The 256004-nt window shown below is 36.3% G+C and overlaps 8 protein-coding genes, 1 long non-coding RNA gene and 1 other non-coding gene across 11 annotated transcripts; 6 read left to right on the top strand and 4 right to left on the bottom strand.

Annotated features, from left to right (window-relative positions):
* Window positions 1–2597: 2597 nt before the first annotated feature.
* On the bottom strand, window positions 2598–9313 carry LOC140745046 (uncharacterized). Its single transcript, XM_073076804.1, has 6 exons — window positions 9212–9313; window positions 8169–8448; window positions 7263–7508; window positions 5769–5911; window positions 3962–4103; window positions 2598–2998 (listed from the first exon to the last, which is right to left on the bottom strand). Exons 1-6 carry the CDS (start codon window positions 9223–9225, stop codon window positions 2630–2632), a joined length of 1194 nt encoding a protein of 397 aa, XP_072932905.1. The 5' UTR covers window positions 9226–9313; the 3' UTR covers window positions 2598–2629.
* Window positions 9314–14222: 4909 nt separating this feature from the next.
* Window positions 14223–16770, bottom strand: Osi18 (DUF1676 domain-containing protein Osi18). Its single transcript, XM_073079016.1, has 3 exons — window positions 15878–16770; window positions 15657–15803; window positions 14223–15208 (listed from the first exon to the last, which is right to left on the bottom strand). Exons 1-3 carry the CDS (start codon window positions 16362–16364, stop codon window positions 15027–15029), a joined length of 816 nt encoding a protein of 271 aa, XP_072935117.1. The 5' UTR covers window positions 16365–16770; the 3' UTR covers window positions 14223–15026.
* A 9641-nt stretch (window positions 16771–26411) lies between these two features.
* LOC140746861 (golgin subfamily A member 7) lies at window positions 26412–30943 on the bottom strand. The gene is made up of 3 exons (XM_073078964.1): window positions 30607–30943; window positions 29067–29219; window positions 26412–28534 (listed from the first exon to the last, which is right to left on the bottom strand). The coding sequence occupies exons 1-3, from the start codon at window positions 30757–30759 to the stop codon at window positions 28352–28354; spliced, it is 489 nt and encodes a 162-aa protein (XP_072935065.1). The 5' UTR covers window positions 30760–30943; the 3' UTR covers window positions 26412–28351.
* Window positions 30944–52664: 21721 nt separating this feature from the next.
* LOC140746847 (cGMP-specific 3',5'-cyclic phosphodiesterase) lies at window positions 52665–162556 on the top strand. The gene is made up of 15 exons (XM_073078944.1): window positions 52665–52911; window positions 106390–107124; window positions 142275–142388; window positions 146948–147065; window positions 154244–154370; window positions 155891–156009; window positions 156296–156561; window positions 157732–157908; window positions 158888–159064; window positions 159321–159446; window positions 159755–159872; window positions 160154–160245; window positions 160878–161201; window positions 161814–161967; window positions 162393–162556. The coding sequence occupies exons 2-15, from the start codon at window positions 106480–106482 to the stop codon at window positions 162554–162556; spliced, it is 2721 nt and encodes a 906-aa protein (XP_072935045.1). The 5' UTR covers window positions 52665–52911; window positions 106390–106479.
* A 2372-nt stretch (window positions 162557–164928) lies between these two features.
* Window positions 164929–169646, top strand: LOC140746855 (uncharacterized). The gene is made up of 3 exons (XR_012102826.1): window positions 164929–165050; window positions 166345–166380; window positions 166677–169646. It is a non-coding gene; the product is annotated as an uncharacterized LOC140746855 (long non-coding RNA).
* A 137-nt stretch (window positions 169647–169783) lies between these two features.
* LOC140746759 (cytochrome P450 4V2-like) lies at window positions 169784–183213 on the bottom strand. Its single transcript, XM_073078859.1, has 10 exons — window positions 183001–183213; window positions 181909–181998; window positions 181103–181213; window positions 175273–175458; window positions 174571–174767; window positions 173820–173886; window positions 172850–173048; window positions 172359–172507; window positions 171681–171866; window positions 169784–170218 (listed from the first exon to the last, which is right to left on the bottom strand). The coding sequence occupies exons 1-10, from the start codon at window positions 183140–183142 to the stop codon at window positions 170067–170069; spliced, it is 1479 nt and encodes a 492-aa protein (XP_072934960.1). The 5' UTR covers window positions 183143–183213; the 3' UTR covers window positions 169784–170066.
* Window positions 183214–185677: 2464 nt separating this feature from the next.
* On the top strand, window positions 185678–185749 carry TRNAP-AGG (transfer RNA proline (anticodon AGG)). The gene has a single exon. It is a non-coding gene; the product is annotated as a tRNA-Pro (tRNA).
* A 12607-nt stretch (window positions 185750–198356) lies between these two features.
* On the top strand, window positions 198357–210336 carry LOC140746781 (cytochrome P450 4C1-like). Its single transcript, XM_073078880.1, has 10 exons — window positions 198357–198843; window positions 201514–201603; window positions 202110–202214; window positions 204480–204665; window positions 205787–205983; window positions 206201–206252; window positions 206783–206963; window positions 207321–207478; window positions 208305–208484; window positions 209394–210336. Exons 1-10 carry the CDS (start codon window positions 198696–198698, stop codon window positions 209546–209548), a joined length of 1452 nt encoding a protein of 483 aa, XP_072934981.1. The 5' UTR covers window positions 198357–198695; the 3' UTR covers window positions 209549–210336.
* A 12411-nt stretch (window positions 210337–222747) lies between these two features.
* LOC140746754 (cytochrome P450 4V2-like) lies at window positions 222748–230606 on the top strand. The gene is made up of 11 exons (XM_073078852.1): window positions 222748–222835; window positions 222990–223134; window positions 223561–223650; window positions 224219–224332; window positions 224836–225021; window positions 225553–225749; window positions 226326–226419; window positions 226506–226692; window positions 227474–227625; window positions 229259–229438; window positions 229525–230606. Exons 2-11 carry the CDS (start codon window positions 222996–222998, stop codon window positions 229677–229679), a joined length of 1494 nt encoding a protein of 497 aa, XP_072934953.1. The 5' UTR covers window positions 222748–222835; window positions 222990–222995; the 3' UTR covers window positions 229680–230606.
* Window positions 230607–249817: 19211 nt separating this feature from the next.
* LOC140746787 (cytochrome P450 4C1-like) lies at window positions 249818–254278 on the top strand. 2 transcript variants are annotated; one of them, XM_073078887.1, is made up of 9 exons: window positions 249818–250120; window positions 250413–250526; window positions 250752–250937; window positions 251650–251846; window positions 252307–252400; window positions 252492–252678; window positions 253111–253262; window positions 253493–253672; window positions 253766–254278. In XM_073078887.1, exons 2-9 carry the CDS (start codon window positions 250436–250438, stop codon window positions 253918–253920), a joined length of 1242 nt encoding a protein of 413 aa, XP_072934988.1. In that variant the 5' UTR covers window positions 249818–250120; window positions 250413–250435; the 3' UTR covers window positions 253921–254278. The 2 variants fall into 2 exon arrangements, with proteins under 2 accessions (XP_072934988.1, XP_072934996.1); XM_073078895.1 differs by lacking the exon at window positions 250752–250937.
* Window positions 254279–256004: the final 1726 nt, after the last annotated feature.

Raw genomic sequence — 256004 nt, 5'->3', positions numbered from 1 at the left:
CCTTAATTCACAGTTTAAGATTGAGTTGTAGGTCTAATAGAACTTAAGTGGCAAAGAACTGAACATATCGACCCTTCCAACGTATTCGTTTCAAAGTTTCGAATATGCTTAAATGCAAATAAAATCTGCATTTCTTGAGATATCTCTATGAAATTTGGTATAAGTATGTTTTTTATGTTATATGCTTTATAACATTATTTATGTCATTAAAATACATTGAAATAAAGCAATTTATGTAATAAAAAGGAAAAGGTACTTTTGTGGGTTACGATATTATACGTAGGAGGGGTCGATATACCCACTACCTTCATTACGATAGTCAAGTAAAACTATTAAGGTTATAAAAGTAACGTTAACTTTTTTTAGTCTGCCACTTAGTAAAATAGAAAACAGCGAAGTAATTTATTATTGTAATAAATATTCTTTACATATACGGGGCTGACTGAAAATCAGGGCCAAGACGCAGTCTAACTCATGGCATTCGCTGAGTTTGTCCCCATTCACGTTTGTTGCAGCACATAGCATGTTATAATAAACTCATTTATTGTGTAATAAACAAAAAAAGAAGTTTAGTTATGTATTGTATCTTTTTTCTCTTAATTTTTTTTTAGAATTCTTTTCTAAATTGATTGTCTTATTTATTTTTAACTAGTTTTATAACCGTGCAGTTTGTTTATTTATTTGTCTTGTGTGTTGCAATATTCCTGAATAAAGTATTTTCTTTCTTTCTTTCTTCATATTAGAATAGTAGCGGTTGCATTTATTATGGGAATAATTATAGTAATATAACTAAATTATAAAAGTAGATTTACACGGATCCCATGTAGTTACAGCTACGTCCAAAACTTAGATTATTAGAAAGAATTCTATTTATTTTTATGTAGATAAAGTAATTGACGTTCATTGATTATTTTGTACATTTCTTAATAATAGTTTTCACCCACTCTACCATAATCACAATTTTTCCATTTTGTATCGATGACACTAAGGGTGCCTTTCCACCAAAGGTGATAGGTAGAACCCTGTGTGGTTCGACTCCGGCGGCACCACCGCCATACCTGTTCTGCCTTATAACAGCAGTGTTAAGCGCTGCTGTGTTCTGGTTTAAAGGGTTTGGTAAGAGAGACACATTAACTAGGCGTTCCAGCTTAGTCCTCAGGAGTAGCGGCGCATCTGTGGCCGATTTCAGGTAGGAATACCTAATCCTATCTGGCGTTGATTACAGATGCCCATGGGCAGCAGTAGCCACTTACCATCAGGTAGACTGCATGTTCGTCTGCTACTCCTATATTATATATATAAAAAATGTAGCTAAGCTAAGCGAGTAAGATGTGCTATGAAAATACTTAGCTCTCGGCTCCGATTCTTACAGTTTTTTATTTTTGAAAAATGTTAATTATGCCAATTATTATTATTTATTAATTAATAAAAAGATAGTACGCAATCAATGTAAGTCAATTATTTAGAAATCTTATTTTAGAGATATGCCATTTAGTCACCAGATCAATTACTTAATAACGTTAACCTGTAAATAATCATTAATTTATTTTATTCATTAAATTATTTATTTTTAGAATACGCATTTGTTTTGGTTGAATGTAATAATTATATTTTAGTGTAAGTAGGTTAAACCTACTATTTAATTTATATTGTTGTTTAAAATAAATTATTTGTTTATTAACATATTCCATTTATTTCAATAAATATTATCAATGTATCTCATTGGGTGCCTACGAGTCGTATCTTAGATTTAGATAAATTATAAGGTATTTAAATAAATACGGATTATTTATTTACAAAGTATTATAATTTTATTACTAAATAACAAGAAATTATTAAAGCTAAAATATATACAAATTATTTCTAATTAACAATATATACAATCAAGAGTAAAAAAGATAAAATCATAAATAAAATAAACCATCTAAAATTGCCGTGTGAGGCATGGTTCCCAAAACGCTGGCGGCGTTTCCTTGTTGAACGGCAAGGCTTAGCCTTGAGCCAGCTTTTTGGTCCCCGGAAGCAGTTACAAGCTTGGTCGACATATCTGACATGAATTTTTTCATGTCAGATGACCATGGAAATAAATACTAAAAATATTTATATCTATTTTAATTGAAATAAGAAGTTCACGTAGTCCATCTGATAAGTGTTGACTGTCGCTCATGGACATTTTATATCAACTTTTTTTAAAAAGGAGTAGCAGACGAGCATGCACTCCACCTGATGGTAAGTGGCTACTGCCGCTCATAGACATCTGTAATCAACACAAAATAGGATTAAATTCGTACCTAAGGTCGACCACGTAATGCGCTGGCACTTCTGTTATTACCTATTGTTTAAGGGAGACATACTTATCCAAAGCATTCCAGCTTAGTCGTCAGGAATAGCGGCGCATCTGTGGCCAATCTCAGGTAACAATCAATAATATCTTTCGTTGAGTCGGCATCGGCATTAGCCACTTAATATCAGGTGGACTGTATGTGTATCGTATATTATAAGAAAAAACTGAATATGTTTTTTTATTTAGGCAGCAATACAGCGGTGGTGCCTCATATGTAATAATGTTTAATGTTTTAGTTAATAGAAAAACTCAATTCAGTCAAATAGCATATATTTCAATTCAATATCAATAATGAAAAGGGATTCCGTTCCAATACCCGGGTTCCTTGCCAAATTCATAATTCCAGGGGATCCAGAACCAAGGTTTAGGTACTGGGGACCTCCACTGCGAATCATAGAACCTATAGTCCAGGTATTCATATGGCAAACGTCCCATATACGACGAGTAGAGCCAATCTAACACCGGATGGGTGTCCACCGGTATGAAATAATGCGAAAGAGAATCGGAACGGAGTCTCATAGAAAATGCATGCATTGCTATTAAGCCGTCGTATCGCCAGCTCCTACCCTCAAAGGATCGATGTAGCGCCGCGCCAGAATCAATCCCGAACTTTGCCCAATTCGCTGGTACACAATAGAACCAACCCCATTCAGTCTGAAATAAATAAAATGTAGTAGAAACTTTTTTGACATTGTCGCCCATTGACATCTGCAATCAACCAGTTAAGACCAGAGACCCACCGGAGGTCGGCTACAAATGCGAGGCTACCTCTGTGGGACTAAGTCCTAAGATGCAATTCCCCTGAAAATTATGTCACCCCTACCACACCTTTCAAAGTATCCCAGAACCCTCTGTGGTTCTACTCCAGAAGTGCAACTGCTACACCTAGTTTAAAAAGTGTGGAAAGGGAGACATTGTCCCTGTAGTACCGGGACCAGAATAGGGCTACGGTATCCCCTGCCTGTCGTAAGAGGCGACTAAAAAGGGTTTCCGGGGTTGCGGGCGGCAAGAGTGGGGCTCAAACCGTCCAGCAAGCGACTCCGGGAAAGACAGCGGTTTGTGGGGTCGCATATCGCTGTAATAACCAGGGGATGTGAGAGGAGGATAAATTGCTCCCCCCAAGGCAGAGCCCGCTAGAAGGGCATCGCGTTAGGAGGACTCCGGTTGTGTTCCGTTGGAGATCCCGAAGTTCTCCATCAAACACTGAGGACGGCCACCGGAGGGGTTTTAGTGCGGTAAAAGTCCCACATAACCCGGCGTCACTCCCATGGCGTCGGGTACCTTTTGAAGGTTTCCCTCTCGTCAACAAAAAAAGCGAGACATACTTTTCCGAGGCCTTAAGAACTTATGAGAGGAGAAAAATATCTACAAAGTACCCAATGCCACGGGAGCACAGTTAATGCGGGATGTTTAACTACTAGAACCTCCCCGGTGGCCATCCTCAGCGCTATGTAGGGAGACCTGAAATCTGGAAAGAAACACGACTAGAGTCTTCCTAGCGCAGTCCTCCGAGCTTCACCCTGTTGATGAGGTGACTAAGTTGACTCCCTCACCACACCACGTAAACTTAACAGGATTTATTAAACTACAGACTTAACTAGGAAGGAATATTCTCACCTTAGGGCACGGGATGTATTGATCTCTCGTTCGTACAGCATATTTGAACCAAGGCATCGGTCTTCGTTTCCAAGCACGAATGTACTGGAATCCAACGATCATCAACAACTCACCTCTAGGTGTTGATGATGCATAGGAGAAGCTAAAAAAAAGAATGACTAGCAATTTCTATAAAAAGCAAGACCCGTGGCGAAATCCCGCTTCTCGGCAAGAGATCGCGCCACGAGTATTCTGAATCACGCTTTGAAAGTTTTTTTTATATTTCACATATATACAAGCTCTGAACTGAGACTTGATCACGTACCACGGCGGGAGATCTCCCGTTGACATAACTGACTGTTTAAAAATAATAAACTGTTTAAAATTGTAATAGCATCACTATGAAGACGAATCCAACGATAACTTCATATTACTCGTAGTACGTTGAAATCCATCTATAAGTTACTGCTGTATGATTCCAAATAATGAGACATACGTACATACATACTCTCGAAGAACATTATACTTCACATTCGAAAAAAAAAAATTGCAAAGAGAAAGGAAAATAATTACTATTTATAATGTTTTTTTTTTTATAATATTGGAGTAGCAGACGAACATGCAGTCCACCTGATGGTAAGTGGCTACTGCCGCCCATGGACATCTGTAATCAACCCCAGATTGATTGGATTAGGTATTCCTACCTGAGGTCGGCCACAGATGCGCCGCTACACCTGAGGACTAAGCTGGAACGCCTCGGAAAAGTATGTCTCCCTTAGCACAACCTTGAAACCAGAACACAACAGCCCTTAACGCTGCTGTTATGAATGAATTAAATAGGAAATTAAAGTATTCACATAAATGTAATATTTACCTGACTGGCAAGAAAGGGTATTATTTTATTAACAAGTTTATAAATAATATAAACGTAATAAACCAATGACGATACTGAGTCCCTCATAAAACACACAAGATAAATCTTACACATACACACACACACACACACACACACACACACACACACACACACACACACACACACAAACACACCAACTTATTATATACACAATTACACATATAGATATATATTTTATAATAATTATAGCATAGATAATTTGTTACTTGTTACAGTTTGTTTTTATATCTTATAACTATATTTGATGTCCAGTTATAGAAGAGCGGAGCCGCCTAACACACATTTGTTTACTAGGCGGCTCCAAACCACTTATTATGTAAACCAATTCATTGTTAAAGAAATAAGTATTTTGATTTTTGATTTTGATTTTGGAATGAAATAAAACCGCGTATCGTGAGTTACCCATTACATATTATCATCAGTTGCTCATAATAAAAAGTTATTATTATTATTATATTAAAAATATCCCGACGTCTCACCAAGGGTTTCAAAAAAGTTCCAACATGACATCACGTTATGGACGCTCAATTACTCCATTTACTCCATTTCCACTGCTATCAAACCAGACCACAGCAGCGTCATACATTTCTCATTAGTTCTACAGATTTGAAGGTGGTAGAATCCATTGTGGTTTGAATCCGGCGGCACCACCGCCACACCTATTTCTGCGTCATAACAGCAGTGTTAAGCGCTGCTGCGTTTAGGTTTGAAGGGTGTGGTAAGGGGGACATACTTTTCCGTGGCGGCCAGCTTAGTCCTCAGGGGTAGCGGCGGTGGCCGACCTAAGGTAGAAATATCTTGTATCTGGGGTTGATTACAGATGTCCATGGGCGGCAGTAGCCACTCACCATAAGGTGCACTGCTTGCTCGTCTGCTACTCCTATATAATAAAAAAAATTACAACATACTTACGGATGAGATCCACCTCTACTACAAATTGCAGCTTTACTCCAGGAGAAAAAAGATCCATAAAATGGATAGGTCGCTGCCCAAAGAGCCAGATCAAAAGTCACTGGCAATGGATGAGAAACGTTGACGTGACTTGGTCGAAGGTACTAAAAAATAATAAATAATAATTATTACTAATACGCACTTACTTGGCAGTGATAGCAGTTAAGAAACTCGGCCGCTCGAACGAGGGGTCCAAGGGTCAAATCCCAGGCCATCACCACTGAATTTTTAAAGTTATGTGCATATTCGAAATGGAACTTAAACGGTTAAGGAAAACATCGTGAGAAAACCTGGATACCTGAGAGATTTATAAAAAAAAAACATCTCAAAGGTATGTGAAGTTTAGCGTACTCACTTGGCCAGCGTGGTGAACCATGACCTAATCTTTCTTATTCAGAGAGGAAACCCGTGCCCAGCAGTAGATCAGTAATGGGTTCATAGTGATGACAATGAATTGGCCAAGTGCGAGTGCCTTTTATATTCAAGATTTTGTATATCCTTATCCTTCCTTATCCTTATCCTTACTAATATTATAAATCCGAAAGTAACTCTGTCTGTCTGTCTGTCTGTCTGGTTATCTCTTCTTCACATCCAAACCCCTCAACCGATTTTAATGAAATTTTGTACAAAGATAGTCTGAGACCCGAATAAGGACATAGGATAGTTTTTATCCCGGAAATCCCACGGGAACTAGGGATGGCGATCTAAGATCGATTAATCGGAATCTTTTGGACCCAAAACATCGGTTATTTTAAACGATATTAGTAAGGATTGAATCGTAAACTATGCATTTGATCAAGTGATGATCTTTAGCAAAGTTGAAGGTACGAATTTTATGTATGTTAGTATGTTATATCATTTTCTTTTAAACGCGGGCGAAACCGCGGGCAAAAACTAGTATATCGATAAGTTGTAATAGCGGCTACCGTTATAAATAGTCTGTAAACATTTGAAGTGTCTATCTATTACGATTGAGATTCAAGAGATAAGGACGAACAGACGGATAGATCGCGCTAGTAATAAGGTTCCTTTTTACACTTTAAGAAGGGTGTCGGACCTTAAAAAAGGTATTTACATTAATTAAAAATTAAATGGTAAAGAAAAATACCGTTCCGAACCGTTCTTGGTCCTCAGGGGTAGCGAAGCATTTGTGGCCGAGCTCAGGTAGAAATGGCTATTTGGATTTAATTACAGATGCCTATAGGCGGTAGTAGCCATTTACCATCAGGACGGCATGCAGAGGTGCATGCCGTCCTGATGGTACTTCTATATATTAAAAACTAAATCCACGCTAAAATCGCACAAGGAAAACAATAATCCTGATTCCTGACGATCCTGATGAGGAGAATCGGATAAAATAATTAAAATTGTGTATTGTTATCGGTTCTTGATAATTGTTCAAAATAAAAGCGTGATAAAATGTGACGTTGATAGACAAAATAAAACTTTACTCACTCTTGGATGATAATGTATCCTTGCTGGAGTCATATACATGGAACTGTTCCAAACGTTAGCATCATGGTCGTACCACGCGCCTAGGATATTTTCCAGGTTTTTATATTTATGGGCTTCTTTGAGAACCAGTTCGGTAGATGTCGCCGTGGTCAGGATATGACGGGTGGTGATGACGGCACAGCCAGCTAGCGGAGTAAGGCGTTTGTATACCGTGCAACAGTAGCAACCCATTAATTTAGGGTTATCCTGTAAAGTTATACTATTTACTGTTACTTAATCAGAAGTTACTTAATTTGACGTTACTAGAGAGTATAGACAGCAGAAATTTTCTTATCCACCCTATGATAACATGGGTATCAGTATCAGGTGAAAGAGTTTACTGTAAATTACATGAAAAATCTGGTTTTAAAACATTATTATATTAAATTTGTGGATTTTCATATTTAGTTATCATTTTTGTCATTTGGTACAATTTTGTGTCCCGAGGTTCATTTCGGGGACAACGGGACGAAGAATCGAAATAGGGACTTTCCTGTTCAAAACGGGACGTATGGTCACTTTAGAGAGTTGGTTATAGATGTCCATGGAGGGCAGTGGACACTAACTATGTATAAGGTGAAATGCACGCTGCTATATTATAATCTATAGTATGCGAATGTATGAAAACTAATGTTCGAGTTATTGTATTAGTCCTTATAAGCGATATTATCTAATGTAACAGAGTATGTTTTTCCTCCATGAATTTGTTAAATTCCCGGCTAAAAAAATACATATAATTAATACATATATTGAATAAAGAACGCAGACTTTAAATTATGGAAAAAGAGATGCAGTTTTAATTTTCATTTCAATGATCAGCGCCGAAACTTATTTTTGCTTTTTATGCTAAGCTAAAACGATTATTGCCTTAGGTTCCGCAGAACTCCAGCGGTAATACTGAATATAGTGTGGTGACATTCGGTACGGCCTGTTTTCTTCTTTATAAAAACCCTCTTTGTATGTAACGAGCGGCTTTTCTGGTTCCCTATAATCTGGAGTCATATCGTCGCCTGGCACTGAGTAGTCCGATCCTTCAATTATCGGTGACGGTTTTGGTTGAAATTTTAACGGATAGTGATATATTTCTTCTGGCGGATAGCCTGCCTGCGATGCTACGCCGCGAAGCAGCGGCAGAGCGAAAATAAACCTGGAAATGTTATGTTTTTTTTTAATAATATTTTAATAGTAAAGGAGTATGCAGGCCACCTGATGGTTGTCCCCGTAGTTCCGGGACCAGAATAGGGCTACGGTATCGCCTGCCTGTCGTAAGAGGCGACTAAAAGGGGGCTTCCGGGGTTGCGGACGGCAAGAGTGGGAGCTCGAACCGCCCGGCCAGCAACCCCGGGACGGACGGCGGTATGTGTGGTCGCATACCCTCGTGAACGTGATGGTGTGGTGAGTTTCAAGCTCACCTGGGCGGAGCCCGACGGGGCAACGCGCCAAGTGGACTCCGGTTGCGTTCCGTTGGAGATCCCGGAGTCCTCTACGCAGCGGCGAGGACGGCCACAGGGGGGTTTTAGTGCGGTAAGAATCCCACATAACCCCGTGCCGCTCCCACGGCATAGGGGGTACCTTTTAAAGGTTTCCCCCTCGTCAACAAAAAAAAAAGAAAAGGCCACCTGATGGTAAGTGGCTACTGCCGCTATCTATAAACAACCCCAGATAAGATAAATTCCTACCTGAGAGGCCACGGATGTGTTGCTACCCCTGAGGACTAAGCTGGAACGCCTCGGAAAATCATGTCTCCCTTATCACACTGTTCAAACTAGAGCACAGCAGCCCTGAACACTGCTGTAGTGAGGCAGAAATAGGTGTGGCGATGGTGCCGCTAGAGTCGAAGCACAAAGGGTTCCACCACAACAATAAAATATATGCACTGTGCACATTTAATTAAATGTTAAAAAAATTACCTCATTATTGCCATCGTAAGTAATTAACATTACTCTTTTCTTGAACCTTCCTTGTTATCTATTACGGCTTTTAAAGGAACGCCTTTATATGGCGTATAAGACAAAGAGGGTTGCCATCTTTAACATTTTTCGCCATACATTCGGAAACCAATATACATAAATAAAATTAAAGGTATCTAAATGTCTATCACAAACAGTTTATCTAATTGTAAATAATCCGTATACAACATAATTATATCTACTATTTTTTAAATTATGTCTGGTAACGATATAGATACCTAATTAACGTCCATGTGGTTATAGAAATTATATACCGACAATGTTTGATTATAGATTAAATAAAGGTAATTTAAGTATATGGTTACACCTATTTTTATTTTTGCCAACAGCCGTATTATGTGCATCTTTGTACCGCTTTGAAGGGTGTGGCAAAGAAGACATTAATTCATAGTCAAGCTACGCATCTGTTAACTTCCGAAAACATTACCCTCCGCGGTCAAGTAATAACATTATTATTATCAAAACTAAAAATCACGCTATAACCGTTATTGAAACTAAAAAGCAATAATTGTTGCAATCTAGTAACTTTGCGATGAACTTTCTCTAAGACGCTCGAACAATCTCTCCTCGAAAATCGTTAATCCTGAGGATGTTGATACGGACAATGGTACTAAATATTTAAAATCGTGTATTGTCATCGGTATTTGATAATTCTTCAAAATTTTGAATTAAACTGAACGTTTAAAGTGGATGGAAATCGGGTTCAAAGATTCCGTTACATAGTTACATACATACATACAACCCAAGCTAATAAAAACGTGTTAAAAAGGTAATATAAGTATATTTCTATTTCTGCCAACAGCAGTATTATGCGCTTCTGTGTACCGCTTTGAAGGGTGTGGCAAAGGAGACATAGATATTTATCCAAGGTGTTCAGTAAGTCCTGAGGACAGGCTACGCATCTCTTACTAACCTCCGAAAACATTACCATTACCAAGTAAAAATGAATGAACCTTGCAACCATAGATTAGTAAAGATTACTCACTCCTAACAAGAAAAATATAACCAGTTTTGAGAATTTCAATAGTTGCGTAAAAAAGTTTTGCCACGTCTCCTTGCTAAAATGTCCCTAAAATCTTTGAAATTGTTATTTATTTATTATTAATAGCTTTGAAATTCTTATTTATTTATTATGTAAATAACGCAGTATTAGTTATTTATTCGTAAATTTTCTCTAAAAATGTTTTTTTATTTGTCAATAATTAAAAAAAATAACTGACAAACCAGCCTTCATTCAATTTCAAGGCGGCGAAGTATCTTTACGTATCAAAGCTTGCAACACTGACAAAATTCCGTTTAGTATGAATTGTTAGTAGTTTTTTCCGATGGAAATGTTTGCTTATTTGTTTACAAAATTACTCGAGTTTCATGAATTTTTTATGTTTTGTGAATGTCTATTGTTCTAAGAAATTACTGGAATAGATTAATAATTATAAATATTAAAATTATTAATCATCATGTTCATTTCACTTATTAAGCGTTGGCCCTAGGAATTTATCTTATACTAGTGGTACCCGCGGCTTCGCCCGCATTTTAAAGAAATAATATGTCATACATAAAACGGAAAATTTGTACCTGCATTGGAATGACAGTGGTGCCATCTGTCGAAAATTGGTCTTACCAACTCCCAAACACTCGTGGGCTCTTGGAAAACAACTTTGCTAAAGATCATCACTTGATCAAATGCATAGTTTCCGTTTCTATAACTACTTACGAATTAAAGATTAAATTAAATAAACCTTTCCCCACGGACTAAATTGTGAATCTAAACCTTTCTCAAGTCCCCTTGAACACACACAACAAATTTCATCAAAATCAGTCCAGTCGCACGCGCACATAAGAAATATATATATATATATATATATATATATATATATATATATATATATATATATATATATATATATATATATATATATTTATATATATATATATATATATATATATATATATAAAGATATAAAATTCTCGTGTCACAATGTTAGTTACCGTACTACTCCGAAAGGGCTTTACCGATTTTCACCAAATTTTATATGCATATTCAGTCGGACTGAGAATAGGCAAATATAGGGAATCAGGTAGGAATATCTAATCCTATCTGGACTTAATTATATACGTCCATGGGCGGCAGTAACCACTTACCATCAGGTGGACTGCATGCTCATCTGCTACTCCTATATATTATATATAAAATTTTCGTGTGTTAGTTACAATGCTAGTTACCGTACTCCTCCGAACCGGCTTTACCGATTTTCACCAAATTTTATATGCATATTCAGTCGGACTGAGAATAGGCTACTGTCTATTTTTCATACTCCTAAGTGATGAGGGTTGTTCACCCTTAACATTTTTTTATTGGCATACATATATGGCAACACAACGCTTGCCGGGTCAGCTAGTTATATATAAAAAAATAAACTTAGAACTGCTTCACTCTAGAAATAGGTGCAGGGCCGGATTTAAGTGAGGGCAACCGGGGCGGCAGCCCGGGGTCTCCACAAAAGAGGGCCCCCCACAATAGAGACGTCGGATTTTTTTTTCTAAATTCCGACTTACTAGTAAACACTAGTAAAAAAAATATATCTGTTCCTTTGATATTTTTTTTCGCTGTTTTCCCTTTATCTACAGTACTTTGTACAAACATGAATACTAGAAGAATCTACTTGCGTTTCACAATTAAATATTTATTGAAAAACTCAACTGAAAAAATTGTTCATTTTATTCGGAAAATAATTTGGGGCCAGGGGGCCTCCACTCCTTTCTTGCCCCAAGGCCTCTAGACCTCTAAATCCGGCCCTGAATAGGCGGGACGTTGCTTACCAACTATAGGTTCTACCGCTTTATAGAACTTGTACACGGAAGATTCCGTCCCACATTGGAATATTGAACACTATAGTTAAAAATTGGCCACGTACGAGTACTAGTCGAACTCGCAAAATTGCGTACCACGAAAATTTTCATATTCTTAAAATTTTCCGTATTTATTATTATAGCAGCCAATGAAGTAAATGTATTGTGAAATTTTGAACTGTCTACCTATTACGGTTTAATAAAAAGCGAAAAACGTCAAAAAAGCGGTTTCTTGTATGACGACCCCCCATTTATTTTCAAGTTTTTTTTTAGTATTTCACTCTGTAAAAAATTCAAGTGTCTATCTATTACGGTTCCTGAGATAGAGCCCTGTGTCAGACAGACAGACAGCTTAGGCTTATTAATAGGCTTACGGTTTTACCCTTCTTACTTACTACTTATCGGCGCCGAAATTCAGTGCCTTTCTAAACAATCCTTTTGTGACTGTTATACTTCTGTACCTTTGAAGTGATAAGGTAGTTTGCAAATATTTGCATGACAGGATTATTCTGCGACCAACGTTTTTATACTTAATTTCGTAGATTAATTTCTTTAGGTACGTCGTTAAACGCGAGATTTTGAGACAAACATACTATTAATTGGTAGTATGCTTGTCTGAACATACTATATTTTTTTTTATAATATAGAGCATGCAGTCCACCTGACGGTAAGTGGCTACTGCCGCTCACGGACACCTGTAATCAACCCCAGATAGAATTAGATATTCCTAACTGAGGTCGGCCACAGATGCGCCGCTACCCCTGAGGACGAAGCTGGTACGCCGCGGAAAAGTATGTCTCCCTTACCACACCCTTCAAACCAAAACAGCAACGTTTAACACTGCTGTTATGAGGCAGAAATAGGTGTGGCGGTGCCGCCGGAGTCGAACTACAAAGGTTCATCTCAACAAGTTGCCGGCAAGTTATATGTAGAATAACCCGGTAACTACACGTCTTATCGTAACTTTGAACAATGGGAAAGGCTATGCAGTACTTATTCTGGGCGTCGGTTTCGACTGTATTGGTAAAGTTTAGCTTTATTGTTAAGAATAATGGTTTTCCAGTTTATTATATAACTAGCTGACCCGGCAAACTTTGTACTGCCTCAAAATCTATTTATCAAACATATTTCATATAAAGTATAGCCTATGTTACTCGTGGATAATGTAGCTTTCGAATGGTAAAATAATTTTTAAAATCGGTTCAGTAGTTTTTCAAAAAACAAAGTTTTCCTCTTTATAATATTAGTGTAGATAATCTATCTGAAACCATTTTTATTTTTATTGTCATTTCCCACTTCTGAGCTTTGGCTTTGAAGGTAGATCCCGTAGTGAGTAGCGTAGAGTAGCAGACGAGCATGCAGTCCACCTGATGGTTAGTGGCTACTGAAGCCCATGGACATCTGTAATCATCTGGGTCTGGTATATTTGCACTTTCATCTTCGTGTATCATGGTACTTATAACAAAGGGAATCCTACTTACTAGAAAACATTTTCATTTGTTACAGATATTACTAGTTACTAGTATAAACGCCGACAATGGACCTCTTAGGTTCAAAAGAGGTAATGCAGAAAACTTCGACATACTATTAAACATATACAAAATGAACCCGCTCAAGCAATCTAATATATTCAAAACGTTTTCTAATACAATACTTTTGCCGCGGCCGGACGGGCGGACACCCGACATGAATTTTGATTCAAATGAAAGCACCAAAGAGAAACGGATAAGGATGCGTGCGAAATTCAAACAGATTGAGGATGCGATACATGTCACACTTAGTAAGACGATTGCTAAACGCCCAAGCCTAAATATACAAGAGAAGTTAACAGACTTTAAAGATATTAGACCTAAAGAAATTCCAACAAACTTTGATGATGAAAATTTCCTGGAATTTAAAAAAGATTACGCAAATGGGAAAGAGAAAGCAATAGAACATGCTAGTGAAAATAAAAACAAATCGAGCGATTTACATGCTATAAGAATTAAAACTCATAAATCTATAACCGATACGAATATTGTAGGATTTGACAAAAAAACAAAAATTAATGAAATTGGTTTTGATAACAATGGAATAGCGGTCGTGAAATAAAGGTCATGCGATAAAATAGGTCAGTTAAAAAGGAAGTGAAACTAACTACAGTGATACATTTATAAGTAAAAATAAAATAGCTCCCTACATGTATTATTATTAATAATAAATCATGACCATTTAATTAGATCATTTAATAAGACAAGTAAGGTATTGCGATAAGAAAGCATTTTGAGTATGATCAAAGATACATGCTTTGTTAAATGATATAAGAATTTTCATATGAAACTTTGTCGATATTATTTCAATTATTTGTTTAAATTGAAGATAGTAGATTTATTGTGAGGAGTAAAATCTTTTTAAATGCCTAGATTAATTACCATTTCTAATTTATCTACCTTAGTAAAGAGTGTCAAGATAATTAATTACAATTGCAAAGTGATATTGTCTCCCGAACGACGCTATTGATAGGTTCGTTTATATAGTTCCTCAATCTACTGTTTCCTCTTGTATTTACCCACGTATTCTACATATAACATTAATAAGGTCCATCCGAGTTTAATTGGAAATAAAATTAGTGTCATGTTATGATTTTAGGATGATACGAATGTATTACCAAAGTGGAAGCAGACATACAGTCTGCCTAATAGAGCAGGAGTCCTACATTACATTGATTACATTAGAAGATTGTTTTATCTAAAGACTTGACTAGAACGCAATAAAATGATTTAAAGTTATTAGGTGAACACAAAATAAAATTAATCAAACAGCCCTTTATGATTTTGAAACTTATTTCATAGACTTTATTTACATTAGAATAAATAATTTAAATAAATAAATTAGTCGAGGTCCGTCTTAAATTAATTCATTTGGTTTAGATTTGGCCGGAGTAGGCGATTTCGTGGGCATCTTCGTATGACCGTGCTTGGTAGGGGCCGTGGGCGTCCCATGCTGGGGCGTGGTGATCTACGTGGTGTTCAACGTGGTGCTGGGGGTAGTGGATCACTTCGTAGTTGACTACTTTCGGCTTGGTGAATTTGAAAATGACCATGGCACCTGTAAGAGAAATGGGGTTAATAAAGACTTTCTTTAAGACTTGACATACTCATAGTAAGATGATCCATAGCAGGTGCTAGTAGAATACACAAAAACAAGCAAACAGACTTGCAACCTAAATCTACAGTAATTGAAGGAGAAGATTCATAAGCCATATTTCCTTAAGCGACTCTTCTGCTTTTGCAAATGTTCAATGAGAAAAATAGAATCAAAACAGAACCAATGTAATACCGATAATTACTATAATAAATAGTAAGCGAATTTTAATTTAACAATTTAAAATTTAGGCATGAGATCAAGATATTGATAAGGACGTTCATCATTGAATATCATTAAACCTCTAAAAGCAATATGAAAATGTTTGACCTAAATAAATAATTATAACAAATCAATATAATTGGTAATCGCGAATCAACAATTCAACAATTATTTCGTAGTTTCTACTCACCAGACAGAACAAGTGAGATGAGACCAAGAGTCAGGGCCTTCCAGGTCTTGAGGGCAATGAGGGCAAGCGCCAGAGGTACCAGGACGGAAGCCTTGAATTTCAAACCGAGAAGGAAGGGAAGAAGCACCTTCTTGATGAAGCCGTGTTCTGAAAGGAGAAAAAAACATAAGCTTCCATTGATACAAGAGATACAAAATCATGTTTAGAAAGTTTCCACGCACTGCTCTTAATCCTCAAAGGCTTGGGCAGCTTGATCTTCTTCCTTCTGCCTTCGAAAGTTTCGACTTCCTCTTCGCCATCCAAGGGCATGTCCAGCTCAGAAGGTAGGTCGGTGAGGAGCGACCGGGGTACATATTCGGAGGCGGCACTGCTGGCGATCTCTTCCGGAACTTTCACCCTCAACGAGTGGGTCTGGAGAAAGCGGTCTACTTTATCGAAGATTTCGTACGTTGGCTCCTTGGCCATTCTCGGGTCGACGCTCGCATCATCTTCTAGTTCTCCCTGCTTCACGATCGACAGGTCCTTCGTGATCTTGATCTCGTCGTCGTTGGCCACAAGGGAGATCCATTCCAGGGTCCTCGGTTTGATGCACTCCACCGAATACTGTGATAGGCATTCGTTGTAAATGTTCTTCACGAGTCTCGCGGCCGTGTACGAGTCGGCAGCCGCGTACGTCGAGATGGTAACGATCACTAGTAATTTAATCATGATGCACTTCACTTTGTTTTTGACGGCAGATGCGACTGACTGCCGTCCGATAAACGGTCACAATGTATGCCAGGGAAGTTCAGGGCTTGGTTTATATACGAGCATTAATACGTGAGGTGGGCCCGAATGCGACATACCGTGTTGTGCATGTGTGCCTGCAGTACATTTTAATTGTGTTTGTGAGAGGTGACATTGTATTGGAAAACTGTCACTTGTTTAAGTGTAGACGTGGTTGTCCCTCTAATTAGACAGGGAGGCGGCTGGAAAATCGAGACTGGTCATTAAAATAGCTAGACGTACGACACCCGATGCTCGGATCAAAATAACTGACACCAAAGTCTAGTAACAATAGCACTTCGCCGTATCGATTCTGTTACGTTTTCTGAAGAATATAAATGGAGGAATTAGGTAAATGTTTTTAACTGAAAGACTATTTTGTTAGGTTCATGAGCGATTTTTACTTCGAACTTGAACTTGATAAGTTAAAAAATGTTTTACATTTATTTGAAAGATATATTGTAATACGCTAATTTGTAACCAAACACGTTGTCGGTTAATGTAGACTCGTTTGCAAATTTTTAGTTTAAAAGCTAATTATGTTAATGTTTTGTACAAATGGACAAAAATTAAACAGATTTCTAAGTTCTAAGTCTAAGTAAGATATGGGACACGGAAAGTCCTACATGTACTAGTAGCCATGAAAAAATTCTAAATCTATGCTCGCAGCCGCACACTAGTAATTCAAATTCAAATATCATTTATTCAAAATTGATTCATATAGAATAACAAACTACCACCGCTTCGGAAGGTATTTCGCTATGGAGAAGAAGCGGCGTAAGAAACTCCATACGTGTGCATATTTGCATCTTTTAAAGGGTAAATAGGTAATATACAATTTTACATAGTGGTACATATAATTAATTGTTGATGTTGGAGCTGGAGTTGTCATACCATGCGGATTTATCATTTAAGTATTTTCCTGTGTCGGTATTCATTAAGCAAAAATAACATAATTCGTCGTTTAGATCATTATTCACATTTGGCCGGGGATTGAACCCGGAACCCGACAAAGAGATAGGAATCACTCCACAGCACTGTATAGGTTTTTAAAATAGAAAGATTTTCATAGATTGGCTCATGACATAAAACTAAACATCGTATTCACTAATTAGATTCTTAAATACCGCACAACGGAACCGCAAAATTGAGGTTCCTTTTCGAACAGACCCTAAAAGGTTAGGACCAAATGGTGTCACCACCGTCCTTATAAGGAACAGCGTAAAAGATTCTAATTAGTCAAACATTCGATTTTTGATATACTTGCGTAATTTTCAATAAAGTAAATAAATTAAGTACGTAATATATATTATAAAAAAATCCCAAGTGCTTCGAAATAATAAACTTTAATGGAAAAACCAGTACTACAATAATGGAAAAATCTGTCAATTTTTTTCCTATAATTGTTTCTTTATGTACGTAGTAAAAATATATACCCACAATTTGGATGAATTCTACGAAACCTCATATATAAAAATCTGTCAAGACGTTTGGAATGTAGGGTGAGTCTAACAAAGAAACCTACAGACATAGATACACTAGAAAAACATTACTCTCCTTCTGACACAATCAGACAAAAATTGAATTTACCGGATAATTTTATAACTAAAAACTAGCTGAACCGGCAAACGTTGTGTTGTATAAATAAAAAAAAATGTTAGGGCTGAACAACCCTTATCACTTAGGGGTATGAAAAATAGGTAGTAGCCGATTCTTAGACCTACTGAATATGCTATAAAATTTGGTGAAAATCGGTAAAGCCGTTTCGGAGGAGTACGGTAACTAATATTGTTACACAAGAATTTTATATAAGACTAGTGGTGCCCGCGGCTTCGCACGCATTTTAAAGAAATAATATGACATATATAAAACGGAAAATTTGTACCTGCATTGCGATGACAGTGGTGCCATGTGTCGAAAATTGGTCTTACGAACTCCCAAATCCTCGTGGGCTCTTCGACAACAACTTTGCTAAAGATCATCACTTAATCAAATGCATAGTTTCCGATTCTATAACTACTTACGAATTCAAAATTAATTAAAAAAAACCTTTTCCCACGGACTAAATTGTGAATCTAAACCATTCTCAAGTCCCCTTGAACACACACAACAAATTTCATCAAAATCAGTCCAGTCGTTTAGGAGGAGTTCAGTGACATCGACGCACATAATAAATATATATATAAAGATAATGCTCCCTACGAAATAAAAAAGACAAAAGGGAAATTATATCGAACTGGTATTTTTGGTCTACTTATATACCTATAGATTGCCATTACAACTTAACAACACCTGGGTATGGCAATAATTATTACCCATCCATTTGTTTACTAAATAGTCGGTATCTTGCACTTAAACTCGTAAATTTAACACTTAGTCTAGACTAAGTCTAGCCGCGGTCAATGTTGCTAAATTAGAATATTGTTTTTCACAGACACTCTTAAGCTATAGGCGTAATTTTATTGTAGTAACTATTTTAAAGTAATTCGCCTTTTTGGAAAGCAGAGGCACGAAATTCAGACATCATGTCGAAGTCGGGTGCGTATGAAAATTAGTCCGCCTCGGATCCTCAACCCCTAACACAATTTCAACTAGCTAAAAAAAGGTCATTCTAAACAATCTGTGAAATACTCGTAAGAATCACCAAAAAAAACGTCACCGGAATCATACATACATATTTGTTAGCGAATCAGTCTATGACACATTTGTAATTTTGTAACATCAAATCAACTTTTTACACTGGGGGCCTCTATCATCTTTCCGCCCCCAGGCCTCCGACGATCTTAGTCCGCCACTGCGGCAGATAGTAAGTAGGTAGTAGACATAGATCTACCAGGGCATAGAATATTGTCAAGTAAATGCAGGAAATTAAGTAGCACATTATTCAGCTAAAACGACTTAGTAGATACATAGTTACGCCAATTTAATTCTTTCCAAATCTACCTTCATTTACATAACGAGACTGAAGCAATACAAAAATAGTAACATACGTACAAAAACACTGAAGAGTGGTTATTTTTCAATTTGTTAGAACTCTGTGTGGGTTTGTGTGTCCTGTGTGTGAACCTATTTGTGTCTAATAACAGCAGTGTTAAGCGCTGCTCTATCCTAGTATAAAAAGTGTGGTAAAGATACTTATCCAAGGTGTTTCAACATCTCCAACTCCTCGGGAAGAGCAACGCATCGGCCGAGCTCAAGTAGGACTCTGATGTTATCTAGGTTTATTACAAACGTCCTTTAGTGGCAGTTGTTATTGCTATTACGTGGATTCAATGCTCGTTTACTGCTTCTTTTACGCCCCTTATTAATTAATAACCAATCCATCAATTTTTACCAACCAAAAGTTAAGACAATTTTAAGTAGGCGCCATTTGTCAATTTTCGTACTTTGAGGCGAAACATTCGATAAATTTATTTATTTATTCGATTAACAATTACAGGAGTTACTAAATATAGTCAATTCGATCTTTGATACGCAAAATTGGTAAAGATTAGATAATTATTCATCATCATCAACTCATTACTGTCCCACTGCTAGGCACGGGTCTCCTCTTAGGATGAGAAGGATTAGGCCATAGCCCACCGCACTGGCCAAGTGCGAATTGGTAGACTTCACATACCTTTGAAAACATTTTTTAAGATGTTTTCCTTCACCGTTAAGCAAGTGATAATTAATTTGTAATACGCACATATTTTGAAAAAACCGAGCATGCCAGGGATTTGAACCTCGGACCCCTCGATCAAGAGGCTAAGAATAATTATTACTAGCGTTAATTCAAAACCAATCAGCTGTTAGTAATACCGGATCAATACAATATGATAAACGACTCGCGCCATTGGAACCCGGGTCACGGACCACGCATCCGTTTACCGCGGACATCTTTCACTCAGAGTGTGATCTGAATTAAAATGCATATGAAATGTGCCCTCTATTACGTAAGGAATGCGAACGCAATGATCTTGCTCGGTGTCACTTTCCTTTATATAATGGTCGAGCTTTGTGACGTTGAGCTTTGCTAGGAAAACGGTTGTAACTTTGTCTACCTGAAACCTATGTTACTGAAGTGAATACTTCTATAGGCGCGTTTTTGATTGGTGACATCTTATAAATCGCGTCATCATCATCATCATCATCATCATCATCATCATCAACCCATTACTGTCCCACTGCTGGGCACGGGTCTCCTCTCAGAATGAGAAGGATTAGGCCATAGTCCACCGCGCTGGCCAAGTGCGTATTGGTAGACTTCACATACCTTTAAGATTTTTTTCTTTTTTTTATAAATCTCTAAGGTATGCAGGTTTCCTCACGATGTTTTCCTTCACCGTTTAAGCAAGTAATAATTATTTTTTAATACGCACATAAATTTGAAAATCAGAGGTGCGTGCCTGGGATTTGAACCTCGGACCCCTCGATCGAGAGGCCGCGTTTCTTAACCACTAGGCTATCACTGCTCTTTTTTAAATTAAATCGCGTCAGCAACACACTAATGTTAAGTTATAAGTTTTAGTTGTAAACATTCAAATTTTATTGTTGTACTCCGATTTATTTTATTTACATTAAGGGCGCAGATTTTAACGATGGTAGTTTGAAGAGTGTGGTAAAGGATACACTTATACGTGCATTCAAGCTTCATCCTGAGGGGGTAGTAGGGACAATTACTGACCAGACCTTATACCTGTACCTACATAACTTCAAGAAAACTAGAATACATTACATACATCTTACCCATCAGGTGAATTTCATACTCGTTTTCCACTTCTATGTTATAAAATTAATAAGTTTTAACCTCAAAATAAGCATAATTTCATTAATTAACTTCTACGCCTCTACAATCTTTGGTGTGTAAGCAACTTCAGGCAGGAATAAAATCCTCCTCAGTAGCTCGTAACTACACGCTTATCTTTTGCATAAGATTTCCTAAAGTTAAAGTTGTTCTATTTCCTAAAACACACGCGCACAGCAGGAAAACCTAATTACAGGTAGCCAGCTGCTAATCGAAAACTTAAAAAGTGTTTTACCTATATTCCAGCCCTTTTTTAAAGCATACAAAGAAAGCAACATACACACCATACAGTTATGATAGAAACTTATGAATGGAAACTGAATTATCTACTGATTAGTTCGATAGAAACAGCCGCTGCTATTCAGGCCGATTTCGCTTCATTCGTACCTTGAATATTAAAAACGAACGATAGTTTGACGCGGCGTAAATCAATTAAGACTCCATGTTTAGGGCTATGGCTCATGCCGTAGAAATAAATGTCTAGGGTATAAATGAGTACCTACTAAGTATATATCATTATTTTTGTTTCAAACGAGGCAACTATAGGCTAGTTTTTGTTTCTTTTTCGTAAAAACCTTGTATATATTTTTGGGTCTTGACTAAATTGTGTGCAAGTCCTATACTATAAGTAAAGAGAGTTTCAGTTAGAAACTAATAATTTAGAATTTAATCCAGTATTTCAAAATATTTTTAACATACCGGCATTAATTAAAAAAAATTTAGAAAACAACAATATGTACTCTAATTTATTATTTTCTCTATTCGCTCATGAAAATATTTCAATACGTTAGTCAAGTACTAACGTATTGAAACATAATGATGATATGATATGAATGATATATGTTCATATCATTGATGGTATGATATGATGCATACCTAGATAATTATCCAAGACCTTACAAAATCTCTAAAGGCGTGTAGTCTACCAAACCCCACATGGCTATAACTCATTAGTTGATCAAGGCCTAACCAAAAGGTAGACTAACCCCTAGTACAGGGGTTCCCAAAGTGTGCGCCGCGGCGCCCTGGTGCGCCGTAGAAAGTAAAGAGGGGCGCCGTGAGTCGATCCTCTAATCATTGGACACCACAAATATTGGCGTTTTGGTCATCGATTCAAAATGAATATCCAAATTTAACATCCAAAGCATTAAAAATTTTCATTCCGTTTGCAACATCATATCTATGTGAAGCTGGGTTTTCAGGTGTAGCTGTGATAAAGAACAAATATCGGATCAATGTGGAACAAGAAATTAGAATAGCAGTGTCAAGTGATATTCCCCGCTTTGAAAAACTGCGCGGAGATCACTTAGCTCACCCTTCACATTGATTTGACTGAATAAATATCGTATTTAATTTTTGTTTTTTCTCAAGTCTTTCTTCTTGTTTTCCGTTTAAATTATTTTATAATAACGTATTGTACAATTTCATATTGTGGTGTTTTAAATTCGTTTCGATCAACCTAAGGTAACTACTATTATTGTAGTTACCTATTTCTTTCGACTGTCTTCTTCAAATAGTTAGCTAGGACAGGGCACAGGGCGCCGTGAAAGAATATTAAACTTGTAACTGCGCCGCGGGTTACAAAAGATTGGGAACCCCTGCCCTAGTAGACTGTATCAGAATTGATTGGAAATGTATGGGAAATACGTAAATAAATACAAAAACAGTCATTTTTTGTAAAAACGTAAAAACTCATACTGAAGGTACAGTAGACAGACAGTAACGGGCTCTAGATGATAATAAATTAAAAACCTAATTTTTTCAATAGTTTAATACGAGTCATAATAAATTCCACATAATATATCTATATCGCCTTAACCTAACCATTAGTTACAACGGAATTTATAATATACGCCATTATATCTAATATCAATTTTCAAATTATCTGTGCATTTTATACAAAATTACAATAATTATACATTACGTAAATTCTTATACACGAAGTTACATTATAATTAATAACAAGTTATACATTTTCTTTAAAACATTTACATTATATAATTCAATTATTACATTTTGTTACAAGTGAAAAATTACAAATGGGATTATTCGTATTACTATAGGCATTGTATACGTAAGCATTTACATGTAAGTGGCAAATTACAAAAAATAATTATTTTAGGACAACCCCATTAATAAAAAAACATGGCTGACTTTTTGCATAAAATGGAAAACGTTAAAACCACGCGCAATTAAAGGATTGTGAAAGTTCAACCTATGGAGCAAAAATAAATAAATGACACAAATCCAGTAGATGTAGTATTTAAAATGGAACTGGAGTTTATTATAACAGTGGAACTATAACAATTGCTGAAGAAATATAGTTTTACATGAATCCAAAAGCATATGTCTCAAACGACAGCAATTATCGCGAATATCATAAGCAGATCGATTCTTTTATACAACATTAAATACCACGATAAGATGCCAAATAACTCGCTGAACAACGACGAGTGTGTGTACCTCGCGGACGACTATAAACGCATAATCTTTCGATTTACGCTAAGACCGATACTCCGTGGGGAAAATATTTACCCAAATATTTTTTTCCATACTTGTATTCAGGCCTATTTGCCTGTGCTCGGCAAATATCTAGACGTTGCTTAAGAAACCTGCAATAGTATCAATGATCATTGCTTTTTTGATAAGACATAAGTTGTAATGACGTAGGAGTTTCAAAGTAGTCTTCAGGAATAGTATTATACCTAAATCCACTTCGACTATGATTGTCAAATTATAAGGAATTAATTTAGAATGTTCAAGGACTGCTATGATCGTCTACCATTATTTTACACTAGTTTGCTTCTCATTCCCTTAAATATAATTTAAGAAATGCAAGCATCTATTTAAATATAAACCAAAGTAATTATACAACCAAAAACACTACCTAACATTCAACTAATGTTAAAAAGAAAATTATATTATACTAATTATACATTAAATAAATGCAAACCAATATTCAAATATCGCCCATTATACAGCTCGTAATTAAAAAAATAATTTGTTCTAATATTAATGGAAAGAACTGGATATTTAACGTAATTAAAAATGGGAAGAATTATTCCGAATATTCATTATTTTATTATTACTAAAACAGCATTATCGATTATTTGACCAAACATTGCCAATATTTAAACAATTTTTAATGCCCATTTTAAGGTTGTAATTATCATGCTATCATTTTATATCAGCTCTTCACACGTAGCAAGCGTAGGATAGAAGTATTTGTATGTGAAATTAAAACTAAAACAATGATAAAGAAAATAATAATAAAAATACCAACTAATCGGGTGGAAAGACTGTCAGCATTCGCCCATAACCGCCAGTTCAGTGTCATGACAGTAATTGTGTATATGTCATTTTAAAATGACAATGTCATTTTAAAATGATAATTTTATATTTCCAATTCTAATTAAAACGTTAAATCTTTCGAAAGGCCTGGGACAAAAACAGCCACATTTACCTAGATCTCCCAAAAACACAATTTTTAATAAATATTTTGTCCCCATGACGAAATTTACAAGAAATGTAATATTACTTACATTACAGAACACTATAATCATTACTTGTCGATTATTATATAAACAACTAGAATAATAACATTACAATAACATAGTTACTACAATCACAATATTGAATAATTTACTTAGAACAAACACGTTTTATACATTTTTGTAACATTCTCTCGTTTTCTATAACAATTAGTGTACATAATTACAATACACAGTAATGTTAATGTAAATGTGATGTATGTATGAAGTATTATGCATATTCACATAATTATTACAGCAAATTAAGTATTATATAGTTCATTACAAGTATTTACCGTCATACCATACATTTATGCATTTTATATCGAACATGTAAACATTTGTTTTAAAAAACATGTTTAAAAATACGCAACTGTATGTGTACAGCGCCATCTGTTATCGCAATAAAGCAAATAAAAGTTATTTAAAGATTTCAATTTCTATAATACAATGCAGAAATACTATGATTCATGTGCATTCAGGTAGACATAATCTGTATAAATGGATTTATTGCTAGAATTAGACAAGTGATATTTCAACATAATGTGCGAATTCGTCGATTCAAACGTTGACAAAATCAAATTGACTACTAACAATTTCTGATATTAGATTAGTCAAATATTATGCTAGATTTTTTTTATAATATAGAAGAACTAAATAAGAATGCAGTCCACCTGATAGTAAGTGGATACTGTCGCCCGTAGGCATCTGTGATCTACCTCAGATAATATTAATTCCTATCTGGGTTGGCCACATGCGTTCCGCTCGGGATTAAGTTGGAACGCCTCATATGAATGGACCTTATGATACTCCAAGCAAAATATATATCTCATTACTATGTATTGTACCCATACATATACATACAACTCGGAAATCTGCATTTCCTAATTCAAAAAAAGATGTAAAAAAATCTATCCTAATAGTTTTATATTTTCAAAATATATCAACACTGGAAGTATTAATAAACGGAAGACAATTTTGTTAAAAAAAACAGGCATATATACATACAAACATACAGGCCTTTTTATTTGTATCAATAAACAAAATAAAAACAATTTAACCGTTTCAATCGTAATTCAAAATGGCGGATTTTATGTTCATTTCCCTTTCATTGTCTATTGATACCATTTTTTTTATTAAAGCATGATATCATGTCTGTCTATTTTAAATATATGAGTATAAATGTAAAGAAAAAAATAATGTTACTTTGAAATGGATTCAATTATTTACTATTTTGTAAAATACTCGACACAATTGTAATTGTTTGACAAAAATCCTTTCCCGTCAATTAATACTTCAACGTCTATAATTACAATCTTAATTACATCATATTCATAGATAATAGGTTTACAATCTAATTCGTTTCGAAGCTAAACACATATTTAACACATCATATATATTTATTATGTCCCACAAGCAATGGAAGATTTTGGCATAGGGAGTCAATCATGCTAAAAAATCAGTCATTGGTACTTGACATGGTCATACGCCTTGGTATGTGTGAAAGAGATACAAATAGAATGAAAGTGATGAAGATACTAAAACAATGAAATGGGCATTGCATTCGAATTTTATGCGACCGAATTTTATTCTTGACTGACATTATTTTTATATAATTGATAAAAAAAATTAATACAAAATAATTTTTGTATGAATTAAAAAAATAATAAATTAATGTATTTTGTTGTCTATGTTACCCTGATTATACACAAGATGTAAAGATTTGGACACATTATGTATATTTAAATGAAAAGTATAATAATATTCGTCTTGCATTCACATATAAAAATGAAATTGTTAATTAAATCGTAAACTAAATTTAAATACTTAATATAAGTTGCTTTGGAAAATAAATTTAAAAATTTTAAATAACCGAACATACCAGCTGATAAAATACAAATGTTTTTTGAGACAACAATTAAAATTTCTGTTCAATAATATTATTATTAGGAATAGATACCACTTATTTTATTGTGACAAAATATTTCTTTTTTTTTATATTTTCATTAAGCGTCGGCCCACAAGAAAATTATCATAAATTATTTTAAGTTTTTTATGTACAAATTTTTCTTTTTTTTCAATAAAATATAAATGTCAGTACATATAAAGGCTTTTATATTAGCGTGAAAGTTTTTCAAGTATAGTTCAACTGTTTCACACTATGACAAGAAAAATAAAAAAGTACCGAAAAAAAAAGATTGACAGACAGATAAATTAAAAACAGATTTTTTGATATTTCGGTGGACAAATAAGCACAAGGGCTTATTATACGTAGATTGATTTTGAAATCACAGACAAACATCTGTTTATTTCGATATATGTATAGATATACACTATCTATCTTAAACATGTCACCGTTTACACAATCCACTTATATAAAATAGATAATGACATTAGACATTTAGATAAAATTAGACAACTTCAGATAAGTTATGTATGTGGAACCAATATCTTATTTGCAACCGTTGAGCAAAATATAAAAAAAAATATGATAGAGGTGTAGTCCGCGTAAAACATCTAGTCCGCTCTGAATATAGATATAAATCGCGTCGCCAAAGCAAATTGTATGACTACACCTGCTCACAACTTCAGAGCGGACTAGCAGTTTGGCGCGGACTTTAATAACACTAATAACACGCTCAAGCATTTCGTGCATCCAGGAATTGCGTGTCTAGATTATTAGTAAATTAAAAATTTCATTAAAATATAATGCAAATTATAATTATTAAAAGACTTGCCACATTAAAACCAAATGTTACATAACCTATTAAATTTTTCATGACAGTTGACTGCCATGCCACTAAACATCAGGTGAACTACAGTAACCATCTAACATCAGTTCAACTGTAATTCTTTGCCTCTTCTATCAAATAAATTAGTACTGGGTGTAGTTTCATTTTGCCCAATTTTTTGATTTCCAGTTTAAATTCAGTACAAAAAATTCTCAGTCAAATTCGCTGTTTTACAAAACTTTTTATTGTATTACATGAATACAATAAAAAGCATTTTTAAATATAATTAGCATTCGCTTATTTAGTCGTAAACAGTGTACATAAACATAAGACATGTCATTTACTTGCAATCTTGCAGGCAACTGTAACTATATACAGAAAAAAAGTTGCACTATTTTGTCAAAGGTATTAATATGATTATTATTTGATCTCTTCGACTCATTGACGTTCATTATCTACTCCAAATATAAAGAAATTTTATCTGCAGTTGGTGGTAGATGCCATTGCCACTAAGGGCTAAATTTGAATGCATGCATTGCCTAGTAAGATTGCAGCAAGACGGATCTTACACTACAGTAAATATTCATTATTGCCATTTTTAATATAGCTATTGTCGTGATGAAGTCGATAAAACGGTAATTATTACAGGCCTAGATACAATGTGATTGCAGCAAGGAATTATTAAACTTACTGTGAAGTCGTGAAGACCATTGCAATGTATAGCACAACTTTCCTGTGGTTTTCAAATTTAATAACACATTATCAAACACTATGAAGCCTACTCAAAGTCTTTGCAAGGCCATGACCTGGTCCTAGCGTCTAGCGACACTAAAACCAGTACCTTGATTGTTACATAAAAAACTCCCTATTTTCCTGTGGTGGTCATGTATGCCTCAGTTGAGAATTGTTTGAGTTTCCGGTCGGACTTTGGCAGTTTGGTACATCTATGATAGTTATTTCAATAACTCGTAAACCTCGTAGGATCGGATCGGTTATGTGTATCCCATGAGGATTGTAGACTCTCTCGTTCTGTGTCGATATGAACTTTGATACTTTTCGTAGATGCTGTGAATATTAAATTTAAGATGATTAGTTCAATTCTCTGTAAAAATATGTGTTATTATTAATTGACAAATTAATATTAATGTCAATATTTTACCATTGATGTGGCATTTCATATGCAAGGAAATATCATTAAAGTAACTTAAAGTTTTATTATTATTATTTTTTTATAATATAGGAGTAGCAGACGAGCATGCAGTCCACCTGATTGTAAGTGACTACTGCCGCCCATGGACATCTGTAATCAACCCCAGATAGGTTTAGATTTTCCCACCTTCGGGAGCATGTGTATGCGCCGCTACCCCTGAGGACTAAACTGGAACGCCTCGGAAAAGTATGTATCCCTTACTACACCCTTCAAACCAAAACACAGCAGCACTTAACGCTGCTTTTAAGAGGTGGAAATAGATATGGCGGTGGTGCTGCCAGAGTCGAACCACAAAGGGTTCTATCATCTTTAAAAATACAAAAATTTCTACAAATTGTAAACCAATATAATTAACTATTTAACTATAATAAATATAACATGACATACCTTTTCATAATGTGTCTCTGTACATATATAAATGAAGTATGCGGTCAGACAGGCGAGGCATCCCTCGCAGTATGTACTGCAGTCTGCTGTTTCCGCCATATCGAAATGCTCGTTCAGTCTCTCTATTGTATACTCGAATGTCTGTCTTTCTATCTGTAACACATAACAGTATATATATGAGTTTATTTTAGTTTTACCAGGTTTTATCTAATATATAAAATTCTTGTGTCACAATGTTAGTTACCGTACTCCTCTGAAACAGCTTTACCGATTTCCACCAAATTTTATATGCATATTTAGTAGGTCTGGGAATCGGCTACTATTTTTCATACCCCTAAGTGATAAGGTTTGTTCACCCTTTATTTATATGGCAACACAACGTTTGCTGGATAGCAAGCTTTTTTGTATATTTTTGTTCAAATCACTGTGTTGTACGATTTAGGACATGTATGTCAGGTTTGGGTTATACTACTGTACAATACAATATACAATATTACTACTACTACTACTACTACAATACTACTACAATATACTGGGTGGATTTTTCAAATGGCCCTTCTGAGTCAAATCTGAATCTATGCATGAGGTAAAAATGAGTTAGAAAACGAGTTACTGATTTTTATTAAAACTAAAACTGCATCATCACTTTTTCTAAATATCTTTTGCCTTAGCCGGGAATCGAACAAGTTCATTTTGAAAATCACACCCTATGTTATTCCATTATCAAATAATGTCACGCAGTCGGAACAAATTCTGGTACGTAATGATAAAATCACTCATATACAATGAGTGACTTTTTTTTATTTTTATATAAGCTTCTATTTTTTTTGTAGCATTTGTTCAAATTATTGTGCTGTATCGTTTATGAAATATTTGTCAGGTTTGCCTTACACCTGTTGATATATACATATTCTTGTGGAGAATGACTTAGAATTCGGTATAATACCCTTAATTTAATTTTAATCCAACACTGACACTACTATCTACTGGAATTTACAAAAAATTAATGAGAGACAGTATTGCACTGAGATAAATAGGCACTTTTCAATTGGTTAAGATAATTTTTCATATATTCACTTTAACAATTTTCTACATTTATGTCACATTATTTTTGTAGTAAAAAAAAACTTTTGTAGTAAAAATAAATAAAGGTATATTGGTATTGAATGAAAGTAGTGGCACTCAAGTATCACAACTATAAATATTAGGAAAATCAAGTTCCTTAAACTGACAAAGTACTGTTCTTATCACTTATTTGTACACTTTTTTAAAATGACACAAAAATATAATCAAAGATATTTTAAACCAAAATAATTATAATACGACCAATTGAATGAATGAATGAATTGAACCAAAGCAAGGCGTGTCCCATTATTATTGTGCAAGACTCTTTTGAGTGACATTTACGTATTTCATCATTGCATTGTCTTAACTTCAATGGCAAGTTTAAACCAACTTCAAGTGATTCTAAGCGAAGACAGCATAAATCAGGGCCAAGGACAATTTTAAGGCGTGGGTTTTCTTAACATGTTTAACTCACCCTGCCCTCCAACTCCTGTGGGAAACGGGTTTGGAACTTCACCGCCGTGCCTTCAGAATAGTCTCGCTGAATAAATATCTTTATCCCTTGCTGAGTCGGAGTCTGCTGGCTCCCTGGCGTATTCGGACCAGACGGGATACGGTTACTCGTCATTCTTGTAACTATAATCACAATTCCACACTAACCAACTGATAACAATCAACGCCGTAATACCATAATGATGAGACACTGAGATAACGGTAAGCAGAAGTAATTAAAGAGTTTTCTCGTGATTTCTTTATATCGAAAGTGACGGTGACACCTATGAGCGTGCGAGATGACTTGACAGTTGTCTATGGTCCGTGGCCGACATTTTATATTGGGCACCATAGACAATTTCTACGTTTTAAGATGTTGAGACACAAGCATTACTGATCTATACAACCATTATCTAGACATTGTTCTATCCCGTGATTTTATTAAATTATCACGCAGAACAGTTATATTGATTTTATGTACATATTTAAACTTAACTATTATTTAATTGTATAAAGTATAAACAGTAAACATTTCGTCCCATGAAACATTAGCCATGATAATCATGATACTCGTATATGGCATAGTTCACGCATATCTCCCCGTTAATGTTAGTAGTAGTGTTAGTAGTAGTTAGTAGAAGACAAATCATAAGCGATTAAATTTCGGATACGGGCAACGCCGTGCGTTCAAAGTATTTAAATTTCTACGAAGTCTCAATAGCATATCATGATAGTTACAGCAAAACCCCTTTTTAAGTGAGTTCCATTTGTATACCCTACTATAAGTTCAGCAATGGAGTTTAGGAGCTGATGAATGAACACGGTACATAAGCACTAAAAATGGTAAATTTAATTTCACGCTAATGTTCACAATATGTAATATAGATAAGTCTTTTTCGTCAATTGAGGAGTTATAATTTATCGCATTATAAGAACGGAATGTTTTAATATATTGATTACCTTTTTTTTTGTTTACGTGGGGGAAACCTTCAAAAGGTACCCTATGCTGTGGGAGCGGCACGGGGTTATGTGGGATTCTTACCGCACTAAAACCGGTGGCCGTCCTCGGCGCTGCGTAGAGGAATCCGGGATCTCCAAAGGAACGCAACCGGAGTCCTCTTAGCACGTTGCCCCATCGTTCTCTGCCCAGGTGAGCTTGACTTTCGCCACGCCGTCTGGTGGGCACGACGGTATGCGACCACACATACCGCCTTCCTTCCCGGGGTCACTAGCCGGGCGGTTCGAGCTCCCACTCTTGCCGCCCGCAAACCCGGAAGCCCCTTTTAATCGCCTCTTGCGTCAGGCAGGAGATACCGTAGCCCTATTCTGGTCCCGGAACTACAGGGACATATACATATGCTACATTGATTACCTACATTTACATTCATAACTATAGGCAGCAGTGACCTTTTTAGTCTTTAATTACGTTAGTAGTGTTACATAAAATTATATCAGACTTAACCCACACAGGGATTAGGCGGACCTTTGAAATATTAATTAGTGAAACATGAAATTTTAGATATTATTTAAATAACGGCGAAAAGTTTTAACTAACAAACTTTATAACGAAGGTCTCGTTTGCTTTTGATAGATGAGTCTACATTTATGGCAGGTTGGATAGATGTGGATATTAAATCCAAATAACTTTAGTAACAATTAAATAGAGTTTAAATGTAGAACACAATATTGTTTATAATTTGTTTATTATGATCGGGTAAGAGCAGTGTTCAGTATCCTTAGTATGAGTTTTTACGTTTTTAGACTGTATCAGAACTGGTATTTGTCTAAGAGATTTAGAGAACATAAGAAAATGGTGATGGAACCAGCTTAGTTATACCACCGGCACACATATTTATAGTGTTAGGGAGTTCCTGCGTTTCGGAGGAACGGTACCTACATGTAGATACCGGCTGAATTACATATTTTACCATCTTTTACCCACAACACTTACCATCAGTTGACATGCAATCTTATAAAAAGAAAAGATCCAACTTATTATTTCATAGTATAAGAGAGTGTATTCCGATTTGAAGGGCATTATAATAAATTAAATTAATTCCAAAATTTTAATTTTATGATGCTATCGGACAGACGCAAAATGCATGACCTGACATTTTTATTTAAGCAATTAAATAGCATCCTCGACAATTCTAACCTACTACATCACTTCTCACTTGCTGTTCCAAATAATTTACCACGGTACCCAAGACCTATACTTACCCATAGAATATACAAAACTAACTTAGGACGTAATTCTCTCATTCCTAGACTGTGTAAATTACTACAAGAGTTTTTAAGCAAGGACGACACATTAGACATCTTTCACGATAAACTTGCAGTGTTTAAAAATAAAATCTACAGGGTTTTGAACCCAAATTCTTATAAAATCTAAGCATGTATGTAAAGTAATATCATAATATTTATAATATATACAAACACTACCATTTTTTTTTTTATTTTATTTTTTATTTTTATCAAATCACAATTATATATATGTATATCATAAGTGCCTCGCCATCATAAACATCATATTTATTACATATGTTATTCATGCCATATACTCAATACTCATTGTTATAGTACATATTTCCATTTAATAATGCATAACATTTATATATATTTATTATCTATAAACATTAACTTCCTATTCTTTAGTAAGACTCATGTTAATGCACCTACCTTTAATTGCTACGCATGTTGTGTTCATACGTAACTAAAATTACAAAATGACTAACTTTAAGATTTAGATCCGTAAGAACTGCTGTATTTTGTAATTTTGTGTATGATCCTTAAATAAATAAATAAATAAATAAATAAAAATACGCTTATGTGAAGTGTTTCAGCTTTATCCTCAGGGGAATCGTTGCATCGGCAAAGACACATGCTCGTTTTCTTACTACTTTAATTCAAGAAAAAAACCTTCGCATACTATTCAGGACCTTATAATATAAATATTGATTGCTTGTGTAATGACTCTAAAAGCTTACCACAACAAAACACATTCAAAGAGCTACATAACGGCCATAAGGCGCAAAGAAACTGCCACCCCTCTGTGTGAAATGCTAATATTAAATGACACACACAATTCATGCTATACAAACAATTACCCATCACCCCACACGTGTCTCGAAATTGATCCTGTATCATAATTCTTCGGAAAGATCGTAAATGTACAATTTTATGGCTTCTAATTACTGAGGTTATTGCTTCGGGTAGGTGGCGCTGGTGTGCTTGTTTATTGTATGAGTAAATACTCAAGGGACGATTAAATAATTGTGTTTTACTTGAGAGGTTTTTGTTTGTTTTTTTTTTCTCATTTATTTAATAAAGAAGACTTACAAAAGAACAACATTTAAAATCTGCCAAACTGTAGGCCAGTTTGTCGGCAGTACACATTTAATTCTCGTGGTCCTCATTTACATTTAGGAACATACTTACATTTACTATCATATATCAAGTTTTACACATCATCATCAACAACCCATTACTGTCCCACTGCTGGGCACGGGTCTCCTCTCATAATGAGAAGGATTAGGCCATAGTCCACCGCGCTGGCCAAGTGCGTATTGGTAGACTTCACATACTTCTGAGATTTTTTTTTTTTATAAATCTTTCAGGTATGCAAGGTTTCCTCACGATGTTTTCCTTCACCGTTTAGCAAGTGATAATTAATTTCTAATACGCACATAACTTTTGAAAAATCAGAGGTGCGTGCCTGGGATTTGAACCTCGGACCTCTCGATCGAGAGGCCGAGTTTCTTAACCACTAGGCTATCACTGCTAAGCTAAGTTTTACACAGTTACAATTATCTTACTCCAACAGAGATCTTATAAAGTTATAAGAGATATTTTTATAAATATTTACTTTAAATTTACTTTCTAGTATAGTATGTAGAAATATGTTTTAGGCCGAGAACGCACTGCGGTTAAACGCAGACTGAATAAAAATAGCTGAAAACGCCAAAACGCATACGCATGTATTTTAGGCTTATTTTTTGTTTTTAGACAGTTACCAGTTACCGTGTCCAGTTAGCAGTCATAGATGGTGGTTGATTCAATTGAGGGTTCGAGGTTCGAATCTCAGGCACGCACTTCTCAGGACTCTCATATATGGCTCAGGCTGTGTGCATATTCCATTACATACGAACATTTGTTCATGTGTGAACATTTGTTGAAGGTGGTAGAACCCTTTGTGGTTCGACTCCGGCGGCACCACAAAGGGTTCAGTGTAGGCTGCTGTGTTCCGTTTTGAAGGGTGTGGTAAGGGAGATATACTTTTCCAAGGCGTTCCAGCTTAGTTCTCAGGGGTAGCGGCGCATCAGTGGCCGAACTCAGGTAGGAATATTTAATCCTATCCGGGGTTGATTACTGATGTTGAAGGGCGGCAGTAGCCACTTACCATCAGGTGGACTGAATACTCGTCTGCTACTCCTATATTATGAAAATATCTCACATTGTTAATAGTTCCTTACAGATGCAAAAGTAATGTATCATAAGTAAGCAATAAGAGTGTTACAAAATCAAAGGTTTTATGTCGTAGTGAGTAACTTAAATTAGCTTAAACTCAACATTCGAATTACGAGCGAATTAAATTTCTGTTTCCTCAATCAAAATAACAATCACATTAGATAAAGAATTACAAAATTAAGTAAGTAGAAAAACCATATCAAAAATTACAATTACAAGCAACTGTGTAATTTTTTGAGATAAAACAATAATAAGAATACTGAAATCTAGCAAAGTAAATTCATAAAGTTTCCTTTATAACGCTCTTGAAGTTTGAAATAAGTAGAAAATTAAAAGAACCATGCAATAAACGTTCAAGGAAAAAATATTTTGTTCAACAAGAACAATTTAAGACTAAGGTTCTTGTTTCATAATCAGCTGTAAGCAGTTTTTGCTTTCTTATATCGGTAGTATCAAGTCTTGCAGCTCAAAGTTTGAAGGGTATACATCGACCCCTCCTACGTATAATATCGTAACCCACAAAAGTACCTTTCCTTTTTATTGCATAAATTTTCTTATTTTAATGTGTTTTATAGACACAAGTTATGTTATAAAGCGTATAAAATAATGTATATATGTATATCAAATTTCATAGAGATAAAATCTGCAGAAATACAGATTTAATTCGCATTTTAGCATACTCGAAACTTTGAAACGCTCTCCTGTAAAATTGTCATTTTGCAGTTACGATATTATACATAGGAGGGGTCGAAATATTTATGGGTAGTTACTACTTATCATCAGGTAAGTTACACCTTCTCCTTTTTATTCATAAAAAATAAAGTTAACATTTACAGGATTACCTATAATATCTATTTCAAAAATCGGAAGTCTTTAAGTTATACTTACTATTCCGGCATGTGACCTGAAATTTCATAGTAATCGCTACTTTCCTTTTTTCGCGATATTTCCTAAAATAGCCAAAAATAAAATGTCAAACTGAAACAAAAAATAAAATCACTGGTAGTCAAATGGAAGTCTAATGGCTTCCGGACTAACTTTAGGTAGCAAAGATAGTAGAACATTTTTTTTTTTTTATAATTATACCTAAACGATGAGAGGCAGACAGGCTACCTGATGGAAAGTAGTCACCGTCGCCTATGGACATTTGCAATTAGGAGATTTCTTTAAAAATATATTTACCGTTTGTAGTTTTATCGCTGTGTATATGAGGAGAGAAATGAAAAATTTTGGGGCGGATAAAGGAGAAAAGCGTAATTATAAAAAGTTTGCGATGTTTATGAAAATTGAATGCCATTCCCTTTGTAGCCGACATTATGTGAATCTAGATTTTGTATTCAAATTTCCTAGAATGAGAGTTCCTAGAAATACAGAAAGACGTGATAGGTTTCTCAATTGTTACGGAGGAATCCTAAAATAGTGGTTTATGTTCCTTTTTTATCATATACATACAGCATAAGCATACAGCTCACCTGATGGTAAGTGTCTACCGCCGCCTACGGATTTCTGTTATTTACTATAGATCATATTGGATTCCTAACTGAGTTCGACAACAAAAGCATTGTTAATGCCGCGGACTAAATTATAATGCATCGGATAAGTATGTCTCTCACATCCTTTAGAGTAGAACACAGCAGAGTAATTATAATATAGGAGTAACAGAGAGCATGCAATCCATTTGATGGCAAGTGGCTACTGCCACACACACGTTTGAGGTAGGTCTACACTCAGATGCGCCGCTAACTCTGAGGACTAAGCTGGAATGCCTAGAAAAATTATGTCACGTTTGAAGGTGGTAGAACCCTTTGTGGCTCGACTCCGGCGGCACCACCGTCACACCTATTTCTACCTAATAACAGCAGTGTTAGGCGCTGCTGTGTTCCGGTTTGAAGGGTGTGGTAAGGGAGACAGACTTTTCCGAGGCTTTCTAGCTTAGTCCTCTGGGGTAGCGGTGCATCTGTGGCCGACCTCAGGTGGGAATATCTAATCCTATCTGGGGTTGATTACAGATGTCCAAGGGGGCGGTAGCCACTTACCATCAGGTGGACTGCGTGCTCGTTTGCTACTATATTATAAAAAAAATCTGGAAAAGACGAAAAGACAAAATAGCTATAAGTATTGTCGATTGCCGATGTTAAAAGTAACCTGTCTACTGTAGCCCTTTTTTGTAAACGAGGGGGAAACCTTCAATAGGTACCAGGTGGCGTGGGAGCGACGGGGTTATATGGGATTCTTACCGAACTAAAACCTCAGTGACCGCCCTCATCGCTGCGTTGAGGACTCCGGGATCTTCAAAGAAATGCAACCAGAGTCTATCAGGGAGTATGTAACTTGCCAAACCATCTAGTGTGTACAACGGTATGCAGCCACACATACCGCCGCCCTTCCCGGGATCGCTTACCAGACAGTTCGAGCTCGCACTCTTGCCACCCGCGACCCCAGAAGCCCCCTTTTAGTCGCCTACGACAAGCAGGGGATACCGTTGTCCTATTCTGAATTATGACATTGAATTTGACATGTTAATTAGTGTAATTGATTAATGTATCGTTCTAATTAACAATAAATAAATAAATCATTAAATCATTCTGGTCCCGAAACTACAAGGACAGTCTACTGTAGCCCTAAATCGTTGCTAACCCAGAACGCTTTGGCTAAAGAGTTCTTGGTCGTAAGCCAGCAATACTTTATTTATATGAAACTAACACAAGGGTCCGAAGGTACTGACGCAATTAATTCATCTCCCTTGTTAGTTCAGTCCCTTCAGCTTGAATAATTCAGCGGAACTAAATTTGTTATACCTACTGACCTTAGTTGAACGAATTGTAGACGTAAAAATATTCTTACTTCAATATGGAATTCGGTTTCGTCCGAAAAGAAAAATCTTGATTTTTTTTATATTAGGTATTAGGTATAAGTATTAGGTATAATTATATTAGGTATAAGTTTTTTTAGATTAATTATTTTATGAAAGAGAAATACTAAACCAGTAAACACTTCATAGAATAGAAAGTGGTCATGGCTGTAGATATCTCCCTTGTATGTTTTTTTTTTTATATAATATAGGATATCAGGTGCATGGTAAATGGTTACTGCCGTCCATGGACATCTGTAATCAACCCCAGATTAGATTATATTCCTACCTGAAATCGGCCATAGATTTGCTGGTACCCCTGGACTAAGCTCTGCCTCGGAAAAGTATGTGTCTCACTAAACCCTTCAAACCAGAACATAGTCTTACATTGCCATTATTAGGCAGAAATAGGTGTGGCGGTGGTGGCACCGGAGGATTTTACCACCTTCAAATTATAAACGGCGTCTGTTGCAGCTATGTCATATGGTTTGTTTATACTCGAAGCGAACAAAAGCCGCTACGTTGAATCAACACATGATGATTCGAGACAAAGCGAAACCACATTATATCGTTACAAACCAACATACGTCTTGATATTAGATGCGCAACTTGCCATTATTTATAAATGGTTACTGCAGTACCATTTGGGGTTTAAGTGCCCATTTGGCTTCTATTAAGCCATCGCTATTTGCATAACTATATCTTGGACCTTTATTTGATCTTGGGTTTGAAGATATATCACTTTTTTATATAACAGGAGTAGCAGACGAGCATGCAGTCCACCTTATAGTAAGTAGCTACTGCCGCCAATGGACATCTGTAATCAACCCCGGATAAGATTAGATATTCCTGCCTGAGGTCGACCACAGATGCCCCGCTATACCCCTGCTTCCAGCTTCGCCTCAGTTTTGTTTTTGTTGTTCGACTCTGGATGCACCATCGATATACCTATTTCTGCTGTTTGATTGAGGGCTGTGATCAGGGGGACACAATTCAAATTCAGAGACCTTCCAACTTAGTCCTAATGGGTAGCAAATGTAGCAACGCGGGCGTGGCAGACCTTAGGTAGGACTAACCTTATCTAGGTTTGATTACAGATGTCCATGGGCAGTAGCCACTTACCATTAGATAGACTGCATACTCGTTTCCCACTTTCAGAATAAAAAAAACCTCTGTATCATAATATCTGCCCGTGATGGCAGTTGGCACCTCACCATCGACCTTCTGGGCACGGTTCTCCTTTTAAAACAAATTTTCTTCCAAAATTCACTTTATAGTTGTTATCATAACAATCAACGAGTGTTAGATTTTCACATGATAGCGTAGGTAATCTGGAGTCTTTAGTGATACACACATACATACATGTTCTATATATCTTTTATATATAAATTTCTTATGTGCGTGTGTCACTGAACTCTTCCTAAACGACTGGACTGATTTTGATGAAATTTGTTGTGTGTCTTCAAGGGGACTTGAGAATGGTTTAGATTCACAATTTAGTCCGTGGGAAAAGGTTAAGGTTAAGGAAAAGGTTTTTTTTTAATTAATTTTTAATTCGTAAGTAGTTATAGAATCGGAAACTATCCATTTGATCAAGTGATGATCTTAAGCAAAGTTGTTGTCCAAGAGCCCACGAGGGTTTGGGAGTTGGTAAGACCAATTTTCTACAGATCGCACCACTGTCATTCCAATGCAGGTACAAATTTTCCGTTTTATGTATGTCATATTATTTCTTTAAAATGCGGGCGAAACCGCGGGCACCACTAGTATGCGTATATAACACATATATCCTATTTACGTCACTAACAATACCACAGAAGCACATCATGCGTGCCACCCTTTGTAATGGCTACATTTGTGAAGGTCAAACGCATTGCTATTTCTGGTATCTAAGTTAGAACGCCCTGTGTGCTGAAGCTTTCAACTGGAAAGACTCTATGAGCTAGCTCACAACATTAATTAGTAACAATTATATATAATGAAGAGGGTATATGACATATACATAGAGTAGATAATTAAATAGACATCTAATGTAAGATGGTTTTACAGAAGTCTATAAAAAAGTTAGTTCTTTATAAGTTAGAAGAAGCAACGAGCAGTCATTTGTAAAGCCCAATGCCATTAAAATAAACCATATTAAGGCTTGGTAAATGCCCACTTCCACACATGCACATCTGTATCCAACTCTTAAAGAACCAGAGTTCTACCTGAAGCTGATTATAGTTGCTTTGCCATTCCTGAGGAATAAAATAGTGGACTCATGTGTAACTCCTGGCATCCATACCCTTTTACAAAAACACAAGAACTCCTTCAGCTAAAAATAATCCTTTGCGGTTGCATCATATTAATTCTACCATCGTTTAATCAGCAACTAGCTGACTGCTGAATACGTTCAATTAACAGCCTAGCCTTTTTACTAAACGGCGCTTTTCAACTAACTTCCTGAATGGTATTCAGCCGTTTAATAAAACAGTAAACCTCATTTATATTGTATTGTTTATAGTAGTAGGGCAATGTGCTAATATTACTTCGTAGTTACTTTATGAACAAGATATAACAACTACTCTGCTACTGAATCTAAGTTTTCTCTGCAAATGTAGTTTCTTGAACAAACTTCCCGAAACTCTAGGGACTTTATTGTATTGGCGTTGGCAGTATTGAGATATTTCTTTCTTTGTAAAATAGAAGTAGCAGACGAGCATGCAGTCTAATTGAGTAAGTGACCACTACCACCCATGGAAATCTATAACTGTAATGAACTGGAGATACCTTTAGATTTCTATCTAAGTTCGGGTCCAGATGCGTTGCCAACCCGAAGAAATAAGTTGGATTGCCCCATATAACTACATCTTCCTTACACCCTTTAAACTTGAACATAACAGCGTTTAATACAACTTTTATTATTCAGAATAGTGGCATAGATGCCTCCGCTGACCAACCATAAGGAGGTCTACAACCTCATGGTAGGTAGGTTTATCATAAAACAATAATTTGGTAGTATTCTCTGTCCGCCATAGGACGTGGGGCTGTCCTGTGCCCAAGAGGAAATAACTCCGTCTTTATCCCGTAAATAGACGAGCCTTAAGGAAGGACGAAATCCGTCAGGGCTGAAGAATGCCTATTATTGCCTATGCATAACCGTGGTCCCCATAAAGAGCGTCAAGAAGAATACCATGAAGTTTTAGCAACTAATTGTCCGACATATGCAGAAAGAGGACCGCATTCAGGGTTTCCCCACTCAAAAGATGCCATATTCTATTTGAGATGCATTTTAATGAATGAGCAGGCTCTTGTATATTGAGGGGCGTGTTACTTGAATGATGTCTTTATTATACAGTCTTAATACTAAGCTTAACCTAACTTATATAACTATGAGTCCTACACACACTACACCTCCACGGGTTATTGAAAAAAAAAATTAAATGACGATTTTTTTTTACACTACAACAAGCTTCACCAAGTTAGATTTTATGGGTTCGAACCCTCTCAGACAGTACTTTAAATATAACTGAACCCTATTTCTGTATCTTCTAAAGACATCAATATCAAAGTAAGGAGTCGAAAGCCAATCACAAAGTTATTCGGTCTCGACAAAGTTAAACGTGGCCGTCGATGGGTTTGAACCAATGTTGATTATACAGGAAATTAACTAGAAACTTTACGCAAATATTTTGGGACATAACTTGACGATTAACGTAACCATGGATTTTGATTTCCAAAGGACTCTGTTGTCTCTTAATAAGATTAATGAAGTTGAATGATGACGACCCGCGTGGCGGAGCGGTCACCATACCGGTCTGATGCGCAACTGGTCCCGGGTTCGATCCCCGCCAGACAGATATATAAATGACGAGCTTTTGCCCGCGGCTTCGCTCGCGTTACGAAGTAATATTTTCATCTCCTATTTTATCCCCTTGGGGGTAGAATTGATCAAAATCCTTTCTTAGCGGATGCCTACGTCATAACATCTACCTGCATTCCAAATTTCAGCTCGATCCGTCCAGTGGTTTGGGCTGTGCGTTGATAGATCACTATGTCAGTCAGTCACATTTGAGTTAGATGAATTTAGATTTATGTTTCTGGGTGTTTGTGTATTTCTCTATGTGTGTGTTCATGGCACCCACGACACAGGGAATCCTATTGTGGGGCTGTGAGTGTAGAAAGCGTTCTACCAGGGAGGTGCCACCGAAGCAGCTCTTCGGTGGAAGGGTATAGAAACCGGCTAACTTATGTATGAGGACCATCCTTTTTTTTTTTTGTTGACGAGGGGGAAACCTTCAAAAGGTACCCGACGCCGTGGGAGCAACGACAACGACGGGTTATGAGGGTCTTTTACCGCACTAAAACCCCCCCGGTGACCATCCTCAGCGCTGCGTAGAGGACTCCGGGATCTCCAATGGAACGCAACCGGAGTCCTCTTGACCCATGGCCCCGTCTGGCTCCGTCCAGATGCTTATGAAGCTCGCCACTCCGTGTGGAGCGTACGACGGTATGAGGTCACACATACCATCGTTCTTCCCGGGGTCGCTAGCCAGGCGGTTAGAGCTCCCACTCTTGCCGTCCGCAACCCCGAAAGCCCCCTTTTAGTCGCCTCTTACGACAGGCAGAGGATACCGTAGCCCTATTCTGATCCCGGAACTACAGGGACAATGAGGACCATCCTACGTCCGTTATTAATCCATCGATTAATTTTATACCTATCAAAGATCGAAATCTGATAATGTCTAATATGAAGTACGCAAAACATTGAATAGATTTATTACTGATAATGGGCGTCAGTCCTGAAGAGAGGCCACGTAAACGACTTAAGATAGATTCCCTGTTTTCTTTGATGTAACAGATGTCCGTAAGCAGCATTGACCATGATTCTTATAGTTTTGGGAACAGAATATGGTTACGGTATTCCCTGCCTGTCGTAAGAGGCGACTAAAAGGGGGCTTTCAGGGTTACAAGAGTGGGAGCTCGAATCACCTGGCCGTCGACGGAAAGGAAGTATGTATGGTCGCATATCGTCATGTATGCAATAATCCCACATAAAACTGTGTCGCTCCCACGCTGCAGGGTTCAATTTGAAGGTTTTTTTTATAATATAGGAGTAGCAGATGAGCATGCAGTCCACCTAAAGGTGGCTACTGCCGCTAATAGCGCTTAACGTTGCTATTATGTGGCAGAAATAGATGTGGCGTTAATGCCGCTGAAGTCGAACCACAAATGGTACTTGGATTCCTTTAGTAACAAAAAACAACAGGCAGCCTTTTCGATTCAAAATTTTGGTCCACGATTCCTCAACAACTGATGGTTCATCTACTTATATCGTAATTGAAGGGGAAACTGCCTTTCCGTTAATTGTGCTCCCAAAGTACAGACAATTTTAGGCTTTATCGCTCCCAGGAATAGGACTGTAATGACTTTCACGATACAATTTATACCCAGCACTAAGTATGATACTTTGATGATGTTGTGAAGGGTATAGCCACATTTTGTCATTTATGATAATGTATCTTAAAACTTAAGCAAAAAATTAGGAAAATATTTAACTAATAGTTTCAATAAGCTTCGAAGGGAAGGAACTTACAGTAGCGGTACTAAATAATGAAATAGTACGAATAAACTAAAATAGTGTACTATCGTTACACTATTTTAGTTTAAAAGCCCTTGTTAAGTCATAAAATAAAATAAATTTATATTTAGTGCTTCTGTAAGACTTCAGAAATGACAGCAGTGAATTCTTACTTGTGGCTTTTCGAAAATATGTATAGAACGTTCCTTGGCAGTCGGGTAAAAAGTGAACTTGAATTTTTGCAAGGTAACAATTAATCTATACTAAAAAATAAATATTATATAAAATTGTATATTTGATATTACAAAACAAGTAGTTTTCATAATTATTATCTGTCTCATAAGTAGCTAATATGTCATTTGGAATCAACCATCCATTTTTGATAGGATTCGTAGGAAAAGTTAAATGACTGCACTAGTAAATATACGAAAAAGATGTAGTGTGAAATAAAGTAAATAAGAGGACAATTAGCTATTTCGTTTTTTTTTTTTTAATTCCAGATTAAAGGTGGTAGAACCCTTCGTGGTTCGACTCCGGCGGCACCACCGCCACACCTATTTCTGCCTCATAACAGCAGTGTTAAGCGCTGCTGTGTTCTGGTTTGAAGGGTGTGGTAAGGGAGAAATACTTTTCCGAGGCGTTCCAGCTTAGTTCTCAGAGGTAGCGGCGCGTCTGTGGCCGATCTCAGGTACGAATATCTAATTCTACCTGGTGTCGATTGGAGATGTCTATGGGCGGCAGTAGCCACTTACCATCAGGTTGACTGCATGCTCGTCTGCTATTCCGCATTATAAAAAAAAAGATGCATACACAACTTAACCACGCTGTTCCTTATACAAAAGGCATAAGCTACTCTTAAACATTGAACTAGTAAAATGTGCCTCTATCCTAACGCAATTTTAGGGCTGCGTCATAAATTTTATACCGAAAATTTCCATCATTGTCAAGGCATTTGCCCTCTCAAACCGTCCGATAATATATTTGATAGTACCCGCTACCTAGCCTTGAAGCGGTGTTTCCGTTTATGTCCTAGGTTGCTTAGTGATACATCATGTGGGTAACTTGCGGAAGGATAATTAGAAATATTAAGCGCTTATGATAATATAGCCATAGCATATATTATGGTTTTAACAAATTTAGGTATATTGGTTGAATATTATTGAGTGAACCCTTTGTGGTTTGCGTCCGGCGGCAACTTTGCCGTACCTCCATCCATCCTTCCATCAGCCTTTTGAGATCCACTGCTGGACATAGGCCTCCCCTAATTGGCGCACTCCACCCTGTCTCGTGCGCTTTGAATCCAACGGCTTCCCGCCGTCTTCTTCAGGGCATCGGTCCACCTGTTCGGGGGGCGACATGAACTCCTTTTACCTACGCGGGATGGTCACTCGAGAACCTTTGTTCCCCATCGGTTATCGGTCCTCCGAGCGATGTGGCCGGCCCATTGCCACTTCAACCTGCTAATTTTGAGAGCTTGGTTATGTATATCGGTAAGCGTGGTTCGTCTGCTTGCCGTACCTATTTCTGCCTAATAACAGCAATGTTTAGCGTATCTGTGTTCCGGTTATCAGAGTGTACTCGTAAGGTGGTAAGGGATTTCCGAGGGTGGTTATCCGAGGCGTTCCAATTTAGTCTTCAAAGGTAACGATACATCTGTGCCCGATCCCACATTGTCCGATCCCATAGGTCTTGATTACAGATGTCCATGCGAACATTGTTTTGTACTACTGTTTTAAGGAATAGGTATATGTCATTTAATGCCCTGAAGGCGAACATCAAAAAATTCTACTACCCTAATAATCGACCTTTAAAGATAGTCTGTGATAAGAGTCTATTTAATTCCTTCATCAATGTCGTGAATTTAGGCTTACTTCCGTAACTTAATTAAAGATAAAATAGAACTTGTAAATAACGAGCAAGTTTTCGATAACTCGGCCTCCCCAATTCGTCTTCAGAAACGATTTTGTTTTGTTATTTCCAAAACTTAATTTGTTTCAAACTTTGTTTGTTATCTTGGAAGGTTGGTTGTTGAATTTTTAATTAGAATTAATTATAAATAAACATATATTGTATACGATTTATATACATAAAGCTATTGAATTCTAGCGGGAAGTAGTTCTTGCGTTCCGGTAAAAGATTGTGAATGTCGTTTTACTTACGAGTACACAGAAGGCTACCATTTCAGAATTGGCAAAAATTGGTGATCAGTTCGGTAGAACCTGTACTACATAGGTAAATTTGGTCCTCAAGGGTAACAATACATGTGTGCCCGATCCCACATAGGTCTGGATTGATTATAGATGTCCATGAGAACACTGTTTTGAACTGCTGTTATCAGGCCAAGTAATTCATATAGTACCCTTTTTTTGACGAGAGAGAAGTCTTCAAAAGGATTCTTACTGCACTAAAACCCAAAGTATCTAACGTACAGGTTTCTAAGGGCGGCGATGACTGTCTTTAAAAAGCATACACTTCCTAGGCCTTAGCCAGGGGAAGAAAGGAGGGGGAGGACGAGGGCTTCAGAGGGTTTTACCCCTACACAAATCCAGATAACGAATAAAGAAAAATCAACGGGTTGCACTCCGGGAGTGCCGGCAGAAGTGAAAACTTTCGAAACTTAACCTAAATAAATAAAAAATGGTAAATAAAAAATGAAACTTACACCGGATGACATCTTGACTTTTGCAGTTTGCTTTGACGTCTTACGAATTTTTGATCAGGCCACGTGTCCTGACGCGAGTTTAACATTTTTTACCCATCAGAAAAAGTGCATAATGCCGCTAAACAACTTTTCACTTCAAAAAAAACAAACCGAATATTCCTATTCTAAATTCGTCCTTAATAATATGGTCCGGTCCTTACCTTTTCTAAGTCAACGTATAAAGTTAAACTTAACAAATTCCGATACTTTGCTGAAACTCTTAACAGGAAATTCCAATCGGGGCTTAATTAAACTGATTATCCATGTGTAAAAATTAAACTTGTTGGAAGTTTTAAAGGGTATCGGGTTAAAAATGTAAACACTTACTTCTTACTAAAGATAGATTTAAAATCTTAAAATGATGGCTGATGTAATATGCAATATATGAAGGCATAATATGTCTTTCAGAAACTTTTTGTTGGTGCATGATTATGAGAGGCCCGAACGGAGTGTTTGATATTAGTATAGATTGATGCGATAGTATTAATAGTGATTGAGTAATGAATATTTCACGGAGTGTGAAACATTTTTGGCGTTTTCACAAAGAAATAAAGAGCTATTGCTGATATTTTGTATACATGTTTGGTTTAGATGACTCTGAATACTAGATTAGTTTAGTGACGTCATTCTATATCCAAAATGGCGGACGTCCAAAGATGGTAAACAAATTATTTTTAAGCACTCGCATGATATGAGTAAATGAAAGTATTTTCTGAAAATATTATGAAAAAAACTTGTTTTTGATTTATTTGGACACAGAATATTATTCAATTTCAATACTTTATTCAATTTCAAGACGGTTCCGAAAATTTGTTGACGGATACAGAGAAGACGTGATGTTATCAAACAGACGCTGCCTTTGAGTTATTGATATGTGTTGATTTTTACTTATACCATATTTATTTCGGAATTTACTTTTCTTTGATATGTCTACATCTTCATATATATCGTTCTGAATGTTTGTACCTTAGATAATTAATTTCCAAGACGCAAATAATTTAAAAAAATTGAAATTAAAATTGCCTTCCTAGGATTCTAACGACGGACCCCTCGATAGAGATGCCGAGTTTCAACCACTAGGTTCATCTAGGTAATTGCTCATACCTAATACAAAATCGTATTACAAAACCTTCAAAGCCTGTTTTGATGCAGCTACCGTAATTTACATAATCTCTCGTTTTAATCATCTATCTATCTCAATCTGGATTATCTCCATTAATAATCCACGAGAGAATTTAATCTAGATAGATTTTACAATCATCTTTGGAGTTTACATTATGCAGACAATTCAATATTTAATGAATAAAGAAAGGAGTTCGTGGAACATTTACATATTTTAATTTAGATCTGAAGTAGGTACGAAGATGGAATGAAATTCGCGGTTTACACAGGGTCGAACTTATTTAGTATTCACTCGAAAGCTAACAGTAATAAGCTGAAAGGATTATTGTGGAAAGGAAATATACCTAAGTAGCTACCTAAATGTACCTATTTGATTGTTAATAACGATTTGGAAACTTGTATTATATGTTCTTCAAAGTTTTTGTTTTTTGTTTATATAATATAGGAGTAGCAAACGAGCATGCAGTCCACCTGATTGTGTGTAATGTGGGTAATGTGTAATGTAATCAATCCCGGATAGGATTAGATATTCCTACCTGAGTGAATCCACAGATGCGCCGCTACTCCTGAGGACTAAGCTAGAACGTATTGGAAAAGTATGTCTCCCTTACCACACCCTTCAAACCAGAACACAGCAGCGCTTAACACTGCAATCATTAGGTAGAATAAGGTGCTGCGGTGGTGCCGCCGGATTCGAACCACAAAGAGTTCTACCGCCTTCTTGCTAATAAGGATTTTAAAACTTCATTTACAAAGTGCTGTGAAAAGATTATTTGAAAGTCTCGTTCATTTTGGCGCAAAAACGATGTGCATACGTGTAGGTGGCTAGAACAATACTGAAACTTGCACGCGCTCCCACACACGTTCATGTAAACTTGCGCAAACGCAAATTTGCACAAGTTGAGAATTGAAATTTGGAACTTTTTAAAGAACTTGTGCAAGTGAAGAACTTGCTATACTGTATCGTGTGTTGGAAGATAATTGCGCAAGTTGTTCACTTGCACAAGTTCTTTAAAAAGTTCCAAATTTTAATTCTATACTGCTATACTGTACCGTGTGTGGCTGCCATTTTAGTTTTCCAAAGATATTTATGTATTATATTATGTAAATGAATAATCATTTGTTTTGATGGGGAAGAAAAGCATCGTGAAGTATTTTACTTTACTAAGTCTTAAAGAATAAGATTATTAAAATTAATTAAATAAAATCGAAAGAGTTCTATCAATCCGTGACAGACTACATCATAAACTGTAGATTAAAGACTTCTCTTTACTCTGAGAGGACACCGGCTATAGAACTGTCGTTGCTTACTTGTCAAGATCATCGCATAAAAATATCCACCTCGGATTTATTGGAAGCTTTGACATACCTGTATTTCAGTAAAACTTATTACCAATAGGTAATAAGTCTCCAGTGCCCATCTAATCTAGTAGGTACTTCATAGTTAAATGTCTTTGTCTCGAAGAAATACTACTAAAGTGTTAAGAATCCGTCACACTCCAAAAACACTAGTTACCTACCCATTTCTTTCAACCTGTCACTTAAGTTTAAAGAATCATGACGTTATTCTGAGGACGGTGAGGAAAATCTGTTTTATTCAGTTACTTCTGGCGAAAATCCAATAGACATTTTGTTTAATTTGAACGAAATAATTCGCCCCATTTCTTAAAAAAAGGTTGTAAGGATAGAAGCTTTGGAAAAGTATCATCATCATTATCAACGGTTAGGAAGGATTAGGCCATAGTCCACCGCGCTGGCCAAGTGCGTATTGGTAGACTTCTTATACCATTGGGATTTTTTTTTTAATTTTTATAAATCTCTCAGGTATGCAAGTTTCCTCACGATGTTTTCCTTCACCGTTTAGCAAGAAATAATCAATTTCTAATACCACAGTATAAATATCCTTATACTGTGCTAATACGCTATCTATTTTTAGTAGGTACTTGAAATTCGGCCTCACAATAGTTGGGCTTGAGACCGGGGTTCAAATCCCAGGCTCTATTTTTTTTAATCTTATGTATTTATTAAAAACGAATTACTGAAAATTACACGGACCGTTTGGATTCAAACCCCAACTTTCATCTATAATATTGTTTTTTTTTTTTATAATATTGATGTAGGAAACTAACGTTCAGTCCACCTGATGGCAGGTAAGTCAGATGACATGTGGATGTCCTACGGAAAAGGTGTGGACCTTTTTACTGAATTCAAAATAAATAAATTTCCCGTCTTTATTTCCATATGACCAATTGTGATTTGTACGCCATTAGACTATTACTACGTTGTCCCTGTAGTTTCGGGACCAGAATAGGGCTACGGTATCCCCTGCCTGTCGTAAGAGGCGACTAAAAGGGGGCTTTCGGGGTTGCGGGCGGTAAGTGTGGGAGCTCGAACCGCTCGGTAAGCAACCCCGGGAAGGGCGGCGGTATGTGTGGTCGCATACCGTCGTACACACCAGATGGTGTGGCGAGCGTCAAGCTCACCTGGGCAGAGCCCGACGGGGCAACGCGCTAAGAGGACTCCGGTTGCGTTCCTTTGGAGATCCCGGAGCCCTCTACGCAGCGCTGAGGACGGCCACCGGGGGGAGTTTTAGTGCGGTAAAAATCCCACATAACCCTGCGTCGCTCCCACGGCGCCGGGTACCTTTTGAAGGTTTCCCCCTCGTGAACAAAAAAAAAAAAAAAGTATTACTACGTTGAGTTCATCACAATCTAAAACAAAGCAATCAATGATAAATTCATCTATGTTCAACACTTGAGAAAACTAATAGATTAGATTTGACTTTCTAGAGCTCGAGATAAAGTAATTCTTTGAAATACTACGTTTTTACATAGCCCACTGTGTAGTTCATATTTTGCAGATGTTTCGGTAGAAATATCACTTATTATTTAGGTATTTTTGTTATTTATCAAACCCTAGAAGAATATACATTACACATAGTATAGACTTTTAATGTAATCTGCTTCGTTTTTGCGATTTATTTTATAACACACGTCACTTCAAAATACTTTTTCTATTTTCATATTTTTAGAATATTCAGTCTCGCTTTGAGTTATAAAATGTCTGTCTGATTTTTGCAATGTATTTTGTAAAAAAGATAAATTAGTGGATAATAATATACGCGTATTATTGTAAATGTTTATGATTGAGGAAGTATATATTGTAGGTATTTTTTAAATCTCTTCTGAGCATTCTAACAGTAGATACTTATAAGTTAACCTCTACGTGCGCATGTTACACAAACCGGCAGAATTCGATATTCAATTATGTTGGACAGGTCTATTTTTTGCACTCACCAATCCTAAGACACCTATCCCAATCAATTACGACACGTCACGAACGCAACCCACATAGCGGTCTCCAGTAATATTTCTAGCTGACACGCGGGTTATAAAAAAGCGATGAAAGTCTTTCTCGAAAATAAGTGCCTAAGGCTAATTGTTTCATGAATGAAACATACTTTCAAGCCTAATCAAAAACAGTAGGGGTCGCTATACGACACAGATGAGAGATGCGTAGAATTGGCGTGATTTTTAAGATTTATGCCTATTTTTTGTTAGGATTTTATTCGTCAATCCGAGGAATAATGCAAAATACGTGTTAAATAAGAAAATGTTGTGGTAAAATTATATATCTAATTGTGTAATGGAAGTAAATAATAGGCCAATAGTAACATGTTAAATTATTTCTGTCGTTCTTAGGCATCTATAATAAAATATACGATAGTAATAATTTTAAAGTTATTATTTATTTTTGGTTTGACCATTTTATCTTTATCCAGAATAATTACAATAGAAATTTTAAAAAACAATTAAATAAATGTAATGAACTATTAAATTAATTTAATGGATTACCTTAGATAGAACTCTGCAACGGATATATTACTACACTTAAGGATTAAGATGGGAAATCGGTCTTGTTGTGAACGCTTTAAGACATGGTTAGTGCATGTACCACGACTTACAATAAAACTTATTTACGAGTACATATTTACAACAAAATTCATTTAAAGTAAAAACTTATTACGTAGCACACACACACAAACATTTACATTATAAAAAAATAATAAAATTACAATTTCACAGGTAATTAGGTAAGTACACTAGTAACAGGTATTTCTTACAGGTAGCATATTTAGTGGTTCGACTACGGAGACACTAGGTATACATTAATCTCGTTATGTACTATTATGTACAGTAACTTTGAATGAACTTCGCTCTATTTAATATTTTACGACGCACGATAACTTCCAGTATGAATTGATACTTTCTTGCGGTTTTCCTTATGGAAACACGTAATGTTTCGGGGTATTCCGGTCGAAGAACTACTATGTGTAATGTATATTTGTCAATATAGAGCGGCAATTATGTCCCTTAAACCCTATTCTAGATTTTTATTACAAAAGTTTAGTCCCCGCCAAACTGCTAGTCCGCTCTGAAGTTGCTATGAGCAGGTGTAGTCATACAGTTTACTATGGGGACGCGATTCATTTCTATATTCAGAGCGGAATAGGATTTTTACGCGGCCTATACCTGCTACACTACTTATAAACTACACTGTCCTTACTATCTAAAATTGTATACGCTAGGCATTAGGAATGTGCCTAAAATCCAACTATTATTATTTTTTGGGGTATATTATATCATAAAACGAGCATAGAGAGCTTACTTCGATATCAATAATCAAACGACCCAATATTTTCGAACATTAAATTCTTACACAGATATTTTTATTATTTTTTCTATAAAAGGCTACGGGATATCAATTTAAATTTGCTTTCGAACTAAAATAAAATTTTCTGTTTGATTAGTATTTGAATCCAGTGACTTCAAAACTTTACTATGTAGCCAAAGAAATCTTGCTTAATTTATTTAACCGCATTCGATAATTTGGAATGATCCTTTTATCTTGTGAACGGTCTTATAAGATCTTTTTCATTAGTGTTCGTACCAAAATATGAAATTTTTAAACACAACTTCAAGAAGAACTATGAACCTAAACTTAAGCTCATCATCAGCTACAAATCTGCTTGTATAAGTTTCGGGTTAAACTTCATAGACAATTAACATTGTATTTCGGTGAGTTAGTAGGAAACTACCATAATGTATGCGTAATACAATTCGTGTTACCATAAGGAAAAAAGTCGTTAATCGTTAATGCGGATTGTTGACTGCGAGTGCGAATTTCATTTCGTTTAAAAGTGGTATAGGAGATTATTGTCCTATCTGAACTTGGCCTAGATCGGTTAATCTATGTGTTCGTTCGTAGCCCGCGTGCCTGGGCGGGCGTCGCGGTAAGGGGGGCGGCTCACTATTGGCCCGGCCGGCTCACCTCAACAAGCAGCCTTAACTCAGTCTGCCTCCGACTGTCGTGGGAGCGTAACGCTCGTCGTTTCAACGCTCCCCCATCCGCGTGTAACCACAACGCAAATTCTTAAATAAAAACGCGAGTGAAAACCACTTTTCCTCCTGTGTGTTGTTCGTCGCACGTGTGACGTCAAGCTTGCACCTCAGCCAGTTCTGTACCGCATCAATACGCCCGACGTAATGCGATCCGTTTGATGGTTCGCGGAGAAATTTTCAGCCAAGTAAGTACCTATTCGGTGGATTTATTGTGGCGTTCAAGTTAAATAAATTGAGCTTAGAACGGAATCGCTATCTCAAATGTTTGTTGTGGGTCTCGCTGGTCATTTGTAACGTTAAGCAGCTAATTAGATAAAAAGACCCGCACGATACTCGCAGATTTAAGTGCAAGGTTATGACTCGAAGGCATAACTTCTTTTTATACATATCATTGCATGTCTTGTAATCAATTTGTATTAAATAACTGTTGATAAGTGTTTAATGATGTTAATACATAATTATTGGGTCACTTAATATTATTTCCATTGTACCTTCTTTCAATTTTGCCGTAAACACATTGGGTTACCAATCAATTGAGTTTTAATCTGTTGATGTTCAATGTTAAGCAAGAAGAGACAAAACATTGTTACTATGTAGCTTCAATACAAAGTGATGAATATACTGCTCGTTAACCAAATTGACTGTCGTATGTTTTAAAACGCCTGGAGGCCTGCGACAAGTTTTAAAATGTTACATATTTATACAACCGGCATTGAGCTACCTTTTAATATCTGTTTACTTGCGTAAAAATCAACTTTTAGAACCTCCAAAATAATAACGCTAAAGCTGTTATGATTACTAGTGATAGGCTTTTCTCGTGTTCTTAACTTCTTATATGAGTAATAGGGAATAGAAAACAGTATAAAATCTCATTCTCCTACTGTGGATACTGACAATCAAGATTCTAAGCGACAGTGCAATTATTGTGATAAAAAGATAACTACTTCATATTCTTTGACAGTATTAATTTGCATATAGTAAGGACACGACCATCATCAACCCATTATTATCCCACTTCTAAGCACAAGTTCCCCCAAAATAGTAATACATGGATAATGGACTTTAAATATCATTCAACTTGTGCGTAACTTGTAATATTTACGTACCCCTTTGTACACAGGCATTTCTTCATTGCTCACAAGTAGATAGAACAGGAATGTCAGATTTTTTTACGCTTGTATATCCCGTGATACGTAAGATCGCAATTGAAATAAAATACATTCAATCAACCCGAAATTAAAAACACACACTTATAATTTTATTGCGTAGGTACCAATACTTTCTACAGGATTAAGCACATACCTATATTGTACCTGGTCTGTAATTGTACCTAATAAAGGCTGTAAGTCTTCTTACAACCATAATGTAGATCAGACCTCAGAAAGACACAAATAAAAGTCTAAAATAATTATAGTTTAAAAATGAAAAACCACGCCAAAATCCTGTGATTCCTGACGATCCTGATGAGTAGAATGGGATAATATTATTAAAATCGCGTTTTGCCATCGGTTTTTGATAATTGTTCAAAATTTTAAATTAATCGGACCGTTCAAAGTGGGTATAAATCGAGTTAAAAGATTCCGTTACATACATACATACAGGTCAAGCTAATAAAAGCGTGGTAATATGTGTTTAGCCTATTGTTGTTACTGTTATTTTCGTGGGTGTCGATGTACTGGATTCGCGGAAATAGGCAAAAGCCGCACCTGTCCCTGCCTAATATTTACATTATGTTCTAGTCTGAACTACACGAACATAACGTTTCAAATTAATTCTTAAAGGTGATTCGACGGCGGCGGCATCACCACCACACCTATTTCGGCCTAATAACAGCAGTGTTAAGCGCTGCTGTACTCTGGTTCGAAAGATGTGGTCAATGAGACATACTTATCCACGGCTTACCAACTTAATCCTCAGGGGTAACAACGCATCTTTTGCTAACCACAGATAGGATCTAATCTTATCGGGGGTTGATTAGCCACTTACCGTCAGGCAGATTTACTCCTCGTTTGATACTTCAGTATTATAAAAGATATCAAGTGGTTACTATTGATACTTTTAACTTTGTCACATACTGCAGAAATAGTAAATGGTTTAGTACAGGGTTATGGGCGTCACGCCCCATCCTATTAATCTTTGTCAATCGTTCATAGCTCTGTGTAGCGCTGGCGAAGCGCTTATAGGCAGCTGTGTAAAGCTTTCATAAGTTTGCTGTAAGGATGGCGATTCTTTCCGAAAAAGATCGATTCTTGAATCGATTCGAATCGAAGTGCAATAAATCGATTCACAAAAAGTCGAGACCCAAAGTATCGACTCTCCAAAAATCGATCTTTGAACTTTTCACATTCAACCAACTTCGAAAAGATCGATTTTCGGTTTTCCAGGATAAAAGATGGATTCACTCAATCGATTAATTACTGGATATCGATTAAAATAATCGTTTTTTTTTTGCCCAAAAGATCGATTCTTCGATTAATCGATCTCAGATCGTCATCCCTAACGGCCAGTCGTATTAATCTTTGTCAAGCGTTCATAACTCTGTGTAGCGCTCGTGAAGCGCTTATAGACAGGTGTGTGAAGCTTTTGTAACTTTGCTAAGCGCTTGTAATTCTAAAGCGCTTACAGCTGTGAAGCATTCATAACTTTAAGCACTTGTAATAGTTAAGCATATTGTAAAGTTTTATAGTTCGCGCCAAACTGCTAGTTCGCTCTGAAGTTGCTGCGAGCAGGTGTATTGATACAATTTACTATGGCGACGCGATTCATTTCTATGTTCAGAGCGGACTAGCAGTTTTACGCGGAATCTACGCCCCTAGTAAATGGTAGACGTTGAACATCGGAGATCCGCGTATGGTGGTTGAAATTGCGACATGTTTTCACGACTGCCTACGTTTGTATTTTAACCCTATACTTGGCAGAGAATTTTATCCTAAAAAAATTATACTTTTGCTATTTCCCTGCGTTAATTGGGTTATAAGGATATTAGGAAAAATAAAATAAAAAATCTCTGAATTTCAGTTTTCAGAATATAGTATGTGTCTTTAAGTGCACACTGCCAGGTTCACGAGAAAAAAAATATGTGTCTTTAAATGCACACCGCCAAGTACTCACTAAACTAAGAAATAATTAAAAAATATAAAAAATATCATACATTTTGAAAATACTAAAGATAAAAGTCTCGGAAGTTATGACATGTCAACAAGTTTTGAGATATTTTAGTTGAGTTGAGAGATTAGAAGACCTCCTCCCAAAAAAACACAGTTCCCACATAAAGCGACTCGAAACTTTTTGAGTGGCAATGATTTTTGTTTACCGCTGTTCCCATGACGAAACAGCAACCAGGAATTACAAACGAAGATGTCCAGGATCTGTGTGGACAATACTAACAATGGCCTATCACATTTGTACGCTATAAAGCGACTTGTCTGTTTAGACCTGCATACATGTTTCCGTTAGAATGTTGTATTAAATTTGAGCATATGATTGGACTTTATTCCACTTGTTTGAAGGATGTGGTAAGAAGATATACTTTTCTGGGGCATTCCAGCTTAGTCTTCAGGGCTAGTGGCGCATCTATAGCCGACCTCAAGTGGGAATTTGGTCTTATCTGGGATTGATATTGCAGATGTTCTGGAATCATCATTATTGGAGATGTTTACATTTATGACAGAAGACGCTATTGATTGGACAGGACTTGAGTTCAGGGACGTCTTTATGAGACCTAGACATCTGAAATTCATCTTTCTAGAGATTTGCTGGATTCTACATCCGATTTAATTACGCAATTTAGACACCAAAGCTAGAATTTTTCGGCCTCCAGTCATCTGAAAAAAATATTGCAAGCTAAGGACTGGGAATTTAGTGGAAACGGGGAAATATTAATTTCAGTCATGAATTATAAAAAAAAACTCTGTCTGAACTTTGTTCACCCAACCCCCTACCTTGTGTGCAGAACCTTAGTATATAGTAGCAAAGTTGGCAGTGTGCATTTAAAGACACAATATTGACAAACAGTAATATTGTATGTCGTTGGCAGTGTGCATTTTAATGCACACATAACAAAAGTCATGAATTACTATATATTCAAAACATTATATCTCAAAAAAATATCACCAAAACATTGCATAAAGCTTGCAGAAAGTAAGATTATATAAATTTCGTACATATAACTTAATTTCATTCAGATAAAATAAGATTCTTAGAGAGCGTTGCGCAGGCGCTGAATGACGGCTCGCTATTTTGTTTACCATTTACAATGTGTGAACGAGACAGATATTGATTTCATTTTCTGACATAAAGAAACGTTTGCTAATTCGCTTTCAGTTATTATTAGTAAGATTCGATGTCGCATTATCCGAAAAAAAAAATCTGATTCAAATGTGCATTTAAGTGCACAATGTCAAGTATAGGGTTAAAAGCCTACTTTTAGTGACAGCATTATTTATACGACTCGTTTCTCGTGTTTACTTGCTGCAGCATCCAAATGTACCTATGACGGGCGCTTAAACGTGTACGGGGTGTACCGTTTCATTTCTGCATCTACCTTCCGAACATAGATTAGTAAAGATTACTCACTCCTAACAAGAAAATGCAACCAGTTTCGACAATTGAAATTGTCACCGTCATCTATTTTCGTGTTTGAAAAATATTAAAAAAATGTAGTTTTTAGATCATTTATGAATGAAATCACCATGACAGCCATTTAATGGCTGACAGAATTGTCAGCCGTTTGAGCCATTAATGGCTTCCTATAATTACAAGGCGGTGAGATATCTATACTTATCTATGGTTCCGAAAAAAGTTATATCGTCGATCGCTGATCCAAAAACAATCAATGTCTCTTGGGGTCCTTAAATGAGTAAAACTCTCGCTTGCTTAAAGCGCTTGTAGTTTAACAAAGCGCTTATACATGTGTAAGGCGCTTTCCGGGGTTGCGGACGACAAGATTGGGAGCTAGAACCGCCCGGCTAGCGAACCCGGGATGGACGACGGTATGTGTTGTTGCATACCGTCGTACACAACAGACGGTGTGGCGAGCGTAATGATCACTTGGGCGGAGCCCGACGGGGCAAGGCGCTAAGGACTCCGGTTGCGTTCCTTTGGAGATCCCGGAGTCCTCCACGCAGCGCCGAGGACGGCCACCGGGGGGGGGGGGGGGGGGGTTTAGTGCGGTAAGAGACCCACATAACCCTGTGTCACTGTGTCATGGCACCGGATACGTTTTGAAAGTTTCGCCCTAGTGAACAAAAAAAAAGATGGGTAAGATGCTTCTATTTTGTGAAGCGGTCATAACATTGAAGTTATATTAATTTTCTAAAGTGCTTGTAAGCGACCTACAATGTAATGTTCTTGGGCGCGGTCCTGTCGTAGGTAACCTGTAGCTAAACTTCAATGTCTCCGTGCTTCGAAGAGCTTGTTCTGGTTTGAAGAGTGTTGTATATACACATACTTTTCTGCGTACCAGCTTAGTCCTAAGGTGTAGCGGCGCATCTGTGGCCGACCTCTGATAGGAATCTTATCTTATCTGAGTTTGATTAGAGATGCTAATGGGCAGTGGTCACCATCAGTTAGACTGTGTCGTCTGCTATTCCTTATAAAAAAGAAACCTTGCAATCTACATTGAAGCAGTGGTGGACTTTGCACCACTCCTCCCCAGTATAGGAAGATACCTTTTTTATTTACGAGGGGGAAACCTTCAAAATGTACCCGGTGCCGTGGGAGCCACACATGGTTATGTGGGATTCTTACCGCACTAAAACCCCCTCGGGTGGCCGTCTTCGGCGTTACCAAGAGGACTCCAGGATCTACAGAACGCAACCGGAGTAGGAAGAGACCTATCACCGAGATTTATCAGCTCAATATTGCTTCACCAGACAAAACTCGAATTTCGGTAGAGTTACGAGGCCATAACACAGGTCAGCCAATATCCTTTATGCATAAAAGTTATTTATCTCCACCGATGAAATACGTTTTTGGGGATGTTACACCTATCATATATCACGCCTTTTCTGCTTTACGTGGCTTTTAATATACTTTCAAGGAAAATATATATTGTATGTTATTTTTGTTAAAGTGCTTATGTAATGATGTCATGTACAGGGTGAATTTTTCAAATGGGCCTTCAGGGCGATATCCGAATCTATGAGGATTAATTGAAAATGCTGAAAGAAGTTCGAGACCGATTTTGATAAAAACGAAAACTGCATAATTAGTCTTTAAAATATCTTTTCTTCTAGCCAGGAATCGAACGAGTTAATTTTGAAAAATAAACACGCCCTATATTACCCTATAAGTCCTGCCCAAGAAAGCTCCATTCAACTTCCAGTTCCAGTAATAAGCCCTGGTCCTAGGCCCTATTTGTCCAATTGGTCATTAATTCAATTCCCATATTGGGCCAACTCGTATTCGCGCGTCATGTTTGTATGATGTCATAATTTTTGATAAAATTGTTATGGACTTTTACACTAGTGTTATTCCATAAGGGGTTTGCCCCTTTAATTATGTCAGTTTATTTGTTATATATGTATAACTAGTTGCTCTCCTGACTTTGCCAGGATTTTATGTGCATGGAACAAATATAACTTCTGATGAATAATAAATTAATATTGATTTTACAAAGGTACTTTAGTTATCTTATTTAAAAAAGAACTAAAATCCACCCCGATTTTACAAATAAATTCGAGACTTTTTTGTTGATTACTAAAATAGTTAACAAAACTTTTTATTTATTTGAAATACTTTATCATCATCATCATTTAGAATTTACAATTTGAATGTCTCCCTTAATGTAATATTAATTACATTCAAATTATTACTACATTATTATTACTACATTATTAGGCCAGAAACTGGAACTTAGCTCTAACATTGCTAGAAATATCGGTAGTGGAGTCCAACTACAAAAAGTTTAATCGGTAAGGAAGACATTTCCTAGGCATTGCAACATGAGTAGAGGCACATGTATGACCGACTATAGATAGGAATCTAATCATATCTACACACCTATTACACCTTACAGATGTCCAATGCATTAGCCACTTAACATCAGATGGACTACATGCTCGTCTGCTGAAAACTTTGCATTGTTACATAATGATATCGGGGTCCCTTCCCGAATCGGCACAACATTCACCTAAGGTCGCTGAGTTAATCGAACGAGATAATGTGTATGTTCATGTGTACCTATGTGAGAACACGTGTGTGTGTGTGTGTGATGTTTTTTTTATAATATTGGAGTAGCAGACGAGCACGCAGCCCCCCTGATGGTAAGTGGTTACTGCCGCCCATGGACATATGTAATCAACCCCAGATAGGATTACATATTCCTACCTAAGGTCGGCCACAGATGCGCCGTTACCCCGAGGACTTAGCTGAAACGCCTCGAAAAAGTATGTCTCCCCTACCACACCGTTCAAACCAGAACACATCAGCGCTTAACGCTGCTATGAGCCAGAAATAGGTGTGGTGGTGGTGCCGCTGGAGTCGAACCATAAAGGGTTCTACCACCTTAATGTGTAGATGTGTGTGTTTACATACTCTACATACGTTTTACATAATTGATTAAACCTTATATTGTAACATAATGATAACAAGTTCGATTCTTCCCGAATCAGCACAACCTTCACCTATTCTAGACTATCCCTTCGTGATAACATAACACTTGAGGCAATTAAGATAAGTAGATAAGGCGGTGTTCAAACAATTTGCCTCCAAGCGCTCATTGTTCACGTACGGTTTCTACGTAGTGTGACGTTTTCTGATTAGCGTGTTGCCTTAAAGCCTGTGTTCCTGTTACAGATATAATATTAATAAGCTAAAATCAAAATATATTATCAAATAAAATGCCACAAGCTAAATCGACAAGCGTAGGAATGTTTGAAAATAATGATTTTTATTTTTATTTTTCAGAATTAATTGATAGGTAATTATACAGTTAACTAACCATTGTTAAAATTATTTTGTTGGCAATACATGGTATTTTACAAGGCGGTAGAATCCTTTGTGGTTGGACTCCAGCGGCACCATCGCCACACGTATTTCTGCCTCATAACAGCAGTGTTAGGCGCTGCAGTGTTCCGATTTAAAGGGTGTGGTAAGGGAGACATACTTATCCGAGGCGTTCCAGCTTAGTCCTCAGGGGTAGCGCGCATCTGTGACAGACCTCAGGTAAGAATATCTAATCCTATCTGGGGTTGATTACAGATGTCCATGGGCGGCAGTAGCCACTTACCATCAGGTGAACTGCATGCTCGTCTGCTACTCCCATGTTATAAAAAAAGTGTGGCGATTCATTAATAAGTATTCGTATCGCATCGCTATCAATGGAGGTACACACACAGACACACCTTTCATACCTACTGTATATAAATCATTTAACAAAGAGGAAAAATATTTGTTTAACAAAACATATGCTAATACGTACGTGAATCGAATAGGAATTCTCATAATTAGTAATGGCGCGTGATGGGACTTTTGAGTGCCCCACTGCTGAACAAGGACCCCCTCAATTGGGATAGTTTGATGCTACAAATCAAGTCAAATCAAATCAAAATATTTTATTTAAAATTGATTCTTTACAGTACCCTTATTATGAGGCTTTACGTTTTTACAAAAATTACTGCTTTTGTATATGTTTACGTATTTGCCTACTAGAACTGATTGGAAATGTATGGCGAATACGTAAACAAATACCAAAATAGTCATTTTTGTAAAAACGTAAAAACTCATACTAAGGGTACAGAACTCTTTTTAAACGTCAATGTTTGAAACTGAGTTATGATATTAAATAGCAAGTAGAAACACTATTTGTCCCACATTGTCCCACTGCTGGGCACGGGTCTCACCTCAGAGGGAGAAGTCTCGCGATAGTCCACCGCGCTGGCTCATTACGAATTGGCTTCACACAAACATTAGGTATATTTACATGACCGTAAGAATTTTTTAGGGACTCTCAGGTTTCCTCACGATGTTTACCTCTACCGTCATAGCAAGGTATAACCGTCATAAATTTGAATAATAAATTATATATAGTTTAAAAACTAAAAACCACGCTAAAATCGCACAAGGAAAATCGTTAATCCCGATTCCTGACTATTCTGATGAGGAGAATGGGATAAACTTATTAAAATCTTGTATTGTCATCGGTTCTTGATAATTGTTCAAAATTTTAAATTAATTGGACCCTTCAAAGTAGGTAAAAATCGAGTTCAAAGATACCATTACATATATACAAACCAAGCTAATAAAAGCGTGGTAAAATCAGTGATGTGCGTATGGGGTTCACACCTTGGACCCCGTAATTGAGAGGCCGAGTTTTAATGACTAGGTGCTGCTTTTAGTTTGCCTATAAATAATCTAAGATTTGACTGAGTCCATCTGTACGGATTCATAGCCAAATGCCCTAGGGCGGTAATCAGAGAGCGGTAATATTTTAGGGAGCGCTATAATTTATTGTTAGGGATGACAAATTATTTTTAGGGGAGCCAAAATTCGATAAACGGAATGTTTCAGTGATGAAAAAAGTATCATATTATGAAATATAAACCACTGTCTTTTCATGTATAAGCCTTGTTTTTATTGCTGTGTTGTTAGGGGAAAGAGGAGGGGCTCTTCTTAAATCGCTTTGCTTAAACCTCTTCGATCAGATACAAGGATTATGCATAAATATGTAATTGTGTAAATAGATCAAAGATCAATACAAATATTACGCGTGTAAATCCTTACTTCCTTACTAATATTATAAATCTGAAAGTAACTCTGTCTGTCTATCTGTCTCTCTCTTCTTCACGCCTAAACCACTGAACCGATTTTAATAAAATTTTGTACAAAGATAGTCTGAGTCCCGAGAAAGAACATAAGATAGTTTTTATCCCGGAAATCCCACGGGAACTAGGGATGGCGATCTAAGATCGATTAATCCGAGAATCGATCTATTGAATCAAAAAGTCGATTATTTTAATCGATATTAGTAAGGATCAAGTGATGATCTTCAGCAAAGGTGTAAACTCGGGCGAAGCCGCGGGCAAAAACTAGTTAACTATAATGCGTATTATTAGTGAGTAATATTAGCAGTCTATAATTTTACTTCATCTGAGTATAGCAAATTAATACTCTGATCGATATATTGGGCGTCTCTACAGGAAAAGACAATTTATGTTTATCAAATTGAGTATCAAATTTCTTTCCACATTGAGATAAAACCATTCAAAAAACCTTGTCACGATGAGTTAAAATATTCAGTGACATAATCAATATGTTCGATATCAAAGTTAATAAACAACTTCAATATTTTATCAATAAATCTACTACTACCAATAAGCAAATCTTTTCGAAATCTATGAAAATTCGTACTTAAATGCAAAGAAAAGGATTCCTTCTTCTTTGTAAAGGAATTTCTTTCTAATCTACTACATTTTGTTTCAGCAATGTTCTTCTTAGTATAATGACCAAATCGAGTCTCGCTTGCCGGCTGCCTTAATCGGTTCATCTCATAGATACGAATTATCGATGAAAGATAACTCCGATTAGCTTGAGATATTGATACGTAAAAACAGACTTTTTATAATATCGAAGTAACAAGTGAGCATTTAAAGATTTGAAAAAACTGAACTAAAAGGTTACAAAAGTATAAAACTACATGATAGCATCAGTCTAGATGGGATATGGCTACTGCCGCCCGGACATCTATGATAAACTTCAGATAAGGAAACGTTTTCAGTTCTGTTTTCATTCAATCAGCTGACGTTTCGACATATGTGCGTCAGCGCGACCAACAGAGCTTAAGAAGCACTAAACACTCCGCGCCATATTCAAATATAGTAAGAAAGCGCGAGATTTCTCTCGATGAATTCCACTACGTGACAAAAATCTAGGCCCCCCCCCCCGCTCCTGTAATTCAGCGTAATATTTTAAAGACCTCCCTCCCCCCCTAAATGGGTCACATAGTATGGGTACGTTCCCTAAGGTAAGAGTCCTACTAGTCGGCCACAGACGCAGGATGCCTTGCTACCTCTGAGGTAGCTAGACTAGTAAAATGTGGCGGATAAGTATGTCTCCTAAACTATTTAAGAATAATAAATAGTCATAAATCAATTGATACATCTGATGGTAAGTGGTTAATACCATACATGGACATCTATAAAAAAACCCAGATAATATTAGAACCAATTGAGGTCAGCCACAGTTTTGCTTGAGTAAGTAAATGTATTTCCCTTACCACCCTCTTCAGACCAAAACACGCAACCCTTAATATTGTTGTTAAAAGTCAGAAATTGAAATGATGGTGATACCTCCAGAATATCGCATCTAACGCATATTCCCTAACTAATTTCCTTATTAAACACGAAACCAAAACAATAATATTCCTTAGTCAGTCGTGACTAAGTATAGCTAAATTTGCGGTTACAAAACTTATGAGGAAGCCACTTCATTTAAAAATGTCTCGTCAAAACAACCAATATAACTTGGCTTTGGCTGTAATCTTTTGTTTGGATGATCCCCAACTGAAAGCCAGAAGTATAATGTCTAAAGTTTACTAGTTTTTTTTTAATCTAGAAGTAGCAGACGAGCGTGCAGTTAACATGATGTTAAGTGGCTACTGCGATTCACGGACATTTGTAATAACAATAATAAGATTATATTCCTACCTGCGGTCGGCCACAGGACTAAGCTGACATTCCTCGGAAAAGTATGTCTCCGTTAGCACATCTTTCAAACCAGAACACAGCAGCGCTTAATGCTGTTATTAGCCAGAATTAGGAGTTGCGGAATTGTCGCCGGAGTTGAACCACAGAGGATTCTACCATCTTCAAACATATTTTTTGAACTTATTCCTAACAATAAGGCGGACGGGTAAAAATAGTTACCGTTCCATTGGACATATACATCGCCAGAGTAGCCGCCAATCCATCGCCGGCTTTGAAGAAGAGCTCTCTTTGCACCTATTTTGTAGAGCCCCACGTCAGTGCTCCGGGCATACTTCACGAAGAAGTACATTCTACATCTTGCTATGTATCGCACAAACCGAATGCGAGGACCGCCACTAGTCCAAATGGTGTTGATATTTGGTTAGGACGTTTACACATTATGCTTAAAAAGTCGAGTTTGAATCACCTTAAGCTGTAAGCTATAGTGTACAGTGAAACTCGTTATCAGCTACTAATTACTAAAACTAACCCGCATTGACTTAATGAGTTGATAATAGGTTGTAGAGATAATGGGGAAAGTATCAGTGTTTGGAAATATCCTACTGCATAGGCCTTTCCTAATTAAGTAATTGCCGCAACTTAGAAACGTAATTATTTTGAAATTATGAAGGTGGAACGGTTTGTGGTTCAAATCCAGAGGAACCACCACCACACCTATTTCTGCCTAATAACAGCAGGGTTAAGCGCTGCTGTGTTTCAAGGGTGCGCTAACCAAAGTATACTTTTCCAATACATTCCAGCTTAGTCCTCAGGGGTAGCGGCGCATCTGTGGCCGATCTTAGGCAGGAATCTAACCTTATCTGGCGTTGATGTCCATGGGTGGTAGCCACTTACTAGATGGACTGCATGCTCGTCTGCTACTCCTATATTAAAAAAAACTTAATTAATAACACAAATTTGAATTTTGAAATAACAAACGTATTGTATTTATTTCTTTAGGTAAAATAAATTGTAATTGTCCTAAATTTCCTATACAATAATGATTCAGACATTAATTACAATAGTGGCGATTAATTAATTGTATCCGTAGACCATTTCGCAAAATATCCTGGAGGAAAAATATATTCCACTGAATCATACATTAATCATAGTACATACGCGAGCATTTGGCAAAAGTGGGTTATAACTTCAACCTACTTTACACATTCGTAGTATTAAAACGGAGAGATTTCAAAAATACGATATATTTTGAGTGGTAGAACCCTCTGTGGTTCGATACTCATAGCACCACTGTTACATCTATTTCTGCAAAATAACAGTGTTAAGCGCTGCTGTGTCCTGGTTTAAAGGGTGTTGGTAACTGGTGAGGGGGAGGAGGGCGCAGAGAGGGCGCCACAGTAGCGGTGTTGACATCTTATTAAGTGCAACTCACGTTATAAATTCAAGTACAGTGAAAATAGTGCTAAAAACGATACGAATACAAGTTTTATATTGAAAGAAAGTGAAAAGCTATATAATAAATATATTCATCCAAAGCAAAAGTGCGAAGAAGTGTCATAAATACGACAAATACATCCAAGCTATTGCACGAGAAATTATTGGAAATATCGTTCAATAAGCACCAAAATCATAACAAACGGAAACCGTAAGTGCAGTGGAAAATAATTTTCATGATATTGTGCTGAAATAAGAGAAAGAAAAACAGTTTATGCTAATATAACCTCAAACGGTTTTTAAAAATACGAATTCTTAACCATATATTGGATACAGCGCCATCTATCAACGAATAGAAAAAAATACTACAGGAGCATAGATTAAATAGTAAAGCACATGACCATAGATTAAACAGTAAAACACAGATAAAAAAGGAAAAGTCTGTTTGAGCAGCGCCATCTATTGGAGAGTAGCACGAGTAAAAAATGGAAGAACTAAAATCGATATTGGAAAAAATACAATCTGATATGAACGAAATAAAAAATGAACAAAAAAATCAAAACAAAGAAATGAAGGTAATAAAAGAAGAAATTATTACTAACCTCAGAAGCTCAATTGAAGAAAAATTTACAGTTTTAGAAGACAAGTACAATGTTTTACATGAAAAAATGGAAAATCAAGAGCGTCGGTTATACTTCTTAGAAAAGCAAGCTAGACAGCGTAATTTAATAATTTTTGGTATGGAGGAGGTTGATAACAATTATTTTGGTTTGGAAAACTTAGTCATTCAATTCATTAAAAATAAATTACAAATAGATATAAGCAAGCAAGACATTGAATCAGTTAGAAGGATGGGCAGGAAATCTACCAAAGTCCGGCCTCTTATTGTTACCCTTACTACATTGAGCAAGAAGATTGAAATTTTATATAACAAAAGAAAATTATCAGATACAGAGTATTATATTAAAGAAGACTATCCTGATTATATTTTGAAGAAAAGGAAAGATCTGAAACTTCAACAGCAAACGGAAATCGAAAAAGGAAATAAGGCTATTATTAAATATGATAAATTGATAATAATAGAGAAGAAAAGCGATATAACCTACCCCACTACCAAGAAGCGAAACTTATCAATATCACCTCCAAATATTCAAAATAAGAGAAATAACATTCCGTCTTCATACCAAGCCCAAAAGAAAAATAAAACCTCAATGGACTCATATGTTACAACAAATAAGAAGCATATTAACTCACCCAAACATAAAGAAAAATCATGTAGCACCTCAGTTATTGCAAACAATAAAGATATATAGCAAACAAGGAAGGCCTCTCTCCATTGTTCTTTCCCAACACGGTTGGTCCCCGCGGGAAATGTAGACCAACACCCTCTAACAGCTGATCATCCACTACAACAATCAACTCTACGGCAAACCTATAACAGTCAATGCAATCTACCTAGTAATACTCATACTATAATTAACAGAAACATGAAACAAAGAATGCGCTCCACACTACAAATAGCGACACTAAATACCAGAACACTCCGATCCGAAGAAAGTCTACAAGAGTTAGAAATAGCACTGAATAACCTTAAATGGGATATACTCGGTATTAGCGAGATGCGGAGAGTAGGGGAAGCAATAGAAGAACGACCCACTTATATTCTCTACCATAAGGGTGAAATAGCAGGTCACAGAGGTGTGGGCTTCCTCATAAAAACGTCACTCAAATATAATATTGAAGAATTTATAGGGATATCTGACAGAATAGCAATTTTAAATATGAGATTTTCAAACTATAAAAAAATGTGGACGTTAATTCAAGTGTATGCCCCAACCGAACAAGCGAAAATAGAAGAGTTAGATCATTTTTATATTAAACTTTCAGACTGCATATCGCAATTTTCAAGTAACCATATCATAGTCATGGGTGACTTTAATGCCCAGGTTGGCAGTCGGCGGAGTGGAGAAGACCTCGTAATTGGTAAATTCGGTCACGGAAAAAGGAGTCCTCATGGGCAAACTTTGATAGAATTCCTGTTAGAACACAACCTGACTATCTTAAATACTATGTTTTATAACAAACCTACCAATAAATGGACATGGATTTCCCCCGATGGTAAATATAGAAATGAAATTGATTATGTGATTACCAACTTTAAGAATGCATTTACAAACACGGAAGTTATTCAAACCTTTAACTTCAATACTAATCATCGAATGGTGAGAAGCTCCTTAAGATTAGTACCACCTAAACACTCAAGAAAACGATTTATTAACACTAATGTAGGCCAGGTGGATGAGAAACACATCAAGAACAATATTTCAATGCTGTCAGAATGGAATATACTACAAGACCTAGACAAAGATTTAATGAAAACATATGAAAAACTTGAACAAAGACTTATACCAACATCTAAAATAAAAAACAATATTAAAACTAAATTTTTCCTTAGCGACAACTCTACCAAACTTATACAGGAGAGACAAAAGATATTAGCGGACCCAAATAAGAAAAGTAGGTTCACAGAAATTGCCGAAATAAGTAAATCTATAAACAAGAGCATTAGAAAAGACAGAAAACGAAGAAAATGGCAAATCTTACAAAAACACATAAACGAAACGGGAGGTATAAGAAAAGCTTTGAAAGAACTCAGGGAAATTAACAAAGAATGGATACCAAAGATGAATCGACATGGAAAATGCATCACAACACGAAAAAACATATTAGAGCACGCTACAACCTTCTATAGACAACTATATGCTAGAGACATTAATACAACACCACAACTTAGTTTAGCATCGACCCACACATGGCCTTTAGATCAATTATCAAAGGTAGAGCAGGAACCTGAGATTTTAATTAAAGAAGTAGAAAAAGCAATCCTTAGCCAAAAAACAGGTAAAGCCCTCGGTCCTGATAAAATTGCAAACGTCATGTTGAGAGGTACTGTCGACGTATTAAGTCCTATCCTCACTAAAATCTTCAACAAAATGCTCACTTCGTGCAGTATCCCACAACAATGGACCAAATCTCACATAATTCTTTTGCACAAAAAGGGACCAAGAGAAGAGATCGGCAATTACAGACCAATTAGCCTCATATCAAATGTGTATAAAGTATTTGCTAAAGTTATCTTAGAAAGAATCCACAAGAAGCTAGATGAACAACAGCCAGTAGAACAAGCCGGCTTTCGCAAAAACTATTCGACTTTAGATCACATTCATACAATTAAACAGGTAATTGAAAAATACAAAGAGTTTAATAAAATTGTGTATATAGCGTTCATTGATTATAATAAGGCGTTCGACAGTTTGATCCACGAAAGAATTTGGGACAGTTTACAGCAACAAGGTATACCACAAATCTACGTAAATATCATTAAAAAAATGTACTCAAATAGTAGAGCGAGAATACAGGTGGAATCGTTAGGTAATGAATTTCCTATAGAGAAAGGCATTAGGCAGGGAGACCCAATCTCGCCGAAGATTTTTTCAGCTGTATTGGAAAGTATCTGTCGAAATTTGGAGTGGGAAAGCTTTGGTATTTGTATAAATGGTAAGAGACTAAATCACCTAAGGTTTGCCGACGACATAGTGTTGATGGAAGAATCGCCGAGAGTTCTAGAGCAAATGATTAGAGACTTATCTAAAGAGAGTAATAAGTTTGGTCTAGTCCTGAATAATTCAAAAACAAAGCTCTTGACTAATAGCGTAGAGGTAGAGATAGCAGTAAATGACGATGTGTTAGAGTACGTTGAGGATTATGTTTATTTGGGACAAATCATATCATTTAAAGATCAGATGAAAAAAGAAGTCAACAAAAGGATAGCAAATGGGTGGAAAAAGTACTGGGCACTAAAGTATTTAATGAAAAATAAAGACTTTAGCATGTCCATTAAACGCAAGTTATTTAACACGTGTATTTTACCTTGTTTGACTTATGGCTGTGAGACATGGGCCCTTACATCACTAAATAGAACGAAACTTGCAACATGTCAACATGCTATGGAGAGAAGCGTTCTTGGCCTCAGAAAAAGTGATAGAGTTAGGAATATAGATATAAGACAAAAAACCAAATTTACAGATATTTTGCAAAGGATAGACCAACTAAAATGGAAATGGACTGGCCACTTGATGCGCTCTCAAGAGGAAAAGTGGAGTAAGGAAATCACAGATTGGTACCCCAGAGATTCCAAAAGAAGTAGAGGTAAGCAATATTGCAGATGGGAAGATGAAATTAGAAAGACAGCGGGACCATACTGGAGGAGAGTCACAAGAGACAGGGCTCAGTGGAAAGAATTAGAGGAGGCCTTTGCCAGGAGGCAAACTGAGTTAAGAGACCTGATATAAGAGGTTATTTGTTGTTATATTTTTATTTGTATTGTTTATTTTAAATCGAAAAGATGTAAAACCTTTTGCTATATTAGTGTTTGTATATTCTCAGTAATAAAGGCTATTTTATTTTATTTTATTTTATTTTATTTTATAACTGGTGAGGGGACAAACTTTTACGAGATGTTCTATCTTAGTCCACAGGGATAGCAATGCGTCTATACCCTATCCCAGGTACGATTGTAATCTTATCTGGTCTTGATTACAGATGTCGATGGGCGGCAGTAGCCACTTATCAAGAGCATATCCGTTTGCTACTTATATATTAAAAAAAAAACTTTTTTATTTTGTTTGACAATCAATTTTTATTAACTGCGAGTATATTAACAAGTTAGTCGTATCAATCAAATAATTATAACATTTATGTAGGCACTTGGTACACATTTAACAATATTATCCAATTTCCTATACGCAAAGCTATTCACGGAACAATACAATCTAGACTTAAAGGCGTTCCATTATCCCCTCATTACCCCTCATTAAGTCAATGCGGGTCGGGTTAGTCATTAGCCGATAACTGGTTTCACTTTTCATACACTATCCTCAACTATTTTGGATATTTCTGTATTTATCAAAAGAATGAATAGAAAATTTAGGACACTTACTTACGTAGTAACTATATATTAATCTGTGACTATACGTCATTATCAACCCATTACTGTTCCACTACTGGGCACGGGTCTCCTTTCAAAATGAAAAACGATTAGGCTATAGTCCACCGCGTTAGCCAAGTGCATATTGGTAGACTTCACAAACCTTTGAAAACTATTTTTTAAGATTTCGCAGGTACGCAAGTTTCCTCACAATTTTTTCCTTCACAGTTTAAGCAAGTGGAAATTAATTTCTAATACGCACTTTTTGAAAATAATCAGAGGGATTTGGACCTCGGGCCTCTCGATTAATGGCCGAGTTTCTTAATCACTACGAAACACACTTATGCCAGACCTTCCAATTGGGGTGCCAACGAGTTTAAGGCGGACCTCGTGCAGGATTGTAATTATAATCCAAATAGGGATTGATTACATAGATGTGTATGAACAGCAGTTAGATAGGCAGATTGACTGCAAGCGTGTTAACTTTTGATAAAAACAAATCTTTGATTACTTATGGGAAAGAAATGCATACAGTCGAAAACAGTAGCTTTTTCGAGGGTAGCAAAAAAATAAAGATAACAATAGAACAATGATGTAATGTTATATTTTGTTTAGAGTATCAATTATTTGGAGTGTACATCAAAGAGTTGATATGAAGCGGAAAGTCTATCACGATAATATTATCGCTGATCCGAGACGCGATATGGGAAATTGACATCGTCGTTGCTGTTATGCCGTACATTGAAATTGTATTGTTGTAAATGAATTGCAAGAAACATTTTTAAAAGTAATTATTATGAAAACAAAAAAAACGAATATTTAAAAATAATTAATTAAACAGTGACAGCCTAGTGGTTAAGAAACTCGGCCTCTCGATCGAGAGGTCCGAGGTTCAAATCCCGATCTGATTCTGATTTTACAAAATGATGTGCGTATTACAAATTAATTATCACTTGCTAAACGGTGAACGAAAACATCGCGAGGAAACCTGCATACCTGAGATTTATAAAAAAAAATCTTAAAGGTATGTGAAGTCTACCAATACGCACTTGGCTAGCGCGGTGGACTATGACCTAATCCTTCTCACTAAGAGAGGAGACCCGTGCCCAGCAGTGCGACATTAAATGGTTGATGATGATGATGAATTAAACATGGAAGTAATTAAACGTAACACCCTCTGTGGTTCTACTCCAGCGGCACCACCGCCGCCTATTTCTTCCTAATGACAGCAGTGTTAAGTGCTGTTTGAAGGGTGTGTAAGGGAAACAAAATATTCCAATGAATTTCAGGTTAGTCCTCAGGGGTAACGGCGCATCTGTGGTATCGGCAGTAGCCACTTACAATCAGACTACATTCTCGTTACCTAAACATTAAATGATCATTATTTTATATTTGTATAGTTCTTCTATTAAAAACGGCAAATAAGATTTGCGGTTTTCAATAAACATTGAATGTGGCGACAGTATAGCACAGCTTTGTGAACTGAAAATAAAATAAATACTATGACGCTGTGCGGTCTGCGAACGGTTTCATAAATCATTGCCAGCGGAATAAAAAGCTAGTTTTTATGAGGGAAATATGTTTGTGTTTTTATCAGCGCCCGGAGGGTCTGTCGTGGAAATAAAGAATTGATTTACTTAGCATTGAATTGCTAAGCTGTGATAACCAATTGGGTAAAACTCGGCCTTTCAGGGGGAGGTTCGAATTCCAGGCAACTCTATTTTTTAAACATGTGTGTATTATAAATTATCACTTATGTAATGGTAAAGGAAAACATCTTGAGAAAACCTACAGACTCTAGAGTCCACCAATTTGTATATGGTGAGCACAGTAGACTATGATATAGCCCCTCTTACTGTGATAGATCTGTGGCCAGTAGTGGTCAGAATTCGTATTGATCGAATATTTTCTACCGAATAGTTTAAATAGAAAATTGAAGCTGGAGCCAATTTTGATATTCATGCGTATATTATCATGTGCTATTGTAAAAGTCACAATGAGAAGGGTTGAGGCCTCTGGGGCCTGACATTTGCAAACTTGAAATCTTAGATAACATCGTAAATTTGCTACAACAAACATGATTATAAGACTATTCAGGTTTCCTGTCAGGATGTGAAGACCAACCTTCTCAATAATCCGATTGATACCTTTGAGAATTTGATGTAGACTCTTAGGCTTAGATTTCCTCACGCTGATTTTCTTCATAGAAGTTTAAATTGGTCAAAAACCTCAATCGTCAAAATTAGAGGAAGTTTGGGCCACACACATTTCTAGCCTGAAGCGGTGGATGAGTGAGAATTGGATACCGGCTGACACTTACGTGAGGCGATTATCTTAGTTCTGAGGAGTGGCAACGAATCTGCCATCGGTTTCAAATATTCTATATGTCTATATATAATATTATAATATCTATAATATTTCAAACTTACCACCATTTGAACTACAAGCTCTCTATTCCAGTCTTGCAAAAAAAATCCCCAAAGGGATAGTCCGAACGCATTTCATTAAGCTTTTATGCCAATCAATCAACCCATTGTTTCACGAATAATGAAAAAGGTTAAGGCCGTTGGGACATAGTATTGAGGCCAAACAAGTTATTTGCGATCATTTCGCTACCTACGAATGTATCGGTCTCAATTGAGCAGCTTAAACAAACGAAAAGTTAGGTAATAGAACTAGCAACGAAATAACAGACTTGCAGTGTACGATGTTAAGTGGATAAAGTACAGGAATTCGGTTATCTTAAGTTAGCTGGTGGTGCATTTCAAAATATGATGGACTAGTTCTTAAAAGTCGATCATTGGAAATGGGACTTTCAAGCCAACTTACCTTGACTGTACGTATTGATGACTGTAATGGAAGAACCTCGCAAGGAGATGCTGCTCTCCATCTTCTGGATTTCATTACAGATTAGTCATCTATGTAGAAAGAGTAATGAAGAGAGAAAGAAACGGAGTTAAATCAGCTTTTTTTCATGAAAGTGCAAGGTGAGAAAGAACTTTCTCCTGAGGTATTCTAGACTGCAAGAGAAAGGGAACTTGAAAAACAGATGCAAAAGAGCTGTCGTTTACTACAACCTTTTAATTAGTACCTGACAGCCCAGACTGCTGCTATAAAGCACAAATATATAGTAGCATTGCCGTCATAGTCAAACCATGAAAAGTTCTTTTTACTCAATGACTTTTGAAACGTCATATAGGACTTGATGGATACGTACTACGTTGGCATTCGTAGCAATTTGGTCATTCTATAAACAAATCACGTAATAAACGTACAAACAATGACATTTTACGTCTTTATTAGTAGTATATCGATGCGTACAAAATTATAAATCGCCATGGCATTCCGCATAATTTCACAATCTGTAGGCCTCCGACCCGTTACAGATTGATATAAAGACCATAAAATCAATGGTAAGGAAGACAAATAGTGTGGGCGTAAATGTCATGTCCTAATCCTATGTTTTTGTGAGTCTGGAAACGTCTTTAATGTTCCAATTTCGCTATAAGCCGTCTTGATTGCGAGGAGGGTAGTCTTATGTCGAAACTGGCGTCATCTATGCGGGTAATATTATCTAGGAAATATCTTTTTTTTTTATATGTAACTACCAATAAGGCAGACGGGCTACCTGATGGAAAGTAGTCACCGTCGCCTATGGACATTTGCAACACCACAGGAGTCGCCAATGCATCGCCGGCTTTGAAGAAGAGCTCTTTTTACATCCCTCTTGAAGAGCCCCAGAGGAAAGGTGACGTAGGCACCAGATCAAACAGTTACTCAGAACACTCATCATTGTAAAGTTTGTTTAAACCTTCCTTTTTGATAATATTGCAACAAATGAACATGTCGCCCTCCTGACAGTAAGTGGCTTCTACCCCCTATGGACATCTGATATCAATCCCATGTAAGATTCATATCTTAAGTTGGCTACAGATGCGTTGTAATCTCTGAGGGCTAAGTCGGAACACCTAGGATAAGTATACCGTTACCATATTCTTCAAACCAGAACACGGCAGCACTTAACGCTGCTGTTATTAGGCAGAAATAGGTGTAGCGGTGGTACCGCCGGAGTAGACAAACAGCTCTACCACCTTCTGCGCTAAAGGCTCATTTTATATTTTAAATGTATTCGTAAATATAAATGTTTGTATATTGTGACCTGAAAGAGTTATGTTAGCTTATTTCCCACGCAAAATAAACATTGTGACTTTCCCAATTCCAAGTTGAAAGGGACGTCTCCCGAGGGAATCCCCATAACATTGTCCCATAAGCTAATCCATTACAGGAATCCCGCAGTGTTCACTTAACAACAATTTGTATAGGACGGGAGTGCCCTGAAGGAATTCTGAATTGAATTCTGTATGGTATTATGAAGATTGGTTTTCTTTTGTTCGAGGTGTCATTGCTAATAATTGTTGAAGGTCGTAGAACCCTTTATGGTTTTACTCCGGAGTTTTTATCGCCACCGTCACACTTAGGGTTCCGTAACCAAAGGGTAAAAACCGAACCCTATTACTAAGACTCCGCTGTCTGTCTGTCTGTCTGCACGTTTGTCCATCTGTCACAGGACTCTATCTTGAACTGTAATTGATAGACACTAGAAATTTGCAGAGTATGTTTAACTGTAGTCGCTAAAACACAAAATACTAAAAATAAATAATGTAGAAAATAAATGGGTGTCGCTATACGAGAAACCGCTATTTTACGGCGGTTTGCGCTTTAATTATTTAACCGTCTATCTTCTACCTATTGGAAGACAGTTCATATTTTTCCAATGCATTGACTTCTATGGCTGCTACGAAAATAAATACAAAAAAATACGGAACCTTCCGGGTGCGTTCGATTCGCACTTGGCCAATTATTTTCTGCCTAATAAGTAGTGTCATCTTCAGCCCTGCTGTGTTTCGGTTTGAAGGGTGTGGTAAGGGAGTAATTTTAATCAGAGTTTCAAGTTAGTCCTCAGGGGTGCGTTGTGTGCATATTTAATGCAGTGTTAAAGCTTTATTAAAACTACTTTTGAAAAGCGTTACGTAAGCGTAACGGGCAAACAAGTTGGAAGTTTGAGTGTATTTTAATGTATAAAAGCGATTAATCTCCTGCCCTAGAAAGTACCAAAACCGGCGATTTTTTTTTATAATATGGGAGACGAGCATACAGTCCACGTGATGGTAAGTAGCTACTTCCACTTCCGCCCATGGACAACTATAATCAAGCCCAGATATGGTTAGATATTCCTACCTGTTGGCCACTTATGCGCCGCTACCTCTGAGGACTAAAGTGGAACGCATTGGAAAAGTATGTCTCCCTTGCAACACCCTTCAAACCAGAATACAGCAGCGTTTAACACTGCTGTTATGAGGTAGAAATAAGTATGGCGGCGGTGCCGCCGGAGTTGAACCACAAAGGAGTCGTTATATCAATATTTTATTGTTAGTAAAGCAATGCTATGGGCGCATAAAAATATTTTGATTTTTATAGTCTTTTTCGAAAAATCTAAAACGTCTTCGGAATCAAGGTTGTGATTCAAACTTGGTTTATGAAAGGAAACGACATTTACTATATTAATGTTCATTAGGTCCAGATGCCATCAAGTCTTGATAATAGATCGTAATGGATAGTAAAACTGATAATAAATGTAGGCGGATCACAGAGGGAGTAACGAAATAGATTCCTAAAGAAATATATAAAAAGCTGCTATGTGCTGGCATAGACCCTAACACAAGATATATAAAGTTGCTATGTGCTGGCTTGATGTGTCGTAAGTCGTTGGGTAATGTAAGGTGTTACAGCTTAGTCCTCATGGAAAGCTCAATGATCAGTCAGTAATGATCAATGTTAAGAGTGTGTTAAGACCATACCGGTGGTGTCCTTGTGACCTGAATCCGACCACCATACCTTGTTATCTCTGCGTAATAACAGCAGTGTTACGTGCTGCTGTGTTCGGTTTGAAGGGAGGCATTCTTCAACGTATGTTAGCAAAGCGTCAGTGGCAGACGTCAAGACGAAATCTAATCTTGTCTGGCATTGATTACAAATCTGTCCAGGCTGCATGACTGCTACTTCTTATGAATAATCGCGGGTAAAGAACTGGTATTACACGAATCAAATATATCGTATGTGGGATTATATTTAATGTTGAACTGCGTGCAGTGTTGTGGTTCGACTCCGGCGGCACCACCGCCACACCTATTTCTGCCTAATAACAGCAGTGTTAGGTGCTGTGTTCCGTTTTGAAGGGAGACATACTTTTTCGAGGCGTTCCAGCTTAGTCCTCAGGGTTAGCGGTGCATTTGTGGCCGACCTCAGATAGGAATATCTAATCCTATCTGGGGTTGATTACAGATGTCCATGGGCGGCATTAGCCACTTACCAACAGGTGGACTGCATGACCGTCTGCTGCTTCTATGTTATAAAAAAAATCTCTTCGCATACCCCTCGCGTTAACAGATTTAGGAGTCTATTTATTCTTCTTCTATGAGAAATCATCTACGAGACGGACACAATATGATATTGTTCGCCAATGTAATAAAGTTGAGAGCTTATCTAAGATACTTTGATAGCTTTTTGAGAAATACCACACATAGTTGATATACTTTGTAGCTCCATATATAACGTTGCAACCTTTATTGAATCCCACTACTTCTTATGGGTTCGTTTTTAAAACATGTATCTCATTGTTGGGCATGAGTCAATAGTGAGACGCTGAATTTTTAGTACTTTTAAGAAAATTGAGACATGCAGAATTCCTCGCAATGCATTTATAATACGCACATAATTTGAAAGATCTCATTTGCCTGGAATTCGAATTTCGTATCCCCGATTTTTATTAACCGACTTCAAAAAAATGGAAGATTCTCAATTCGACCGTTTATATCGATCGACCCCTCCTATGTATAATATCGTAACTGCAAAATGACAACTTTACAGGAGAGCGTTTCAGTTTCGAATATGCTAAAATGCGAATAAAATCTGCATTTCCTTAGGTATGTCTATGAAATTTGGTATAAATGCTTTATTTTATACGCTTTATTACTTTTGTCGATAAAACACATTAAAATAAGGCAATTTTGCAATAAAAACGATAAGGTACTTTTGTGGGTTACGATATATACGTAGGAGGAGTCGATATGTTTTTTTTTGTTCCACCAAAGTTACTATAACTATTTGACATATCCATGCAATTTGCATTTAGTGTAGGCAGTAGTACTCACAATATGAATGAATGGTCTTTGAAATGCAAAAACAGACTATTTCAATGTTCCCTAGAAAATGAGCGCGAGTTGTTAGCGTTTGTTAAATGTATGATGCTTGGAACAGTTGGAACAATGCAGTGTAATTATCCTCTAGGGAACTTTGTTCTTGTTTTGTTTTGTTTATCTTGTGTAGATAAAAATAAAGCTTTATTTTTACAATTATATATAACATTGTTTCCTAGTTTATTTTTAATTAAAAATAAATGTTGCATTATAAAATTGTGCCCCCCTATTTAGCCTCTAGGATATTTCGTTGTTCCCTAGAAAATGAGCGCGAGATGTTAGCGTTTGTTAAATGTATGATGCTTGGAACAGTTGGAACAATGCAGTGTAATTATCCCCTAGGGAAGTTTAAGTAGAATCACAAGTATCTAAATATATTTATGTACTTTTTAAAAATGTGAAAAAAATAACAGAAACAAAAATTGCATTGCAACCTTGACACAGTCTTAATGTGGGAGGGACTATGGGTACAGAAAACATCTTTTTCAGATTTAGTATTCAAAGCCTGAATGGTCTCTGAAAGGCAAAAACGGACCGCTATTTTAATGTTCTAAATAAAATGAGCGAGTTAGCAACGTTCGTTAAATGTATGATGCTTGGAACAATGCAGTGTAATTTCCCCTAGGGAAGTTTGTTCTTGTTTGGTCTCTGTACATAGAAATGGAAGTTTCTGTACTAAGGTTTTTGTTTACTGTAATATATCTTAATACTCGAAATAAAACGAACAAATATTTGAAATTGAGAGGAATATACAGGAACAAGGTTAGACGTAAGGTTAATTAGCATTCTCTGCTAACAAACTTTAGAACAATAAAACACTATATCAAACTATACCGCACAAAGTTTAGTTAAAATGAAAATGCCTATCTGCTGTGTGGTATGTATTTTGGTTTTTCACGTCGAGATTGCGGGTTTATATTAGCGCATATTTCTGTTTTTAAAAGCTGTATGCATATTAGAAATTAATGATTACTTATTGTAGCGGTAAATAAAAATGTAATGGAAGTCAACCAATGTTCATCATCATCATCATCATCAACCCATTATTGTCCCAATGCTGGGCACGGGTCTCCTCTCAGAATGAGGATTAGGCCATAGTCCACCGTGCTGGCCAAGTATGTATTGGTGGACTTCACATACCTTTGAGATTTTTTTTTTAAATCTCAGGTATGCAGGTTTCCTCACGATGTTTTCCTTCACCATTAAGCAAGTGATAATCAATTTCTACACGCACATAATTTTGAAAAATCAGAGATGCGTGCCTCGGTTTTGAACCTCGGACCCCTCGATCGAGAGACCGAGTTCTTTAACCACTAGGCTATCACTGCTGTGACCAGTCAACCAATCTATAATTGATGAAGTGTTCGTGGACTATGTTTTAAACCCTTCAAACTCTGAAAGCAGATTTGTGTCTAAAAGACAGCAAGCGTTGTCGATCGCTCACCATACCGGTCAGGTACCCAGAGTTTCGGACATATATTGAAAAGTGTTTGTATTCGTCTTTGCATGTCGACGTTACTCACAACAAATCTTCTAGTGTAAGAGCTTTAAAAATCATGAAGTGCCATAGCATTTTTTTTTTCTTTATGCACTTTCTTCACAAAGACGGCTTAATGCTATATAGAATTCTCTGCCAGTCAACCTTGCGGCAGGAAGAAAAGAAAAGAATGAAGAAAGAATTGTCTTTATTTAAAATATTAAGGAATTCTGCGTGAAGTAATTGTACATAAGATGCAAGCATAACCGCGAGCAATCATAGAATTAGCAGGAAAACACTAAATCTTGGCAACTCGATGCATATTTAGGCAGCTGAGCGTAATCCTCGCCAAACTGTCAAAGATAATATTGTTCCACGTCAGCGATAATATTGTTCTTCGGTGCAATGAAATAATACGGATCAAAGGAGTACGCGTGGACAGTTTTGGACGGGAAATGACCCAATTTTGGGTCAAGACCTCACTGCAGACGGTTTTAGTGTGCGGTTCTCTTATTTTATGGCCCTATTTGTGTTTGGAGACTTAGTATCATAACAAGGCATAATAGATATGAAATGTATGTCTTGTATGTTTATTTATAATCAATCTATCCAACTCGCGAAGCAAATCTTACTAAAGATCGTACAAAATTTAAATAGAAGACAATGTCAAATTTCGATCTTTGGTAGGTACGAAATGGATAGATTGGTTATTAATAACGGGCGTTAATTGTTAAGGTTAGTCTTTTGTTTCTATTTGACAGATTTTAGTGATGCACATTGAGTTATGAATTACTCAATCAATTTATCGAAACGATTGAAATGTAACTTATTATAATCTCAATGTTCTGGTTTGATTGTCCCTTGCTACGTAAAAACACTTGTATGAGGCGTTCTAAGTCCTCAGATGTAGCAATGCATCTTTGACATACGATCAAACTTCTATGTGGGTTTAATTCTAGATGATTATGACAGTCACCACTGATGAAAATATTCATTCTTATGAGTGGCAAGTAGCAATACATCTGTAGCTTATCTAAGGCAGAACTCCAATAATTTTGGCATTGATAACACATTTTCATATGCGGCAGTGGTCTTTTACCACCAGATCGACCGTATCCTCTTTTGTTACTAAAATTTCATATAAAGAACGAAAGAATTGAAATTAATAAATAAATAACGTACGTAGAGCCGTAGATGCTCATGGAGTGCATTTTCGTAAAATGTATTTAAGGCAATTTTAATAATTCGCGTACTATAGGGCAGTGAACTATAGCAGTTAGTTGGAATTATGGTTTCAATCGATCGAACGGTTCATTGCACGGATTTGCATGTAAAGGGACTTCTGAAAGCTATGACGCTCGTAAACTGAGTTTAAGAATCTTTTAGTATTTTTGCTATTTCGTCAAAAAATTAAAACTTTTCCTCGTAAATAACGTAAGGATTTTCACTTTTACATTCTTTCCGCTAGTTTTTTTATAATACGATAGTCTGTATCCTTGATCAAGCCGTCTATGTGTTGTTACGATTGAAGACTATGTTGGAGTGCGTCGAATAACTATGGCTCCCTCATTACACCCGTTGAAGCCAAGAAAACCATGTTTCACACTGTTGTTATAAGGCAGAAATAGGTGTGGTGGTCGTACCATTAGAGTCACAATAATGTGTAGTGATACGAAAGGTAGAGTTTTTTTTTTTCTTTTTTTTTTATTGTATAACCTAACGATTAGGCAGACGTGCTACCTGATGGAAAGTAGTCAACACCGCCTATGGACATTTGCAACACCAGAGGAGTCGCCAATGCATCGCCGGCTTTGTATGAGAGCTCTTTTTGCACCTTTTGTGAAGAGCCCCATGTCATAGCGCTCCGGGAATACCTCAAGAGGAAGTTCATTCCACATATTACACGTACGCGGCAAGAACGTCCGTGCAAGAACGTTAGTGTGGTTTTACTGGAGAGATAACACACACCTATTCCTGGCAGTTATTGCGTTTCGGTGGAAGTGTGGATATCGGCTGCTTTACAAATGTGGCGACCCTCTTAGTACTCAGTACCCTTACCATGAGTTTTTACGGTTTGACAAATATGACTGTTTTGGTAATTGTTTACGTATTTGTCCATACAATTTCCAATCAGCGCTCCTAGCGGATTGTATCAGAACTATAGTGACATTAAATGTGTAAATTGACAAAATGGCGCTTTATGTTTTGTCTCTCTTTTTTGCGAACATGTGAGGTAGACAAAAAGACTTGAGCACTTACTTATTGTTACGTTTACTCAGTCTACTAATCAGAGAGTAACGGATTGAGTAAATGTAACGTAAAATTGTGGGATGTTTTGAAAACTTATGGTAAGGGTCCAAGAGTAAAGACTTCAGATACAACCCCAGTTCATTAACTTGGTTACAGATGTCAATGGTGGCAGTAAGCACTTACCATTCAAGTGGACTGCATACTACTCCTTGCTACTTCAATTGGAAATATAAAATCAATGGGCATATACTTATACACCATTATACTTTTAACAACATTTTACGCTAACAAATTATGCTAATTAAAACGTTAATGTGATTAAAAACATAAATTAATAATAGCATTACAGCGTGTATTTTAAACAATACAAAATAGCCGCTGTACGGGAGCATTTCAATTGTGTTAACCGCATTCGATGGTCAGTAATTCCTACCGTTATTCCAGTGTAATTAGGGTAATTCGGGAAATGACAGCGATGACAGTAACGAGAATTGCATCGAGTTGGCGAACCGCATTAATGTCTTGGTCTGATGGAATGCGATAAAATATTTGTCGCTTCAAATTTTACATTGTTATAGATAATGTATATTTTCACTTCAGTGGGACGCCATAAGCCCAGCAGTTAAATAGCAATAGGCATTGAGGCACACCAACTTAGGGAGGTAACAAATAAGCGTCGGTGAGTTAAGTAACTGACTAAAAGCTGTGATAGCCTACTCTTTACAAACTCAATCGGGAAGTCCCGAAGATTTTTGAATCCCAGAATTCTAAAAAATAGTAAGTTTATTAGAAATTAATGATTACTTGCTTAAACTATGAAGGAAAGCATCGCGAGGAAACCTGCAGTAAAAAAAATCAACATGAGACGTCTATCAATTTGCATTTTTAGTGTTGTGGACTATGCCCTAAACAAATGACGTCTTATAAAAAAACCTACGCCACTCTCTTTTTCTCATGCTTAATTTTTACTACATTTATCTTTCTGCCTTTCCTTTATGTCGGTTATCTTTCCTAATTCGCTTCTCGTAACTCGTTTGGTTATGGGACAAGTCACTTATAGTTAAGCAATTAAGCTTCACACAACATTTCACAACACAACTCTTCATATAGACGTGCTATGATTAAGTTTTTTATTTATGCATTTTAACTCAAACGAGCATTCAGTGGCACTTGGTGGTAAGTGGACACTACCGACTATAGATAAACATCTGTAATCAACCCGAGAAAGGATTAAAGTCCTACGTGGTATCGGGTATATACACGTTGCTTCTCTTGAGGTCCAAGTTCATACTTTACCAGGCCCTTCAAACAACACAGCAGCGCTTAACACGTTTTTTTTGTTGACGAGGGGAAGCCTTCAAAAGGTACCCGACGCCGTGGGAGCAACGACAGGTTATGTGGGACTTTTACCGCACTAAAACCCCGCCGGTGACCGTCCTCAGCGCTGGGTAGAGGACTCCGGGATCTCCAAAGGAACGCAACCGGAGTCCTCTTGGCGCGTGGTCCCGTCTGGCTCCGCCCAGATGCTTTTGAAGCTCGCCACTCCGTGTGGAGTGTACGACGGTATGAGGTCACATATACCATCATTCTTCCCGGGGTCCCTAGCCAGGCGGTTAGAGCTCCCACTCTTGCCGTCCGCAACCCCAAAAGCCCCCTTTTAGTCGCCTCAGCAGCGCTTATCACTGCTGTTATTACGCAGCAGTAGGAGCGGACTGCGGTGGTGCCTCCGGTGTCGAACCACAAGGGGTTTTAACACCTCCAGCTTCTTATCAAAAAGTATGAATAAACTCTACAATTTCTTGTTATAAATAATGATACAAAGATAGATATGTTTTACTTTTACCTTCTGCAAACATATCACGGAGCATTTTGCACACATCCGGTTGTGTAAAGAATGGACGCAGGGTCGGATTTGGAGGTCTGGAGGCCCAACAGCAACGAAGGGAGGGAGGCCCCTAATTGCTTTCCGGATAAAAGTAACACTTTTTCCGTCAAGTCTTTCCAAAATTGATTAGAACATTTCTAAGAAGAAAGTAGTTAAGTTCAAGAAGAGTAAATATATGAACATGACGGTTTTGGAAGAAATACGCAAGAGTTGCTGTCCCGTGAAAATTTGGTTATTTTGTACCTCTATTGTGGGGGGCCCTCTTTTGTGGCAGTGGCCCCGCCTGCTCTCCCAAATCCGGCCCTGGATGGATGTACCCGGCCCATTTAACAATGGCAGTATATTGGGGTGAATTCATTGAAGCAGTTAAAGTCAGGCGTGATCGACAATCAGGAAGGCAATAAATGGCAGCTAATTCATGAATGGTTTAATGTTGAATGAATGTATGGATGAATAGAGGTGTCATTGATCGTATGACTAATCGTGATACTAATTTGTGATGATATAAGTGTACGTACAGTTTCAGTGACAGTGATAGCGTAGTTTGAAACTCAGGGGTTTGAGGTTCGAATCAAAAGCACTGATTTTTGATGTGGTTATCAGAAATTAATTATCACTAGCGTTAACGGCCAAGGAAAACATTGTGAATATGTTGCATGTCAGAGATTTTCTCAAAATAAAGTTCTCAAGGTAGTATGAAGTTTACGAATTCGCACTTGGCTAACGTGGCGGACTATGGTCGAAATTCTGACAGCTGTCAAAAGCGAAAAATACCTGTGTTGGTTTTATCCGAGATAAAATATGTACACGAGTATAAAAGTCACACCTCTTCAATCCGCATTCGAGCAACGGATCATACGAGTTGCAGTTTATGTACTAAACATTTCACCGTAACCACGATCCACGTAACAGGGTTGAAGTAGAATAATAAAGAAATCAAAATCTTTTCTACCTGTTTCATAACAAAATGAAGGTATTTTATTATGTAACTGGTACTCGCGATATGCGTAAAAAAAAAGAAAAAAAAAACCCTTATCGTGAATACCCGTTACATAATAAAATGTCTCAATTCCGCGATAATTTTAGTCTAAAATCATAAAATGTAGGTAGGTATGGCCTACATACTACAAACCGAATTTTTAATAATATAGGAGTAGCAGATAAGCATGCAGTCCACCTGGTGGTAAGTGGCTACTGCCCCGTATGGACTTTTGTAACCAACCCCAGATAGCATTAGATATTCCTGACCTGACGTCGGACACAGATTTGTCGCTACCCCTGAGAGCTAAGCTGAAACGCTTCAGAAAATTATGTTTCTCTTACCATACCCTTCAGAACACAGCAGCGCTTAATACTGCTGTTATGAGGCAGAAATAGCTATGAGCGTGCCGCCAGAGTCGAACCACAAACGATTCTACCACCTTCAAAACCATCATGTTGATATATTGCTTAACAGTTACACGTAGGTACTTCATAACCCAAGCAGCGTCGAAGCTAAAACTATAGCTTTTCAAATTTTCATTTCGTTCTGTCGTAAAGAGTGGTAATAAAATGCAGTATAACGTAATATAGCGATATAGAGCACGTGAACAGACTACGACACGGGCTACGAAATTAGAATGGCGAAAACAGAGCTTTATGTTTTATCTGGGACGCTTTTGGACTGACAATCTGTTTTTATGTTGTAGGGGTTGTGTAGCTTCCATATTAAAGATGGTATCACTGATGATCTACGAAGATTATTGAAAATATTAGACATAGACGTGACAGACATATATTTGAATACATTACTAGCTTTTGTCAATACAAACTTTCAACCTCGATAAAATAGGAAGTTTAACCCCTTAGGGGTTTTCCAAAAATAGTTAAAAAGTTGTTTCGTTATTTCTTATCAGAAAACCAAATACTAAGTTTTTTAACATTCAAATATTGTGGATTTTCAAACAAAGTTTAAGCCTAGTGGTTTAACCCTTCAGGGGCAGAATATAAAAAAATCCTTCCTTAGTGGGTGCCTACGTGTTAAAGGCAACCTACTGTTTTTTCACGCTTCTATCAACAATAATTTAGGATCAACGATGATGAATTCGTCAGTCAGTCAGAGAAAATCTTTCTAAATGTATAGATAGGTATAGAGCACGTGAACCAACTACGACACGGGCTACGAAATTAGAATGGCGAAAACAGAGCTTTATGTTTTATCTGGGACGCATGTGGACTTACAATATGTTTTTATATTGCTGGGGTTGTGTCGCTTCCATATCAAAGGTGGTCGAACTTGTTTACCTCCGCGTATGTCGAGGATTTGAAGACAGTAGAACCCTTTGTGGCTCGATTCCAGAGGCACCACTACTACAACTATTTCAGTCTAAAAACGGTAGTATTAAGCATCGCTGTGCGGAACACTGAAGGGCGTGGTAACGGAGACATACTGTCCGAGGCGTTTTAACTTAGTCCAAAGCATCTGTGGACAACGTCAGATTGGAATCTAGTTCACCTCGGGTTTAAAGATGTCTATGGACGGCCGTGACCACTAACTATCATGAGAACCGCATGCTTGTTTGCTATGTTAAGATGATGAAGGCAGTTTCGAGTAAAGATGCGTGTTGATTGAATCAAGAATTTTTTTTTTATAATATAGGTGTAGCAGACGAGCATGCAGTCCACCTGATGGTAAGTGGCTACTGCCGCCCATGAACATCTGTAATCAACCCCAGATAGGATTAGATACTTCTATCTGAGGTCGGCCACAGATGCGCCGCTACCCCTGAGGACTAAGCTGGATCGCCTCGCAAAAGTATGTCTCCCTTACCACACCCTTCAAAACGGAACACAGCAGCACCTAACACTGCTGTTATTAGGCAGAAATAAGTGTGGCGGTGGTGCCGCCGGAGTCGAACCACAAAGGGTTCTACCACCTTACTATTATTATTATTATCACCTTAGTCTTTATTATTACTAACTTAATATTACTCTAACACGAAAATAATACGGCTCAGCTCTACAGCTACTTCAGTCTCATAAATCTGGTAATTAATAAAAAATAAAAACCGGGCTGCATAAAATTTTGGTTTTTGTGACTCCCATAATTTAGACGAATTCAACGACACCTTATATATGTTAAAACCCTTCAAGCCGTTGCCAAAGAATAATACATATATACGCTCAAAAACGATTACCCTCGGCAGTTAGGTAAAAAATAATAACATCGTTTACTATACTAGCCCTACTATGAACCACTCAATTAAGGAGTTGAAATTCTCACAATGACGGCGCGATTAAGACATGAATGGTGATCACGCGATCCGATAATTGGCTAAACCTTTGTTACCATTGTTTTATTCGGTTACTATCTTTTGCACGCGATAGATGTATATAAAGTCGTACTTCTAATATAATTTGTAAAAAATGAATAATGTACGCATTTAAAAGGTACTCCTAAGGGGGCGGATTGTTCAGATGGAATGGTAAAGGCCTCCATGTTTTAATTAATTTAAAAAGAAAGGAAAGGGGATTTAACAGAAGAAATAGAAGAACAGTCATAGCTTAATTAAATGAATTTCGGACCTCACGCGCTGAGAGTTCGAGGTATTTTAAACAGCCCCTGAAACCCCTCATTTTCGACGTTAGCACTTCGTGTAAGGAGTTATACCATAGTTCACCACGCGAACCTAATGCGAATTGGTTGCTTCGCACACCTTTAAGAATTTATAATTTTTAAAAGTACTCTCAAGTTTACTCATAAGGTTTTAATTCATAATACGGGCATAATATCAGGCACAAGTGGCGAGCCCGTGTCAGAGGCTGACTCCCTTTGGGTCGCTGCGTCCGCGGCCATAACTGAAAAATCAGGTGTCTCGATTGGAACCTCCGCTGTAAGGTTCAATTAACTGTAACACATAATAAGCCATGTGATGTGATATGATAAATACGATAGGCGTAATCCCGTGGTATTTAATTAGAGCACGCTATCTATGTTACTAGGTCGGCGCCGCTTAAATGAAAAACGCCTTTTCGTTCCGCTGGGTCGGAGTTAAGTATTTAGGGGAGCAATTACTTGCGTGTCGTGTAAAAAGTTTAATAATTTATGATGGATTTAACGGGAATGTTGGGTTTATTATATGTCTGCATATAATTATGTGTCTGATAAAGGTTGGAAGATGTAATATGTATTATGTGTGTTACGGTTTGATGGATTCTACTAACGAGATATATCGTAGGTACACGAGTATACAAATTTATTTATTTATCAATTTAATGTAATGTTCTTATCTGTAAAATTACTAGAAAACTAGTTACAACAAATAAAAATCCGGGAGTGCCGGCAGAAGTGAAAAATTCAATATTAAAATATTGTGCAATTTTGATATGTTGGAATGGTTAGGGAATTATGTACGAAATGCTTTAATAATCAATATAAAAGTGCTACCATTTATGTGGTTAAATACAATATTCATTTATTGCGCTATCGTACATGAACATGTCATGTTCGATGATGTTGTCTTACGAATTTTCGAACAGGTCACGTAGGACACGTGACCTACGCGAGTTTACCATTTTTTACCTATTCCAAGTAGTGCGCAACGCCGCTAAAAAGGTTTAATTTCAAAATTTACGAAGCACTATTTATTTGCCAGTGTATGTTTTTTTATCTTAGCTATTAAACCTAGCAATAAGAACTACCGTCGCCTATAGCTATTTGCAACACCAGAGGAGTCGCCAGTGTATCGCCAGCTTTTAAGAAGATCACCTTCTTTTTGTATCTTGAAGCGCCCAATGCCATAGCGCTCTGGGAATACCAAAAGAAGTTCATTCCACAACTTGCTCGCTCGTGGCAAAAAAGAACTTGCAAAGAAACCGTAGACCGTTTTGTATTACCTTGACCGAAGAGTTCAGATTTAACTCTAGTTTTACTTGTGGGACTGTCTAAAGTAGAAAGTTTTAATCTATCGCTATGCAATTTGAACTGAACCAAAGAAATAAGAAATTCGAAGCAATTCTTTGTTCTGCGACCAATGATTAAAAATCTCTATTCTAGCTTAAACGAAATGAAATATATGGGATTGTAATAATTAATTTATTGTACTAACTAGAATATATTAATTTCTTTCCATTTAAAATATAAAGAAAACAGTTATCTTATAATTGATGGATGGTTTTTAGGGTTCCGTACCCAAAGGGTAAAAACGGAACCCTATTACTAAGACTTCGCTGCCTGACCGTCTGTCCGTCTGTCACAGGGCTCTACCGCTTAAACCGTAATAGATAGACACATGAAATTTTGACAGAGGAGGCATAACGGTGGCAGCTATAACAACAAATACTAAAAATAAAATAAAGTTGAATATTAAAGGGGGTCTCCATACAACAAACCGGATTTTTTCGGCATTTTTCGATCTAACTGTTAAACTGTAGGTACTAGGAAGACGGTTGAAATTTTTACAATACGTTTACTACTATAACTGCTATTATAATAAATACAAATAAGAACCATAAAATATATTTTAATATACTTATTTTAATTTTATTATACTTTGATTACGTATAATCGTCGTCCCATTGTCACCCCAACGCCATCTATTGTTGTTTCATATGACTAAGTATTGTTGAAAATCATAAAATGAATTAAAATAATGAACATTTGGTAGTACGAGTTCGACTCGTACTTGGCGAATTATTTATTATATTTGACATTAAAAACTATGGAGAATAAATATAGAGCATAAAGCGTACATACATTGTTATGATTTTCATACAAACTTTTAATCTTGTTTCACATTGAGACTATTTGGGTTTGACATATATTTCAGAACTTGTTACCAATTTGTAATAAGTCGTAAATGACACCTCCATGTCTGGTACTACTACAATATAGTTAACTGTAATACCAAACCTATTTGTGAGAACTTTATCATCGGAAACATTTAGCCAGCGGCCACAATATCATGTTAAGGGAACCTACGTCACAATCGCGCGACAAATAATTCGAGGAAACAGTTCATTTACGTTGATATGTCCGTATCAGACACGCGATAATTGTGGAGGAGGATTCAGAATAGAGCTACCATCACTACTTTAGTAATTAGAAAAGTATTATAAAAAATCCCGACTGCTAAAATGCATAACCTAGCCTTTACCCGCGGCTTGACTCACGGTCAGAGGTTTTTATCTATCCCTCGGGAACGGTGGTGTCTTCGGTACCCTATGTCCTATTCTTGAACCTTTGACAATGTGTGTTCAAAATTGAATGACATGGGGGGCAGTAGCCACTTACTTGCATGCTCGTCTGCTACTTCTATATTATAAAAAAACTTAGTTTCTGATGTAATCCACGAAATATACCAACTTAATATTGAGTGGAATAGACGTGGGTTGTAGGTGGTAATCTAATAAAGTAATTGCAGGTGTATAACAGTTGTAGCGGTCGCACCTTAAAATGAAAACAATAGGCCACGTGCGAGCTGGTTTCGCACAGTAAATGTTTTGTACTGCTATCACTGCCTGGATCTATGCTCTAGATCAAATATTGGGTACCCGTAAGATATTAAAATGAACTTACATTGTGTGTCTTTTTTGGGAAACATTCGAAAGGTATCCAATGTCGTGGCAGCGACACAGGGTTATGTGGGACTCTTACCGCACTAAAACCCCCTCAGTGGCTTTCCTTGGCGCTGCGTAGAGGACTCCGGGATCTCCAAAGGAACGCAACCGGAGTCCTCTTAGCGCGTTGCCCCGTCGGGCTCCGCCCAGGTGAGCTTCACGCTCGCCACACCGTCAGGTGTGTACGATATGCGACCACACTCATTCCCAGGGCCGTTGGCCTGGCAGTTCAAGCTCTCACTCTTGCCACCCGCGACCCCAGAAGCCCCCTTTTAGTCGCCCCTTACGACAGGCAGGGGATACCATAGCCCTATTCTTGTCCCGGAACAAATTGCGTTAGTCTACGGAAGCCTTACACAGTGACCTTACCCTGAAGGTATCGGAGTAACGTATCATATGTGTATCGGTTTTGCGGTTACGCTTGTAATTAAATATACGAGAAACTATGTATATGATATGTTATTTTTTTTATTTATTTAATAAGTTTTTGTACACAAAAAAAAGATAACAATACAGAAGAGAAAGAAATGATGTACAAAGGATTGCTTATTCCAAAATGGAATTTCTTCCAGCAACCCTGGGACAGGAATGTGCATGCGAAAAGCAAAATTAGTGTGCAAAAACAGAAAAAAAAAACATACCAAATAATAATAATACTAATAATTACTAAATGTTATATCTAATAAATATAATAATAAACATATAATATAAATAAGTATAATACATATACAATATACAATGTAAACAAATATAATATAAAAATAATAAATATAATAATATTCTTTATGAAAGTGATAGATAATGTTCTCTAACTCTTCTTTTAAATATAGAGATAGTCTTAGAGAGACGAATATTAGGCGGCAGTGAATTCCACAGTCTAACTGCATGAACAGAGAAGGAGTGGGAATAGAGAGAAGTTTTATGGGACGGGTAATTTAACAGAGATTTAAGATGTGACCTGCAGGGTGCCAAAGAAGGCCGTACATATGAAAAACGATGCTGCAGGTACGAAGGAGAGGATGGATTTTTCAAGATATTATAGAGGAGACAGAGAATTCGAGTATTCCTGCGAAATCGGATTGGGAGCCACTTGAGATCCTTGCGGAAATGAGAGACATGATCAAATTTTCGTAGACCAAAAATGAATCTAATACAAAGATTTTGCAAGCGCTCAAGTTTATTTAATGACTCCTCTGTAGCATCCAAATAGCACGCGTCCGCGTAATCTAAAATCGGCTGAATGAGAGTTTGAGATAGAGAAATTTTAGTTCTAAAGGGCAAAAAACCTTGAAGGCATTTAAGCGAGTGCAAAGTATAGTGGACTTTACGGCTCACCTCCCGCACATAAGCATCCCATGATAAGTTTGAGTCCAGAATAATGCCAAGATTCTTCACTGTATTAGAATACGGAATGTGAGTGCCATCAACGACTAATTTTGGTAGTGTTGTTAGATCCAGTTGTTTGCGATAATATTTGCTACCAATAATGATGGCTTGTGTTTTACTTGGATTAATCAAAATTCCAAATTCCTTAGCCCATTCACTAATTCGGAGAAGATCGTCATTCAGTTTACTAATTTCACTAAAGGCGTTGGGCACCGCAAAGTGACGGTATAACTGCAGATCATCTGCATAGAGATGGAAGACACAAATAACATATGTTATATGTTATTTGTGTGATATTGTTCATGTATTGTTGTGTATTGCTGTAGAATAACATGTGGTCGACATTACAGTGTCACTACTAGGTTCGGGTATTCCTCCAAGTGTCATTTTTTTTTATTTGTCATTCATTTATAAGACTCTTGGAATCTCTCATCTATAAAACTCATAGAATAGCTTATTCATTACCTTTTTCCCGTGAAAGTCATAGGAGGCAATGAAACAAATAACATCATCAAATATTAAGCTGTTATGCTTTGCCCTGAAAAGTGTGAAGAGCTCCCCCCTGTTATCGTAAAATTTATTTTAAACGAATATACATCCTTCAAACCAGAAGAGAGTTAAAACGTCTCGCCTCATCTACACTGGAAGGTGGTAGAACTCATTGTGGTTCGACTCCGGTGGCACCACCGCCACACCTATTTCTACCTAATAACAGCAGTGTTAGGCGCTGCTGTGTTCCGGTTTGAAGGGTGTGGTAAGGGAGACAGACTTTTCCGAGGCGTTCCAGCTTAGTCCTCAGGGGTAGCGGCGCATCTGTGGTCGACCTTAGGTAGGAATATCTAATCCTATCTGGGGTTGATTACAGGTGTCCATGGGCGGCAGTAGCCACTTACCATCAGATGGACTGCATGCTCGTCTGCTACTCCTATATTATACAGCCTATATAAGCCATTATAAAGGTCGCCACAGATGCACCAATACCTTAGAGGAGTAAGCTTGAACGCCTCTGAAAAGTATGTCTCCCTTATCACACCCTTCAAAACGGAACACAGCAGCGCTGTTATTAGACAGAAATAGATGTGGCGGTGGTGCCACCGGAGTCGAAGCACAAAGGGTTCACCACCTTTAAAATCAAAATGCCTGTACCTGTGACTTGTGAGGAATTTTAGCTTTTAAGGTATTTGAACTCAATATCAATTGAGGGTTGAATAGTTTTTTTTTATTTTGAACAGTTTCTTAATCTTAAAAAACAATAACAAAGATAAAGGGATACTCGTAACTTTGGACGCTAACACTAATCTGTACTTTTGATCGAAAGTTAATTAAAACCACCGATACTTAAAGCGTAGCTATAAACAATTTAGTCGTTGCTAAAATGGCTCAGCTCAGAATTAAACTTTAATTTCCTAAAAGGAATTTCAAAAGTTCCTACGCGAATGCTTTTAAGAAAATCAGATCTGTTTCACATCGAAGATCAAAGTATTGTACGTTTCTTGATCATTTTGAATTTTGTTATGATTCTGTTGAGTGAACTCACCCTTTGCCAACCCTTACGCAGATAATTCTAACTTGGGAATTGTAATTAAAATAACACGCTTTTCATAATACAATAAAATGACAATACTGTGACGTGGGTGCTATAGACTCAAGCAAAGACAGTTGCTTAGTCCTCAGGGTTAGCAATGGAAGTCTGTTTTACTGAAAGTAGAACAATACTATCGGGAGTTGATTACAGATGACCATACGTAACACCACTGATATCCTAGTCGTTATAACTCGGCTTCTTAATCCTAAGGTCCACGGTTCAATTCTTATGGACGCATATCCAATTTTTGAAACAAGATCAGTATTAAAAGTGAATTTACTCCTGCTATAGCGGCGAATAAGGTCATCTTATGGTAACCCGGGAAAATTTTCTTAGAGTACGTTTAAACATGATCATTTCAAAATGATCTCAAAGGCGTGTAATGTCTATCAATTCAAACTTGGCCAGTAACGTATACTTAGACCTAAATATCTCTTATATTGAGAGGAGATCCGAGTCCAGCAGTGGGTAATGGGTTGACCACACACAGGTAAAATGGACGGCATGCTCGTATGCTACATTATTTAATTAAAAAGCAATCGCATCCCATAAAAGCAATGAGCATAGCCAGTTAATGAAGTCATTTGAAGTAGAAGTCAACAAGAGGGAGCCACTGGCTAACCATTTCGGTCGTATTAGCCGATCCTCGCGATTGCGTAACGAACCGACAACCGCAATTGGTTTATTGCCCGCGTTCGTGTGACACACGGACAGACAGACCAACAAGCATATTTATCAAAAGCATATAAAAATATTCGGAAAAAATCTAAAAAACACCTAACCAAATCAAACGTACACGTAACCAAATCATATGTCAAATCAAATCAAATACATTTATTCAAAGTAGATTTCGTTCGAGGGGTCCAAGGTTCAAATCCCATTTTTCAAAGTTATGTGTGAATTAGCATTTAATTATCACTTCCTTAAATGGGATAGGAAAACATCGTAAGAAAACCTGCAACCTGAAAAAAGTTTCCAAAAGTATGTAAAGTCTACCAATACGCACTTTGCCAGAGCGATGGACTATAGCATAATTCTTCTCAGTCTGAGAGGGAGACCCGTGCCCAGCATTGGGACAGTAATGGGTTGATGATGGGATTCGTTCTTTACAGAACTCTTTTTAACTCGCTTTTATTAGCTTGGGTTGTATGTATGTATGTAGGTATGTTTGTAACTATGTAACGGAATCTTTGAACCCGATTTCTATCCACTTTGAAAGTTCAGTTTTATTTAAAATTTTCAAGAATTATCAAAAACCGATGATAATACACAATTTTAATAATTTTGTACCATTGTCCTTATCAACATCCTCAGGATTAACGATTTTCGAGGAGAGATTGTTCGAGCGCCTTAGAGAAAGTTCATCGCAAAGTTACAAGAACAATTATTACTTTTTAGTTTCAAAAACTGTTATTGAACGTATATTTACCGCCACTTAACAAGGTTTTTCGTTATGGACAAGAAGACGTATTTTGACATTTGGTTGGTAAGATCTACGACCATATGATGGGAAAGAATGTTTAACCTAGCTTAAAGTGACTTAAACACTTATGTGATTGAAAGCCAAATTTGTATGCAAAAATTTCGGCCTTGTAAAGTATTGAGATCGAAAATTAGACGAAAATGTGTCCACGAATTTATTCAGTGTTAATTTAAGGTAGATTTTTTTACAAAGAATCCAAGTAGTTTGAAGTAAGTATTTTTGACTGTCTTTTGATTTCGAAAACAATAGAGCTGGTATATTTAACAAATAACAACAAAGGAGAGTATAGTTACCCTTATTGTAATAATTTGATATATTAATTTATCTACGTTGAGTTAGAGGGAGTTAACCACATTCGTTTGATATAAGCCGATTCTCCAGATTACGTAATGACGCCCTAACCGCACTCGGTTAACGGTAACCGCGATAATTTCAAGCCAGGTAATTACATTCGAAAAAGAGGGTGAAAAATTGTAACAGTTTTTTAAAACTTAAATAATTCCATTTGCGTTCCAGTTGCGGTAACTATATTCGTATAATATTATTTTATTGAATTATTATATTGTAGATTAAGTACAAGTATTTTGGATTTATGGGCCTACCCCATTCCTACTAGGTAGGTAGGAACCTAACCTAACCTAACCTTACTTACTTTACTTTATTCTTGTGAAATGGAGTTACAAAAATAGATTTTTCTAATATTATTTGTGTGAAAACGAAATGTTTCAAAAAATCATTACTAGAATATAAGAATGAAACATCAATTGCCTATTGATAGTAGTATTTTGGCTTCCATGTTGAGAGTACGGGGTTTAAATTCCAGGCTGAATTTTAATTTTCGATGTAACCTGCGTTTTAGAAATTAACTATCACGTACATTCAATATCAGACATGACTACATGCCTGAAATATTTATGGGTGCATCTAACATACTTTTTTTCATTCCGAGACACGTTCCATGCCCAGCAGTGGGAAAATATCAGGTTATAGATGTAGACAATAATTGCTTGTTTGAACTTCTTAATGAAGAATAACTTTTAATATCCCATTGTAGCAATTACGCAACAAAGTAACAATTGTATGTTTTATCGTTACTGTACACGCACGCCTTCTTAATTACTTTAGGGATGGGAAATAATATTCGATCGTTTTTTGCATAATAACAAATCGATTGAAATAATCGATTATTTTTTAAATGGTATTTTATTACTAATTCGCTTATTAACAATATTTAAAAATTCGAACTATATATTTATATACAAATATATAATTTAAACAACAAAAAAATATATAATGTATATATTACTTCATATGAAAACGAAAAGAAATGAATGTAAGAATATAATAATAAACTAAAGCTTAAGGTAATATAAAAAATTAAATATAAACCAATGAATCCAAATAATTGCGTCTCGGTGGAGACCCGAAATTTAAAAATTAATTTAATAAATATAGTTAAAAAAAACTAAAAAACACGCTTTTATGATAAAATCAACTAAAAAGTAGAAAATAATTTTGAATCTAGGAATCAATTAAGGAACAGTAAATTGTATAATTGTGAAAAAAGCGTGGAGTACCCCACTTTTCGAAAAGCACCCCATACTTTTTTCCACAATTATACAATTTACAGCAGTGGCAACGTTTCTTTACCCCGTAAAATTTCAGGCACTTATTGACTTGACAATGTTTTCTTTTGTTGTCGGCCAATTATGAATTCTGCTTCACAAAGCAATTATTAGTGGATTAATTCTAATATCGATTATTAATAATCGATTTATCGTGAAGAAAGAAAAGTCGATTATTTATAAATCGATGTTTTCACTTTTCTTCACATCCCTTAATTACGTCCACGAACAATAATAATTAAAAAACTTGTCCTATTTCAGCCAAGTTCATGTAAACTTAGTTGAATCGATTATAATAACTGTTTATCAGTCTACTTATAAATTTACTTTCTAACACGCGATATTAGATACCTACATATTATATAACCACTTAGGGCTTTGACAGACATGCTACTTTTAGTATCGGCGATAGAGGATTGAGCTGTTATTCGAAATCTAAATAAACCGATTGATCACATGTTTGTGTACCGGTTACATTTTTTACAGCTTTTTGAAGCTCGATAAAGCAAAAATCGCATAATCGCGATGCAGCATTAGTAAAGTCGGTAAAACGCGAATCGTCTTTTTTGTAATATAGGAGTAACAGAGGAGCTTGAATTCCACCTGATGATAAGTGGCTACTGCCGCTTGGACATCTGTATTCAGCCCCAGACAGGATAAGATTCCTACCTGAAGTCGGCTACAGATGCGCCGCCACCCCTGAGGAGTACTGGAACGCCTCGGAAAAATGTGTTTCCGTTACCACACCTTTGAAACCAGAGCACAGCAACGCTTAACACTGCTTTTATTAGGCAGAAATAGGTGTGGCGGTGGTGCCGCCGGAGTCGCCCCACAAAGGGTTTCTACCTCCTTCTATGCAAAACAAAAGTAGCATGTCTGATAGGGTCATTAATTAAAAAAAATAGAGATTGCAGATGCTATGCAAAACATAAAGTAGTGGTTACTTACCATATCTTTGTCAAGTAAAAATGACCTACCTAATTTGCCTGCTAATTTGAAGGTGGTAGAACCCTTTGTGGTTCGACTCCGGCGGCACCACCGCCACACCTATTTCTACCTAATAACAGCAGTGTTAAGCGCTGCTGTGTTCCGGTTTGAAGGGTGTGGTAAGGAAGACAGACTTTTCCGAGGCGTTCCAGCTTAGTCCTCAGGGGTAGCGGCGCATCTGTGGCCGACCTCAGGTAGGAATATCTAATCCTATCTGGGGTTGATTACAGGTGTCCATGGGCGGCAGTAGCCACTTACCATCAGGTGGACTGCATGCTCGTCTGCTACTCTTATATTATAAAAAAAAAAAAATATCTGGACTTCATTAAAATAGCCACTAAATATTGTTACTTCAACTGTGCGCATATTGTTTGCCACGTCCACAAACATACATGATATAACGTGATGGAAGGACGGGCTCATAAGCCTTTTAGCTCGAATTTCAAAATTAAAAAGGGGAAATCAACTAAATTTGAATGAATTATGCCAACGTGTGATATTTGAGGTTTGAAAAACCTATTTTTGTGTGACCTCTTTTCATCTCCCCGTGACCACGCTGTGCTTCTACGTATACAAAAAAAATGTGAGCCGTCACGGGACGCCTGGCAGATGTGAAACATCGACATTATTTTGTAAAAGTATATGCAGAAAAGAACATATTGTGATAGGAACTAAATATGTCATAATGAGAAAATAAAATATTACGATTTTTTTCCAGATAACGATGACTATTTATTGAATTCGATTGCGCATGGCGACGCGTCGCCACACCGTACACACTACTGCATATAGACTGTATATATATACCATCGTATAGCGCCACGGCATGCGTCGCCACGCCAGAAATCGGGTTTACGTGCGGCTATAGATGTTTCACATCAAAAAATTGAAATGTAATCAAGTTTATGAATATAAAATAACTGTAATTTTCATGTCTTGTATTTGTTACTTTAGTGCCTAATTCCACAGTACTAAAACATGACATAACCACTATATAGGGAAGAGTACTTAAAGATTTTTTTACGTCAATTTTGCAGTGACTATCTATACTTCTATACTAATATTATAAAGAGGAAAACTTTGTTTGTTTGTTTGGTTGTAATGAATAGCCTCAAAAACTACTGGACTGATTTAAAAAAATCATTTACCATTCGAAAGCTACATTATCCACAGGTAACATAGGCTATATATCTTTACACAAATTTATAAAAAAATACAGAGAATTAAAAATTTCCATGGTTAATTCTTACTTGACTTACTTGGTGTGTGGTCTATACCCCTTTCATTCTAAGAGACCATCAATGTGACCATAATGCCTTGGCAACGACTAAACTTTATCTTACTTAAACATACTAATTTCGTTAAACTCCGAACTACTTAAGTACGCACGAGGAAATACGCAACACGCAAGCAATTCCATTATAGGTAGCCCAGTGGTTCTCAAAGACAATACGTTTCCGGAGCTATCAATTATCCCCTGACGTGTTATGTAATTGTATTGCGGGTGGCTTTGTCCCCAGATCAATATCACAGGCTGGATATACGGTAATCTATTTTATTTCTCCTGTCATAATTATGTGTGAATGGTTAAGGCTCGTGACAATGCGTTTTTGGAAGGTTTTATTACAATAAGAGCAGACGAGCATGCAGTCCACCTGATGGTAACTGGCGCGTTCAAAAGTAGTAGGACTCTCTGTGGTTCGACTCCAGCGGCACCACCGCCACACCTATTTCTGCCTAACAACAGCAGTGTTAAGTGCTGCTGTGTTCTGAAGAATCTAATCTTATCTGGGGTTAATTACAGACGTCCATGGGCAGCATTAGTCACCAGGTGGATTGCATGCTCATCTGCTACTCATATATTATAAAATCATACCTTTTTAGTTCCTTACTATTTGTAACACAAAACTTGTTATAAATGACAGTCGGTACAAGTATAGCGTTGTTATGTGATTATGCTGACTTGAATATAAGATAGTCACGGCTGTATTTATACGAATTTCATCTGATATTCGAGTATTTCCTACTTCGGATTACTTATGGATGAATATTAGGTACTGATAGGCTTGAAGAATGAATGATGATAATAATTTTATATGTAAATTGTACTTAATATGCTTTTTAGTGTTGATCCACAGTGTTGATTGTTGATTCATGCATTTTGTCCAAAAATTGTTTGACAGATTTAAGAATGCGTTGTAGGATACATTCCAATTCATCTTTAGAATTAGAAGCGGGATCTTGTTTTTAAGTATGGCTTTAGGCGCTTGTATGAAAGATCTTATATTTCTGTCTTTAAGAAAAACCCAAAACGATGAAATTACAGGGCTTAAAGATTTACATTTTTTCAACCTTACGGAGAAGTCTTTGATTTTCTCTCTATTCTCTTTTCTTGGCTTCTTCTTGATTCGAACTCGTCTGAAAACCATACCACTAAGCCATCTTCTATAATTGCCCGCTTTCCTCTTCCCGGTAAATCAACTCATAATTTCTAAAAAGAACATGTCTTCATAAACTATCCATATTATGGATTCGAACCCTAACTCGTCTGGAAATTATGCCACTGAGCCATCTGCTATAATTGAGAAGCTTAGCGTCCATCCATCATCCTGACACGTAACGTAATATCGTTAGGCTTAGTCGATTCCTTAATAAAAAACAAAGGCTCTTGGATATAAGTTATTGATTTTTTGTCTATCACGATCCGTTTTAATAAAGATTTCGGCATATTTTTTTGCTGGATGTACTAATTTTGTACTTATCTGGCTAGACATACAATGCAGACGAAATAATATAGCTCAGTTATATTTATATCTTCAGTTATATTTTTTAATAATGTTATTCTCGGTCTACAACAAAAAATACAGCGACTTCGATATCACCATCACGAAAAAATATTAAAAGTAATGTTATTAAAACTAAATGTAGCATAAACCGCTTACAATACAATACAAAACATATAGTATTGTATGACCATTATTTTATAAATTAGTAAAATTAATCAATTTGCACAAGTATGTAAGCTCTTATTAATTCCTAGCCAAATTGTTCAAATTTTATCTACCAAAGTCATACATTTTCAATGCGTAGTAGGTTAAAATAGACAAATTTCGATCGTACGAAAAACATTAGATAGATCAATTTTGTAGTAGGCAGAAATTTTCAAAGTTACGATTTTTTATAGGAAAACCATTAAATTAATAACATGAGAATTTTCCTAAAATGCTGGATAGTTTATTAACCGAACTACGCGCCAGTGTGTCAGATGGATGGACAATGCTCGATCGATGACAGACTTGAATATGTTAACGGCATCATGTTTGGATGTCCACGTATCTTCAAGGATACATGTGTCGTTTTACTTACTTCACTTACTCAAAATTTGTTTGCAATTACCATGCAATTAAACCCATTACGTAAACATGTGTATATTTGTAAAAACGCTTTCTATACTCACAGCCCCCACAGTAGGATTCACTGTGTCGTAGGTGCCATGGACACACACAACGACAAATACACAAACACCCACACTCAGAAATAGAAATCTTAATTTATCATTTAGATGTCTGTCTGGCCGGGAATCGAACCCGGGACCCTCAGCGTCAGACCGATATGGCGATCGCCACGCGGGTCGTCAAATAATACATAGTTAGAGATTTCGTAATTAATTTCGGTCCCGTTTTTCCCAAAGGGTAAAAAGGGTGATTGTGGTTTGAACAAACAATCTCAAAAACTCTTTCATTTCCTACTTCTTTCTTGAAAAATTCTGCCTATAAACTTTGTTTCCTGTTTCTGATATGAAAAAAAAAAACAAGACACCCTGTAGTTTTTTCCTATTTCTGTTTGTAAAAACCTTTTCAAAAACCGTTTCATTTCCTATTTCTTATTAAAACCCAAGAACCCAGTTTAGCCATTACATACATTACACTCGACGTATACCGTTTATTAATTTCCCCGGTCAATTCAGTGCCAACTCGACCGGGAAAATCATAACATATCAGTGAGCATGATTAACGTGGATAAATCCATTGATGTTCTGTCTATCGAAATGGGGATTCAATTGCATTTTTGCATATAATCCTTCTACACAAAGTGGTCGTCATCAATTATAGTTCTAATGTTGGACATGGGTTCCCTCTCAGTAACAGGGGTTTATAGTCCATCATGCTGGTCAAATGAAAATTGGTATACTCCACATTTGAGAACGTTTTTTTTTGAAAAATCTTTGTAGTAAATTTTCCTTTACCGTTAAAGCGAGTGATGATTTATTTGAAATACACAAAATTTTGATTAATCAGAGGTGCCTGGTATTCGAATTTCGGACAACCATTCAGTGATCGAGCTTCAACCACTACACTTCTTGAATATTACCTTTGAGAATCTACGAGTAACACAGAATCTAATTTGAACGCATTTCATCTAAACTGAATACATCTGACCTTATTTGACTTAATCTGATAGCATCGGATCAAAATGTACCTACATGGTTGCATCTCAACACCGATCTGATCTCGACGCATCTAATCTGACATGATTGTATCTAATCTGATCTAAGTGAGATCAACACAATCTGAAAGTATTTAATTCATTGCCTTCCTTTTGGTCTTCATTGGCATCGGTGTTAGGGCCGTATAATCGATATGACCGTATGTATATATCACTGACATATGTCAGACAGTGGCCATTTTTTGACTAAGTGGCCAATTTTGACAGGCATGGCCGGTTTCAAGAAATCTAGAGTTAAAGAAATCGCAGATGTTTTCATTAGGGTAAAGTCGCGGGCAAAAGCTAGCGTGATAAAGCTAGTTTCTAACAGAACGCTGGATCGATACGAGTGGAGTATATTTAAATAAGGTCCGATCGTAATTGGATTATCGGCATTCAGGTTGACTAACTAGCGCTTGTTGATCCGCAGAGCCGGATTAGCTTGTGTTACGTTGAATTCTATTCGCATTTGTACTTTGTATTGTGTTTACTGTTGAAGCTAGCACCTTCAACAACTTTGTGATTCGACTGGAGACACCACCGTCACACTTATTTCTGCTTATTGCTGTTATAAGTTTTAAGCTTAGATTAGTAAAGATGCTTCGCCGCCTTGAAATTGAATGAAGCCGTAAATGGCTTATTATAATAAGTTCTTTTTTTAAATTCTTGACAAAAAAAACATTTTTAGAGAAAATTTACGAATAAATAACTAATACTGCGTAATTTACATGATAATTAAATAATTTATAATAATAATTTCAAATATTTTAGGGACATTTTAGCACGAAGACGTGGCAAAAAATTTTTACGCAACTATTTCAATTTTCAAAACTGCGTACATTTTCTTGTTAGGAGTGAGTAATCTTTACTAATCTATGGTTTTAAGCGCTGCTGTGTTCTGGTTTCAAGGGTAAGCGAGGCATATTTATTCGAGGGGTTTTTACTTCTTCTCTTCTGTCTTCTTCTGGTTTTCTGGGGGTAGTTACGATGTTGTCAACCTAAGGTAGGCATATAGTCTAATCGGGAGTTTATTACAGATGTAATTTATAAATATAATGTATAAATATTGAATCCAATAAGAAAATACACATTTTTGGTAACATTATATTTACGTACATTTACTTTGAAAAATCGATCACATGTACAATTTTTTTTGAGTGCGGACTTTTTCGTTTGCAACCAACTCACACTTGACTTGATTCTTAATCATGTGCGTATAAAAAATTAATACGATTTATTTTAATGATTAAGAAAACATCACGCGGAAAGCTTTATGCCTGAGAACTTTCTCCAATTTTCCCAAACTTAATCAACACCTTAATCGTCCCAAAATTAAGACGATTAACTTACTTAACTAAAGTTAAAGCTAACAAAGGAAAGGAAAGAAGAAAATTAACTTAACAAGCAGTTACTCGTAATTGTCATAGTCAGTTGAACGCTACACGTGGTTGGAACGAGATAGATATACCGAGTGACAGAGAAGGCTATAGCCGTATGTGATGCAATTTATCTTTGTCGTTTTATATTGATTTTGGGATCGCTAGTGGTTGTAAAAGTGTAAAGATTATGTTGAAAGGGGCTATAAAATTGAATTTATTGCTCTTTTACTTTTTAAGAACTCTTCGATATCTAGGTGTGCTCAGAATTTTTCCTTTATCGTTTAAGCAAGTGAAAATATTCTTTTAATACGCTCATAAGTTGTAATATCATAACGTGCGTGGGACTCGAATATGCAACTGAAGGTGGTAGAACCCCCTTTGGTTCGACTCTGGCGACACCATCGCCACGCTTATTTTTGCCTAAAAACAGCAGTGTTAAGCGCTTCTGTATTCTGTTTGAAGAGTGTGTCTCTCTAATCTCTCTTAGATTAGAGAGACATACTTTTCCGAGGCATTCCAGTTTAGTCCTCAAGGGTAGCGGCTCATCTGTGGCTGACCTCAGACAGGAATCTAATCCCATCTGGTGTTGATAACAGATGTCCATGGACGGCAGTAGCAACTTACCATCAGGTGGACTGCATATTCGTCTGCTATTCATTTGTTATAGAAATAAACAGCTGACATTCCACACTCGCATCGTTTTTCTTCAAAGAATCCGCTATAGAAATACTGAGGTCGGGAGTAAACTCCGTGTAATATCCAGCGAAAGATAATCTCCGTCCAAACCAACGCGAGTTAGAAGAAGACGCGATTTAAACTATTTATAATGCATTTTGACTGATTGAACCTTGTTGATTGAAACCTGATTGACTAAATGCATTGTGGCTACGATGCGAAATGATACACTTACCTTTTAATTACCAATTCAATAAAGGGAGTTACGAAATAAATACTCCATGAGTGAAGGATGGCTTAATGATAAATATTAATACGAGTACATACATAACATACTTTTCTGTGAAGATCAGCCAAGTTGTATATTTTAATGTCAGAAACAATATGCTAAATTTGACTTACCAAAAGTGTTTCCTTTTCTCGTCTCGCTATATAAACTAAATTTAAGTAGTTCATGCTATTCCTTTTATATAACATAAATTACTTTTTATACCGAAACATGAAAGTTATCTCCTTCAAATCGAAAGTCTATACAAATGAACTAAGACGAAGTTACCATAATGCATAAATCCTCTACACTCTTAGCACTTAATCGAATAATTTTATCCGCTTCCGCTCATATCCGCGTTGATTCGACCAAAGCCTTAAGCCCACCCGAGCCCGCGAGATATCCCAGAATCGATCACTCGATTCAACCGGGACGCTTTATGTTATGTCGGGGAATATTGGTCTATATTGGGACATGAATGTTACGACTTTGTTTCATAAAAGTTTGTAACTCATTTACTGAACCTCCAAATATGGGAGTATCTTCATAGTCTTGTTTTTGAGAATGTTAGGGAATTGATTGGCGTTTTCATCAACATTTTCTAACAGAAGTGTTATATGCTTATATTGTCCATGGACACTTGCAACAAGGTAGAACCCTTTGTGGTTCGTCTCCGGCGGCACCACCGCCACACCTATTTCTGCCTAATAACAGCAGTGTTAGGCGCTGCTGTGTTCTGGTCTGAAGGGTGTGGTAAGGGAGACATACTTTTCCGAGGCGTTCCAGTTTACTCCTCAGGGGCAACGGCGCATATGAGGTGGACCTCATGTAGGAATATCTAATCCTATCTGGGATTGATTACAGATGTCCATGGGCGGCAATAGCCACTTACCATCAGGTGGTCTTCATGCTCGTTTGCTACTCCTATATAATAAAAAAAAAAACGAATCCAAAGCATTTATAAGTTACATGTCTTGATATTTTGCTTGACTGCTGAGGGTAATGTTTGGCATATCCTGCAGCCAAAACGGCTTAAAAGATTTTAACTTACGCGGAGTTGTTATACTCATCTAAATTGTGGGAGTAAAAAGGCTATATTTTTCAGAAGTCGGGTTTTTTGTTTTCACAATAATACAAAGAGAATACACGTACCTTTGTGGATTAAATTTCAAAGAATTTCTACATGTGAGTATGGTTGTCGCTATTCTCAGAAGGACACTGTAAAGGATAAACATATTTTTAAAATCATTGGAGAAAACATCTTAAAAGAAAAATATCAGAGCCATGTTTTCTTTGTATGTCTATTTTCTCGTTTCTTGGAAGTTGAGATTCACATGCGCGGGGTAGCAAAATACTGTTATATTTCTTAAGTTAAAACATCTAGCTAAAATAAAACGGAAAGATGAAGAAAAGTTTCCAGTATTGCACCAGTTAAGTTCTAAGAAACTAAGTTTCTTAGTATAATTAGCCTGCAAGTTAGCAAATATTACGAATAATCTACAGCTTCTAATTAAGTAATATGATATACCTTGAAGATGAACTAATTTCTTATAGTTTAACTTAAAATAAAACTAGTAATTATTATAATAAGGAAAACGACGATTGCTTAAAAAATCTACTGCAAAAGGAAGTAGCCTATGTCGCTCCTATAATTTAGACGAATCCAATGACACTTCAAATATTATTAAATCAATTAATTAAATTCGTCAAGCCGTTTTGCCTGTAAAGCGTTCCAAATAACATAAGTACGCTCAAAATACATTCTGCACTCAGGTAAGAATGAATTCATTCGCAAATAATAAGATACGATTGAATATATTACATTAGTCAATATTCTGAGGTGGAGCAAAGTTAGTTACGCTGTAGGACGCTTAAGCAGACGACGCCTTAACGAGTCCCTAAGGACAGAAGTGGATGTCTGCCGCTAACTAGTTTATCGTCTTCACGTTTAAGGCCCTAGTAAATAATAGAAAGGCTTAATTTGAGTAGATAGACAAGGGAGTTCTAGAGTATTCAAAGGAGGGAACGTAACAAAGTCAAATATGGTTGACTGATCCATTGTTTTCAATTTTCCGATGCGTTTAATTCAAAATTTGCGCTTAAAATATCTGAATATTTTGGAACTGGCTGTCTTTCTATTAGTCCAAAATGTGAATAGAATTCGGTCGTGACATTATTTAAACAAATAGCAAATCGCCTCAAATAGGTGTAATTTTAATAATATTAATATTAATTACATTTTCATTTTTTTGTTCTCAGGTAATTACGAATGTGGGTGGACGTAAGAAATGTCGTCAATAGGTGTTAAGACTGAAATCCTCTTGACGAGATCCCATAACTAAACCTGCCATGACATCTGAAGAGCCCATCGATGTGGTTGCAAACAAAGCCGATTCAAAAAAGGCGGATGCAAATTTTGCTGACGCAGAAAACAAAGCAGACAAGCAATCAGAGGAACAGAAAAGACGATCACACGAACTAATGCGCCTCGTTTATGAACTCCCAGAAGAAATAAAGAAGCCAGAATTCCACGAAAACAACAACATGCTTAAAGAGAACCCACCTATTACAATCGTAGAAATAACAGAACAGAATGGTTGTGAAACAGAGCTAGAAAGTGTCAGGCATTGTGATAATGAATACTTTAAAGTAGACGGGTCTAGTCCAGAAGATTTAGGCAATAAGGTCGTATACGACGTGTTAGCAACTAACGAACTAATAATGAAATGTGCTGATGAGTTTAAGGAAGTGATAGAGAGGACGTCACCCGATGATTGTACGGAGGAAGATTTGTCGGAGTTGAAAAAACTACTGGATAGCAAACCTAGGTTATTGGAGAGGTATATAAGAGAATGTGCGTCACCTGACGAAGTAAACAGATTGCATACGGTTACGTCTGGTGGGCCGCTGTCCCCAAGGCCGCGACACGAAGCGAGGAGCACCTCGGTGACGTCAGATCTGTTCCAACTATGGCTGTCTTCGTCGCCAGTTAAGGTGAGTGATAATAGTTATCATTGTCACGTTTCAAGGCTCCTCTATCTTATTGATAGTTACAATCGGGGATTTATTGTATGATTTTATCTAATAGATTTAAATAAGCAAGTCTTAAAAATTCGTACGAAAAATCTATTTCCTATTTTTAACACGCTTTTATTAGCTTGGGTTGTACGTTTGTATGTATGTATGTATGTAACAGTAACGGAATCTTTGAGCCCGATTTCTATCCACTTTGACCGTTCAGTTTAATTCAAAATTTTGAAGAATTATCAAAAACCGATGACAATACACGATTTTAATAATTTTGTACCATTGTTCTTATCAATATCCTCAGGATTAACGATTTTCGAGGCGAGAGAAAGCGTCTTATGGAGCGTTCAGCTCCATAAGGCGCTTTCTCAAGGCAATTTACTGTTCCTTAATTGATTCCTAGATTGAAAATTATTTTCTACTTTTTAGTTGATTTTATCAGAAAAGCGTGTTTTTTAGTTTTTTAAACTATATTTATTAGAAGTTTATTTTTGGCGCCCCATTAACATAATGAAGGAAAAAAGTTGAAGGGAACATTTAAATATATCTTCTCTCTTTTTCGTTTCAATTTCTTTATTATTTTTGTAACACATAGTTTTAATTACAACAATAATTAAATGAGATCTTCCTTGTTACACTGGTTGCAGATCGGTCATGGTTTTTTCTTTTTCCTTTTTCCTTTTAATTAAATTACATACACACATGGTTTTAAAAAGAGTACATATTTATATGTGCAAATAATTAAATTTATATATCAGTAATCTAAGAATTAGTATGACGAAAATAGATTGGTTTAAAACAACACAATTTATTTTTCGACAGCCACAAAAACTTATTTTTACCCTAAAAACGAAAACGTCTAAAAATATACAATTACATTTCGTAAAATATTTAATACTATATATAACATTTCCGTACACCCGCGCAATATAATGTTTCATATACTGAAAATAAGGTAACAAAATCCACCTGTTTACCAAAATATCCCTTGAAATCTACGAGTAACAAAAGATTGACTCCAATGTGCCTTCCTTAGCTGGAGGTCACGGGGTCTTTCATTCCATTGTTAGTGAGTTAAGCCCTTCACAATAGCACATATTGTTGCTGGAGTCTGTAATAACGTTCGTTATATTCGTATGGAATAAATTCCTGGTACGAAATAAAATACAAGCTTAATACTGGCAAGGTACGTTTGTTATTTATATGTTACTTATTAGAGTAATATTGTCTGTGAAGGTTAATCTTTGATTTCGAAATATCTCTTTTTAGATTCATATTTTTCGACTGATAATCCTTACTAATATTATAAATCCGAAAGTAACTCTGTCTGTCTGTCTGTCTGTTTGGTTGTCTTTTCTTCACGCCTAAACCACTGAACCGATTTTAATGAAATTTTGTACAACGATAGTCTGAGACCCGAGAAAGGACATAGGATAGTATTTATTCCGGATATCCCACGGGAAATAGCGATGGCGATCTAAGATAGATTAATTGGAGAATCGATCTTTTGGACCAAAAAAATGATTATTTTAATCGATATTAGTAAGAAATGAATCGTAAACTATACATTTGATCAAGTGATAATCGTTAGCAAAGTTGTTGTCCATAAGCCCACGAAGGTTTCAGAGTTGGTACGACCAATTTTCGCCAGATGGCGCCAGTGCCATTCCAATGAAGGTACGATTTTTCAGTTTTATGTATGTTATTAGTATGTCATATTATTTTCTTTTAAACGCGGGCGAAGCCGCGGGCAAAAACTAGTTTGATATAAGGAAGTTGCAGATACAAATGGGTATAAGCTTAAATTTACTCTCGCAATTTGTATCAGTAAACTTAACCCATTCGTTGCGACAGACGCCTATCGGCGTTTTTTGATCTAATATTAATTTAATAGGTTAATAGGGCGTCCGAAGTTCAAATGTCATAGGTACTTGCATCTTTGATTTCTCAAAGTTACGTGCATATAAGATATTAAATCAGAACATGATATAACGGCGAATGGAAACATCGTAAGGAAAGTAACACTAACACCTGAGAGTAATAATTTAAAAAATCAAAAACCCGACTGCACCAAAAAGGCTGAAGTAGAATTTCCAAAAGCAGTGAAATAGGCGTTTCATTATATTTATCCAGAAAGCCAAATACACAGTTTCATAGTAGGTGTCTGCTTCAAAAACTAAAGATGTTCAAACAATAATATCCTATTTTATCCTCGTAGTGCTCATTTACACTATATAAAGAACCTATGTCTAAAATTCCAGCACGCTTAAGTTCAGCGGTTTCCCTTTGCGTTGATCTCTGGCACAGCAACTCACTCATTTAGTCAGACAGTCATCTCGATGTGTATATAGGAGTATATATGCACTAGCTGACCCGGCAAATGTTGTGTTGCCATATAATAAAAAAATGTTAAGGTGAACAACCCTTATCACTTAGGGGTAAAAAAATAGATAGTGGCCGATTCTCAGACCTACTGAATATGTATATAAAATTTGGTGAAAATCGGTGAAGCCGTTTCGGAGGAGTACGGTAACTAACATGAGAATTTTATATATAAGATATATTATATATTGTATGTGTAATTTCCTCATAATTTCCTTTCTTTTGACACCCTACTCGATAGGTTTGGTTAACTTTTTTTAAAACGTGTTACTATTTCGCGAAAAAATCCACCATTTACGGTCTATAGAATATATAAATTCAGTAAATCAAAGTTTCGGTCATTATTTTACCTCGTTAGTGATATACTAATAATGAAATACTACCTGTATTTCATTATTTTTATCCAACAAGCCTGATACAAAATTTCATAGTGTTTGTTTCAAAATTGACGATTGTTCAAATTAAATTTTAACCCTTATTTTACCCTCTACGAGGTTGATTTTTCGGAGAGGGATAAATAAGTGCATCCTTGTTCCTATCCAGCAAGCCAAATACAAAATTTTATAGTAGTTGTTTCAAAATTAAAGGATTTAAAAAAAACTGTTTTCCCCTATTTTACCCTCTTAAGGGTAGAATTTCCAAAAGGCCTTTCTTAGTACTTATTCACGCTATATAGAGAACCTATGTGCAAAATTTCAGAACTGTAAGGTTCTTGGTTTAGGCTGTACGTTGATTTCTGAAAAATGAAAAAGTCATTTAGTTAGTCAGTCAGTCAGTCACCTTGCCGTTTTATGTATATACAAATATGTTTTTATAATCTCCGTTTAATTTCCTTTCATTTGGTACCGTACTCGATAGGTTCGGTTAACTTATTTTTTTAAATGTGTTACTATTTCGCGCCAAAGATCCGCCATTTTGATTTTTTTTTACTAACACCTATCTAAGGACACTCGGGTCATTGAGACAAATATAATAACACCTTAACTGTTGAAATTCATCCAGCCGTTTGTTAGATCGGATCAAATAAAGAAAGACAAACATACAAGATACGCGCGAAAAACATAACCCTTCCTTGGCAGTCGGGTAAAAAAGAATAAAAAAAAATTACAAAGGTATGTTAATTCTACCAATTCGCGCATAGACCTATTCTAGAGCGTGCCTAATAGTGGAGCTGTAAAGATTTGACGATGTCATTATTTGTATAAATGATATTGATTACAGAGATATCAGAGAAAGAGAGAGATTGATTAGTACTGTTGAGAGCCAAGTTAGATTTTTTTTTTTTTTATAATATAGGAGTAGCAAACGAGCATGCAGTCCACCTGATGGTAAGTGGCTACTGCCGCCCATGGACATCTGTAATCAACCCCAGATAGGATTAGATATTCCTACCTGTGGTCGGCCACAGATGCGCCGCTACCCCTGAGGACTAAGCTGGAACGCCTCAAAAAAGTCTGTCTCCCTTACCACACCCTTCAAACCGGAACACAGCAGCGCCTAACACTGCTGTTATGAGGTAGAAATAGGTGTGGCGGTGGTGCCGCCGGAGTCGAACCACAAAGGGTTCTACCACCTTCAGAATGCCTCGGGATTATTTACAATCCTAACAATATTCCTTAAATACTTGGTTTTTCCGCATTTATCTTCGGAATTCAGTTCACAACGCTTACGTAAGGACAAAAACATTGAAACAAAAACGTGCGATGTGACATTATCAATCCTGGTTCCTGAACTCGAGTGGCAGAGATAATAAGTTAAAAGCCTCTCGAGTGCCTATACTATCGCTTTTACAACGCTATGAAGTAACAGGTGAGTGGGGTGGGGAGAAAATCGACAATTGTTCTGTAAACAAAGGTAACTGAAGGTAGAATCCGTTGTGGTTCAACTTTGGAAGAACTTGAACCACCGCCACACGTATTTCTGGATAATAACAGCAGTGGTCGTCAGGAGTTCATACCCGAGAGGAAAGTCATTCAGTTGATGTGGATGATTTTTTTATTATTTTAACTCCATCGTTCTAGCTTGTTGGATACTTCGTCACATCTTCTAATTCTTCTCATCATTGACACCTTCGTCTTGTACCTCTCCTAACCATCTGGCGGCTCCGCAAGCTATAACAACTAAGTACTGAAGTGAAACACAAAACTGATTTCCATACGTAAATACGTATACGTAATTTTAGAACGATTCTAAAAAACGTTCTTAACTTACGCGTTTATGGCCTTTCATTTGTATAACCAAAGTTATTCAGTCTTACTGTTCCTGTTGGATGCTCGAAAATCCAGAAAGACTATTCAAGAATAAATAAAAAAAAATTGACTGACGACCAACGTCGTAGACGTTTATTGTATATCAATTTATACATGATTTTCCGTTCATAGATTCTTAGTCACAGCCATTTTGAAAGGTCTAAGTGCGTCAAACTAATTACAGAAGTAAATGCAATGAAACGCCAAGCACTTAAAATTTAACTTCGCTTTCAAAAGGTTAATTTTCAGAACATAAAAGGTAAGGTATAAAGCACTATTACCGCTGCAAGAGATGGCACTGCCTTTATTTCCAGCTCTTAGTCTTATCAAAAACGAATCTAGCAAGTACTATGTTAAAGGTGGGTTGCACCGTTGGCCCGGTTAAAGTTAGGTATAACAATAACTTTGACGATAGCGATGGAATGCAACGATTCTTTGTTACACCAAGTTATTTGTCATTGCCATCTTTCGTGTCAATGTCACAATGATTTTTAGTAGACGTTGACAGATATGAAAATTAATAAAGACAATAACCTACAGAAATCGACCGGTTACCGTCACCAATTTAGTTTCAACCATAACTAAAATGGTGCAACTTTGAATTGTAGAATCGTAGGCTTTTGTAAATGTTAAAGTTACATGATAAAACCCACACTGTTAGTAATGACGCCGCTTCAGCCGCAATTAAAATGGTGCAGTTGAATTCAATTTAACAATTGTTTAACCGTAAATTTGACGGATGTTTAGGCTTTTGTTAACGTTAAAGTTACGGTGCAACTAACCCTAAGTATTACGAAACCTAGTTACATACACTTGAAGCGCTTGGTGATATCAGCAACGTTAACCAGCTGTCGCGATAAGATAGTTCAACTAAATTGAATTGAGTTTCGTTCATACACTACCTATAGTTGTTTATGTCGTGTTTATATAGAGTACTGTATTTATTGATCCATAGAGACTTTGCTATTTTGTAGCTGTTTTAAAAACCGTTGGAATTTTGGTTTTTATTTACTTTTTATTTCGTTTTCATCATTTTCATATGTATCAGGTATTAATTCCGCGATAATATTAGTTTAAAACCATTTATTGTTATCATTGATCAACTATGTAACGTTTCATCCCATACGCTATTTTGCGTATATTCGCATATTTTCTTAGGAATTGAAAATTTATTTATATATTAACTAGCTTTTACAACGGCGTCGCTCGTTATCAGAGGTTTGTATTTATGTATTGAAGGTGGTAGAACCTTTTGTGGTTCGACTCCGGCGGCACCACCGCCACACCTATTTCTACCTAATAACAGCAGTGTTAGGCGCTGCTGTGTTCCGGTTTGAAGGGTGTGGTAAGGGAGACAGACTTTTCCGAGGCGTTCCAGCTTAGTCCTCAGGGGTAGCGGCGCATCTGTGGCCGACCTCAGGTAGGAATATCTAATCCTATCTGGGGTTGATTACAGATGTCCATGGGCGGTAGTAGCCACTTACCATCAGGTGGACTGCATGCTCGTCTGCTACTCCTATATTATAAAAAAAATGTTTCGGGAACGGTACTGTTTGTCGAGCTAAAAGATACCCTATGTTTTTCTGAACCCCTGACAACGTGTGTACAAAATTTCATGAACCGGTTATGTAGTTAAGACCGGAATATCTGGCGGTATCACCACCATATATTCTGTTTTGAAGGATGTGGTAAGGGAAATATATTTTTCCGGGGCATTCAGGCTTAGCGTTCACTGACAACGCATCTGTGGCTGTCCTTAGGTAGGAATCTAATATTATCTGGGATTGATGCATGCATTGCATTGAATGGACTGCATGCTCCTCTACTATTCCTGTATTAGTTTAGCAAATAAACAAACAAATATTCGCAATTATAATATTAGTAAGGATTTCGTTTTAAAATGCATGCATTTAAAATGCTATTTATCCTAAAATTACTTTTTCCATTCCGTGGATAAACGAGATTAATCCGAACGTGCAGCCTGTGGAGTCCAATCATAAACCGGAAATTGTGAGATTAGATTATCATCCAGATGTCGACTTTCAGGAAATGACAGACTGAAGATTTAACATGCATTTTCGATATCATTTTTAGATTCTATGATACAATTTGAAGTTTTGGGAAAGCAATTTTACTGCTAAAAGTTGATTGAATCTTTATGAGAATAGCCTAGTGGTTGAAGTTCGGCCACTTAATCAGGAGTCTGAGGTTCAAAACCAGGTAGAGTCCGCGCCAAACTTCTAGTCCGTTCTGAATATAAAAGCGAATTGCCTCGCATAAGAGAATTACCCCTCCTGCACTTGTTCGGAGCCCTCTCTCGCCCACGTGTACATTGCTGTTATGTGTCCTTATTGCCCTTACTGTTGCTACGTAGTACATGCTTGTGGTTGTGTTCAACTGCATTGGTTCTCTGACTACGTCTGCGTGCAACAACTTCAGAGCGGACTAGAAGTTTGGCGAGGACTCTACACATTTCGAGTTTCGAGCGTCGATTTTTCTAAGCTATGTGCATTGTGCGTATTAGAAATTAATTATCATTTGCTTAAACGGTGAAGGAAAACGTCGTGAGGAAACACGTCTAGTCTCTTAAAACGTTATTAAAGGTGTGTGTAGTCTACTAATTTGCACTTAGCGCGGTGGACTACATACTAAGTGTCTCTCACTTCGAGTGGAGAACCGTGCCCAGCAGTGGAATAGTAGTGAGTCGACGACGTTAAGAATCTGTACTGCATAAAGCGGACAAAGCCGTGGACATAGAGTGGAATAGATATAACCTCTCTTCCTTTGGGAAGTCGGCAGAAGCAGCTTAAAAAGCAGAATCTTGTTTGAGTTTTTCGAAAAATAAAAACGTTTTGAATGCCTCGAATTCTAAAGGTGCAATGTGTTCAAAAATCTCTACGAAAAGTTCGGATCTTTGGAAATGTACTACTTTACATACGACACGAAAAACAAAATGTGTCCCGAATACTGCAGTTGCGTCATATTTTGCAATTAACCGTGGTACCGTATCATTTTTACGTATTCATACAGGTCTCGTATCATTAAATGATACGCTCTAATGACGCGCTTTAATGATACGAACCTCGTTCTCCTTTCGGGTGATAAATGAACTTTTGCTTCGGGCAAAGCATTTGATGTAGGTACGAGGTTTTCATTTTTGAACGTTCATTTATTTTTCTGAAAGCTTTCCATTTAAGTCGTTGAAAGAGCTTTTCCTTTTTACACGCTTTTTATTAGCTTCACCTGTATGTTTGTATGTTTGTTTGTATGTTTGTAACCGACTTCTTTGGGCGCGATTTTGACCCACTTTAAACGGCCAGATTTCGTTCAAACTTTGTAGATTTATTTCACAATTATACTATTTACTGTTCCTTAATTGATTCCTAGATTCATTTAGATTTTCTACTTTTTAGTTAATTTTATCATAAAAGCGTGTTTTTTAGTTTTTTGAACTATATTTATTTAATGATATTATCATAATAGTAGACATTAATATTTATTGTTACTTTTATAATGACATTTGTGAAGTAGATAAATTACTTTTATAAGGCGTTCCAACTTGAAGTTTTCTTCGAGATAAGATGTGTGTTAATTTATAGCTGGCATCCGTAATACTGACAGAAGACCGAAGTTAATGATCTTAAAAAGCAATGTCTAGTGGTTAAGAAACTCTGCCTCTTGATCGAGGGGTCCGAATGAAAATAATAATGAATGAAATGAAATGAATGAAATGGGGTTGAAATCCCAGGCTCGCACCTCTGATTTTTCAAAGTTATGTGTGTATCAGAAATTAATTACTAATAATAAACTTGAGAAATATTTAAAGAAAAGGTTATCAAAGGTATGTGAAGTCTACCAATTCGCATTTGGCAAGCGCGGTGGATTATGGCCTAAACTTCTCATTTTGAGAGGAGATCCATTCCCAGCAGTGGGACAGTAATGGGTAGATGATGATCATGATGATGACCCATTTACCTGTCTTATTACGTCGTAACAGTTAATGATATCTTCTTGTCGCTGACACCGATAGGTTTAATAAATCCCAGGACGGTTTTCTTACTTGAAGTTACTCGCACACGTTCCCATATTCCGGAAAATATTATGAAGGATTTTTCTGTTTTTGAAGAAAGCTTAAACGTTAACCATTTATCAAGTTTCCTGAAATGGAAGGTTCTTAACATTAACAATAGGGATTCGAATTCGTCGAAAGGTGATAAGCCCTTAGAATCAACAATTTCCCGTGGGACTCAACTCATCTCGAGTCTTAAGGTAACATGAATGTTTATGAAAGGAGGGAAACAATTTCGTTAGAGCTATTCAAAGCCAGGAGCTTAATCGGGAAGCGATAAGTTAGGACGCGAATATTCGGAATGGAATATTCAGAGCTTTCTTTAGAAATGTCTGTTCACTAGTGGCGTATATTTTAACAAAAATATTTTCTTATTTTTTTTATAATATAGGAGTAGCAGACGAGGCCCATCTACCATCCCTTAAAATGTATTGCTCGACATAGATCCTAAAGAGATGTCATATGATTACATCACCGCTTATTGGAGATGTTGCCCATCTTCATTTAGTCGTTTAGCTAGATTTTAACTAGAAGAGGCATTTCTTGGATTAATTTCTAGAATAGCCTGTTAAAACATTCATGGAAAAGGGGTGTATGTGATAACAAAAATTAAAAAGGAAGTTAAGGATACTGCCCGCCAAAACAAAATAAACTGCTGATACAAATCAGAAACAGGTGTGACGGTAGACGTGAATCGACTAAAATCTCCTCTTGTTTCAATGTGACATTTTGTGTCCATTCTCCGTTTGTTATAAAGCCGAAAACCTTTCAAGAGCTCGTCTTACAACAAAACAAAGGGGAATTCAGACGAATTAATGCTTCGTCGGAGTGACTTGAATTTCTCAAGCTGATGGAAGTTCCTAAGTTAGTGTTAAATTTGGAAGGATACAATCAGTATTTGAATTTAAATAAGTTTGGAGTTTCGACGTTTGTTTTCGCAAGTTATTAATAGATAGACATAGTATAGTAATATTATAGTAGTATTGATAAGAGTTATGTTATTTTAGCTTGTGGGATAGATCCGCGAGTTGTTTTTTTTTTATAATATAGGAGTAGCAGACTTAGTTAGTGGCTACTGCCGCCCATGGACATCTGTAATCAACCCCAGATAGGATTAGATATTCCTACCTGAGGTCGGCCACAGATGCACCGCTACCCCTGAGGACTAAACTGGAACGCCTCGGAAAAGTCTGTCTCCCTTACCACACCTTTCAAACAGGAACACAGCTGCGCCTAGCACTGCTGTTATTAGGTAGAAATAGGTGTGGTGGTGGTGCCGCCGGAGTAGAACCACAAAGGGTTCTATCACCTGGTTGATAATAATAAAGAAATGTGTTTGGCGGTGGTACCTCTCCGGTCGAACCATAGTCCATCGCGCTGGTCATCAAGGATTGTACTCTTAACACGCCGTTGAAAAACGTTAGAGAAAATTTTCAGTCGTGTAGTTTCTTATTTATTTTTATCATATTTAAAGAAAGTTTTAGTTCATTAAAATACACATATTAGGAGAAAACTGATGCGTGTTTGAGTTTCAAATCCAGGACCGTTGGAATGAGAGGTGGATTACCATATATGCCTCTGAGCTATTGTGTTTAAAGATCTATTTTTTAAACCGAGTACAGAAAAAGTGTGAGTTTTGATTCTCATCGGGTTAATTAGTCTCACCTTTTTCTGATTACACCGATGCTTATACGCTTCTGTGCATATGATGCCGGCTGTCGGAAACACATTACTGCCTGCTGGGCACGGTCTCCCTCCGATTGAGAATGTTTAAGGCCATAATCCAACGCACGAGATTGTTAATTGGTAGACTTTATACATTATTTAATGAAAATCAGCAATCCTTTTGGTGGATTTGACACACAATGTAATCACGTAAAAGGAAGTAACTCGTTTATTTCTGGAGTAAAGGTATTCTTATGTTATTTTAAACTAGTGTCTGCATTGCTTCTATCCTGAATATTATCTTAGAATTTGGGATATTCAGATATGGCCAGATATTTCCAAGTTTTTTATGATGATTCTTTTCTGGCGGTATCACCGCCATATATTGTTTTGAAGGATGCGGTAAGGGAAACATACTTTTCCGAGGCATTCCGGCTTAGTGTTCAGTGACAGCGCATCTGTGGCTGTCCTTAGGTAGGAATCTAATATTATCTGGGATTGATGCATGCATTGTATTGGATGGACTGCATGCTCCCCTGCTATTCCTATATTATATAAATGTTTATATTTTTAAGCAGAATTCGATAATATATACCCATTTTATCGTTAATCTAAATATTCTTGCGATTGTAATTATAAAACCACGACGATATTTAACGGTACAGTTTATTATTCATCACGTCGTTAACGTTATTATAATATTATCTAGACTTGAATCGATAATATTGAGAGCCGATACGAAAATAAGTGGATTTTGCATGCCTCCCATTTATATAGAGGTAAATTCATTTAACAATTACAATTAGAATGAAAGAAAGAATGAAAGAAAATACTTTATTCAGGCAAATTGCAACACACAGTACAATTTCAAATATACAAAATAAATAAACAAACTGCACGGTTATAAAACTAATTAATAATAAATAAGACAATCGATTTAGAAAATAATCCTTAAAAATATTTCGAGAAAAAAAAACAAATACAATTACAAAAAAAAATAAAAAATAAAAATATAATTAGATAGTGATATTTTGGTGGTATGAAACTCGGACTATCAATCGTGTGGTCAAATCTGGAATCGGAACCGCAGGGGTTCGAATCCCAGGTACCTCCAATTTTTCGAATTGATGTGCGTCTTCATTATTTATTCGTACTTAAACGGTCGAAAGAAAATATCGCGAGGAAACAAAGTTGACAAAACTTTTTTGAGCACACAGGGCATTCTTGTGAATATGAGGACTATTTTCCCAATTATTTCGCTCAATTTGATACACAGAAGGTTTAATCCCTGGCCACGTTAATATGGCTGATATCAAAATAATTAATGTAGATTTCTGTTGGTAAAGCTCTTTGTGGTTCGACTCCGGCGGCACCACCGCCACACCTATTTCTGCCTTATAACAGCAGTGTTAAGCGCTGCTGTGTTCTGGTTTGAAGGGTAAGGGAGACAAACTTTTCTGAGGCCTTCCAGCTTAGTCCTCAGGTAGCGGCGTATCTGTGGCCGACATCAGGTAGGAATATCTAATCCTATTTGGGGTTGGTTACAGATGTCCATGGGCGGCCGTAGCCACTTACCATCAGGCGGACTGCATGCTCGTAATAAGAGGGAGAATAAAAAGCGTTATTCATGTATTTAGTAGAATTTGACAGATACAATCGTTAATTTAACAAATTCTTAAATCGTTCTTTTGAATATGGCTGAGCCAATTTAAACAGACCTGAAAAACATCCACCATTTTTAACCACCTTTATCATCATTCATCATTCACTGTCAACCTTTTACTGTCCCACTGCTGGGCACGGGTCTCCTCTCAGAATGAGAAGGATTAGGCCATAGTCCACCGCGCTGGCCAAGTGCGTATTGGTAGACTTTACATAACTTTGAGATTTTTTTGGAGTTTACTCCTTAAGAAACGATTTGAGTTATAAGGCCCGGTACGGAAATTTTATGAGGAGTAAAATCAAGTGTAACACGAAAAGTTGAGGCGTAACGGAAACCAAAATATGAATCAAGAGTGCTTTTATTAATTTAAAATACAGTAAGTTCAAATCCCATATGAAAGTAATTATTACAATAAAAATAATTAGCAATATATAAAACATTAAAACGTCATTAACTAATTTATTTACATTTTTGCATAAATTAAGTTATAGGTTTGATCATTTATAAACACTGTGAAAAATATGAACATTGGCGCCATAATATGATTAACAATCTTTTATGAACGTTTTTAAAGAAGAGTAACATATAAAATCAGTAAGCAATTGAATAAGATATAATATTAGCAAAATAAGTTTTTAACATAAAGAGGCTTTTGTAAGTTACTGATATATTAATTTAACTTATAAAAATGGATGCATTATTGATCAGCACCATCTATCTATCAACGATAAACGGGCAAAATCAAAACAGTATTATTTAATATTTATTACAGAATTATTGCTAATGAATTATGTTCAAAATAAGTTATATAAAATTAGCAATACGTTTTAAATGAATTCTAGAATTATAAAACATTCAGAAACAATCCAAATTATATATAATAACATGTTTATTGAGTCTCATATAAATTTCATCCGTAAATTGCAACAAGGATATTTTATAGATGGCAAAGAAATTATAATTATTAAGTTTTAAGTTATAAAACGTTTAACATTGTTTTAAATATAAATAATTATATTATATTAAAATTTACTTTAATATAAACAATTATATTAAGTTACCATTATAATATTTGGAACCAAAATACATAGATTGATAAACTTGCAAACTTACAATTTATAAAACTTGCCACTAGATGGCGCTATTTTATATTATTTTGTAACATACTTTATGTAATACGCATTATTGAAGTAATATAAATAATCCGAATAATTACAGATATATGTTTATTTCTCTTATCATTTTAGCAGATGCGTTCATTTACCTACCCTTTTTTCTATTCGATATATATCATAATTATCATTCGTAAGGAGTAAACTCCAATCGTGCGTCGTAGCTGACACACACACACTTTTTTTTATAAATCTCTCAGGTATGCAGGTTTCCTTACGATGTTTTCCTTCACCGTTTAGCAAGTGATAACTAATTTCTAATACGCACATAACTTTGAAAAATCAGAGGTCTGGGATTGAACCTCGGACCCCTTGATCGAGAGGCCGAGTTTCTTAACCACTAGGCTATGACTGTCTGCCCCCTTTATCACAATAAATCTTTATTTGATGAAAATCAATATAAATAACCAAAGATAATTGTTTCTTCGATGTTAAAATAACCGCTAATAACACACCACATATGAATATGAATAAACAGACGTTATGTAAATTTTACTATACGCAGGCGATCATAAATTTTCATATAACGTCGGTAAACCTCGAGGAATCGTTATTGCAAAATGCATATGGGGCCGGAAATTTAATAACGTATGATATATTGCTGTAAGTATGAGGAAGACACGACTATTTTTAGCTTGAAATAGGCTGAAGGGTCCGTTAAAAGACTGGTGCCCTTTTTTGTTTTGCTGTCGGGTATTCACATGACTTTTGACTTTGGAGACACCATCGCCGCTACATCTATTTCTACCTAATAACAGCAGTGTGAGTGTTGCTGTGTTATGGTTTGAAAAGTGTGGTAAGGGAGACATACTTTTCAGTGGCGTTTTTACTGTCGAGATGTCATCACTTTTGAAGGTGATAGAATCCTGATGGTTTGGCTCTGGCGGCACCCCCGAGAGGTACGTTCCCGGTATTGGAACCTAGAACTTCTCGATTTATTATTAAATTGTTTTAAATCTATTACCCTTTACCTTAAAAAAATTCTTCGAGTAGCATCCCTAGTCGCAAATTGAAGCAGGGTGCACTTACGCTCCCCAGAGCTACCCAGTTTGCATACACAATTAAATTTAGCGACGGGGTTGGTAAGTGAATTCGGCACTGTCGTGCTACGTATGGATACAGGTGACTTTATATGACACCACCTTAATTTCATGATTGCCAACGTGTGTGATCGCCTTTAGGAAGAACATCTGTTCTGTGTGAATTCGGCACTGTCGTACTACGTATGGATACAGGTGACTTTATATGACACCACCTTAATTTCATGATTGCCAACGTGTGTGATCGCCTTTAGGAAGAACCTCTGTTCTGTGTGAATTCGGCACTGTCGTACTACGTATGGATACAGGTGACTTTATATGACACCACCTTAATTTCATGATTGCCAACGTGTGTGATCGCCATTAGGAAGAACCTCTGTTCTGTGTGAATTCGGCACCGTCGTGCTACGTATGGATACAGCTGACTTTATATGACACCACCTTAATTTCATGATTGCCAACGTGTGTGATCGCCATTAGGAAGAACCTCTGTTCTGTGTGAATTCGGCACCGTCGTGCTACGTATGAATACAGGTGACTTTATATGACACCACCTTAATTTCATGATTGACAACGTATGTGATCGCCTTTAGGAAGAACATCTGTTCTGTGTGAATTCGGCACTGTCGTACTACGTATGGATACAGGTGAATTTATATGACACCACCTTAATTTCATGATTGCCAACGTGTGTGATCGCCTTTAGGAAGAACCTCTGTTCTGTGTGAATTCGGCACTGTCGTACTACGTATGGATACAGGTGACTTTAACATGAAGCCACCTTCTTACTCTTCAGGATTGCCAACGTATAGGGTCGACAATAGGAAGTACTTCTCTTCTCGTCAACAACCCATTACTGTCCCACTGCTAGGCACGGGTCTCCTCTCATTATGAGATAGATTAGGCCATAGTCCACCGCGCTGGCCAAGTGCGTATTGGTAGACTTCACATACCTTTGAGATTTTTTTATAAATCTCTGGTATGCAGGTTTCCTAACGATGTTTTCCTTCACCGTTTAGCAAGTGATAATTAATTTCTAATACGCACATAACTTTTGAAAAATCAGAGGTCCATGCCTGGGGTTTGAACCTCGGATCCCTCGATCGAGAGGCCGAGTTTGTTAACCACTAGGCTATCACTGCTTGCACCTCTCTTCTATGTGGAGTTAATTGCAAACCGAACCGTGGAGGACCCCCACGAGTCCAGTTGGTGTGGATGGAACTTCGTCCTTCAACGAGCTGTGCGATGGAGGAATGCTGACGTAGGCACCAGGTCAAACAGTTCCTCGAAACACTCCATTTTTACCCTTTGGATACGGAACCCTAAAAATTGAAACGTTACCATTAATGTTAACTTTGAACATAAAGGTGCAAAGTAACATAGGTTGTGTCTGTATTGTAGAACATTTTAAGGATTATTATACCGAATGCGCTGACGTAATATGAATATGTTATCGAGTGACATACTCGTAACTCATACATTAATCAGATTAGTTGAAACCTTTCAATACAATATAGGCAGAATTTTATTTACTTTACATATCATAGAACTTTTATATTGTGATATTACCACAGTCAGGCTTATATTCGTTTAGTAAAGTAACATAGGTTGTGTCTGTATTGTAGAACATTTTAAGGATTATTATACCGAATGCGCTGACGTAATATGAATATGTTATCGAGTGACATACTCGTAACTCATACATTAATCAGATTAGTTGAAACCTTTCAATACAATATAGGCAGAATTTTATTTACTTTACATATCATAGAACTTTTATATTGTGATATTACCACAGTCAGGCTTATATTCGTTTAGTAAAGTAACATAGGTTGTGTCTGTATTGTAGAACATTTTAAGGATTATTATACCGAATGCGCTGACGTAATATGAATATGTTATCGAGTGACATACTCGTAACTCATACATTAATCAGATTAGTTGAAACCTTTCAATACAATATAGGCAGAATTTTATTTACTTTACATATCATAGAACTTTTATATTGTGATATTACCACAGTCAGGCTTATATTCGTTTAGTACTAGTAGCTATGTTGTGGCCTGTCCCTGTAGTACCGGGACCAGAATAGGGCTACGGTATCCCCTACCTGTCGTAAGAGGCGACTAAAAGGGACTTTCGGGGTTGCGGGCGGCAAGAGTGGGAGCTCAAACCGTCCAGCAAGCGACCCCAGAAGCGGTTTTGTGTGGTCGCATATCGCTGTAATCACCAGGGGATGTGAGAGGAGCGTAAATTGCTCCCCCTGGGCAGAGCCCGATAGAAGGGCAACGCGTTAGGAGGACTCCGGTTGTGTTCCGTTGGAGATCCCGGAGTTCTCCACCAAACGCTGAGGACGGCCACCGGGGGGGTTTTAGTGCGGTAAAAATCCCACATAACACGGCGTCACTCCCATGGCGTTGGGTACCTTTTGAAGGTTTCCCCCTCGTCAACAAAAAAAAAAGCTTTTTTGTGGTCTGGTTTAAAGGGTGTTTTAAGGTATAACTATGAGATTTTTTTGCCTATTTCTTAGGAAACGCGACATTACCCACATGTACAGATCATACTTTGTACCTACTTACGAGATTAAGGGATTTCGGACGCCTCCGGAACTCGGTTGATGACCGCTAGTGGTCGTGGTGCCTGCCCAGCAGTGGGATAATCAATATCATGATTTTAATGAATATGAAGTGTATAATTAAAAAACAGTTGCAAGCTTTGAAACCACTTCAAATTATAAACATGTTGAAAAAAATCTCTTTTTTACGCTTTTTGGGTAAAATTCTATTACTGTATTAGTTTCCATGATAAGCAAGTACAGTACAGACGGTTTAAAATAAAACAAAAAGCGTTGTGTTTTTATAAGCTTAATAAACAAACCCTACAAAATTGTTATTTTTACAGACAGACGCTTTGATTTCTTTTTGTGTACAATTTAAGAAAATATATGCTCCTAGACAAAACCGAATTTAATATACGAAATGTATTTATTTATCGTTCACTTTAGGATTTACCTGAAGCTACCTACGTTCTACCCGAATTCTAATTTGCCATTGTCTGAAACTGTGTTTCTCAAAGTTGACGATAAGGTGCAGTGTTTCTCAAAGTGGGTGTCCCAGGGTGAGGTAGGGGCTCAAAGCAAATGAGAGTATTTTTCATTCCCCACACAAGAAATACAATTACGACTTTACTTATTTTTTAAATTCAATTTCAAAAAATAGTCAAATAAAGAAAATTCCATGTATGTATTTAAAACGATATATTTTTCGCAAACGTATTTCAGGGACCGATTATTATTATACTACTATACTATATTTAATTTTCTAGCGTCCCTTTAAGATGATTCTTTTTTCCACAAAAAAAAATTAAATTGGGATACAAAGTTTGAGAACCACATGTCTAAAACAAAATAAAAATAAAGACAAAGGTCTTTCCGACCTCACTCAACCTTAACACGGCTTTCACTTAATAACAGTATGGAGATTTGCTCCAATTCACTGCTCTACGTCTCCCCAGGCTCCCCTGAGATATAAGCCCTCGGCATATTACACTGAATTCGTGTGTAGGTTTGTACGATATACGATATCGTAACGAAAAACCGTTTTCTTACAAACAGTTGTTTTTATAATATTAGTAGCAGACGAGCTTGCAGTCCACCTGATGGTAAGTGGCTGCCGCCCATGGACGTCTGTAATCAACCTCAGATAGGATTAGATATTCCTACCTGAGGTCAGCCACAGATGCGTCGCTACCCCTAAGGACTAATCTGGAACACGTCGGATATGTATATCTCCCTCACCACACCCTTCAAACCAGGACACAGCTGCGCTTAACACTACTGTTTATAGGCAGAAATAGGTGTGGCGGTGGTGCCGCTGGAGTCTAACCTCAACGGGTACCACCTTCCTTCTATTATGCAACATCGAACGGCTGGGCACGGATGCCTGGATTTAAAGCTCGGACCCTCGATATTAATTGCAACCACTAAGCTATCACTACTTTTACTAGGTTCTCACTGCAATATCGATAGTACACATAATATAATTGACAAACGATTATAATGATTGTATTATTGATGATGATGATGATGATGAATATGATTATAAAATGAAGTCCGATTAATCCTATATTTGCTGCTTTTCTGATCGACTTTTAACATTTAATACTGTTATCATCGTTAATACGAAGCTTGAATATTAACGATATCGCATTTTTATATTAGTACTTTAAAATAATAAGTCGCTCATTTGATTACTACAGTTCAAACATAGATGTAGTGGGGATGATATCATGGCGAAGCTCGAGTTAACAGAGAGCGACATTCTGGTCGGAGACTTCAGCAAGAACAGTTTAATAACGGGAATAGTTATAATACCTCTAATCACTAGTGTGTACCTACTTACGTGTAATTGTAATATCGTTACTCTGTACCGTATATGTGACAATATTTATACATGACTACCTTCAAGAAGACTTCGATCACAATACTGTGGTGATAAAGAGATGTAACAAATAAATTGAATATTAGTCATTGAATCTGTGATCGCTTGCAAAGTAAAAGTACCCACTCGATATCACTAACAAGCTGTTTTTAATAATTAGAAAAACATCGATATAAAAACCATAATATCAGTTGCGTAACCGTTTTTAAATAACTGAAAACGATCATGTCTAGTCTGTAGCTGGGAGAAACGTTTTTCTTGTAGAGAAGATTAAGTTAGCATCCGGGATTTTAAACCGGTTTCAAATAGCAATCTTTATACAAATCAATGATAATCTAAAGCAAGTAAATAAATATTTGTAATGAGTATTTATTTTCTTACATAGTTATTTAAACATGCATTACTACTATCCACGAAAGTTTCATAGCGCTTTGGAAGTTATGTACTACGAATTAATAATTCAGTAAAGTTAACAGTAAAACTGTCGGTTTACCTAAGTAACGCATTTGATGACGTGTCCCTTTGATGTCCTAATCGTGTTTTCTCTGACAAATATGTATTTTTAAAGTGTGTTAAATACCTATTTGAAATCAAATCCGTACAGCATTTCTTCAAAATGTTTTTTTGTAAAACCCTTTCAGCGTTAATAAATCCACCGCTTCAGGTGTTTCGCGATAGAGAAGAAGTGGCACAAGAAACTTTAAGTGAATAATTATACGTCTTTTTAAAAAAGAAAATGTTCGCCTTGAAGCACTCATGAATTTTTAATTAGTGTAGAGCTGAATTTATGTCACACCGTTCATACGAGTATATATTCTTTAAAGATTTCAATATATCTTTGAACTGTCATTTACCGTTACGACCCGCGTGGCGGAGCGGTCACCATACCGGTCTGATGCGCAAAGGGTTCCAGGTTCAATCCCCGGTCAGGTAGATATTTGAATGATGAATCTGTTCTGGGTCTGGGTGTTGTAACGTCTCTGTGTGACCATGGCACCCACGACACGAGGAGTCCTAATGTGGGGCTATCAGTGTAGAAAGCGTTTATTTATTTGTTTATTTATTATAATCTTTTTTTTAAATTGGCTAATATGTGTTCCGGTATTCCATAAAATGAATGAAATTAATACTTTTAGTGAATACTTTTACACAAAGCAGTGGAATACATTTCAATGGCACTTTCGTCTGACTTCGATCGAAGCTGGAACCCGCCATAATAATTTATACAGGGTTACATCACAAGGATTGAGTTATATAATACGAATTACTAAGATGTAAATACCTCAAATCGGTGACACAGTGAACCGTATACACTGTGGTAGTCCACATCCCGTACTCAAATTCTGAGGTCCCCTACTATGATTAATTATCAAGATTTTTTAAAGAATGTAACAAAAGTTATTTCGTGCGTGAGTGGTTATTTTTTTGGTTTTACGCAAAAGCTATGTAGTATGAAGTATCATGTAGGCTGAAAATCGCGTTAAATTGAATCATAAATTTCCCAGATTATGGAAAAACATACAAAATTAATAAAACACCAACTTCGGTAAGAGTCTCTTGAAATAAGATATAACAATATATAGAGTCTTGCAGAATTTAACCATTTCAATTTTTATTTTAAATGTCTTTAGTAAATTACAAAAATGAGACGCGCGAATTAGTTCGTTGTAAATAACCTTTTTAAACCCCACACGTTCGAAACCCCTTAGTAATTGTATATGGAAACTAAATGCAATGTTTCCTTTACTGTCATGTCCATAAACAATCAAAAAGGTTGTAAAGCCATTCGACTTATCATCGAATAGTTAACGAGAATGTTCGCAATAAAAACGTACATTTTAGCCGTGTACCGCCATTTGCCTCACAATAACAGTTTCGAGAGCAATTAGTAGGGGCATTAAACAAATATTGGATACAGTATTTGGTGAGTAAAAGCAAAACGCTGTACATTCAGATAAGGTTTATGTTATACCGCCAAGTTTAGACAAAATGTGGTCGGGTATGAGTATTGAGTGTTTTGACAATGGCTTGAATTTCGGCATCTCATGTCAATAGTTTATGTAATATACTCACAGTTTGTATAATAATATGTCATACTACCCTCCGTTTGTAAAAATGTGAGACGGTCGAGTCAAGTCAGTCCTGCTTCGTTAGCGGCGAGAGACGGACGTGTCGCAAGCGCACGATTGAGAAATAGGTATTTTTCCATTAACTGCTCCCGAGTTTGCAGTCCACCTGATGGTAAGTGACTACTGCCGTCCATACACATCTATAATCAAACCCACTTATGAAAACAGTCCTACCTGAGGTTGGCTACAGATATATTGCTATCCCTAATGACTAAGTTGGAATGCTTCGATAAGTATATCCATATCACACACACCCTTCAAGCAAACGCGCTGAACACTGATTTTACTAAGCAGAAATAGATGTGGTGGTGCCACCGGAGTGAAACCACACCTAATCTTACATTGGACGTACTTACAAGCGCAAACACTCGTGACAAGCAAAAGTGTTATTACATCACCAACAAAAAAAAACGAATATTTATGAGTGAAGTTAAACTTCTGATCATTTTTGTAGACGTTTTCAGCATGAACAAAGTCAAAAGTCCAAAGTTAGTAATTTAAATTAACTTCCTCCTCATAAATAATCAATAATTTCTCAAAACTTATGCACCCAGGGAACTGATTAAGAAACCACAACCTTATTACCAGTCCTTTGTTCGAGTTCCGCGTCACAATGTCATTGCAACTTTGTTAAAACTTGGCCAATAACTAAGTTATGTTAATTAAGATGCGACATTTCAGTGTACTGACGGCAGGGTAGTACGCTAATTTTCTTTAAACTTTCCATACTAGGAAGTACTGCTACTTAGGTACTACTTCTGTTAATATAAATCCATTTTTTTATATTTTGACTATTTTCGAATTGTATAGTTTATCTGTTTAGTTTATAAGATCAGGTATTAAATTTAGGTTATTCGTAAAAAAAAGCACTCAAATAATGGACACTCTGTATTCATTACACTTGATAGCTATTATGGGTGTATAGTATTTCCTTCCAACTGTTTTATATCTCGAATACAGAGGGAGAATAGCTAAGCCATAGTCTACAATATCTTAAATGCTAGACACACTTTAATGAATAGAGACTTTAACCAAGTCCTGACAATAAAGATGCGAAATACGTTTCAGGGTACTGAAGCTAGGAAATAAGTAAATTTTCTTTACGAGACGCTGCAAATTATTATCTTGCTTTCAACACTCGGAAGTAGTGCCACTACTATATTTAGTACGACTACTACTACTACTACTACATATTAATACTACTAGATATACTACTGTATATTATTTCCAGACTTATGGTAAGTTTGAAAATGTATGTATGTTATGAGTTTATTTCTAAAAAAAACATTACTTAAAAATACAGTCACTAAATTTTATACCTACAATGTTAATTTAAGGCTAGTTAACTAATTCGTAAATCGAAAAAAAGACACATAAAGACTACTCATAGCTATTTAATGTTTCTCGCTCTTTCCATCACAATACATTCAATGTGAAGAGAAAAGAAGACAAAACATTAAATACCTAAAAAGCTAATGAATCGGGAGGTTAATATCAAGGTCGTTCACCAAACTCCAGGTTTCCAGGGAACTGACTGACTGATTAATAAACCACGAACTTGTTCCTAGTCCCGTCTAATCGTGTTCTGCCTTACAATAGGGCATTGGAACTTTGTTCAGAACTTAGCCAATAATTATTAACACAGCGGAATACTTTTCCCTTGAGGAATGAAGTAAGCTAACTTTACCGATGACTACTGAGCTAATTATCCATACTTGTACATTGTAGGTATGTTTTGAATTATACTTTTTGGGGTGTCTTATAAAAAATGTTTCTTCCGACTACTGTTGAAGATAGAGTTGCCTTAAAGTAAAAATCCCGATTATATTTATTCCAGTTAAGGTTCTAAATGCCGGACATCACGGTTTATAAATTTATCATATGTACTAAAGCCGAGTATTCTGTGAAAACATTAGTTGGAGCAGACTACGTTAAGATTAAGATCGGCAAACTCTGTCTGCTAGTATCAAACTATCGGTAAAAATCGGTGAAATATTTAAAATCGGCCTCAGCAACGTAGAGGTTTTTGTCCAGTAGTAAGACGGTGTAGATTGACGATGAAATTCTTCGTGAAGAATAGCTTAGTGGTTGAAATAAACCATACTTTATGAAACAACATGTTTCAAAAAAGCACGACAAACATAGAAACATGATAAATTACATCTTTTCCTCGCTTATTTCGCTCGAAATTGGGTCCGCCACAGTATGACCTGCCAGTCATATACTACTTACTACACACATTGCGTATCCAGTTACCCTTTGACTTTCCTACGCTGACATGTGAAGGAGTATTGTTGCTATTTATTGGAAATACAATAAAAACACATTAAGTGCCGTCAGTACTCTGCATCAATGTCAAAAGGCACTTATATATTTTCCTAACATTTTAGTCAACAGTTGAGACAAAATAACTTAAAAAAATATACAATACAGAGGTCATATACAATAACATGTTACGCATTTAAATACCAAATACAGCCATAAATTCGGCTTCAAACTTGCCTTTACAAATAAAGAAGGGGTACGAATTGTATTTGTTGAGCTTAGAAAAACATCGTGGAATCTTTTGTAAGGAAAACAGTTTAACCAAACAAGGGAATCAGGTCAATATTGACGGAGGATTTAGGTTGATGGAAAGAGATTGTCAGTACCGTGTTAATACCCAGGAAACACAAGGAAATGACGCTTGAATATACTGAGAGGATTGATTGTTTCTGTACGCTTAGATTACGTAATATGCTTGTCTTTATTGAATCATTCCTCTGTCATATTAATAAATATTACTGTGGAATTATTTTATTCATTTATCCGTGATAATAACACGTTGGTGATGAAGAAGTAGTTAGATATTAACAGTCAAAGAGTAAATAATAATGTGTACCAAAAAATGTTCTACCATCTTGAATGCATTGCGTTGCTGATTAAAAATAAAGGTTACTAAAATAAATTCTTCACAGGCATGTTTTAAGTTCAATTTGTTGAGATATATACGAGTATGTATGTATATATATATTGTGGCTTACCACACCTTTCAAACTTTACAGCAGTAAAGCGAAACTATAAAAGAAAGTAGATGAATAATTTAACTGAAGCCTTATTTCTTAAGCATGAGACTGGAACTACAAATACAGGGCAAACGCTTCTTTCATACTTCCTAATAACTTGTATATTTTTAGAAAAAGACTAGTATTTTTTTGTAACAGTGGGATGTTTTTCCTATTATATTTCCATTTCAAATATGTACAGGAAAATCAATATCTAATCTAAACGTTAGTAATGTAAGAGGCATCGAAAATTTCCTTTAAGAACTAACAATAGGTGTAAAACACAATTCCTATAATTTCTAGAATATCTGTCTGTTTGTTTGTTTGAACGTTTAAAATCGCATCACGCCGAAAATATTAAATTAAATTCGATGTACTTGCAATATTTTTATCAATGTGACTATTTGTACAGGTACTGGACTAATAAATTATATTTATTCGTACATTTATTCAATTTTTTGGAGTTTACTCCTTAAGAAACGATTTGAGTTATAAGGCCCGGTACGGAAATTTTATGAGGAGTAAAATCAAGTGTAACACGAAAACTTGAGGCGTAACGGTAACCAAAATATGAATCAAGAGTGCTTTTATTAATTTAAAATACAGTAAGTTCAAATCCCATATGAAAGTAATTATTACAATAAAAATAATTAGCAATATATAAAACATTAAAACGTCATTAACTAATTTGTTTACATTTTTGCATAAATTAAGTTATAGGTTTGATCATTTATAAACACTGTGAAAAATATGAACATTGGCGCCATAATATGATTAACAATCTTTTATGAACGTTTTTAAAGAAGAGTAACATATAAAATCAGTAAGCAATTGAATAAGATATAATATTAGCAAAATAAGTTTTTAACATAAAGAGGCTTTTGTAAGTTACTGATATATTAATTTAACTTATAAAAATGGATGCATTATTGATCAGCACCATATATCAACGATAAACGGGCAAAATCAAAACAGTATTATTTAATATTTATTACAGAATTATTGCTAATGAATTATGTTCAAAATAAGTTATATAAAATTAGCAATACGTTTTAAATGAATTCTAGAATTATAAAACATTCAGAAACAATCCAAATTACATATAATAACATGTTTATTGAGTCTCATATAAATTTCATCCGTAAATTGCAACAAGGATATTTTATAGATGGCAAAGAAATTATAATTATTAAGTTTTAAGTTATAAAACGTTTAACATTGTTTTAAATCAGTAATCAATCAATACAGCGACAGCTTTAGCCGCGTTTTCGGACGATGTTAATAATGCATTAAATAATAAACACATAGTTTTGGCTTTATTTATAGATTTTAAAAAGGCGTTCGATACCTTAGATCACGGCGACTTATTGCAGGCTATGGATGAATGTGGAATTAGTGGTCCTGTAAATGTATGGTTCCGCAAATATTTAGAGAAAAGAAATATAGTAGTGCGTGTAAACGGGGTTGATAGTAAGCTGGGATTAGTAAAATATGGAGTGCCGACCGGCTCAGTTTTTGGCCCAATTGGATACATAATGCACGTAAATAGCATGGTAAATGTCATTAAGAACTGTAGGCTATATATGTATGCTGATGATACGTGCCTAGTTTACAGCGGCAAGGACAGCAAGCAGATACAAACAAAAATGCAACTCGATCTTAGCAACCTAATAAAGTGGTCACACGACAATGGTATCCTGATAAACCTACGTAAGACAAAATACATGGTTATAGCATCCCCCTACAATCGGAGTGCTAAATTGGTAAATATCACCCTGCAAGGACATTCATATGACTGTTTACATACTAATCAAGGGAAGAGCAACTGCAACTGTGAACAAGTGGAACGTGTAAATCAGTACAAATACCTTGGATTGGTTATAGATAATCGTTTTACTTGGGACTTACATGTTGAATTAGTATGCAACAGGCTACGTTCAATTTTGAGTAAAATTAATTACATTAGATATATTGTGCCCCGAGGAGTCCTTTACTTACTGTACTATGCACTTGCAGATGCAACTATAAGCTACGGATTAGGTACCTATGGACTTACCTTCCCTACTTATCTAAATAAAATAAAATCGCTACAAATGAGATTGCTAAAGATGTTGGTAGATGTAAAAATTAAAAAGGAGCTAGAAGACGATCATCAAAAACTGTTTAAAATTTGCAAAATTGTCCCGGTAGATAAGAAAGTAAAATCCATAATTATATTACAGCAATTTAGAAAACTAGCACATAAAAAAATAAAACAATACAGCCGGCCTAAACGTCAACATACCCAAAAAACAAAGTTTGTAGTTCCTAAAGTTAATAATTATTTTGGTCGACGTACAAGACAATGGGTAACTCCAACATTTTGTAATGAAGTGGCAGACATACTTGACGAAACCATGTCTAAAGCGCAACTGAAAAGCATCCTCCGCAAACACTACCTGTCTATGTGTCCTTGAAATTGTCCAGTGGTACAGGTGTGTGTGATTACAATATTAATTCTCAGACCTATTGAATATGTATATAAAATTTGATGAAAATTGGTGGAGCCGTTTCGGAGAGGTACGGTAACTAACATTGCGGCACGAGAATTTTATATAAGATTTTTATAGCCATACCTACTATATTTAAAAAAGCACATCTGTATCACTGATAATTATGATATTATTATATGTAACTCGAGTAAATGTAAGTAATAAGAGTATTTATATATTTTATAACTTTATGTAAGATCTGTGTTGGAGTGAGACAATTGTAATCCTGTGTGTAACTTGTTATATGAGGACCACGAGAGCTGGATGTGTACTGCCGACAAACTGGCCTACAGTTTGGCAGATTTCAAATTATGTTTATTTTGTAAGTCTTCTTTATTAAATAAATGAAAAAAAAAAAAAAATATAAATAATTATATTATATTAAAATTTACTTTAATATAAACAATTATATTAAGTTACCATTATAATATTTGGAACCAAAATACATAGATTGATAAACTTGCAAACTTACAATTTATAAAACTTGCCACTAGATGGCGCTATTTTATATTATTTTGTAACATACTTTATGTAATACGCATTATTGAAGTAATATAAATAATCCGAATAATTACAGATATATGTTTGTTTCTCTTATCATTTTAGCAGATGCGTTCATTTACCTACCCTTTTTTCTATTCGATATATATCATAATTATCATTCGTAAGGAGTAAACTCCAATCGTGCGTCGTAGCTGACACACACACACTTTTTTTTTTTAAATATATTTATTCGTACATTTATTCAATTGGTTAGGTTAGGTATTTTATTTTTTTTTTTTTTAATTGATTTCGAACGGGCTGATGGCGATCGACGTCATTTTTTGATGTTAAGAGCTTAGTTTCTAAAATCGATCGGTAGAGCCGTTTAAAAGTTATTAAAAAAAAGCATTTCAAAAAAAAATTTCTTGTAGTTTTTTTGAGATTTCTCAAAATCTACCGGTTCGAATCGGATAATAATAAATTGTTTGTCCAGTACCCGTATTAATAATTATAAATTATTCGTACGGTAACCGTATTAATAGACTCAGCCTATTTTTATAGTCCGTACCTTTACTTAAATTTTAGTCTTTATTTCTTTCAAATCGATCTTTATCATGTTCAATTGGATTTGTTACAAGCTTTTATTTTCATTAGTAGTCAGAAATATTTTTCTAATTTGCAGTTACAGGCACAGCTTGTAGGTATAATATCTGTTTATTTAAAACAAAGGTTACAGAAAACTGAGATACGATATATTCTTCCCTTTGCATCAGCGGACCCAAGTGACCGTCCCAAGTTTTTATTAAAAATATTCAAATTTCCCTGGGTTAAGTTACGTCTTGCGCTAGTTCTGTAGTTGTAAATGATTTCTTAGAGTTTCAAATTAATCTTTAAAATAACACTTTATGCACTGGAATGCTAACTGAACAATATGAAAGCAATTGAAATATATGATTGCATCCAGTACCCTTACCAGGAGTTTTTACGTTTTGACAAATATGACTGTTTTGGTATTTGTTTATGTATTTGCCAATACAATTTCCAATCAGCGCCCCTAGCGGATTGGGTCAGAACTTGGAAATAGTATGGGCCAATACGTAAACAAATACCAAAACAGTTATATTTGTCAAAACGTAAAAACTCATGGTAAGTCTGCTGTACGGCATGCCTAAGCGTATATCTTTGTATTGACGATAATCATCATTAAAATTATAATTCTATCTTTACACTGTCAAGATAAAAGCAGTGATAGCCTAATGGTTAAGAAACTCGGCCGCTCGAACGAAAGGTCTGAGGTTCAAATCCCAAGCACCTCTGATTTATCAAAAATATGTGCGTATTAGAAATTAATTATCACTTGCTTAACGGTGAAGGAAACCATCGTGAGGGAACCTGCACACCTGAGAGATTAAAAAAAATCTTAAAGGTATGTGAAGTCTACCAACACGCACTTGGCCAGCGCGGTGGACTAAGGCCTAATCTTTCACATTCTGAGAAGAGACCCGTGCCCGGTGGGACTACCTATAATGAATTGACGATGATGATGATCAAGACTGCCAAGTTATAATGCTACTAATATTTGCCCGCGGCTTCCCCCGCGTTTAAAAGAAAATAATATAACATACTAACATACATAAAACTGAAAGTTCGTACCTTCAACTTTGCTAAACTTCATCACTTCATCAAATGCGAATGAGTATACGATTCAATCCTTACAATCGATTAAAATAATCGATGTTTTGGGTCCAAAAGATCGATTCTCCGATTAATCAGACAGAGTTACTTTCGGATTTATAATATTAGTAAGGAATAAGGATTCGCTGCCTAAAGACCCTTTGTAGTGTCGAGCCGGTAGTAAGCGCAGTCTCTGCTAGCACTACTACATTGAAACAATTTCAAAATCCTTGTAGGGTGTCCTAAAAACACTAGCTTTTATACACAGCTTCGCTCGCGGTCAAAGTATTTATGTATCTCTCGGATACGTCCGTTCTTTTGGGATCTTTTCTGAACTCTGACAAGGTGTGTGCAATATATTAAGACAATCGCAATAGTTATAGCGTGAAAGTGTAGCAAACAAACAAACACACATTCGCATTAATAATATTAATTTGAAGGTGGTAGACCCCTTTGAGGTTCGACTCCGGCGGCACCACCGCCACACCTATTTCTACCTAATAACAGCAGTGTTAGGCGCTGCTGTGTAATGGTTTGAAGGTTATGGTAAGGGAGACATACTTTTCCGAGGCTTTCCAGCTTGGTCCTGAGTGGTAGCGGCGCATCTGTGGCCGACCTCAGGTAGAAATATCTAATCCTATCTGGGGTTGATTACAGATGTCCATGGGCGGCAGTAGCCACTTACCATCAGGTGGACTGCATGCTCGTCTGCTACTACTATAATATAAAAAAAAAGTTAGGATAACGTTAAGAATACGAGTGAAAATATTCCTTTGACCTAATCTGGACAGCAATCCGAATTTTTGTACCACGACCCATAAATAACGGAACATTCGTCCCGAAAGCTTTGACGCTGTATTCAAAATGTATGAAGCGGATCCTTATTCGGATCACGTAGTTAGACGCCGAGATTCCGTCGCGAAGTGAGAATTCAATCTCTATATCTGGCTATGGGTTGCCGAGGATTCGTATTTTGAAAGAAATAAATCCTATAAATATTGTCTTCATACAAATAAATCACTAGTAGTTATTATGAGAACAAAACTCCGACTTGACACGTCCTTGACAACAATTTTTAAGAAGTTTTTATTTTTTTAAGCAAGTAAAAATAATATTAATAATAAATAATAATAAAAATAATAAAAATTGTCCGGTTGCGTTCCTCTGGAGATCCCGGAGTCTTCGCAGCGCCGAGGACGGGGGGTTTTAGTGCGGTAAGAATCCCACATAACTGTGTCGCCTCCGCGCATCGGGTACCTTTCGAAGGTTTCCCCCTCGTAAACAAAAAAAAAGGCAGCAGTAGGTACGTGGTAATTAATTTCCAATACATAATTTAAAAAATCTGTGCGTCCCTTTGGATCGAATCTCGGACCCCCGATTGACAGGCCGAATTCATTAGAATATCTTTACTTAACGTATTATTATTATTGAAATATATGAAACAACTGTCTAAGGTATGATCTTCGACGGATTGTTAATATCGTGGTGCCTTAATCTGTTGAGAGACCCTCGACCATTGGATTAACAATTGATCAAACATACCTCCGTAATAACATTGCAAAGGGAAATCCATTTCAACTGTAAACACTATTTGTAGTAAAACCCGACTCATCCGGTTTATACCGGTTTTTCACAATCAAAATGGCGGACTGACTTCGTTAAAATACTTCGTTAAAATGGATCATGGATTTGCATTGAAATATCATTTGTTTTTTTGTGTTTTTGGAGCTTTTCGTTGTTCAAATTAGTTAAAAATACTTTTTAGTATTTTCGGTGACAAATAGGTATTTACTTAAATTGTGGAATCGTAATGTGCCATATAATTAGGGTTCACGAGATAAAGCCATGTGACAGACGAACAGACGGACAGACAGCGAGGGTTTAGTTGTAGGGTTCCGTTTTACCCTTTCAGTACAGAACCCTAAAACTGAGTCTTTACGTTATAATAATGACGTTATACGGTACTTTTACTTGACTGCCATTTAAAAGTTCTGTACCCTTAGTATGAGTTTTTACGTTTTGACAAAAATGACTGTTTTGGTGTTTGTTTAGGTATTTGCCCATACATTTCCAAACAGCGCCCCTAGCGGATTGTATCAGAACTGATTGGAATTTTATGGGAAATACGTAAACAGAAACAAAAACGTCTTCGTCTTAATCTAAATATCATTTACCTTTAATACTTTATTGTTCACATTTTACTTAACTTTATTGTATCCTATTTGACATGTGTAACACCTGTAAAGGTAGCATTTAATTGAACTTTATGTATTGTTAATGACCTATCGTACTAAATGCTTTACACAATAAAATAAATAAATAAATAAAAACAGTTATTTTTGTCAAAACGTAAAAACTCATGCTAAGGGTACTGGATTCGATCCTAACAATGATAACAGACCTAAATTGAACTTCGCACTTGTCCAGCGTGGTGGACTATGGTCTAATCCTTCTCATTTCGAGAGGAGACCCGTGCCTAACAGTGGGACAATAATGGGTTGATGACGATGATTGATGACTTATTAAATTTAAGCCTTAATGTTATTTTATATTTCGGTGTTTATGTGATTGTGTTTATTGTCTCCACAACACCCAGATACATACAATAAGTTAGTACATTTTACGAAATAAATATTAAGAAACAAAATTTAGCTACATATTTGTTGTGCATGAATATTTGATCTCTGGGATAAAATATCTGAATAAAAGCTCTTTGATATAGCGGATAAAAGCTCTACTAGTATTCTCTATGGATATAACCTGTGCAAATAAAGGATGGAATCGAAAATCGCAGCATTTGTATGTATTTCTCGCTAAAATCAGTATGTTTGTGAGGTCAAATATCTAAGCCGACGGATTGATTTTAAAAGTTTTGAAGATTTTTTTTTAATAATACGGAGTAGCAGACGAGCAAGCGGTCCACCTGATGGTAAGTGGCTACTGCCGCCCATGGACATCGGTAATCAACCCCATATAGGATTAGATATTCCTGCCTGAGGTCAGCCACAGATGCGCCGCTACCTCTGAAGACTAAGCTGGAACACCTCGGAAAAGTATGTCTCCCTTACCACACCCTTCAAAACGAAACACAGCAGCGCCTAACACTGCTGTTATTAGGCAGAAATAGGTGTGGCGGTGGTGCCGCCGGAGTTGAACCACAAAGCGTTCTACCACCTTCAAACTGATGGTTGATCTTTGTGGTTCGACTCCGGCACCAACGCTAGATGCCCATAGGCGGCAGTAGCCAATTACCATCAGGTGGACTGCATGTTTGTCTGTTACAGAAAAAGCTTCTCAATATCGTGTCGTAGTCATTAACATCCCCGTGAGAAATTGAATTTTGCACACCTACCTAATTTAGAATGTCCGCCCCCGAGATTTTTTCTAGGAACCTTCCTAATTGATTAAGTACAGAAATCTACTTATCTATGTTGACTATCTTTTTGTCGACTCATTATTTAGATAGTTTCTTTCTCATGTCGATAAATCAGGCCAGCCCCTATATCCAGCGTAAAACAAATACAAATGCCGCTATTCTGGATTACTATACTTATTGAAACATGTTATACTCGTATTTTATACTATCTAATACTTTAATGGAAAACCTACTCATATCGAATTGAGAAATAAATTGAATGTTCATGTTTCGTAAATATCTTTAAGTTTATTTACAGTTCTAGTAGGTACATTTCATTTCTTTTCTTTTGTACTCAGGGCTTAAATAATTTTTCATTTTAATTTCAAGGCCTTGGATGTATGGTTCCTTACCAGACAAACCAGAGCACAGGAGTGTTTTGTACTGTTGTTATTAAGCTGAAATGGGTATGGCCTTGGTATCTTTGGAGTCAAACCAAAATAATTCTACTACCTCTCAAGATTTTTCAAATAACAACCCTTAAGGGCATTCAATAGTAAAGAAAGCATGTAACATGTAAATGTTATGTAAAAGTTAGTTTCAGTTTTCGCAATAAAGCTTCGCAGTTATGTTTATTGGTCGGTTGAATGTAAAAGCGTCGCGATTTTGCTCGTTAAGCTCCGAAAGCTCTGCTGGTTTCGAACGTGACTAAATGGAGCTTTTTTACTTTTGATTCGGTTTCATTTGACTAACCGTCAGTGGGTTAAAATAATTTTAAACTATTATTAAACTTCGAAAGCCCGTTTAAAGTTTGCGCTAAAGTTAAACATAACAATAACTTTGACGGTAGGGATAATAATAATAATAATAAGCGATGGAAGTAACAATTCTATGTTGCACCAATTTATCTGTCATTAATGTCACTTGTGTGGCTGTCATTACAATTTTTAGTCGAGATTGACAGATGGGGAATGTGACAACTACTGTAACTTTAAGGGTGGGTTGCATCATGTAACTTTAACATTTACAGAAGCCTAACCAACCGTCAAATCCATGGTTAAAAAATGAATTCGTTGCATCATTTTAGTTGAGGTTGAAATTACGTCACTTAACTTTAACCGCTCGATTTCGATCGGTTAAAGCTACTGTATTTGTCAACTTCCCTATCTGTCAATTTCGTCTAAAATTACGGTGATAGCGACACAAATGACGTTAATGACAAATCAATTGGTGCAACTCAGAATTATTCTAAGCCTGTTTAAAGTTTGCGTTAAAGTTAAATATAACAAAAAGTTTGACGGTAGCGATGTCATGTAATCATTCTGTGTTGCACCAACTTATTTGTCCTTAATGTCAGTTGTGTCGCTGTCACCACAATTTAAGTAGACGTTGACAGATACAGTAGTTGATAAATACAATAACTTTTATTCGATCAAAAACGAGCGGTTAATGTTAAGAGTAATTTCAACCTGAAGTAAAATGGTACAACTATTTTTTTTTATCCATGGATTTGACTGTTAGTTAGGCTTTTGTAACTGTTAAGGTTACATGATGCAACCCACCCTTAGTGTTGTTATAGTTTTTTTTTATAATATAGGAGTAGCAGGTGAGCATACAGTCCACCTGATGGTAAGTGGCTACTGCCGCCCATGGACATCTGTAATGAACCCCACGTAGGATTAGATATTCCCACCTGAGGTCGGCCACAGATGCGCTGCTACCCCTGAGGACTAAGCTGGAACGCCTCGGAAAAGTCTGTCTCCCTTACTACACCCTTCAAACCGGAACACACCAGCGCCTAACACTGCTGTTATTAGGTAGAAATAGTAATTATAGTGTAGTTACGTATGCACGGTATTTCAACTCCCATTAATGCAGTTTTCAATCTCTTTGTCTGTCTGTGGTATCGAAAGTCCTGAGGATGGATTTCATTTAATTTAGTTTCCTTTTGGCTTGAAAGGTTAACTGATTGAAGTTACTCTAACTATTAAAATTTTCTTATTAATATTAAATAGGATCTCAATGTGGTTAAAATAAGTAGTAATATTTTCAAAGTTCTGTGTATAAGTCCATTAAAATTTCTAGTTTTGTCTTTTTATTTAAAATAAACTTTTTTATATTTTTAGATCAAATTAATAAAAGCAATCATTAATTATGTCATACAGGAATTTTAATATAAGATTGTAATTTAAAATCTCAAAGTAAACTATATTTATTTCTAACTCTGTCTTATTTTATGTTTTTTAAAAACTAACTATGAGTGCTTCTTAGAATTATTGACATTGCCTATTGTCCTTTTTATCCACAAACATCACATCAAAAGTCCCAAAAATTCCCACTCCGACAACGGAATGTCCTCAGAAGAGCATAACTTAAATACGACACGGAAAGTCATCGCATACTGACACGACATGTAGATTCACGCGTAAGGCGAGCCTTTGGAATGCCCTATGTACTCGTAACAAGTTCTTTGTTATATGTTAACAGTACAGTCAGACACATAATATTTATTTAATAAAGTTGTTGTACAGTCACATCCGTGCCATTTATTTTTATGTAGCAAACTAGCACGCAGTCCTGATGTTAAGTGGTCAATTCGGCCTATTGATTTTTTTAAACAAGTCCATTTTAGAACAGATTCTACTTCAAGCCGATCTTAGAAGATCTTAAGATAGCCTTACGTGTGAATTGTGGTAGAACCCTTTTCGACTTGGAACCACGAAAACGTTTTTTCTATCTAATGACAGCAATGTTCAGTGTTCTGGTTTGGAGGGTGTACGTACTTATCCAAGGCGTTCCAGCTTAGAACTCTTATCTCATGTGGAGTTGATTACAAATGCCCATGGGCGGCCGAAGCCACTTTACATCAAGTGAACTGCATGCTCGTCGGTACTCTTGTATTAAATAAATTACGGGCCTTTTTATTTTTTCGTATCTAATTTGGATAATTATAGTAAAAACTAAAAACCACGCTAGAATCACACAAGGAAAATCCTTAATCCTGATTCCTGACGATCCTGATGAGGAGTATGGGATAAAAAATTTAATGCGTGTATTGTGATCGGTTCTTGAGAGTTGTTCACAATTTTAAATTAATCGCAGCATTCAAAGTGGGTAAAATCGAGTTCAAACATTCCGTTACATACATACTTATATACAGGTCAAGCTAATAAAAGCGTGGTAAAAATTATGATGATAATGATGTTTAAATTTTTGTTACAGAGATCAAGATCACCAAGCAGTTCAACACAAAGGCAGCTGGATGAGGCGGATTTGTTTATGGACCTCATTAAGGACGTGGCTAATGAACTGGACATCGATGTACTTTGTCATAAGGTAAGATAGTCCATGCTTCGGAGGGCACGTTAAGACGTTGGTCCTGGTGCATTAAATAGCTGATGATAGACCTTGTCGGAGGTCTTATTGATAACATATTCGGGTTTGCTACTAACCCTTAGGTACCTCCTCTGAATATAGAAATGAGTCGCGCGCAACAGCAAATTGTATGACTACACCTGCTCGCAACAACTTCAGAGCGGACTAGCAGTTTGGCGCGGATTATACCTATATACACTCAGGTATGGAGTAGTAGATACATTGGTAACTAAACGAACACTCAAAACTAGGATGCATCATTAATTTAGAAACCTCACCGGGAATCGAACCTATTCACACGAAAACGACTAAGCTGGCGGTCGTCGGCGAAAAATAAAAATAAAAAAGCTAAGGGTCCGAATCCCAAATCCTTTGCTCTTATAGGTAAAAACGTTTAGTCCCTTTTGCACCTTTGAGTTGCACCCTTAAAAATTCATTGAGCCGTTATAAGACGTCCCGAGGGTAAGTTTAAAAGCAAATAAAATCAGAAAAATGTTTTGGGCTAGTCCAAAAACCCTTTTGAGGATTAGAGGGTTAAAAGAGCCAAAATTGAATTTCTATTTATCTTGCTTGTATACGAAATAATTCATAAAAAACTGTTTATAAAAAATACCCCCTTAAAAAGTGACCTCCATAACTCTCACGATTTAGACGAATCATTTGGACTGCAGCTCGTGCCAAAGAATAAAAAGAAAATTATTTTATGGAAGACTTTAGACCTATTTGGGATTGATAAGAGATGTCCATAGGCCGCAGAAACTACTATCAGGATATACGTTATGTTCAACTTCAAGTAGAACCGTTATCCTATTTAAAAGTGATTATAGATTCGTACTTACTATCAAAACGGCTGAAAAGAAAAACAAATTACGAACGAAATAAATTTAACCGCCGAAAAGGTTTATAATTGACTAAATTTTATATAATCCTTGATAGCGAAACCCAGAATAAGCAGAATTATTTCATTTATTTTCAAAAATAAACAATTTATTTCTACATGTTTCGGCTGGACTCTGAGGACATTATTTAATCCAAGCGTTCTATTTGCTAATTAGAATTTCTAATTAAGCCGGTTGCTCTCATAAAATAATTCATCCCTTTTACGACGCATCCGCGCCCTTAGTTTAAAGTCCGTTTAATGTCTGCCGTAAAAATGAATATTAAACGAGGGTTCTGACGAGAATTCAGTATTATCACTGGATTCTTCATCCCCTTCCTGGTTACATGGTATCTTTAGTTTACGATCAAATTGTGGCCCTTAATTTTTTAGGTAAGTCTACAAGGTTTAAGCAACCTTAGTTGTGGTCGGGTTGGATGCAATTGGATTATAATATGGAGTAGTAGATTATGCAGTCCACCTGATAGTAAATAGCTCCTGCCGCCCATGGACATCTGTAATCGACTCCAGATAGGATTAGATATTCGTACCGGAGGTCGGCCACAAATGCGCTGCTACCCCTGAGGACTAATCTGGAATGCCTTGGAAAAGTATGTCTCCCTTACCACACCCTTCGAACTAGAACACAGCAGCACCTCACACTGCTGTTTTAAGGCAGAAATAGGTGTGGCGGTGGTGCCGCCGGAGTCGAACCACAAAGGGTTCTACCACCTTCAAAACCGTGACCGTTAGCTTTTCTTACGCATCCATGCTTAGAAAAGCATGTTAAGTCATTCCAGTTTAAACATTGGATCGTCGTTAACCAATTATTCCCACTCCTGGGTATGGGTTTGATCGTTATTAGCCCATTATTATCCCACTGATGGGTAGGAGTATCATCAAAGAGTAAGAGGGGTTTGGATTATAATCCACCACGCTAGCCAAGTCCGAATTGGTGAACTTTACACATCTATTAAATCTTACCGAATGCCGTACCTGATTAAGTTGGAATTCTCCTTTTTTTGTAACCTAACCTAACCTAATCTTACCTACCATACCTTCAAGATTATAACAGCAGCGCTTAACACTATTGAAGCTACAGTAAAACCACGATTGTGCCATCGTTAAACACAAGAAGTGCTCGTTAAAACTTGTAAGATTATCCATTCTCCATTCGGTATGCAATTAAAGACTACTCATTACCCGGGTTATAAGGATCGTAAATTGAAGTTGAATCAACTCGTAAAATGGTATTATGTAGCTTTTGCACAACCCTTCTGTTACTTATATCGGTTATAGCATTAAGGGTTGTTTTTACATAGAGGGTAATGTTCTTCAAGCGTATGTGTGTTTGTATGTACGTCTCATTCTTCGGTATGTCATACAGCCCAAAGGCCATATTTACATAGTATACAGTAGGCTATATTTTTAAGCAGTAGGTTTTTTTATAATAAATTCTGATTCGTGAAAACTCATGTTTTGTCACTAGCGGTAATCCATCCAATTAACGGCCTTCCTCGACGCTGCTTATGTTAGTGTCTACACAAGATAATATATGGCAAAGTACTCCACCACGCTATACTAATGTAGATTCATGTAAGCGCATGTTTAACCACCAGCGGTCACCCATCCAACTCCCGACCACACTCGATGTTGCTTAATTTGGTACAGGTCTACAAAACCACAGGCAACGCCTACAGTTACTTTAAAATTCAAAATCTAGATATTAAATTAACACATTTTGATACAATAACTAAGTTCATAGAATGTCATGTCAAAGGTGAACTGTAGGTGTTCTTTCAAGATGAATAATAAATTAGAAATTAAATATGTCTACGCCCACTCTGTTACACGCCTCTTTGTAGTCTGAAATACAGTTCGTTCACTTTACGTGGGTGGGTACTTGGTCTATGCAAATAAATAAAAATAGCACTAACTTTAATGACACTATAAAATTGATTGCTTTTTCATTACAAGCTTTTATTTAACTTGCTTTTCTTTAGTTCGTAAGTATGTATGTGGTAGAACTCTCTATGGTTCGACTCTGTCTGTCCGTCTATCACAGGGCTCTACCTCTGGAACCGTAATAGATAGATACTTGATTTTTTTACAGAGAAATAGAAATAAAATAAAGTTGAATATTTAGGGAGTCTCCATAAAACAAACCAGTATTTTTCGATATAACTGTTAAACCGTATTAGGAAGACAGTTTAATTTTTTACAATCCGTTTACAAGAACAATAAAACATATTTTAATATGGTTATTTTTATAAAAATAAGTAAAATATAATGAACATTCGGTGGTACGGAAGCCTTCATGTGCTAATTCGTACTTGGCGAATTTTATTTGTGTTCGTAACACTTTATTTTAAACACCATGGAAGTTATTTGGATAGAACTGTCGGATTAAAGTTTAATATATGCGTACATTACCACATATCACAAACATACCTAAATACACCACATAACATAGGTTTAACTGAAATACACCACTGTTTTTGAAAATATAAGTTACTAATAAAATATTTATCAAAAAAATTAATTTTTCACACGTTAGTAACTGATCTGAGGCTATATGAAATCCTTTCAAATCCGGATATAAATTGATTGAGTTGTCATAATTTACACCGTAGCGTAACGTAATAAGTTATAAATGAAATGTGAACACTTTTCACAGCGGGTCTAGTAATCAATACTTTTTATATTATTGTTTTATAAGAGTAACAGACGAGCATGCAGTTAATCTGATGGTAAGTGGCTAGAGCCGCCTATGGACATTTGTAATCAACCCCAGATAGGATTAGATATTCCTGAGGTCGGCCACAGATGCGCCAGTAACCCTGAGATCTAAGCTGAAATGCCTCCGAAAAGTATGTGTCCCTTACCACACCCTTCAAACCGGACCACAGCAGCGCTTAACACTGCTGTTATAGGCAGAAATAGGTGTGGCGGAGGTGCCTCTAAATGACTTATAGCATTAACCTTTCTAAGCGTGTATTGCAAAATTTAAATGAAGTTACTAAGGTAGCTTACACAACGGTGTAAAGGCAGCGGTTTTGTAAATTAAATTGTTTTCTTTGGGACGGGATTATAGATAATCTGCCCGCCCTCGATTCATTCAATAGATGGATTTTGTGGAATATATTTTTATATTTTCAGCCTGAAAAGGTAATCAGGCGTAACGATACTACGCTTTTCGATAAGGAAATTGAAATATCTAAGTCATATGCATCACTTACCTTTACCATACATAATATTAAAAGCCCAATGGTTAAGAAACTCGACCTCTTGATCCTCATGGGTCCGAGGATCAAATCGTTTCATAGTTATGCCAGTATTTGAAATTAATTATCACTTGATTAAACCTGCATTCCTGACAAATCTGTAAATTTCAAAGCTGTATGTGAAGTCTACCAATATTCACTAGGCCAGCGCGGTGGACTATAGACTAATCCTTCTCATTCTCAGAGGAGACCCGTGCCCAGCAGTGGGACAGTAATGGGTTGATGATGATGATGATGATACCTTTCAGATTAAGAGAGGCTTTCATAGTGTGGACTTACTCCTTAGTTATACATATTTTATAAAAAGAAATATATAAATGCCTTTCACTTTTACGTTGATTTATCTATCTCGTCCACAGATCCTCGTGAACGTATGTCTTCTAACCTCAGCCGATAGAGGGAGCTTGTTCCTGGCTAAGGGCACTCCTCCCAACAGATATCTACAAGCAAAACTATTTGACGTCACACGGGACACAGGTATGTAATCTTTATATAGATAATCTATACAAATATGAAATTGTAGTGTCTGTTGGTAATTTCCAAATAATATTAGTATATCCGGTGTTATAATCGTCAATTCGTCAATTTCTACAATTAGCGCTATGAAGATAGAATTATAATGTTAACGATACTTATATCATTAAAATTTAAATTCTACCTTCATGCAACAAAAAACCCTTTTTTTACATGGGGAGACCCTCCATAGGTTCCTCTCAGCCGCGAGGTCATATGTCGGACCTCATTGTATACCTCGAGAACGCCCTTTGTATGCACGGGTACGCTAGTAGCACTCATCCGTGGTCCACAACAGGGCTCTTCTCTATCTAAGATGGAGCTGGAGCTACTCCATCTCGTCATCTTTGAGGTGCGCCACCACGCGTCCTTGAGGCAGATTGTTGTTGTAAAACACCACCGTCCTTCGCATTGCCACCTTTATGGGGGTGGGAGATAAGCGTGGAGAGCCCTTCTCCTATGCCCGGTTTTCCGGCTGTGGATAGGGAGGTTTGAGGATTTTTCTCTTTTTCCCCAGCCTCCTTTTTATAATATAGGAGTAGCAGACGAGCATGCAGTCCACCGGATGGTAAGTGGCTACTGCCGCCCATGGACATCTTTAATCAACCCCAGATAGGATTAGATATTCCTACCTGAGGTAGGCCACAGATACGCCGCTACTCCTGAGGACTAAGCTGGCGTTCCTCGGAAAAGTATGTCTTGCCACACCCTTCAAACCAGAACACAGCAGCGTTTAACACTGTTATTATGAGGCAGATATAGTTGTGGTGGTGGTGCCGCCGGCGTTGAACCACAAAGGGTTCTACCACCTTCTGAGAGATCTAAAATATCCCCTGTCGTAACGTAGCGGGAGTGAGTGGGAAGCTCGAAATAAACGTAGCGGCAGTTTATTTCGAGTTTCCCACGGGAATATCAAACTTAGTCAAAGAGAAATGTGACCGGATTTAGCTACTTTTCTTCATAAATAAGTTTGTTTGTTTTAGTTTTACAAGTAAAACAAAATACTCCTGTGGAGTAGTAAGGAAATAGACGTCGAGTTTACTTAATTATTGAAAAAATATACCAAGAAAACATATTTTCGTAAATATCAAAATACGGGGTTTTCTTAACAACACAACTGTTTCTAAATAACCTATGAAATACTTTAAATTTAAACCATAAATAGGTTTTTTATGAGATACGAGGCTGTGGTAAGGGAGCAATCTGGCCGATTTCTAATCCTATCTGGGGTTCATTACAGATGTCCATACACGGCAGTAGCCACTTACCGTCAGGTGAACTTTATGCTTGTTTATTATTTTAAAGTTTTAGAAAAAAATGTACTTAGAACATTTATTTTGTTTCGGACATTCTTGAGTTATTTAGTTGGTAGACAGCTCTTATACCGTCATTTTGAAGAGTAACAAGTACTATTGCGTAAGGTACCCTATGACTAGTGTTTATACCATTTTGATGGCATATTGTTTCCTATTGTTCATCGTATAGCATACATTAAGTAACTTTCAATAGCCTCATTAAAATATTACTCCGCTTAATGTTTCCGATGGGACTATTCTGGGTTTGATGGATTCTATTTGATTCTAATTTTGTTATTGTTACTCGTAATGTGTTGTATGTATCCATTAGGCCTTTTTAAGCCTGGTATGTGTCCTAGAATAGGCCTTGGTAGTCATCCCGCTTGGCTATCCGTAGCGGTGACCGCAGTAGATAAATAATGTACAAAGAACGAAAGAAAGATTAGCAGCATATTTTTTTAAATTTACTTATTTTGGGTGTTTGACAGCGAATTTTCGCAAACACAAATAAAATCGACACTATAAAGTTAGGTTAGAAATATTGCAATTATTGCAAAAAGGAAATGAGGGATGATACAATACGACACGACGTATCGTGTCGTGATGTATGAAGTCATTTTGTTCCAATATTTTTTTATGAAATGTTTTAGTAATACGTTTACTTGCGTATGTATTAATTGATACACGCATATTTAATATATAATAATATGCTAAATGTAATGTAATGTAATAATATGCTAAAGAAGTGTAACTTCTCACTTGCAACATTACTACTCTACTATAAATAGATACTATCTTATATATAAGATTCCCGTGTCACAATGTTAGTTACCGTACTCCTCCGAAACGGCTTTACCGATTTTCACCAAATTTTATATGCATATTGTAGGTCTGAGAATCGGCTACTATCTATTTTTTATACCCCTAAGTGATAAGGGTTGTTCACCCTTAACATTTTTTTATTTATATGACAACACAACGTTTGCCGGGTCAGCTAGTAACATATAAATTTATTTTCTTTACGGTCTGTACTGCAGTAAGCACTTTTATAAGATCGGAAGTTAAGCTTCATATCTCACGCAAAAGCACGGAACAGCTTCGCGGAAGTCGGAAATATATTCTAGAGCTTTTGTACCGTGATACGTGTTTTGGATTTGAAAAGCTCTGTAGAATATCGATGTGAGGAAAATCCGATTTGTCAAGAAATACGTTTTACGTTTTATAACTTGTAGGTATAGGACCTATTTCTGTCTAATAATAGCAGTGTTAAGCGCTGTTGTGTTCTATATTAAAAGGTATGGAAGTGGTGAGGAAGACAAACTTATCCGAAGCGTTCCAACTTAGTCTTCAGTGTAACAACACGTCCTTGGCCGTCGTAAGGGGCAACCCGCCCCGGGCCTCCGATTTCTGCATCTGTAATGTGTCATTCGCTAAAAAAAAGCTCGTCAGGACCAAAGTATCTGTGAAATGGGTATATGTATTTTAGAGGTGGTAGAACCCTTTGTGGTTCGACTCCGGCGGCACCATCGCCACAACTATTTCTACCTTATAACAGTAGTGTTAAACGCTGCTATGTCCTGGTCTGAAGGGTGTGGTAAGGGAGACATACTTTTGCGAGGCGTTTCAGCTTAGTCCTCAGAGGTAGCGGCGCATCTGTGGCCCACCTCAGGTAGAAATATCTAATCCTATCTGGGGTTGATTACAGATGTCCATGGGCGGCAGTAGCCACTTACCCTCAGGTGGACTGCATGCTCGTCTGCTACTTCTATATTATTAAAAAAATGTCAGCGAAGAAAAATAAAGGTAGCCAGTGCAACCATCACTGAAATACGTATTTTTTATTAAATTTTCCGCCCCAGGCCTCATTCAATATTTCAGCCCTGTTCCTCTGACCTTAGACCTTAGACCTCTGACCTTAGACCTCAACAAAATACAGTGGAAAAATATGAACTAGCCTCAGTGTTTCCACTTGCCTATTAATAGCTTCCCTGAGGAAATTCCACTTGTTTGCTAAACAGAAATAATGGATTATGTCATTCGATCTGATGTCAATATCGAAAGCAAATTATTTTCATAGTGATATAGTTTTAGTTAAGTAGTTTTAACTTTAAAGAGTTGTACTCTGTTATTGTGTGATTGGTATTGGTTTTAATACCGGGATTTTATGTTGGGGTCCATGGTTCGAAACCAACAAAATTATTAAAGTTTAAGTGCAGTGATAGCCTAGTGGTTAAGAAACTCGGCCTCTCGATCGACGGATCCGAGGTTCAAATCCCAGGCACGCACCTCAGATTTTTCAAAATTATGTGCCTATTAGAAATTAATTATCACTTGCTTAAACGGTGAAGGAAAACATCGTGAGGAAACCTGCATACCTGAGAGATTTACAAAAAAAATCTCAAAGGTATGTGAACCAACACGCGCTTGGCCACGCGGTGGACTATGGCCTAATCCTTCTCATTCTGATAGGAGACCAGTGCCCAGCAGTGGGACGATAATGGGTTGATGATGAAGTTATATGTAAGGTTCGATTTATAATAAAGCGACTTAAAAGTAATACCATATAGTTAAATAGATTGTGGAATATACAACAAAATTAAAATAAACTATAAACAAAGTAAACTTTAACGTGATTAGGGTTTCAGTTCACAATACACTGTGTTAAACCAATGTCACTGTTTTTTGTAATTTCACAACATATGATGTTTTATAGAATACATATATTCCAAATCTATATATAAAAATTCTTTGACGGACTTATAAGGTTCGTTTTTGCCACAACGCTACGATACCCTAAAAACAATTATATTTGATAGCTCTGTTGAGTCTCAAAGGCGAACCGTTTTGTTACAGTTTACAAAAGAAAGGAAGCTGACATGAATTAGGGCCTCCTACCTTTATATTTCGTACAACAATTACACTCGTTACGGCTTTTGTATAACATTTTTCAATATTATAGGTATGTAGATAAAATAGCGACTTAATTTCTCGCTCAAAAAGAAACAGCTACGAGTATTTTCTAATATACTATCTATCTGTCTACCTCTATCTATTTAACTAACTCTGTCTTTAAGACTCCGTCTTAACGTGATAGTATATTAGAAAATAGCTTTTGTTAGTTGAGTATGAAGTTCAAACATTATTAGTTTTAAAAACATAAAAAATCAAAAACACTGTAAATTATTGAATTGAATTATTATAAAAAATAAAAACAAAAACAATTGTTCCAATGACACCTCATATGTTAGTTTTTGATACCGGTTTGGACATACTAAAAATGAGAAACAAACACACATTACCTGCACATAAAAAAATCGCTCCGTAATCGGGAAAAAAAAACTCAATCTTACTATTTTACTTTCTACCCAAAATTATACTTTAATCAGTCATTTGAGTGCTGAAATATTATTAGTCTATGCTTAAAATAAAGATAAAGAGACTCTGTCAGAAACTACCCTGTGATGTCAATTATATGCAAATCGGGGTGGACGGAGAGATGAGGCGAGAAATTCGGCGCCTTGGTAACTGTATAAGAAAACATTTTCTTAGCGAACGTTTAAGATAAAAGTAGATATATGTATGAGATTAAGTCATCTATTTTTTTGTAATATAGGAGTAGCAGATGAGCACGCAGTCCACCAGGTATGAGGCTACTGCACGCCAATGAACATCTGTAATCAGCTCCAAATAGGATTGTTCCTACCTGAGGTCGACCACAGATGCGCCGCTACTTCTGCTGACTAAGCTAGAACACCTCGGAAAACTTTGTCCCCCTTACCACACCTTTCAAACCAGAACACAGCAGCGCTTAACACGGCTGTTATGAGGCAGAAATAGGTGTGACGGTAGTCCCGCCAGAGTCGAACCACAAAGGGTTCTACCACCTTCATGTATTTTAATAGATGGAGTAGTCCGTTCAGTGTTTTTCCTCTAAGTTGGTATAAACATCTACAGACATTCGCCTGTTAGTAATAATCGATCTACCCAATTTTTACAAAGTACCTATAAAGTTTCAAATTTCGAACTAGGCGAGGACTTCGTATTAGGCAAGAACAGATAGTTAATTGTATCAGGCGTTACTTTGCGAATAATTTATCTATAACCTTATAATCGTACTCCTCGAAGGAAGGGTAGGATAAACTTCTAAAAGGCCTGCATTAGGTTGACAGCGTAACTTAACGATTTACCGTCGTAGTGTCAACTTACCCTGATAATGCTCCGTTCTGTAGCGAAACACGTGTTGGTTGTGGTATGTATGGTGGTGTATATATTTATTCTTGCATCTGCACGCATCCTTTGTGGGAGGGAGGGTGGTATATACTGCACGGTTAAAAATATATACCATCTTACATATTGACAGCGGGTTGTTGCGAAGTAGTTTTTATCGTAACTTAAGAACTGTTTAACTGGTAACTAATTGGCAAGAAACAATATGTGTTACATCGATGTGGTCAACTTCGTCCCATGCTAAAAGAATGTGTTACAACGGCGTACGCAACATCGTTTCATCTTAAAATACACTGATCGTTTTCCCAAATACACCAACCAAAAGATTTATAGTACGTAAAAAATGTTATTTAATTTCATCTTAAGTTCTCAGTGTACCTCAAACCTTATCCTGTCTCGTAGTAAACAAGAGGATATAAACTCAACGCAGACCATTACGTACAGATGTGGACCATCTAATCCACAGACACTTAGCCCCGTTCCCTTGATAAGATAGTGTGTACGGTATGTCCTACTCTAATTGTATTTTCGGACTTTGTGGGACGATATATGGAAACTGAATATGAGGATATAGTAAATCCTTACTATTCCTTACTAATATTATAAATCCGAAAGTAACTCTGTCTGTCTGTCTATCTGTTTGTCTCTTCTTCACGCCTAAACCACTGAGCCGATTTTAATGAAATTTTGTACAAAGATAGTCTGAGACCCGAGAAAGGACATAGGATAGTTTTTATCCCGGAAATCCCACGGGAACTAGGGATGGCGATCTAAGATCGATTAATCGGAGAATCAATCTTTTGGACCAAAAAATCGATTATTTTAATCGATATTAGCAAGGATTTAATCGTAAACTATGCATTTGATCAAGTGATGGTATTTACCAAAGTTGTTGTTATGAGCCCACGAAAGTTTCAGAGTTGGTACGACCAATTTTCGCCAGATGGCGACACTGTCATGCCAATGAAGGTACGAATTTTCAGTTATGTATGTTAGTATGTCATATTATTTTATTTTAAACGCGGGCGAAGCCGCGGGCAAAAACTAGTTAAATATAAATGTTGTTCTTTATACTCGTATATCGTTACTGGAAAGCTACGGTATGTTGGAAGGTATTATTAAAGGTACCCGTAATTATGGACTCTTTGTGGCATACGCAACGCCATTTTCAGTTTAATAATAGCAGTGTTAAGCGCTGCTGTGTTCAAGTTAGAAAAGTTTGGTAAACGGGACATACTTATGCGAGGCGTTCCAACTCAGCCCTCAGAGTAACAAAACATCTGTAGTCGGCCTCCTTTAAGAATCTAACTTATCTGGGATTGATTTCAGATGTCCATGGAGGCAGTAGCAACTCACCATCAAGTGTCCGCATGGTCGTTTGCTACTTCTATATAATAAAAAAAACAATATTAGTATTCATTCGTGAAAAAAATATCCTTTCCCACTCTATTATCCTTACGGCAAACTGCACACTTCTTGCCTAAAGAGGTACCTTTAAAAGGTGGTAGAGCCAGTATCGTTCGACCGGTGAGGTATCACCTATTTCTAGCGTGAAACTGTTCTTCCATTCGGTATAAGGCTGGCCTTATAATGTTAGTATGGATATATCCTTATTTTCAGAACTATACGACGCTCTGCGGACGGCGAGGACCCAAGAAATCAGGATACCCTTCGGAGTTGGGGTCGCCGGGCTTGCCGCGCAGACGAAACATCCCATCAATATCAAGAATGCTTATGCTGATCCCAGGTTTGAATATTATTTGTTACCAAAGTATTAAATGAACAATTTAATGATATATTTTACGGCTATACCGATTTTCACCAAATATTATATGCATATTCAGTAGGTCGGAGAATCAGCTACTATCTATTTTTATACCCCTAAGTGATAAGGGTTGTTCACCCTTAACATTTTTTTATTTATATGGCAACACAACGTTTGCCGGGTCAGTTAGATCTTATATAGTATTAGAATAAAGGAATTAGAATTAAGGAAGTAGTCACCATCGATTGGATGTTTGCAAAACCGAAAGACTGGCCAATAATATGGCTATGAAGAAAAGTTTTTGCACGTTTATGGCAAAAACGATCGTGCGCTGTGGTTAAAAATTAAAATATCCTAATTATAATAATGGATTTCACCTGCCTGGAATTCATCAACAATGGACGTCTATAATTGATCCTATAAATAGATATGTTACTCGTATAACATTCAAACTGGAAAACAGCAGCGCTTACCACTGCTGTTATGAGCCAGAAACATAAGGTTCTACCACTTTCACATTTATAATATTGTCTCAATTCTATCATATATTATAAATAATAGTTTGATAATAATTTAGAGTAATTTTATTTTCGGCTGATTAAATTCTTTTTTTTTTTTGTAACAAAAATATACAGAATAACACAGTTCTTAAAATTTCTGTTGAATCTCCCACGCGTGATAAAAATGAATTTGCCTCAAAATAACTCCTATCCTAAATATAATATAAATATTTTTGGACCGCTATAATTATTAACCTCCTACGCTTAAGCAGATCTGATTAGTACTTTGTCGTAAAACAAAATTTACTTTAAATGAAAATAAATATTTTGGATTAACTGCCTCCTACACTTGATAAATGAAATTTGCAAATTTATCTTCAAAAGTCAGTCTTCCTTGTATGTGATTTTAATACGTTTTGGCAATGAAGGTAATAAGAAATGGACTCGCACAAAAGAGCTTAAATTTAACATAGATACTGCCAAAAAGCTTAAATTTCTAAATTTGCTTTGTCGGGATTTGAATTTGTAACCCTATGATTGGCAGATCGGTAAGATAACATTATAAAACGCCTTCTTTATAATTAATCTATCCACTCTTTTTGTTATCAAAGATCAACATTTGACAATTTCTGCCTATACCTAAGGAATTTCCAATCTTTCGTAGGCAAGACGTTGGATAGATTAATTATTAATAATGGGCATTATTCTCCAGGGATTGCAACGAATTTGTAACCGACCTCAAGTTTAATCCAAGTTGGGATTGATTATAAATTATCATCAGGATCCTCTTGGTTGAGGTCGCGTTCCGATCCGGTAATAGTTTAAGAAAGAATATTGCAACTGTCAATTTGTAAGTGCCTCCGAAGACCTATACAAAATAAATATATTTGATTTCATTTCACGGGCGGTTGGCACTTACCGTAAATTTTACATGGATACTGGTGTGTTACTTCAATTATATTTAAAAAATGTCTTTTTAATAGTTTTTTCTATTTCTTTTAGGTTTAACAGTGAAATCGATGCGAGAACAGGATACAAGACGGAGCTAATACTCTGCATGCCGATTTGCAATTACGAGGGAGATGTTGTAGGGGTGGCGCAGATTATAAACAAAACAGATGGTAAATATACCATACTAAAGTACCTAGACTTTGCTACTGGTAGTTGCTATTATGTATTTTGATAATGTTTTTTGCTGCCTTTATCAAATGTGTATCATTAGACCTAACCCTTCTTAAGGTGCTTAACCTTTTCGTCATAATGGACATTTTTTCTGGACCACTTCTGGTATCCTTGCGGACGTCTAGAACCGCCGCTTAAGACTAAACCCAGTAGTATAAAGACTGTTTTTATAAGGTAGAAGACGTAAACATTATTGTTTTATTAATCTTTTATCTTCTCTTCCAGGATCAAAGGAGTTCTCAACCAGAGACGTGGAAGTCTTCCGCCGCTACCTCACCTTCTGTGGGATCGGCATCCAAAACGCTCAGCTCTTCGAGTCATCAGTCCTGGAGTACAAAAGGAACCAGATCCTCTTGGCCCTCGCCAGAAGCATCTTCGAAGAGCAAAGCAACCTGGAGTGCTTAGTAACGAAGATCATGACAGAAGCGAGGGAGTTGCTGAAGTGTGAACGATGTGCTGTTTTCATCTTGGATACGGATCATTGTGAATCGGTAAGGCATTATTTTTATTATTATTTTTTATATAATATATGAGTAGCAGATGAGCATGCAGTCCACATAATGATCAGTGACTTCTGCCTCCCCTGGACATCTATAATCAACCACGTAAGATTAGATTCCTACATGAGGTTGGCCACAGATACGTTGCTACCGACGGACTAAGTGGTAACGCCTCGGATAAGTCTCCCTTATCACAATCATTCAAACCGATATGCAGCAGCGCTTAGCAGTGCTGTTATTGGCAGAAATTACTATGACGGTGGTGCCTCCGGTATTGAACCGTAAGATGTTCTTACATCAAACGACAACTGAGAAGGATATATCGCGCTTAACCTAGTGCGATACGACACACCTTGAATCTATTTTTAAAGAATTTTCAAGCGCGTCGTTTAGAAAATCGGATCCCTCCCGGATTGAAAGACCCAGCTTCAGACCTCTAAGCCATCACTGACTTACTATACCATTTGATAGACATTTAAATCAAATAGAAAGTACCAAAACATAATGAGATGTAACCAAAATACTCGAGAAAAATTATAACTCCCGAAATCGTAGACTTAAATCGTTCATATAACATTGTTCGCAAAGCGCTGAATTACCCTAATGACTTCAGTGACTTCAGAGCTTTACTTGTTGCACCTATAATTTGCACTTTGTTTTGCAAATTAGTTGCAATTGTGGGATTAATAGGGCATTCGTGACGCCCGGAATAGAATTTGCTAATTTGGCGTAGTGATGTCTTTGTTCATATTATAGGTATGTTTTTGCAAATATGGCATGATTATAGAAATTGTAAATACTGCATCCTCATGCAGTCCACTTGATGGGTGGTGGCCACTGCTGCCTATGGACATCTGTAATCAACTCCAGATAAAAGACCTATCTGAAATTATCTACAAAAGTGTTGCAATCCTGGATGACTACGTTGGAATGTCTCGTAAAAGTATGTCTTCCTTACCACACCCTTCAAACCAGAACACAACAGCGCTTAACACTGCTGTTATTAAACATGAATATGTGTGGCGGTGGTGCCTCCGAAGTCGAGTGTCGTTATCGCGTGACAATCTCACTTTTTTCCATTAATGCCTTCAAACTAAGTGAAAAATTACTAAACGAGAAATGAATTCCTTTAGATGAAAAATCATGTTCTTATTTTCCCAGAGTCATCTAGAACGCATAGTGCAAAGGCCAGGTGGTCGCCGCAACGAGATACCGGCGCTACCACCTCCAGCTCCCACCCGTTTCCACACGCTCTTCGAGTTGGGAGCTCATCACTCGAGGACCACGCTCACACCTCGGCACGACATCCGTTCCACCTTAGCCTGTATTGCGTTAGCGGTAAGACGCGTTTTAAATGTATGAAAAGTAAGATGCAGGGTAAACTCACCAGTTATCGAACTGTTTTTGAAATCGAAGTATTATCACTACATGGATATTTTTAGTATCGAAATAAAAAAAATGAAGTTTACAACTTTCGCACTTTGATTTAGCATAGTATATTGTATTATAGCTAATTGTCATGAAGGCAATAGTCACTGTCACTGTCACTGAAATGAAATGAAATATATTTATTTTGTATAGGCCAACGACGGCACTTACAAATTGTCAGGTACAATATTTTTCTTAAACTACTACCGGATCAGAACGCGACCTCTACTGAGAAGATCCGGTAAGAACCTCAGTGGGTTTGTCTTTTTTTTAATAATAATTATTCTCTTTTTTTAATGCCATTATTTTTGCATATATGTAATTAATAAAGCATTAGCTCCAGTATCTTGCTTTACATTTATCTAAAAAAGAAGTTTGTTCAGCACGATACGCTACACTTTGACATTTTCTTAATTAATTAATAATTTTGTTATTGATCAGTCCCAAGCTGTTTTATCATCAATATAATCAGAAATTTTATAATAAGCTTTACGACTAAGTTTGATTTTGATTATGACTTTAAATTTATTAATTGACAAATTTCTGATTTCGGAGGGAAGTTTATTATAAAAAACGTATACACTACTACACTTGATGTTAAATCCTCGCCTTACACAGCACACAACGGACAGGTTAACTTTGAATAAAAAATAACAAAAATATTACATTAAGCTGGTTATAGATGTATTATATTTTCAAATCACTACTAACTAACTCTACTTTGGCTGTATAACTACATGTCAATGTATTGTTATGCCCAAAATATTCTAACTATAACGCAGCAGCGCTATATCTTCTCCTATAACACAAATAACTGGCAATATCTCACAATCAACTAGTGAAAGTATCACGATACATCGTCATCATACCAAATCTAATTATTTTCCAGGTGGCCAGATCAAACAAAGCGCTGAACATATCAGACGTAGAGGAGTGGCGTCGGGAGAACGGCATGGTTCTAACAGCGGCGGACGCAGACGATGCCGCTAACATCACCACGATGCTTTGTATGCCCATCGTGAACGCTAACAAGGATGTTATTGGCGTCGCTCAGCTTATAAATAAGGTAGATATGTTAAAAAGTAGCTACCCTATCTTCAGTTTTTCTTTGCAAACAGCTGTCATTTCCAAAAAAACACATCCTATATTATTCTACTATCCGATATGAAGTAATGATAAATGAATAAAAAAATAAATGAATGCAGCCGCAATGCCACGGACCTGTAATGATTGTTCCTATAGAAAAATATGATTTTGTCCGCATTTCATAAACGATTTTTTAACAGCCTCAATATTTCGTCTAAATATTATGTTATTTTCAGGACAATGGAACCCAGTTTACGGATGGCGATATTTCGATATTCGAAGCATTTGCCATCTTCTGTGGTCTTGGTATTCATAACACACAGATGTATGAGAACGCTTGCAAACTTATGGCGAAACAAAAGGTAATTTCGATTATTATAGACATTTTGCAATTGATTTTTTTTTCTTAAACTATGTTCCTTAGCGTGAGAAAAACAAACAATTGAAAAAATTCTGTTTTTCTATAAATTAGAGTAAGTAAAAACATTTTCTGTATTTGCTTTCTTATACAATAACTGGCGATTTACCCTATTTTATATTAAAGTCTTACGCGACGAATAGACAACCTCTCTTCTTTGGGAAGTCTGTTAAAATTACGAGTATAATTTCATGACATGTACCCCTGTATATCGGTATATTATGTGAGCTAATTTTAATTCTCTACTTGCAGGTTGCACTAGAATGTTTGTCGTATCATGCGACGGCGTCTGCAGAAGACACCAATAAACTCTGCCAAGATATCATACCATCTGCTGAAGTTTATAACCTATACAGTTTTCAATTTCATGGTATGTATTTACATTGATTTATAATAAAACATATCCGAATCAGGCGTGAATAAGTTAACAAGTAAAAAATACACACTTTTCATTGCAGCAATTTGTACTCTTTGGTGAGAGAGTTATTTAAAAAATTACTTAAAACGTACTTATTTATTCTCCCTACAAATTAAATAATCCTAATGCTTATTATAAATAAAAATATATAAATGTATATTAACATATTTGTATATAACATTATGCTCAAAGCTAAGTAAAACAGCTGCTTCAAAGATTATCTTATTTTTCAGATTTCGATTTGACTGACGAGGACACCTGCAGGGCTACGCTACGAATGTTCTTGCAATGTAATCTTGTTGAGAAATTTCACATACCGTATGATGTAAGTATTATTTTGAATAATTACAAACCTGTATATTATGTTACATTATATTAGAATATATAATTTGTATCTTTCTTCATAGTATGACAGCTGTTTATTACGTATGTTTTTTGTAGAAATAGAAATAAGATAGACAGTTTATAACATAGCCGGTAATTTCTATATTCATTTTGAATATAGTTTAGCATAGCAAATACGTGATATTAATATGTATGTTAGTCTGTAAGGTATATATGATATGGACCTCTGTATTCAATTATACTTTTGTATCTTTGTTTATATTGTCTGAAATAAATGATTATTATTACTATTAGCAAAGGGAGATCTCCCGTCACGCTAGGTGATCATGCCCGGGGAGCGGCCATGCTTCAACAGTCTCAGTTTGGAGCTTGTATATATGCAAGATGTTTAGAAAACTTCTATAGTGTGATTCAGAATACTCGTGGCGCCATCTCTTGTCGAGTAGCAGGAAGTCGCCACAATAGGAATAATAAAAAATACATTTTTAGTATTCCTATAGTCAATATGCAGCATATTATTCTTCTTATATCATTGCTGTATGTTTCTATTATGATAGTTCCCCTATTCTCTAGTCTAGTCAAGTATCAAAATAACTTTGAAATCAATTTCAGGTCCTCTGCCGTTGGATACTAAGCGTGAAGAAGAACTACAGACCAGTGAAGTACCACAACTGGCGTCATGCTTTAAACGTCGCACAAACAATGTTTGCGATGTTGAAAACAGGCAAGATGGAACGCTTCATGTCCGATTTAGAGATCCTCGGGTTGCTGGTCGCTTGTCTGTGCCACGACTTGGATCATAGAGGCACGAATAATGCGTTTCAAACGAAAACTGAAAGTCCGCTAGCGATACTGTACTCAACGTCGACGATGGAGCATCATCATTTTGACCAATGTGTAATGATTTTGAATAGCGAGAGCAATAATATTTTCCAGGTAAGATTGTGCTGCATTTTTATGACCTTCTTTTTTAATGATGTTGATTGTAATGCAAACCTGATGATAAGTGGCTACTGCCGCCCATGGACATCTGTAATCAACCCCAGATAAGATTAAATTCCTACCTGAGGTTGACTAACCATGCGCCGCTGTCCTTGAGAATTAGGCTGGAATGCCTCGGATAAGAATGTCTTCCTTACCACACCCTTCAAACCAGAACACAAAAGTGGAGCAGTGGAACAACAGGGTTCTATCACTACCTGCCTCTTACTACCTACTCTTAAGGTAAAGGTATTTTAGTTTTACAATTGAAAAATGACCGATATATGAAAAATATATGCTGCTTTAATACAAATTAGTGGAAGGTAACCACTAATCCATTAATTGTTTTAATTTCATATTGATCAACATTTTCAAAAGAAATTGTACAAAATAAAAATCACGTCAAATGTAGTAAAAAAATTAAATATTGACTTGTTACTAATCTATTACTGCTATTTATTTCTAAAGACGTATTAACTATAAAATTGTTCTTACGATCACTGCATTGTTCTTATTATATTCTGCCTTCGACATTCCTTTTATATATTTTTGTCATTATTATTTCAGGCGCTATCACCCTGCGATTATAAGGACGTAATGCGAGTTGTGGAAACGGCTATACTATCAACAGACCTAGCGATGTATTTCAAGAAGAAATCCAAGTTTCTAGAACTAGTGGACAATGGCGAGTTTGATTGGCAGAGTCAGGAGAAGAAAGAATGTAAGTTTACAACAGAAACATTTATTAATAGAATACAATTTAAAATGGCGGCTTTTATTGTCGCACAAATAATAGATACCAAAGGCATTCTCTTTGATGCTTTCATGAAAGCTGGTTCGACTCCGGCGGCACCACCTGCACCTATTTCTGCCTCATAACAGCAGTGTTAAGCGCTGCTGTGTTCTGGTTTGAAAGATGTGGTAATGGAGACATATTTTTTCAAGGCGTTCCAGCTTAGTTCTTCGGGGTAGCGGCGTATCTGTGGCCGACCTCAGGTAGGAATCTAATCCTATCTGGGTAGCAAGTGTTTCTTTGGCATATAAGCTCCCAGCTCTTGTGTGAGAGGCCGAGATTGCAAATAGCTGTCACTGCCGCACATAATACATTACAGCGTTTATAATAATTCCAATACATCTTCTTTCCAGTGCTATGTGGTATGATGATGACGGCTTGCGACGTGTCAGCGATCGCGAAGCCATGGGAAGTTCAACACAAGGTGGCGAAGTTGGTAGCTGACGAGTTCTTCGACCAGGGCGACTTGGAGAAGCTACAGCTTAATCAACAACCGATTGCTATGATGGACAGGTAATTGAATGAAAGAAAGAAATAAAATTCTTTATTCAGGACAATTGAAACACAGCACAATTGCAAGTAGATTGTAAAATAAATAAACTGCATGGTTATAAGACAAATGAATAATAAATAAGACTATCAAATTGTGTTAGCACGTATGCAGTGTGGATTTACCAATAAGTTGAGTTGGCTGGAGTCTAGGGTGGCAAATTCTTGAATCGGCAAATTTATCGTGGATAATAATACCTTTTTTTTTCTGCACAAAATTTCGGAGAATTGTAAATGTTAAAGACTTTTTTGCGGTTAGCCCGCGATCGCAGGTCTGTTGGGCCAGCTCTCATCTAAGGTATCGAATTGTAGAGGTCGGTCGGGGCGGCAAAATTTGAAAAGCGTACTGGCGGCATAATATGTATAACTCTGCCACTGCTTCTTCATTACTAGATTTATTAATTTTTGTTATTTCCCATGTTTATATGTTAGGCGTTCGGTTTGCAACTAAAGATTAATTAAATAGCGTCATATAGTGCTGAACTTTTATGATACTGAAGCTATGAGGATGCAATCCCGGTAGTAAGTGGTCACTCTGGGTGTCCCTAAAGAGGATTGCAGTACGTGAGGTCGGCCACACAAACACCCTTCACAAAATTTTTATAAGGCAGAAATAATTCTAATTGTGCCATGTCAAATCACGAAAGATTCTTTCTTTTACTACCTCTTATATTTTTCACTTGGTTAGTACTAGTGGTGTAAATGTATTTTCAAAAAACTTTCGGAATCTACTTTTGAAACAAACATTTGTCTTGAAAAATCTTATCAATTTAATTTTCAGGGAGAAAAAAGACGAGCTACCCCAAATGCAAGTGGGCTTCATCGACATGATCTGCCTACCGTTATACAAAGTCCTATCCGATACCTTCCCGTGGATCCAACCTCTGCTGGCCGGCACACTGGAGAACCGCCGCCGTTGGCAGGACCTCGCGGAGAAAGTGGAAATGGGGTTAACGTGGATCGATCATGATACTATCGATAAACCGATTGAGGAGTTCACTGGTAAGTTTATTGTTCTTTCATAATAAAAATTGGTGGCCCGAATAAAAACATTAGATTTCGGTAACAGTGCAGTCTATCGTGTTCAAAAGCTGTATATTGAGAAATTATTTATATATTTTTACACCAACTGTCGCGGATACCATAATATAATCCGCGTATAACTGCTAGTCCGTTCTGAATATAGAAATGAATGGCGTCGCCATAGGAAATTGTATGACTACACCTGCTCGCAACAACTTCAGAGCGGACTAGCAGTTTGGCGCGGACTATACCATGGAAAAGCTTATAATTAGTTTACTGATAATTTAGAGTTTATTGTTTCTTTGTATCAAATTATTTTAGATTTTTAAGGATAAAACCTTACACATCGAAATTGATTATTTATTCGCTAATCACACTAATATTTTTGTACTGCTTTCCTTAACACTAAATCTACCCTTACTAAAATAAAATGAGTCCATCTATTTGTATTTCGTGCCACGTAGAAACATAAAAATATCAAATATTTTTTTAATGATAATGATTAAGCTTACAAACCATGTCATCCTACATAATTAAATATCTTTAATTTAATTTTTTATATTTTATTGTTCCTCAGCGTCAAACGAGCCCATAAAAGATGTTCAACTGACAGTAACAACGTTCGCTCGGTCCAAAAACATCCCAGAATCGAGCAGCATGGTGGTTGAGAAACCACTGAAGACCGCTTTCCACTCGCTCCGACGGAAAACTGGCAACGCGAGCAACAAACCACCTAAATTCAGGTTTGTAAATTGATACAATTAAAGATTAAAATATAGTTATATACTTAAGAATATACTTATATACTTAAGAAAAAATATACAGATTCACTGCTGCATATCTTATGGGCCACATCTATTTTTAACAGTTTTCACTACTATCGTATTCTGCTTTTAAAAGGCGTGGTATGACAGAGATATCAATACGAGGCGTTCCAACTTAGTCCTTAGTGGCAGACACGCATCTGTGGGCGACTTGCGAAGTAGGACTCTATTTCTATTGACATTTTTCAGAAGTCTATGGACGACAACTTATCATCAGGCGGATTGCAAAATATTTTGCCAAATCCTTCATTTAAAGATATATAGAAAAAAATACTTACAATTTTTTGCAAGATAAAGTCACTCATATTGCATTGCCGCTTATCAAATCTTTAACTTTAACAATTCCGTACAAAAGTAAACAGTGACCAAAATAAAACAAACAAATAAATAAACAAAACATGTTACAACTTGTTATGAATTGTATAATCGGAATGAAAGAGCAGTTTGGTGCAGGTCAATGTACGCAGCCAGTTCAGGGGCGGCGGCGGCGGGGGCGGGAGCGGGAGCGGGGGCGGGAGTGGCAGCGGGAGCGGCAGCGGCAGCGGTTCGCGAGCGGCCGCCGAGCGGCGGCAGCCCGCCCGCTGAGGAACCGCGCTCGCACAAGCACAAGGGACGGTGAGTATACTTCAAACTTAAAATATACGCTTTTTGGAGTTAAGAGTGGAGTTGGAGTTGTACAATTATGTCAATTATAGAACATTGTGCCACCGATTCCTTAAACAGAAAAAGAATCCGCACAGGCACAAGGGACGGTGGGTATACTTTAATTATAAAACATGCGCTTTTCTAGATTTGGAATTGAACAATTATGTACATTACATACCATGGTCCCACCTATCCCATAAGACAGAAAAAGAATCCGCACTATCACAAGACATAGTGGGTACTTACATAAAACATTTTTTGCTGTGGAACAATTATGTCTATTATACTGCAAATAGACTGAGGAACCGCACCCGTACAAGCACAAGGTACGGTGGGTGACATACTTTAATAGTTTTTAAATTGTTTTACACAGTGGAACAATAATGTCTATAATAGAACATTGTTCCACGAATTCCATAAGCTTGAGGCGTCGGTTCTAGCACATGGACCGGTGGGTATACTTTAAATTTAAAACATACGCTTTATTTTGGACTTGAACAATTATGTCTTTTATAGACCATTGTTCCACAGATTCCATAAGACGGGAACCGCGTCCGGGTAAGCACAGGGGACAGTGGGTGGACAATACTTTAAAACTTTTAAAATTGTTTCATGCTGTGGAACAATTATGTCTATTATAGAGCATTGTTCCACAGATTCCACAAGCAATTGCACTTCAGTACCTAAAATGATTTGGATATTTTTTGCACATTTTTCCACACCTATTTCTACCTAATAACAGCAGTGTTAGGCGCGGTTGTGTTCCGTTTTGAAGGGTGTTGTAAGGGAGACAGACTTTTCCGAGGCGTTCCAGCTTAGTCCTCAGAGCTAGCGGCGCATCTGTGGCCGACCTCAGGTAAGAATATTTAATCCTATCTGGGGTTGATTACAAATGTCCATGGGCGGCAGTAGCCACTTACCATCAGGTGGACTGCATGCTCGTCTGCTACTCTTATATTATATAAAAAAAAAAACATTGATATTGTTTTAACTTAGTCCTCAGAGGTAGCAAGTAGAACGCATCTGTAACTTACCTCAGGTGGAAATCTTGTCTTACTTGGGGTTGAGTTGTTTAACATCTCTGATAGTTTTTACTGTCTTCTATAATATAAATGTATGTACATATTAAATAAACAATTTTTGAAAAGTAATATTTTTTAAAAACTTTTTACGGTTATTATTAAAAATAGCCATTTACGCACAGATGGCGCTGTTTTAATTTTTTTGTTCATTTTCATTAATTATTTTATTCTGGTTGTTGCAGGTTGTGCCATATGTTGTGACGGTTAAGTTTCAACTGGTAAGTTAATAATAGATTTTCACATACTTTATTATATTATATATACGTACCTAAATTTAATTAAAATTTTTGTTTTTTATTAAATCGTAGAAAACACTCCTTACCTACATTATTTATTAAAACTTTTACAGCCACTTATTAAACATGAAAAAGAAATGCTTCCAACTGGCAAATCTTAATATATTTAAGTATAAAAAAAATCATGCTGATTTAAGTATTGCAACTTAATCACGATTGTATGCGTTTGCGATTGTCAAATTTTATTCGAACCTACATGTATGTTTTATACATTTCAGGAGCAGCCAAAGCAGTACAGACAAACAGGACAGAGTGAAACCGTCCAAGTCCATCGACTAGGTACTATATGAGTGCATGTGATTCCATTGCGCCACTGTACTGCGCTGCTGCCAGTTTCACTTTCCGTGAACGACGAAATATGATTGAACAGAATTATTGATCAATCTTGGAAATGTAAAATAAGATAATAGCAACTTCTTGGGTCTTCGTCTTTACTGATGAGATTACTTATACATTGTATGCATTGTCTTTATAAATCTTGTTTGATTGTAGTCGAACTAGAATCAATGTACCCGTAGTTCATTGGCCATCTATTGTGAGTCAATGGATTTGAAAAAATCAAATTGCTTAGAGCAATTCGCAGAGCTTTAGAGTCTAACTACTTTAAGATGGTAGAATACGCTTAGATTTCTTGGAAAGTCCTAAATTCTCTTGCGAAATTATTATTTCAATAATTCTGATCAATCACTTTTAGAATACATAACTTTAATTGTAGTATTTTAATCTATGCGTCGTTTTGACGCTCTAACGTTTCCTGTAAAACAACTTTAGGTAAATGTTTATCTTATTAATGTATATAATATAGACTGTGATCTAGTGTTACTTCACGAGATTCTATTTTAAAACTATTGACAGTTCAAAACAGCCATTGATTTGAAAAAAATGACGTGTAATTGAAAATTAATGATTACAAAATAATATAAAGAACAATAAAATCTAAACTATATTCTCTTTATTATAAATATGAAGAAGAACACTGTATAACAATAAAATGATAACACAAATCGATCAAGGAAAAACGTGTAAAAAGAAATAAAGTGTCAGCTTGTAAATATTAAATTAAAAATTGCGGAACTAACTTCGCCAATACATTTGCATTACCCGTACAAGCATATTCATATTTTATTGAAGAACAAATAAATCTAAACAAGAACAAAGTTAAGTAACAACACGAGAAGCCTAATAAAAGTTACTATTTCTATGACTATTATAGAATCGTCGGTGGCCTAAGAAGACACTTGACCAACTCGTTTACTTTTAAAATAGAATATTCGTCTCTTGGCCTGAAGGAAGGTATGGTGTATCTATTTAAGTTAAGACGTTTAAACCTGAGTTTGGAGTTTTAAATATTTTATGTAATTTATCTTACGTTGAAAGTATTATGATGCTAGTCGATTTAATTTTATCAAGTCTATTATTATCGCACGGTAATCGTTACGTCCACTTCGCTTATGAAGCCATAATTGTGCAATATTTAATGCTAAAGAATTATCTATTGATTGTTTTTATTTAGTGCTGTACATAGACACTATTTTTGTATGATGTTAATATTCGGGCATACAATATATTGTGATGTAGTCATAACATTTCTTAAAAACGACTTTATATTGTCCTATTCCAGTCAACAGATTTTATGTTCTTCCGTGTTAATGTAAATAAATTCGTGATTGTATTACATATGTGAAAATGCGGTATATTGTATGCCCCTTGAACAATTCGTTCTTCATTATTTAAGCTATCGGAGCCTCTCTTTAGAATGGCAATGTTATGATAATTTGTGCGATTATTTTGGGCAAGTAATGGAAGCCTCTTGGAGAGTAAATGTCGAACTGTGCAATTTTTACTGTTGTTATTATAGATTAGAGATCGCGTTATGTACGCAAGTGGGCTATATGTTTAAGAACAATTATATATAAATTAATCTATAAAATTGTTCTTCATATTTAAGAACATTTTTAATGTATTAAGGTGTAAAGATTCAAACTTCATGTTATTTCATTGTTTTTAATTTCAGTTTTTTTTTATAAAAGGAGTGGGATATTTTATAATAAAATCATCGAAATATATTTTATATATTTCTCTTCGGGATTGTTTATGGAGTTACTCAAAATTTCTTTAACATATAGTCCAATTGACTTTAAAAGCGGTCTTAGGTTCCAGATGTTGTGAAATAGACTATACTGTAGAATAATGTTGTATTGTGACTGTATACTTTCGAAATTAACCTCAATTTTCTATTTTATCTTCACTCGAACTGTTGTAAAATTATCTTTTTGGAAATTTAAATAGTGGGCCTTATAAATGATTGTTATGTAAATACTTGCTTGATAATCTCTTTCCTATGACTTTCTTTATTGCTATCCAGATCAATTAATAGATAGTGGTCTATGAGCCACCTAACGACGTTAGTAATGAACTTCAAATAAAATTGTTGTACTGAGGACCCTAGAGGACTAAGTTGGAACGCCTAGTTACCTCGTTAGTACCTTCTACTCCTTTAAACTACACCAAAGCAATGTTATATACTGATGTTATACGGAAAAAATATTTGTAGTGGTTCCGCACCGTCGTCGAGTGCAATTATTTTATGTATTAATTTGAAATTATTAGAACTTCACTACTTAAAATTTCTGTTACATATATGTATGTATGTTCACCCTTTTTCTCTTTTCTCATTTATAAGGCTTGAGGTTTAAATTTCAGTAGGATCAAATTAGAAATTAATATTACGATTCCAAAGATTCTTGTTAACTCTCTAACATTTAATAAATCTGTTGCATATTAAATTAATTGAGATTTCGTTGTGAGAACGGAAATAAATTATTGTTAAACTTTATTTTTGCGAACAATATACTTTTAGGTGTTATAATAATGTTCATTTCCAATATTTTTGCATTGAACAGTTACCTGCCGAGAACAAAATAATATATATTTTTATTTATTTAGATTTAGAATTTAATTTATTATTGTTATTTATAAAAACCTAAAATAAATCAAATTCAGTATTCAAACATTTTTGTAAATAAGTTATTTGTTTTAATAATAATATTCGGAATTATGAAATATTTTAATTAAATGGACAATTTATTGTTTTTATATGCTCGGCAGTTATGAGTTTTGTTATTCAACGCGTACATCTGTATAAAATACTGAATGTGTTTCATGAAATAAAGGTATTGTGAACATCATCTTTCTTTTATAAAATTTTAAATAAAATTTTTAATACCTTAGAAATACCTTAAATTATTTAAAAAATAGTTATAATGTTTTATGAAAATTTTTGTATAAATGTAAACATCAAGTGTAAACATGACGACATTTTTTTTCTTACAACAACTATATTGAAAACGGCTAAATTACATACATTTAGCATTTTCCCCACCTTTTTTCTTTTCATTTTTATAAAAAAAATCTTAATAATAATTGTAAATAGGTAACTATGACGACCGTTACAAAATTCGTTCATTTAATAAATATATTTTTAATATTTCAACTTCCTCAACAATCTTTAAAATTTCATTTTTGAATTCTCTACGATACGGCCCAATAAAGGTAACTTCATACTTATATTATATCTTCTCAACCTATAAAACAGGCTTGTAATACCGTCACCGTTTGTAGCACTTCACGAAGTAGCCTCCTATAGGCTTCAGCATGATATCGGCCCGGAATTCCAGTTTGCTGCAGTCAGCCGTAAAGCGGTAGTTCTGGCAGGTGCGAGCCAGAAGAATCTTTATAAATGTCATTGCGTATGCTTTACCTGTAACAAAAAAGATAAGGATAATAAAGGAAGCAGTGGCTGACTAAGGCCCGCGGCGGAAAGTTCAATGGAGGCCCCCAAAAGTGTAAAAAGTTTATTTGATTTTACAAAATGACAAATGTGTCATAGAAATATTCGTCTGTGATTCGGTGACCGTTTTTTTTAGCTAAGTGATACACATTTCATAGATTGTTTGGTTCTGACGACCTTATTTTAGCAATTGTGTTTAGATTAGAGGCCCGGGGTGGTCCGCCCCTTCCGTCCTTAAGCCGTTAGAGTCTGGAAGATTATCCTGTAAATTTTCGTGTGTTACATAATTTAAAAATCTTGATTTTACACCCTATATTGAATCATTTTTTTTAATGTTTTCAATCTAAATAATATTTAGCTTCTAATAATATTAGATTGCTGTTCGTTTTATGACATATTTTTTTACATTGAATGAAACGTGCTAAAATAATCGATCACGTGACATTGGGAGTTGTGACGTATCTATCTATATATATAAAAATAATGTTTGTCTGTATGTCCATTATAGAATCGTAAATTATACATTTGATCATGTGATGATGACCTTTGGCAAAGTTGTTGTGTCCATGAAGATTTCTTTAAGATTTTTAAAGAGTTGTACGAGCAATTTACGACAGATGGCGCCACTGACATTCCAATGAAGGTAAAAGTTTCAATTGTATGTATATCATGTTATTTTTATAAAACGCGTGCGAAGCCGCGGGCGCTACTAGTATAGTATAATAAACAAACTTGACTACGCGCCCCGTACGTTAGTTGTTTTATTAATTAAGACATGACGTCATACGAAGCTCAACCATGGCGACGGCCATATCAGAACTTGTCCTTATATAATTACACAATGTTTATTTAATGTTACTATGCTATTATATCGAACTACTTGTCAGAGGCCTAATGGGTGGTTCGAAAACATCAGCGTTGGAGAGGCGTGCTGCAATAGTTCCAGCAGAAACTTACGATACAAAAAAAAAATGGCAAATAATATGACACAATATCCTAACAATAAAATACATAAAATTACTTTGTAGCCCTTTCTACAAAACTTATAGCATTTACTACCCCTTTATGGTGTCGAATCATGTCGGTGCCATAGATTAGTAAAGATTACTCACTCCTAACAAGAAAATAGTAGCTAATAGTAGTAACTAGTTTTGACAATTGAAATAGTTGCGTAAAAAAGTTTTGCCACGTCTCCGTACTAAAATGTCCCTAAAATATTTGAAATATTTATTTATTATGTAAATTTCGCATTATTAGTTATTTATTCGTAAATTTTCCCAAAAAATGTTTTTTTATTTGATAAGAATTAAAAAAAAACTGACAGCCGTTTGTGGCTTCATTCAATTTCAAGGCGGCGAAGTATCTTTATTTATCTATGGTCGGTGCTGGATTTTTTTCAAAAAGTAAAAGAAGTATAAATGAAGGTTAATACCAGTGCAAGTTCGTCTCCCAGGAACAAAGGTAGCGAACGCAGCCGGGTGTTGGGGCAATGTGTCTGAGGAGAGCCATCTCTCTGGCCTGAACTCCTCAGCATCAGGTCCCCAGTACAACGGGTTCCGGTTGAGGGACCACACGTGGACCACAATGGAGCTGCCTTTTGATATCGTTTTGTTATCTCCTAGAAGGGTAAAGCACGAAATTAATGTAAAAGTATTAATGTAACTAATATTTGATATACTCGTACGTAAATGTGGGTCTTATTCTTTATTCAAGTGTTATTTTTTAGATAGAAGTCTATAAAATCAATGCATAAATTCCTTTTGAAAAAATAAGATTGACCGATTGTCCCACTGCTGGGCACGGGTCCTGTCAGTAAAAGGTTGTTCTAGGCCATAGTCCACCGCGCTGGTCAAGTGTGAATGACAAATTCTTCATACTTTAGAACTTTTTAAAAAACATTCGATCATGTCCATTTCCTCGCAGTCATGATTGATTTCTAAAACGCACAACTTTGAAAAAGCAAAGATCTACAATTCGTAGATAGGTTCTTATTACCTACCGATTAAGAGTAGTTCCGACCTACTCTAATTGCAGTTTCACCATTATTAATATGTATTTAGTTTTGTTTTGTTGTACAAATTATAAATGTTGTTATGCAGTATATACTCACTTAATTGAACATCTCTATCAGCCTGTCGTGCTATAACAGGCCCAATTGGATAGAGCCTTAAAGTCTCCTTTAAAACCGCGTCCAAATATTTAAGCTCTAGTAAATCATCTTTGTCTATCCTTTCCCTATCTCCAATCACTTCTTTGATTCTACAAAATTAAAAATATCCAGTTTTATTTTAAATATTTAGTTTAATGTGCGTCGTTTAACGTTTTTTTCTAAATAATATAGGAGTAGCAGACGAGCATGCAGACCACCTGATAGTAAGTGGCTTATGCCGCCCATGGACATCTGTAATCAACCCCTGACGACTAAGCTGGAATGCCTCTAAAATGTCTCCCTTACACCCTTTAAAGCAGAACATAGCAGCACTAAAAACTGCTGTTATTAGGCAAATAGGTGTAGTGGTAGTGCCACTGGAGTCAAACAGAGGGTTCAAAATATATATTATGTCAATCTATATTAAAGTTTTTATTTCTAAAAGAACTTACTCTTGGTAAACCTTCTCCTGAATATCAGGATATGTGCCCAAGCATATCAATGTGTACAGAAATTCAAAGCTGCTTGTATCAAATCCAGCCAACAAGAGATTATCCACGATGTGTCTCAATTGTATATCAGTGTACCTGACTTCATCTTCAGTAATACTGTTCTCTAATATAATTTCTATGAAGCTTTTGAATTTTCTTTCTGGAATGGAAATAGTTATTTAAAGGAGATATCACCACCATTATTTTTAACGTGAAATAGCAATGTGACTTTAAAGGAAAAAATAGATGAAATAAAAATCGATTTTTCTTTATTCAAAATTAATCGATTTGTCAAAAATCGATTTTAATTTAAAAAAAGTGTTATTTTGTATTAAATAATAAACAACATGTTTTTCTTATTCCAATAATAAACCTAAAGGATTTATATTAACAATTTATCAGATTAAAAATCAAATAAAATTATACGAATAAAAAAATAACCAATTCAAAAGTCAACATTTATTAAAAATCTATTAATATTACTGTAAAAATCGATTATAAGAAAATAATAATTGATTAAAATAAAAATCGAATATTTTTCAACATCTCTAGCGTGAAACAGTTTCGTGTTTCGGTGGAAAGGTATGGATGCCAGATGACTTACATCTGAAGTCTTTAAAGTGGCAACGCATTGGTGGTCAGACTCCGGTTTCACATTGAACATATTTAACCTACATTTATTTTATAAGAAGATATTTTGTCAAGTTGTGTTTTATAGACTAAATAAGGGACACGCTACAAGAATATTTAATAATATTTAAAAATATATAAATTGTTCACATATTAATTTATGACGATTTTTTGTAGGCATTAATTATTGATCTTTGATAGGAAAAACATTAGATAGATTGATTTTTAATAACGGACGCAAATGGTACTACATACGTGGATTTTTTCTACTGGCTATCAGTAAGAAAATATACCCACCTACCTTCATAATTAAAAGGTTCGTTTTTCTTTAATCTGTTCAGGTGTTCACTTTTCCTCTGTGCAACCATCTGGAAAGAAATATTTCTTTTTAATAATTGTCCTTTCGAATTTCTTATAAGATTCAGGTGGTATACGACCATGCAGTCCACCTGAAGGCAAGTGGGCTCTGCCGCCCATATATATATTGTAACCAACTCCATATAAAATGGGGGCGCCATCTGAAGCCGATGCTGTGATCTTTTTTTTTTTGTATATAATATAGGTCTGGTCTGCTACCAGCATGCAGTCCACCTGATGGTATGGCTACTGCCGCCCATGGACATCTGTAATCAACCCCAGATAGGGTTAGATATTAGATATTACAGCTACCGAAATGCGAGAACTACATTACACTAGAAAAAGTGTGCAGGTGATACCGCCCCGGTCGAAACGTACTTGTGCTAGATAGGTACTTACATCTCCGCCTGGCCAGCGACCCTGGGAAGGACGGTGGTATATGTGGTTGCATACCGTCGTGCACACCAGACGGTGTGGCGAGCGGCATGCTCACCTGGGCGGAGCCCGACGGGGCAACGCCCTAAGAGGAATTCGGGTGCGTTCCGTTGGAGATCTCGTAGTCCTCTACGCAGCGCCGAGGACGGCCACCGGAGGGGTTTTAGTGCGGTAAGAGTCCCACATAACACTGTATCGCTCCCACGGCACCGGGTACCTTTTGAAGGTTTCCCCCTCGTTAACAAAAAAAAAGTACTTACATCTGCCGATAATTTCCAAACAACATTCAAGGCTTCATCCTGCTCCTTCTTCAGACTGCTGTATTTGTATATAAAGTCTGGGATCAACCATGGTTTTTGGAATCTTGTTGTAAGTGTGTCAAGAACCTTATGAACTTCATCTACGTATTGGTTGCTTGCGAGGTCTTCGCCGTTTATGTTCAACCCCATTGATGTTTCTGTAATAATAAAAGGTTTTAACAAGAAATACAACAGTTTTTAATACAAATTATTGTTATTTTTTAATATTTTAAATATAATATTAGTAGATTAGATAGATTTTATTAGAATTTTATTGGAATTTCTAATAAAATTGTTACAAAGAGATAACTGGATGTAGGTAAATTATTATTAGGATAATATTTTTATGATATAGGTGTAGCAAACGAGCATACAGTCCACCTGATGGTAAATGGCTACTGCCACCCATGGACTTCTGTAATCAACACCAAATAAGGTACGATTCCTACCCGAGGTCAGCCACAGATGCGCCGCTACACCTGAGGACTTAGCTGGAAGCCTTGGTCGAGTATGTCTCCTTACCACACCCTTCAAACCAAAACACAGCAGCGCCTAACACTGCTGTTATTAGGCAGAAATAGGTGCGGCGTTGATGGCCCCAGAACGAACCACAGTACATTCTACGAACTTGATTTCATTTTACTGCTAGCAAGTTATACTTACGGCAAACAGCCTCCAGAGTGACTCTTGTAATATCAGGCACGATGTCAACGTACCCAATATCTGACTTCTTTGACAACTTCTCAACAAATCGTGTTGCTTGTTCGTTGAAAACGTCGATGAATGCATTCAGGATGTTTGGTTTGAACGCCGGCTCCAACACTCGTCTGTTCTTCTTGAAGACCTCCGCTGGAAAAAAGAAATCTTAACAAAACTCTAGTTTAACTCTTCTCCGTCCTTTTCTTTATTTCTGATTGTCCGTGTCCTTTTCTTTCTGATGAGCTGCTTCCATACCTTGTCTTCAGCTTGTCTGGCAGTTGTTGTTGGAAGTCCCATAATTTATTTTATGGAGACAGACCATCGGCTTGGTGATCGGCCTCTAGGTCTTCTCCCGTCTACTTTGCCCACCACAACCAGCGTTTCAAGGTGTTAGTTTAACCAAGGGTCGTAAAATCATAGATTCGATTGCAGTACCCATGCCCCATTTACTTTTGCCTTATTATTTTGTTGTGAACCAGAAAAAGAACGCTTTCTACCCTCGTAGCCCCACATAGGATTTCTGTGTCGTGAGTGAACACACGAAGACGGATACACAAACACCCAGGACATATACTTAAATTCATCATTAATGTTTGGCCGAGGATCGAACCCGGAACCCTTTGCGTGTCATACCGGTATGGTGACCGCTCCGCCACGCGGGTCCATCATTATATTATACTAGCTGACCCGGAAAACGTTGTGTTGCCATATAAATAAAAAAAATGTTAAGGTTGAACAACCCTTATCACTTACGGGTTTGAAAAATATGTATAATACGTATGTAATATACGTGGTATGCGTATATGTATAAAGTGGCTAACGTTATACATATATGCATTGCAAAAAAATAATCTATCTATTACACTTCAAGAGATAGAGTCTTGTGACAGACGGATAGACGGACAGTCCGAGGAGTCTTAGTAATAGAGTTCCGTTTTTACCCTTTGGGTACGGAACTCTAAAAATCAACTATAAAGGTCTGAAATTAGTGTTTAATAGCGTACATAATTTTATTATAAGCCGGTTTCTCATGCAAGTAATAGATAAATACGAGTAGATAATTATATTGAAACAAAGATAAAATAAAAATTATAAGACATTGACCGAGGTCAGACCAATTATGACAGCGTGACACAAGGACATGAAAGATAGGTAGGTACCTATTCGGAAATATTTGCATAATAGTCCAGGCAAATAATGGTTTCACCTCGGAATAGACTATCTCTCATTCCGAGAATCTTGCCCTAATTTGCCTAATTTGCCTGGACTTGGTTTTTTTTTTTTTTTTTTTTTTTATAATATAGAAGTAGCAGACGAGCATGCAGTCCACCTGATGGTAAGTAGCTACTGCCGCCCATGGACATCTGTAGTCAACCCCAGATAGGATTAGATATTCCTACCTGAGGTCGGCCACAGATGCGCCGCTACCCCTGAGGACTAAGCTGGAACGCCTCGGAAAAGTCTGTCTCCCTTACCACGCCCTTCAAACCGGAACACAGCAGCGCCTAACACTGCAGTTATTAGGTAGAAATAGGTGTGGCGGTGGTGCCGCCGGAGTCGAACCACAAAGGGTTCTACGACCTTCATATATGCATTGTAAACAAATCAAGTGTCTATCTACTACAGTTCATGAGATAGAGCCCAGTGACCGATAGACGGACAGTCAGAGGAGTCCTGACGGAATACGGAATACCTGTACAGAACCTCAAAAATAAACGATAAAGGTCTGGTTTCTCATGTAAGTAATAGATAAATACGAGTAGATAATTATCTTGAAACAAAGATAAAATAAAATTATAAGACATTGTCAGAGGTCAGACCAATTATGACAGCGTGACACAAGGACATGATAGATAGGTAGGTACCTAGGTATTCGGAAATATTTGCATAATAGTCCAGGCAAATAAGGGTTTCACCTCGGAATAGACCATCTCTCATTCCGAGAATCTTGCCCTAATTTGCCTAATTTGCCTGGACTTTGTTACAATGAATTGGGAAATAAATGAAATAGATTAGATTAAACTATATATTTTAGGGTTATTAACAGAACCATATTCCTAAGACTCCACCGTCTTTCCGTCAGTGGCCGCTATAGCAATACTCATACTAAAAATAAAATAAAAGTTGAAAATAAATGGGGGCCGCCGTATAAGCAACAGCCATTTTTTGACGTTTTCCACTTTATATATTAAACCGTACTAGCTAGACAGTTAAAATTTTCGCAATGTAATTACTTCAATGGGTGCCATAATAACAATTAATAAAAATAAAAAATATGAATATTTTCGTGATACGGAACCCTCCGTGTGCGAGTTCAACTTGCACTTGGCCGATTATTCCACTTTTGCAGTGTCTTTTTCACATATTTTTATCCCAGTAAGACGCGGTCCGCGGCAAACCAAGATCAATATTGTTTATAGTGTATGAACCATCGATAATTAGAAGTATATCAATGGTATGAACAAAATGTTCAAAATATATTTTACAATTAGTTCGATTACATACATTATACTAGTGTGTAAAACACAAGTAGATAAAGATGTTATTATATATTATATAGTAAATAATAGATGTTATTTATGTTTTTACGTACAATAAACTTTTGCCCTCTTACAAGTCGGGAAAAATAACAAGTCTTGAAAATTTAACGTTTTAATATGGAATTATAATGAATTTTTTGTTTAAAATAGTTGTAAATTCAAATAGTTGTAAAACTGTTTTTTACCAGCTAAAATAAAGCAAAAAATCGTACATATATTATGATAGTATCTGTATTTTTATGGTTACATATGAGACGGTAACAATTCTCGTGCCAATAAAAGTTGTACCTTAGGTACCTTAGCGATAGGGATGCTGTGTCACTTATCGATAAAACCTTACAGATTTATACAAAATATTTGTGACAAAGAGTGTTGATGAAAATAAAGTTTTCAGAAATTAATCTGAAAAAAATTGTCGTTAGATATTTGCTCAATGTAATTGTTCGGTAACAAACGGCTATGATATTCATTGTGAATATTGTATTTTCGAATAGCAAAAACCTTGGATTAATGCATTTAATTTGTAAACACTAATAAGTTGTTGTCGTTTATTAAGACAATAGCTATGGAGGTCATGACTATATTTTTGTGCGTAAAATTTTGCTTAACCTGTAATATTTATTTTTTTGCAGTAATATTTTATTTTTCATTGTTAAGTTTTTGAGTAAGAGCTAGCGCGGATATAATATGAAACAAGTAATTAATTAAAAAATCAAAAAACCCGACTGCACTATAAAAGCTTAAGTAGAATTTCCAAAAACGGAGAAATAGGCGTTTTATTATTTTAATCCAGAAAGCCAAATACAAAGTTTCATAGTAGGTATCTGCTTCAAAACCAAAATATGTTCTAACAATATTATCCTATTTTGTCCTCGTAGCGTTCATTTACGCTATATAAAGAACCTATGAATAAAATTCCAGCACTCTTAAGTTCAGCGGTTTCCCTTTGCGTTGATCTTTATCACAGCAACACTACTCATTTAGTCAGACAGTCATCTCGATGAGTTATACATATGTGTATATTATATAACGTATGTGTAATCTCTTTTAAGTTCCTTTATTTTGATATCCTACTCGATAAGTTTAGTTACCTTTTTTTTAAAACGTGTTACTATTTCGCAAAAACAATCCACCATTTACGCTCCATAAAATATATAACTTCAGTAATTTAAAGTTCCAGTCATTATTTTACCTCGTATTAGGTAGAATTTCATTATTTTTATCCAACAAGCTAAATACAAAATTTCATAGTGTTTGCTTCAAAATTGACGATTGTTTAAATGAACTTTTAACCCTTATTTTACCCTCTACGGGGTTAATTTTTCGGATGGGGATAAACAGGCGTGTCCTTGTTCCTATCCAGAAAGCCAAATACAAAATTTTGTAGCAGTTGCTTCAAAATTAAAGGATTTCAAAAAAACCGTTTTCCCCTATTTTACCCTCTTAGGGGTAGAATTTTCAAAAGGCCTTTCTTAGTACTTATTTACGCTATATAGTGAACCTTTGTGCAAAATTTCAGAACTCTAAGTTGAGCGGTTTTGGCTGTAGTTTGATTTCTAAAAACTGAAAAAGTCATTTAATTAGTCTGTCAGTCAGTCATCTTGCTGTTTTATTTATATACAAATATGTTTTTATAATCTACGTTTAATTTACTTTCATTTGATACCCCACTCGATAGGTTCCGTTAACTTTTTTTTTTAAATGTGTCACTATTTCGCGCCCAAAATTCGCCCTTATGATTTTTTTTTCTAACACCTATCTAAGGACACTCGGGTCATTGAGACGAATTTAATGACACCTTAACTGTTGAAATTTATCCAGCCGTTTGTAAGATCGGATCAAATAAAGAAAGACAAACATGCAAGATACGCGCGAAAAACATAACCCTTCCTTGGCAGTCGGGTAAAAAATACTTTTATCAAAAGTCTTCACTTAGCTATATTAGATTTTGTATAATAACAAATAAGAACAATGGGAATTAGTTAGCGCACATTCTAAATTTATTATACAATAGCATTTTATATAATTTAACCAGAGATGTAATGAAAATATATGAATGGACACTCAAATCGAGTATGTGAGAAATCCCCATCAATATTTTAAAAACATTGATGAAAATAATACTTTAATCACTAAGTATGTACAACGTTTTGGATTTTAAGAGGTATGATTGACGGATTTACATAATAAATTATGCAATATACCTATTTGTTCCCAATATTACCTTCGGAGTAGGATACACAAGTTGTTTGCTATTCACGTACATATGTATACTCAATCTCGTAGGTGATAGAACCGTTTGTTCGACTCCGACGGCATCACCGTCATACCTATTTCTGCCTGATAACAGCAGTGTTTAGTACTGCTTTGTTCTGGTTTGAAGGTGGTAAGGGAGACTTACTTTTTCGAGGCGTTCCAGCTTAGTCCTCAGGAGTAGCGGCGCATCTGTGGCCGAGCTCAGGTAGGAATATCTAATCCTATCTGGGGCTCATTACAGATGTCCATGGGCGGTAGTAGCCACTTCGCATCAGATGAAATGCATGCTCGTCTGCTACTCCTATATTATAAAAAACAATCTCCCATATCTAGAACACTGACCGAGGTCAATGATCTCCTGGGCAATGCACTCGAATGCAGTTTTGTTTGCGGACAAATGAGATATGTGTCAGAATATGTGCTATATTGTGAAATTAATTGGTGATGTGCTACCTAGTAAATAAATTTTATTCTATTCTAAAATTGAGAATTGGCGTATATATTTTTTTACTTTTAAGTTTATTCTTTTTTATTATTATAATAATGTTAATTATTTGTGATTAGTTTAATTATTTTTATTAATTGGTATATAAATGGAAAACTGTTCTAATTAATTAAAACAAATAAATTAACACAGTGATAGCATAGTGAGTAAAAGACTCAATCTCTTTATCGAGGGATCCGACGTTCAAATCCCAGGCACGCACCTCTGACTTTACTAGTTTTGTGCATATTAGAAATTAATTATCACTTGCTTAAACGGTGAAGGTAAACATCGTGAGGAAACCTACATACCTGAGAAATCTTAAAAAGACGTATTGAAAGGTATGTGAAGTGTACAAATTCGCACTTGGCCAGCGCGGTGGACTACGGCCCATTCCTTCTTATTCTGAGAGGAGACCCGTGCCAAGCAGTGGAGCACTAAAAGGTTGATGATGATGATGATAATGATGATGATGATGATGACGGTGATGATGAAATAAATAAACATTACTTACCGTTTGCCGCTACCATTTCTTTCCCAACGTATGGTGCAATAAAATCATACACGAACATCTTTTCCAGACATTGGCTTAAAACTATGGAGGCGTCTTCTGCATTTGATATAACTGAAAATTCACATTTAAACATATAATATGTAGCTGGTAAGGTTTAAATGTTATCGAACCCTCTGTGGTTCAACTCAGGCGGCACCACCGCCTCATATTTCTGCCTGTTAAGAGCAGGGTTGAGCGCTGTTAGGTTCTGGGGCCCTCCCACCATCTTTAAAAACAATCATAGTTCAAGAAAGTTTCATTTCAATATTGCATCAACATTATTTTGTTTCGTACCACGACCTCCTTAAAACAGTTTTGTTTTATTCCTGCCGAGCGATGTAAACTTAATCCATTATTCATGTTTCGTTTATTGATTGCATAAAACCAACTAAAGTTGTCATATTTTGCTTAAAAAAATAAATTTCCTGCAAAAAAAGAATGAATATTTTCGATCGACATACAAAACTGCTTATTGTAATATTATAAGAACTATCCTACTTTAACAAGGCCGTGGTACCAAATTTCAATGTATGATTAAACTAATATTGTTTTAAGAAATGGTAGTAGGCCCCCCCTGATTTGAAAGGTGTCGTAAGGGATACTTATCCGAGGCATTTCAACTTAGCCCTCAGGGGTAGCGGCGCATCTGTGGCCAATCTCAGATAGGAATATCTAATACTATGTGGGGTTGATTATAGACGTCCATGGGCAGTAGGCAGTACTCCAATATTATTAAAAAAACGGTTAAATATGTAATGACAACTTACAGTATATAAGAATAGGTCCTAATCTTGCTTTGGAGACGCCGTTACTCTTATTCGTAAAAATTCCAATGTTTATTATAAGGTTAAAAAGGTCTGTAATAAAAAAATACATTAAAAATAAATATTCATTTATTTTAAGTACGTTTCGTACGATATACATATTTTCATAACGTTACGATAATACAATTAACAAAAATAAAGGACGCACGATACGCATTAGTGGCAACCCTAGACGAAAACTTTTTAATCAGAGATATTCTAAAATTAAGTTTTAGAATATCTCTGATTAAAAATGGCCATGGCCAGCAGTGTGACAATAATTGGTTTAAGATATTAATGACCACATAGATTAGTAAAGATTACTCACTTCTAACATGAAAATGTAACCAGTTTTGGCAATTGAAATTGTCACTAACGTCTATTTTCGTGATTGAAAAATATTAAAACAATGTAGTTTTTAGATCATTTACGAATGAAACGCACTTTTTTTCGATTTTCTTTTTTTTTTGCACCACTTAACTGCACATGTCGGCATTGTTCCGCGTAAATTACACCATGACAGCCATTAAATGGCTGACACATTCGTCAGCCGTGTCAGTCTTTCTTCAATTATAAGGCGGTGAGATATCTATACTTATCTATGAATGACCATGAAATTTTATGTCGGCATTTTTCTATCTTGATACGTATTATAACTAAAATATATTTGTTTATTTAATTTATTAAACAGTGTAACAGATAATAATTATTGAAGATAAATACACGTTGAATAAGCAATTCATTTTGTTGGAAAAAAACAACATGCTTAATAAAAAACGCAATTGCAAAAAGTAATAGGCTCGAAAAACATTTGACATTGATCTTTAAAATTTAAATATTCTTAGCGTAGCGAAAACATTCTAAGACTAAGCTTACAGTACTTATTTTTATTTATTTACCTCGATACGAAACAAGAGATCATATAGAATGTTTCAATTATTTTTTAAGTTTTATTAAACGTTTGTAGACGGTGTTAATGAACTTCAGATAAATTTGTAACAGCGAGGCTATTATAATATATTTTTTACGCTTTATCACTCGATATGACCTACTTACCTCTTAAATCACATTTTAATATAATTAAACCGGTTTTCAACAAATCAGGTATACTAGGAACGTTTGGACACGATGGAACGTAGTAATATTTGTAAACATAACAAATAAAACAGAACAATCCGATGAACACGAGTATAAACATTGTTATCACTCAAACACGTGTAAATTTGCCGAAAAACACGTTGTTACTGAAGTAGATAACGGTCCTTAGGTACTGTTACTGACTCACAAACCGGTCAAGCGTGTGTCGTGTTGTGGATGTTACTTCCTGAGTTCTGTATAGAATTTTAAGTAATCAGGGCGTCCGGTAAAATAGTTGCGTGTGCAATCTGCATGCTCCCGTGTTTGTTTTGAATAATAGTGTGAGCGGCGTGTAATGTAACCCATACAGTTTACCGGACAGTTCACCTGCGCTGCTTTGCCTGTACAAGGTACAGGTCATATGCACGTTGAGAGCGTGTATGGGGGCTTTCCGGTATACTGTACGGAGTTCAGTTCTGTAGAGATGGCATCGATTGAAGACAATGACGCAACGTACTGTTATATTCAATATTCCCTAGTAATATACTGCCGACCTCATCATTCCTAATTAATATATAACGCCTCCCAACCATGTGGCCGGCAGTTGCACCTAATCCGCGTCCGCGATACATTTACATTCAATATTATAAAAGAAAAGTGAGGAGATAAGTTCTCTGTAGTTTTTAAAGACATTAAACCAGTAGTGACAGCAGTATGTTTTTTTTAAAAAGACTATCTGGGACTGCCGCGTAATAGTCATAGATTTTTTTTTTAAATCTTATGCCGGTCGCCTGCACAGGTTCAAACAACTGCACAGGTCTATTCCCACACAGAGTATGGTGAACCTGCGCAGGCATACCTGAACAGGTAACCCTTTCCGGTGCACCGTAGTGTGTATGGCAGGCATTAGGTGCGACGAATTTTAATTCAAGAGCAGGAATATTATAATTATGTTTTTACACTTGTTTGTCCTACGGTACACCAGATCACAAGCGAAATTACATATACCTGTGAAGATTTTAAATTTGTTTTAATCAACCAGATGTAGATAATCAAAATTTAAACTAAAATCAAAATTAAAATAATTGATTCCAAGTTTAATCCCATAGTTTTTGATTTGCTACGACTTAGGAATGTATTTTCGATGTGCATAACAACACTATCCCTACATAACAAAGTGTTGGTAAATAAAACAAAAAATATGAATAACAGTTCGTATAAACAAAAAAATATAGTTTAAAAAACTGAAATACACGCTTTTATCATAAAATCAACTAAAAAGCAGAAAATAACTTTCAATGTAGGAATCAATTAATGGGGTGCTCCATTTACCAGTTTTCGAAAAGCGGCCCATACTTTTTCCACAATTATACTATTTACTGTTCCTTAATTGATTCCTAGATTGAAAATTATTTTCCACTTTTTAGTTGATTTTATCATAAAAGCGTGTTTTTTAGTTTTTTGAACTATATTTATTTTATTATTTTTTAGTATTTGTTGTTATAGCGGTCACCATTATGCATCTGTAAAAAAATCAAGTGTCTATCTATTACGGTTTAAAAGATAAAGCCCTGTGACACACACACAGACAGCGGAGGGTTCCGTTTTACCCTTTGAGTACGGAATCCAAAAAATCATTATACAATAGGGCATTATGAAGATGTTGAAGGTGGTGGAACCCTTTGTGGTTCGACTCCGGCGGCACCACCGCCACACCTATTTCTACCTAATAACAGCAGTGTTAGGCACTGCTGTGTTCCGGTTTGAAGGGTGTGGTAAGGGAGACATACTTTCCCGAGGCGTTCCAGCTTAGTCCTCAGGGGTAGCGGCGCATCTGTGGCCGACCTCAGGTAGGAATATCTAATCTTATCTGGGGTTGATTGCAGATGTCCATGGGCGGCAGTAGCCACTTACCATCAGGTGGACTGCACGCTCGTCTACTACTCCTATATAGTAATATATATATATATATATATATATATATATATATATATATATATATATATATATATATATATATATATATATATATATATATGGATATGTTTCAGAACATTTGAGTTATAGGGAAATAACATTATTATTAAACTAAAACTCACGCTATGACAGTGCTGCTATGACGCTGCTTGCGGTTTGGTAGACTTAATACAGTAAATATCACTCTTTTCTCTCTGTTCTCCAATTTATATATACATTTTATATTTACAGGAGAGATCGGCGTATCGTCACGGGAACGTATCCATTCGCGGCTCTGTGGCGCCATGATCGAACCTTTATCATCATCAACCCACTATTGTCCCGCTGCTGGGCACGGGTCTCCTCTCATAATGAGATTTTTTTTTTGATTTGATGATATTTTTCACGATGTTTTCCTTCACCGTTTTAGCAGGTGATAATTAATTTCTAATACGCACATAATTTCGAAATATCAGAGGTGCGTGCCTGGGATTTGAACCTCGGACCCCTCGATCGAGAGGCCGAGTTCCTTAACCACTAGGCTATCACTGCTATTAATATAATGCAGTTATATTACTAAGCATTTAAACCAATTTGTCAGTAAGGGTCACTTCATTACTTATTTCATTTTATGCAACAATGCTCTCCTTATGTTTTTCAAAATAACACATGACGTATAATTTTGGTCTAGCTCTCAACCGGCTCGTTGGTCTAGGGGTATGATTTTCGCTTAGGGTGCGAGAGGTCCCGGGTTCAAATCCCGGACGAGCCCAGTTACTTTTTGCAAATATCTTGTTAAAAATGTTTCTTGTCAAGTGTTTTATAAATTGATTTCTGGATTTTTAAAAAAAATTCGAAATACACGTCACAGATATTATGGTTGTTTCTTAAGATCATTTCTGTTTGAATATTTTCTTTTTTCTCCTCTATAAGATTGGGGGTCTCCTTAAACTCTACCCCATCCTCATATCGATACCTTAATTCGCAAATCAGCCAACTCCAATTTTTCGTCAAAATGTTTTTTTATTTATTTTGATAGTAAATCGCGCTGAACGAAATCAAAATAAATAAAAAAGAAACATTTTGACAAAACGTGGAGTTGGCTGATTTACGAATTAGGGTATCGATATATGCTTACAAATTAAAAATGTATCAATATTATTAAACTACAACAATATTTGTGGAGACTTTTCGCAATTTAACAACAGAGGTCGCCACATACTAACCAATGCGGTTCTGTCGTCCATCCCCAAGCACCATATAATTCTCTCTTTTCTCGTTTATTTTACGATTTTTTTCCACGTTGGTTCAGAACATGTTTCCCGTTGTATTTTGGTTCCCGTTGTATCTTGTACGTCGCGCCGGCTTATGATACGGTTCCCGTTTTTTTTTTGCTCGTCACGCTGGCTTGTGACACGGTTCCCTTTTTATTTGCTTGCCGCGCCGGCTCATGATACGGTTCCCGTGTTTTTTTTTTGCTCGTCACGCCAATTCATGACACGTTTAAGGCATGAACGAACTAGCTTCCTAATTAGCAAAAAAAAGCATTCGGTCCCCAAATTTGCCGCCCCAAAAATATGCCGCCCTAGGCTGAAGCCTACTCAGCCTGCTGGTAAATCCGGCACTGCCCTTAATTATACCGCCTCATATATGCCCATGCTTACAAATAATACTACTAAACCACACACATAAGACAAATTACTCGTATATCGATAATACAACACCACACTTGTGGGGACTGTTCACATCTAACAACAGAGCTCACCACATACATACATACATAGATGATTTTGAAGGTGGTAGAACCCTTTGTGGTTCGACTCCGGCGACCTATTTCTGCCTCATAACAGCAGCGATAAGCGCAGTTGTGTTTTGGATTGAAGGGTGTGGTAAGGGAGACATACTTTTTTGAGGCGTTCCAGCTTAGTCCTCAGGAGTAGCGGCGCATCAGTGGTTGACCTCAGGTAGGAATATCGATATCTATCTGGGGATGGTTACAAGATGTCCATGGGTGGTACATGTCCATGTCCCTTATAGTCGCCTCTTACGACAGGCAGGGGATATGGTAGTCCTTTCTGGTCCCGGTACTACAGGGACAGCCTAGGTAGTAACCTAGGCTTGACACTTGTAACTTATGAAGTGTCGTTGAATTTGTCTAAATGTGGGAGTCACAAACAACCGCTACATTACATCACTTTTAAAACAGTCCGGTTTTTGAAATAATTAGTCTTAATTAATTAACTTTATTAAATTAATGAATTAACTTTATTTTATTTATTTATCTTAAAACACCATTACATCTATCCTTATAGGCTAAACACCCAATACGATAGACAGGCCTTATTTTAAACACTTAAACTAAATTCCTACCTACATTCCTACTTCATTGCACATATTATATGAAGCACAACTATTGCGAATTCACTCAAGTTACATGAAAAAACGTCAAGTTGTTCATGCGCCTGGTTGAGGGTACAGAGTGCTCGAGTTAGAGGTGTCTTAGCCAATAGCTCGGTCCTGGCTGTCGGCACGGCCAGCAGCGGCGGACGCCGGCGTCTACATACATAGTGCTCTGGGGCACAGAGCTCCAGGCGACACAGTACCTCCGGATTATAAGTTACACCGCGCAACAATTTTACTAAATACGCGATTAGTGCAACCTCTCGAATTAAATTGTTAAATGTTCGTGAGCTGCAGTAACCATTTCTTTTTATACGCCAACTATTTTTGTGTCATAACTAATTATTGTTGAAAATTTACGGATCATTCATAATCACCCCAACACCATCTATTGTTGTGTCATATAAATAAACATGTATTGTATGATTGTTGAAAATAAAAAAAATGAATAAAAAAAGGTAAAAAACAATTAACATTTGGTGGTACGGAAGCCTTCATGTGCGAGTTCGAATCGTTCTTGGCGAATTATCTTATCCCTTATTGGGAGACTCGCGGTCAATTCGCCGCATAACTCGCCGAGCTATGACGAGTACCTATGAGAATGCTGCGCACTATTAGGGGGTAAGATGTGTGGACGCGGCCTTTGGTTTGCTTGAAAATCGTCACTCCATTGGATCACTCATAAGCATCAAATCTCAACAAAGTAAGTCAAACACTCCAAACACACATTAAAATTTGTAACTTTTAATTTTTATTTGTGGTGAAAACGCCATAAAAGATTTAAATGATTAAAACTTATGTCATTCATATACTATTGCTAATGTCACCTAGTTTTCTGTTTATTAAAACCTTTAATATTCGGGTTTGACTTATTACAAGTTTCTTGATATTTGTTAACCATGTGGATACGACGTAACATTCCGTTATCTACATAGCGTTATTGATTAAATATGATTTAAATTGTCATGAATGATAACAAAAAAAGCCTTATTAAATTAAATAGCATTAATTATATTCTGCAGTTAATCTATGTATAAAATGTAATGATTAAGATTATAAAACATGAAATAATATAAAAATATAAACTTCATATACTATTGCTAATGTTTTTTTTTTTTTTTTTATAATATAAGAGTAGCAGACGAGCATGCAGTCCACCTGATGGTAAGTGGCTACTGCCGCCCATGGACATCTGTAATAAACCCCAGATAGGATTAGATATTCCTACCTGAGGTCGGCCACAGATGCGCCGCTACCCCTGAGGACTAAGCTGGAATGCCTCGGAAAAGTCTTTCTCCTTTACCACACCCTTCAAACCGGAACACAGCAGCACCTAACACTGCAGTTATTAGGCAGAAATAGGTGTGGCGGTGGTGCCGCCGGAGTCGAACCACAAAGGGTTCTACCACCTTTAAATGTCACCTAGTTTTCTGTTTAATAAAACCTTTAATATTCGGGTTTGTCTTATTACAAGTTTCTTGATATTTGGTAACCATGTGGATTCGACGTAACATTCCGTTATCTAAATAGCGTATTTGATTAAATATGATTTCAAATTTCATGAATGATAACAAAAAAGCGCCTTATTAAATTAAATAGCATTAATTATATTCTGCAGTTAATCTTATCTATAAAATTCTCGTGTCACAATGTTAGTTGCCGTACTCCTCCGAAACAGCATTACAGATTTTCACCAATTTTATATGCATATTCAGTAGGTCTGAGAATCGGCTACTATCTATTTTTCATACCCCTAAGCGATAAGGGTTGTTCACCCTTAACATTTTTTTTTTATTTCTATGGCAACACAACGTTTGCCGGGTCAGCTAGTCTATGTATAAATGTCCCTGTAGTCCCGGGACTAGAATAGGGCTACGGTATCCCCTGCCTGTCGTAAGAGGCGACTAAAAGGGGGCTTCCGGGGTTGCGGGTGGCAAGATTGGGAGGTCGAGCCGCCCGGTAAGCAACTCCGGGAAGGACGGCGGTGTGTGTGGTCGCATACCATCGTAAACACCAGACGGTGTGGCGAGTCCTGGAGCTTACCTGGGTGGAGCCCGAAGGGGCGACGCGTTCAGAGGACTCCGGTTGCGTTCCGTAGGAGATCCCGGAGTCCTCTTGGCAACGTAGAGGAAGGCCACCGGGGGGGTTTTAGTGCGGTAAAAATCCCACATAACCCTGTGTCGCTCCCACGGCACCGGGTACCTTTTGAAGGTTTCCCCCTCGTAAACAAAAAAAAAAACAAAGTCTATGTATAATATAATGATTAAGATTATAAACCATGAAATAATATAAAAATGTAAACTTTTGACAGCGGATTCCTCTGCAATATTAAGCGTTACCGTGTTCCGATTTGAAGAGCGAAGTCAATGAGACGTAAACTTATCCGAGGCGTTCCAATTTAGTCCGCATGAATAGCAACGCATCTGTACAAACTAAAAAAGAACTTATCAGTAATTAGTAATCAACACATAATGATTATTGTTAAGTTAATTACTCACTTCAATTAACATGACTGGTATCAAAATGCTTAGGTACCTACATGTAATTTTAATTAATTTGTCTGCAAATCACTTATAAAAACGGTTATTTAATTTCATTATATAATAGATACTAATAAACAAAAAACTCGTTAATAAATTACCTGATTTGAAGGTGGTAGAACCCTTTGTGGTTCGACTCCGGCGGCACCACCGCCACACCTATTTCTACCTAATAACAGCAGTGTTAGGCGCTGCTGTGTTCCGGTTTGAAGGGTGTGGTAAGGGAGACAGACTTTTCCGAGGCGTTTCAGCTTAGTCCTCAGGGGTAGCGGCGCATCTGTGGCCGACCTCAGGTAGGAATATCTAATCCTATCTGGGGTTGATTACAGATGTCCATGGGCGGCAGTAGCCACTTACCATCAGGTGGACTGTATGCTCGTCTGCTACTCTTATATTAAAAAAAAAAAACCTGACATAATTTATGATAAGCTTCCGATTAGTATAATATATTATGCACTGTCACAGCCAAGTTCCTAAATAAGCCGTTACATTAAAAGGCTAGCTTCGATACTAAATAACGTTGTGAAAGTAGCTTCCTAAATGATATTCATGATAGTATGGCAAAAGACATTTAATTAATTGTCTAGCTAGTGTTTTCTACCACGCACTGTGACTCACAGATCTCATCAGATAAAAAACCACACACCCCACATTAGGATTCCCTGTATCGTGAATGCTATGGACACAAAGACCCATAGTCTGTCTGGCCTGGGATCGAACCCGGGACTCTCTGCGCTTCAAATTGGTATGGTGACCGCTCCTCCACGCGGATCGTCTAATCAGATCAGATCAGAATATCTGATGCAATAATGCATGAATATGTATATGTAAGCTCAATATGGCACGGGTAAGCAACAATTTCGTCAGTTGCTAATAAAACAATGAAAGAGTAGTAGCAAAAGAAGAGTGATATATTCACTCACTTAATTCATTCATTCATTCACTAAAATTTTAAAGGAAATTTTGATCGAAAAGTTGTTGAATATGACGAACAGTACAAAGGTATTTTTTGTAATCATTGTTTGTTCTGTGACTTGTTTGATCTAAATGTTAAATGAGGCTTCCCGTTAAAAAGTTGATTGAGTTTGGTTTGACAAACTTTTAGGCCGCCTCTTCTACCCCCTCCCCCATAATCCGCTAGAGGGCTGGGCTATTAATTGAATGGCTAATCAAACTACTTCACTGCGACATAATTATATTCAGCTTAAAAATTCAAAGCTGTCTATAGCAAAATAATGTAATGTATTTTTTTATAATTTAGAAGGAGCAAAAAAGTAGCAAAATATAAATAATAAATGACCTTGAGCCTGATGATAAGCGGCTACTCCCGCCCATGGACATCTGTAATCATCCCTGCAAAAGATAATTAAAATTATTATCAACCAATTATAATTAAAAAAATTACACACACAACACACAAATGCACAATTAAAATAAAAAGAAATGTCCAAGTAAATAAACTCAATCCATTCTCGTAAAGAGATGTCTACATTGACCTTCAATTTTTACCTACTAAAAGGTTGTTTTAAGTGGAAAATTTCGTATCGTATATTATTATGTATCTACGAAGGATTTTTTTGAATAAAGACTGTTTTCTCGACAGTTCAGATTTACGGCTTTTAAACACTTATGTCGTAAATATACATTAATGCTAATGCGTACAAAAGCAATTTAATACTCATAATTATAATGCTTTAGGGGGCGTTCAAGTACTACGTAACGCAATTTGGGGGGGAGGGGGGGTCTTGTAAAACGATACGATGTGTTACAGGGGCGGGAGGGGGTCTTTCTTAATACACGTTACGTAACATTTTTTAATAAAAAAATAGAGAATTAAAACTCCTAAATTGGCAACCCTTTTCATTTACGTTTTACGGGGAATCCCTTGAATGAGTGGGTTCAGCCGAACTAAGTCCTGAGTATTCTGAGTTAGACTAAGTATAGTGCAGTATAGTAGTATATATGCTTTGACTATACTTAAACTAACTTAGAATACTCAGGAGACCTAGTTCGGCTGAACACGCCCAAGGATGAAAACTATAACATAACTTTTTAGCGAGTTTAGGGTAAAAATTGACACTTGAGTGTTACGTAACGTTTAGAGAGGGGGAGGGGGGGGGGTATAGAAAAACGTTACGGTGCGTTACAAGGGGGGAGGGGGGGGTCAAAAATCTTCAAAAATTGCGTTACGTAATACTTGAACGGCCCCTTAGAGTTCCGTACCCATTATAAATACAAAAACCTATTACTATGTCTCCGCTGTCTGTCCGTGTCTCCAAAGTAAGAGTAGAAATTTTAAGTCTATCTATTACGATTCAAGATATAAAGCCCTATGACAGACGGACAGCGCCGAAGGTCTCGTTTTTACTCGTTGGTATGTGAATGGAAATATTTTTATAGGTCATTTAAAATTACTTTTAACTCTTATTCACTTAAATTTTATTGCTGACCTTTTAAAACGTTACGGAACTCTCAAGTATAACTTTTTTATTACCTAATAAATAAGTTATTACCTACTGTTAAGTAAGTCATATTAAAAGGGTTTTATAATTTAGGAGTAGCATGCAGTCCACCTGATGGTAAGTGGCTACTGCCGCCCATGGACATCTGTAATCAACCCCAGATTTGATTCCTACCGGAGATTGGAATGCGCCGTTACCCCTGAGGAATAAGCTGTAATGTCTCAGAAAAGTATGTTTTCCTTACGTTTACCCTTCAAACCAGAACACATGTTACGCAGTGCTTAACACTGCTGTTATTAGATAGAAATAGGCGTGGCGTTGGTGCCGCCGGAGTGGAACCACTAAGAGTTTTACCACCTTCACAAGTTATACGCACTATTACATGCACATAGCTATTGTGTTAGTGTACGTTGTGTATACCGTCTTATTTACATATAGGGCGACCAAAGCAGTCCTCAGAGTGGGACCCAACTTCAGGCTTCAGGCAGAATTACTGACCTATATGATGTCAGGTGTGTGTGGGCGATATTGACCATCAGGCAGATTGCATTCTTCATCCTTATACTTTTTATGCAAATATTTTAAGCTACTTTTTTTAAAGAATTGACTATGGGTGGGTTGCGTCGAAAGCCCGGTTAAAGTTTGCGTTAAAGTTAAATATAACAGTAACTTTGACGGTAGCGACTTGGTCATTAACGTCATTTGTGTCGCTGTCACCACAATTTTTAGTCGAAATTGACAGATAGGGAAATTGACTTATACTGTAACTTTAACCAACGAATTCGAGCGGTTAAAGTTAAGAATTAGCTATGACGTAATTTCAACCTCTCAACTAAGATGGTGCAATGAATTATTTTTTTAACCATGAATTTGATGGTTGGTTAGGCTTCTGTAAATGTTGAAGTTACATGATGCAACCCACCCTTTTTTTTTTTGTTGACGAGGGGGAAACCTTCAAAAGGTACCGTGGGAGCGGCACGGGGTTATGTGGGATTCTTACCGCACTAAAACCCCCCCGGTGGCCGTCCTTGGCGCTGCGTAGAGGACTCCGGGATCTCCAACGGAACGCAACCGGAGTCCACTTGGCGCGTTGCCCCGTCGGGCTCCGCCCACGTGAGCTTGAAACACACCACACCATCTGGTGTTCACGACGGTATGCGACCACATATACCGCCGTCCATCCCGGGGTTGCTGGCCAGGCGATTCGAGCTCCCACTCTTGCCGTCCGCAACCCCGGAAGCCCCCTTTTAGTCGCCTCTTACGACAGGCAGGGGATACCGTAGCCCTATTCTGGTCCCGGAACTACAGGGACAGATGCAACCCACCCTATGTTATTTACAACACGAGTCAATGTGACTGCAGTTAACTACAGATTTAAAATAAAAATGCTTTCGTAAAGAAATAAATTAGCATATATTTTCTATAAATTGTTCAATTTAAGGTAATTTTATATGTAGATTGTAGATATTTTAAATGATTTAATATTTTTATTGTATAAGTAGGTACTATGTAATAAATCTAGTTACATCTACCACAAAAAATCACTTGCGTAAAAACATTATTCTCAAATTTATGTGTTGATAATTAACTGTTTTTTCTAAATATTTGTGATTTTTTGTGCATGACGGGACGTCATGGAATTCATTGTGTTTTAGATGTGATTTTTTTATCACCATCCTTTTTATAATATAGCAGTAGCAGTCGAAAGTGCCGTCCACCTGATGGTAAGTGGCTAATGCTGTCCATGAACTGTAATAAAACCCAGATACGATTTGATTCCTATGCGGTCCAGTTGCTATGCTGTACCCCTGAGGGCTAAGCTGGGATGCATCGGAAAAGTATGTCTCCTTCAAACCTAAGTATGCCTCTCTTACCACACCCTTTAAACGAGCACATAACATTGCTTAACATTGTTGTTATTAGGCAAAAATATGTGTATGATGGTAATGCCATCGAGGTTCGAGGGTTTTACCACCTTCGAATTAAGAATTCCGAAGGTTATCGCAACGTCTGATAAAAAATATTAGTGATGATTAATGTGCTTTCTCGAATATTACTTACTGATACCAAGAAACATAAAGTGCGTCACCAAATTGCAGGAATGTACGTAATGAAATATTACACGAAATGTTACGATTCGACACGTTTTCTCTCATCATAACTTCATTATAGTTGCACATAAGATGCGATGATTACATGGACTGCATAAAAATATATTATTTGAGTAAAGCGGTGTAGAAAATTAGTGAACTTAGAATATTTACAGTGAACATTGCCTTACCTAGGAAGTAGCTAGTCAATTAATGAGACTGATGAGTAGCGATGGACGATTGTTCTAAAAAAAACAATCGAATAAATCGACAATCGACGGAATCAATAATCGATTGTCGATTTATTCGTAGTAACAAAAAACAATCGAATACGAATAACAATCGACGTTGGAATAAAAATCGACCTGCCCTAAACGTGTGACGAGCAAAAAAAAAAACGGGAACCATGTCACAAGCGGGCGTGACGAGCAAACGGCAATCGACGAACAATCGAAATCGTTACTTCGAATTTCGATAGTTATTCGAATACAATCGAACACATTAACAATCGAATAATTCGATTGTTTTTAGTAACAATCGCGCATCGCTACTGATGAGAGATTAATGAAGCGATAACCTTGTATTAAAGACCTTTCGATCCGGACATCCGTATTTAAATCCCAAACGTGCATCTCCGATCTTATGCAATAACATCTCAATATCAATATATGATCCTTAACCTCCTTACAGTTTGACAGTCGATTAGTTAAACGGAATTAACCAACCCTATGCCGCGTCCACACCTGCTTGCCAAACTTTAACAAACCCTTATAAATTCAAACGTGGGGGAAGAACGTTTGACTTGGTTGGTGTAAGTTTGCAAGCGCTTTTTTATTTATTTATTTATTGTTTAATGTTAAGAAGAACGGTTATGCACCACTTATTAACAATCATTATATAACAGATAAAAATAAATTATATAAATACGCAATGTCGATGTTAATAATAATAAAAAAATAATGTCAATGATGATAAGAGATAAGTTAAGTATTAAATATTACATTTGAATTCCATGGTCATTATAATATTAATAATTATAAAAAAAAAATTCAATTTAAGGTGAACATTAAATGATAATTGTCCATGTCAAAATAGAAGAAAAAAAAATCAATATTATTTTTCAGTGTGTGTTTAGACACTTTTAACACGTTTTGCCATGAATCCGCAAAAATATCAAATTCAGGAAAGCGCTCAGTCAGCTTTCATGAGAGCGCCGATAGCAGAGAGAATACGGGGTATCGGTGAATTGGCGCGCCCAACTGTTTTGCTTTTTTCGAAGGTGGTAGAACCCTTTGTGATTCGACTCCGGCGGCACCACTGCCGCACCTATTTCTACAGTAATAGGCGCTGCTGTGTTCCGTTTTGAAGGGTGTGGTAAGGGAGACAGACTTTTCCGAGGCGTTCCAGCTTAGTCCTCAGGGGTAGCGGCGCATCTGTGGCCGACCTAAGGCAGGAATATCTAATCCTATCTGGGGTTGATTACAGATGTCCATGGGCGGCAGTAGCCAGTTACCATCAGGTGGACTGCATGCTCGTCTGCTACTCTTATATTATAAAAAAAGTATATATCTATACATTTTTACTCGATATACGTAAGATACGAACATTTTATCCAATCACAGATAGATATACAGATTACTTCAACAAAACAGATACAAATTTCAAAATATTCGTCAAAATATTCGTCTTTGTGGAAGGTAGCTCTCGTTCACCCGATTCCCAAAAAGGGTGACCGCAGTGACCCGGCTAATTACAGGCCTATTGCGATAACCTCCCTGCTCTCAAAGGTAATGGAGCGTGTGGTTAATACCCAGCTTCTGAGGTACCTCGAGGATCGCCAGCTGATCAGCGATCACCAATATGGTTTCCGCAAGGGCCGTAATGGTGAGGCGTTGGCGGTTAGCCTGGATATCGCAAAAGCCTTTGACCGGGTCTGGCATAGGGCCCTTCTCGCGAAGCTTCCATCTTACGGTCTTCCCGAGAGGTTGTGCACATGGACAGCCAGTTTTCTGTCTGAGCGGCAAATCGAAGTCGTAGTTGACGGGTGCTGCTCAGACACAAAGCTTGTTAACGCCGGCGTCCCTCAGGGCTCTGTCCTCTCTCCCACACTATTCATTCTGCATATCAATGACATGTTGCAAAAAACCGGCAGCATTCATTGAGATGCTGTGTATACAGGCCGAGCAAACACCTCTCGGACTCTCGTGGAGGAAAGTAGAATCCGACTTGTGTCTGAAATCGAGGACTCTCTGGAGCAAGTCTCGACATGGGGTCGACTTAACCTTGTTGAGTTCAATCCTACGAAGACACAAGTCTGCGCGTTCACCGCTAAAAACCCCCATTCGTCATAGCGCCACGGTTCCAAGGAATTCCACCCACCATTAATAAAAGTATAGGGATTCTAGGAGTTGACATATCGTGTGATGTGCAATACCGGGGTCATTTGGACGTTAAGGCGAAGTTGGCGTCATGAAAGCTGGGCGTCTTGAACAGAGCGAAGCGGTACTTCACTGCGGGGCAATTGCTTTTGCTTTATAAGGCGCAAGTAAGACCCCACATGGAGTACTGCTCGCATCTCTGGGCAGGGGCGCCGCAATACCAACTTAACCCACTTGACTCCGTGCAGAAACGCGCAATACGAATCGTCAACGATCCGAGGATCTCCGATCGGCTAGAACCTTTAAGTTTACGGAGGGACATAGGTTCCCTCTGTGTGTTCTACCGGCTTTATAATGGTGAGTGTTCCGAGGAACTATTTGACCTGGTGCCTACGTCATCATTCCTCCATCGCACCACTCGCCGAATGATGAAGTTCCATACACACCAACTGGACTCGTGGCGGTCCTCCACGGTTCGGTTTGCACGGACGTTCTTGCCACGCACGTGTAAGATGTGGAATGAGCTTCCTCCCGAGGTATTCCCGGAGCGCTATGACATGGGGCTCTTCAAAAAAGGTGCAAAAAGAGCTCTCCTTCAAAGCCGGCGATGCATTGGCGACTCCTCTGATGTTGCAAATGTCCATAGGCGACGTTAACTACTTTCCATCAGGTAGCACGTTTACTTTATCGTCAGGTTCAAATATTAAAAAAAAAAAAAAACCCTTTAGTGTTTAATAATTACGCGGACTACGTCGCAGGTAATAATTGCTAGTTGTAATAATAAGGATATGATTCATTATGTAATTATAGTGTACAAACACACCATAATAATTACCTTTAATAACAACCTAGTGTAATGTTATTGTGATAACTATTCTAATAAAATCGATTACGATCGCCTTAACAAAACGTCATAAGAATAATTTTAAATTAATTAAGTATGAATAAAAAACAATCTGACGCTTTAAATCTCTTTAATCCACGCGGTATACTGATGCGAATAACTTATCTAGAAAATTCGATTTAGAACGCCATGTTGCCAAAATGTCCTAAGAACAATTTTACGTAAATTAAGTATATATATAAAAACAAATTTACACTTTAAATGCCTGTTTTTAATTGCACGAAATCCAGAGGATTTGTGTGTGAATAAATATAATATTGCTCAAGAATTTTATCTTTTTTGCTGCTGCAATATTACGAAGAAGAATACAAAATTAGGTCATATTTATTTAAAGTTTATTATTATTTGTTTGTATCGATATGTAATTATGAAAATGTATAAGAAATATATACTCGTATAATTAACACCTGCCGCCATTCTCTCCTTCCACCCAGCGTTGACTGGCAGAGAATGCCATCAGGCATTAAGTTTGTCCTATTGTATCATTTTATTTTTATAGAGGTGCAATAAATATATAAATAAATAAAATTGATTGAATTACATTGATATTCTAATTGTCAGATTCCAAGTGCCAATATCAAATTGTTAAAAAAAACTATGATCTTTTAGCATTACGTCGCGATCGTATGTGATATAAAGACGTAATCAAGTTATTGTCAGTCTTATTACTTTCGGTTCGCTTTAAGATAAGACCGTGTCTTAATATCGTCAACGATAAACTATCACTTATTTAAAGATTGCCCTAGCGAATATCATCATATAAGATATCTGACACACTTGGAGAAATTGAATAAATTATTTTAGAAGAAAGTTACTTTCGACAAAACCATTCCCGGATATTTGAAGGATTCGTTTACCGTCTGAAAATTTATTTGAAATTAATACAGTCAAATAAAATTAAAATCTCTCAAATTGAATTTGAACTGAAAGTTTGAATTGAAAGAATGATGTTATTATCCAATATGTTGTTCGTGGTAGTATGTATTTTGTATTGGGTGTGGAAGAGTCAAAGGAAAAATGGTGAACCACCACCCTTATCGGGTTGCCTACCACTTTTAGGACATATTCACTTGGTGGTCGGTGGCAGTAACCGTGAGTACATATTTTTATCATCAATTTTATTACCTAAATAAATATTATTTTTCATTTGAGTCATTAGAACTGTTGTCAAGAAACGAATTACTTTAAATAACTATGCTTACAAGAATTGCTAATTGGAAATTATTATATTAATTCAAGTAGATACACATTAAGAAAAGTGATAATTAATTTCTAATAATAAGTAGAAAATCAAAGGCAGTACGCGTATTGTTGGACAAAGGTTTTTTGTGCGTGTGGCGGTTTACGAAACCGCAATTTAAATTTATTTTGCCTCTATGAAACTTATTCTTCTATATATACTTATATACCTTTCTTATTCTAGAAAGATAATTAATAATAATTAACATAAGCAATTAAGTTTTTTCCCGACCTATTTAAAATTTATAAAATAACTATTTACAGATTACTTCACTTAAAACAATTAAAAAAAACATAAATACGACGCGTGCGTTGTGCAAGCCCTTCGTTTATCAACAGTTTCGAGTGGTGGTTTGATTGTAATAATAAAAGTTGTAATTTGGTCAAAGAAATAGTTTTGTTCTATTAATACAGAAGAGGGATAGCCTCAAATAACAAACACTAACACCTATGTACTGAACCAAAATTACAACAATCATACGTATTTTTTTTAAATATCAAATTATATTAATTTCAACTAATGTAATTTAGAATTTATCACTCATAAGTTAAGGAACAATCATCGTAACGGTACAGCAACGTAGTAGGTAGATTTCGAAAGCGGCGCGCGAACGCCATTGTCAACGCTATTTTATCACTAAATTCACATTTAACATGATATATGTGGGTCTCTAGTAGGCGACAGGTTGACTGACATTTTGTTTTAGTTGAAATTTACCTACCTAGTAGTAGAAGTATCTAGTATTAACATAAAAATAAAAAATATATATATCTGGATGTGTTATTGTCGAATTGAAGCAACCCAAAACAGCACAATATAGTCTACAACTTTTCTTCGCCATATTATTATTGAAGCAAAAAAATATACTGCTTACAAAACCGTCACATCACACGATCGTTACTGTGGCACATTCACGACTGTTCGTGTACCAAGTGAGTACCGACCTCGAGGCGCGTAGGTATAAATTGCGTTTCGTGCGTTTGTATGAAGATAAAATACTGTATAGATATTTGTACCGTGATGACGCTATTCAAAAGCTATGCAATAAAAGAACCTGACTGCAAACACAAGTGGAATATTCCGCTCCGAGTAGAGAATCCGCAAAAGGATATACAAGTCATATTGTTATTTTTAACCGCCATAAAGGAGGAGTTTTGTTTTTTTTAAACTGTCCATCATTTATTCAGCGATACTTCGAACATTAATGCGACCTTAAAACTAAGTAGTAAACAAATATTAAAAAAATATTTTTTACTTTTTAGTGCCATCGAGGACAGCCAATTATCTTTTTTGTTATTTTCTTTTTAACTTGAATGTGCTCTTTGTCACTAGCTATTAAGATAAATGCTAATATGAAGGTCATCTAATTTGTTAAAATACACATAGTCCCTTGAAAACTTACATTTGGGGTTACGAAAGTTTATTCTATGCGCAATTTTATTTCTTGAAAGTCAAATATTTATAAAAAATTGATTCATGTTTGTGAGATCGCAACTTTTGTCCTTCGGCCGCTAAATCGGTCGGTCGGTCGGTTGAAAAAATGCTTTTCAAATCGTTCAAAAGTGAATAAATTCAAATGAAATTTACACAAACAGAATTATATACAACTTTAGTTTTATACCTTTATATAATATTTTTATCTTCTCTATATATTTCATTTAAAATACATAAATCTTTATTATACTTTATGAATACATAAAGTCCGATTAAAATTATGATAAACATTTTATTAAATAATTGCATATAGTTAATAAATTTATTTAAATCATAAAGTGCATTAAGCAATGATTAGATATAATTTGTTTTTTTGTTATCGGATACGAATGATTACTATATTGTCCACGTATAGACTATAGAAGTGGCTAATTATGAATTAATTCTGACATGTTTTATAAAATTAATTCTGACATATAGAAAGAGTAGGTTCTACCGGGAGGGTATCACCGCGGTACCTATTTCTATCGCGAAGTAATTCTGCTTCAGTGGAAATGTGTGTAATTGAGCATGCCGACTGTCTTACGTATGAGGCAACAATCTAGGTCTTCAGAAGTAACGATCTATGATCGGTTTCAAATAGAAACTCTTTTTTATATGGAGTACATTTTAGATATCCATCGGTGACTAATAGCTCCTGCACTAAAGGTTTTTGATGTGAAACATCTATAGCCGCACATAAAACCGATTTCTGGCGTGGCGACGCGCCACGGCATGCGATGGTATATATATACAGTCTATATGCAGTAGTGTGTACGGTGTGGCGACGCGTCGCCATGTGGATCGTAATATTTTATTTTATCATTATGACATATTTAGTTCCTATCACAATATGTTCTTTTCTGCATATTACTTTTACAAAATAATGTCGATGTTTCACATCTGCCAGGCGTCGTGACGGCTAACATTTTTTTTTGTCATCATAAACTGTAAAAATACGACAAACATTTATAAAAATGTATCATGTATATATAATCGAAAAACTGGTACGAAAGATATCTAGTTAAAAAGGGGTTTTATATTTTCAGGCATTATCCAAGTTATAAAGAGAGGGACGAAAGAAAGTTTTGAAAAAGGATACGCTCTTACTTTCTGGATGGGTCCGAAACCAATATATGGTGACTAATAATATTATACTATGATAAACTTTTTTTTTTTTATAATATAAGAGTAGCAGACGAGCATGCAGTCCACCTGATGGTAAGTGGCTACTGCCGCCCATGGACATCTGTAATAAACCCCAGATAGGATTAGATATTCCTACGTGAGGTCGGCCACAGATGCGCCGCTACCCCTGAGGACTAAGCTGGAATGCCTCGGAAAAGTCTTTCTCCCTTACCACACCCTTCAAACCGGAACACAGCAGCACCTAACACTGCAGTTATTAGGTAGAAATAGGTGTGGCGGTGGTGCCGCCGGAGTCGAACCACAAAGGGTTCTACCACCTTCAAATACAACTATAATGTTATTGATATTAAAGGAAACAAATATAACATTTTTGGGCCCTAAGTACTGTTATTATATTTTTTATATTAATGCTTTTAAAAAATGGTCAAAACATTTCACTTCTTAAAATAAAGAAAAATGTAAAGAGCAGCTAATTTATGTTTGTTTTTATTTTCAGTTTTGACAGATCCCGATGATTGCTTGACAGTCGCAAATACTTGTTTTGAGACAACGTATTCATTTGGGAAGGAAGTCTTCGGAAATGGGCTTTTGATGTGTCCAGGTAAGAAAAAAATATAATTGATAGTAATTACTGATAGTTTGTACAAATTTTTGATTGAAGATGTAGAATAGGTATATGTATATTTCTTTATTTTTAATACATATTGATATATCTGCTGTTTCTATTATTGTCTATCGTTCTTTGTTACTTTCGCATAACACCTGCTGCAAATTCTCCTCATCCACCCAGGGTTGACTGGTAGAAAATGCCATCAGGCATTATGTTTGCCCTTTTGTACATTTCTTTTTAGAGGTGATGCAATAAATTTTTTAAATAAATAAATAAATAAAATAGGTGTAAGGTATTTGCCGCGTTTGTAAGTTCCTTTTCCAAACCTCAAGAAACCATTACAAATTCTAACGTGGGGATAGAGGATTTGATTTGGTTTGTCTAGAAATACAAGTCGTTCTAGCCGATCCAATGATGTTTAAGTTTTTTTAGGAAGTTAGTGGAAATTTCGCGTCTACACATTTGGACGTTTAAAGTAGTTTGGAGTTTGCAGCAAGTGCAAAGCGCGTGGTTTCAGCATTGAAAGTATAGTTTTTTAAATATTTCATATTTTGCTAAAAAATATTTTCAATTTTTTTTTATAATATAAGAGTAGCAGACGTGCATGCAGTCCACCTGATGGTAAGTGGCTACTGCCGCCCATGGACATCTGTAATCAACCCCAGATAGGATTAGATATTGCTCCCTGAGGTCGGCCACAGATGCGCCGCTACCCCTGAGGACTAAGCTGGAACGCCTCGGAAAAGTCTGTCTCCCTTACCACACCCTTCAAACAGGAACACAGAAGCGCCTAACACTGCTGTTATTAGGTAGGAATAGGAGTGGCGGTGGTGCCGCCGGAGTCGAACCACAAAGGGTTCTACCACCTTCAAATTAAATTAAATTAAATTTGTAGTCCTCTTAGTTTTAGCAGCGCCACATTGGTATAAATAGCTATGCTCATTAATAATCCTGTTACAAACTTAATTACGTAATAAATTACATAAGTTATCATAATAAAAAAAACATGTTATTCAACTTTGTTAAAAAAAACAAGTATGTATTGTTAAATATATAGACTGCGGAAAAACGGGTTATCTAACGTTTTTTCAATGTTTTTTTTCAATGATTAAGGTATTCATCATCATCATTGAAAATTGCAAATACCTTATTATAAGTACTTGTGTGCGTAGAAGTTATATTTATTTTTTGTGATGGAATTAATATTAGCACTTTTGGTTTATACATTTCGCATATCATCCTTATTTTTGAGGTTTAATGTCTTCGAAAGAAAACGTTTTGTTCTACCGAGATTTTTTATATGTTTTCATGTTTGAGTTTAAATAAATTAATTTAATAATTTAAAACAAAGAAACCAAGTTCTGTTCTCAATTTTATTGTAGATACATTACATACTCAACACAGCAATACATAAATGTACCAATTACGGGTGTTGACTTATAAAAATCAGTAATCGCTCATATTTTCTCCTTTCTGGTACCTCTATTTATTTTTCGAAACATCCTCAATTTCTTTACAATAACACAACTTATTTTTATTTCCAATCTAAATCTTATACCCGAGCTTTATTAAAGTTATAATATGAAAAACACGTATACATTTCACGTATAAGTAATACTATTTGCATGCGTTGGGCCAGAACTTGGTCGGACTCACTGCCGTGCGCCTCGTTATACTGAGTACAGGTTCCTGTACTACCAGTATTACCGGTGTTCTATTTTCTGTACTCATTGTATATTTTATTATTCGATTATGATTTCATCCATTTCTTAGAATATTTTATTTTAATGAGAGTGATTAATTTAATTTTTATTATTGCTAGATTTTATCCGTTGATCGTTTTAACAGAAGAATATCTTTATTTACCAATCTATTAGTAGTGATAGGCCTCTGCATCGAGCAGTCCGAGGTTCGAATCCCAGGCACGCACTACTGATTAGCCAAAGTTCTGAAAAGATATCCGTGTCTAGCAGTGAAACTGTATTGAGTTGATGATGGTGATCATAAGATAAAAGGATCAAACTTTGAAAGTTCAATTCTTTGTCAGGACCTCATGATCACAGTAGATGATTAATATCTTTTGAACATAACTACGTAGTTGTCGACATCTGCAGGATGTCTCATAATTGGGGGCCCAATATGAATACATCTAATTTTATCCGGATTACAGATGTCCATGGGCGGCAGTCAGTCAACAAATTTACTGCAGGCTCGTCTGCTACTCCTATATTATAAAAAATAATAATAAAATTTCAGTTTCAACTTGGAAACGCCATCGAAAGCTGATCAATCCAGCATTCAACCAGCAAGTACTCGACGAGTTTATGCCCATCTTCAATAAGCAAGCCAGGCGATTGGTCGCAGACTTCAAGAACGAAGTTGGTAATGGATTATTTGACAACCTGCCCTACCTTAGAAGAAATACGCTGCAAACTATTTGCTGTAAGTTTTTATTTTAGTAACATTGAAGATGGTAGAACCCGTTGTGGTTCGACTCCGGGGGCACCACCGCCACACGTATTTCTACCTCATAACAGCAGTGTAAAGCGCTGCTGTGTTTTTTTAAGGGTGTGGTAAGGGAGACGTACTTATGCGAGGCGTTCCAGTTTAGTCCTCAGAGGCAGCGGCGTATTTGCGGACGACCTCAGGTAGGAATATCTAATCCTATTTGGGTTTTATTACGGATGTCCATGGGAGGCAGTAGCCACTTACCTTCGTCTGCATGCGGACTGCATGCTCGTCCGCTACTCCTATATTATAAAAAAAACAGAAGTAGGAAACGAACATGCTTACCACGTGATAGTAAGTAGCAACTGCCGCCCATAGACATCTTAATGACTCCCAGGTAAGGTTAACTGAAGTAGATCACAAATGAATTGCTACGAGTACCTCTCACGCCTAGACGGGAACACCTCGGTTAAATATGTCTCTCTTACCGCACCCATCAAAACGGAACACAGCAGCGCGTAACCCTGCTCTTATGAGGCAGAAATATATATGATCTGAGGCATTCTAATTTAATCCTCAGGTGTAACGCATCTGCGTCTGATCGCTGATAGGACTCTAATCTTATTTGGGTTTAACCGTAAATATCTGGGAGGCAATGACCACTTACCATCAGATGGACTGTTTGCACGATTACTACTTCTTTATTATAAAAAATAATAGAAGAAACCATATTAATTAAATACTCTAATTTCATGCTCATTTGATACTTGTTTTTGGATCAATCTTATAAGAATACACAAGTTTGAAGTTTGAAACACGTACGAGTACCGCTCTTTTTACCACGCTTTTATTAGCTTGACCTGTACGTACGTATGTATGTATGTAACGGTAATCTTTGAAATTGATTTATACCCACATTAAACAGTCCGATTAATTTAAAATTAACACTCTTATTAAGAACCGATGACAATACACGATTTTAATAATATTATCCCATTCACCTCATCAGAATCGTCAGGAATATGGATTAACGATTTTCCTTGTGCGATTTTAGCGTGGTTTTTAGTTTAAACTATAATTAATTATTGATTGCCACCTTATATTGTTATTTACAGTGACAGCTATGGGTATAGACATCACAGAACATTCAGAACTGAACGTGCGTTACTTGGAGTCTTTTGACAAGATTCTGGGTCTTTTCGTGGAGCGATTCATGAAGTTGTGGCTTCATTTTGACTTCATCTATGAACGCAGTGAATTTAAGAAAAGACAAGACATATACTTGGATGCTTTCCACAGTATGTCTGCGACGGTATATTTCTCTTTTGAAATTAGTATTTTGTTCTTGACTTTATTGCTTGACACAAGTTTCCCTGCGCACTACGAAGGCGTTTGGTTTTACGCTAGTTCGTAGTTTGGTGAACCGTAGAGAGAAATCTATACAGATTTTTTATGTTTATATGCGAAATTATGACTCCTAATATAGTATTTTGTTTCTTAACATATAAATTGTATACAATTTATTTCAGGTGCTGAAAAGAAAGAAAGAGCAATTAAAGATAAACGGTGCTGTAATATCAGGTGAGTTAAGAGTCCCGTAAGGAAGCCTACGAATTTAAAAAAAATCCGTAGAAAAATTACACGAAATACTTAATATATTTATGGAGTGGAGGATATTATAAATAAGCAACCCAATTATTATTCAAAGTCTTTGTTAAGACAGGGAAATTAGTAATATTTTAACATAATATTAAATAGATTCACCACAGGACAAGGTATCTTACAATGAAAATGATTACATAAAAACTCAACACCAAATTACTTCAACTCAAACAATTTAAATAATATTTCAACCAAAACCATATGGGTATCTATAATCAACCCCAGATATGATTAGATATTCCTACCTAATGATGGCTATAGATGCGCCGCTACTAAGCTGGGAGGCCTCGGAAATGTATGTCTCCCTTACCAAATCCTTCAAACCGGAACACAGCATTTAAAAGTGCTGTTATTAAACAGAAATAGGTGTGGCGGCGGTGCCGCCGGACTCGACCCACAAATCTTTCTACCACCTTCAATGATCACCTTTGATATTCTGTTTATTCCAGATCTCAAACAAAAGTCCTTCATTGACATGCTCCTTGAGAACGGAGTGTTCACAGACTTAGAAGTGAAGGAAGAAGTGGATACATTCATAGCAGCAGGCCACGAGACCACTGCTACTCTCCTTGTTTTCATCCTCGTCCTAATAGGCTCCTTCCCTGAGGTTCAAGATAAAATAATTGCCGAGTAAGTATCATTCGCTATTGCAGCATTATATGATAAAAGTACCAAACTAGTATGCGGTATACCTAAAGGTTAGCTACTAGATCCCATGGGTATCTATAATCAGCCCCAAAATTAGAATGTTACATGAGGACGTTGATAGGTTCGTTGCTTTCTCTGAGGATGAAATAGAATGCCTTGGTCAAGTTTATCTCCCTTGCCACACTCATCGAACCAGAACGCAGCAGCGCTTAACACTGTTATAAGGCAGAAATACGTGTGGCGATGGTGCCTATGAAATCGAACACCAAAGCTTTACACCATATTCAAACATCTTGTAGTTCTTAATAACTATTTTTATGATTATTATCATTGTTTCAGATTCGAAAAAATATTCGAAAACAGGGATACAGACGGAGATTTAACAAGACAAGATTTATCACGTTTGCAGTATTTAGAAGCTGTTATCAAGGAGACTTTGCGCTACTACTCTTTAGTTCCCTTCGTTTTGAGAAGACTGGATAGAGATATCACCCTAAGTAAGCAAAATAGTATTTTTAATATAGTACAACCCTTTGTGGTTCGACTCCGGAGGTACCATCGGCACACCTATTCCTATTTAATAGCAGCAGTATTAAGCGCTGCTATTAAGCTTTGAAGGTGTGGCAAGAGAGACACACGTATCCGAAGCGTTTCAACTTCGTCTTTAGGGTTAGCAACGCTGTCCCTGTAGTTCCGGGACTAGAATAGGGCTACGGTAACTCCTGCCTGTCGTAAGAGGCGACTAAAAGGGGGCTTCCGGGGTTGCGGGCGGCAACAGTGGGAGCTCTAGCCGTCCAGTAAGCGATCCCGGGAAGGACGGCGGTATGGGTGGTCGCATAGCGTCGTGTACACCAAATGGTGCTGGAGGAGCGAAAACTGCTCCCCCAGGGCAGAGCCCGATCGGGGCATCGCGCTTGGAGGACTCCGGTTGCGTTCCGTCGGAGATCCCGGAGTTCTCCAACAAGCGCTGAGGACGGCCACCGGGGGGGTTTTAGTGCGGTAAGAATCCCACATAACCCGGCGTCGCTCCCACGTCGTCGGGTACCTTTTGAAGGTTTCCCCCTCGTTAAGGAAAAAAAAAAAGGGTTAGCAACGCATCTGTAATCAACAAATGTCTATGGGTGGCTGTAGCCACATACTATCAGATCAAATGCATGCTATTTTGCTACGCCTATATTACATTTAAAAATATGTATACACAAATACACATTTACAACAGAATTTAGCAGCATTTAACTTTTCCTAGTGCAGACTGGTATGAGAATGTTGGTACTGCATTCCAACAGCAAATGGTTCTTTGAAGTTTATTTGTTTAATTTTTAGAAAATTACACACTGCCTGCCGGTAACTCTTGTATGCTGCTCTATTATGCGCTTCATCGACATCCCATGTGGGGTCCGGAAGCTGACGAATTCAAGCCAGAGAGATGGTTCGATTCAGCATCATTGCCTGACAATCCCAATGCTTTCGCTGGCTTCAGTATGGGCAAGAGGAATTGCATAGGTATCAACGGTTTTGCATGTATTGCCTTTATTGTTTAATACATTAAATAATATCTATGAAGCTAGAAATCCACATCAGTAAAATATGGCCGAAAGTGAAACTTAGATTCTGTGTCAAACTGGTATTGTTTATTGCAATGATAACCGATTGATATAATAATAATGTCTTTCGGTTATTAACTTGAGAATGATGACATAGCAAAAATTTTAAATTAAATAAAAAAAAAACAATGTGAGCCGTCACGGGACGCCTGGAAGATGTGAAACATCGACATTATTTTGTAAAAGTAATATGCAGAAAAGAACATATTGTGATAGGAACTAAATATGTCATAATGATAAAGTAAAATATTACGATATTTGCGCATGGCGACGCCACACCGTACACCGTGCGTCGCCACGCCAGAAATCGGTTTTACGTGCGGCTATAGATGTTTCACATCAAAAAACTTTGAATTTAAAGGTGATAGAACCCTCAGTGGTCCGGTCCGGTGGCCACACCTATTTCTAACTAATAACAGCAGTGTTAATCGCTGTTGTGTTCTGGCTTGAACGGTGCGGTAAGGGAGATATACATATATATACTTTTTTGACATGTTCCAGCTTAGTCCACAGGGTTAGTGGCGCACCTGTCGCCGACATCAGGTAGAAATATCTAATCTTATCTGGGGTTGATTACAGATGTCCATGGGCGGCAGTAGCCACTTACCATCAGGTGGACTGCATACTCGTCTGTTACTCCTACATTATTATGAAAAAAAATACATCTCTATTAATATAATATAATTAAAAGTTAAAAAAATCTCAGCTACCCCTCATAAGCTAAATAATTAATTTAGTAGTATACGAGTTGGTCGGACAAAATTAATTAAAGTATGGTATGTTCTTTAACAGTTCGCTTAACTTTCAGGTCGAAATTTCGCAATGATGACACTAAAAACTATCGTGGTCCACCTTCTACGGAATTATCGGATAAGGAGTGATCACAGGAAATTAGAGTTCAAAGTAGACTTCGTTTTCCGAGCATCCAGAGGTTACTATATTTCCTTGGAACCGAGAAAATAATCTTGGGAACTCAATCGCGGATTATCCTATGAATATAACACAAATAATTAATTTATTATCAGTTTTAATAGCGAAAGTTCAGTCCAGTTCTTAAATGTATGTGAATTTCCATTGACCAGTCTATGGTCTTATTAATGCCATTTTTTTTAATTTGACCTAACGATAAGGCAGACGGGCTACCTGATGGAAAGCAGTCACCGACGCCTATGGACATTTGCAACACCCGAGGAGTCGCCATTGCATCGCCGGCTTTGAAGGAAATTTCTTTTTACATCCCTTTTGATGAGCCCCATGTCATAGTCCTGATGGATTACCTCAGGAGGAAGTTCATTACCCATTTTGCACGTACGCGGCAAAAATGACCATGCAAACCTCATGGAACCTCATCCTTCGGCAATTGTAATATTTCTTCAGTAAATAAGTTTATGCAAAACAATTTCAACACTTGATTGCTGCTTGTTCTTAGATACGTGTTACTGTAACAACTCACCAGGGGGCGCTGCAGTGAACATTTGATTAGTAAAGACTTTTAAATAGGCGTTACGGTAATATCATTAAAATCACTGCAGTAATATATTTTATTTTAGCTAAATGTTTTATTATAAAAATCGATAGAACTCTATACTTAAGTATTTATGTAGATTGTGGTGATACAGAAACTAAAAAACACGATTGTAAAATTTTTTTAAGCATAAAATATATAAAAATAAAATACCGTTCCCATAATTTATGAATAAATGATTTCATTTTGATTTGATAATATAAATGTGCCAAACATGTGATTTTAAGAAATTAAACTTATTTAAACGCGCTCCATAAGTGTTTTATTGATACCGATATTTATAATTTCAGACAAATAATTGTATACTAAAAAGACCCGTTCGAGATCCGTCAAAAAGAGACTATTTAGATTTAGATACCTATGGATATAAATCTTTTTTCTCCATCAGATCCGTGGTACCGATATGGATATCAGACACATCACTAGTACTTATCAAAGTTTCATCAACACTTCTAATTTAAATAATGCGTTTTATAAGAAACTAGAAGAACCCGCGGCTTCGCCCGCCTAAAAAATATGATATGACATACAAATAACTGTAATCGTAAATTTGTAACCTTTAACAATTTTAAACGATAAAGTAGCATTAATATTTAATTAATAAAAGCTTTTTTTCGTCACTGTGTACCTAAATTGATCAAGCTTTCTTCAGAAACATACACTAAAACTCTAATTAGTGGACTGTTATGAAACTTTCTTTAAAATATAAGTTTCACGTAGGATACACTATATCATACGACAGGCAGGGGATACTGTAGCCCTGTTCTAGCCCAAAATTTTAATCTATGTGTCTACCACATCACCATCACTAATCCACACATAACCACAACCATACTCCACGGCAGGACAAAATGTTGGCTCGCAGTGTGTCCAAAGTAGTTGCAATGTACCTAATCAGTATACCATAATGTAGGCCAATTTGAATAAAGTTACGCATTATCGTATATGAAATTTGCACCCGTCCACGTTGTCGTGCATTTGTCTGAATAGACGTTATCTGAAATTTCACGTGAACTTCAAACCTAAAAGATTCCCGTATACATATACATATATAACACTTCTTTTACCTCCTTAGTTGAATTTCAAAAACATTCCTATTCCTAAGCTAATATTCAACACCAGCGGTCGGCAACCCGACACCCACGGGTGGTGTGGTGGTGTGGTGGCTCGCGACTTTTCCTTGTGGCCCGCGGGTCTACGCGTTACTAATAATTGGCCAAGCGCAAGTCAAACCCGCACCTGGAGGGTTCCGTACAACCAAAGTTTTCATATTTTTCCAAACGATCCTTTTTGTTTTCAACTTTTTTTATTTTTAGTATTTGTTGTTATAGCGGCCACCGTTATGCATTCTCTGTAAGAATTTCGAATGTCTATGTTCAATCTTTTGTCAACTGTAGGTGGGTAGAAGCAAATATCCACCAGAGTTGTCTCGCCAATGTCGCTACGCGCGACCAGTCGTCGTCTTGCGCTCGGCAGGAGCCTACAGACGTTCTGTATGTGCCCTCTCGCTGCTCCTTTCCACGTGGTTTACCCTAGTGCCGCGTGTGCATTGTGAAGTGCAGAGACTACTCCTCGGGGAGATCAGGCCGTGCTTGCTTCCTCGAGCCCCGTGACAGCGCCGTGCGCGTCCCCCCTGACACGATTCGAGTCCGCAGACAGACTTGGAAGGCAAGGTTGGTGGTTTTTCTACTCATCTGCTGGGACGAGGATTGGGTCATACCTCTCACACTATACAGTCCACTTATATCATCCCGTGGGATTGCGTGGCCGTGCCCGCATACCTACACACCTCGCGGTCTGGCCTTCGAGCTGGTCCGCACAATACTTTTGGCCTTCGAGCCGGAAGTATAACCCTACAAACCCGTGCGGTCTGGCCTTCGAGCTGGATCGTACAGTATTTTTTGGTTCTTCGAGCCGGATCGTACAGTCTATCTATTACCGTTCCAAAGATAGAGCCCTGTGACACACGGACAGACGAACAGACAGCGAAGTCTTAGTAATAGGGTTCCGTTTTTATTCTTTAGGTGCGGAACCCTAAAAAACCGCTGTTCTGCACTTTAGCACGCGAAATACACTCCATGTTAAAAATATATGTCACGTCGGCCCGTGGAATTTCGCCCTACACTAAACCTTTCTGCACTCTGTTCTTTTTCCAGACACGCCAAAGGAAGTAACTTCAATAACGGTTTTTAAAGAAACTTTCTTTACTTATAGTAGGTACCCTAATGGGGCTGATTGTTGAGTTGCTAAAATTGCTGAAACAGATGTGTAAACAGAAAGGCATAATGCATATACCCTTTTATAGCCGTCTTAAGGGATGATCTAAAAAACAGTGACTCAGGTGCTTCATCGAGTCTAATGATAATTTTTCATAGTGGTTGGTTTCAAATTAACGGTTTATAAAATAAAGTTCCAACCCCTATTTAACGAACTTAAGGGTAGATTTTCCATAAACGGTGTTAAAGAAGCTCTATTATTTTGAACCAGAAACTTAAATGCTATTTTCACAATCCTTGTTTCCAAATTAACGGATTTTAAAATAAAGTTCTATCCCCTATTAATCGAACTTAAGGGTTGATTTTCCAAAAACGGTAAAATAGGTGTTCTCTTATTTTCAATCAGAAAGCTGAATACCAATTAGGAATCTAAATCTAAATAGTCTCTTTTTGACGGATCTCGAACGGGTCTTTTTAGTATACAATTATTTGTCTGAAATTATAAATATCGGTATCAATAAAACACTTATGGAGCGCGTTTAAATAAGTTTAATTTCTTAAAATCACATATTTGGCACATTTATATTATCAAATCAAAATGAAATCATTTATTCATAAATTATGGGAACGGTATTTTATTTTTATATATTTTATGCTTAAAAAAAATTTTATAATCGTATGTTTTTTAGTTTCTGTATTACCACAATCTACATAAATACTTAAGTATAGAGTTCTATCGATTTTTATAATAAAATATTTAGCTAAAATAAAATATATTACTGCAGTGATTTTAATGATACTACCGTAACGCCTATTTAAAAGTCCTTACTAATCAAATGTTCACTGCAGCGCCCCCTGGTGAGTTGTTACAGTAACACGTATCTAAGAACAAGCAACAATCAAGTGTTGAAATTGTTTTGCATAAACTTATTTACTGAAGAAATATTACAATTGCCGAAGGATGAGGTTCCATGAGGTTTGCATGCTCATTTTTGCCGCGTACGTGCAAAATGGGTAATGAACTTCCTCCTGAGGTAATCCCTCAGGACTATGACATGGGGCTCTTCAAAAGGACCCAAATAAAGAGATGAAGAAGAAATTTTAACATTAATAGATTAATATTGGTCCTGAGTTCCAATGCATACATCTGTATATGATCAGCATCTAATTTATCCTCTCGGTAAGCGGGGTTGACCCCCACCCTCCATACTAGAGAAAAAAATAACCAAACTTCTACGGGTCAGTTTATAAGTGACGTATTTTTTTTAACAGTATGAAGTGTTTGTTTTCCAAACAGGGTTGGAATAATGTTATATTCGCGGGTATTTTTTTAAAGGACTTGACCGAAAAAATATTCTTTTAAATTTGAGAAATAATTAGAGGGCTCCTTCGTTGCCCCAGGATGTCCACACCCCAAAATCCGGCCCCGTCTACGATTACCTTTATTCGAATTATTTATACTCTATTCTCGATAGAGATATAATGTCCTGAGACTGGCTTCAGTAATACGTCAAGTTTGAGTTTCATCTTAGTATGGTCACCATACTAAGATGAAACTCAAGCTTGATGGTCACCATACTAAGATGAAACTCAAACTGGAGGGTGGGGGTCAACCCCGCTTACCGAGAGGATAAATTAGATGCTGATCATATACAGATGTATGCATTGGAACTCAGGACCAATATTAATCTATTAATGTTAAAATTTCTTCTTCATCTCTTTATTATACAATTATACAATATCAGAAAATATTTTAAACAGCTTAGTCGCCGTTACGATACGATACAGTTATTTTTGGTGGCATTTGGGTGTTTATTGTATTTCTGATGAGCTTAGGGTTTGAAAGTATTGTTTTGTGTTTATAATATTTATTATAATTTATTTGTAATTTCAATTATTTCAATTGAACTGTTTATGTTATAATGAAACTATACTGTTACATAATAATAAATATAAAATAAAGTAATCGTTGTTTTTTTTAATGAAATAAGGTCAATTACTAATTATAGTTGAAGGTAGGATTATGGTTGAAGGTGGTAGAACCCTTTGTGGTTCGACTCCGGCACCACCGCCACACCTATTTCTACCTAATAACAGTGTTAGGCGCTGCTGTGTTCCAGTTTGAAGGGTGTGGTAAGGGAGACAGACATTTCCGAGACGTTCCAGCTTAATTCCCAGGGGTAGCAGCGCATTAGTGGCCGAACTCAGGTAGAAATATCTAATCCTATCTGGGGCTGATTACAGATGTTGATGGGCGGCAGTAGCCACTTACCATCAGATGGACTGCACGCTCGTCTGCTACTCCTATATTTTAAAAGAAACAGAAAGAACATTAGTAATGTCCCGAGCCTTTTATAAAATTAAATAACGAAAACGGAGCATTATAATTTTATCATTGTTTGTGCCCTTTTCCTGTCGCGTGTGTTGACACCGTACGCGCGTCGAACCCTAATGACGTAGTTGTAGTCTGTATTCAAATCGGCCTTATAACACCTGTCAGCATTTTCCACTAATCCTTATAGTTTCGAATTTGGCGCTGAAGACCCATTTGAAAAATTCACCCTGTGTATGTATGTGCTGCCACTCCTGACGACTAAGCTGGTCCCCTGATATTTTAATAATTTGTTTAAATAATGGATCTCTTATATTCTTCAAAGAATGAACCTTTGACACGGTATAAGCACATGACGTATCTGCGCAATTAATAATTGACGAAGTGAAATGTAAGACAATCACGCACACGGAGGGTTCCGTACCACCAAACATTAATTATTATTTTATTTCAACAGCTACAAAAGTACATGCATTTTATTATGTATGTACGCCGGACAAATAGATCGCAGTGTATTAAGTAAGTTGTGTCCGTGCGCGGCTCCCCAGCGCTGGTCGGTCCGATCGGCGCAAACACAGCGCGCACGCGTCAACGTAAAAGGACCAAAAAGTTGACAGGCATTATGGCAGGCAGGCAGGCAAGTGTTCGTGCCAATAGAAATAAACACGCTTCATGTCCATGTTTTGACCTCGACGTGATTTAACAATCTTTGAAGTAGACACCCCATTCCCAAAAAGGGTGACCGCAGTGACCCGGCCAACTATAGCACCATAGCACCATAGCACTATACCATACTATGCCTTTAGCAACAACCTCCTTTCTCTCAAAAGCTATGGAGCATGTTATAAACACGCAGCCCCTTAGGTATCTTGAGAACCAACAGCTGATCACCAAAATGGTTTTCGTAAGGGCCGATCTGCTGGTGATCTTCTTGTGTACCTCACTCACCGTTGGGCACAAGCTGTTGAGAGCAATGGGAAGGCATTGGCCGTAAGCCTGGACATCGTTAAGACCTTTGATCGGGTCTGGCATAGGGCCCTTCTCGCGAAGCTACCATCTTACGGTCTTCCCGAGATGTTATGCACATGGACAGCCAGCTTTCTATCTGAGCGGCATATTTAGGTCGTCATTGACGGGTGCTGCTTAAACACGAAGCCCATAAATGCTGGCGTGCCCTAAGGGTTTGTCTTATCTCCCACGCTTTTCATTCAATCATATCAATGATATGTTGCTACAAACCGGTAACATTCATTGCTATGCAGATGATAGCACGGGAGATGCTGTGTATACAGGCCATGCGAACACCTCTCGGACACTCGTGGAAGAAGGCAGAATCCGATTTGTGTCCGAAATAGAGGACTCTCTGGAGCGAGTCTCGGAATGGGAATCGACTTAACCTCGTTGAGTTCAACCCCACGAAGACACAAGTCTGCGTGTTTACCGCAAAAAAACCTCATTCGTCATAGCGCCTAGGTTCTAAGGTACTCCGCTCACGATTGGTAAAAGTGTAGGGATCCTGGGAGTTGACATCTCGTGTGACGTGCAGTATCGGAGTGATTTGGAAGTTAAAGGCAAGTTGGCGTCAAAGAAACTGGGCGTCCTGAACAGAGCCAAAGAGTACTTCACTGAGAGGCAACGCCTTCTGCTTTATAAAGCGCAAGTGAGGCCCCACATGGAGTACTCTCATTACATACATCTTTGGGCAGGGGCGCCACAGTACCAGCTTAATACTGAATACAATACCCACCTGACTCCGTACAGAATCGCGCGGAGCGAATCGTCGATGACCCAGCGATCTCTGATCGGTTAGAACCCTTCAGCCTGCGGAGGGGCATAGGTTTCCTCTGCGTATTCTACCGGCCTTACAATGGTGTGCGGTCCTCCACGGTTCGGTTTGAACGGTCATTTTTGTCGCGTACGTGCAAAATGTGGAATGTACTTCCTCCTGAAGTATTTCCCTGAGCGCTATGACATGGGGCTCTTCAAAAGGGGTGAAAAGAGTTCTCCTCCGAAGACGGCGATGCATTGGCGACTCCTCTGGTGTTATAAATGTCCATAGGCGATGGTGATTGCTTTCCATCAGGTAGCCCGTCTGCCTTATCGTTAGGTTAAATATAAAAAAAACTACAGATGTGTGATGTGTGTTTACCAGGCGTTACCAGGTGTTGGCGGTTCCTTGTATAAGGACCTCCTTTTAATTGTTTTTTTAATTGATAGTATTTGTTTTCATAGCGGCCACCGTTATAGACACTTTATAAAAAATCAAGTGTCTATCTTATAAGGTTCTAGAGATAGGATACTCTGACAGAGAGCGGAGATTTAGTAATAGAGTTCGGTTTTTACCCACTGGGTACGGAACCCTAAAAATGATAACTAAACAAGAAATGCGCTATAAAGTATTTTAGTTTTTGCAGGAAATAACCTCCATTGTATGAGAAAGAGCGCAGGTTAAACCTTGTTACGACTAGACATCGGAGTATTTGCATATTTCCATAATTATGCAAATGCATAAAAAGCTATTGATTTTGCGAATACCGCATTAAAATAGTACCAGTGATTTTGGAGATAAATCCTAACATAATTTTGTACAAACACCTTCCAAATATACCGCAACACAAATATACCAATATATTCTCCTCGTGGCTAAAAAGCTTGTAATTACTACTTACTGTCTAGAAAAAAAAAAAACTAAATTTGTCAATCAAAACCAGAATGTGTCAAAGGTGATAAAGGTACTTATATTGATAAGAATTAGGTAAATACTACAAAATAAGCATAAAAGTACAATTTTAACTATAATGGCTACCACGTTAAAAGTCGATATATGCTGTGGCAGACTTTTATTTAAAACTATTTAAGACAAACAATTCCACCATACATTACTTTTGTGTAACTTGCAGTTTAGGCAGCGTACATCCAGACAGCTCTGAGAATGCAATATGGATACTTATCGTTATATTACAATATGCGATATATTAGATACTTATCGTTATATTACAGTCAAACCACACAATATCTTTAAAAAATATATTATTTTACTTATTCTGATCTATAGAAAAGTTTCATTCAAATTCTTTTGCAGTTTTTGCTACAAGAAGCGACCAACATCCATACATCCATCTCCATAAACTTTCGCCTCTATAATATTAGTACGAGTAGGATAGGTTAGGATAGGATTATTAAGTGCAAATTTCTCCATTAAGGTAAAAAGAAACTAAAAATATATGTCTCTATTACTAGTACAAAAGGATTGCTTGTAATTCGGAGTACAGACCTAAACTAAATTTATATCATATTATCTATACTTATAATAAATCTGTAGAGAGGTCAATTCTGTACATGAAATATATTTCCAAAATAACTATCAGGGAGTGATTATTATCTGTCTGTCTGTCTGTCCGTCCGTCCGTCCGTATAACCGTTATAGAAATAAAAACTACTCGACAGATTTTAACGAAACTTGGTACACTTATTTTTCATACCCCTAAGCTGGTTATAGTATACTTTTCATCACGCTACAATCAATAGGAGCAGAGCAGTGATGGGAAATGTTGGGAAAACGGGAGAAGTTACTGGTTAATGGTTAAAGCTATACAGGGATAATGTATGACGGAAATGTTCTCCTTAAAATTATATAAAAAATATCCCACGACGGCATATGTCTATCTTTTATGGTTGACTCACAATAACACGTGTAAGTCCCCATAGCTTAGCAGTTCGAAGCTTTCTAATTTCTATTTGTCTACTCCTACGTTTATAACATACTCAGCATCCCTAATTAAAAAAGTGATAAAAGATAAGGGTTGTTCACCCTTATTTTTTTTTATTGATATGGCAACACAACATTTGCCGGGTCAGCTAGTATTAAAATAAGTGTTAAGACGCTTGGAAATAATTTGATGGTCCCAGTATATTCGACGAGTATACATACAGGGTGAATTTTTCAAATAGGCCTTCAGGGTCAAATCCGAAACTATAAGGATTAGCGAAAAAGGCTGAAAGGAGTCACGAGGCCGATTTTGATAAAAAATAAAACTGCATTATTAGTTTTTTTAAATACTTTTTCCTTAGCCAGGAATCGAAAGAGTTCATTTTGAAAAAAAAAACCCTCTATATTATTCCGCTATCTGGTAGTGTCGGTGTGTCGGGTCGTGTAATCTGTCATACAACATTACTTCTCAGAATTTGATCCTTAGATTACAATTAGACACGCCATTTACGCCGTTATCCAACGAAATATATTGAGCGTCGACATCAGAAATATGTACTAAACCAACATTTATTTGAATTATTTTTTAATTTGTAGTGTCATAGAAGTTATAATTTTTTTTTACAATCTTCTATATTATTTATATCTATATATATAAAAGCGAAAAGATACTCACGTTCAAAACGTATTAATCAAGGTTTTGACTAAACTACTGAAGCTACAATCACGAAATTTAAAATATAGTTTCATTTTATAATGTAGATGCGCACTAAGAACGGATTTTTTGATACTCTACCGCTAAGGGGGTTAAATGGGGGTTGAAAGTTAGTATGAAAGTCCGTCAGTTTAAAAGCAAACTGGATGAAAATTGGTCTTTAACTTTCTGATTTAAAATAATAAAAATCTAATCTAAGGGTTTTTCCAAAATCAACCCTAAAGGTGGTTAAATAGGGGTTGACAGCTTATTTTAAGTTTTGCCATTTTGAAAGCCAGCACTATGAAAGTTAGCTTGCTTTACTGAATAGATATAATAGAACTTTAGTTCTACCGTTTTTGGAAAATCAACCCTTATGTGGGTTAAATAAGGGTTGTAAGTTTGTATGGAATTCCCCCAGTCTTGATGTAAACTCTATGAAAATCGGTATTTGGGTTTTCGATTAAAAATAATTAAATACCTATTTCACCATTTTTGGAAAATCAACCCTTAAGTTGGTAAAATATGGGTAGAAAGCTTATTTTAAAATTTGCCAATTTGAAAGCCAGCACTATGAAAGTTAGCCATTGCTCTACTGGTTAGATATAGTGGAACTTTAATTCTACTGTTTATGGAAAATCAACGCTTATGTAGGTTAAATAAGGGTTGTAAGTTTGTATAAAAATTCCCCAGTTTTGATGTAAACTGTACGAAAATCGGTATTTGGGTTTTCGATAGCAAATAATTCATCACCTATTTCAACATTTTTGGAAAATCAACCCTTATTTGGTTTACATAAGGGTTGTAAGTTTGTATGAAAGTCCCCCAGTTTTAATGTAAACTGTACGAAAAACGGTATTTGGGTTTTCGATAGAAAATAATTCATCACCTATTTCATTGTTTTTCGGAAAATCATCCCTTAAGGTCGTAAAATAAGGGGTTGGAATTTTATTTCAAACTTCGTTAATTCGGAAGCAAGGACTATAAAAATTTGCATTTGGCTTTCCTGTTGGAAATAACAGAACTTTTTTACCACCATTTATGGAAAATCTACCCTTAAGAGGGTAAAATAGGGGTTGAAAGTTTGTTGGGAAGTCCGCAAGATTTTGAAACAATGTCTATGAAAATTGGTATTCAGCTTTCTGATTAAAAATAATAGAATACCTATTTTACCGTTTTTGGAAAATCAACCCTTAACTTCGATTAATAACGAATAGAACTTTATTTTAAAATCCGTTAATTTGGAAACAAGGATTGTGAAAATAGCATTTAGCATTCTGGTTCGAAATAATAGAGCTTCTTTAACAACGTTTATGGAAAATCTACCCTTAAGAAGGTAAAATAGGGGTGGAAACTTCGTTTAGAAGTCCGCCGGTTTTTAAGCAGTCTATGAAAATTGTTATTTGGCTTTCTGATTGAAAATAATAGGACACCTATTTCACAGTTTTTGGAAAATACACCCTTAAGGTTATTTAATAGGGGATGGAATTTTATTTTAAAATCCGTTTATTTGGAAACAAGGACTGCAAAAATAGGATTTAGCTTTCTGGTACTAAATAATAGATCTTCTTTAACAACGTTTATGGAAAATTTACCCTTAAGAAGATTAAATATGGGTAGAAACTTTGTTTAGAAGTTCGCAGATTTTAGAGCAGAAAATAATAGAACACCTATTTCACCGTTTTTGAAAAATTAACTCTTAAGGACGTTTAATAGGGGATGGAAATTTATTTTAAAAAAACGTTAATTTGGGAGCAAGGACTGTAAAAAATGGTAATTGGCTTTCTGGTTGGGAATGATTGAACTTTTTTAACACCATTTATGGAAAATCTACCCTTAAGAGGATATAATAAGGGTAGAAACTTTGTTTATTTATTTTGGTATTTTGCTTTCTGGTTGTAAATAATATATTACTTATACTTCCATTTTTTGAAAATCAACCCTTAAGGTCGTTAAATAGGGAACTTTATTTTATAATCGGTTAATTTGGAAGCATCATTATCATTAGACGCAATGAAGCATCTATAAAAGGGTGTATGCATGCCTTTCTGTTTACACATCTGTTTCAGCAACTCAACAATCAACCCCATTAGAGTACTATAAGTAAAGGAAGTTTCTTTAAAAACCGTTATTGAAGTTACTTCATTTGGCGTGTCTGGAAAAAGAACAGAGTGCAGAGAGGTTTAGTGTAGGGCGAAATTCCACGGGCCGTCGTAACATATATTTTTAACATGGGAATGTATTGCGCGTGCTGAAGTGCAGAACAGTGTTTTTTTAGGGTTCCGTACCTAAAGGATAAAACGGAACCCTATTACTAAGACTTCGCTGTCTGTCCGTCTGTCCGTGTGTCACAGGGCTCTATCTCTGGAACCGTAATAGATAGACATTTGAAATTCTTACAGAGGGTGCATAACGGGGCCGCTATAACAACAAATACTAAAAATAAAGAAAAATTGAAAACAAATATGTTGGACCCCCCCATACAACAAACTGCTATTCGATATTTTTCCAACTAACTTTTGAACCGTTGGAGGTAGACAGTTAAAATTTTCACAATGTGTGTACTTTAATGGCTGCTGCAATATTAAATACTAGAAATTATAAAAAATGAAAATTTTGGTTCCGTACAACCAAAATTTTGAAAAACCCTCCAGGTGCGGGGTTGACTTACACTTGGCCAATTATTAGTAACGCGCAGACCCGCGGGCCACAAGGGAAAGTCGCGGGCCACACACCACCCGTGGGTGTCGGGTTGCCGGCCGCTGGTGTTGAATATTATCTTTCAGAAATTTGCTGATAAAGTATGTGTATTGATGCATATGTAAATAGGAATGTTTTTTAAATTCTTCTAAGGAGGTCAAAGAAGTGTTATATGTATGTACGCGGGAATCTTTTAGGTTCGAAGTTAGAAACGTGAAATTTCAAATAAAGTCTATTCAGACAAATAGACGACAACGTGGACGGGTGCAAATTTCATATAAGTGTAAGTTTATTCAAATTGGCCTACTTTGGACACACTGCGTGCCAACATTTTGTCCTGCCGTGGGGTATGGTTGTGGTTATGCGTGGATTAGTGATGGTGATGTGGTAGACACATAGACCTTGAATTACAATTTTGGGTTAGAACAGGGCTACAGTATCCCCTGCATGTCGTACGAGACTAAAGGGGGACTTCTGGAGTTGCGGGCGGCAAGAATGGGAGCTCTAACCGCCCAGCCAGAGACCTTGGAAAGAACCATTGTATGTAAGGCCCCATATGACATGGACGGTTCCTGTGGAATAGTGTAAATAATAATTATTGTATCCTACATGAAACTTATATTTTAAAGAAAGTTTCATTACAGTCCACTAATTAGAGTTTTAGTGTATGTTTCTGTAGAAAGCTTGGCCAATTTAGGTACACAGTGACGAAAAAAAAAAGCTTTTAATAATTAAATATTAATGCTACTTTATCGTTGAAATTGTTAAAGGTACAAATGTACGATTACAGTTATTTGTATGTCATATCATATTTTTTTACGCGGGCGAAGCCGCGGGTTCTGCTAGTAAGTAATACAACTATATCAACTTATCACAGTTCCTTTCCAAAAGATTTTACAAAAGTTAGATGACATTTCATAACTCGAAACAAGTCTGAATACCTAGACTTCTTACCTATGTTAATTCGCCTTTTTTTACCGTAGGTGCGTTTACGTTGCGATGCTTCTATACAAATTTATTATTAGTAATAGACATTGCATAGTAGTGATTAGACGCAGCATCTTTTGAGAAAGTGTAAGTGACATGTTTTAAATATGATCAAAGATATTTTTGTGCAACATTTATTATACTATTTGTACAAAAATGAAATCTATTAATATGTTATACAATTATGATGCAAAATATATACAACTACCCACGGACATGATTATTTAATTTTATTCTTCAGAAAAATATGCTCATAATACTAGCATTACTTACTATAAGCGTCCTGTACTTCTGTTTGCGGCGACCTCTGCCGGGAGAGCCGCCGGTCATGCCGGGCTACATACCCCTCATTGGCCACGCGTATAGGCTGCTGGGGGATACAACTCGTGAGTAAATTCGAGGAATATTCAAATAATTATGACAGTAAAACATTTCGTGGTTCTGAGGCTGCGGCACCGTCACATCTATTTCCACGGTATAAAGACAGAATTCAGCTCTGCTGTTTGGTTTGAAGGGTGTCATAAGGCAAACACTTAAAAGACATTCCAACTAACGTCCATGCAATTTTGCCTATGAAAGAGCAAAATTTAGCAATTCCTTTTGGCGGCATTAGATTTAACGATAGAAATCAACAAACTTTGGTTGAAAAAACATTGAGAAGGTTGATTATATGATCAATAATGGGCTTAAGTCCAAACCGCTGGACCACAGACACGCACGACCCTCACGTAAGACTTCAAACTTGTCGATAAAAAGTAGTTTTCTTCTCTAATATTACAAGACTGTATTGTATAATACTGTATATGTTTCAGGTTTATGGGAGGAATTGACAGCTATATCGTACACAAGCCTACAAAGAGGAGGTGTGATTTCATACTGGGTTGGACCCATACAAATTTATAGTAAGTATGAAAGAACGAGATCAGTTGCTAACTTTACTGTTTTAATAATAGATAATGTTTTCTTTGTCATCTTTTAAGTAGGGGAGCCCAAGAGGGGCTTTTGAGAGTGACTCGAGCGCGACAGATAACGTATCCTTATAGTAGAGGATGAAACGTTTTTTATATCAAATTAAATGTCAAAAAATATATTGCAATAAAATCAGGCCAGAATATAACTATTATTTTTTTTAAACATGTCACTGGTTTGCTTAATAGACAAATTATGTAATTAGTTTGTTTGTGGTATGTACCAATCGAAAGTATGAAGCCTACAGAATATGCAAAGAGGTCGAAAATGACCTGAATTCGAGAAAATAATGGTACGGCCATGCCAATTTTTTTCTTCTTTTTTTCGACTTGGCGGGGGCACGGCCGTGCCCCTAGATGTTAGGTTGACTATTTTTCCCGTCATATTAAAATCCGCTAAGCTGTTTGGGCTGGACGACGCGCTAAAGAATGCGACATGTAAACTTGCATACATATGCCCGAAAAACACAGTCTAGTAAAAAGTAAGATACATTATTTGCAGTGGTAACAGACCCCGATGACTGTATGACGATAGCTAATGCATGCTTGGAGAAAGACAATATAACCCGAAAATTCATTGGGACTTTGTACGGCAACGGCTTGCTGTTTGCGCCAGGTAAGCTATACTTAGATCAGACATATATGACATACTTAACAAGAAATTATTACAAAAACAAACACTCGACTTCTAAAAATATACTCAACGTCACTCCCACAATTTATACAATGACGCCTCATACAATTTTAAAACCTGTCAAGGCGCTAGCGACAGTTCTACAGGGCGTACAAAAGAATGAGACGTACAAGAAGCCGAGTCGAAATTGTGAAATCTCAATAGGTAAAATAATGAAAAAAAAAAAATATGATTATTTTGAATCAGAAAGTAAAATATCAATTTTCATAAAGTATGCAAAATTTGCGGACGTTCAATTTTTAAGGGTAAAATATAAAAACATCCGTTCTTAGTGCGCGTTTGCATCATAATTATTATATTATCCAAATTTCATTAATCTAGCCCCCTTTGTTTAGGTTTAGCAATGATTTGTCGATACGGGAGTGAGCATCCTTTCACTTTTATATATATTATATATATTTATAAAGATTGTTTATATTTTACAGCAAAAATATGGAAAGGTCACCGCAAAGTACTGAACCCAGCGTTCAACCAGCAGGTCCTTGATGGGTTTATCGGATTATTGAACAAACAGAGCAGGAAGCTGACAGATACCTTGTCAAAGGAACTTGGAAAAGGGCCTTTCGACCAATCCACTTATCTCCGGCAGTCTTCCCTAGAAACAATTTGTTGTAAGATTACTTCACTCATCGTCATCAACAATCCATTTTTGTCCTTGTTGTTACACTTTTTCCAAAATTTAGGTCAGCCCACCATGCTGACCAAATGTGGATTTCGAAATTTTACTGACCTTTTTGGAAAACTAAATAACTTACTCCAGCCGGCACGTAAGTTTTCCCGCCATGTTACTTTGCCGTTAATATGCATGATAGTAAAGTCAAAAGCGCACATAGCGTTAAAATTTGGAATTTTAATATGCTGATGTGTTTTAACGCGAACACGGTTAGGCGAATACGCATGAATGGTGTTTAAAATAATTTAAAAACAAAATAAAAAAAACATATTATAGTATAAAGTTTTAGAAAATACTATAATTAATTACTTATCTTTAATAAAATAAGTTCGATTGAATTGATAAAAGTATTGAAGAATGGCTCATACCCCGTCCTGATTTGATACCTTCAAATATGAGTATACAGTATACTTTCTAAGAATGTAAGCTAAATTGGTCTAACCTAACTATGGTGTCTTCAATTTTCTAGTAACAACTATGGGTCTAGATATATCCACCAACAACAAGCAAAGTGAACAATTCATAGAAGCCTTTGAAGAGATTCTGATTATCGGCATGAATAGATTTAAGAGTCCCTGGCTGCATTCAGACTTCATCTACAGTTGGAGTAGCTTGAGCAGGAAACAAGATGAATACACGAAGGTTATACATGAAATGACCGACACTGTGCGTAATTCAAAATAACTCTTTTGTTTTATCTATCTGCTCTATCTATGCTGGAGAAAATTAATAGGACAATGACGTCTTCTTTTTTTTATAACAGGAGTAGCAGACGAGCATGCAGTCCACCTGATGGTAAGTGGCTACTGCCGCCCATGGACATCTGTAATCAACCCCAGATTGGATTAGATATTCCAACCTGAGATCGACCACAGATGCGCCGTTAACCCTGAGGACTAAGTTGTAACAGTCACCGTAAAGTTGCAATCTCTGCTGCCCGGCTACTAGATTTTCCTCATTTGCCTACGATATCCACGTAAAGAATAAGTGTGATTTTATTGTTACATTTACTTATATTTATTATATCATACATTTATATATTATAGAAATAAAAGTCGTAAACTTATGATGTACGAATGATATGTATTTTAGAAACTGTTGAAGCATGCACATTAATTTAACGTATTTATTTAACGTGAACATATTAACCGGGTTTTGAAATCACAATTGTAGAAAATGTGGTACATTTTTTGTTATTCATTTTCTACTTAACCACTTATATAATTATATATTACTTTCTAGGTCTTAAAACGAAGAAAAATGGAATTCAAAACAAATAATTATAATAAAAAAGATACTGACACTAATTATAAAAGTTGGACTCATAAAAGATCAGGTATTCACCTAATGATACCCCTTTATGATATTGCAATTTTTTTTATGTTTAACAAAACTTTGATTAAAATCTAAATATTTCCACAGGCACGAAAATAAAGCCGCTAATGGATCTCCTTCTTGAGTTGGAGGAAGGGATATTCTCAGACCAGGACATCAGAGATGAGGTGGAAACCATCATCATAGCTGGCCACGAGACCGTTGCAACGGCCCTGACGTTTGTCTTTTCGCTAATTGGATCATTTCCACAAGTTCAAGAAAAAATCGTTACGGAGTAAGTACGAGTAGCTTCGAGATATCACGAGTGATCAGAATGAGGACCCTGTACCCTTACCATGAGTTTTTACGTTTTGACAAATATGACTGTTTTGGTATTTGTGTAACGAGCTCATACAATTTCCGATCAGCGCCCCTAGCGCATTGTATCAGAACTTGGAAATTGTATGGGCTAATACGTAAACAAATACCAAAACAGTCATATTTGTCAAAACTTAAAAACTCATGGTAAAGGTACTGGTCGTTTAATTTCATGCAATTTTAAGATCGGGACAACTTTGGTCATATACTTCGGTAGTAATATAGCGAAGCGAAGGGCACAAGTAAGGACAAGTCCTTACTTGTCCCCTCCGGCCTTTAAGTTTCATTACGGATTAGGTACATATACTCGTAGATGGTACTGACCACTCAATATCCGGTAGACTGCGTGTAAATTTGATGCTCCAATTTTTTATCATATAAAAATATCGAACGGGCATGCAATCCGCCTCTAGTAACTGGCTGGCTATCTGGATAGATAACTACTCCCACGCATAGGCATCTGTAATGAATCCCAGATAAGAATCCTACCTCAGATTGGCCACAGATGCCTTGCTTCCCTTGTGGACTAAATTGGAACGCCTCATTCAAGTATATCTTTCTTATGACACCCTTTAAACACGAACACAGCGGCGCGGAACACTGATGTTATTAGGTAGAAAACAGATGTGGAGGTGGTGTCTCTAGAGTCAAACTACAAAGGTTTCGACCATATTTAATTGTACGAACAATATTTTCAGACTTGAAGAAGTATTGGGCAAAGAGCACAGGGATGTGACAAAACAAGATTTATCACTTCTCGTGTATTTAGAAGCAGTTATTAAGGAGACTATGAGGTTGTACCCTGTAGCTCCTTTTGCCCCAAGATACATCGACAAAGATGTCAAACTAAGTAAGTGCGCTATTGATTTCATCTCTAATTTATAAAATAAATATTTCGCCAGATGTCTACACACGTTCTTTGTTAGTTCCAGGTAATAATATCGTACATAGTGCGATGTAAGAGTACAGCTATTAAATGATAAGCGTCACTAAATATTCAACATTACACTAAATCAAATCAAATCAAATTTTTTTATTCAAAATAGGTTCTTTACAGAGCACTTTTTGAATGTCAATACAACTACCACCACTTCAAAAGGTGTTTCGTTATGGAGAAGAAGCGGCGAATGAAACTCCATAACACACATCTTTTAAAAAAATAAATGTTTTTGACAATGTTAACTTAACGTAATGGTACATGTGGAGCTGGAGCTAATTCAGACCACACCGTTTTGTCAGTCAAATAATCAGTTTAATGATACTAACAAAAAATCACATAGTACTTCAATTAATGAAAATTAAAACAGAATAAGATGCTTCCAGATATCGAGTTACAACGATCCGTAGGAGTTCTCTGATCATTGCCACTATGACAAGCATAGATTAATATTGTATACTGGATGACAAGACCGCCTGTCTTCCACTCTAACGTTCCGTTACGCTGGCGCCATCTGTCATCAATGCGTTGTAAACTCCAATACATTGAGTAAATGACCTGCGCTAACATATATTAAGTACTTCCTTTATCATTGTCTGTAGCGAATATTTATCAAAGAGCATAAGTTCCTCAACTTCATTCTTGGCGTTGTTAGTAGAGATGTGCCGAGTCAGGTCGACTCAAGTCAGTACTCGAGTACTTACATAAACTTGCATACTCGAGTACCAATAGTGATACTCGAGTACCAGTAATACTCGAATACTGACGTTACTCGTACACTACAAATACTACTCGTACAAGTAAAAACTTGATTAATTTTGTGTAGTGAGTGGCGTATTTTTTTTTTTTCTCTTCCGTGCTATTGGACTGTATGTTGTGCAAAGTACTCGAGTACTTTGTGAATACTTTGGACTCGAGTACGGACTCGATTTTTTTTTTATATGAGTACTAAAGTACTCGAATACCAAAAATGGCCGACTCGGCACATCATTAGTTGTTAGACTTCGTAACTTGTTATGAACTCGACAAAATATGCAAAAAATATTTGAAATCGTACCGTGTCGCCGTCACCACTCATTTAAAAGACACATTTTTCGTACACCCGTTATTAAATTAATAATTAATTTATATAATAAATCCAGATAAGGCTTTCCATACCAAAGTTCGACGTTTGGCAATTACAGTATATAATTAATTGTCACGTTTTGAAATTTGGTAGAAAAGAAATAGGTGGATTGTTTATTAATAACGGATGCTGGCGATTGTTTAGAATTCTTATTCTTTTGGAACAATACAAGAACACTACAGTGTTTCATCTTAACGCCAACCCTATTGTAATCGGCTATACTTATTCCGGCAGTGATTTTTGTAACAGTAATTACATGGAGCCTACACTTCTAAAACCACTTTTAAACGAAGGTTTAATTTGGAACGTCATAAGTGACGCCATCCTTAGCAGTAGTGTCTTCGCAATACCTAAAGTAATAGTGTTCTAAAAGAAAAAAGAAACTAGACATAATATGTTTAACATAACTATTTGTTATAGAAAATTGCACACTTCGTCTCGGCCATAACTGCGGTCTGCTCTTGTATGGAGTCTTACGGCATCAAATGTGGGGTGAAGACGCTGAGAGCTTCAGGCCCGAGAGATGGCTGGATCCTGCAACATTGCCCTCTAATCCCAATGCATTTTTGACTTTCGGCGTTGGAAAACGTAATTGTATAGGTAAGCATATTCTGAGGAACAATTTTCAATGAATTACTAGAGATAACCCGCTATTGTACAACCACTACTAAATACTTGATTTTCAGGTAAGATATATGCCATGATGTCAATGAAGACAACCATCGCCCACGTTCTAAGAAACTACAGAGTGACCTGCGACCATACTAAGATGAAACTCAAACTTGACGTATTACTGAAGCCAGTCTCAGGACATTATATCGCTATCGAGAAAAGAGTATAAATAATAATTCGAATAATGAAAATCATAGACATGATTTATATAGCAGCGAAGGAGTGGAGGAATATAATATTATTACGAATGATAAGGGCTAATTATTTCGTGAAATTTCTTCTTTTTTATATCAAGTCCTTTAAATATTTACTGCTCACAAATAAAATGACATCAACGCTGTTTCAAAAACACACACATTTAATACTGTGTAATAATCTTATACCTTGTCCTGTCCTGTCGAAGTTTGAATATTTTTTCACTATTGGGGAGGCGTCGGCGCAGCAGCCACGCTTGCTTTCCTCTAAATTCGAGCCTGATCATTGATAGATATCCATGACTTTGAAGTACTCTGAACAGAATAAGCTCATATGAATGTTAAAATTTCTTCTTTCACGTCTGTATTACACTATATCACAAGATATTTAAAACAACGGAGTCGCCATTGCTTACTATAAGCCATACTTCCATAAAGGGTAAGAATGGAAATCTATTAAGCGTGCGCTGCCTGTCCGTCTGTCACAGGGCTCTATCTCTTGAACCGTAATAGATAGATACTTGTTTTTACAGAGTGTGTATTCGTATAAACAACCGTAAAAGTTAATTACTTGCTGTCCTGAGATACATTGTTAATGACAACATAATTTTGACTGTATAATATTAACCTAACCTAACCTAAAATATTAGGTAATAGGTTCAATGTGATGTTTGACGGAATGGAAAGGACTTAATCCGAAAAATGAATTTAACGCTTTTTTTATCGAAGTAGCTTACTAACTTGCAGTCTATCTAGCAGTAAGTAGTCACTACGATACATTTATTTTTGGTGTTTAGTGTATTTTTTGATAATGGAGTGGGATGCTTTGAGTCTCAAAGTATTGTTTTGTGTTTATTACATTTATTCCCTATTTACACTTATAATTATTTTAGATATAAATGTTAATGTTATAATAAAAATATATTTTTACATAATAATAAATGCGAAATAAGTAATCGTTGTTTTTCTTATGAAACAAGGCAAAAATAGTTAAAGGTAATCAAAATAAAATAGCGTTACTCATCTGTATATATTATATTAATAATAGACTAACAATATTATCTATAAATATCATTATTCTGTACATTACGATTTCTGTCCCTTGTTAATATTTGTATAGCTAACATATTTCAAAAGCATATTTTGTACAGATTTTTGAAAACACATTAAATTAATACAAATAGATACCTACAGCTACAATTAGAATAACTTATTCTCAAAATCTTTTACATAGAGAAAACGTAAATAAATAAAACGCAACATTATAATTTTAACATTGTTTGGACGTGCGCGTGTTGACATCGTACACTGGTCGAACCTGCATATTAATCTAGTCAACTCTAGTCTAGTTAAAAAACGTGAAAAAATAGAGATAAAGCTTTTTAATAAATACTTAATAGCGTATTTAATAAATGAAAAAACTTTTTAAAGTACCGATAAAGCTCATAAAATATGAGAGGTAGCTAATTCGATTTAGAATGACGTATAGAAAAAAGTAAGTCAAGAATTTTTTCTTGCATATTTTTAACAAACATAACATTTAATAAAAATATATTTAGATTTTTAACCGACTTCCCAAAGGAAGAGAGGAAACCGACTTCCCAAAGGAAGAGAGGTTATCTATATATTTCATCTTTTCTTGCGATGCCGCGACCGCTCGACATGATTCAAACACCATTATATGCGGTTAGTTTCACAGGGGGTCTCATTTTGAGGAATATTTGAAGATTTTCGCCAATTTTCCTGGAAAATTGGAAATACCCGGTTTCTTTTAAACGTCAATAATTCGAGTATTTCTTTACCAAATTCAAATTTATTTTTTTCATATGAAAGGATGTATCATTGCGGTACTCAAGGTAGGAACTTGAACTGGAACATGGGTATGGTCTGAAGATAAGAACTTTATGTTATGGGGTGAAACTCATCATCACTACCCCTGTTTTTTACATAATTTACGATAACTTACTTTCTGCCCACCCAATTCTCAGGAAACTTAAAATGAATATTGAGTATTTAGATTAACATGATATGATGGAAAATTCGACCTTCAACTCTTCAACACTGGTGATGCAGAAGTGCATCTTGCGTAAACAATACAAGATATATAGGAACCTTAAAAACAGATACATGATGATGATGGAAAACTTAACCTTTAACTCAGCCTATAGGCTGGATAGCTCTCATCAGAGAAGATGAAATAGCTAGCTATACTCATATGGTATACCATTACACTTCATCTACACCATTAGTACCAGTACCAGTTAGTAAGCCATTTAGTACTTTGATATATATTTTACAGTCCCTAAGCAGATACATGGAATGAAAAATTTGACCTTTAACTCTTTCACTCTGATGATGCTGAAGAGCTTCCAACTTAGATCAAAGGAGTTTGCATAGGAGGAAGCAGAAACATATGATGAAAATTTTACCTTCAAGGTAACCCTTATAATGCAGGGTTGCTTCTCACCTAAGCCGTATGAGTTCGGCGCGGTGTCCCTGTAGTTCCGGGACCAGAATAGGGCTACGGTATCCTCTGCCTGTCGTAAGAGGCGACTAAAAGGAGGCTTCCGGGGTTGCGGACGGCAAGAGTGGGAGCTCAAACCGCCCGGCCAGCGACCCCGGGAAGGACGGCGGTATGTGTGGTCGCATACCGTCGTGCACACCAGACGGTGTGGTGAGTATCAAGCTCACCTGGGCGGAGCCCGACGGGGCACAGCGCTAAGAGGACTCCGGTTGCGTTCCGTTGGAGATCCCGGAGTCCTCTACGCAGCGCCGAGGACGGCCACCGGGGGGGTTTTAGTGCGGTAAGAGTCCCACATAACCCCGTGTCGCTCCCACGGCACCGGGTACCTTTTGAAGGTTTCCCCCTCGTTAACAAAAAAAAAAAAAAAAAAAAAAAGCCGTATGAGTTATACATTTGATGCTTTCGGATATTTTTAAACAGTAACCATGCTAGACTTTGTAGTGACGTATGATATAAATTTTAACCTTATACATTTCCGTCAAATGATGACATTGAACTTTTAAGTCACCAGGGCAGCGTAGCTTGTATGTTTGTCTTTCTTTATTTTGTCGGATCTAACAAACGGCTGGATGATTTTCGACAGTTAAGGTGTCATTATATTCATCTCAATGACCCGAGTGTCCGTAAATAGGTGTTAGAAAAAAAATCAAAATGGTGGATGTTTGGCGCGAAATACACACATTTAAAAAAACTGCCACAAGGGTTTTCCTAAAAAGGTAAAATTGGGATGAAAGTTTTTTTTTTAAATCCTTCAATTTTGAAGCAACTACTATAAAATTTAGTATTTATTTCTGGATAAGAACATGGACACACTTATTTATTTCTTTCCGAAAAATCAACTCGTAGAGGGCAAAAAAGGGGTTGAAAGTTCATTTGAACAACCGTCAATTTTGAAGCATATACTATGTAATTCTGTATCTGGCTTGCTGGAATAAAATAATGAAATTCTACAAATATCGAGGTAAAATAATGGCTGGAACTTTGAATTAATGAAGTTATATATTTTATAGAGAGTAAATAACATAAAAATAACATGTTTTAAAAAGAGTTGATTAAACCTATCGAGTAGGATATTAAAATAAAGGAAATCAAAAGGAGATTACACACTATTACACATACAATATATAACACATTGAGATGACTGTCTGACTAAATAAGGGAAACAGCTGAACTGTAGGGTCCAGGAATTTTATTAATTAATTTTATTAATTCTTACATTACTAAATTAGAACGCCCTATGTGTGTCTTCATTATCACATTCTTCATAACGGAACACAGCAGCAATTATAACTGCTGTTATACAGCAGTTACACAGAATTACCTACAGTCGAACCACCAATGGTTTAACCACTTTTACGATAATACCAGAAATTACAGATTTTACGGATTTTGGAGAGGGTACAACATTACCAGATATAAGATCGGAAACTGTAAATATAACTTGCCCATCCAACAGAAAGTCGTGATCTAATAGAAGAAACTCATTTTCCTCAGTCGATGAACCATTTATTTCTGAATAATTTTGATTCATTGACAGAATAATTTTTACTTCTTACATTACTTCATAGGTCTCTTATATGATTTTGAGCCTCCAATTGTCCAACGCTGTTAATTTGCGTTCATAACATAGATAAAACAAAAAAAAATGGATCATACGAAAAATATTACACTAAATGTGACGTTACGTCTCACAGACGTAGGTCAGTCGGTAAAGGTTAAGAAAAACTAAAACGTTAACCATGTTTTATAATTGTAAGAAGTAATGTGTCAAGTTACTGTGATTTAGGCTAACAGTGTCCTTGCGTCATTAGGATTCAAGACTTAAAGGTCAAATTTTATACCATATGTCACTAAAGTCTAGCTTTCATACTGTTTATAACTCATGCGGTTTAGGCGAGAAGTACCTATATCAGATATAAGGCGTTGAAGGTCAAAATTTTCATCATATGCCTCTGTCTAGCAACTTCATTACAACAAACGTCTAATCTATATAATTTACATGGGAGGCACCTCTGCATCATCAGGGTTGAAGAGTTAAAGGTCATATTTTCCATCATATATCTCTAAATATCAACCTTATTAAATATTCGTAAACTCCAAATGCCCAACTTGTATGGTTGAGGCAGGAGGCAGTACTGCATTATCAGGGTTGAAAAGTTGAAGGTCAAATTTTCCATCATATATCTCTGCTTAAGGATCTTATTACATATTTGTAAGCTTCAAATGTCTAATTTGTATGGGTTAGGCAAGAGACACCTCTGCATTACCAGGGTTGAAGAGTTGGACATCGAATTTTCCATCATGTCATGTTAATCTAAATACTCAAAGGTCATTTATGTTTCATGAAAATTGGGTGGGAAGAAGGTTAGTTATCATAAAATATGTAAATAGCAGGGGTAGTGCTGATGAGTTCCACCCCATAACTCTTAAATTCTAACCCTCAGAGCATACCCATATTAAGGTAGGATCGTACCACAATGAAAGACCCTTTCATATATAAAAAAGAAAATTGAATATGCTTTAGAAATACTCGAGTTATTCAAGTTTATAAGAAATCGGGTGTTTTCAATTTTTCGGGAAAACAGGCGATAATTTTTATTTTTCCATGAAATGGGACCCCCTGTGAAACTAGCCGCATACATTGGTGTTTGAATAATGTCGATCGGTTGCGGCATCGCGAAAAAATCGCTGAACATACATAAAATAAAAAACAATTATTTTATTCATAATTTATTAATATGTAACAGTATATTTTCATTAATGGTTAAATTGAAACAATTGAAATTACAAGTAAATAATAATAAACATTAAACAATACTTTCAGACCCTAAGCTCACCAAAAAATTACACTAAACACCAAAAATAACTGTGTCGTAGTGACCACTTAAGAACCACTAGTACTAGTAGCAGTGAGCTACTTCAGTCGAATAAAATTAACGTAAAATTCGTCCTTTTCATTCCAAAAAAGAGGTTCCTCCAATCCTTCGCTACACCAGGGTCCCTAGGGTCATTATCATTATTCGAAATATCTATACTCTGTTCTCGATAGAGACATAATGTCCTGAGACTGGCTTCAGTAATATGTCAAGTTTGAGTTTCATCTTAGTATGGTCGCCGGTCACTCTGTAGTTTCTTAGAACATGGGCGATGAGTATCTTCATTGACATTATGGCATACACCTTACCTGAAAATCAAGTATTGTATAGTATGTAAATTACAATATCAACATACGAAAATACTTTAGTAAACACTTTTCACTTATATATAATACTAGTAACCCACCCGCGCTTAACACAGGTAGAATATAATAAATATCTAAGTTTTTTTCGTAGTAAACTATCAGCTTTTTGAAAGTGGTAGAACTCTTTGTGATTAGACTCCGTCTAATCTAAGTTCTATCACTTATTTCTTCCTAATAACAGCAGTGTTAAGGGAGACATACTTTTCCAAGGCGTTCCAGTTTAGTTCTCAGGGGTAGCGGCGCATCAGTGTCTGACCTCAGGTAGGAATATCTAATCCTATATAGGATTGATTACATATGTCCATGGGCAGAAGTTACCATCAGGTGGACTGCATGCTCGTCCGTTACACCTATATTATAAAAAGCTGTTAGCCTGTTACGTCAAGTTTGTAAATTACATAAATCAACAACAATTAAGCCAACTTATATACTCATTTAAACCTTTCTATTAGTTTTTTTATCAGTGAAGATCGCATATTTTTTTTTTCGTAAAATCTGCATCATTAATTTACAAAAAAAAAGTTAACAAAAAGTAAAACCGACTTCTATGTCACTATAAAGTAAAAAAATATTCAAATGAATATTGGTTTAGTACATAGGTCTGAAGACGGCGCTTAATATATTTCGTTTGATAACGGCGTAGATAGCGTGTCCAATATGAGCGCGGAGTTCAGTAATATGTTTTATATTGTCTTACATGTTTCAACCTAACCTAACCAATTCAATAAATATTTTGATAAGGATTAATATATGTTATCTATTAAAACCATTTTAATGTGAACTTAAATAATAAAAACATTTATTGTGGAGTAACATTCCGTCGCGGGCTTATTTGTAGATCTTTTTAAGTTAATACTGTAGAACATTATTATGTTTTATCTCGTAGGGTTCAGCCAGCCTTTGCAATGTAAGCCAAAAAATTTATGAAATATGTAAAATTATTAATGTTTTTCTTTTATGTTATGTATGTATTATACACGTAAACCTTCCTCTTGAATTACTCTGTCTATGATAAAACACATCAAAATTCGTTGCTTAGTTTTAAAGATCTAAGCGAACATGGGAACAGACAGCGGGAAGTGACCTTGTTTTACAATATGTAGTGATATACTTACCTATACAATTACGTTTTCCAACGCCGAAAGATAAGTATGCATTTGGATTAGAGGGCAGTGATGCAGGATCCAGCCATCTCTCGGGCCTGAAGCTCTCAGCGTCTTCACACACTCCACATTGGATGCCGAGAGACTCCATACAACATCAGGCCACAGTTGTGGCCGGCACGAAGTATGCAATTTTCTATAACAAATAGTTATATTACAAATATTATGTGTAGTTTCTGTTAGAACACTATTGCTTTAGTCATTTCAAAGACATCACTGCTAAGGGTAGAGTTGCTTATGACGTTTCAAATTAGACCACCGTTTGAAAATCGTTCTAGAAGGGTATGCTTAATGTAATTACTGTTATTAATTATTATTTATCATATAATTTACAGGCTTAACCTAAAGCATTACATTTATTTAAGAATATTTTACAAGCATTTATAAATCTTGTAAGGTTATCATGAAATATATCAACATCAGGCATCTGTAAAAGCAGGCGATTGATTAGAGCAGGCGCAGCGCTGTGTGGTGTGGCTACTGTGTGGCGCGTGCGCAACAAACGTTCTGCCAACAACTATTTAATGATAATCGAATGTCAGAACTCCACTCCAAGATACAATTTTGTCACTTTGCAGAGCCTCACAATCTTGACTATCAACTATAGGATAATATAATTTCAGATTGTCAGTGAACAAGACATTTAGCAGAACTGACAACCTTCATCAAATCATTGACCGTTATTTAAAATAGACTAGGGCCAAGTGTACTTCCTTGATTGACACCTGATCATGTAATATACCTGATTATAAAAATCATTGCCAGAATAATTATGGCCAGTTACACTTAGTTGGCGTTAAGAAGAAACACTGTTGTGTTCTTGTATTGTTTAACAAGAATAAGAGTTCTATACAATCCCTAACACTTGTAAATAATTGTAATGAAACAATCCACGCAAGTTTTGCTTACCAAATAATAAATTACTAGTGACGATTAATAGTAGGCGTACGAAAATTGTGTCTTTTAAATGGGTAGTGAAGGTGACACGTTAAAATTTCAAATAAAATTTTGCATATTATTATCGTGTTCATAACACTTTACGAAGTCTAACGACGTCTAGAATAAAGTAGAGGAACTCATACTCATTGGTAAATATCAACAGACAAATTGCAACAGGCACGTGAATATTATAAAAAATATATTTTTTAAAAAAATAACGATGAAGTCAATAGCACACTTACTTAGTTTGACATCTTGGTCGATGTATCTTGAGACAAAAGGTGCTACAGGGTAAAACCTCAGAGTTTCCTTGATAACAGCCTCTAAATACACGAGAAGTGATAAATCTTGTTTCGTCACATCCCTGTGCTCTTTGCTCAATACTTCTTCAAGTCTATAAATATTGTTTCAATTACATATGGTAAAAATCTTTGTGGTTCGACTTTGGTGACACCACCGCGCTGTTGTAAGGGGTGGCGATTTTTTCCGAAAACGATCGATTCGAATTAAAGTGTAATAATAAATCGATTTACAAAATAATCCAATAAGCAGCTTTAATTTTAGTTACAGATTCTGGGAGCAAGCGCTAGGTAAATATTATTAGACAGCATCCTATTAAATATGACAAGCGCTGGTTGAGAATACACGTTTCAATGAGCACAATACATGTCTCACCTATACATTTGCAATAATAATAAGGCCATCACCGATAGCTATCAAGGTGTTCCAGGTGAAACTAGAAATAAAACTTACGAAATTCACGGGCCATGGAACTGCGATCGCAAAAAAGATGCTACCTGATTTTTTTTTATAATATAGGAGTAGCAGACGAGCATACAGTCCACCTGATGGTAAGTGGCTACTGCCGCCCATGGACATCTGTAATCAACCCCATATAGGATTAGATATTCCTATCTGGGGTTGATTACAACACGCCGCTACCCCTGAGGACTAAGCTGGAACGCCTCGGAAAAGTCTGTCTCCCTTAACACACCCTTCAAACCGGAACACAGCAGCGCCTAACACTGCTGTTATTAGGTAGAACTAGATGTGACGGTGGTGCCGCCGGAGTCGAACCACAAAGGGTTCTACCACCTACAATATTTATAAAACCTTTTACTTCAATAATAGTCTTCATTGTGACTAGTTTCATTTTAAGACTGGGAGTTTATTAAGAATGTTAAATGCATGAAATCAAACTCGTCTTGAAGGTCTTGAAGTCATGTAATAATATAGTCACATAAACGGTACAGAGTAACGATATAACAATTATACGTAAGTAATTTCACACTAGTGATTAGAAGTATTATAACTACACAAGTATCTCCGTTATTCGACTGCTCTTGCTGAAGTCTCCGACCAGAATGTCGCTCTCTGTTAATTCGAGCGCCGCCAAGGTGTCGTCCCCACTTCACCTACCCGCATCTGTTTTTAAACTGTAGTATCAAATGAGTCACTTATTACTTTAATGTAACGTTATAAAAATGTGATATCGTTAATATCCAAGCTTCTTATTAACGACGATAACATTCGGCCGTCCTGCTCACACGTTCGTCCTCGATCGTGTATGGTCTGATGCAAGAGCTGCAAAAGAAAACCAGTTGTTTAATGCCTAAGTCCAGAAGAGTTACACATTTTCTTGTAATACCGACTCGCACGTAAGAGGCCCGAACTGTTTATCAAAAACATGGCTTTAACTATACGCATTTTCTTGCAATACCGACTCGCATGTAAAAGGCCCGAACTGTTGATCCGAACCAAGGCTTAAACTAGGTGATGTTCATATAGAATCACACTAGTTGTGTATTACCTAGGTTATAAATCTGCCCCAACAGTGTTCACCACGGATTTCTGTTGCAGGCATAGTTCATAAGGACTCTTTACATAAATGTCATATGCGCGACAGGTATTGAAGCGAATGCATTAGACCATTGTTAAATAATAAAAAACACGGTTATAACTAGGTGATGTTCATATAGGATCACTCTAGTCATGTATCACCGCAGTTTTTATACCTTGCTTACGATAACATTCGGCCAGTGCTCAACTCAAATTTACTCTAAAAATGCAATATTCACTTAATGTCTTCAAGGTACTCAATGCCTTGGGTCAACCCAACCATATGTATCACCAAGAGACACCCGCGAACATCACACTGCTCGAGGCATCTGCACTAATCCATCTTACCTCCAGATAAATAAAAATCAAACCACAAAGTTTCCTACACCTACAGTCCTACAGTAATGACAACATCTAGCTGCCCACTTTACTTATGTCTGGATTCTAAGTCCAATAGTTAAATCTCCAACAACTATTGATTCGATAAAGTTACGCATCAGAATAACGACGTTTATCTTATTAGTCCATTTCGGAATGCTCAACAACCTGTTCAATAACTGTTATACTGATAGATAGATACTGATAGATCTATAGTTGGCCACTAAATGAATCTGTGCGACTCAAAATACTATCATAACATTATTTTATTACTACTTAGTACTTCTTTTAATTATTACAATGTTATTTTATACAAATAGTTGCCTTTCCAACGTACGTCTTTTATCAACTGATGAAGCAGTATCAAAATAATAATATATCGTGAATATTTGAAATGAATGATATCAAAGTTAAAGACTAAATAATGGTAAACAAACCATGAATTTCACACAATAAGTACAACACGTAATAAGTTGTATGAACCCAATTTTTTACGTTATTTATCACAAATTCACATTATTTCTTTCAAAGTAGGGCCACATAACCCACTTTTGAAAGTCCGAAAGAAATTTCATTACATTAAATTGAATTTATATTCAGTTATAATAATACATACTATTGCATGAATTTCAAAATTTAATTAATAAAGCGAAGGACCCATGCGTTCACGTCAGCGACATACTTGTCAATTGTGTAATAAGCTTAACTTTTTTTTTTTTTCACCAAAAGTTTTAAATCAAGATTCCCATAAGGAAGTTATAGTTTGGGCTATTTTACTGTAAAAGTTATGCATTATACTAAGGAAGATTTGCTAGACTTTACGCAAAACGTCGTTTTTTAAAAAAAAATCAAATAATGTTATGGAAAGAATAAACACATTAAAATGGTCCGTTAATCTAAACGGAGTTTAAACAGACCTTGTCTTACATTGAGTTCCTCGGAAGCGGATTTTTTTTTTTCGTAGGTAGTTATCAAACGGATAGTTTCCGATAGATTGAATACATACTCGTAAACTACCTACCAAGAAAAATGACTTCAGAAACCGGCCATTATTTAACTATACTTATTTGTGTCTACAACTGATAAAAGATTTTTTTTAAACACGCTTTTATTTTTGCCACGCTTTTATTAACTTGACCTGTATGTATGTAACGGAATATTTGAATTCGATTTTTACCTACTTTGAACGGTCAGATTTATTTAAAAATTTTGAAATACTTTGACATGACATGATTTTAATAATCTTGTCCAATTCTAATTTTGTCTCATCACGATCGTCAGATTTAAAACTATAACTGTTTTACATAACATGTGGCTCCTTATCAATCACAACCTAAAATTTCTATGACCTGAAAAAGGTCTATTAAAGTTGATCATGATTTTATACCAGCCAGCCAAACAAACAGTTAGTCAAACTATCTTATGATACACCTTATTACCGAACAATTCATATTCATTATATATATTTCAAACGCCTCGGCTTCACCTGACTTTTATATAGTTTGTAATAAAAAATATATTAGTGCGTAATATCTGTATAGATTATATTAATATAATATGTATCATTTACAACCAACACTCTCAAGGAGACGCTCGATGTTTCTATAGAGAAAACCTAGACATGACGCAATTGTGAACCGTATGAAATTTATATGAAAAGTAAATTATTGTATAAGAAAATCCCATCGAAATGTACCTATGGTTTTATTTGATTACATTATTAAACAATATTATTATTCATTCGGCTATGATATACATATAATAAGAATGAAATCTTCACGTGTTTACATCGAATATATTTGAAAAAGAAAAATTTTTGTCTGTCGGTTTGTATGTTTGAAAATGCATTAAAACCAAAACTACGAAGTTGATGTCAAAAATATACATTTTTTTTTAAAACATTACATGACCAGGTAATGGAGAATTTCAAATTACCAATGTACTCCGTGATCTTGACAGAGGGCATTGTATAATTCAAATTATATTTTGAATCCACATGAACAAAGTCGCAGGCAAGACTCGTTTTAAAAATGCAATTCAAATTATATTTTGAATCCACATGAACAAAGTCGCAAGCAAGACTCATTTTAAATATGGTATACAAAAGACTATCTAAATTTATGTAGGATTCAGTGACCGTTTCTCACTTAATACGTATAATAACTTAATTGCTGTAACTTGTAAATAGAACTAAGCTCAAGTTATAAAAGCATCAATTTATTATTATTATTATTATTTTACTTAAAATAATTTATTCTCAATCCCATACAAAGTGGATCCCGTTTATCATTTCGTAAGTGGCTCACATAATTGATAATATCGATAGTCTAAGCGCCTCAACGTTTAAGGTACAAACTTCATTTACCAGTATTTGATAGTGCCCAATTTTCAAACCAAAAGGACGTGTAATGTGTCAAATTCAAATTCAATAAAGGTTTAAAATTACGAGATGTAAAGAAATATTAATACAAAACGAAACGTTGCATACTAAATTTAAAACAGACATTTAATATTCTGTATAAGTGAAATGGGAGGTTGTTTTTTTTTATATATAATATTCCAAAGACCGCTGCGCATAAGTTTCTCAGTTTTCTCATAGATCATTAACTAATGTGCATTTATACTTTATGGGAGTCAAAACACAGTAGTACACAGTACTGCGTGAGTTCGCCTAGAATTGATGGAATGCTAAATTTGGCAACGTACGTATGCTTCTTTCATAACAATTACGTATCAAGTATATGAAATCAAAAGGAAACTTTCATTGATTTATAAAATGAAAGTGTGAACAATGTAGATGTGAATTTTCAATGTAGAAGTTTATTTTTAAATATAGTCAATTAATATCCAAAAAAAAAAAAAAAAAAACAATAAACCTTAAACTCATTTACATTTCCCTCGTGGGTACACTCAGCCACTGAATACCGTGGTCGTGATACTTATTTGCAGTCAGTTAAATATGTACCACGTTGATATTATACATTTCTGTACAATTATGAATAATCAAAATTTTGCAACTTAATAAACGTGTCACTTATATCAAGTAGGTATACTGTACTCTGTAACTGCGTTTGTTGCTACCGCATAGTCCCCTCCATACAATAATAACAAACGCATATACGTAAACCCAGTTTGAAACATTAAAAGTTATCAAAAATAAATTCAAATCTAACCTATATGCAATTTCTGGCGTACATTAGCCTATATTAACAACCATTAGGTTCCCACATCTATAAAGCCTGACATTTAAGATTAAAGATCCTTAAAATATTTTCATAAGTACGTGTATTTCTATATATTTCAAAGTAGGTGTAACTTTAGAACAATTAGGATTTCCTTTTTACACCACAGACTTTAACCAAATGGACAGATTTACCACAAGAACTGCCTTGCAAAATTACTTTTAGACACTTCTTCACAGAAAATGCACTTATTTTGAAGTAAACACCTCAGTTTACAATGTTAACAAGTAATTTGCTAAGAGTAAAGTTTGTTCACAAAATTTAAGTATATCATTTCCAGAGGGTATTAACATTTCATTGAATTACTAGTCTCAATCTATCCATTTTCTTAATTCAAATGAGTTTGCCCTTACATCAACGACATTTATCTACCCCCATTTTTACTTATTTTACCAACATAAATTCACATATGACAAAATAATGTTTTAACTCACGGTTTTTATTCCTGTGTCAAGTATGTTCGTACTTACGAATCGCCGTCCATGATTGTGAGCTGGTTCTTGTACACTTCTGATGAAATCAAACTCGTCTTGAAGGTCTTGAAGTCATGTAATAATATAGTCACATAAACGGTACAGAGTAACGATATAACAATTATACGTAAGTAATTTCACACTAGTGATTAGAAGTATTATAACTACACAAGTATCTCCGTTATTCGACTGCTCTTGCTGAAGTCTCCGACCAGAATGTCGCTCTCTGTTAATTCGAGCGCCGCCAAGGTGTCGTCCCCACTTCACCTACCCGCATCTGTTTTTAAACTGTAGTATCAAATGAGTCACTTATTACTTTAATGTAACGTTATAAAAATGTGATATCGTTAATATCCAAGCTTCTTATTAACGACGATAACATGCATTACAACGAATACATACAAAAGGGTGGATATCACAACTTGTATTCATAATCGTAAAATATTTTCTGCAGCATAATAATTTAAAACAATATGATCGTTATTCATCTATGTACTTATATAGCATAAGCCTGCATCGCCTCTTAAATAGTTGCTATAAGCACCGAAATTGTGAAAAGCATTTGTTGAAATTACTCGAAGATTTTAAAAAGCCAAAACATTTTTAAAAAAATGTCGGTACCTACACGTGTGATTGTTAATTTTTTCGTGCATAACCAAACATTTTCGTATTAATGATTGTTATAATCTTTAACAACTTTCCAAAAGCAAAAAATAGCAAGTTTAACAATCGAAAATATAAAAACGATTGGTTTAATCATACCGGAGCGCCAATCGTTCGCCAATGAGTCTCGGCGCCAATAAGTCTTAATTTTTTTTTTAATTTAACCTTACGATAAGGCAGACGGGCTACCTGATGGAAAGCAGTCACCGTCGCCTATGGACATTTGCAACACCAGAGGAGTCGCCAATGTATCGCCGGCTTTGAAGGAGAGTTCTTTTTACACCCCTCTTGAAGAGTCCCATGTCATAGTCCTGTGGGAATACCTCAGGAGGAAGTTCATTCCACATCTTGCACGTACGCGGTCGAAATGACCGTGCAAACCGAACCGTGGAGGACTGCCACCGGTCAAGTTGATGTGGATAGAACCTCATCCTTCGGCGAGTGGTGCGATGAAGGAAGGGTGACGTAGGCACCAGATCGAACAGTTCCTCAGAACACACACCATTGTAAAGCCGGTAGAACACGCAGAAGGAACTTATGTCACTCCGCAGACTTAAGGGTTCTAACCGATCAGAAATCGCTGGGTCATTGACGATTCGCACTGCGAGTTTCTGTACGGAGTCAAGTGGGTTAAGTTGGTATTGTGGTGCCCCCGCCTAGAGATGCGAGCAGTACTCCATGTGGGGCCTCACTTGCGCTTTATAAAGCAAAAGGAGTTGCTCCCCAGTGAATTACGTAGACGGTTAACATGGATGATGCAAACCATCTTCCACCTTCTCAACCTTCTCAAGCTTCGTTTTGAAACAGATATTTATCCAGAAAGTCAAATACAAAATTTAATAGTATCTGTTTCAAAACGGAACGATTTTCGATACACGAAATACCATTTTAACGTAAACTTTAAAAGATATCATGATGCCTTGGGAAAGGTTGTCATGAGGGATTTTACTCCAATAAATCCCCTCAGTCGCCTACTTGCTACGTAGAGGACCACAGAAAGAGGACTTTGGGATCATACATCGACATACATTGTCGTCCTTCTCGGGGTCACTGACGAGGCGGTTCAAACTCCTTGCTGCCGGTGACCCTGGGAAGGATCTCTTACCTCTAATCTTCGTCACCTTTTAGTTATCGTTTACATAGGACATCCGTGTTCCGTGGACACGAAAGAATGCATGTGGCACGCACGGGGTTTGAGACGCGTGTCACTTGCATAAACATCTACAAGCAACTTCGTACAAAATTCTTTGTAGGAGTGATGTGTTGTCACGGGGATTCTTCGTAGGAGTGATGTGTTGTCACGGGGATTCTTTGTAGGAGTGATGTGTTGTCACGGGGATTCTTTGTAGGAGTGATGTGTTATCACGGGGATTCTTTGTAGGAGTGATGTGTTGTCACGGGGATTCTTTGTAGGAGTGATGTGTTGTCACGGGGATTCTTTGTAGGAGTGATGTGTTGTCACGGGGATTCTTTGTAGGAGTGATGTGTTGTCACTCTTGAGGACTAAGATGGTCGCTTAATATTAACTTCAAATTATTATAATTTGTTTTAATCAACGGATTTTCTCTATTTTTCCAACAATGTTTTTCTTTTAGCCTCTGACACGTCATGACATCGTGTAACTATATAATTATACGTAATAACTAAACAATATACAATCATTTTTTTGTATTTTTTTACAGGAAATAACGTCTATTTTACGTAAGAGAGCTTAGGTTAACCCGTGTCATGATTTTTTTATCATAGGCGTCATCGGTAAACGTTTTTTTATAATTGTATCTAGTTGTAGTAGCGAGTAATACAAAAAACATTTGTTAATATGAGAAATATGTAAATTACCAAATAGCAAGGACTTAGTTGCCAACGTAATATGAATAAATTATAGTTTATAAAACCCGCACCCGGAGGGTTCCGTGCCAACAAATATAATATTTTTAATATCTAATATTTGTTATCATAGCAGCTATTGAAGTACATACATTGTGAAAATTTGAACTGTCTACCTATAACGGTTCCACACTTATTTCGAAAAATACCAGTTTGTTGTAAGGGACCCATTTTAATATGAAACATTTTTTTTATTTTTAGTATTTGTTGTGTTAGCGGCCACCGTTATGCATTCTCTGTATTTTTTTAATCTATTACGGTTTCATAGATAGAGCCCTGTGATAGAGACAGCGGAGTCTTAGTAACATGGTTCCGTTTTTACCCTTTGGGTAGCGAACCCTAAAAACCACGCTTTTATTGTTAATCAAACTAAAAAGTCACAAATCTTAATATAAGAATACAAATGATAGACATGAATCAATGTTACCGTCCGAATAATGTGGGGTGCTTAATATCAATGTTATGATTTTTTATTAATTTTATTCTTAAACACCGTACCTTTTAACAATGCCATTAATTCTTATCAAATACTGTTTTTAGTTTTTTAAACTATAATATATTAAAAAAAAAACTAAATACCATGATTTTATGAACTAAAAGGTAATATCTAGTAACTTTGCCATGAATATTTTTAAGGCGCTCGAATAGCGCCTCTAAAATCGTTAATCCTGGTGATTGTGACGAGGTCAAAGGGACAAAATTATTAAAATCGTGTATTGTCATCGGTTCTTGATAATTGTTAAAAAAATCAAATTAAAGAGACTGTTAAAAGTGGGTAAAAATTGTGTGAAAAGATTTCATTTCATACACATACCTAAATACATACAGCTCAAGCTAAAAAAGCATAATAATAATTGTTATTTCTTAAATTTTCAATTCCGATTACCAGCACATTACATAATTTTGTATTTATATTATATACTACATAAAATAAATGTCATCGTCATCGTGAACCATTACTGCCCCACTGCTGGGCACAGTTCTCCTATTGGAATAAGAGGAGTTTGGGCCATATTTCACCGCGCTGGCTAGACCATACAGTACCCTTACCATGAGTTTTTAAGTTTTGACAAATATGACTATTGTGGTATTTGTTTACGTATTTGCCCATACGATTTCCAATCAGCGCCCCTAGCGGATAGTGTCAGAACTTGGAAATTGTAAAAAAGGGTACAGGCGTGCAAGGTACCCCACAATGTTTTCCGTCACCGTTTAAGCCAGTGATAATTAATTTTTAATACACACATAACTTGAAAAAGTCTGAAGTGCGTGTCTTTATTTTTTTTTACGACGGGGGAACCTTCGAACGGTACCCCATGCCGTGGGAGCGACACGAGGTTATGTGGTATTCTTACCGCACTAAAACCCCCCCGCGGTCGTCCTCGGCGCTGGGTAGAGGACTCCGGGATCTCCAAAGGAACGCAACCGGAGTCTTCTTAGCGCGTTGCCCCGTCAGGCTCCGCGCAGGGGAGCTTGTCGGTATGCGACCACACATACCGCCGACCTTCCCGGGGTCGCGGACGGGCGGTTCGAGCTCCCACTCTTGCCATAAGCAACCCCGAAAGCCCCCTTTTAGTCACCTCTTACGACAGGCAGGAGATACCGTAGTCCTATTCTACTCCCGAAAGCTGAAGGGTGTGCCTAGGGTTCGTATTTTGGATCCTCCGAATCAGAGATCGAGTTTCTAACCACTAGGCTATCACTAATATAGAAAAAGTATTACTTTAAAAATATATAGGATGGTATGTTGTTTATTTTCTAATGTGTGCTTCTCACCTTACACGATTGGACAGTTTTTTAAGCGTAGTTCAGCCTATATTACGATGTTTAGATGCAAACCTATAATTAGTAAGTAACATTGCGTAGTGGTGATAACACGTAGGACCATTTAGGTAAGTTTTAGATGTATTTTGTAAACGTGATAAACTTTAAAGGGAGGAATAAATTAGTGACGTTAAGTTACTTTGCACTAATAGATACATTTAGGGCAATTTAAGATCATCGTACCATTGTCTACTTCCTTTTTCCATCAATTCGGACGCGTAGAGTATGGCCCACGCTTTTGTCAGATATGGGAAAAACCTTGTGTCCAGCAACGGGACAGAATTTTTTATAGGTTATAACTTCAAACAATCTGGGACCTGGAATTTGGTGGTCGGGCCCTTAGCGTGAGAGCCCAAATACTCGACTGTATTCAAAGTACCTTTTCTTTGTAACGGGCGTACCTTAAAAGGTTTCCATATAGCCTTGAGACAGTTACCGGGTTATGCAAGATTTTACTGAATAAACTCTCTCAGTGTCCTTCCCGAATTCTAGGTAGAGCCCAGACGAGCTTTACATTTATCCCAGTCTGAAGTGTTAAATGGTTCGAGTTCTCACTTTTACTGCCCTCATCTCCTCACGTCACCTCTTACGATAGGCAGGGAATATAGCCACATTACTTACAGACTTATTTAATTTTACTCTCCAGGTAAATATGTTAATAATACTAGCATTGCTTATTGTAAGCGTCCTGTACTTATGGTTGAAGCGACCTCTGCCGGGACAGCCGCCAGCCATGCCTGGCTACATACCCATTATTGGTCACGCATATAGGCTCTTGGGGGATACAACACGTAAGTAAAATAAAACATTTTATACAAACTTCAATATTTGAATAATAATGAGAGTAAAACCATTCACACATGGCCACATCTATGTCTAACCCTTAACAACAGTATTCAACACGAGACATTCCAACTAACGCCCTTTATTAATAATCTATCTATCTAACGTTTTGTCCCCCAAGATCGATATTTTACATTTTTTACACTAGAAAGTAAAATTTTGACCTTTGATAGGTTAGGATTAATCGGCGAATTGATTAGAAATGTATGGGGCATAGACCTAGAATTTACAACACAGGCGACAGTGGTGCGCGGTCCGGAACAAATTAAGGACAGTCGAAAATAGCGTCGCTTGTCGCTAAGCTAGAATTTGTGGTCCAACAATTATATTTAAAAACGAATTGTTGATCATGTTACACTGCAATCTATTTATTATACCGTTCCATTAACGGCAGTCACCATTTCATTGCATGGTCGATCTACTTTTATATTACAATTAAGATTCACTTTACAGATTTATGGGAAGAATGGAAAACTGCATGTTACACAAGCTTAAAAAAAGGAGGTGTAATGTCTTACTGGATAGGACCTATGGAAGTTTACAGTAAGTAAACAACGGGATTCCAACTTACAGCTTTGACGTAACATAATTAATGATCGTAATCCTGGAGCGCTATGACTTGGGACTCTTCAAAAAAGGAAAAAAAGATCTCTCACTCCTCTGTTGTTGCAAATGTCCATAGGTGGCATTGACTACTTTTCATCAGGTAGCACACCTGCCTAATCGTTACATTTAACAAAAAAAATGTAATTGTTAAAACAAGTAATTACACTTCACCCGCGGATTCGCTCATGTTAATGTATATATTTGGAAGAACGACAAAAACAATGATTAAATAAATTTGTTCTATAAAGTTATTACACTATTACGTGTTGCTACGTTTTATACAACGCATTCTTGTGAGTGATTGGATACTAATAACGTGAAATATACTGACAGAACAATATATTATTAAAATTGAGTTTTTTAGTATTTTTATCACAGCAGATACAGTAGTTTTTTTTACAGTGCACATACTGTAAAAAATATATATATCCTTTCGTGTCGAATAGAACTTCTTTGGGAAGTCGTTAAAAAAGAAAATTAACAAAAAAAAATTACCGACTTCAATGTCACTGTGTAAAATAATATTTAATATTTAATAATGTTTGTTTAGTACATAGTCCTGAAGTTAAAAATCAACCGATTATTATGAAATTTGTACAGACGTTTCTTGGTTGGTTGTTAAGGCACGAAAACGTATGAAACAAACAAACAAAACCACGTTATAATATTAGTTCGTAAGTTTTTGAAGGTGTAGAACCCTCTGAGGTTCGATTCCTGCGGCACTACCGCCACACCTATTTCTGCCTCATAATAGCAGTGTTAAAACGCTGCTGTGATCTGGTTTGAAGAGTGTGGTAAGTGAGACACACTTTAGACAGCTTAGTTCTTAAGAGGAGGACCTCAGGTAGGAATATTTAATCCTATCTGGGATTGACTACAGATGTCCATGGGCGGCAGTATCCACTTACCATCAGATGAACTGCATGCTCGTCTGCTATTACTATATATTATAAAAAAAAGTTAGGATGGTTACTCTCACATTTAAAAAAAATCTAACGACACCTCAGATGTGAAAGGTACGTCAGTGAGACGGATTATATATCCATTGAGTCTCAGTCTGGTAAAATTAAGAAATATTTTTTGCAGTAGTGACAGACCCTGATGACTGCATGACAATAGCTAATACGTGCTTTGAGAAGGATACCATAACCCGAAAATTCGTTGGGAATTTGTTCGGCAATGGCTTGCTGTTTGGACCAGGTAAGCTATCCTCAGGTCATACATACTCTGCCCCTGCAGTTCCGGGACTAGAATAGGGCTACGGTATAACCTACCTGTCGTAAGGGGCGACTAAAAGGGGACTTTCACGGTTGCGGGTGGCAAGAGTGGGAGCTCGAACCATCCAATATGCGGCCCCGGGAAGGACGGCGGTATGTGTGGTCGCATTTTCCTATAATATTAACTATATTTTTTATATTTTCACAGCAGATATTTGGAAGGGTCACCGAAAAGTAATGAACCCAGCTTTCAACCAGCAGGTCCTTGATGGGTTTATCGGATTATTCAACAAACAGGGCAGGAAACTGACAGATTCTTTGTCAAATGAACTTGGAAAAGGACCTTTCGACCAATCCAAATATCTTCGACAGTCTTCCCTAGAAACAATTTGTTGTAAGATTACTTTATTCGTCATCATTCATCATCAACAACCAATTTTTGTCTTACTAATAACAAGACTTTAAGATAACTTTAAGATTTTAGACCTTAGGGTCTAAAATCTTAAATTTGGGAAGAGTCCAAAATAAAACTTTTCTCAAATTTAAGGTAACAGTTCACCAAGCTGACATAGGGTGAATCCCAAGATATTACAATCCTTTCAGAATCTTTTTATTTCGAAAAACAGTAAAATTCATTTACTCGGACATATAACTTTCCTCACAATGTTTTCCTTTACTGATAATGATACTGTAAATGTACTAAAGTTTTAAACCGAACATACCATTAAAAAAATGAGATTACGTGCGATTTAGAATATTAATATGAAGTCGTGTTTAGTGCGAAAACTCACGCGAGTGCGTGAGAATAAATTTAAAATAATTTGAAAATCGAAATAAAAAATCATTTTTATCGGACTTCCAAAAAGGAGGTTCTGTATACCGCTATTTATATGTATAGTTTTAGTTATCTTAGATAAAGTTTCAAAAAATATTATAATTATTATTATTAAAAGGAGTTCGATCGAATTGATGAAAAAATTGAGGAATACCTCACACCCCTGCCTCATTTGATATCTTAGGTTTGAAAATATATTGGTTAATACTTTCTAAGCATGTGAACTAAAGTGGTCTAAGTAAACTAATTAAAGTTTCTTCAATTTTTCTAGTAACATCTATGGGTCTAGATATATCCGCCAACACCAAGCAAAATGAACAATTCATAGAAGCCTTTGAGAATATTCTGATTAACAGCATTAACAGATTTAAGAGCCCCTGGCTGCATTCGGACTTCATCTACAGCTGGAGTAGCTTGAGCAAGAAACAAGACGTATACGTCAAGGTTATGCATGATATGACTGATACTGTACGTAATTTGAAATTACCTTTTTGTTTTATATGTCTGTGCACTTGGGCTACCAATTGCTGGATTCTACATAGGCAATAATAAGGGCGCCGCAAAGTAGTCCGGGGAGAGCAGCTTCTCCACCCTTCTATAAGTGGTAAAACCACCAACTGAACCATATCGGACTCGGAAGTGAATCAGCTGACTATGATGTTGCAAAAAGATACAATTTCTCATTTGCCTACAATATCCACGCAAAGTGAGTGTGGTTTTATTTGAGGCCGAATTCCAACAACAAATATATTGTTTTTATTTAGAAATTGTAGATGTAAGACTTGTTCGAATATGAGCCGAAATAAAAACATTTACTTAACATGAAGATTATTAAAATTTTAAATCGAGAATTTTCTAGAATATGACAAACTGTTGTGGAAATTTTGTTATGTGATTTCTACTTTCGACTAATTAAAATACTTTCTAGGTGTTACAACGAAAAAAGACGGAATTCAAATTAAACAATACTAATAAACGAGATAGTAATAATGATTATAAAAATGGGACACAAAAAGGATCAGGTATTCACCTAACAGCCCTTTATGATATTGCGAAAATATTAAGTTTTTATGTTTTACAAGAAGTCTGTTAAAAAACTAAATACTTTCACAGGTACGAAAATCAAACCATTAATGGATCTCCTTCTTGAGTTGGACGAAGGGGTATTCTCAGACCAGGATATCAGAGATGAGGTGGAAACCATCATCATAACTGGCTACGAGACCGTTGCAGATGTCCTCGCTTTCTTTTTTTTGCTTATTGGATCATTTCCTCTAGTTCAAGAGAAAATCGTTACTGAGTAGGTTTTTTCAAATTACGAGTGATTAGATAAATGGTTGTTGTCATACAGTTTTATGTGATTTTTAGGATCCGACGACTATGGCCGTAGGATTCGGTCCTAGTAAAGCAAAGTGAACGTTTGGGGCTTACTGCGATAAGGTGTAACGGAATCACGCACAATTCCTAAAATGTTACCACCTTGCTGCCCTTTTCATTGAAACTTTAATATCTTCTCCGTATGCAGAATCTGTAATTATAAGATAATATAAGAGTTTTACTTGAGCTTGAGGTCGGCCACAGATGCGTTACTTTCCCGATGGACTTGGAACGCCCGATTCAAGTACATCTTCCTTAACACACCCTTTAAACCGGAACGCAGCAGCGCTGAATACAGGCGTCATTGGACAGACAAAAAGATCTTCCGTCTTTAATTGCATCTATAATATTACAGACTTGAAGAAGTATTGGGCAAAGAACACAGGGACGTAACAAAACAAGACTTGTCACTTCTCGTGTACTTAGAGGCTGTTATTAAGGAAACTCTGAGGTGTTATCCTATAGCTCCTTTTGGTCCAAGATTCATCGACAAAGACGTCAAACTCAGTAAGTGCGCTTTGTCTTTATCGCTGATTTGCAAGAATTATGTTACATAGTTATTATTATAAGTATATTATATTAATTGCTACAAAATATAAGGATATTAATTAAACTTTATAGTGATTCCAAAAGTTGTGTGATTTCCAGGCATATTTTTAAGACGTTCATAATATGCATATACTTACAATTCTAGAACCAAGTGACATAGTAAACTCTTGTTATAATTATTTTTATAGAAAATTGCACATTACGTCCCGGCCACAACTGCGCCCTGATGATCTATGGAGTCTTCCGGCATCCAATGTGGGGTGAAGACGCCGAGAGCTTCAGGCCCGAGAGATGGCTGGATCCTGCATCATTGCCCTCTAATCCCAATGCATTTTTGGCTTTCGGTGTTGGAAAACGTAATTGTATAGGTGAGTATAATCTGAGTACTAAGGAGCGTCTTTTCATTAATTACTAGGTATAACTCGTTGTTATGTAAGCACTATTAAATACTTGATTTTCAGGTAAGGTATATGCAATGATGTCAATGAAGATATTCATCGTCAACGTTCTAAGAAACTACAGAGTGACCGGCGACCATACTAAGATGAAACTCAAACTTGACGTATTACTGAAGCCAGTCTCAGGACATTATATCTCTATCGAGAAAAGAGTATAAATAATAATTCCAATAATGATAATTATAGACAGGGCCGGATTTACAGGTCTAGAGATCCTAGGGTAGCGTAGGAGCGAAGTTACATATTTTTTTTAGAATAAAAAGGACCAATTTTTCGTCAATTTTCTTCGATTAAAGTACAAGAGTAAGAGCTTGCAGTTCATGTAGTGGTACCTAAGTGGGCACTACGATACAGTTAGTTTTGGTGTTTAGTAATTTTTTTTGATTAGCTTGGGGTCTGAGAGTATTGTTTCGTGTTTATTATATTTATTGTTATGTATATCTGTAATTTCAATTGTTTCAACTTAACTGTTAACGTTTACTGTTATATGAAAATGAATGAAATTATACTGTGACATACTCGTAATAATAAATATGAAACAAAATAATTGTTGTTTTCTTTTTAGGAAATGAGATAAATATAGTTAAATGTGTAAACCAAAACTAACCAATACAATATTAGGTGCAAATATAATAGAGGTAATTAAAAAAAACTTATTTTTTTAATGAAGTGGATGAGAACAGGTTGATTGAAAAAATATAACGACAGATTACCAACCTAACTTTGAGTTGTTGTATTGAGTATTTATTTTCAAGTTGTTCCTATTTACCGTATCGTCTTACAACGAGTATATGATATTGTTTCTAATATAGCGATTAATTTACCACTGACAATCTTGTTCGGTAGTTATGACTTATTATGTATACATATCTATATATATAAAAGCGAAAAGATACTCACGTTCAAAACGTATTAATCAAGGTTTTGACTAAACTACTGAAGCTAGAATCATGATATTTGAAATATAGCTTCATTTTATGATGTAGATGCGTACTACGAACGGATTTTTTTATATTCCACCGTTAAGGAGGTTAAATGGGGGTTGAAAGTTAGAATAGTAAATCCGTCAGTTTTAAAGCAAACTGGAAAAAAAATGATATTTAGCTTTCTGATTTAAAGTAATAAAAATCTAATCTAAGGGTTTTTCCAAAATCAACCCTAAAGGTGGTTAAATAGAGGTTTACAGCTTATTTTAAATTTTGCCATTTTGGTAGCCAGCACTATGAAAGTTAGCCATTGCTCTACTGATTAGATATAGTGGACTTTTAATTCTATCATATATGGAAAATTAACCCTTATGCGTTTTAAATAAGGGTGGTAAGTTTGTATTAAAGTCCCCCAGTTTTGATGTAAACTGTTAAAAAATCGGTATTTGGGTTTTCGATACAAAATAATTAAATACCTATTTCACCATTTTTGGAAAATCAACCCGTAAGTTGGTAAAATAAGGGTTGACGGTTTAATTTAATGAAAGTTAGCCATTGTCTTACTGGTTAGATATAGTGGAATTTTAATTCTACCGTTTATAGAAAATCAACCCTTATGTGTGTTAAATAAGGTTGGTAAGTTTGTATGAAAGTCCCCCAGTTCTAACGTAAACTGCATGAAAATCGGTATTTGGATTTTCAATAGAAAATAATTAAATACCTATTTCAGCATTTTTGGAAAATCATCCCTTAAGGTCGTTAAATGGGGTTGGAATTATATTTCAAACTCCGTTAATTCGGAAGCAAGGACTATAAAAACTTGCATTTGGCTTTCCTGTTGGAAATAATAGAACTTTTTTAACACCATTTATGGAAAATCTACCCATAAGAGGGTAAAATAGGGGTTGAAAATTTGTTGGGAAGTCCGCAGATTTCGAAACAAAGACTATGAAAATTGGTATTCAGCTTTCTGATTGAAAATAATAGAACACCTATTTTACCGTTTTTGGAAAATCAACTCTTAAGTTCGATTAATAGGGGATAGAACTTTATTTTAAAATCCGTTAATTTGGAAAAAAGATCCTAAAAATAGCATTTAGCTTTCTGGTTCGAAATAATAGAGCTTCTTTAACACCGTTTATGGAAAATCTACCCTAAAGAAGGTAAAATAGGGGTGGAAACTTCGTTTAGAAATCCGCCGGTTTTTCAGCAAAGTCTATGAAAATTGTGATTTGGCTTTCTGATTGAAAATAATAGGACACCTATTTCACAGTTTTTGGAAAATACACCCTTAAGGTTATTTAATAGGGGATGGA

Source organism: Epargyreus clarus, unplaced genomic scaffold (genome assembly GCF_041222505.1).
Source record: "Epargyreus clarus isolate Ecla_fem2 unplaced genomic scaffold, WU_Ecla_fem_2.2 ptg000002l, whole genome shotgun sequence".
Lineage (NCBI taxonomy): Eukaryota > Metazoa > Arthropoda > Insecta > Lepidoptera > Hesperiidae > Epargyreus > Epargyreus clarus.
Note: the sequence above shows the minus strand (reverse complement) of the source record. Positions and strands in the feature narration are given on the sequence as shown.

What these genes read in the sequence shown, in the direction of transcription:
- LOC140746759 (XM_073078859.1), bottom strand. Translation starts at nt 183,142, where the DNA reads ATGTTTATACTCGTGTTCATCGGATTGTTCTGTTTTATTTGTTATGTT. An exon ending in CACTCTGGAGGCTGTTTGCC is followed by an intron (nt 174,768 to 175,272) that starts GTAAGTATAACT and finishes TTATTATTACAG; the next exon opens with AAACATCAATGGGGTTGAAC. An exon ending in TGGGAGACGAACTTGCACTG is followed by an intron (nt 170,219 to 171,680) that starts GTATTAACCTTC and finishes TTTTTGTTACAG; the next exon opens with GTAAAGCATACGCAATGACA.
- LOC140746847 (XM_073078944.1), top strand. Translation starts at nt 106,480, where the DNA reads ATGACATCTGAAGAGCCCATCGATGTGGTTGCAAACAAAGCCGATTCA. An exon ending in AATGCTTATGCTGATCCCAG is followed by an intron (nt 154,371 to 155,890) that starts GTTTGAATATTA and finishes TATTTCTTTTAG; the next exon opens with GTTTAACAGTGAAATCGATG. An exon ending in ATACGGATCATTGTGAATCG is followed by an intron (nt 156,562 to 157,731) that starts GTAAGGCATTAT and finishes TTATTTTCCCAG; the next exon opens with AGTCATCTAGAACGCATAGT.
- LOC140746861 (XM_073078964.1), bottom strand. Translation starts at nt 30,759, where the DNA reads ATGACGAGTAACCGTATCCCGTCTGGTCCGAATACGCCAGGGAGCCAG. An exon ending in CACAGGAGTTGGAGGGCAGG is followed by an intron (nt 29,220 to 30,606) that starts GTGAGTTAAACA and finishes TATGTGTTACAG; the next exon opens with ATAGAAAGACAGACATTCGA. An exon ending in CAGAGACACATTATGAAAAG is followed by an intron (nt 28,535 to 29,066) that starts GTATGTCATGTT and finishes TAATATTCACAG; the next exon opens with CATCTACGAAAAGTATCAAA.
- Osi18 (XM_073079016.1), bottom strand. Translation starts at nt 16,364, where the DNA reads ATGATTAAATTACTAGTGATCGTTACCATCTCGACGTACGCGGCTGCC. An exon ending in GCCTTTGAGGATTAAGAGCA is followed by an intron (nt 15,804 to 15,877) that starts GTGCGTGGAAAC and finishes TTCTCCTTTCAG; the next exon opens with AACACGGCTTCATCAAGAAG. An exon ending in CATCTCACTTGTTCTGTCTG is followed by an intron (nt 15,209 to 15,656) that starts GTGAGTAGAAAC and finishes TTTCTCTTACAG; the next exon opens with GTGCCATGGTCATTTTCAAA.
- LOC140746787 (XM_073078887.1), top strand. Translation starts at nt 250,436, where the DNA reads ATGACAATAGCTAATACGTGCTTTGAGAAGGATACCATAACCCGAAAA. An exon ending in TGCATGATATGACTGATACT is followed by an intron (nt 251,847 to 252,306) that starts GTACGTAATTTG and finishes AATACTTTCTAG; the next exon opens with GTGTTACAACGAAAAAAGAC. An exon ending in CAAGAGAAAATCGTTACTGA is followed by an intron (nt 252,679 to 253,110) that starts GTAGGTTTTTTC and finishes ATAATATTACAG; the next exon opens with ACTTGAAGAAGTATTGGGCA.
- LOC140746781 (XM_073078880.1), top strand. Translation starts at nt 198,696, where the DNA reads ATGATGTTATTATCCAATATGTTGTTCGTGGTAGTATGTATTTTGTAT. An exon ending in AAACGGTGCTGTAATATCAG is followed by an intron (nt 206,253 to 206,782) that starts GTGAGTTAAGAG and finishes TGTTTATTCCAG; the next exon opens with ATCTCAAACAAAAGTCCTTC. An exon ending in GGGCAAGAGGAATTGCATAG is followed by an intron (nt 208,485 to 209,393) that starts GTATCAACGGTT and finishes CTTAACTTTCAG; the next exon opens with GTCGAAATTTCGCAATGATG.
- LOC140746754 (XM_073078852.1), top strand. Translation starts at nt 222,996, where the DNA reads ATGCTCATAATACTAGCATTACTTACTATAAGCGTCCTGTACTTCTGT. An exon ending in GCTGCTGGGGGATACAACTC is followed by an intron (nt 223,135 to 223,560) that starts GTGAGTAAATTC and finishes TATATGTTTCAG; the next exon opens with GTTTATGGGAGGAATTGACA. An exon ending in TGGACCCATACAAATTTATA is followed by an intron (nt 223,651 to 224,218) that starts GTAAGTATGAAA and finishes CATTATTTGCAG; the next exon opens with TGGTAACAGACCCCGATGAC.
- LOC140745046 (XM_073076804.1), bottom strand. An exon ending in GGAGTTCTGCGGAACCTAAG is followed by an intron (nt 7,509 to 8,168) that starts GCAATAATCGTT and finishes ATAACTTTACAG; the next exon opens with GATAACCCTAAATTAATGGG. An exon ending in GGATACATTATCATCCAAGA is followed by an intron (nt 5,912 to 7,262) that starts GTGAGTAAAGTT and finishes ATTATTTTTTAG; the next exon opens with TACCTTCGACCAAGTCACGT.